Source organism: Hyla sarda, chromosome 5 (genome assembly GCF_029499605.1).
Source record: "Hyla sarda isolate aHylSar1 chromosome 5, aHylSar1.hap1, whole genome shotgun sequence".
NCBI classification, from domain to species: Eukaryota; Metazoa; Chordata; class Amphibia; order Anura; family Hylidae; genus Hyla; species Hyla sarda.
This window is the reverse complement of record NC_079193.1, coordinates 117,308,925-117,570,195: the sequence shown is the minus strand read 5'-3', so window position 1 is coordinate 117,570,195 and position 261,271 is coordinate 117,308,925. Positions and strand designations below refer to the sequence as shown.

The 261,271-nt window shown below is 43.6% G+C and overlaps 1 protein-coding gene across 1 annotated transcript; it reads right to left on the bottom strand.

The window, feature by feature from the left end:
- Positions 1 to 32,681: 32,681 nt before the first annotated feature.
- TEX10 (testis expressed 10) lies at positions 32,682 to 258,099 on the bottom strand. The gene is made up of 14 exons (XM_056520143.1): positions 257,639 to 258,099; positions 228,432 to 229,147; positions 226,458 to 226,704; positions 211,977 to 212,086; positions 208,395 to 208,633; positions 177,079 to 177,217; positions 166,493 to 166,668; positions 163,797 to 163,971; positions 153,140 to 153,228; positions 145,309 to 145,442; positions 102,422 to 102,502; positions 79,054 to 79,232; positions 71,115 to 71,325; positions 32,682 to 34,729 (listed from the first exon to the last, which is right to left on the bottom strand). The coding sequence occupies exons 1-14, from the start codon at positions 257,816 to 257,818 to the stop codon at positions 34,640 to 34,642; spliced, it is 2,766 nt and encodes a 921-aa protein (XP_056376118.1). The 5' UTR covers positions 257,819 to 258,099; the 3' UTR covers positions 32,682 to 34,639.
- Positions 258,100 to 261,271: the final 3,172 nt, after the last annotated feature.

Sequence of the window (261,271 nt, the reverse complement as noted above, 5' to 3'; positions counted from 1 at the left end):
TTACAAGAACATGCGAGTGTAAAAAATGAAGATTGTGAATTTTCTCCTTCACTTTGCTGCTATTCCTGTGAAACACCTAAAGGGCTAAAACACTTACTGATTGTCATTTTGAATACTTTGGGGGGTGTAGTTTTTATAATGGGGTCATTTGTGGGGTATTTCTAATATGAAGACCCTTCAAATGCACTTCAAACCTGAACTGGTCCCTGAAAAAAAGCGAGGTTGAAAATTTTGTGAAAATTTGGAAGATTGCTGCTGAACTTTGAAGCCCTCTGATGTCTTCCAAAAGTAAAAAAACGTCAATTTTATGATGCAAACATAAAGTAGACATATTGGAAATGTGAATTTAAAAAAAAATATTTTGAATATCCATTTTCCTTACTTCAAAGTTAGAAAAATACAAAATTTTCAAATTTTTCATCAAATTTGGGGATTTTTCACCAAGAAAGGATGCAAGTTACCACAAAATTTTACCACTATGTTAAAGTAGAATATGTCACGAAAAAACCTTCTCGGAATCAGAATGATAACTAAAAGCATTCCAGAGTTATTAATGTTTAAAGTGACAGTGGTCAGATGTGCAAAAAACGCTCTGGTCCTAAGGTGTAAAATGGCCTGGTCCTTAAGGGGTTAAGAAAACTAGGGACTTGCCCTTCTGCTCCACGGGAGGTTTCTGTCCTCCCTGAGATCGCCTTTGCTTGGGGCTAGAAGGGTGGAGAAGTGTTTAAACTAGGGACTTGGGGGGAGGGAACCTACAGCAAAGAGGGGGAAGATAGTGTAGATAGAGAGGTGGGAATTATAAATGTACCTGGGGGTGGAGCGGAGGGAGGGGTTAGAATAGTTAATAGGAATAGGCTTCATAGGAAAATAAAACTTACACCCTTGAATCCCATTAACCCCAATAACATAAAGGATGGAAATGTAAAGTGTATGTTCACAAATGCCAGAAGCCTAGCAAATAAAATTGGGGAGCTTGAGGCCTTGATACTGGAGGAACATATTGATATAGTTGGGGTCACTGAGACATGGCTGGACTCCTCGCATGACTGGGCTGTCAATCTGCAGGGGTTTACTTTGTTTCGCAAGGATAGAATGAACAGAAAAGGTGGTGGAGTCTGTCTGTATGTTAGAAGTGGTATGAAAGTCAGTGTGAATGATGCCATAGTGTGTGATGATTCTGAGGAGGTGGAATCACTGTGGGTAGAATTACAAAAGGAGGGAAATATTGAAAAAATAATATTTGGTGTAATCTACAGACCCCCTAATATCACTGAAGAGATAGAAGTTCGGCTTCATAAACAAATAGAGAGGGCCGCCCGGGCAGGTACAGTGGTAATAATGGGAGATTTTAACTATCCAGATATAGATTGGGGACCGGGGTTGGCTAAAACTACAAAGGGGCGACAATTCCTAAATTTATTGCAGGATAATTTTATGGGCCAGTTTGTGGAGGACCCAACAAGAAGTGATGCCTTGTTGGATCTGATCATTTCCAACAACGCAGAGCTGGTTGGTAATGTAACTGTGCGGGAAAACCTTGGTAATAGCGACCACAATATAGTTACTTTTGACTTAAAATGTAGAAAACAAAGACAGGCGGGGAAGGCAAAAACATATAACTTTAAAAAGGCAAACTTCCCTGGGCTGAGGGCTGCACTACAGGACATAGACTGGGGGGAGGTGTTCTCAAATACTGATACAGAAGGTAAATGGGACATCTTTAAATCAACTCTAAATAACTATACAGCTAAATATATACCAAAGGGGAACAAATATAAACGATTAAAACTAAATCCTACATGGCTGACAAATGATGTTAAAAGAGCAATAAACAACAAAAAAATAGCCTTCAAAAAATTCAAATCTGATGGGTCAGCGATAACATTTAAACAGTACAAAGAGCTTAATAAAATCTGTAAAAATGTAATAAAAACAGCAAAAATTCAAAACGAGAGACAGGTGGCCAAAGAAAGCAAAACTAATCCTAAATATTTTTTTAGATATATAAATGCAAAAAAACCAAGGACAGAGGATGTAGGACCCCTTAATAATGATAATGGGGAGGTTGTCACAGGCGATCAAGAGAAAGCGGAGCTACTGAATGGGTTCTTTAGTTCTGTATACACTATGGAAAAAGGAGCTGACATTGGCCAGGTCAGTGCTGGTAACACATCATGTAATGTACTGAACTGGCTTAATGTAGAGATGGTACAAGGTAAGTTAAGTAATATAAATGTAAGCAAATCTCCACGACCGGATGGACTACACCCAAGAGTTCTTAGAGAGGTAAGTTCAGTAATATCTGTACCCTTGTTCATGATATTTAGAGATTCTCTGGTGTCTGGTATTGTGCCAAGGGACTGGCGCAAGGCGAATGTGGTGCCAATCTTCAAGAAGGGCACTAGGTCTTCCCCAGGAAACTATAGACCGGTAAGTTTAACGTGCATTGTGGGTAAATTGTTTGAAGGACTTATAAGGGATTACATACAGGAAAACATAGGGGATAATTGTATTATAAGTGATAGCCAGCATGGGTTTACTAAGGATAGAAGTTGTCAAACCAATCTAAGGTAAGTTAAGGTCTTTGGGTTTGGAAATTTTAGTTTGTAACTGGATTGAACACTGGCTCATGGATCGTACCCAGAGAGTGGCGGTCAATGATTCGTACTCTGATTGGTCCCCGGTAATTAGTGGTGTACCCCAAGGTTCAGTACTGGGCCCGCTGTTGTTTAATTTATTTATCAATGATATAGAGGATGGTATTAACAGCTCTGTTTCTATCTTTGCAGATGACACCAAGCTTTGTAGCACAGTACAGTCTATAGAGGATGTGCATAAGTTACAAGATGACTTGGATAGACTAAGTGTCTGGGCATCCACTTGGCAAATGAGGTTCAATGTGGATAAATGTAAAGTTATGCATCTGGGTACTAATAACCTGCATGCATCGTATGTCTTAGGGGGGGATTAAACTGTCAGAGTCACTGGTAGAGAAGGATCTGGGTGTACTTGTAGATCACAGACTACAGAATAGCATGCAATGTCAGGCTGCTGCTTCCAAAGCCGGCAGGATATTGTCATGTATCAAAAGAGGCATGGACTCAAGGGACAGGGACATAATACTCCCCCTTTATAAAGCATTGGTACGGCCTCACCTGGAATATGCTGTTCAGTTTTGGTCGCCTGTACATAAAAGGGACACTGTGGAGCTGGAAAGGGTGCAGAGACGCGCGACTAAACTAATATGGGGCATGGAACATCTTAGCTATGAGGAGCAAATAAAGGAGTTACAATTGTTTAGTCTTGAGAAGAGACGTTTAAGGGGGGATATGATAAACGTATATAAGTATATTAATGGCCCATACAAAAAATATGGAGAAAAACTGTTCCAGGTTAAACCCCCCCAAAGGACGAGGGGGCACTCCCTACTTCTGGAGAAGAAAAGGTTTAGTCTCAAGGGGCGACACGCCTTCTTTACCATGAGAACTGTGAACTTATGGAACAGTATACCTCAGGAACTGGTCACAGCAGGAAAATTTACAGCTTTAAAACAGGATTAGATACATTCCTGGAACAAAATAACTTTAATGCTTATGAAGAAATATAAAATCCCATCCCTTCCCCAATATCGCGCCACACCCCTACCCCTTAATTCCCTGGTTGAACTTGATGGACATATGTCTTTTTTCGACCGTACTAACTATGTAACTATGTAACTATAAAACGCCCCATATGTGGACGTTAAGTGCTCTGCTGGCGCACTACAATGCTCAGAGGAGAAGGAGCAAAATTTGGCTTTTTGAAAGAGAATTTTGCTTAAATGGTTTTTGGGGGGTATGTTGCATTTAGAAAGTCCCCAAGGTGCCAGAACAGCAAAAAAAAAAAAAAAAAAAAGAAAACCCACATGGCATACTATTTTAGAAACTACACCCCTCAAGGAACGTAATAAGGGGTATAGTGAGCATTTTGCTGAAATTGAAGTCGGGGTCATGTACATTTTCAAACCTCCCATGGAGCCAGAACAGCAGAAACGCCCCACATGTGACACCATTTTGGAAACTGGACCCCTCCAGGAACGTAACAAGGGGTACAGTGAGTACTTACACCTCACAGATTATTCGAAAAGTGGGCCATAAAAGTGAAAAATTAGATTTTTAATACTAAATTGCTGGTATTAACCCAAATTTTATTTTTTAGTTTCACAAGTAGTAAGAGAAAAAAAGCTCCACAACATTTGTAGCCCAATTTCTCCAGAATAAGAATAAACCCCATATATAGCGGTGAAGCACTATGCGGGTGCAAAACAGGGCTTAGGAGTGAGACAGCACTGATGAGATTTGAGGCCTAAAGTGGTGCTTTGCACTGCAATGGTTGAGGTTCTGACGTAAAAGCTAAAAAAAAAAAAAACCCCGGCAAATGACCACAATTTTGAAACTACACCCCCTCAAGGAAGGTAACAAGGGGTACAGTGAGTACTTATACCTCACAGTTTTTTTGAACAGTGGGCTGAAAAATGAAAAATTTTTTTTTTTTACACTAAATTTCTGGGGTTACCCAATTTTTTACATTTTCACAAGGGGTAATTGGGTTACAAATTTTGGAGGGCTTTTTCTCCTGACTATGGAAACACATCCACATATGGGGTAACGTGTTGGGTGGGCGCACAACAAGGCTCAGAAGTCATAGAGGTCAGTTTGTATTTGTGGCCTATGGCATATCAGTAGCTGACAGTTACATACATTCAGAGGAAAATACAAAAATGAAACACCCACATGTGACACATTACAGAAAGTACCCACCCTGAGGAATGGGTATAGGGGTAAAGAGGACATTTTGAACGCACGGGTGTTTCCTAAATTTATTTTCCAGGAATGGAGGAAGGGTAACTTTTGAAAATTGCAATTTTTAACCTTTACTCTGCTTCACCTTTCTGGGAACAACTAACACGTGACTCCGAATTGACAGACAGAGCTCATGAGCGAGAATTCTTCGCATTTGAGGCCGATGTTTGTTACGGACCTAACAGTTAGATACATTCAGAGGAAAATGTAAGAAAGGAACACCCACATGTGAGCTTATTACATACAGTACACACCCTAGGGAAGGTGTATAGGGGTGAAGTGGAGATTTGGAACAGACAAGTGTTCCCTAAAATTATTTTCCAGGAATGGATGAAGTGTACAATCGGGGAGGAAAATTGCAATTTTAATACTGATATGCCAATTCCCAGAATGATGACCCAGAGTAGAGATGAGCGAACTTACAGTAAATTCGATTCGTTACAAACTTCTCGGCTCGGCAGTTGATGACTTATCCTGCATAAATTAGTTCAGCTTTCAGGTGCTCCTGTGGGCTGGAAAAGGTGGATACAGTCCTAGGAGTCTCTTTCCTAGGTCTGTATCCACCTTTTCCAGCCCACCAGAGCACCTGAAAGCTGAACTAATTGATGCAGGATAAGACATCAACTGCCGAGCCGAGAAGTTTGTGACGAATCAGGGGGGACATGCCGCATTATCAGCATAATGTAAACATTTCCGAATGGCCTCGAACCGGGGATGTGCCATGGCCATATTGTAGAGCGGGGTCTGGTAAAGGATGTCCCCACTCCAATATTGCCGGACACTGGGTTTCTTGACCAGGCCCATATGCAGCACGAGGCCCCAAAATGTCCTCATTTTGGCTGCATCGACTAGGAACCAGCCATTGGGCCTAGCCAAGAGTGAGCCCGGGTGTGCGGCGACGAACTGTTGGGTGTACAGATTCGTCTGCTCAACCATCAGATTGACAAAGTCGTCACTGAAATAATAACTAAAAAAGTCCATTTCAGTGAACCCGACAATGTCAATCTTGATTCCTGAGTCGCCAACAAACTCAGGAATCACGGGCTTGTGGTCCGCTGGCTCAGTCCAGACAAGTTCTCCGGTATGGGGCACCAGTGAACTTGGCTGGAGAGCTTGACTAGTATGAGCGCCAGGGACACTTATACTAGCATGGGGCACAAGGTCAGGAGCAGAGCAGAGGCCGCAAGCAGAGGTATGGTCCGTCCACACAGCACAGGCCTGCTACTGGTGGCACGGACCGACTATAGGTGCAAAAAAAAAAGCCGCTATAACCCGAAGAAGTGCCTGCACCTAAAAAAAAAAAACGCTGATCAGTACTATGGGACTGATCAGTGGCAGGTGGGCTTTAGCTAATGGTGGCGGACTGCTCTTTTATAGCTAAGAGGGTACAGCCACACGTTAAGCAAAAAAAAAGGTCTGCGCCCCCCCCCAAAAAACTGGCGGCAGACCGCAGCGACCCAGTAGGACCGTGGTCACGCAACTAAAGGTGCTACAGGCTACGGAGCCGCGGACACCTACGGATAGTACGCTGCAATCTATCCGCGGACACCTACGGATAGTCCCTACCTAATCTAAAGCTTACCCTTACTGCTTTCTGTGCCAAGGGGCCACATAAACAGGGCAAGGGGGCACTTTTTAAAACTTTTTTAACTATGAGGGGGAGATGGAGGAACAGAGCTCCGTCCTGCACACCAGATCTGAAGAAAATTGTGAGCAGAACAGAGCATCATGCTCCTGATCCCACCTCCCCATACTGCAGTGATTGGTGCGGTCACTGTGGCCACCCAATCAATGCTGTACTGGGGGATAGCAACAGTGTCGCCCCCCAGTACCGTATGGATAATGATTGGTGGTATCTGTTACACCACCAATCATCATCCTTATCCAGGTCATGTGGTCACATGTGACTCACGTGACCCGGAAGCGCCGCAGACCGCCAGTGAGTATTTACCGGCGGACTGTGGCGATTGCTTGTATGAGGGGATCTCGGGATCCCCTCCAGCGATGAGACGGGATGGTCTGGTCCCCACCCAGTGAGCGTCGGGAACCGGAATCGTAGAAAATCGCAGGTCTGAATTGACCTGCAATTTCCTGCGATCGCCGACATCTCAGGACCCCCCTCGGAGATGTGCCGGGATGCCTGCTGAATTATTTCAGCAGTCATCCCGGTCCGGTCCCCGACCGGCTAGCGGCGGGGACCGGAATTCCCACGGGTGTATCCATACGCCCTGCGTCCTTAAGGACTCAGGATGCAGGGCGTATGCATACGCCCAGGCCAATTTTCGTTTTTTCTTCCTCCCCTTCTAAAGATCATAACACTTTAAAATTTAGCAGGGCTTCTTTTTGCGTCACCAATTGTACTTTGTAATGACATCACTGAGAGCGCACTATGTACATTTGAGGCCTAAATTGGTGATTTACACAGGGGTGGCTTATTTTACTGCGGTTCTGACATAAACACAAAAATAAATACCCACGTGACCCCATTTTGGAAACTACACCCCTCATGGAACATAACAAGGGGTGTAGGGAGCCTTAACACCCCACAGTTGTTTGACGAATATTCGTTAAAGTTGGATGGGAAAATGAAAAATGTTTCACTTAAATTCTGGTGTTACCCTAAGTTTTTCATTTTCACAAGGGAAAATAGGAAAAAAAAAGCCCCTCAAAATGTGTAATGTAAGAACATACCCCATATGTGGTTGTAAATTGCTCTGCGGGCGCACTACAATGCTCAGAAGAGAAGGATTTCTCGCCCCACAGGTGTCTGACAGATTTTTGGAATATTGGTACGTGAAAATGAAAATTTAAATTTTCCATTTGCACAGCCCACTGTTCCAAAGATCTGTCAAATGCCAGTGGGGTGTAAATACTCACTTCACCCCTTATTAAATTCTGTGAGGGGTGTAGTTTCCAAAATGGGGTCACATGTGGGGGGGGTCCACTGTTCTGGCACCACGGGGGGCTTTGTAAACGCACATGGCGTTCCATTCCAAAAAAATTCTCTCTCCAAAAGCTCAATGGTGCTCCTTCTCTTCTGAGCATTGTAGTTTGCCTGCATGGAACTTGACGTCCACACATGGGGTATTTCCATACTCAGAAGAAATGGGGTTACAAATTTTGGGGGGCATTTCTCCTATTACCCCTTGTAAAAATGCAAAACAAACAGAACAAACAGCATTTTAGTGAAAAAAATTTTTTTTTTCCATTTACACATCTGACTTTAATGAAAAGTCAAACACCTGTGGGGTGTTAAGGCTCACTGTACCCCTTGTTACGTTCCTTGAGGGGTGTAGTTTCCAAAATAGTATGACATGTGGGTTTTCTTTTTGCTGTTATGGCACCATAGAGGCTTCCTAAATGCGACATGCCCCACAAAAACCATTTCAGCAAAATTTGCTTTCCAAAAGCGAAATGTCGCATGACTGCTTCTCTTCTGAGCATTATAGTGCACCAGCAGTGCACTTGACATGGGGTTACAAATTTTGGGGGGCATTTTCTCCTATTACCCCTTGTTAAAATGTAAAATTTGGGGAATAAACTGCATTTTAGTGAAAGAAAAAAAAAATTATTTACACATCCAAATTTAACAAAAAGTTGTCAAACACCTGTGGGGTTTTAAGGCTCACTATACCCCTTGTTACGTTCCTTGAAGGTGTAGTTTCCAAAATAGTATGACATGTGTTTTTTTTTTTTTTTTTGCTGTTCTGGCACCATAGGGGCTTCCTAGATGCGACATGCCCCCCGCAAAATTCACTCTCCAAAATCCCATTGTCGCTCCTTATCTTCTGAGCCCTCTTCTACGTCCGCAGAACACTTTACATCCACATATGAGGTATTTTCTTACTGGAGAGAAATTGTTTTACAAATTTGGGAGTATTTCTCTCCTTTTACCCCTTGTAAAAAAAATTAAAATGGCTGTACAAGAACATGTTAGTGTAAAAAATGAAGATTTGGAATTATCTCCTTCCCTTTGCTGATATTCCTGTGAAACACCTAAAGGGTTAACAAACTTTCTGAATGTAATTTTGAATACTTTGAGGGGTGCAGTTTCTATAATGGGATGGTTTATGGGGTATTTCTCACAGAAAGGCCCCTCAAATCTACTTCAAACGTAACTGGTCCCTGAAAGTTCAGATTTGGAATTTTTCGTGAAAATTCTTAAAATTGCTGCTATACTTTGAACATGTCAACTTTATGATGCCAAAATAAAGTAGACATGTTGTATTTGTGAATCAATATATAATTTAATTGGAATGTCCATTTTCCTTACAAGCAAAAAAGTTTCAAAGTTCAAAAAATGCTAATTTTTAAAACTTTCATTACATTTTTGAATTTTTCACCAAGAAAGAATGCAAGAAATGACAAAAATTTTCCACTATTTTAAAGTAGAAAATATGTCACGAAAAAACAGTCTCGGAATCAGAATAAAAGGTAAAAGCATGTAATAGTTATTAATGCATAAAGTGACAGTGGTCAGAATTGCAAAAAAGGTCTGAGTCCTTAAGGTGAAAATGAGTCCCTAAGGGGTTAAAATTGTCCTTCTGACCTTTTATAACTTTTTTATTTTTCCGCATACGGGGCTATATGAGGGCTCATTTTTTGCGCCGTGGTCTTCAGTCTTTATTGGTACCATTTTAATTTTGATGGGACTTTTTGATAGCTTTTATAATTTTTTTTATGGTATATGAAGTGACCAAAAATGCACAATTTTGGACTTAGGTATTTTTTACGTGTACACCATCGACCGTGCGGTTTAGCTACCCTTATATTTTAATAGTTCAGACATTTACGCATGCGGCGGTACCACATATGATTATTTCTTTTTTTAATTTCATTATTTTATTTTTAAAAATGGGAAAAGGGGGGATTCAAACTTTTATTAGTAAGGGGTTAATTCACCTTTATAAACTTTTTTTAACACTATATTTATTTTTATCTATTTTTAGCATCCACAGGGGGCTATACCATGCAATCTTTTGATTGCATACACTCATCAATGCTATGCCATAGCATTATCGGTGCTCTGCTGCTCCAAGGAAATAGGATATCTGGCTCCCAACTCGGATTAAAATTCCAGGTTTTAATTCAAATCAAGTTAAAATCAAAATACAGCATACAAGAACAAAAAAAAATTAAGAACACTAATAAAACGCAGCGTTTCGACTTATTAATAAGTCTTAGTCATGTGACTTATTAATAAGTCAAAACGCGTTGGTGCGTTTCGTTAGTGTTCTTACACTTTTTTCTGTTCTTGTATGCTGTATTTGGATTTTGACTTGATTTGAATTAAAACCTGGAATTTTTATCTGAGTTGGGAGCCGGATATCCTATTCCCTTGTCTGCAATTACACCACCTGGGGACCCAGCCTCAGTGTTACGATCTCGAGCTTCCACGAGGAGAGGTTGTGCTGGACGCCTGGACTCAAATAACAGTGAGTGAGCTGATCTATATGTTCTTTTTCAAAATACAGCTCTGCTGCTCCAGCCTGCTATGCAGGCTTGGAGCAGCAGATCACCGATCAAACAGCGAGATGGCAGGTAAGGGCCCTCCCACCGTCCTCTCAGCTGATCGGGACATCACGGTTTCACTGCGATAGTCGCGATCAGCTCCCCTGAGCTGCCGAGACACTTTTACTTTCGGTTTAGACGTCGCAATCAAAATTGAAGGGTTAATGCCAGGCAACGGCCGTTCGTCGGTGTCTGGCATTAACCCTGGGTCCTGGCTGCTGATAGCAGTCGGGATCCACAGGGTTTGAAGCGTACTGAGCTCGTGAGCATGCTTCAAATCCTGGTAACAAGACCAGGGCGTACGGGATACGTACGGGTACGTCTACGGTCCTTAAAGTGGTATTCCGGGCAAAAACATCTTATTCCCTATCCAAAGGATAGGGGATAAGATGTCTGATTGTGGGGACCCCCGCGATCTCCCTGCAGCAGCTCGCATTCTATGCGTAGCTGCGTCTGTAGTTTCGGAAACCGCCGGGCTTCCAAGACGGAGACGTCACACCACACCCCCTCCATTCATTTCTATGGGAGGGGGCGTAACGGCCGCAACGTGGCTTCGACACGCTCTGAGTTGTTGAGAAGTGCGGCCAATATATTGTAAATGACACGTACATTCTATCAGATAAATGATGTGTGTGGAACTACAATCCATGCAGGTTTTTATTTAGAAGGTCTCCCCTGTTGGTTGCTAATGAATGAGGTTGCTTGGTCCTTAATACTGTCGCATAGTTTGCAAGCTTTGTTCCGGCACTTGAAACACCCTCTGGTGGGCCCAGAAGTTTTGTTGTGTTTTCCCTTGCTTGGTTTTAACCCTCCTGTAAGTGAAACTGGGCTTGTCAGGTAGAATTTTTTTCAGAATAGGATCATGTTGTAAAATCTTCCAATGAGTCCGGATCACGTTACCAATGGTTTTAAAATCTGCTGTATCATCTGCGATAAAATTTAATTTAAATGCCGTTTGGTCCATTTTTTTTGATGCTTGGAGAGTAATACTCTGTGCGGAACTCCACAGCTTTTTTGTAAGCGTTTCTAATGATGTTCTTAGGATACCTTTTTTCCTTGACTCAGATTTCAAACTTCAGAGCAAGACAATAGAAAAAAGAGTCCTTGGTGCAGTTCTGGCTCACTCTGAACTGGCCATAAGGCACACTATTCTTCCACTTGTGAAAGTGGCAGCTTCTATAGTCAAGGAGGCTACTGCAGCCCACTGTTTTGAAGTGGGTTTTATTAATAATTTTGGTACCTTCCGATGTCAATACAAGATCCAGATATTCTATCTTGTCCTTCGTGCATTTGCCTGTAAGTTTCAAATTGCGTTTATTGCTGTTAAGGTGGTTTGTGAATTTATTGAACTCTTCCTCGGTCCCATCCCAAATAAACAGTAAATCATCTATGTAGCGTTTGTAGAATATGATGTGTTCACTCCAGGAGTGTGGTTGGTAAATGAATCTATCCTCGAAATCTCCCATGTAGAGATTGGCAAACGATGGCGCGAAACTCTTGTCCATCGCGGTCCCGGTGGTCTGCAGGAATATCTTTTGTTCAAACCCAAAATAATTATATGAAAGAATGAAAGCAATACTGTCGGTTATGAAGGTTTTTTTGTTCAGTGGAAAGTACAGATGATATTACTTTAAGTCCAAGTTGATGGGGGATGTTTGAATACAGGGCCGACATGTCTAATGTAGCCCACCTGTAGCTGGGTTTCCATAGCAGTGGTTCTAGTAATCCAATGAGGGTGGGTGTATCCTTCAAATAAGACAGGAGGTTCACTACATATTTTTGTAGCATGATGTCAACATAATTGGATAGGTTATTTGTAACCGAGTTGACCCCCTCCCCCCCGAAATAATTGGACATCCTGGAGGGTTCACAGGATCCTTGTGTAATTTCGGTAGATAAGGGAGTGGCACTCTTTCAAAAATTCACTAGTTGGATCCGTTGAGGTAGATGGAATGTGTCTTGGATTACCACCCCAACGCCTTTATACTCACTGCGGATGATGATGTTCCTATTCTCTGCAAGATCTTTCATTGCTTTCTCTTCCATCTTTCTGAGGTTATGTTTTATTTTGTGCTTATTGTTAATAGAACAAAACTCTTCTGCCACTAGGGCATAAAAGGTCTCTATAAATTCACCTTTGTGGTGGGTAGGATAAAATGTTGCTTTCGGTTTTAATCTACAGTTTTCTATTCGTTCCTCCCGGGCTGTAGTACTCTGTTATGATGGTTGTGAGAGTCTCGGTCCTGCCTTGATACATGGGGGGGGGGGGGGGGGGAGTGCGAATTTGTGGTAGATCTACAAAAGGCGGGGAGTACCCACTGGCACTAGGTGGTGTAGTGGGTTCTCCTGGTCCTCTATCGTCCCATTGTTTGACCCCTTTCGGTCAGAACTTCCGTAGTTGTGACATTGGGGTTCTTATATGAGTGTCCTGACTCTTGATTGTTGTCGGCGGAAATGCTACCGTCTGATGTTTCTGATGTTACTTCTACAAAGGATGTGGGGGGGGGTAGAGCCAGTGACGAGAGTTCTCGGGCTTGTTGTAACAAAACCTCTAGATCCGCGGACTCTTCCAATATCTCAACGGCTTGGTCCAAATATTGGGTGGCCGTTAGCCCATGTTCATCCGACTCTGGTTCCCCAATGAGTTATTTTCTTTCCTAGTGTTCTTTCCAACACTACTTGGCAGTGGTCCCTCCCTTATTGGGATCCCTTGTGTGGAAAAGAGTTTCTTACTGATGAGGGGGTACTTCTTAGTCATAACATCCTCAGTGCTCCTATGGTCTTTGATATTGTATGGGGTCCTTTGATTTCTGATCATTATGTTTCCTATACGTGCTGTTCAGAAATGACTGACTGTTCTGGGGTACGGCATTCTGTCTTTGTTTGGTAGGTCTAGTGGGTGTATACTTCGTGATCTCTCTCCTCAGATTATCCTTTGTGGCTGGATTCTTCGTGTCCTCTGTTTTGGACTTTTTCCAGTATTTTCTACTGTCAGTCAGATAGTCATACTTATCTCTATTTAGTTTCTGTTCTTTTTTCCCCAGTGTATCCTTTTCTTGGTTCAAGGTTCTTATGGTTAGAAGTTTATCCATCCGGGATAAATCCCGGCTATCTCTGTACATATTTAGGATGTCGGTTATTTTTGTGATTTTGTCATCCAGGCTTATGCAGAGTTCTTCCTTCTTCTCACACAGAGTTTGCATCATGCTAAGGGAAAAATCATGAATGAGATTTTCCCATTTCTGGACAAATATTTCATCATTCTTGAAAGCCAGCTCTGGACGGTCGCAGTCCTCTGGGGATATTGTTCTCCTGTATGTAGATTGGCATGAATTTTAAATCAAAATGATGTTGGATCTCACTCCTGAGTAACCTTTCCAATTCTAAAAACATTTGGGGAAGGTCTATGTCAGTTTGTATATCCATCGGTTCTGTGATGGTTTGAGCGATGTTCTGGGTATTGATCAGTTGTTTCAGTGATTGTTCAAACAGTTTTTCTCTTTCACTGAGATAGTTGGCACAGTATTCCATATTGTATTGATGGTGTAGGGATGGTGGTGATTGGGATATGGAAAAAATAGATTGGGCTATGGGTGTTGTGTGCTGCTCAATGTGTGAGGCACAATGAAAAATAGAAGGGAGAATGGAAAAAGGCCGAGCCGCCTAAAAAAAGTTAGCAAGGGAAAGCACAACAATACTTCTGGGCCCACCAGAAGGTGTTTCAAGTGCCGGAACAAAGCTTGCAAACTATACGACAGTATTAAGGTCCAAGCAACCTCATTAATTAGCAACCAAACAGGGGAGACCTTCCAAATAAAAACCTGCATGGATTGTAGTTCCACACACATCATTTATCTGATAGAATGTACATGTCATTTACAATATATTGGCCGCACTCAGAACAACTCAGAAGCAGATTTAATGGGCACAGGTACAATGTTACCCACCAACACCATAAACATAGCGTGTCGAAGCATGCGATGGAAGCCCACAATAGTAGTTTCAAGAAATTCACCGTTACAGCATTGGAACAGATCCCGGAGGACTCAGAAGACTGTTTCGGAATATTGTGCAAGCGCGAGTCATATTGGATTTACTAGATGGACACACTATATCTCTCGGGCCTTAATGAATGCCTAGAGAACGTATAACCACCCATACCTTATTCCCTCCCTACTCCCTTACCCAATCTAGCATACCACTCAAACCCATGTCACTCACCTCCCCATCACATTCATCCCCCCCGTATGAGTAATCACATTACAAGTTACTCGCCATAGTTCATATATATATATATATATATACACAACTCATTTTTCTGTTCACATCCAACATTAGGGTTGAAGCACATAGCCCATAGGAGTTGTCATAGTCTCCGCAGCGCACAGCCTAGCACGGATGCCGGCTTCACACCCGTAGCATCTTCCACATACGTATCAATATTCCTAACCCATGCTTACCTCAACATATTCCTAGTATAAGACTATCTCGCTCAGAACTATACATATGCTGCCCTTGACAACCATACAAATGCCGGCTCTGACGTCCTTTGATGCGCGTGCATTACTTTCCATCCATAGCCACCCTCCATACCAGTGACCACATATTACGTCCAGGTACCTTAGTCCTTATACACGGACCTTCGCATTCCTCTATCTACTTTCAGTAATTGTTCGAAAACACACTGCCCATAGGAGTTGTCATAGTTCCTGCAGCACATAACCTATGCGGGGTGCCGGCTTCACACCCATAGCATCCTCCTTTCATCTAGTTCTATTCTGGATGCATGTTCTTCCTTCTGCACATTCTAAATCACCAGATGACATCTCTTACTGTGCAAGCATCTTATACCTAGAAACATATATATGCCTCATTTTAAATGCCGGTGCAGTGCCATGGATTGTAATTTGCCATAGATTGTGATGGAGTGACTCAGCAGTTTTCCCTGCTCGAGCGCTCCGCCTCCATCACATTCTATAGGCTGACACTTACTGGGGGGGGGATGCGAGTGTCACGTGACATATTTAACCATCAGGCATCGCAGCTCACTGCAGTCTCACTTGGGCTATCACAGGGAGAGGATCTCTCCCTGTGATAGCCCGAAGCTGCACGGAGCTCTTATGGAGTCTGTGGCCCGATTCCGAGAGCGGAATGGAGCCACAGAAGTCAATCCATTTACTGTGTCCTCCCCGCTGCGCCTGTCAGCTTGTGTGCCCCTCGCACAAGCTGACAGTCAGTGTCACCCACCAGCGCAAGCAATGTTTACTGCTAATGGGACCCCTGTGCCCGCTAGCAGTGTTACGTGTGTCCTCCGCCTGCGCGAGCCATACACCCCACCCGCCCGCGGCTCTGTTCCCCGCTCCCTGTTAGCTCAGGGAATGGGAAACAGATTTAAAGGGCTTCGGGCACAGCGCTAGCCATTGCGCATGCGTAGGTTCGAGCGCAGCTAAATTTGTATTGCGCATGCGCAGCACTACGCAAATAGCGTAGGGCTATAGTAAGTGTAGTTTAGCATAGTTTAGTATTAAAAGTGAAAGGGGGTTAGGCACCACAACTCGTTTAGGACTACAACTCCCAGCATGCCCATACAGCTAAAGGCTGTCAGGGCATGGTGGGAGTTGTAGTTTAGCTTAGATTAGACAGCAAAAGGACTACAACTCCCAGCATGCCAAGACAGCTAAAGGCTGCCCAGGCATGCTAGGAGTTGTAGTTTAGCTTAGATTAGACAGCAAAGGGACCACAACTCCCAGCATGCCCACACAGCTGAAGGCTGCCCAGGCATGCTGGGAGTTGTAATTTAGCTGATGGGACCACAACTCCCAGCATGCCCAGACAGCTGAAGGCTGCCTGGGTATGCTGAGAGTTGTAGTGAAGGAAGGGAACACAACTCCCAGCATGCCTAGACAGCTAAAGGCTGCCCAGGCATGCTGGGAGTTGTAGTTTAACACAGGTATAAAGTAGTTAGCGTAGTGTTAGCGCAATTTTAGCGTAGCGTTAGCTCAATTTTAGCGTAGCTTTAGTTTAGTGTTAGCGCGGTTTTACAGTTTTTAGCGTAGCATAGTGTTAGCGCAGTTGTAGCGTATTTAGCATAGCGTAGTGTTAGCGCAGTTTTAGTGTATTTAACGTAGCTTAGTGTTAGCGCAGTTTTAGTGTATTTAGCGCAGCATAGTGTTAGAGCAGTTGTAGCGTATTTAGCATAGCGTAGTGTTAGCGCAGTTTTAGTGTATTTAACGATGTGTTAGCGTAGTTTTTGCGCAGTTTTTGTGTATTTAGCGGAGCTTAGTTTTAACACAGTTTTAATGTATTTAGTGTAGTGTAGCATTAGCACAGTTTTAGCGTATTTAGCGTAGCGTATTGTTAGCGTAGTCTTAGAGTAGTTAGCGTAGTGTGGTGTTAGTCCAGTTCTAGCATAGTTGGCGTAGTTGTACACGGGTGTAGTGTAGCTAACTTAGTTTTACAGGCAGATGAAGCGTAGTTTAGAGAGTTTAGCGTGGGGTGTAGCTTAGCTTAGTCATATAGTGAAGGGGCTACAACTCCCAGCATGCCCAGACAGCCAAAGGCTGTCCGGGCAGGATGGAAGTTGTAGTTTTGCAAAAGTAGCAGAGGCAGTTGCGCTCTGCTACATTAATGTGGTATACAGCCACCTGTATAGATGGCTGGATACGGTGATCACAAGGCCACTTACCCACCTCCGTTCCTGCTCTGTCACTGGACTATTAGCAATGCAGGAAGATGACGGAGCTCGAACGGGGGTGGTAAGTTAGGCTGATACTGTTTGGTTGGTATTAGGCTTAAAATGAAAAGACGGGGAACCACACACATTTTGTTTTTTGTTTAAAAAAAAAAGGGTGGTTCCCCGTCTTTTCATTTTCAGCCAAATACCAACCAAACAGCAACAGCCTGACGTTACCAGGGTGGGCGGGGACCATTGTTACTGGCCCTCCCCAGCCTAAATAACTCTGGGCCTGTTGGTATCGGCTCTTCCCTGTACCCCTGTGGCATTGGGTACCAGGGTAATAATTCGGGGTTAGCGCTAGCTGTTTTTGGGGCTAACGCTAAGCCCCAACTTAGTAATGGACTCAGTCTACAAGACAGCTTCCACTACTAAGCCTGTAAAGTAATAACAAAGAAAAAAATCACACACAAGTTAAAACATTTTTATTAGGAAAAACACTCCCCCACAGCCCTCGTTAACCATTTTATTAAATGAAAAGAAAAAAATGCAGGTCATCGTTGTAGTCCACCGATTCCGATGTAGTCCTCCGCATTCACGTATCTGAAACGAGAAGACAAACAAAAAAAAATGGGTTAGTACCTGGAGAGCCTAATTTACCACCCCCGTTCGAGCTCCGTCATCTTCCTGCATTGCTAATAGTCCAGTGACGGAGCAGGAACGGAGGTGGGTAAGTGGCCTTGTGATCACCGTATCCAGCCATCTATACAGGTGGCTGTATACTACATTAATGTAGCAGAGCGCAACTGCCTCTGCCACTTTTGCAAAACTACAACTTCCATCCTGCTGGGAGTTGTAGCCCCTTCACTTTATGACTAAGCTAAGCTACACCCCACGCTAAACTCTCTAAACTACGCTTTATCTGCTTGTAAAACTAAGTTAGCTACACTACACCCGTGTACAACTATGCCAACTATGCTAGAACTGGACTAACACTACACTACGCTAACTACTCTAAAACTACGCTGCGCTCACTACTTTAAGACTACACTAACAATACGCTACGCTAAAACTGTGCTAATGCTACACTACACTAAATACATTAAAACTGCGTTAAAACTAAGCTACGCTAAAACTGCTTTTACACTACGCTAAATACACGAAAACTGCGCTAACACTACGCTAAATACACTAAAACTGCGCTATCAGTACGTTAAATACACTAAAACTGCGCTAACACTATGCTATGCTAAATACACTAAAACTGCGCTAACACTAAGCTACGTTAAATACACTAAAACTGCGCTAACACTAAGCTACGCTACAACTGCGCTAACACTACGCTATGCTAAATATGCTACAACTGCGCTAACGCTATGCTACTCTAAAAACTGTAAAACCGCACTAACACTAAACTAAAGCTACGCTAAAATTGAGCTAACGCTACGCTAACTACGCTAAAATCGTGCTAACTCTACGCTAACTACTTTATACCTGTGTAAAACTACAACTCCCAGCATGCCTGGGCAGCCTTTAGCTGTCTGGGCATGCTGGGAGTTGTGGTGACTTCACTGCACTACAACTCCCAGCATGCCCGGGCAGCTTTCAGTTGTCTGGTCATGCTTGGAGTTGTGGTCCCTTCACTGCACTACAACTCTCAGCATACCCGGGCAGCCTTCAGCTGTCTGGGCATGCTGGGAGTTGTGGTCCCATCAGCTAAATTACAACTCCCAGCATGCCTGGGCAGCCTTCAGCTGTGAGGGCATGCTGGGAGTTGTGGTCCCTTCGCTGTCTAATCTAAGCTAAACTACAACTCCCAGCATGCCTGAACTGCCTTTAGCTGTCTGGGCATGCTGGGAGTTGTAGTCCCTTCGCTGTCTAATCTAAGCTAAACTACAACTCCCAGCATGCCCGGGCAGCTTTCAGCTGTCTGGGCATGCTTGGAGTTGTGGTCCCTTCACTGCACTACAACTCTCAGCATACCCGGGCAGCCTTCAGCTGTCTGGGCATGCTGGGAGTTGTGGTCCCATCAGCTAAATTACAACTCCCAGCATGCCTGGGCAGCCTTCAGCTGTGTGGGCATGCTGGGAGTTGTAGTCCCTTCGCTGTCTAATCTAAGCTAAACTACAACTCCTAGCATGCCTGGGCAGCCTTTAGCTGTCTGGGCATGCTGGGTGTTGTAGTCCTAAACTACAACTCCCAGCATGCCTGGGCAGCCTTTAGCTGTCTGGGCATGCTGGGAGTTGTGGTGACTTCACTGCACTACAACTCCCAGCATGCCCGGGCAGCTTTCAGTTGTCTGGTCATGCTTGGAGTTGTGGTCCCTTCACTGCACTACAACTCTCAGCATACCCGGGCAGCCTTCAGCTGTCTGGGCATGCTGGGAGTTGTGGTCCCATCAGCTAAATTACAACTCCCAGCATGCCTGGGCAGACTTTAGCTGTCTGGGCATGCTGGGAGTTGTAGTCCTAAACTACAACTCCCAGCATGCCTGGGCAGACTTTAGCTGTCTGGGCATGCTGGGAGTTGTAGTCCCTTTGCTGTCTAATCTAAGCTAAACTACAACTCCTAGCATGCCTGGGCAGCCTTTGCTTTCTGGGCATGCTGGGAGTTGTAGTCCTAAACTACAACTCCCAGCATACCTGGGCAGCCTTTAGCTGTCTTGGCATGCTGGGAGTTGTAGTCCTTTTGCTGTCTAATCTAAGCTAAACTACAACTCCCACCATGCCCTGGCAGCCTTTAGCTGTATGGGCATGCTGGGAGTTGTTGTCATAAACTACAACTCCCATGCTGGGAGTTGTGGTGCCTAACCCCCTTTCACTTTTAATACTAAACTATGCTAAACTACACTAACTATAGCCCTACGCTATTTGCGTAGTGCTGCGCATGCGCAGTACAAATTTAGCTGCACTCGAACCTACGCATGCGCAATGGCTAGCGCTGCGCCCGAAGCACTTTAAATCTGTTTCCCGTTCCCTGAGCTAACAGGGAGCAGGGAACAGAGCCGCGGGCGGCGTGGATGGCTCGCGCAGGCGGAGGACACAAGTAACACTGCTACCGGGCACAGGGGTCCCGTTAGCAGTGAACATTGCTCGCGCTGGCGGGTGACACTGACTGTCAGCTTGTGCGAGGGGCACACAAGCTGACAGGCACAGCGGGGAGGACACAGTAAATGGATTGACTTCTGTGGCTCCATTCTGCTCTCGGAATCGGGCCACAGACACCATAAGAGCTCCGTGCAGCTTCGGGCTATCACAGGGAGAGATCCTCTCCCTGTGATAGCCCAAGTGAGACTGCCGTGAGCTGCGATGCCTGATGGTTAAATATGTCACATGACACTTGCACAGTAACCAATGATTGGGGGGGTGGTGTGCGAGTGTCAGCCTATAGAATGTGATGGAGGCGGGGCGCTCGAGCAGGGAAAACTGCTGAGTCACTCCATCACAATCTATGGCAAATTACAATCCACGGCAGTGCACCGGCTCTGCCTACAGCTACTTGCGCTCCACTGACAGATCACCAGCACTGGTGGAGCGCGGCAGGCAGCACTCCACTAACATGCCCCCACCCGTCCTACTGGGGGGAGTGTGTGTGCGAAGAAATGGAAACTGGAGAGGAGTTGGCACACTTCAGTTATGAGCATTGCCTCTGGCCTCCGTGCTGCAGGCTGCGACGGTGGGTAAGAAGATCAAGGATGGGGGGGGGGGGGGGGGGTTATGTATTTTAAATGTATGTATATATCATTTGTGTGTATATATATGTATGATGTGTGTACGTGTGTGTATGTATGATGTGTATGCATGATGTGTGCATGTTTGATGTGTATATGTATGATGTGCGCATGTATGTATAATGTGCATATGTATGATATATGTTTATGTATGTAGGTATGATGGGGTGTATGTAATAAAATTTATGGCGCCCAAAAGTTATGGACCTTTTTTTATTTGCACATTTTATATATAAAATATGACTAGGTGAGCCTGGTCGAAACATCGCTTGCTGTGAAAACATTTTTTTTTTTTTTTTATGATGGAATTAACCACTGAACTTTTTTCACTTTACCTGTGTGCTGCAGCAAGATTCCTTTTTTTTTGGTATATATTTTTGTTTAGGTTGTATGATTTAAACCCTAGGTGCGTCACAAGGGCCCTGTGGCTCACCAAAGGAAGACTTATGGTTGTGTTTTATTTTATTCTAGTATTGTATGGGTTTATTTAATACATTTTGATATTCAAATTTTTGTCTTCACCAGTAGTCAATATAACTTTTGAGCGCCATATATTTTATTATTCTTGCCTTTTTGGACACCGTGGGTTTAGGTGCCAGTTGGCTTGCTCAGCAGTGTACAGGGACTAAGTGAGCCTTCCCTATATTCTATTGATGTGGTATATGTGTATGATGTATGTATGATGTATGTGTATGTATGATGTGCATATGTATGTATGATGTGTGTATGTATGATAGATGGGTGAATGTATAATGGGGGAGATTCATCAAGACCTGTGCAGAGGAAACGTGGACCAGTTGCCCATAGCAACCAATCAGATTGCTTCTTTCATTTTTCAAAAGGCCTCTGAAACATAAGCGATCTGATTGGTTGCTATGGGCAACTGGTCAACTTTTCCTCAGCACAGGTCTAGATGAATCTCCCCAAATATGTGTATGATAGATACTGCTACTACTACCTAAAGAGGGGCGGCTACTGCTATATACAGGGGACTTTTACCATATACAGTAACCCCCCGACCTACGATGGCCCCGACATATGATAAAATCGACATACGATGGCCTTTCAGAGGCCATCGCATGCCGATGTCAGCATCGACATACGATGCTTTTATATGTCGGGGCCATCGCATTAACTGCTATCCGACAGAGCAAAATGCTTAAGCTGCTGTCGGATAGCAGTTTAAGCATCCCTGGCAGGTTCGCTTACCTATTCGCTTACCTATTCCCACTTCGCGATCCTCCGGTGTCTTGCGCATCTTCTCCAGGGTCCGGGCCTCGCTTTCTGGCGTCGTTATTACGTCACTACGCACGCCGCGCCGGCACAGCAGCGTAGTAACGTCACCAGAAAGCGAGGCCCGGACCCTGCAGAAGATGCGGAAGAAGCCGGAGGATCGCGAAGACGACACTAGAGCAGCAGGACAGCATCGGGAGCGGTGAGGACCTGGTCCAGAGCGACGGGGACAGGTGAGTACAGCTTCCTATACTTTACATTGCACGGATCCCTCAACATACGATGGATTCGACAAACGATGGGTCGTTTGGAACGAATTACCATCGTATGTTGAGGGACCACTGTAACCCCTACTTATAGGAGGCTGCTACTGCCTACAGGGAGTAACTACCTACAAGGGGAAGTTATCTACGTGGGGACCTACTTTTTGGTGGCACCTACCTACTCGTGGCACTGCCATAATGGGGGAACCATGTGAAGGGGCCTGTCACCTATTGGGGTGACCTATCTACTTAATGGGACATACCTACTCTTCCCAAACCCACTTATATACCCAACAAGGGATTATTATTACTGTATGAAGCGCTATAGGTGTTGAAAAAGTGCGGAGCCTAAAATGTTTTTCTGGCAGGTTCTGTGGAGAAAGTTGTGGCTGGAAGAAATCATCATGATGGTCTGGATGGAGAAGAAAAAGGAAAGTGAACGACTCTGATCAGAGAAGACGTCACCTGCGAGTCACCTGTAACTGTATGTAATCACTTATATGGTCTGCAGAGCTGGTGTAGAGCCAGGTTACCACTATATATGGGCACTGTATGAGGGGAGTATTTCCTCCTTGTATACTGGTATTATGGGTAATATTGGTCTCAGTATACAGGATTTGGTCAGTCACAGTATGAAGGAAATATGTATGGTGATAATATTCCTCCTTGTATACTGGTATTATGGGTATTATTGGTCTCAGTATACAGGATTTGGTCAGTAACAGTATGATGGAAAGGTGTACGGTGATAATATTTCCTCCTTAAATCCTTGTGTAATTTGGTAACTATGGGGGAGATTTATCAAAACCTGTGTAGAGGAAAAGTTGCCAAGTTGCCCACAGCAAACAATCAGATTGCTTCTTTCATTCTTCAGAGGCCTTTTAAAAACAAAAGAAGCAATCTGATTGGTTGCTATGGGCAACTGGTCACTTTTTTCCTTTGCACAGGTTTTGATAAATCTCCCCCTACTTGATTTATTTAGAGATTCATGTGTCTATCATGGGAAATTGTCTTATTTATGTTAATGTTTGACAGGGAACTGCACAGAATATAAGTGACATGTCACATCTTTCCCCACAGCACATAAATGTAGATTATAATCCCCCCTACTTATTTCCCAGTGTGTTCCCCAAAAATTTTTAATCTAAAGATGTCACTGGACAGTGTGCAGTGATGGCGCTCCTGAGCGATCATGTCTGTCTGCCTCAAAGGAGTACTGCTTTCAGCAGCAGCACCGTGCTCCTCCGAGGCTTGATCACATAGGTCCTGCGGCTCCTGCCCCATGACATAACAACTGCATCACCGCCCCTCCATCACCAGTGTGTCACTCCAGTAGCATGCTTATTACATGAGGAGGGGGGCTTGTTACAGTGTGTCACCTTAATAGTAAAGGGGGGGGGGGGGAGGTCAAAGGTCAGACCAATGGGCGGAGTCAAGAGGGCAGAAAAATTAGCTTTTGCCTAGCGTGGCAAAAATCCTTGCACCAGTCATGTTCTGACCTGTATGATTTCACAACACTCAAAGTTCAATGCATAGTCTATCAACCTCATAAAATCCTTGCTTCCAGCTTGGTAAAGCCATCCGTCCATAATTTCTCAGAGTTTCTCTCTAGAATGAATACAGTTAAGGTGGGGGAGGAGTGTATATCAGAAGAGGCATTGTCTTGGGAAATTCAAAAAAGTATGGGAGGATGGCTACAAATCTGTAGAAATACAGTAGCTGTTTTTGAACTTCCTTATGCTCTAGGCTGCATTTGCTTACCACCTATATAATACAGGGTGGGCCATTTACATGGATACACCTTAATAAAATGGGAATGTTTGGTGATATTAACTTCCTGTTTGTGGCACATTAGTATATGTGAGGGGGGAAACATTTCAAGATGGGTGGTGACCATGGCGGCCATTTTGAATCCAACTTTTGTTTTTTCAATAGGAAGAGGGTCATGTGACATCAAACTTATTGGGAATTTCACAAGAAAAACAATGATGTGCTTGGTTTTAACGTAACTTTATTCTTTCATGAGTTATTTACAAGTTTCTGACCACTTATAAAATCTATTCAATGTGCTGCCCATTGTGTTGGATTGTCATTGCAACCCTCTTCTCCCACTCTTCACACACTGATAGCAACACCGCAGGAGAGATGCTAGCACAGGCTTCCAGTATCCGTAGTTTCAGGTGCTGCAGAATGGGCAAAACAAAAATTGGAACAGGACCCTCAGTTTATGCAGAAGATTTTGTTCAGTGAAGAGGCAAACTTTTATGTGAATGGTCAAGTTAACAAACAAAATCACCGCTATTGGTCTGACACTAACCCACATTGGATAGATCCCTCCAAGACTGTTGGAACACAAAAATGTATGGTATGGTGTGTTATATAGGGTACAAAGATAGTGGAGCAATTGTTCATCAATGGAAACCTCAAGGCCACTGGATATGCAAAATTGCTACATGATGATGTGCTTCCCTCTTTATGCACTGAAGCTAGCACGTTCCCTGAGTTTTTCCAGCAAGATGGTGCACCACCACATTATGGGTGTCAGGTCCGAGCATTCCTAGATGAACAGTTTCCTGGAAAGTGGATTGGTCATCGTGGGCCAGTTAAATGGCCCCCAAGGTCTCCCGATCTGACCCCCTTAGACTTTTATCTTTGGGGTCATCTGAAGGCAATGGTCTATGCTGTGAAGATACGAGATGTGCAGCACCTGAAACTACGGATACTGTAAGCCTGTGCTAGCATTTCTCCTGTGGTGTTGCTATCAGTGTGTGAAGAGAGGGAGAAGAGGGTTGCATTGACAATCCAACACAATGGGCAGCACATTGAACACATTTTATACGTGGTCAGAAACTTGTAAATAACTCATGAAGGAATAAAGTTATGTTAAAACCAAGCACATCATTGTTTTTCTTGTGAAATTCCCAGTAGATTTGATGTGTCACATGACCCTCTTCCTATTGAAAAAACTAAAGTTGGATTCAAAATGGCATACTTCAAAATGGCCGCCATGGTCACCACCCATCTTGAAAAGTTTCCCCTCCTCTCATATACTAATGTGCCACAAACAGGAAGTTAATATCACCAAACATTCCCATTTTATAAAGGTGTATCCATATAAATGGCCCATCCTGTATATTCCTGGGCCCAGCCCATAATCTGCCTTCAAATGACTCTCCTGTTATCCTTCAGTATATTTACAAGGCCCTGGTGTACTACTGAGCAACTTTTTGTTTTCTGTGGACAGTGACTGTTCCCACTGTGTGACTTCTAACTTGAAAACATTTTATAAAAACCTGTTAAATAAAAATTATCTGATTTAAAAAAAGCACATTTTATTTAACCACTTGAGACAAGCTTTCTGTACATCAGAAACAATTTTCATTTAAACCTATTAGAATTTTTATTTACAGTAAACTGCCAAGGGCAAAGCATTTAGAATAAAACAGACAAATTTGGCATAACGAAAAAAAAAAAAAAAACATTTCATTGTACTTTGTAGTCACTGCTAACTAATATGTGAAAGGCATTTTTAGCATAGTAAATGAGATGCAAACTTTACAGCTAAGGTAAAAAGGTTGCTCCCATACAGTTATGCATTACAAAACTTAACCTTAAAGTGTTGTATCTTCCTAATTAACTTATTGGGTTTAGTGCGGGTTCCAAGCCTTTCAGTTTCCCTTTAACACTAGGTTATAGTGTGGGTGAACAGGAGTATAAAGAGCTATAACTTATGCCCCCATTGCAATACAGCTTAATCTTTTCAGTGCACATCAAAAGAGACGGGGAGTTGAATTTTGTTCCTCCATTCTTTATGTCTGCCCATCTTATGTGCCAAGTGAGCGCGCTACTATTGTAGCTGAGCTCAGGCAACACTCTCTCGCTACACCTGGAAGTTGGGAGCCACTTTATTTGGCACAAGTTTGAGCCTGACTTTTGGGTGTAGTGAGGGAGCGGCTATTGTAGCAGAGTGCTCACATTTCTGCAGGCTTTTATGTCACTAGAACAGTGAGTTACGGATATGACTATGCATGAGATGGGTGGGTATAGAGAATGGAGGCAGGGAAGCACGGAAAGCCACGTCTCTGCCTTCATTATGCACTGAAGAAATTAAGCTGAATAGCTACAGGGGCCATATCTTCAGAATGGATTAACCAATTTTTAGGTCTTTGTACTCCATATCACCAGCACTATAACCCAGAATATTGGGTTTTGGGAGGGTAAACAGCTTGTCAGTTGCCCTGTGAACATGTTTTAACTAACTACTGTCCTCAGATTATATCTATATATATACCGTATTTATCGGGGTATACCACGCACTGGCCTATAACACGCACCCTCATTTTACCAAGGATATTTGGGTAAAAAAAGTTTTTTACCCAAATATCCATGGTAAAATGAGGGTGCGTGTGTGCGCGTGTATAACCCGATACACCCCCAGGAAAGGCAGGGGGAGAGAGGCCGTCGCTGCCCGCTTCTCTCCCCCTGCCTTTCCTGGGGTCTAGAGCGCTGCTGTCGGCCCTTCTCACCCCCTGGTTATCGGCGCCGCTGCCCGTTCTGTCCCCCTGACTATCGGTGCCGGCGCCGATAGCCAGGGGGAGAGAAGCGGCGCCGACAGCCAGGGGGAGAGAAGGGGCAGCGGCACCCATTGCCGGCGCCACTGCCCCGTTGCCTCCCCCCATCCCCGGTGGCATAATTACCTGAGTCGGGTCCGCGCTGCTGCAGGCCTCCGTCGTGCGTCCCCAGCGTCGTTGCTATGCACGGCGCGGCGCACTGACGTCATGCGCCGCGCCGTTCAGCGCATAGCAACGACGCAGGGGACGCACGCCGGAGGCCTGGAGCAGTGCGGACCCGACTCAGGTAATTATGCCACCGGGGATGGGGGGAGGCAACGGGGCCGCTGCCCCTTCTCTCCCCCTGGCTGTCGGCGCCACTTCTCTCCCCCTGGCTATCGGCGCCGGCACAGATAGTCAGGGGGACAGAACGGGCAGCGGCGCCAATAACCAGGGGGTGAGAAGGGCCGACAGCAGCGCTCTAGACCCCAGGAAAGGCAGGGGGAGAGAAGCGGGCAGCGACGGCCTCTCTCCCCCTACCTTTCCTGGGGGTGTATCGGCGTATAACACGCACACAGACTTTAGGCTAAAAATTGAAGATATATGTTACTGCATAACTTCCAAACGGCTGGAGATATTTCAATAATACTTGGTCATGTTACTTATATGTCCACTTAAAATATAGGATAGTTAATTTAACCCTTCACTACCCCCATTTGTGAGGGTCTGGGTTTTTGTTTAAAGCCCCATGCAAATCAATGTGAAATGTATGTTCCCACATAACTTCCGTACGGCTGGGGATGGGAGTTCGAGATAGGAGGTCGAGATAGTACGGGATAGGAGGAAGGCATAAGAGGACGGGATATGGCAACAATATATGAGGACAGGGTTTGAAGTCAAAAGCTTCCTCCTTTGTTTATTTTCCTCCCAAACATGGATTAGGAAGGAAAAACCAGGCAACGCCGGATACTCAGCTAGTGTGTGTATATATATATGTGTGTGTAATATATATATATATATATATATATATATATATATATATATATATATATATAAGAAAATCTGCAGCACTACTTATCCAATATAACAGTGGGTGCCAGCGCCTCAGACCCGATCAAAGTCCATGAAATTTATATATATATATATATATATATATTTAGGGAGAGAGAAGGCCTGACTCACTAGTAGAAGAAGAATAAGAAAGTATTTTTCAAAATTTAAACCTTAAGGGGTGAAAAAGGGTTTTTTGTTTAAAGTCCCATACAAGTCTATGGGAAATATGTTACTGCATAACTTTCAAATGGCTAGAGATATTTCGATAATACTTGGTCACATGTTACTTATATGTCCACTTAAAATATAGGATATTTAATTTAACCCTTAACCCCTTAAGGACCCTTGACGTACGCGTACGTCATGACACCCTGGTACTTAGGGACCCATGACGTACGCGCACATCATGGAGAATCCCGTCCCACGCCGCGCACCGGGCGGGGATCGGACCAGGATGCCTGCTGAAATCACACAATAGGCGGGGCAGGACGGGGAAACCCGACAAGGACCGGCGCCGAAGATCCACTTACCGATCCGGAGGTGGCGGGCGGCGACATCGTGCGGCTGGATCCTACTGAGGCTGGTGAGTTGCCTAGCGACATCTGGAGGGTACAGTCTGAGACCACTAGATAGTGGTCTCTAAACTGTATCCCTCCAGATCTTGCAAAACTACAACTCCTAGCATGCCCAAACAGCTGATTGCTGTCCGGGCATGCTGGGATTTGTAGTTTTGCAACAGCTGGAGGACCACAGTTTGGAGATCACTTTGCAGTGGTCTCTAAAACTGTAGTCCTCCAGATGTTGCAAAACTGCAAATCCCAGCATGCCCAAACAGCTGTCTTGGAGTGCTGGGAGTTGTAGTTGCGTACCTCCAGCTGTTGCATAACTACATCTCCCAGCATGCCCTTTGGTGATCAGTATATGCTGGGAGTTGTAGTTTTGCAACACCTGGAGGCACACTGGTTGAAAAATACTGCGTTAGATAACAGAACCTAAGTGAAGGTTTTCCAACCAGTGTGCCTCCAGCTGTTGCAAAACTACAACTCCCAGCATGCACGGTCTGTCAGTACATGCTGGGAGTTGTAGTTTTGAAACAGCTGGAGGTTTGCCCCCCCAGGTGAACGTACAGGGTACATTCACACGGGCAGGTTTGCAGCAAGTTTCTTGCTTCAAGTTTGGGCTGCGGTAAATTTTTTGCCGCAGCGCAAACTCCTAGCGGGAAACTCACTAACACACCAGTGCGAACGTACCCTAAAAACACTACACTAACACATAATAAAGAGTAAAACACTACATATACACCCCCTTACACTGTCCCCCCCCCCCCCCCCCCCAATAAAAATGAAAACATTTATAGTACGGTAGTGTTTCCAAAACGGAGCCTCCAGCTGTTGCTAAACAACCACTCCCAGCATTTCTGGACAGCCACTGACTGTCCAGGCATGCTGGGAGTTAAGCAACTGCTGGAAGCACCCTGTTTGGGAATCACTGGCGTAGAATACCCCTATGTCCACCCCGTATGCAATCCCTGACTTAGTCCTCAAATGCGCATGGCGCTCTCTCACTTCAGAGACCTGTCGTACTCGGGAGAAATTGCACTACAAATTTTGGGGGCTTTTTCTCCTTTTACCCCTTATGAAAAGGAAAAGTTGGGGGCTACACCAGCTTGTTAGTGTAAAAAATAAAAAAATTTACACTAACATGCTGGTGTTGCCCCATACTTTTTATTTTCACAAGCGTTAAAAGGAAAAAAAGACCCCCAAAATTTGTAACGCAATTTCTCCTGAGTACAGAAATACCTCACATGTGGTCGTAAAATGGTCTGCGGGCACATAACAAGGCTCAGGAATGAGCGCGCACCATGTACATTTGAGGCCTAAATTAGTGATTTGCACAGGGGTGGCCGATTTAACAGCGGTTCTGACATAAACGCAAAAAAGTAAATACCCACAGTGAGCATTTACGCCCCACAGGTGTCTGAAAGATTTTTGGAACAGTGGTACGTGAAAATGAAAAATTTAATTTTTCATTTGAACAGCCCACTGTTCCAAAGATCTGTCAAACGCCAGTGGGGTGTAAATACTCACTGCACCCCTTATTAAATTCTGTGAGGGGTGTAGTTTCCAAAATAGGGTCACATGTGTGTGTGTGTGGGGGGGGGGGGGTCCACTGTTCTGGCACCACGGGGGGCTTTGTAGACGCACATGGCCCTTGACCTACATTCAAATTTTTTTTTCCCAAAAGCTCAATGGCACTCTCTCTCTTCTGAGCATTGTAGTGCACCAGCAGAGCACTTGACGTCCACACATGAGGTATTTCCATACTCAGAAGAGATGGGGTTTCAAATTTTGGGGGGCATTTTGTCCTATTACCCCTTGTAAAAAAAATCTAATTTGAGGGAAAACTAGCATTTTAGTGGGAAAAAAAAATCATTTACACATCCAACTTTCACGAAAAGTCGTCAAACACCTGTGGGGTGTTAAGGCTCACTGGACCCCTTGTAATGTGCCTTGAGGGGTGTAGTTTCCAAAATAGTATGCCATGTGTTTTTTTTTTTTTTTTTTTTTTTTTGCTGTTCTGGCACCATAGGGCTTCCTAAATGTGACATGCCCCCCAAAAACCATTTCAGAAAAACTCACTCTCCAAAATCCCACTGTCGCTCCTTCCCTTTTGAGCCCTCTACTGCGCCTGCCGAACATACACATATGAGATATTTACTTACTCGAGAGAAATTGGGTTACACGTTAGGAAGATTTCTCTTCGTTATAAAAAAAATGAAGATTTTGAATTTTCTCCTTCAATTTGCTGCTATTCCTGTGAAACACCTAAAGGGTTAACAAACCTTTTGAATGTCCTTTTGAATACTTTGAGGGGTGCAGTTTTTATAATGGGGTAATTTGTGGGTTATTTCTAATAAGAAGGCCCTTCAAATCCACTTCAAAACAGAACTGGTCCCTGAAAAATTTCGATTTAGAAAATTTGGTGAAAAATCGGAAAATTGCTGCTATATTTTGAAGCCCTCTGATGTCTTCCAAAAGTAAAAACATGTCAACTTCATGATGGAAACATAAAGTAGAAATATTGTATATGTGAATCAATATATAATGTATTTGGAATATTCATTTTCCTTATAAGCAGAGAGCTTCAAAGTTAAAAAAATGCTAAATTTTAAATTTTTTCATAAAATTTTGGCATTTTTCACCAAGAAATTATGCCAGTATCGACAAAATTTTACCACTAACCTAAAGTAGAATATGTCACGACAAAACAATCTCGGAATCAGAATGAAAGGTAAAAGCATCCCAATTATTAATGCTTAAAGTGACAGTGGTCAGATGTGCAAAAAATGGCCGTGTCCTACAGTGAAAATTGTCTGGGTCCTTAAGGGGTTAACTACCCCCATTTGTGAGGGTCGGGTTTTTTGTTTAAAGTCCCATGCAAATCTACAGGAAATGTATGCTGAGGACGGGATATGAGGTCGGGATATGAGGTCGGGATATGAGGACAGGATACGAGGAAGGGATAGGCGGTCGGGATAGGAAAAACCGGGCAACGCCGGGTACTCAGCTAGTTGCCTAATAAAATAACAACATTTTACTCACCTTCCTTGCTCCCTAGTAACCTCAGGTCTTAGAACACCCTGTGACTCTGGTGAGTGCCACTGTCAGTTTCCCTGGCTACAATTACTGTCCAAGGTGGAACCCTGCTGCAGCCAGTTATTCGCTGAGCGGTGCTGTGCATCACATCTATCTAGCTGGCTTCAGGGGAGGGAAGACCAGCAGAGACAGGCTGGAGACAAGGCATCCTGATACTGAAGCTACAAAGGAGCGGAAGAAGGAAAGTTTAAGGTTTTATTACGCAGGCTTGGGACAATAATAATATAAGAAATATTGCTGGATAACCCCTTTAATTGTTGATAACAGGGTAAGAAGATTGTGTGTGCACATAGGAGCATCCTTACAGGTAGATTTCTGGATGTGATATGTATTTGGGTATTGAAATGTGACTTGTACACAGTCCTAGAGATCAGCTTTTATTTACAAAATCTTAAAAATGCTTGTATTAGAATGTTACAGTACTGTACATGTTGTTGGCCCTTTTAAGCGTTTTCTGGTCTAAATGTTGATTTGATGGCTTATCCCTAAGAAAAATCAGATTGGAGATTTGCAGACATCCCCTGTGGGATCAGCTGTGTATATTGAAATCATGACAGAGTCTGAAGAAGAGCTTAATTCACTTTTTTAGTAGTCATTATGGCTGCACAATCTGGGGAAAATGTGCAATTGCGATTATGGGGGTAAATATTGCAATTTCAATACGCAATTGTAATATAATAAGCAAATGGTGAAATCCCCCCCATTTCATGTCGAATCCCCATTTCATATACGATAGGACGACAGGATAGGAGGTCGGGAAAGGAGGACGGGATAGGAGGTCGGGATATGGCAACAATATATGAGGATGGGATATGAAGTCAAAAGCTTCCTCCTTTATTTTCCTCTCCAACAAGGATTAGGAAGGAAAAACCGGGCAACGTCGGGTACTCAGCTAGTGACTATATAAAATTCATATAGCCATTATCAGTTCATAAAGCCTATTCCCCTGCTAAAGCCATTCTCATTTCATATAGCCATTCCCATCATGTTATATAGCCAATACCCCTTCTACCCATTTCTCTCCTATTGCCATTTTCCTCCTAAAACCACCCCCCTATAGTCATTTCTCTCCTGTAGCCATTCCCCTCCTAAAGCCACCCCATTGCCATTTTTCTTCTATAAGGTGATGAGCAGCATTATACCGTCCAGGGTGTGTATGTTGTACATTGAGGGGCGTATATGCCTAACACACACCCCCTGAGTGTATAATTGTGCCCATTACTTGTAAAATGGTGTATGATCAGAGTACACCAAGCTTTTTATTGATAATGCAATCTAGTTTTACTGGGGTTGGCTACAAATCCTCTTTAAGCATATATTCTGCAGCTCCATTTAACTGCTATGGGACTGCTGATAGCCTAGGAAAAGTATCTCCTGTAGTCCCATAGTAAGGGAATGAAGAAGCATGATGCAGGGTTGACCACTGGTCCATTCATACAGAAAACAAGGGATCCCTGTTCTCGTGACTGATGGGGACCAGAGGTTGCCCCCCCCCCCCCCACTATCGGATATTTATCTCTTCTCCTACGATAAATAGTAACCTTGGTGAAACCCTTTTAAAATGTACACCTTTGCAACCACTTTTTATTGCTGCAATGTATCTACTTAATTACAGCAACATCAGACTGCGCAGGATATTAGACTGAAAACATGCATATAGCCCTAAGCAGAGCTGCACAAACTACATGGTAGATTTTCAATAAAGTTGCTTTATTTTTATTTTATTTTTTTACCTTCTGGAGTAAATAATATAAAATAGCTAAAAAGGAACCATTTAAGTAGACCTTTATTGAGAAAGACATTTAAAATGCAAATCTTTAATTGCGCTTTTTTTACCTCAATTTTTTATTAACACGTCCTTGCAGGAAGCGGGCTGGAAAGTTCTGCTTAGGTGGTACCTGGTTCCAGTAAGAACTGCAAAGATTTACCCCTCAGCATCCCCTCTTTGCTTTCGTAAATGCCAACAAACGGATACTATGTTCCACATTTGGTGCGTTAGACGCTTCTGGATACGTTTATACCATTTTATATTTTCTGTTACAGGTGTCAACCTTACTAAATCTCCGGAGCAGGCATTGCTAAATGCACCAATTCCTAATATCCCTAAGGGGAAGCGTAAACTTGTCTACTACATCTTCTTGGCTGCCAAGATTGCTATAGCGACTGGTTGGAAATCGACTTCTGTCCCTTTCCAGCTTATCCGCTCTAAATTAAATTGGATTATGACTAACTAGCCTTCTTTTCGATTCCCAAATGACATTTGATGGTACATGGCAGCTTTGGATGGAGTATTTTGGAGGATTTACTCTAGGACAAATGGAACTTCCTCTACCCCCCCCCCCCTTTTTTTTCTTTCCTCTCATTTCTTACCCTTCTTCCCACCTTTGTCCCTTTGTTGGTCCTCCCTTGTGTTTCTGTCTTCGTCGTGTCTGTTTACCGATTAGCCTGGGACTTATTCGTTCTAGACATTCATAATCCTGACATTTGTTCAGGTTTGAATTCCTTCCTGTAAACGGTTATAAGATTTATGGTTCGTTTGAAGATGCCCTCATCAGAATTGTTGTTGTTTGTGTTCCTAACTGGATTTTTGAACACGACTCAATAGGAATCTCTGCATACCAAGGCTTTATCATATCTCATTTTTCCATTTGCCCCTTGACTTCTTATGCACGTTTAGCTTTTTTCCATTTTTTTCTTTATGCTATGTATTGTATTATATATACTTTTGATTATACTTCCAAAACTTTAATAAAAAACTTTGAAAATAAAATGACAATCTAGATTTTGTAATATCTCATTAACTAAAATGTTTGTTCCAGATATTACATAGTTCTATGGGCTATTCAGCACTCATGATTTATTGAATGAGAATGTTTGTTCTGCTGTAAATGAAGTATGTGTCAACAAAATGTGCTGGTGCGATGGAAGGCATACAAAACATTAATACTTAACTACATGTACATTAAAATTTGTCCAGCATTTGACAACATACTCTGTTCTTTATGTCACAGAATATTTTATTTTTTAAGACAAGTTCACTGCAAAGAATCCAGCGACATCATTATGAAGACAGAATTCAGTTTCCGTAAAAAAAAAAATATATATATAATAAAAAAAATTATATATGTCCTACTCTTGGATTTGTTTCATAAGATAGACATTGAAGCAGTACTGTAGATCTGTAAGCCATTGTTCTTGAATTTCACAGCTCTTGATATTCTAAGTGAAAAGAAAAAAAGTCTATAAGTGAAGTGCACAATGAAATGTAAGTTAAAAGAAACAGTCATTTTTTTTTTTCACTATAGATAAATATAAATAAGCCCTCATAGCACCAGTTTTGTTCTTCTAAATGCTTTCTTCTATCCACAAAAACCTGCAAGAGATAGAATGTCTGTCCTCTCTAAATGACCAAGAAGAAAGCAGTGATCCATACAATAAAAGAGTCTATACAGTAATTAGCTGCAGAGTTATATACCAACTCTGAGTACATTGCCTGCCTCTATCTGCTGAGTGCTTATTATGTTGTGTGTCCTGTGTGATGCAGCCTGACACTGCTCTAATTTGTGTAGAAGCTACATTAAGAGGGAGAAAAAAAAAGGGAGGCTAAAGCTGTATCTCTGATAATATTATAATGGGATAAATTCTATGTCACTTATCACTTGCTGCAAAAGGAACAAGAGTAGTGATGAGACTCCAATATCTCTGCTGCTGCAAAGCCAGAGGCATCATAGGAATTGTATGCGGCAATTAGGATACCATATCAGCGTGCAACAGGAATCAAGATTGAGGACAACTCATGCAGATAATCAAATGTGAAATACTGGACAAAAATTTTTTATGTGGCTTATCTTGCCTGTCCTCAGGATTAAAAAAACAACCCTTCAGGGGTTGCTGCTCTCACCAGCACTACCCCTATGCTTTATAACAGTGAGATGTATTACGGAGTGTCTCAAGTCCACTTGTCAGTTGGGCTTATTCTTATACTGTATATATAGCTGCTAACTACACTAGGACATCTACTGCTCTTTGAAAAACATTCCGTAGCCTCTCTGACAGTTGGCTTTGTCATAGGCTATGAGGCTAATGGAATGTTAGTTGACATCCTATCTGGATATTCCACCACCTATCATTTTCTGTAACGTCATTCTGATCCCCTTCGCAAGATGTGCCGACCTATCCGGGCATCTCTTCAGTGCTACGTCATAGTCCCATATCTCACAATGTTTTCTTTAACTCGAGTGAAGTCTACGCATGTCATCTCACTTAGTCTTCTTCGTTCCGCCATTGATCTCACTGCGCATGTCCTCCTCTCACTACAAGCGTCTCCACTATTGCGCATGGCTGCTAGCTTAGTCTCCAGTGAGCGTTTTCTATTGCGCATGTCCCTTTACTTAGTCTCTGGTAGCTTTCATGTACATATCTTTCTTCATTGCGTCTACATACTTCACTTCGTCACCGACAAGGAGTATTAGCTTACTCGGGATGCATATCTAATCCTCTACATAGGTTTTATTATTAATATAAGACAATGATTAGTGCTGATATATTTATATCGTATCTAGATGGTTATTTATATTATATAAGTGGACTAAGATTAGGTTATACTCCATACTACCTGGAACATACCTGTGTGTCTTCCTACAGATAGGTTCCTTTAGTCAAGCATTGTACTTAAAGTTTACTGGATAGATATGGTAAGGTTAAATCCTATATATTATTAGGAGGTTGATATATTCAGGGAGTCCATATCTTTATCCTATAATTTCATAACTACATAGCAGACCATTCATATTCATAGTTAATAACATGCATCAAATATCATATATCAGGGGGAGGCGTGGTTTGCCAAGCGCGGGAGATAGACGTGTGAGGAAAGAGCTCTGTACCTACGGCCCTAATTTGGGGGTATATACCGCATCCCTATGACTAAGACGGTCAGGGAGAGACAAGAAGACCAGGGGACCACCACAGGCGGACGTGGTCCCAATCTCAAATTTTTTTAGCCCGCTGCAAGGACTGGAAAGCCGTGGAGACCAGATGCCCGGGCACTCCAAAATGGCGCCGGAGCCTCGGGCAGCGAGGGAACCTGCCCCTTCGCCGCCTGCGACGCGCAGAAGTACTGCACAGGCTGTACAGCACCACAAACACCTACCTGCCCTGCTAGACCTGCCGACTCGTGATCGGGTGAGCGGGGGTCCCCCGCGTCAGGCAAATCAGCGGGCGGGTGCTGGAACGCAGGAGCCGGAAGTACCGATGCGCTCCACTGCGGCCGGATCCTCCGGCGCTGTGAGGACAGCTCCGACCAGAGTCCGAGAGTGTGCGGGTACCCCTTATCCTCCTTACTTCCTCCACCCGCCCAAGCGGTGGCTTTATTGAAGGGGCACCCCAAGTTGCAGGCTCTTCTGGCCCTACTGCCTACCAAGTCCGACCTCTCAGCTTTGACCTTAGACTTAAAACACACCTAGAGACAGGATCTCCAGCCTGTCAAGCAGGATGTATCCGATCTCAAAACTAGGGTATGCGCCCTTGAAAACTTTCAAAACTCAGTCATGGACGTGATATACAAGAGTCAGCGTCCTTACAACTTTCCACTGCTCGGGCTATGGCGGACCACATGGATGATGTGGAGAACAGGAGTCGCAGAAACAATATTTGCATCCATGGCCTGCCGGAGGCCACGCGTACTCAAGACCTGCTCCCAACTGTCACTGGAATATTTAACATGATCTTGGGGCGCCCGCCAGAGACGCCCATAGAACTTGACCGTGTCCACCGGGCCCCGAGCAACGACCCTGCCAGGCCACGAGATGTAATTTGTAGGGTGCACCGCTATGTCCTGAAGGAACAAATAATGCTTAAGATCCGACAGAGGGGTGAGCTGGACTTTGATGGCGTTTTCCTACATCTATATCCAGACTTATCCAGGCGTACACTCCGCCAGAGGGCCTTGCTAAGGCCTTTGCTTTACCTTCTCCAGGAGCATCCCATCCCTTATCGTTGGGGTTTTCCCGTTGCTCTGCATGTCACGGCGGGAGGTGGGGTGGTCACCTTGCGGACACCAGAGGACTTTGCCCCCTTCCTCTCGGCCCTGGATCTGCCGGAGGTGTCCTTGCCGGAATGGACTGAGTTTTTGCGTACCCCATATGCTGCCCCCATACCCTTAGGACCTTCTCAGAGACTACCTGCCAGACGTCCCAACCCGGGCCACAGCCACAGCGTCAGTGCAGGCAGAGGCACCGTTCTAGGGACTCCCGTCCTGAGAATTGAGGACTTGATCTCCACCTCTTCATTATGACTGATGGCACAATGTTTCCCCAGGAGGTCTAGCTGATCAGACCTCACCTGATGGCGCTTAGACATCTCCGGGTGTCCTTCCATCTGCCTCTCTCTTATCCTTTTCCCTTCCTTTTCTCCACAGGACCTGGTGTTTGCCGCCCGCTTACAGTCTTCCTGCCCGATCTGCCTGTCTTGGTCCGCTGTCCGGGAGGGCTGAGGTAAAGATTGCCACACTCAATGTCCGGGGGTTTAATGTACCAGAGAAACGAGCTCAGGTGCTTTACCACCTCCACAAACAAAAGGTCAGAATAGTATGTCTCCAAGAGACTCACTTTAAGGAATGCCATGTCCCAGCCCATTTAGGCCGCTATTTCCACACCTGGTTCCATAGCCCGAACCCTGAGTCCCGGTTGAAGGGAGTCTCTATAGGCTTCCATAAAAACGTGCCATTTACTGTGCAGGAGGTGAAAGTGGACTCTGCGTCCCGCTACTTCTTTGTACGGGGCACTATATTGGACCAGGTGGTGACGGTGGCCTCTATCTATGCTCCCAATAGTAACCAGGTCTCATTCTTGATGGAGGCCCTTTCCGAATTTTCCCAGGGGATGTCACTGGTGGGAGGGGACTTCAATCTCCCTCTCCAGCCGCTGCTGGATGTGTCCACACAACACTCGTCGATACCTTATAATCAGATCAGCCGGCTTAGGCATCTTCTTCATTCTCTCCAGCTCTGTGATGTGTGGCGCCTCCAGCACTCGGAGGACAGGGACTACACCCATTTTTCCAGTCCTCATAGGAGTTACAGTAGAATTGATTACATTCTCCTACAGCATTATCATTTGCCTAGACTCTCCTCTACACAGATAGGTAACCTCTTTCTTTCAGACCACGCTCCCGTATACTGTACCCTACACATCCCCTCCCTCAACCCCCCCGCAATTTACATGGCATTTCAACGAATCCCTACTCCTTGACTCGCTATGTTTGTCCGACTTAAAGAAAGAGATCGCCTCCTTCCTCTCCACTCATGCGCTTGATCAAACTCCACTCCCGACTCAATGGGATGCCCTCAAATGTGTGCTGCGGGGGACTCTCATTAGTCACAGCTCGCGCCTCAAGAGGGCAAGAGCGGCTAAGCTGTCCGCTTTACTGTCCCCAATTGTCGGTACTAGAAGTTCAAAACAAACGTAGCCAACAGGAGGCGACCCTCCGAGATCTTATCAAGTTAAGACACGACATATGCACCATACTCCACACATCTTACAAGCAGTACAAACAATGCTGCTCTAAAGTGTTTTACGAGTGGGGTAACAAGCCTGGGAGGTACCTGGCTAGGGCCCTCAGGGACAAGCGCTCTCCCTTATATGTCCCATCTATATGCGGACCCGGGGGGAATCCTTCCTCACTGCTGATATACTGGAGGTGTTTAGGGCTTACTACATGGACCTCTACAACATCCCTCCTTCCACACTCATCTCCTCTACCCAGCTGTCTACCATATCCCTCTCAGACTACATCCAACATACTGCACTACCCAGGCTCCAGGATGTCGACTTGGATGCCCTGGAGTCTCCGTTCACCGTGGAGGAAGTTGCGTCAGCAATCTCTAATCTACCGTCAGGTAAAAGTCCGGGCCCGAACGGTTATACGTCTCGGTTCTACAAGACCCTATGTGACAAGTTGGGCCCCATTCTGACTAACTCCTTTAACGCCATCTCACCCGACCCCCATTTCCCAATACACTCACTCAGTGCCTACATAACCGTCATCTCTAAGGAGGGTCGTGATCCCAATCAATGTCCAGTTACCGGCCTATATCACTCCTCAACACTGACACCAAGCTATTTGCCAAATTGTTGGCAGACCGCCTGGCGGCCGTCATGGGGCCCCTGATCCACCCTGATCAGTCAGGATTCATGCGCTCCAGGGAGGCCCGAGACAATACGGTTCGGGCTTTCTCAATAGTTCGTAGCGCTACCAGACACAGTTATCCGCTGATAACTGTTGCTCTCACTTGACACTGAAAAGGCGTTTGATCGGGTGGATTGGGGGTTCATGGAGGCTGCGCTGGCGCAAATAGGTTTGGGTCCATTAATGATGGGATGTGTGATGGCCCTATACAACAACCCCCAGGCCCGTGTGAGAGTTAACGGCTCTTTATCGGAACCTGTTAGGCTCAGCAATGGCACGCGACAGGACTGCCCGCTATCCCCCCTCCTATTCACCCTGTGCATGGAGCATCTCCTCAATGCACTTAGAATGAACCCGACCATTCAGGGGTTCTCAACACCTCTGTTCAGCGTTCGCGGACGACCTTCTCCTCTACATCTCCTCCCCACACACTTCCCTGCCGGCTATCATGAGCGAACTTAGCCTTTACTCATCCCTCAGTAACCACAAAATTAATATGACCAAAAGTATAGCCCTGAACATCACTCTCCCCCCACTAGCGGTTCGACGTATAAAGGCAGAACACCTGTTCCAATGGGCTTCGGGTCCCATTAAGTACCTGGTAGTTAGAGTCCCAGCCGACCCCTCATGAGGGCTTTTCCCTCAATTTTGCACCGCTCGCATGGGAAATCACTCAGGACTTACTGAAATGGTCCAATGGATAAGGCCCTTAGGAATTTCGTTTGAGCGGGGCGCCCGTCGAGAATTGCCAAGAATGTACTCACTAGACGGAAGGGCAAGGGTGGATTGGCAGTTCCTGACTGCACAGCCTACTATATTGCGGCCACATTGGCCAGACTGCTCTATTTTTTTCCACGGGCGCTCTTCCAAACGATGGGTATTGCTGGAACTGGCTGAGCTTTCATTCGAGATCACTGTGCTCCCTTGGCTGTCTCAGCGATCACATGCACAAAGAACCGCGGACTCACTACCGTGGGTGGCGGGTGAACTCATTAACTCCCTCTCTCGTTATCTTCCTGACTCTAAGATTCTTTCCCCCAATGGCCCTCTTACGCCTCTGATACACAACCCCCGCTTTCCACCCGGGTCACAATGTTCCTCGTTCTTAGGTGTCTCTGACCCCCCCTTCATTCCCTTACGGGAATTCTTAAATGGTGCATCACTGAAACCTTATGTGGAATTGGTGCCGGGTCCTCTTTGCACGCCGGCCAGAATATGCAATACATGCAGCTCCGTCACTTTGTAGACACGACAGGACGCTCTCTGCAACTAGCACGCCCCCTCCTTCACTTTGAGGAGCTCTGTGTTTCCGCCTCCCCGCTCTCTAGAGTGGTTTCTCAAATCTATAGCATACTATTAGATGACGCCGCTCTTGATCCCCCACCATTCGTGAGGGCTTGGGAGGTGGAACTAGGCTTCTCATATGCCCCATCTGACTGGTCCTCTGCATTCATCTCGGTCATAAGATGTCGGTTGCTTGCAGATCCCAAGAAACCAACTACAAAATTATGTCGCGATGGTACAGGGTGCCCTCATTGCTCCACAAAATGTACCCTCAAGTGTTGGACCTGGGTTGGCGTTGCGGAGAGTCCTGTGGCACGATGACCCATATCTGGTGGGCATGCCCTCCCTCACATCTTTTTGAACCATAGTGGTCTCCCGCATTGCACACATCACTGGCATTACTTTTCCGCATGAGGCTAAGGTACTACTCCTGTCTATCCAACCGCTCTCTCGGATGACACCCTCAAAGAAGTTGGCTCATTTCTTGCTGATGGCGGCGAGGGCGGTAATCCCGAGAAGGTGGAAGGAGGCTTCCCCCCCCCCACAATCTCAGAATGGTATACGGAGGTACTCTTTGTTTGCCGCATGGAGGAGCTTATGGCAGATTCAAATAACAAAAACGACAAATTCATCTCCATCTGGCAACCTTGGCTGACTTTTGTAGACACCCCCTTGTTTAGGGCACATTAGGCTGACTGATCCCCCCCCCCCCTCATCATTACCCCCTTCCCTTATCACGATGTCCCGTACTTCCACCTTCCTAGGGCTGTCCCGTTCATATGCCCCCCCCCCTTGCACTTTTATTACTTCATCGCTGGAGCGACGTGGCCCTGGACTGGCGGATCGGGACGGACGGGTGGTGGTCGGTGATGCTCAGGTCAGTTCTTTTATCCTGTCCTTGCTCCCCGTGTTTAATCCTTCTGGCTCCTCTCTCTGCTCTTCCCTCCCCCTTCATGTATATCAGTTCTGATTACCTCACCACTCCCCTACCCTACACCCCCTCCCTTTTGTCTTCTCTCACTATGCCCCCCTCCTCCCCCCCCCCCCCGTTTCATTTTTTCTCCCCCTCCACTATCCCCAGCTCCTTGGGTTTTTTTTTCCCTATCTTATTTCTTTAGGTGTTTTGTGAACTCGCTCACGCTGTATGGCCACCATGCGGTCAAGAGTTTTATGCATTATCTACTTTGCAGATGGCCAATGTGAGAATTACGTTCAATTTATCCCCGAAGTTTAGTTGTGATATTATGGCTCGGTTAATATTACTTCCTTGTGATAGGGCAGAGGTTATTGCCCTCCCCATTACTATTAATGACCCATTTTGTTCCCTCAGGCCTGACTTGGTCTCAGGGTTTGTGTCTCATTTACTTTGATGCACTAGTTCGTCTCGTTGTATGCTGTTATTCTACTTCATAAAAACCTTTCGAATAAAAAAAAATATATATATATATATCAGTTATATCTAACAGTTATGGACATGATGCTTATCAGTTTATAGTCTCAATTTTAAGTCATTTAGAATGTCTGTTTACTAGTTCACATTAATTCAGATTTTTGTACCATTATAGAGGCTGCAGGTGCATCCACTCTCATCCCCCTCCAACAATCCAGGCACTCCTTTCAAGTATTCGCCATGGTAATTACCGTATTTATCGGCGTATACGCCGATAAGCCGCTGCAATTCAATGATTTAAAGCAGGCGCTTTAAATGAATGAACTGCAGTGGCTTTTGCAGGTCCAGAGACCTGCCGTCGCTGCCCGATTCTCTGTGCCCCTGCCTATCCTGGGGTCCAGAGACTGCCGGCCCCGCTGCCACATTGCCTCCTTCATCCCCAGTTTTTCTGACCCTGCAGAAGCCCCCAGGAAAGGCAGGGGGAGAGAGGCCGCTGCCGCTTCTCTCCCCCTGGCTATCGGCGCCACTGCCCCATTGCCTCCCCCATCCCCGGTTTTATAATTACCTGCCGCCGGGGTCGGGTCCGCGCTGCTTCTGGCTCCGGTGTGGAGTCTCCTGCGTCTTGCTATGCGCTGCAAGGCGCAATGACGAGTGACGTCTCATTGAAGACGTCACTCATCATTGCGCCTCGCAGCGCATAGCAACGACACGCCACACCGGAGCCAGAAGCAGCGCGGACCCGACCCCGGCAACAGGTTATTTTAAAACCGGGGATGGGGGGAGGCAATGGGGCAGCGGTGCCGATAGCCAGGGGGAGAGAAGCTGCGGCAGAAGGGCTCTAGACCCCAGAAAGGGCAGGGGGAGAGAAGCGGGCAGCGACAGCCTCTCTCCCCCTGCATTTCCTGGGGGCTTCTGCGGGGTCAGAAACAGTGTATCGGGGTATACACATGCACACACACGCACTAACTTTTTTACCCAAATATCCTTGGTAAAATGAGGGTGCGTGTTATTGGCCGGTGCGTGGTATACCCCGATAAATACGGTATGCTCTCTCCTTTAGAGTGATATAAATTACTATAATTTATTGTGTATTATTACCCAGTGATCATGTTCTTAGATCAATCTCATCACTCCTTTAGTGGGACAGTTTAGGGTAACCCCTTAGGCTCTACACACTTTACTTTTGCAATTTGCCCATTACATTGCCCATTCTACTTGATGTCATATTTAGTTTCTCAAATTTTTGTATATTTGTTTCATACATGCTTCATGCATTTCGAGGAACTCCATTTTATTATAAAGTCTACCTTAATCTGTGTATACTGCTTCTCGTAACATTCTCATTCCAAGAATGCTGCAAAAGAAATCCTTTGTTAAGGCCAAGTGGATTTTTGCTGTTAAGGGAATAGATCCATTTTGCCTCCTCTTTTAACAGTAGCTTATCTAGATTGCCATTCCTTGAGCCCATCTGTAATTGACAAACACCCCAAAATTTTAGGCTTTCCATCCTATTATCCTATAATAGCCTCACATTTCTTGCTAGTGGCACATCAGTCCCTGTTCTAATGGTACTATGCTTATAGATGCCTGTACATCTGATCACCTTAGAGGATGGTCTCTCTTCTCTTTTCAGTCCCAATAATTGCAATGTGTCTGAACATTTTGCTCTAAAATATGCTCTCCTCATGTGTTTTTTGTAGCAACCCCTCTCCCCAAATCGTGCCATGAGGTTATCACTCTCTTACTCTTCAAACGCAACACAGATAACACATATCCTTAAGAGGCACTATCATGTACTACAGTTGGATCTGGACCTTCAAGAAGTGATAGGTAGTGTTACAAATATATACAGAAGGGGATTTAACTTAGGAGACATCCTAGTACATAGTGCCGACCCCCGCATAGAGCAATGGCCGACATGCCCCCTCCATGTATCCCATAGAGATGGGGGGGGGGGGGGGGGGTTTGCGGAATCCTGTCCCAGCGGTCGGACCCCCCGTGACCTATTACTTGTCCTCTATCCTTTGGATAGGGAATAAGTTATTTTTTGCTGCACTACTTCTTTAACAGCAAAAATCTGCTTGGCCTTTTTTGCAGCATTCTTGGAATGAGAATGTTACGAGACTCAGTATACGCAGATTAAGGTAGACCTTATAGTAAAACGTTGTTCCTCGAAATGCATGAAGCATGTATAAAATAAAGATACGGAAATTTATGAGAAACTAAATATGACATCAAGTAGAATATAATAGGATCCCAAACTGCAAGAGCGTAAGGGGTTACCATAAACTGTCCCACTAAAGAAGTGATGAGATTAATCTAAGAACATGATCATTGAGTAATAATACACAATACAATATAGTAATTTTTATCACACTAAAAGGAGAGAGCATACTTACCATGGTGAATACTTGAAAGGAGTGCCTGGATTGTTGGAGGGGGATGACAGTGGATGCATCTGCAGTCTCTATAATGGTACAAAAAGAACAAAGAAAAAAATAGTAATTAATGTGAACTAGTAAACAGACATTCTAAATGACTTAAAATTGACAATATAAAAACTGATAAGCATCATATACATATAAAGGACCGGAGATAACTGATGTGTGTTAACTGTTAGATCAGATATAACTGTTATATGATATTTGACATGTTATTAACTATGAATGGTTTACTCTGTAGTTATGAAATTATAGGATAAAAGATATGACTCCCTGAATATAGTAACCTCCTAATAATATATATATAGGATTTAACCTTATATCTATCCAGTAAACTTTAAGTACATTGATTGACTAAAGGAACCTATCTGTAGAAAGACACAGGTATGTTCCAGGTAGCACATTTTACATCTGGGAACATATAACCTAATCTTAATCCACTTAATTTATTACAAATTACCATCTAGATATGATATAAATATGATATCAGCACTAATCAATGTCTTATATTAATAATGAGACCTATGTAGATAGTGAGGATTAGGTATGTATCCCGAGTAAACTAATACTTATTGCCGGTGAGTATGAAGTATGTAGACGAAATGTAGATAGATATGTACATGACAGCTACCAGAGACTAAGTTAAGGGACATACACAATAGAAAACTCACACTGAAGACTAAGTTAGCAGCCATGCGCAATAGTGGAGATGCTCCAGTGAGAGGATATGCGCAGTGAGATCAATGGCGAAGCGAAGAAGACCAAGTGAGATGAAATGCGCAGAATTCACTCGAGAGTCAGAGAAAACATTGTAAGACATGGGACAGAGGAGATGACCGGATAGGTCGGCACATCTTGCGAAGGGGATCAGAATGATGTTACAGTAGGTTATATAAGTGTCAGAGGAATGCTAACAATCCATTAACCTCATAGCCCTTGACAAAGTCAACTTGGCGAAATGTTGGGGAGGCTATGGAGTGTTTTTAAAGAGCAGTAGATGTCCTAGGGTAGTTAGCAGCTATATACAGTGTAGAAGGGGCAGCAATAAGCCCAAGTGACTGGTGGACATGAGACACTCAGTAAAACATCTCACTGTTATAAAACACAGAGGTAGTGCTGGTGAGAGCAGCCCCTACAGTGTTGTTTTTGCGTTAAGCCATTGCCCTGGGATCTTCCGGGAATTGTTTAGTTTTGTTTGTCCTCAGGATTAGCTGTTTAAATGGTCTGCGGAGCTTGTACGAGTACTGCAACTTCTTTAATTTTCAACTTTGCTCATCCTTGCAAAGAGCAGTGTAGGAATTAACTGCATTGTTGTCACATTTAAGCAAATTTAAGCGAATAAATGCAAGGATGTGCTGCCTGTTCAAACAGCTGTTTGTAGGGTGCAGAGTCTGACCTCTGCTGACCTAATATTGATAGTATTTCATTAAGATAGATAACCACCTTAATCAAATATACTCTTTAGTTTGACCATACTAGTATTTACAGTAATAATATAGGTACTCTGTATATTTGGCATTATTTAGTTATACCTACAGAACACTTAAGTCCCTTCCTTTATGTAACATATATAAGAATTGTACAGAGGTGGCTGAAGAGGATCCTAGATTGGAAAGAATCTTTCACAGATTAATTAGCAAAATGAGCATACCATATATTTATCCTTTAGCATAGGAGAAGATGCATAACACAGATTCTTTATGTGATGTTTTTTAAATTTCTATGTTATGCATCACTTCAAGTTTTACCTGTTTTACTTCCCAGTTTTACCTCCAGATTTCCTAAAAGAATATGGGGGGACATTTATCATTGTTGCTTTGGTAAGCAAGTTCTGTAGTCATTGTTTTTCTTTGGTTTTGCTTATGTGTGACATTTATCATACTATCCCAAGGGGTTGAAACATTTGGCTCACATAAGCAAAAACCAAATAAATGACTTTTAAATACCATTTTTTTAAGCACACACAAGCAAAAATCAATAAATTACTTCAGAACACCATTTTCTAACTCCACCTCACGTCACAGCTGTGAAAAAAATATGCATAATCTATATATATATATATACATATATATATATATATATATATATATATATAACTCAACGTGTGTGTGTGTGTGTGTATGTATGTATGTTCCACAAAAACGTCCAAACGGCTAAAGATATTAACATGAGACTTGGCACACGTTACTTATATGTCAACAACAAACATAGGATAGGTAATTTAACCCTTACTCACCCCCATTTGCCAGGGGCGGGGTTTATGTTTAAAGTCCCATACAAGTCTATGGGAAATATATGTTACTGCATAACTTCCAAACGACTGGAGATATTTTGATAATATTTGGTCACATGTTACTTATATGTCCACTTAAAATATAGGATAGTTAATTTAACCCTTAACCACCCCCATTTGTGAGGGTCGGGGTTTTTGTTTAAAGTCCCATGAAAATCAATGGGAAATGTATGTTCCCACATAACTTCTGTACGGCTGGAGATATTTCAATACCTGGTACACATATTACGGGTCGGAGATAAGAGGTGGTCGGAGATAAGAGGTGGTCGGAGATAAGAGGTGGTCGGAGATAAGAGGTGGTCGGAGATAAGAGGTGGTCGGAGATAAGAGGTGGTCGGAGATAAGAGGTGGTCGGAGATAAGAGGTGGTCGGAGATAAGAGGTGGTCGGAGATAAGAGGTGGTCGGAGATAAGAGGTGGTCGGAGATAAGAGGTGGTCGGAGATAAGAGGTGGTCGGAGATAAGAGGTGGTCGGAGATAAGAGGTGGTCGGAGATAAGAGGTGGTCGGAGATAAGAGGTGGTCGGGATAAGAGGTGGTCGGGATAAGAGGTGGTCGGGATAGGAGGAGGGGATAGGAGGTCGGGATAGGAGGTCGGGGTATGGGGTTGGGATATAACAATATATGGGGATGGGATATGAAGTCAAAAGCTTCCTCTTCTGTTGATTTTCCTCCCAACAATGATGAGGAAGGAAAAACCGGGCAACGCCGGGTACTCAGCTAGTATGTATGTGTATATATATATATATATATATATATATATATATATAAATAAAACTCAATGCGTTTATGTATGTATGTATGTTCCACAATCACTTCCAAATGGCTAAAGATATTAACATGAAACTTTGCACACGTTACTTATATGTCAACAAACAAACATAGGATAGGTAATTTAACCCTTACTTGCCCCCATTTGCCAGGGTCAGGGTTTTGGTTTTAAGTCCCATACAAGTCTATGGGAAATATGTTACTGCATAACTTCCAAACGGCTGGAGATATTTCGATAATACACACAAATTATATAAATATATATATATATATATATATATATATATATATATATATATATATATATATACATACACACACATATATAAAATATATATATATATGTGTGTATATATCTATATATCTATCTATCTATCTATCTATCTATCTATCTATCTATCTATCTATCTATCTATATATATATATATATATATTAATAAAGGGGATGAGTATTCACCTCAGGGAGAGGTCACCACTCCTGGTGTAACGAAGCTTCAGAAGGCCATTTAGCACTCCGTGGGCATTCTGGGTAGGGGAATATGCAAAGCAACTCATTACATAACCTTTTCAGGTAATGTTCCCTGGTATCAGCTTGGCTCCTGTTAAGGAATATAAAAAGCTGATCGGGATTTATGCCAAGCCAGACTACTCCCCAAAATGGAAGTGAAAAGGTGATGTAATGAGCTGCTTTGCATATTCCCCTACCCAGAATGCCCGCGGAGGGCTAGATGGCCTTCTGAAGCTCCGTTACACCAGGAGTGGTGACCTCTCCCTGAGGTAAATACTCATCCCCTTTAGCTGCTCTCAGGCCTCTTACCTCAGCCAAGCCAGATCACCCTGCTCTGTACTGACGAGTGGCAAACACCACGAAACAGCTGTCTGCAGATGGGTAGAAACTTCCCTTTTGGGGAGTAGTCTGGCTTGGCATAAATCCCGATCAGCTTTTTATATTCCTTAACAGGAGCCAAGCTGATACCAGGGAACATTACCTGAAAAGGTGATGTAATGAGCTGCTTTAATATATATATATATATATATATATATATATATATATATATATATATATATTATTTATTTATATATATATATATTGCATTGCAGATGGGTTGAAACTTTCCTTTTGGGAAGTAGTCTGGCTTGGCATAAATCCCGATTAGCTTTTCAAATTCCTTAACAGGAGCTAAGGTGATACGAGGGAACACTACCTGAATAAGGTGGTGTAATGAGCAGCTTTGCATAGTCCCCTACCCAGAATGCCCGCGGAGTGCAAAATGGCCTTATGAAGCTCCGTCATACCAGGAGTGGTAATCTCTCCCTGAGATAAATACTCATCCCATATATTATATATATATATATATATATATATATATATATATATATATATATATATATATAAATATATATATATATACACATACACTGATGTACATACATACACACACAAACTATATTATATATAAACTGATATAAAAATAGAAAAAAATTAGGTCTCCCAGTAAATAGCAAAAGAATAGAAACTGAAAGGGAACCTTTAAAACTTAGCTTTTAATGCACATCTAGAATGTACAGAATAAGAGCGTATCAAAAATAGTATATCAAAAAATCAGAAAAGTGTATAATTAATAACATTTTTAGAGCCGCCATCAGTATCCATCTATGCAGGTATATCTGTGCAGACGTACCATCTCTATTAGGCTGAGGCTATTAGCGCAACTACTGACACCTCACCATATTTACTCAAAACAGAGGCAGCACGTTAAGCACACGATATTAATAAATTGCTCTCATATTAGAAATATATCGCTTATATGTACCATTCCTATAAGTTAAACTGATGTTATAAAAATTCACGTCTCCTGTGTACACACACCTCCGCTATAACTGGAGGTGTGTTCAGACAGGACACACAGGTTCCACAGTGAATATGTGCACAGATATTAAATGGTGGATCCACCGTACCAGACTACAAAGATAATCAATTGAGCCGGGTAAACTCAGAATTAAATTATTTGTAGCATTGACTGCTGTGGATACTGTTCTATTTCCACAAGCCAAGGTTCATACAGACGAGCTTCTAATGGGTGAATAGACTCAGTTGGTATTAAGTCCACAGTTTACACTATAGCGCAGCCGCGCCTCCCAACAGATAAATCCATAGTGCTCAGTATAGCGCAGCCGCGCCTCCAAACAGGTAAATCTTTTCTTAACTTAGCACAGATAGTATACATTTTTGATCAAAAAGTACAGTAACAACCTGTTAGTTTTTGATACTATGCTGAGAAGCAATCAGATCATTATACAAGATTGTAGATGTGCGACCATGCCTGTTTCTTCTACCCGAATTCACACTGTGTTTTCTATCCCCTCTTTTTTTGTTTGAACATGTGTCTGCACTCTTCCCCACCCCCCTCAGCCCAACCCTATATGAGTAGTAGTTAGCTACACAAGGGCCATTTCTTTCCTAGCAGCCTCCCAGTCTGACTGGGAGAGCTTGGTAAGTGTGCTGTTACACCTTGTTCACACTGGTGTGGTGCTGTGCGGCGTCCGTTGCTGCCGTGGCGGCGTGTTTGTGGGGAGGTGCGACCCATAGACTGGTTTGAGTGGCATTGGGGCCGCTCTGCCAGTGGGTCGTTCCCCCCGTGGGCACTGGTGTCGCGGTGGTGGTGGTCGCCACCCAGTGCTACGCCATTTTATGCTAGGGACGTTAGGGACCCACTCTAAATAGGTGGCCTTGACGTGGCGAGTGGGCTTGTACTTTTTGATCAAACATGTATACTAACAACCTGTTAGTTTTTGATATTATGCTGAGAAGCAATCAGATCATTATACAAGATTGTAGATGTGCGACCATGCCTGTTTCTTCTACCCGAATTAGCACAGATACTGTTGATATTGTTAATCCTTATTAAAGGCAGTCCACCAAATTATGCACAGACAAATATAAACTTCTCTTCACTGGAAAAACTCATCCCAGAAATCATTCTCATCAATGACATATAGCCAGCATATAGTCATAAGTGTACATCAGCACAGAGTTCTATGATATCAGCACAATATTAAAGCTATTAAAGGACCCCATGAAGTGCATTTTTATATAGCCAGTTCACACTGTGCGGTATTGATAGTCCACTGATTTTCAACGTATGTTGGTATTTATACGGCAGTATTCATTTTTACACATGGTATTCACACTGTATACAATAGTTATCCACCAATATAGCACAGATGGCCTGATCTTCTAGTGTGTTATTCTATAAACCGCAGTTGTATTGTTAGCATTTCACACTATGCGGTAAGTTCGATCACAGATTCCACACTTTGGCATGCATTGCCGTTCATTAGTTAATCCAGGCTTCAGATGTAGGTGTATACTATAGTGTGAGATATTAATTTGCCGTTTTTAGATATAAGTTACAGTGTGACGTGGGACTTGGTTTACACATTAATGCTCTCAGGAATACATTGATATTTACCACATTCAGTGGTTCCAAGTAGAGATGAGCGTATTTACAGTAAATTCGATTTGTCACGAACTTCTCGGCTCGGCAGTTGATGACTTATCCTGCATAAATTAGTTCAGCTTTCAGGTGCTCCGGTGGGCTGGAAAAGGTGGATACAGTCCTAGGAAAGAGTCTCCTAGGTCTGTATTCACCTTTTCCAGCCCACAGGAGCACCTGAAAGCTGAACTAATTTATGCAGGATAAGTCATCAACTGCCGAGCCGAGAAGTTCGTGACAAATCGAATTTACTGTAAATTCGCTTATCTCTAGTTCCAAGTGTCCCCAGATAATAATGAAAATGTGCTGGTATAGATGTGCTGGCATATAAACTTTTCTGTATCCATAGGTGCTTCGACCATATCCGGACGTCTGCATAGTGGTACGTCACAGCTGCTGGCTCCATAGTTTCATAGAATATCCATACATGACAGGTCCAACGCGTTTCAATCGCTCAATATCCTCAGGGACCTTTTATAAGCTTGATCTCCTTACTGTCTTTACAGTGCAGCTTTCGCACCATGCATGCGGCACTGATGGCGGCCGTGCTAGACTAACAAACAATACAGGTGGATATACCTTCATTTACCTGTTCCCGCGATCCCAGGCTCCAATCAGCAGTGTGCCACGTCACTGGGAGTGGCTTGCTATGCACACCGCTGAAGCAATTTGCCGGGGATCGGGAATACTGGGTGTACAATCTGTCAGGAGGTGGGAATAACTACCTCATACTGACTTAGTGCGTCGGGCAAGGAAAATGAACAATAGCGTAATCACTAATAGCAACACATTCCATGTCATTCTATGAGGAAAATCGTAAAGAGAAAAGTAAGTCTCATATAGTTGTAGCACCGTAATACCAGCATGTACTAACCTCAGAAAAACTACTTTAATTTGGATTTTTTTTTTAAATATTATTTTATATAAAGCGTTTTAGGTTTTGCAAAATCAATATATTTTTTCCAGACTAACCCATTGCTCTACCAATAGACATTCCTTGACCTAATCTTGATTCTAATCAATGAAACATGTATAAGATATAAAGTCATTAAGGCCATAGGGTTTAACGCATTCAAGCCTAAATGTCCACTCTGCTTCTTGTTGGAGCAGGATTTTGTCCCAGCATCCTCCTCTTTTAGGTGATGCTATGACCTCAATGACTTGAACTCTTAGCCTTTCACAGTTACCAGAATGGCATTCCGCAAAGTGTTTTGCCACTGGGGTGTCTCTTGAGTGCCTTATATCTCCCAAATGCTCCTGCAGGTGTTTTTTCAAAGATCTATATGTCTTACCTACATAATTTAAAGGACACCCGCATGTCAAGAGATAGATTACACCCCTCGTATCACAGTTCGCAAAATGCCTATTCATAAATATTTGCTTTGTAGTGACACTCATAATTTTGTTACTTTTGATGACATGAGAGCAAATATTACATTTCCCACATGGAAATGTACCATGAGCTTAATTTGACATTAGCCACCCATCTTTGGGTGCTTCTGGCTCAAAGTTGCTATGGGTCAGTCTATCTTTTAAGTTTTTTCCTCTTCTGTAGGTAATCTGAGGTGTAATTGGAATCAGGTCTTTTAAGTGTTTATCTGTAGTCAGGATGCTCCAATATATGTGCTAAGGATGTTCTTCACTTGCACAGCCTTTTCATCAAAGGTCCCAACTATTCTACTTATATGTTCTTCTCTATTCCTATTTCTAGGAGTGAGCAGTTTTGTCCTTTGAGAACTAAGGGCTCGTTTATACGCTCTTTTGAGCACCTTATTTGGGTACCCTCTTGCTCGTAATCTGATACGAAGCTCGGTTGCCTTTTTCTGAAATTCCTCAATTGTAGAGCAATTTCTGCGCATTCGTAGGTATTGCCCTGTCCGTATACCCTGCTTCAGTGGGAGAGGATGACAGCTGTTCCACTGAAGCAGGGTATTAGTGGCCGTCTCCTTCCTATGCACCGTGGTATGAATGGAACCATCCAATAAGACCTGAATTTGTAAATCCAAAAATTCAAGTTGAGATTTAAGAATTGTGCTGGTAAATACAAGGCCCAAATCGTTTTGATTGATATGCTTGACAAATCTGTGAAAGTCATCTTCACTTGAGTTCCAAATGATGAATACGTCATCTATGTAACGGAGCCATAATACAATATGACCCGTCCAAGATAACATTTCCTCACAAAATAAAAATTGGTCCTCCGACCAGCCGAGGTACAGGTTAGCGTAACTGGGGGCACATGAGGAAATGTCATCTTAGACGGGTCATATTGTATTATGGCTCGATTACATAGATGACGTATTCATCATTTGGTACTCAAGTGAAGATGACTTTCACATATTTGTCAAGCATATCAATCAAAACGATTTGGGCCTTGTATTTACCAGCACAATTCATAAATCTCAACTTGAATTTTTGGATTTACAAATTCAGGTCTTATTGGATGGTTCCATTCATACCACGGTGCATAGGAAGGAGACAGCCACTAATACCCTGCTTCAGTGGAACAGCTGTCATCCTCTCCCACTGAAGCAGGGTATACCGACAGGGCAATACCTGCGAATGCGCAGAAATTGCTCTACAATCGAGGAATTGCAGAAAAAGGCAACCGTGCTTCGTATGAGATTACGAGCAAGAGGGTACCCAAATAAGGTTCTCAAAAGAGCGTATAAACGAGCCCTTAGTTCTCAAAGGACACAACTGCTCACTCCTAGAAATAGGAATAGAGAAGAACATATAAGTTGAAAAGTTGGGACCTTTGATGAAAAGGCTGTGCAAGTGAAGAACATCCTTAGCACATATTGGAGCATCCTGACTACAGAAACACTTAAAAGACCTGATTCCAAGTACACCTCAGATTACCTACAGAAGAGGGAAAAAACTTAAAAGATAGACTGACCCATAGCAACTTTGAGCCAGAAGCACCCAAAGATGGGTGGCTAATGTCAAATTAAGCACATGGTACATTTCCATGTGGGAAATGTAATATTTGCTCTCATGTCATCAAAAGTAACAAAATTATGAGTGTCACTACAAAGCAAATATTTATGAATAGGCATTTTGCGAACTGTGAGACGAGGGGTGTGATCTATCTCTTGACATGCGGGTGTCCTTTAAATTATGTAGGTAAGACATATAGATCTTTGAAAAAACGCCTACAGGAGCATTTGGGAGATATAAGGCACTCAAGAGACACCCCAGTGGCAAAACACTTTGCAGAATGCCATTCTGGTAACTGTGAAAGCCTAAGAGTTCAAGTCATTGAGGTCATAGCACCACCTAAAAGAGGAGGATGCTGGGCCAAAATCCTGCTCCAACGTGAAGGAGAGTGGACATTCAGGCTTGAATGCGTTAAACCCTATGGCCTTAATGACTTTATATCTTATGCATGTTTCATTGATTAGAATCAAGATTAGGTCAAGGAATGTCTATTGGTAGAGCAATGGGTTAGTCTGGAAAAAATATATTGATTTTGCAAAACCTAAAACTCTTTCTATAAAATAATCTTTAAAAAAAAATCAAAATTAAAGTAGTTTTTCTGAGGTTCGTACATGCTGGTATTACGGTGCTACAACTATATGAGACTTCCTTTTCTCTTTACGATTTTCCTAATAGAATGACATGGAATGTGTTGCTATTAGTGATTACGCTATTGTTCATTTCCCTTGCCCGACACACTAAGTCAGTATGAGGTAGTTATTCCCACCTCCTGACAGATTGTACACCCAGTATTCCCGATCTCTGGCAAATTGCTTCAGCGGTGTGCATAGCTAGCCACTCCCAGTGACGTGGCACACTGCTGATTGGAGCCTCGGATCGCGGGAACAGGTGAATGAAGGTACATCAACCTGTATTGTTTGTTAGTCTAGCACGGCCGCTATCAGTGCCGCATGCATGGTGCGAAAGCTGCACTGTAAAGACAGTAAGGAGACCAAGCTTATAAAAGGTCCCCGAGGATATCGAGCGATTGAAACGCGTTGGACCTGTCATGTATGGATATTCTATGAAACTATGGAGCCATCAGCTGTGACGTACCACTATGCAGACGTCCGGATATGATTGAAGCACCTATGGATACAGATAAGTTCATATGCCAGCACATCTATACCAGCACATTTTCAATATTATCTGGGGACACTTGGAACCACTGAATGTGGTAAATATCATTGTATTCCTGAGAGCATTAACTTGTAAACCAAGTCCCACGTCACACTAACATATCTAAAAACAGCAAATTATCTCACACTATTGTATACACCTACATCTGAAGCCTGGATTAACTAATGAACGGCAATGCATGCCAAAGTGTGGAATCTGTGATCGAACTTACCGCAGTGTGAACTGCTAACAATACAACTGCGGTTTATAGAATAACACACTAGGAGATCAGGCCATCCATGCTATATTGGTGGATAACTATTGTATACAGTGTGAATACCATGTGTAAAAATGAATACTGCCGTATAAATACCAACATACATTGAAAATCAGTGGACTATCAGTACCGTACAGTGTGTATAAAAATGCCCTTTTATGGGGCCGTTTAATAGCTTTAATATTGTGCTGATATCATAGAACTCTGTACTGATGTACACTAATGACTGTATGCTGGCTATATGTCATTGATGAGAACGATCTCTGGGATGAGTTCTTCCAGTGAAGAGAAGTTTATATTTGTCTGTGCATAATTTGGTGGACTGCCTTTAATATGGATTAACAATATCAACAGTATCTGTGCTAAGTTAAGAAAAGATTTACCTGTTTGGAAGCGCGGCTGCGCTATACTGAGCACTGTGGATTTATCTGTTGGGAGGAGCGGCTGCGCTATAGTGTGAACTGTGGACTTAATACCAACTGAGTCTATTCACCCATTAGAAGCTCGTCTGTATGAACCTTAAGCTTGTTGAAACAGTTAATTGGACTCTTTCAATAGAACAGTATCCACAGCTGTCAATGCTTCAAATAATTTAATTCAGAGTTTACCTGGCTCAATTGATTATCTTTGTAGTCTGGTACGGTGGATCCACCATTTAATATCTGTGTACATATTCACTGTGGAACCTGTGTGTCCTGTCTGTACACACCTCCAGTTATAGCGGAGGTGTGTGTACACAGGAGACGTGAATTTTTATAACATCAGTTTAACTTATAGGAATGGTACATATAAGCGATATATTTCTAATATGAGAGCAATTTAATATTGTGTGCTTAACGTGCTGCCTCTGTTTTGAGTAAATATGGTGAGGTGTCAGTAGTTGCGCTACAGTAACTGAGCCTCAGCCTAATAGAGACGGTACGTCTGCACAGATATACCTGCATAAATGGATACTGATGGCGGCTCTAAAAAGGTTAATTATACACTTTTCTGATTTTTTTATATACTATTTTTGATACGCTCTTATTCTGTACATTTTTGATGTGCATTAAAAGCTAAGTTTTAAAGGTTCCCTTTCAGTTTCTATTCTTTTGCGCTCTCTCTCTCTCTATATATATATACACATACATATATACATACACACAAATTATATATATATATATATATATATATATATATATATATATATACACACACACACACAAATTATATATATATATATATATATATACACATATATATATGTGTATATATACACACACACAAATTTTATGTGTATATATATATATATATATACATACACATACACATACACACACACACAGTGACCCCCCCCCCCCCCCCCGACCTACAATATTTTCAACATACGAAGGCCTTTCAAATGTCGGGGCCATCGCATAAACGGCTATCCGGCAGCACAGGCTACTTCAGCTGCCGCCAGATAGCCGTTTAAGGTGCCCGTGTGGTCCAGTGAGTGTCACTCACTTGTCCCCAGCGCTCCGGATAGTCGTCTTTGGGATCCCCTGCATCGCCGTCACTCTTCGTCATCACGTTGCCGCGCACGCCGTCCCGTCATCCAATAGGAGCGGCGTGCGCAGCAATGTGATGACGGCGATCGAGAGCGACGTTCCCGGCCAGCAGAGACGGTTCGGAGTGGCGGGGACACCCGGGGACGCGGCGACAGCGATGGAGGGCGACATCCAGGTGGTGACGGTCCGGAGTGGCGGGGACAGGTGAGTATAACTTCCTATTCTTTCCATTGCACGAACCCCTCAACATATGATGGTTTCAACAAACGATGGTTCATTTGGAATGAATAACCATCGTATGTTGAGACCACTGTATGTGTATGTATGTATATATATATATATATATATATATATATATATAATTTACATTTGGACTACTTTGGATTTGGCGGCGTACGATGACCAGCATTTTTTTATTTTAATATTAAAACAATTTGTGGGGGAGTTTTTTTTTTTAAATAAAAGTTTTTTAAATGTGTTGTATTTTTTAAATTGGCTTTACAGGCTTCCATTTCTAAGCTGGGGCCTAGCATTAGCCCCAAAAACAGCTGAGCCAGTTCCAACAGGCCCAGAGCGTCAAAAATGGCGCTCCTGGGCCAAGGCAATAACAGGCTGGCATTATCTAGGCTGGGGAGGGCAAGTAACAATGGTCCTCGCCCACCATGGTAACGTCAGGCTGTTGCTGATTGGTTGGTATCTGGCTTAGAATGAAAATAGGAGGAACCACCCATAAATAAATATTAAAAAACAAACAAGAGACGCATACAGTTCCCACTATGTTTACTCTCAGCCACATACAAACCAAGCAGCAACAGCTGGACAATACCAGAGTGGGCGAGGACCATTGTTAACGGACCTCCCCAGCCTCAATAACGCCAACCTGTTACCGCCTAGGCCCAGGAGCGCCATTTTTGACGATCCGAGCCTGTTGGTACTGGCTCTTCCCAGCAACTCTGTGGCAGTGGGTACCGGGGTAATAATTGAGGGTTAGCGCTAGCTGGTTTGTGGCTAACGCTAAGCCCCGGCTTATTAATGCACTTTGTCTGTAAGACCGCTTCCACTACTAAGCCTGTAAAGTAAATAAAAAACAAACAACACGTTTTAAAAGGAGATTTTTTAACACAACCTAAAATCTCTTTCTCGAAGGATCCATTGGGGGACACAGACCGTGGTGTATGCTGCTGTCTATAGGAGGTATGACACTATGGCAACAAAGAAGTCGGCTCCTCCCAGCAGGATTTACCCGCCTCCAGGCCCTGAGGTAATCAGTTTTATTACCAGAGCAATAGTAGAGGACCGACAGGTCAAGGAAAAAACACGAACTGTCCGAGAACCAGAAGAAAAGATATAACTGAACACGCCCTCGGACAGAGAACCAAAGAGAAACCCAAAAGGGTGGGAGCTGTCCCCCCCAATGGATCCTTCGAGAAAGAGATTTTACGGTAAGTGTTAAAAAATCTCCTTTTCTCTATCAGCTCCATTGGGGGATGCAAATCTGCGAGGCCGAGGCTTTGTTCTGGAGAACCCAGGATGCCCCAACAGAAACGGGTAGAATGAGCATCAACCCTGAAGGGAGGAATCTTCTCCCTACATTGATAAGCTTCCGAAATGGCAGACCGGATCCACCGAGAAGTGGTAGCCTTGGAAGCAGGTTGTCCCTTACGACGAAATTCCGTAAAATGGAATGGACGAAAAAGGAATCGCACTGACGAAACGAAGAAGAGATAGAGAGGTAATACCTAACAGCCCAAACCACATCCAGTTTGTGGAGTAAATGCTCCCTAGAATGAGAAGGAGCGGGACAAAAGGATGGAAAAACAATGTCCTCATTGAGATGAAAGGCCGAAACAACCTTAGGCAAAAAGGAAGGATCTGGCCGGAAGACAATCTTGTCCTGGTGAAGCACCAGAAATGGAGAACGGCAGGAGAGCGCTGCCAATTCAGACACTCTCTGAATGGAGGTGATAACAAGAAAACGCCACTTTCCAAGAAAGGAGGAGCAGGGACACCTCCCCAAGGGGTTCAAAAGGTTCACCTTAGAGTACCCCCAGAACCAGATTCAAGTCCCAAGGGGGAGAAGGTGACCGATAAGGAGGGGCAGCATGCTTCACTCCTTGAAGGAAGGTCCGGACATGAGAATTAGAAGCCAGAGGATGCTGGAAAAGAATAGAAAGGGACGAAACCTGACCCTTAAGGGAACTGAGAGACAACCCCAGTTCCAATCCCGACTGCAAGAAAGAGAGAAGACGGGAAACCGAAAAGGTAACAGGACACAAGACCTGAGCTTCACTCAAACTTAAATAAGACCGCCAGGTACAAGCCCTGAGCATGGTGCGAATGACTTGGGAAGAGAAACCGCGGTTCTCAAAACCGTGGTCTCGACCGCCACGCCATCAAAGCAGAGACGGTAATAGGGGTGGCACAGGAGACCTGAGATAGGAAGCCTGGACGATAGGGAAGGTGCAACGTTAAGTCGTTCAGGAGCCTGACCATGACAACGTACCACGCCCGCCGGGCCCAGGCTGGGCCAATAGAATGGCAGAAACGTCCAACATAGTTTCCTCAGGACCCCGAAAAGAGAAGAAAGGGAGGAAACCGATAAGGTAGGGCAAAGCCTGACCACCAAATAGACAAGGTAGGGCCAGGCTCGACCAAGAGAGAGGAACGCTTCGGTTGTGGCGGGACAAGCAGAGGTCCACGCCCGGAGCGCCCCAGGGGTTGCAGATCACAGCAAACACCCCTGGATGTAGGGACCAGTGGGCTTAGACGACTGAGGACCGGCCGAGAAGATCCCAGGGACGGCCAGACTGAAGATTACGGAGATGGCCGGAAACCTGAGTTCCGCCCAGGAGGGAAATTTCCAAGCAAGCAAGCAAAGAATTGCCATAGGCCCCAAAATGTTGAAGGGGAAAAAGCTTCTCGGGGGGCCAAGACCCCAGACCAGGCGGTCCCTGAAAACACCTCCCCAGCCTGGCAGACTGGCAGGGATGGACAGGAAGGAACACCCCCGAAAAAAATGAGGGGGAAAATGAAGCCACCATAGAAGGGACCGACAAGACTGACGAGCGAGAACGATCTTGCGGCCGAGAGACAATGGAGACCTATCACACCGGAAGAAAACCACCAGTTGAAGAGGTCAGTGATGAAACGTGGCAAATGGCACGGCCTCCACGGCCGCCGCCAATCGACCCAGGACATCCATGCAAAAGCGAATGGAACCTGGAGCAGGGAGCCGAAGTCATCAGACTCTCGAAAAGAGTCGGCGGAGTCGAAAGCAGGCAGAGGCCGCATTGAACTGGAGCCCCAGGAGAGCGGTTGGGCCTGTCCCAAATGACCATCAAACCGAAGTGAGACAAGGTCTGCAGGTTGAGACCAAGACTCTCCAGGATCTGGGTCCTGGCTGGAGCTCAGATCAGGAGGTAGTCCAAATAAGGAATCACGGAAACAACTGTTGTCCGTAAAAAGGCAATCACAGGCGCCAGGACTTTGGTAAAGGTCCGCGGAGAAGTGGACAGACCAAAATGGATAGCCATAATAGAAAATGACCGTCCGGAACTGCAGAGCGGAGGTACCGCTGTTGACTGGGAAAAAATGAGAAGTGGAGGCAGGCATCCTTGATGTCCACCGAGGAACGAAAACTCCCCTTGAACCATGGACGCCAGCACCGAACGGAGAGACTCCATTCGGGATGGGAATGCAAGATGTTGGCTGAGATACTCGAGAACCAAGACTGAGTGAACAGAAACGCCTTTCTTGGAGACCACAGAGAGGTTGGAATAAACCTCGAAAACATTCCCCTGAACGTGCATGTCCAGGCATCCCGGAGGGTAAGAGGCGACCAACCACCCGAGAGAGGTCGGCGGGTGGTGGCGACCCTTCAGGCCGAGGAAGGCCTACGGGTGCCTGATGGGGCCGCCAAACGGCCGGAACGGATAGCAGGCCTCCGGGAGGAATGGGATCGGAAAGAGGAGCCCTCTTCCCATGAAGGCGTCTGGCTGGACCCTTTGTTGGTACCAAAGGTCCTCAGAACCGGAAGGAGAACTTACGACAGAAAGCGGTTCTGTGAGTCTTACCCGAGATTTTTCCGCCCGTCGCCTCACTTTCTGAAGGTGGCGTCCGCATTCCAGGCTTAAAGCCACATGAACGGACAGTGGCTACCAGGTAGCTTGTGGTAAAGGCAGCACAGTGGCTGCGCATGGAAGCAGAACACAGAAAAATCTCCGACTGCGGAGCATCGGAGAGCTAGATTAAATAAATCCTCCGGAGGGATCTTGAAGACTACCCTGGCAGAGTTAGAAGACCATACTAAAAGGGCCTTTGACACCCAAGCAGAAGCAAAAGCAGGAAGGGCAGAGATTGCCAAAATATCCACCTTCATGTCCGCTGGATTCTTGAAGGCAGCCGCATCAGCCAACGGCCGGGTAGGCGCCTTAGAGAGACGGGAGACCGGCGGATCCACAGTTGGAGAGGAGGTCCACCGAGCAATGAGGTCCTTGGCGAAGGAATAACCGCACTTGAACCTTCTTCGTTTCCTGAAACTTCTTGTCAGGGTGACTTCAGGCGGATACCCGCAGGGCGTAAAATTCAGCATGAGAGCTGAAAGTCTTGAGTGCCGGTCGGGCACAAAGAAAGGAGACTTCTGAAGCCATGTCTGAAGTTCCTGGGTCCTTTAGATATGGAAGGTGTCTCTTATGGCCGCAACCACTGAGTACACCACATCAGGCACATCCGTGCGGTCCTCTGAGTCTGAGGCCGAATCAGAAACCTCATCCACAAGTTCTCCAGGTGAATGGGAACAAGGTGAGGCAGCCCTGGAAGAGGTCAGACACGATGAAAGGAAACTTCTGGACCACGTCCGAAGTTCCTGGGTCCTTTAGCTGGAAGGTGTCTCTTCTGGCCGCAACCAATGAGTACACCACATTAGGCACATCCGTGTCAGAGGCCGAAGCAGAAACTTCTTCCACAAGTTCTCCAGGTGAATGGGAACGTATGAGGCGGAGAGAGAGGGAGAGAGAGACGGACCTGGTACGCTGGTCTGGAGAGCCAGAGCGGCGACCCTGGGAGCATTCTCTAGAGGAGCGATGCTTGCTACAGGTCGGAGTAACGGGGCGATGCCTGCAAGGGGAGTGCCCGTGCCTGCCAGAAGACTCGGGGGATGAGTCAGATGACACATCCCTATGATGCTGCGAGAGTGTCAGAATAGGGGGAGAGCAGGACCCTCCGGAGGGCCGGTGTAGAGAGGGCCTCTCCAAGGCAGTCCCACATAACGGGAGACCTGAGCCAAGTCGGATATAGACTGGGAGATGGAGGGAACCCAGGCTGGAGGGGCCGCCGAACCCACCGGGTCTGTGAAGATCAGGGGGGTCTGGGGGAGCAGTGGAGCAGGCAGTACAAGTGGTTCAGCAGAACCAGACAGTTTAGAGTTACAGTATTAACAGAGTAAAGGAGTGCCTAACACTCCAGTTAACTGTTTAGAGGGAGGCCGTTCTGGGCCTCTCTCACCCAAGTCTGTGTTCCATTTCACTGTGTTGCTGATACAGTCTGCTTATCTTACTGTTTCACATGCCTTGAGATCCCCATAGACCACAATGGGCCTATTTTAAAAATTAAACCACAACACTGTAACACACTGTCCCACCCCGGGACTCTAACCCGTGGTGGTCTCCAGGCTGTCAGAGAGGAGAAATGCCGGCCAATAGCATGGGAGGGGCGTGTTAGGAGCAGAGGGCACCACTGCTTGGCCCCTGCTACCATAATCGCGCACACAGCGCTGATTGGTGGACAGTTCGGAGAAGCTTCGGCGGCCCTGGGTGGGCGGAGCTAAAGAAGTATTCACAAGAAGTCGCGTAATGGCTCCCACTCCTTACCCCGAGCACACATGTGAATGCATGTGCGCTCGCGGGGAATTGAGCGGACTAGACGCCGCCAGCAGCCACCACTGCTGAAAGTGAAAGTAAGCCGGCGCTCAGAGCGCCCGCATAGAAGAACGCCGCGGCTGTCAGCCGCTTCGATGTAAAAAAGACACACACAGTTGTTCCACACACACACACATATGTATGTATATATATGTGTACATATATATATATATATATATATATATATATATATATATATATATATATAAGAATAAAGTGTAGAAAGTTGTGCCCCATCCAAACTGCCACTGCTCACCCCAGTAATAAAGGACCCCCTGTCCAGGCCATACCCATTAGACCCATGAGAAAGGTGGGTCAAAAACTGAGGGTCTCCAGATGTTGCAAATCTGCACCTAAGGAGAAAGGGAAATATACTCACCTCAGTCAGAAGAACTTACCTCATGAAGTTTTCCTATGAAGTCTTCAGCCAGCTTTTATCACCTGCATCTTGCCGGGCTACCATGTGCGAGCGAGGCGAGCAGGGAGATAGGGTGACCCGGACCCATGAGGTAAAAACCCAGGCGCTGACCGTTGGCGAGAGGGGGTGAACAGCGCATATACGCAATGTCTGTGCCTCCTTACTCGCAATGGGGAAACAGTGAGCCGCAGTTCCTGAGTCCCCACCTGAAAACAGGAAAGAAAATCGAATAAAAAAATCTAACACATCCCTAAATCTAGGAAAATAAAAAAACAAAAGACCTGGTCAGGAGAGAACTCCAGACCATGTCCACCTCCTTAGACATTAAGCTTAAAACTGATTACCTCAGGGCCTGGATGCGGGTATATCCTGCTGGGAGGAGCCGACTTTGTTGCCATAGTGTCATACCGCCTAGAGACCGAAGCATACACCACGTTCTGTGTCCCCCAATGGAGCCCATAGAGAAACTTTTATTCTAAATAACACTCCCACACAAGCCCTTGTTAACCACTTCATTAACATTAAACAAAAAAAAAAAAAAAAAAACGCTGGTCATCGACATAGTCCACCGAACCCGAAGTAGTACACAGGATATATGGATCTGAAATGAGAAGAAAAAAAACACGGAAAAAAGGTTAGTACATTAATTGTCACCTGCCCGCACATCTCCAACTCCCAGCATGTTCGGTGTGCTGGGAGTTGTAGTTATGCGACAGCAGGCTCGTAGGAGATGTGCAGGCGGGTGACAACCTTGTCACATGCCCCTGCTGCACAACTACAACTTTCAACATGCACTTACTGTAAGGACATGCTGGGAGTTGTAGTCCTCTGGCGGGGGATATGCTTGTCACCTGCCCCTGCCGCATCACTACAACTCGCAACATGCCCTTGCAGTAAGGACATGCTCGGAGTTGTAGTCCTGTGGCGGGTGACAAGCTTGTCACATGCCCCTGCTGCACAACTACGACTTTCAACATGCCCTTACTGTAAGGGCATGCTGGGAGTTGCAGTTGTGGGGTGGGTGACAAGTACATCTCCCGTCTGTACGTGTCACATGACTACAACTCCCAGCATGCCCTTACAGTAAGGACATGCTAGTAGTTGTAGTCACCCACCCCACAACTGCAACTCCCAGCATGCCCTTACAGTAAGGGCATGTTGAAAGTTGCAGTTGTGCAGCAGGGGCATGTGACAAGCTTGTCACCCGCCACAGGACTACAACTCCAAGCATGTCCTTACAGTAAGGGCATGTTGAAAGTCGTAGTTGTGCAGCAGGGGCATGTGACAAGCTTGTCAACCTCCACAGGACTAAAACTCCCAGTATGTCCTTACTGCAAGGGCATGCTGGGAGTTATAGTTGTGTAGTCGTGTAGCACATTGTGTGGGCGGCATTGTGTTCTGCTCCCTGGCTTCCCAGTGGGGAAAGCCGGTAATTACTCACCGGTAATTCTATTTACTCCTAGTTATGACAGCACCACCAGAGAGATTGATTCCTCCCCCAGGAACAGGAAACCTACAGTACAAAAAGGATGCACAACCCTCTCTGCCTCAGTGAATTAACGAGACCTAAGAAGCATCCTATCAATGGTTAAACAAGCAATAATGACAAAAACAAACTTACTGTTGACTATTTATTTGCGACACCGTGAACACACCTCTGTGAAAAGAAACACTAAAAAAGGGTGGGAATAGGATGTGGTGTTATTGTGACTAGGAGGAAATAGAATTACCGGTGAGTAATTACAAGCTTTCCACCTCATCACGACAGCACCACTAGAAAGAATACCAGAGAAATATTAGGGCGGGGGGGCCACTGCCTGAAGAACTTTGCACCCAAAAGCCAGGGAGGATATATCGATCATCAGCCCTGAGCCTATAGTGTCGAAAAAAAAGTTATGTGGGGACGACCAAGTAGCCACCCCACAGATTTGAGAAATAGAGGCACCTCTCTTCTGCCCATGATGAAGTAACAGCTCAAGTGGCATGGGCCTTCAAGTTAGGAGGCGGAGGCAAACATTCAGAAAAATAAGTTGCCACAATAGCTTGCCTACCCCACCTAGCAACGGTATCGCCTCTAATACTATTTCGCCTATTGGGCCCTTCAAGCTGAATAAGTAATCTGGTTTTCTCAACTCCCTAGTCCTCTTGATGTATTCTACAACACATCCGCAAACATCTAGCATATGGAACAATTTCTCCCCTTCTGAAGATTGATTTGCACAGAAGAAAGGAAGGACCACCTCCAGCGACATATGGAATTCAGACACTACTTTAGGGAGAAAAGCGGATCTGGTTTTAGAATATTTCATCATCTAGAATCTGAGTTTAGGGCTCCCTGATAGATAAAGCTGCTAACTTTCCTACCCTCCTAGCTGAGGTAACAGCTACTAACAATGCCATCTTCTGAGTTCTTCTTGAGTTCTCATGGGGACTGAAGATAGAGGTTTAAAGGGATTCTTGCAGAGGAAATCAAGGACAAGAGAAAGATCCCATGCTGGAGCACCCTGAGGACTAGATAGCTGCAACCTGTTAATAGACCTGAAAAATCTCACAATCCAGGGGTGATTAGCAATTTTCTGGACATACAGAGCCACTGGAGCTGCTACATGCACTTTGAGAGTAGCCACGCTTAATCCCTTCCCAAGACCCTGTTGTAGAAAATCCAGAATGAAAGCAAAGTTTGGATTGTCCAAGTCTAATAAGGAAGAGTGAAATATAGACAGATTTCTTCCAAATCCTAAAATAAATTTTGGTAGTCACCGGCTTTCTGCTGAACTGTAGAGTAGATATAACCGCATCCTAGAGACCCTTAGATCTAAGAATTAACCTCTCAAGAGCCAAGCCGTCATATGAAGATTGCGGGCATCTGGATGAAGAATTAGAGCCTGACTAAGAAGATCCTAGTCTTCCGGAATAACCCAAGGGTCTGTTAGAGACATAGGGGGAGATTCATCAAAACTTGTGCAAAAGGAAAAGTTGCCCGTAGCAACCAATCAGATTGCTTCTTTCATTTTTCATAGGCCTTTTTTAAACTTGAAGGAACAATACATTCACTGCCAGAGGTCTGTCTGCTGGATTCAATAAAATAAAGTTTCTGACCTGTCTGTTCTGCCTAATAGCAAACAGATCCACTTGCAGATTTTTTGATTTAGACACCATTCTCCCTGATGAATAAAATGACTGCTTAGAAAGTCTGCTCTGGTATTGAGCTCTTCTTTGAGATGCAATGCTGAGATTGATTTTAGATGGATTTCTGGACAGGACCTGGAATAATAAATTCATTAAGGAAGGACTACTCATGGTTCCTTGTCTATTGATGATAGACCCAGTAGTGGTATTATCTGAGAAGATTTTAACATGAGAGCCACTAATATATTCTCTAGCTGAATCAAGCGCTCTGAGTACTGCTAATATTTCTTTAAAATTAGAAGATGATCTATCATATACTACTTCTTCGAAAGGGCTCTGAAAATTAAGTTTTTCAAAAAGTGCACCCCACCCCCAAGGGCTAGCATCAGTAGTGATAACAATAGGGTCCTGACAGCTCCAATCTATACTCTTATACTCTTAAATTTTCTTCCACTAACCACCAATGAAGTGAGGCAAGGACAGGGGGAGAAAATTCAATACGCTTGTCCAGATCAGATTGAGAACCATCCCAAGTGCTCAAAAGCTCTAATTATATAACACTCTAAAGTGAAGATGAGCCCAGGGGACTGCCGGGATAGCAGCTGTGAATAACCCCAGGACTGACATCCCTTTCCTGATAGTGATACGGGGAGATCTAATAATCTCACTGACCAAGGAAATAATCTTCTCTATCATTGACAAAGGAAGGAAAGATTTCTGAACAGAAGAATCAAAATACCTAAGAAAACCTTTTATTGAGAAGGAGTAAGGGAAGACTTCTCCCAATTAATTAGCCAACCAAGCTTCAGAAGGCTATCAATAGTACGGTCCAGAAATATCTGCACTTTTAACTCTGATTCTGCTATTAGGAGAAAATCGTCTAGATAGGGTATGAATATCCCCTCTCCCTCTCTGATATGAGCCACCATTTCTGCATCCACTTTCGTGAACACTCTTGGAGCAACAGCAATTCCGAAAGGCAGAGCGCAGAACTGTAGGTGAAGGAGTTGAGAATGTACATAGACCGCTAACCTTAAGCACTTTTGATATCTGCATGTTCAAATGCATAAAGACTAAGAGTATTAAATCTAGGGACGAAACAAAACAAAACTCGAAAAAAAAAAAAAGGTTGACCGTAGATTTTATCTTGAAAAGATTATACACAAGAAAACGATTCAGAGGTTTAAGATTTATTATGACTCTGAAAGTCTCATTTGGTTTCCCTTCAAGAAATAGAGTTGAATACAACCCCTGTCCTTGTTCCTGAATAGGTACTCCTTTCTGAATCAAGGATAGAACCTCCTCTTGTAGAGAAGACTGACCTGAAGGACCTGAGGGGCACTTTGTAATTACAAAACGAGTAGGTGCAGACTTATAAACTCTAACCTGTGACCATCACGAATGTTCTGGATAATCCAGGAACTCCCTGAAATCTTGTCCCATTCTGGGAAGAACTCTAAGTCTAACAACTACTCGTAGATCCCGTCATTGGGAGCAGGGTTTTTAAGTAGAAGCACTGGGTTGGTTAAACATGAGGCCGCTCCCCTTACAGGAAAACTTCCTTTTGGGAGGCTGATCCGTGTTCTTGTTCAGACTACCCCCCCTTTCCCCGAAAGCGAAAGGACCTATTCTGTTTAGGAGGTTGAGAAGCTGGGAATCCCTTCTTCCTATCTCCCACCTTCTCTAAAACATCAGAGAGCACAGAACGAAACAAAAGCTCTCCTTCACAAGGAATGGCACACAACTTACTTTTTGAGCCACTATCACCTGACCAATTTTTGAGCCAAAGAGCCCTTCTGGCTGAATTAGTAAGGGCTGCTGATCTGGCGGATAGTCTGACCGCAGAGGCTGAATCTGCCAGGAAAGCAGTTGCCTTCCTAATAGTTGGAATTGATGACTAAATTTGTTCTTTAGGTGCATCATTCTGTAACTCTGTAGACAACTGGACAATCCACAAGAGCAGAGATCTTGCAACTGGGGTACTAGCAACAGTAGATTTGAGGGTAGTCCCCCCAGTCTCCCACGCTCTTAAGAAAAGTCTCTGCTTTCTTGTCCATCGGGTCCTATAAGGTGCCCAAATCTTCAAAAGGTAAGGACCCTTTCCTGGAAACCTTAGCAATAGATACATCGATTTTAGGAGGGTGATCCCAACAATCAGTATCAGAATCCGATAATGGATATTTCTCTCTTGATGGTTCTGGGAATAAAAGACTTATCAGGAATTTCCCATTACCTTCTAATTAACTGTGAAATTGTTCTATGAACGGGAAAAACATTACGTTTTTTTTACTTCAAGGCCCTCGAACATAATATCCTGAATCGATGTTTGTTCTTTAGCCTCCTACAGCCCCATGGCTGATCTCTCAGCTTTAATTAACTGTTCTGTATCCTCCACCAAGAAAAGAGGCTTTCCTGATAAATCATCTTCAGATGTCTGGTAATTGTCCCCTGTAGGGAACATAACTATGATGACCCATAGTAAAACACCACATCAGACATAAATACCTGAATCAGAGTAAGCTGAGACCACACCTTCTTCCTCCTCTAAATAAATCGGGACAGAAGGTGTAACTACTGGCTGCGGAGGGGGAACTACAGAAAGGATCCCTTTTATGGGTGGACTCTATCTGCTTTTTCACAATTTCCTGCATTTGTATCATAAATGATGGAGAGTCTAAGGGTAAATGACAAAAAGACTTAAAAAACAACTCCAACACAGTAAAGAAAGAAATATACCAACTAAACACCTGCACCTACCTGCTGCAATGATTTTACCAATGCACACCGAACAATTAGGCTTGTCACAATCAGGTGATAATGCGACCCTACACATAAGAAATTCCTTATGTTTAGTTTTCTTTACCTCTTTACTAGGAGTATCCGTCTAAGAAACAAAATAAACTAAGTCAGAAAAAAGAAGGGAAATAGATCCAAAACACTCACCCCCTCCACAAAATAACAGTACTGTAGACGGGCTCCTGGATTCCGCACGGTCCTACTTTGAAGAATCTTCTTCAATGGAGCTCATCTTCCGCACTCGTCTCCCTCTTGGAGGCTAAAAACTGCAGCTTCAGCTTCCATAAAGAACGTCTGTCCTAGTGCACAGCGGAGGCAGAGAAGCAGAAAAGGTTTCCCTTTTTAAATCTGCCGCTCTGGAAGGCCCTGACTGCGGTGTCAGACGTCACATATGCCGCTCGAGTCGGCCCCCGCCTCCAATATGGCCGTGACCATTGGGACTCCGCGGGAGCTCCGGACCCCTTCTAGCACACTGCAGACATCAGTAAAGCAGGTAACTGCCGTAGCCTTGTGCCGCAGCCTTGTCCCGCAACTACTAGCAGGCTACAGAGACAGAGCTGGAAGGAACGGAGGGAGAAGGGAGGCGGGTGGCAGCGCTGGGACACTGCTGCTGGGGGTGCAACTAGAAAAAAAAAATAAAACAACCAGGGAGTATAGGAGGCCCTGACATATCTCCAGACAAGGAGAGAAAGCCTCACAGGACCTCCCCACAGTCATCCATACCACCAGAGGTATGGACTACTCCAAGCTTCCTTCAGGAATAGGAAACCACTGAGGCAAAGAGGGTTGTGCATCCTTTTTGTACTCTAGGTTTCCTGTTCCTGGGGAAGGAGTCCATCTCTCTGGTGGTGCTGTCGTGACGAGGTGGAAAATGACGTTACGGCACTGTAACTTCATATTTCCCGCTGGCAGCTGTTATTGGCTAGGGGGTCTGGACCAATCACAGGTCTGCCTGGGAAAAATGAAATTACAGTGCTCTAATTTCATTTTCCTGTCGGCCAGCTCTGCTCCCCAGCCACCCGCCCACATCTATCACCTGCCCGCTAAGTATAGCAGAACTACAACTTCCAGCATGTCATCACTGTAAGGGCATGCTGGGAGTTGTAGTGCAATACCTAGCGGGCGCGTGATAGATGCAGGTGGGTAGCCAGGAGGCAGAGCTGTGCAAAAAGTCACACAAAAGTCACAGTTGCAACTTTTTGTGCGACTTAAAAAATGCTGTCAAAGGAAAGTTTATAAGCCAGGTCTGACCTGGCTTACACTTGTGACTTTTTGAAGAGGGTTTGCTACTTTTTTTTTTGCTTACATGTGACTTTCGGACTTGATAAATTACCGACCACTGCAAAGTAAAAACTGAAAATTGCTTAGGGGGGGCAGAATTTGCTTGGGTGCACGTGCGACTTGTTGTGTGACTTCTGTAAACAAAACAAAAAACCTCTAAATCCCTTGATAAATGTCCCTCTATATGTTTTAAACTGAGTACTGTATTACTATAAATGGATGTTGTCAGATTAGGGATATATTTCTTATTTGCACTTTACCCCATGGACATTTCACTTATTAAATAGTAAATTATCATACCATAACATCTTGAAGGGTCTGCTGTACTAGAAATGCATTGGTCATCATGTGACTTCTTAGCTGTGTGTTTTGGAGAAGCAGACGAAGCAGCTGGGCAATCACTGGTAGCTCTTCCTGGCATGCTCTGCTAACCTGAAGATTCTGCAACATTAGCTTTAGAACGTTTGGTAGCAAGGAAAGTAAGGAAATGCATTCTCCCCATAGAAAATCTCTGCAACAGAAAGCATGTATTTTACTGACATTCATTAAAAAAAAATTGTTCTAGCAAAAGACTTCTCTTGACCAATCAATGGAAACTTTTCTTTTAAATGAATTACACCATCAGCATTCGCTTGTAAACAGACTGGCAAGGGACTGCAGAAGCACATGTCCTGGCTATGTTCACGTCAGAATTTCCACAAGGAAAATCTCTAAGCGCATTCCCGAGCGTTCTGCAGAATGTCCGCAGCCTCATACAGCAATGCATGCCTCGTGGAGTACACAGTAAGAATGGACGCGTCCATTCTTTTGGCGGACACCGGAAATTGAATTTCCATGCAGATGTTTGCGGTATGGAAATTCTGCTATGTGAACAGCACAGCAGAATCCCAATGAATTCAATAAAAATCTGCTGCTGCGGAATCTCTGTGCAGAATTCCAATGCGGAATTCCACACTGAAGTTTTGCCGCATGAACATAGCCTAAGGGTGTATTCAAACATACAGTATGTTGTGCAAATTTGATGTGCAGGATTTGAAAATAAAGATTTTATAATGCAGAGATCAATGTAAACTAAATGACTGAACAAAGCTTAATATCTTCAGCTTCAAGTGCATTAAATATGTGTAGAATACTGTACATGTGAATCGAACCTTAATTGGTATTCCAACTAATTGTAATTATTCCCCTACAAGGCTCAGCTATCCGTAGCTGCTCCATAGACCATGAATGGAGCTGGGGGGTGTGCTTGCCTCCATTCAGAGGTTTTTCTCAGGTGCTGTTCTCAAGATGACGGGAAGTCCTAACAGTCAAAACACTTTCTCACTCTCCACTCGGTAATTAGCCGCTTAGGATACAAGTATTTAAATACAGGGTATAAGAGTACCTCTTTAAGCATTGCAAATATAAGCAAATAAACGAGCGATCAATGGAATACAACACAGGATAGGAAAGTTTACACAATTCACACTTAAGTTGGGAGCCTTTACACGGGTAATGTCTGACTGTCAATTTAGATGGTGAGAATAGTACAGCATGCAGTTCTATGTTTCCCATCAAAAAATGAAAACTAAACTCAACGGAAGGCTTCCATTATTGAAGGAAAAAAAAAAAAAAAAAAAAAAAAAGAACCTTTAATGGGCAGTCATTAAAAAGATTTTTCTTGCATATGATACAGCAGGTAAAAATAAATAAGATTTATGGGGGGCGTGGCTTGCCGCAACCTGAGATGGCCGCCTGAATCTGGAGCTCCGCATTTCGAGGCCTTAAACTAAGCTTAATTTGCCCTTTACAGCTCCCCTGCCCCATGAAGAGGGGTGCCCGGCGCCGTAGGAGGAACCTGCCCGCAGGACTAGACCCTCAAATTCACTCTGGAGGGATCGAGCGCCATCTCTGCCCGTTCTCCTCTTCAGCTCTGGCCTCCCCGTCTAGATCCCCAGGCCCTGCGCGCTCCCTCAGATCCCGCTCTGTGGGAGCTGCAGCGGTGGCACTTACCTGCCCTCCCACTGCTTGAACCTCCTGGGAGCCTGTGTCACCCACTCCAGCTATGCCCGCAGCGGACTCCGGCCCCAGCGAGACGTCCGGCGCTCCTGCCAGCACATCTTCTCCTGCCTCCTCCTCAGTGGCTACAGCAGTGCGATCGGAGCAGCAACAGCACCTCTCCAGCCGGGATCCCTCTACTGCCAGCACGCTCATTCTGGTTAGGGTACCCTCCACCTTGCTGCCGTGCGAGCCCTGCTCCGGCCTCCAGGACCCCAACTTGTGCCCGAAAGTCTCCCCAGCTCCCTCTGGAAGTGGGCATCCTCCCCAGGCCTCCATCCTCGGGGTCTCCCCTCCTGACGTAATGGAGTTCCTGCCATTAGGGGTCCCAGATGCCTGTACACAGCCTTCATGTCTCTCTGGACCCCCTCTGTGGCCCCACCTGCCTGGCCCGCTGCCCTTGCTCCATGTCCTGTAGTGGGGGGGTGGCTGTGTCACTGGGTCCTCTGGATTGCCCTCTGCAGCCTATTTAGAGCCCCCCGGACGGAGCCCCTGCTGGGTCCCTCTGTTGCCTCGCGATCCCCGGGGGCCCATCACTTGGTGGCTGGTCACTCAGATTGGGACACTGGCCCAGACCTGGACCTTGCATGTTCCGGAATACCTGCCTCAGGCTCGCTCCCTCTGGACCTTAGCCAGTTACTCTCCCAAATTCCCACTAAGGAGGACTTTAAGGCTCTCATTTCAGAAGTTAAGGATGCCTGCAGGGCTGAGATTTCAGCGATGCGCTACGATCTTCAGCATGTCTCTCATAGAGTTGAGGATTTGGAGGAAGCTTATGATTCCACGCGGTCCTATGTTGCTAAGCCTCAAAATACCCTATCTGCCCAGTCTGACTTTCTTAATGACCTGTACTCCCACGTGGAGTACCTTAATAGGAGCCTGCATAATGACATCCGAGTGAGGGGTCTCCCCGAGGCCACACAGGCCGAAGATTTGCACGTCCCCTTGGAGGCCATCTTCGACATGATCCTGGGCGAACCCTACGTCACACAGAATCAAGCTAGATCGTGCCCACCGGGCCCTCCGTCCTCGCCCCGCTAATGGTCCACCCTGGATGTAATTTGTCGTGTTGCTGACTTCCAATTGAAGGAACGCATAATGGCTAAATCACGCTCACTTAGGAGCTTTGATTTTGACGGAGCCCCTAGTCAACTGTTCCAGGACCTCTCTTGGATTACTCTGCGCAAACGGCGGCTGCTGCTGCAACCTCTTCTGTCGGCCCTACGGACTGCATAAATACCCTATAGCTGGTCGTTCCCGTTTGCGTTACAAGCTCGACGTGATTGACGCTCTGCTGTGCTGCGGTCCTTACCGGACTGACTTACCGGACTTCTACGCTGCCCTGAACCTTCCGATCTCTGGCCTCACGGATTGGAACCTGATCCCTCCTCCTCCCCCCTCTGCCCCAAGTTTGGCAACCTGTCCATGGGAGGCGCCACAAGGCTGGCCGAGGTACAACTTCCCTAGGTTCTCTCGGCCCCCATCCTGACCCCGCTTGAGAACTCTCCATGGAACTCTCCTGATGGGTTTACTGCAAATAATTGGGACTGTTGGCCTACCACTCCTCTTCATTGTTCAGTTACTACCTTATTTCCCTAGGTTTTCTTACTTTGTTGACTGCACTTCTCGGGGATATTGTTTTGGGGCTGTCTTTTTGCATGGCCTCCAGGTGGGACTCGTTTTTATGAGTAGTCCTCTTTGGTGCGTTCTTCCACCTATCCCCCCTTGAGGCCATGGTAAAAGCTGATCTGTTTTCGTTGCCTCCATTAGTGTTGATTTGTTCTACCAGCATGGTCTTCTCTCTGGCTATCGAGCCATTGGTTTGTTTATGGTTATGTCCTCTATCTGTTCCCTGTATCTTTCTCTGGCCCTTTGTACCCACAGTGTTAACCTCTGTTTTCCTCTCCTTCTAGCCTTCTTTCCTCTTAGGTCCAGAAGACAGCCACGGTGGCCTCCCTGGCCCCTTCCCACTAGCCAGTTTATCCAAGGCTCCCTTGCTGATCTGAGTGAGTACCCTGTTACATTTGCCCCCTCTCCCCTTTCTGCCCCTCATGGCCAAGTGCGTCTCTTTGAACGTAAAGGGTCTTAACACCCCGACTAAGCGTCACTTGCAGAGGGAGTTGGTAGTCTTGAAGGCTGATATTGTATACCTCCAGGAGACGCACTTTGACAGGACGGATCTTTTCACTTTCTACATCATTAATACCCTCAAGCATATTTAGACTTCAGCTGAACAGTAAAAGGCTGGGGTGGCCATTCTGATATCTAGGTCCTGTCCTTTTCAAGTCTCCTCCTCCTATGCAGACCCGTCCGGAAGGTTTATTATTGTACAGGGGTCCTTGGGGGATAAACAACTCCTCCTATGTAATGTCTACCTCCCAGATCCCCTTCCTGCGTTGGGTTTTTTCCCGTTTAAATAAATCTGCCCCCTCTGGCCTGGCTCCTGGGGGCGACTTTAATTTTAGTTTTTTTTCCCTATGCTGATCGTCACTCATCGGTGGGTACTCTGCCGTCCCCCCCCCCCCCCCAGCTGCGCTTATCCACACTTTTTTGGCGCTGTATGACCTCTGGCGCATTAACCCCCCCCCCCCCCTCGGATCGTTCCTTTACTTTTTACTCACACCCCCACAAACTTCATACTCTTATTGATTACTTTTTTGGTAACCTTCAGATGGTACGTATGCTCTCCTCTGCTTCTCTGGAACCTATTTCGTTGTCTGATCATAGCCCTATCCTGGTCTCTCTCCCCTTTTTCGTCTTTCACGCGCCACTGACACCTCAATAATTCCTTCCTTAAATGCCCCCCTTCCTGGGACTCAATCCAGGCAAGCATTACTAATTTTGCCGACAATGAGGGCTCCGTGTCTTCTCCAGCAGTATTGTGGGAGGCCCACAAGGCAGTGGTCCGTGGTCACTGTATTGCTTTGAGTTCTGGACTAAAACATGATACCCTGGCTCGCTCCCGGGAACTTAGGGCACAGATATCCCGCCTAGAAGCCCTTTTGTTGACTGCCCCTTCCCTCTCGGTCCTGAGACGCCTGGTTGCGGTGCGGTCCCAGTTGAGCGACCTGGCCTTGTATAAGGTTGAACGCCAACTACTTTATGCCAAGCAGCGGTTTTATGAAAAGGGCAACAAGGCCCATACTATGTTGGCTAGGCGCTTGCGGGATCGCACCGCTACTCAGGCCCACTCTGCCCTGAGAGATTCTGCGGGCACCCTCCAACATCATCCTGACTCTGTCTCTCGTCTTTTTCATGACTTCTATTCTAAACTTTACTCTCTTCCCTCTCAACGCCCCTCGGACCCTGGAGCGCGTCGGTAGCGCTTGACTCTTTCCTTGCTCGGTGTAGCCTTTCGGTCCTCGCGGCGGTTGACTGGAAGTCCCTGAATGCACCCGTCACACTTGAGGAACTCTGGAGTTCTCAAGTCTCTCCCAGCGGGGTGCTCTCCGGGCCCTGATTGTTTCACATACCTGTACTATAAGACTTATACCTCCGTGCTCCTTCCTAGGCTGGTTACTTGTTTAACTCTTTACTAGATGGGGAGGGTGTCCCGCAGTCTTTCCTTCACTCACTGATTGCTTTGATCCCTAAGCCGGGAAAGGATCCTCACGATTGCTCCAGCTATAGGCCCATAGCCTTTCGAAACTTTGATTTAAAGCTGTTTTCTAAAGTTTTGGCAAATAGCCTCTGCAATTTCTTGCCTACCCTTATACATAAAGACCAGGTTGGTTTCATCCCGTCATCAGGGTGGTGACCACACTAGACGGGTTGTGGATCTCATAGATGTTGTTAATCGGAGGTCTTACCAGGCTTTGATCTTAAGCCTGGATGCCGAAAAGGACTTTGATAGGCTGGCCTTTTATGTTTGGTACCCTTCAAAAATTCAGCAACTTTCTCACAGCACTGTGGGGTCTCTACTCCTTTCCTACTGCTTCTCTCAAGCTTCCCTGTGTTTCCTCTCAGACCTTTACTCTGTACAATGGCACCAGGCAGGGTTGTCCATTGTCCCCCCTGATCTTCGCCCTATGTATAGAGCCGCTTGCAGCCCTGATACGGGGGGACCCGAACATCTCTGGTATCACCCTTCATGATAGGGAATTTAAGATCTGCCTGTAGTGGATGACATTTTACTGACTCTTACTAATCCCCTCCTGTCTTTGCCCTCCTTGTATAAGCTCTTGCATGTCTATAGACTGGTATCTGGGTATAAAGTAAATCTTTCTAAATCAGAAGCCATGCCCGTTAATCTCCCTCCTTTGATGGTATCCCTCTTACAAGCTAACTACTCCTTAAGGTCGTCTCCCTTGGCTATTAAATATCTAGGGGTGTCGCATTCTCCTAATTATTCTTCTCTCTCTTCTGCTAATTTTCTGCCTTTGTTTCTAGAGCTGTGTACCCTGATGGAAACCTGGAGATCTCAATATATTTCCTTTTTTGGGCGGATTGCGGCAGTTAAGATGACAATTCTTCATAAATTGCTATATTTTTTCGAGACGCTGCAGGTGCCGCTGCCCGTTTTCTGGTTCATCTGGAACGCAAAACGACATCGGCTCCCGATGTCTGTTATGCTGGCAAATAGGTCTATGTTGGGTGTTCCGTACATGGTGAAATATTATTGGGCAGCACATTTATGTCACCTGGCGGCTTGGTCTACTTACCATGCTTACAGTAAGTGGATGGAGGTGGAAAAACTGTGGCTGGCACCTACTCATCCTAATTCCCTCCTCTTGACGTTTCCGCTCCCCTCTCCCCCTTTTAGCGTCTGTCATTTTTCCGATATGTCTGGACCTATTGCTCTAGGCGTTTAGACTTCTTTCCTCCTTCTCTCCCTTGCAATCTTCACCCTGATTTCTCACCTGGCTTGACTTCTTGCATGGTCCAGGAATGGGGCACTCGGGTCTTTTTTGCTGGATGGACGTAGTGGATCCCTTGGAGCGCTCCCTCCTCCCCTTTGACCAGCTAGTTTCCTGTTGGAGTCTCCCTGCCTCTGCACATGCCCACTATGTACAGCTTCGTCACTATTTGTCCTCTAAACAGGGTTCGTTGGCTGTTTCTCTGCCCACAGGCTTCGAGAGGTTGTGTAGAATTGGGCCTCAGACGGGGATTACTCTCTAATATCTATGCTCTCCTGATATCCCCTCCGGACGCTTCTCTTCCTTCCCACCGCTGGGATGTAGCCCTAAATACCACTCTCTCTATTCCCCAGTGGCGGGTTATCTGGGAGCGGGCCTCTCAGGCCTCAATTTTCACGGCCTATAAGGGAACACAATTTAAAATGCTCATGGGGTGGTATCACACGCCGGTTTTACTTAAATTAAATCCTGATATCCCGCCCAATGTTTGAGATGTGGGGTGGGACTCGGGGACGTTTTCCACATATCTGGTCTTGTCCGCTGATAACTATTGGGGGAGGGTGCAGAAATTGATTCATATGGTTTTGGGGGTTATGGTCCCCCTTGACCCGTTTGCTTTTCTTTTTCATCTGTCCACTAGGGCCCTGGCTAAGAAGCTGTTTAAATTATTTCTACACATTGTTCTTGTGACCAAGACCCTCATTGTCAAACACTGGAAGAAGTCCCAACCCCCAGCTGAGGACGAGCTAGTGGCTAGGGTGCTTGAATAACTCACTGCCTCCTTGAATAATAATGTCACCACATTTCTGTCCGTATGGGATAGATTCACTGATAGGCAACCCCCTTGATTCCTTTGCTCTCCCCCTACTCGGGTCTGCATCTTCTCTCTCTTCTCCCTTTTTGCTCTCCTCCTCTTGTACTCTCTTCCCATTCTGTCTCTCTCCCCCTGATTGTCTGTCCGTTTGAGTTCTTTTTTGGAGATGCTTTGGTTAAGTGCTGTTATCCAGTATACTTTGATTACGGTACTCGACTGAGATTGGCTTTATTGTAATGTACCTGTTTTGATGTGTCACCTGTTGATTTTTGTTGCTAAGACTGTTGTCCCTCGTTTCAGTTGTCTGCTTGTATTTTTATTTTGTTATGTAAAACCTCAATAAAAATTTACAGTAAAAAAAAAAAAAATAAATATATATATATTTATATATAAAATTACGTATCAGCTTTCATTCACATGGGAGTATTTTCCAAGGCAGTATCACTGACACTGATAAATTATCATAAGTTGCAGAGATGTTGAGACTTGAATTTAACTGTAAAAGGCAGACTAAAGCTTTCTTTTTCTTTACCTTTTCTGTACATGTTCAGCATCCTTTTCAATTGTGAGCAAGAAATTGAAAACACTGTAGCAGCTGGAAGCCAAGAACACATAAAAACTTTCAGTTGGGTTGCAAGTTTGGTCCAGAAGATTATTTAAAGCATGCAAAACGGATCCAATCGTGCTGTCAGGAACTACCACCAAGCCACCCTGTAAAAACATAAAATACCAACAATTAAGACAAATATTGAAATCACTCAACTATAAAGTACAGAGAACCAAATTTAAAGGGGTATTCCAGGAAAAAACTTTTTTTTTAATATATCAACTGGCTCCAGAAAGTTAAACAGATTTGTAAATTACTTCTATTAACAAATCTTAATCCTTTAAGTACTTATGAGCTTCTGAAGTTAAGGTTGTTCTTTTCTGTCTAAATCCTCTCTGATGACACCTCTCTCGGGAAATGCCCAGTTTAGAAGCAAATCCCCATAGCAAACCTCTTCTAAACTGGGCATTTCCCGAGACAGGGGTCAGAGAGGATTTAGACAGAAAAGAACAACCTTAACTTCAGAAGCTCATAAGTACTGAAAGGATTAAGATTTTTTTAATAGAAGTAATTTACAAATCTGTTTAACTTTCTGGAGCCAGTTGATATATATAAAAAAGTTTTTTCCTGGAATACCCCTTTAAAACCCACTACGAGTGAATGGCTGCAGTGATCACTTTTTTTATATTTAAAAAAACAGATGGAGGGGGAATATATAATTGAGCTTTGGCCTGCAACAATTAATCGATAATAAAAATGGTTGTCGATTTCCATAATCGATTGTTTGGTAGGGAGTGTGGCCTAGTAACATAGAATATCTACTTTTCTTACTACTTCACCTGCCTTTTAGCCCCTTAGTCTGCCCTTAAATGTCCCAAAGAAGAAGCCTGCAGTCCTGACATCGTGGAAGCCCCCTTGTCCAGCCAAAAGCTCAGTTCTCCACCCTGTGCAGTGACAGATCTCCCTGGTGCAGGAAGGACAGCCATCACTAAGGTCTGTGAACTTCTCCTACTCTGAAGCAAGGCTCATAAGTTAACCAGTCAGTTGCTATTCCCTTCTCTTTTCTCCCCCAGTTATCCCTTCAGGTGCTGTCCTCTTTTCTCTCCTTTGGATAGGGGATAAGCTATCTAGGGGGCGAAGCTGTCAGATCACTGGGGTCCGCTGCTGGAGACCCCCTGGATCTACCATGCAGCACCCACCTGTAGCAGCTTCCGGAACCGCTGGAGGTCCTCAAGCTGAGTCCATGTCGACCACCGGGACTGAAGATAGTGATGTCACGACTCCGCCCCCGTGTGACGTCACACCGTGCCCCTCAATGCAAGTCAATACAGGTGGGTGCTGCATGGTAGATCCCGGGGGTCCCCAGCAATCTGACATCTTATCCCCTATCCTTTGGATAGGAGATAAGATGTCTAGGGGTGGAGTAACCCTTTAACAATTCAGTTGCTGTCAATTTGCTCTTACCCTGTTAACCATTCAGGTGCTGCCCCTTGCTTTTACCCTCTGTTAAGCCTTCAGGTGCTGTCACTTTTTTTGTAGCCTTGTTAACTCTTCACAATGCGGTCTCCACTTCCTCCTGTCCTCCCGTTAACCCTTCTCTGGTTCTATAATCCTGTTTTTTTTATTATCCAAATAATTGAACCAATAAACGGCTAACATCAATTTTACAAATGATCGTTAGTTGCAGCTCTAATTGAGCTAGACCAACACTTTGCAGAAAGCATCAGGAGAAGCCCACAGCATGTGTTGGAACAACAAAACTCAGCATGTTTAAGGCTCTGCTGATTGTGTCCATAGAACAGCAGCAAAAGGTAACCACAGCTGTGCACGCACATTTTGTTGTTCTTGTGTGCATTCTCAATGTCTGATTAGCAGGTGCTGACAACCTCTAACCCCGCTAATGAACTGTTGGGCAGTGCGGTGGCTTCAGCACACACAAAATCCCCTTTAGGCTAGGATTACACTGAGGTTTTTTCCCACCAACAAAAATGCCAGGAAAAACTGCCAGTAAAACTGCCACAGCTTTTTCCTGCGTTTTGGCAGTTTTTCTGGCATTTTTCTGGTGTGTGGAAACAGCCAAATCTGTACCCTGCGGCAGTTTTTCCCTGCCTTCAGGGTACCACTTTGTGGGTCAGATGCTGAGCGCCCGGTCCGCAGAGTGTAGGAAGATAAGGAGTGATCTATAGCATCACTACTCAACTCCCCGGCCGTATAGTATACCGGAGTGCATAGTGTACCCGTGTATACTATACAGGAGCCGGGAAGCCTGTCACCAGACTGACAGGACTCCCTGCTCCTATAGCCCCTTTGGGTGGTATACAGGATATACAGCTATAGACAGCTGTATAAAGTGTATACAGAAGAGGAGATCCCCTTACCTCCCTCGCTCCCTGTTGGGTCCGTGTAGCTCCACCCCTAGTGATGATGGCATTAGGGGGCTGAGCTACAGACGGGAGGCAGAGTGTTATGTATGAGGCTCTGTTCACATTGTTAGAGAAGAAAAAAGGAGAAGAAACGAGAAGAAAAAAGGAACACAAAAAATGGGTTGAGACATTTTTGGTGCTCTCCGTTGAGGAGAGCACCCAAAATGCAATGTCTTCCCAAACAAAGAGCCTCCGTCTGGGCATGCTGGGAGTTGTAGTTAAGCAACAGCTGTAGTCTCCCTGTCTGTACAAAACGTACAATGTGAACAGAGCCTCATACTTACCACTCTGCGTCCCGTCTGTAGCTCCGCCCCTAATGACGTCATCACTAGGGGGCTACACGATCCACGGCAGGGACAGGGAGCGAGGGAGTTAAGGGGTTCTCCTCTTCTGTATACACTACATACAGCTGACACACACTGCGATCTGTCTATTAATGGAGGTACTACAGCTCCCAGCATGGAGCAGAGTGCGCTCCATGTTGGGAGCAGTAGTACCTGCAGCTAAGGACAGATCAAAGTGGATGTCACTCCTGACACCCGCTGTGATCCTCCTGTATAATGTATAGATGCAGTCGGACGCTCTTCTATGGTCCCCTGCACTGACGTATATATACACCTATTCATATTTTCCACAGAGTTGTGATTGGTTGGAACCATCCGGCCAATCACAGCTCTCTGCGGGAAATATGAATAGGTGCATATATACGGCAGTGCAGGGAACCATAATAAAAATTAATAAAAATTGTTATAAAAAAGAAAAATTTCATTAAATACAATTGTTTCCATCACTACTGTATCTTTTTTATTATTTTTGTTTTTAATGGTGCCCTACGAAATTTTATTAGAAAAGGTATCTCCATCAATTTTTTTTGATTGCTAAAGTCCAAAAAAGAATAAAAACCGCCGGCAAAAACGCCAAAGTTAAAATCCACATGGCGTTTTACTTGCCGTTTTTTTTTCTCCCATAGACTTCTATAAGAGAAAAACGCCAAGATTTTCCTGAAACAAAAAAAAAAAAAACGCCAAAGTCAACAAGAGGTTGTTTTGGAAAAACTGCCAAGGAGCCAAAAAGAGCTGAAAAACAACCAAAGGGTTAAAAAAAAAATTAACAATAAACTGAGCAGTCCTACTAGGCTAGGGGAAAAAAGGTTATAGAAATCAGAAGAAATGAAATAATAGGATAGAAAAAGAGGTTTGTGTCAAATATTGGACATTTATTTAAAATAACAATGATACTCTTGATGACTTAATGGTGATGTCCTTGGCAGGACCCTTGCTTTGGACAACACACAATATAATACAAATGATATATAAAATGTAAATTACATAAAAACACAATTGCTAGCTAAAATTACACTAATGAGGTGGCTGGGACACAGGGTCTGTGCTATAGTAAGCACAGTGGGACAGTCTGGAAATTGCAAATGTCCTATTTGTTATAGGTGATGATTGGTGTGAATTGTAGTCTCCGTGAGGGTATGTAGCGCAAATAGCGATGAAAGATTAAATCCACAGTGTTGGCCATAGTTGCAGCGCTCAACAGCGCTGGAGACTCCCAGTGCTGAGCCCACTCTCCCCGTCTGTGCAGGACTGTCGTCTGTAGAATAGGCAGATGCACTTGGTAGTGCTGAAGCTTCACCAAGTTTCACACAGTATTAAGAAGTTACTCCTTCTATACCCCGACAGCACGGGGACAAGTTAAAGAAGGTGATAAATGATAGGCACTATGTGCCTCTTACCTGCTCTTCAAATGCTCGGTGTTCTGCGCGTATCTGCGTTTGAAGTCCTCCGGGCTCTGCCTTCTATGGCACGGGGAGGATAAGCAAGAAGGACAGAGGTCCAAGGCTGAATGCCGGCGCTACCTGCGGCTAGTTAGTAATGCAAGTCTCAGACTCTGCTGGGGTAGCCGAGTGTCAGGCTCTGCTGGGGTAGCGGAGCGTCCCTGTTAAGTCCCAATCTCTGTGCAACAAAACAATCTATGAACAGACGCGTTTCGGGGAGCCACGTCCCCTTTTTCAATGGTGAGGGTAAGAAGACTGAGTGTTAAAAAAAATGCCAAACTGAAAAACACAAAGTGGATCTGGCATTTTGCAGTTCACTATTGACTTGCAGCTAACATCTGACCGCTGCGTTTTATCACAGAAAAAACTGAGTGTGGCAAAATGGGCGTTTTTATCAGCGTTTTTGCATGGAAACCCTCAGTGGAATTCTACCGTTATTCTCCTCTTCTTTAGCAAGGCAGTGGTCATCTTAGAGGGCTGTTTGAGGGTCATGTTGGAATACTACCCAGTCTCTAAAGATCATGCTGTGCTTCAGTATGTCAGAGTGCATGTTTGCCTTCATGGTTTCTTAAATGGACTGTAGCTCCCCACTATCAGCTGCATTCATGCAGGCCCAGACCAGGACACTCCCACTACCATGTAGGCAAGACTCAATCGTCTTTGGATTCCTCACCTTTGCCAGCACAGATGCTTGACACCATCTGAATCAAGTCAATCAATCTTGTCATTCGTTTCATTAATCCATGTCCTTAGTCTGTCTTCAGCAAACTGTTTGCAGGCTTTTTTGTGCTTCATCTTTAGACAAAGCATCCTTCTGGAATGACAGCAGTGCAGACCAATTTGATGCAGTGCGGTCTGAACACTGCAATCACCCCCACCCCTTAAACCTCTGCAGCAATGCTGGCAGCACTCATGCCCATTTCCCAAAGAAAATTTTTGTATATGACTTAGCATGTGAAATAAAGTTCTTTGGTCAACCATGGCAAGGCCTGTTAGGAGTGGAACCTGTCCTGCGAAACCGCTGTATGGTCTTGTCCACCATGCTGCAGCTCAGTTTCAGGGTCTTGGCAATCTTCTTATAGCCTATTCTGAACTTCCACTGATCAGTATTAGAGAGCGAGAGCAATAACATCAAATTTAAAGGGGTACTCCAGTGCTAAGATATCTTATCCCCTATCCAAAGGATAGGGGATAAGATGCCTGATCGCGGGGTCCTGCCGCTGGGGACCCCTGTGATCTTCTAGATGCACCCTGTTAGAATCAGCCCCCGGAGCTTGCTCGCTCCGGGTCTGATTACTGGCGATCACGGGGACGGAGCATAGTGACGTCACGGTTCCGCCCCCGTGTGATGTCACGCTCCGCCCGTCAATGCAAGCCTATAGGCCCAGACTTTAAAGCTGAAGAAACCTTTGGACACACAAAAGAAAGCATACATGATGAACAGACTAGACCTGAGATGGTGAGATGAGATTAGCCTATGACATTTGCCTCTACCATTCCTAAGAAACTCCTCCATAGTATATATTTAGTCTAATACTGTAGATTGTAATTAGAGACAACATACCTATGTATGTATAATTGTCATATTTACTCATTAGTTAATAAATAGTCCACTTCTTAAATAAGAAGCCTGGCATGATAATTTCTCCATCGTAGATAAGAAATGTTTTCTTGATTTTGACATTTCTAACAATGGTATAAACAGCTGGAGACTGGGGCTGGTGCAGGAATTTATTCCACCATAGGCAAAAACTAATTTTGCCAGCCTTTTGGCCCCATCCCTTTTTTGCACTATACTGTTACTGAATAAAAGTTATTACACAGAGATCCATATTCCTACATACAATGACCATAAAGAATTAGATACCAGTTCTACACCCGCTCTGCAGACCATAAGTGATTACATCTACATGACAGGTGACGTCTATGATTGTGGGTCAGTCACTTTTCTTTTTCTTCATCTGGCCCGCACCATCATGAAGACTTTTCCAGCCATGACTTGTGTTAACAGAATCTGTTGGACAAACATTTTACACTCCTTGTTCCAGCACAAAACTCATCTCTGTGCAAACTATCCATGTGTATTGCTCCATATAGTAATAGTGCCGACACTGTGAGGAATTGTGCTCCCTCACATTGTCCCCCATATATAGCAGCCCCCACACGTACAGTGCACTCATATATAGCAGCTCCTTTACATACATTGCCCCATATTACTCATTGTACCCTCACATACATTTCCCCCATGTTGCAGGCCCCATCAAAAAATATAAAAACAACCCTCTGAAGCTCCAGGTGCTCCTTTTCACGCGGCTCCTATTCTTTCTGTCCACAAAGAGTCATACAAACGGTGCGCATATAGGAAGCCTAGTCAGCAGTGAAAGCTTAAATCCACGCGGCTACATCCTGTTACGGCTGCAGCATGCTTTAAAATCTGTGTGCATCACAAAGTTAAAAAGCAGTGCTCGCAGTGCTCTGAGACATGAGTCCTGGATCCCCAAGTGGTGACCTTATCCCCTGGGCTCTCTAGGCCAGTGCCTACTACCTCACCTATAGGTGGCACTGGCCCTGATGGAGATTGGCTATGCCACTCCAGGACTTAATGTGCGTCTTCTCGAGCTACTCCTTTGTTGCCTTGGCCGTGTGTTTTGGGTCATTGTCATGCAATACCCATCCACGACCCATTTTCAATGCCCTGGCTGATGGAAGAAGGTTCCTACCAGAGATTTAACAGTACACGGCCCTATCCATACTTTCTTTGATGCAGGGAAGTTGTCCTTTCACCTTGTGAGAAAAAAAAACCACAAAGCATAATGTTTCCACCTCCATTTTTGATGATGGGGATAATATTCTTGGGGTCATAGGCAGCATTCTTCCTCCTTCAAACACAGTGTGGGTTATTTACTAACATGTTCCAGATGGTTGTTTTCGGGTCTTGCGGCTGTATTTTGGCATCAGATTTTGTGCCCAAAAAAATCCAATAAACCAAACCAACAATTTTTTCAGAAAACCTAAAAAAAAAGCGGCGTGTCCACCATAGGGAAAGGAATGTGTGTCCCTGACAAAAAGACAGTGACCCCGACAAAAGGACAGTATCCCTGACATATTTGCTAAGGATTCCACTTAAAATGTGGTGGATTTGAGCTATGCAAAACCCAACAGATCATAAAGGTGTTTTAAATATATTTTAAAAAACAAAACATAGGCAAAAGCAAAACATAGGGGAAAATGTGTAAATACTATGTAAAAATACCTGTTGGGGGGGGGGGGGAACCCCACAAGAAAACTCCACTCCACCCAAGTGAGTTGATTTGATGCCAAAAAGCTTGTGTTTTTTTTGTGTCTTATCTGACCACAGCACTTCTTACCCAGTTCTCCTCTATATCATCCAAATGTTCACTGGCATATTATAGCCAGTCATGTACATGTATTTTCCTGAGCAGGTGGACCTTGTGGGAGCTGTAGGATACAGCATAGCTTTACCAATTGCTTTCTTGGTGACTATGGTCCTAGCAGCCTTGAGGCCATTGACAAAATCCTCCCATGTAGTTCTTCACCAGTCTTATGATCATTAAAACTACACAAGATGAGCTCTTGCATGGAACCCATAACCAAGGAAGTTTAACGGTTATTTTGTGTATCTTTCGTTTGAGAATAATCGCACCAACTGTTGTAAACTTCTCTCCAAGCTGCTTGGCGATAGTCTTGTACCTCATCTCAGTCTTGTGTGCATCTATAAACTTGTTCCTGACATCCTTGGACAGGTCTTTGATCTTGGCCATGGTAGAGAGTTTGTAATCCAATTGATTGTTACTTGTATAAAAGACACCAGTCAGAAACAAATTGAGATTAGGAACACTCCCTTTAGGAGAGTGCTCCTAATCTAAACCTAACAACAATAACCCAGAGAGGATCAAAAATCCTTCCTATAGCACTTGTCACTAAATAATAAAAAGGAACTTTGTTCATGAAAATAACAGGTCAGTATGCAAAGGGGGGGGGGGGGGGGGGTTGTTTAATAACACCACCTATTGTCCCTTCCTGTGTCTCTCAACTTTGCACAGACACATGTCCCATTCACGTATCTAACCACTGTATAATAGGACACAGTAGCCAACTACACTCAATTCCTTACTTGTCAGCTCAGCTCATAGAAATGTGTCGGCAGATAAGAACCATTTGGCCCATCTAGTCTGCCCAATAATCTGAATCCTATCAATAGTACCTGGCCCTATCTTATATGAAGGATAGCCTTATGCTTATCCCATGCATGTTTAAACTCCTTCACTGTATTTGCAGCAACCACTTCTGCAGGAAGGCTATTCCATGCATCCACTACTCTCCTTGAAATATTCTTCCTAATATTACTTTTAAACCTTTGCCCCTCTAATTTAAAACTATGTCCTCTTGTGGTAGTTTTTCTTTGAAATATGCTCTCCTCCTTTACCGTGTTGATTCCCTTTATGTATTTAAAAGTTTCTATCATATCCCCTCTGTCTCTTTCTTCCAAGTAATACATGTTAAGGTCCTTTAACCTTTCCTGGTTAGTTTTAGCCTGCAATCCATGTACTAGTTTAGTAGCTCTTCTTTGAACTCTCTCTAGCGTATCTATATCCTTTTGGAGATACGGCCTCCAGTACTGAACACAATACTCCAAGTGAGGTCTCACCAGTGTTCTGTACAGCGACATGAGCACTTCTCTCTTTCTACTGCTTATACCTCTCCCTATATATCAAAGCATTCTGCTAGTGTTTCCTGCTGCTCTATTACATTGTCTTCTACCTTTAAGTCTTCTGAAATAATTACTCCTAAATCCCTTTCCTCAGATACTGAGGTCAGGACTGTGTCAAATATTCTATATTCTGCCCTAGGGCATTATCTTGCACTTATCCACATCACACTTTAGTTGCCAGAGTTTTGACCATTCTTCTAGTTTTCCTAAATACTTTTCCATTTGGAGTATCCCTCTAGGAACATCAACTCTGTTACAGATCTTTGTGTCATCAGTAAAAAGACACACCTTACCATTGAGACCTTTTGCAATATCACTAATGAAGATATTAAACTGTTAAGACATTGATTTGAATATACTCCATTGACTACAACCCTGTTGTCTGTCACTCAGCCACTGCCTAATCCACTCAACAATATGGGAGTCCAAGCTCAATGACTGATTGATAAGGGACAGTGACAAAAGCCTTACTAAAATATAGATATGCGATGTCTACTACCCCTCCGCCATCTATTATTTTAGTCACCCAGTCAAAAAAAACAATACGATTTGTTTGACATGATCTCCCTGAAGTAAACTCATGTTTTTCATCTTGCAATCCATAGGATTTTAGATGTTCCACAATCCTATTCTTTAGTAGGGTTTCCATTAATTTCCCCATTATTAATGTCAGACTCATGGGCCTATAGTTGCTTGATTCCTCCCTACTACCTTTCTGGGCACAACATTTGGTAATTTTTAATCTTCCAGGACGACTCCTGTTACCAGTGATTGGTTAAATAAATCTGTTAATGGTTTTGCTAGCTCACCACTAAACTCTTAATAATTTTGGGTGTATCACATTAGGCCCCTGTGACTTGTCTTCACTTTAGACAGCAAACGTAGAACCTCTTCCTCTATAAAGACACATGCATCGAGCAATTCATTAGTCTTCCTCCCTAATTGAGGTCCTTTTCCTTCTTTTTCTTCTGTAAAAACAGAACAGTAGTATTCATTAAGGCAGTCGGCTAGCCCTTTATTCTCTTCTACATACCTTCCTTCCTTTGTTTTTAATTTAGTTACTCCTTGTTTTAATTTCATTTACTGTATATATCTGAAGAATGTCTTATCCCCTTTTTTCACAGACTGAGAGTTTTTCTTCTGCCTGCGCTTTAGAAGTTCTTATAACTTGCTTGGCCTCTTTCTGCCTAGTCTTGTAGATTTCCCTATCTTCATTGCTCTGGGTTGTTTAATAATTACTAAATGCTAGCTTTAGTTTTTTATGATTTTGGCCACTTCTGCTGAGTATCACAGTGTATTGTGCTACCCAAAGAGACAACCGTGATGTCTGTCTGTTGTGTCCTTGATAAAGCCACATGTATGTGGCAAAACATGTCAGTGGCAAGTACGACAGGTGTAGCTTTTAACTAGCAGTAACTAGTTCCCCTGGTCTTATTCAACTACTAGACCACATTGTATCAGTGGCTCTGAAAGTTAAAAGGTGGCTGCCTACAACTGTGGTGCGCCAGTGTCTGTGGGTATCACTATAATGGTGTGTGTGTATATGTGTATATATATGTATATATGCAAAGCCACCCATCACACCACCTTCACAGGTAGCTGTCACACCCCTGACAGTAGTTTCTGTTAGGAAATTGAGAGGTGGCACTGTGTTTATACAGTGCATTAACCCAAGATTGGTGCTAGTCACTTCTTTATGAGTTGAGCTAACAAGTGAGAGTGAGTTTAGCCCATTTTGGCAAAATCATCTATGAATAAAGTTCCTTTTTAATATTAACCCCTTAAGGACCCAGCCAATTTTCACTGTAGGACCCGGCCATTTTTTGCACATCTGACCACTGTCACTTTAAGCATTAATAACTCTGGAATGCTTTTACCTTTCATTCTGATTCCGAGATAGTTTTTTCGTGACATGTTCTACTTTACGTTAGTGGTAAAATTTTGTCGATACTTGCATCGTTTCTTGGTGAAAGATTCCAAAATTTGATGAAAAAATTGAAAATTTTGCATTCTTTTAACTTTGAAGCTCTCTGCTTATAAGGAAAATTAACATTCCAAATAAATTATATTTTGATTCACATATACAACATGTCTACTTTATGATTGCATCATAACGTTGACATGTTTTTACTTTTGGAAGACATCAGAGGGCTTCAAAGTTCAGCAGCAATTTTCCAATTTTTCACAAAGGGACCAGTTCTGTTTTGAAGTGGATTTGAAGGGGATTAATATTAGAAATGCCCCACAAATGACCCCATTATAAAAACTGCTCCCCCAAAGTATTCAAAATGACATTCAAAAGGTTTGTTAACCCTTTAGGTGTTTCACAGGAATAGCAGCAAATTGAAGGAGAAAATTCAAAATCTTCATTTTTTACACTGGCATGTTCTTGTAGACCCAGTTTTTGAATTTTTACAAGGGTAAAAGGAGAGAAATCTTCCTAAAATGTGTAGCCCAATTTCTCTCGAGTAAGGAAATACCTCATATGTGTATGTCAAGTGTACGGCGGGCGCAGTAGAGGGCTCAGAAAACAAAAAACACGTCATACTATTTTGGAAACTACACCCCTCAAGGCACGTAACAAGGGGTCCAGTGAGCCTTAACACCCCACAGGTGTTTGACGACTTTGTTAAAGTTGGATGTGTAAATGATTTATTTATTTTTTTCCACTAAAATGCTAGTTTTCCCCCAAATTTTACATTTTTACAAGGGATAATAAGACAAAATGCCCCCCAAAATTTGTAACCCCATCTCTTCTGAGTATGGAAATACCCCAAGTGTGGACGTCAAGTGCTCTGCTGGCACACTACAATGCTCAGAAGAGAAGGAGTCACATTTGGCTTTTGAAAAGCGAATTTTGCTGAAATGGTTTTTGGAGGGCATGTCGCATTTAGGAAGCCCCTATGGTGCCAGAACAGCAAAAAAAAAAAAAAAAAATGGCATACTATTTTAGAAACTAGACCCCTCAAGGAACACATCAAGGGGTACAGTGAGCCTTAAAACCTCACAGGTGTTTGACGACTTTTTGCTAAAGTCGGATGTGAAAATGAAAAAAAAAAAATTTTCACTAAAATGCTGGTTTTCCCCCACATTTTATATTTTTACAATGGGTAATAGGAGAAAATGACCCCCAAAATTTGTAACCCCATTTCTTCTGAGTATGGAAATACCCAATGTGTGAACATCAAGTGATCCGCTGGCGCACTACAATGCTCAGAAGAGAAGGAGCACCATTGAGCTTTTGAAGACAGAATTTGGTTGGAATAGAAGTCGGGGGCCATGTGCGTTTACAAAGCCCCCCCCCGTGGTGCCAGAACAGTGGACCCCCCCCACGTGACCCCATTTTGGAAACTACACCCCCACAGAATTTAATAAGGGGTGCAGTGAGTATTTACACCCCACTGGTGTTTGACAGATCTTTGGAACAGTGGGCTGTGCAAATGAAAAATTACATTTTTCATTTTCACGGACCACTGTTCCAAAAATCTGTCAGACACCTGTGGGGCGTAAATGCTAACTGTACCCCTTATTACATTACATGAGGGGTGTAGTTTCCAAAATTGGGTCATATGTTGGGGGGGGGGTCCATTGTTCTGGCTCTATGGGGGCTTTGTAAACACACGTAGCCTTCAATTCCGGACAAATTTTATCTTCAAAATCCCAATGGTGCTCCTTCTCTTCGGAGCATTGTAGTTCGCCCGCCGAGCACTTTACATCCACATATGGGGTATTTTCTTACTCAGAAAAATGGGGTTACAAATTTTGGGGGGCTTATTTCCTGTTTCCTTGTGAAAATGAATAAATTTTGGGTAACACCAGCATTTTAGCGAAAACGTTTTTTTTCCCATTTTTCCATCCAACTTTAACCCCTTAAGGACTCAGCCCATTTTGGCCTTAAGGACTCAGACAATTAAATTTTTACGTTTTCATTTTTTCCTCCTCGCCTTCTAAAAATCATAACTCTTTTATATTTTCATCCACAGACTAGTATGAGGGCTTGTTTTTTGCGCGACCAGTTGTCCTTTGTAATGACATCACTCATTATATCATAAAATGTATGGCGCAACCAAAAAACACTATTTTTGTGGGGAAATTAAAACGAAAAACGCAATTTTGCTAATTTTGGAAGGTTTTGTTTTCACGCCGTACAATTTCTGGTAAAAATGACATGTGTTCTTTATTCTGAGGGTCAATACGATTAAAATGATACCCATTATTATATACTTTTATATTATTGTTGCGCTTAAAAAAAATCACAAACTTTTTAACCAAATTAGTACGTTTATAATCCCTTTATTTTGATGACCTATAACTTTTTTATTTTTCCGTATAAGCGGCGGTATGGGGGCTCATTTTTTGCGCCATGATCTGTACTTTTTTTTAATACCACATTTGCATATAAAAAACTTTTAATACATTTTTTATAATTTATTTTTTAATAAAATGTATTAAAAAAGTAGGAATTTTGGACTTTTTAAATTTTTTTTCGTTCACGCCGTTCACCGTACGGGATCATTAACATTTTATTTTAATAGTTCGGACATTTACGCACGCGGTGATACCAAATATGTCTATAAAAAATGTTTTTTACGCTTTTTGGGGGTAAAATAGGAAAAAACTGACGTTTTAGTTTTTTATTGGGGGAGGGGATTTTTCACTTTTTTTTTACTTTTACTTTTACATTTTTTTTTACACTTGAATAGTCCCCATAGGGGACTATTCATAGCAATACCATGATTGCCAATACTGATCTGTTCTATGTATAGGACATAGAACAGATCAGTATTATCGGTCATCTCCTGCTCTGGTCTGCTCGATCACAGACCAGAGCAGGAGACGCCGGGAGCCGCACGGAGGAAGGAGAGGGGACCTCCGTGCGGCGTTATGAATGATCGGATCCCCGCAGCAGCGCTGCGGGCGATCCGATCGTTCATTTTAATCGCGAACTGCCGCAGATGCCGGGATCTGTATTGATCCCGGCACCTGAGGGGTTAATGGCGGACGCCCGTGAGATCGCGGGCGTCGGCCATTGCCGGCGGGTCCCTGGCTGCGATCAGCAGCCGGGATCAGCCGCGCATGACACGGGCATCGCTCCGATGCCCGCGGTTATGCTTAGGACGTAAATGTACGTCCTGGTGCGTTAAGTACCACCTCACCAGGACGTACATTTACGTCCTGCGTCCTTAAGGGGTTAATGAAAATCCGTCAAACACCTGTGGGGTGTAAAGGCTCACTATAACCCTTGTTACTTTCCGTGAGGGGTGTAGTTTCCAAAATGGGGTCACATGTGGGTATTTATTTTTTTGCGTTTATGTCAGAACCGCTGTAAAATCAGCCACCCCTGTGCAAATCACCAATTTAGGCCTCAAATGTACATAGTGCGCTCTCACTCTTGAGCCTTGATATGCGCCCTCAGAGCATTTTACGCCCACATATGAGGTATTTCTGTACTCATGAGAAATAGCGTTACAAATTTTAGGGATCTTTTTTTCCTTTTAACACTTGTGAAAATAAAAAGTAAAGGACAACACCAGCATGTTAGTGTAAAAAATTTAAAATTTTACACTGACAGGCTGGTGTAGCCCCCAACTTTTCCTTTTCATAAGGGGTAAAAGGAGAAAAAGACCCCCAAAATTTGTAACACAATTTCTCCCGATTACGGAGATACCCCATATGTGGCCCTAAACAGTTTCCTTGAAATATGACAGGGCTCTGAAGTGAGAGAGCACAATGCGCATTTGAGGACTAAATTAGGGATTGCATAGGGGTGGACATAGGGGTATTCTACGCCAGTGATTCCCAAACAGGGTGTCTCCAGCTGTTGCTAAACTCCCAGCATGCCTGTACAGTCAGTGGCTGTCCGGAAATGCTGGGAGTTGTTGTTTTGGAAACACTGCCGTACAATAATTTTTTCATTTTTATTGGGGGGGACAGTGTAAGGAGGTGTTTATGTTGTGTTTTACCCTTTATTATGTGTTAGTGTAGTGTTTTTAGGGTACATTCACACGGGCGCAGGTTTACAGTGAGCTTCCCGCTAGAAATTTGCTGTCTGGGCATGCTGGCAGTTGTAGTTGTAGTTTTGCAACATCTGGAGGGCTACAGTCTCAGACTGTAGCCCTCTAGATGTTGTTAGGCAACTTACCGGGTTTCGTCGGATCCAGGGTCCCGTCCTCTTCTGCTGCACGACATCGCCGCCCGCGCCGATCCCGTCCCGCAGCTTCCACCGACGGGTAAGTGGATCTTCGGCGTTCTGCTCCGCCTATTGTGGGTGGGCAGAATGGGGAAAACGAAAGTAAACCCCCCTCCCCCCTGATCTGCTATTGGTGGTCGCGTCTAGACCACCAATAGCAAAGATAGGAGGGGTGGCACCTCTGCCACCTCACTCCTATCGCTAGAGCGGGATCGTGGGTGCCTTAGACAACCGCGATCCCCCTTATATTCCGGGTCACCATAGACCCGTATGACCCGGAATCGGCGCAAATCGCAAGTGTGAATTCACTTGCGATTTGCGCCGATCGCCGACATGGGGGGGGAGTTCTGATGACCCCCCCCGGGCATTTGCACGGGGTGCCTGCTGACCCAGGTACAGAAGACGTATCCATACGCCCTAGGTCCTGTACGGGTTAAGTAACATGCTATAGTATTTTTAGACCCTCTCTGGGTTATTATTGTTTAGTTGTTCACTTTTACATGTGTAAAGGACACACAGGAGCAAGAATGATTAAGAAAATTAAGTGAATGATCCCCTAAGTAAAATACAAATAAATTGCTTATTTGAAATGTGTTTTTCTAGCCTTTGTCCTTATTCTGTTTTATTCATTCATTGTTTAAAGGAAAACTGTCATCCTGTTCACCAAAACTAAACCCAATACACAGAGTTCTAGTAAGGGTGAACAGGAGACCGATGCAGGGTCTCTGACTAATATGGATACCTTAAGTCTGGCGCCCGGTCCTTCAAAAGATCGGCTTCTATCTACGCTAAATTGCACGCTAAAGGCAGGCCCCGCTGGCCGGATTTCAATATTCATGGTCGCTGGCAACATGAGCGCTTGTGCCTACTCATGCTCATGTGACCAGAAATCATGAATATTCAAATTCAGCCGGTGGGCCTGCCTCCAGCGTACAATTCAGCACAGATAAAAGCCAATCTTTAGAGGGACCGGGCACCAGACTGAAGGTATGGATATTAGAGATCCCACATCAGTCCCCAGCTCACCCCACTATAACTCTGTATATTGGGTTTAGTGTGGGTGAACAGGATGACAGTTTTCCTTTAAACAAATCTAAAATAAAAATTATAGATTGATCATTTCCTCATCCATTGGCAAACGTAAATCAGCTGGGAACCAAATATTTTTTTTCTTTCACTGTGTATATATGTGTGCATGTATGTGTGAATATATGTATATCACAAGGTCTGTCACCCAGATTTGCTTATTAATTCTACTATATGAGAAACAATTCTGTATTACACCATAACAGGGAACATTTGCCATTCAGAAGTCCTTACAGGTGGGTGCCAAAAGCTACAACACTCACATGCACAGGCAGCTTTCTAGGCAGGCAGACAAATCTCCTATTGTAACATTACTTGGTTTATTTATTTTCTGGCATGAATCCTAATTGTGCTCCACTAAATGGGTGATCAGAATAATTTAATTGACAAGCTTATAATAAATAAATTACTTTATATACACACACACATACTGTTGCCCTTGGTTAAAGGGGTTATCGAGGTAAAAAACTTTTTTTTATATATCAACTGGCTCCAGAAAGTTAAACAGATTTGTAAATTACTTCTATTAAAAATCTTAAGCAGCTAAAAAGTACTGAAAGGATTAAGTGGAGTTATTCTTTTTCGTCTAAGTGCTCTCTGATGACACGTGTCTCGGGAACTGTCCAAAGTAGAAGCAAATCCCCGTAGCAAACCTATTCTACTCTGTGCAGTTCCTGAGACAAGCAGAGATGTCAGCAGAGAGCACTATGGCCAGACAGAAAAGAACAAGTCAACTTCAGCAGCTAATAATTATTGGAAGGATTAAGATTTTTTTTAATAGAAGTAATTTACAAATGTGTTTAACTTTCTGGAGCCAGTTGATATATATAAAAAAATATATAAAAAAATCAGCCAGAGACGTTCAAGCATGCTCCGTTCAACCGCACATTGTTAATTTCTACTGTGCATGCAAGCAAGATGCTTGAGAGTGGGAGGTGTTCTGTTGCACACCAATAGCAGATACAAAGTCAGGAAGTGATCAGAAAGTGGAAGAATAGTACAGTGACGTAGGTAAATATTACACAAAGATAACCCACATTTAATACAAAATTTGGACTTTCAAAGATCATTTCATTCAATATGGGAAAGCCAGGACATGCCGCTTATGCCAGGCATTGGTGAACTCACCAATGTCTGGCATTAACCCCTCAGACAGTATGATCAAAAGTGGTTACAGTGTCTAAAATTAGTAAAATGTATGTGCCAGTTGCTTGGGTTGGTGGTCAGGACCACTGCGGCAAAATCGTGGGGAGCTGAACGTGGGCATTAGAGTGGGATGATCCTGACTGCTATCAGAAACCAGGCAATCACAACTTATGCCTTATCCACAGGATAGTGGATAAGTGTATGATGGTGGGTGGTCTGACCACTGGAACCCTCCACGATCTCCTGCCGGGCACGTGCTAGATATATTTGACTTCATATCCCGTCCTCATATATTGTTGTCCTATCCCGACCCGTAATATGTGCACCAGGTATTGAAATATCTCCAGCCGTACGGAAGTTATGTGGGAACATACATTTCCCATTGATTTGCATGGGACTTTAAACAAAAACCCCGACCCTCACAAATGGGGGTAGTTAAGGGTTAAATTAACCATCCTATATTTTAAGTGGACATATAAGTAACATGTGACCAAGTATTATGAAAATATCTCCAGCCGTTTGGAAGTTATGCAGTAACATATTTCCCATAGACTTGTATGGGACTTTAAAAAGAAAAAAAAAAACTTTCACCCCCTTAACGACTGAGGGTATTTCGGCTTTTGCACTTTCGTTTTTTCCTCCTCACCTTTTAGAAATCATAACCCTTTCAATTTTGCACCTAAAAATCCTTATGATGGCTTATTTTTTGCGCCACCAATTCTACTTTGCAGTGACATCAGTTATTTTATCTAAAAATCTACAGCAAAATGGGGAAAAAAAATTATGCGACGAAATTGAAGAAAAATTCAATTTTGTAACTTTTGGGGGCTTCCGTTTCTATGCAGTACATTTTTCAGTAAAAATGAAACCTGATCTTTATTCTGTAGGTCCATACGATTAAAAGGATACCCTACTTATATAGGTTTGATTTTGTCGTACTTCTGGAAAATATCACTACATGCAGGAAAATGTATATGTTTAAAACGGTCACCTTCTGACCCCTATAACTTTTTTATTTTTCTGCGTATGGGGATGTATGAGGACTCATTTTTTGTGCCGTGATCTGACGTTTTTAGCGGTACCAATTTTTGTATTGGGAAAGAAATGTATAGATTTGTGTAGCTCACTTAGTAGTAGATTGTACCTGAGGTTAAAGGTGTTGCCTTTACCCAAGAAGGCCTATAATTAAAATGTTTGAAGGTATATAAACGTAATTTATATAAAACCAGTACTCAAGGTACAATTTGAAAAAAGAGAAAAGAAAAAAGAAAAGAAAAAGGAATATAAGAAATAAGAAATAAGAGTTGGTCCAGAAAAAGTTAATATGTGGTATTTATTGATTGCAACAATTATTTAAAATATAATATAGGACAACCTATTAAACCTCAGCAGGGCCCTTGCATGGCGTATAGGGGTCCAAAAATGGTAAAATGGAAAAAAGAAAAAGGTAAAACAATTATGTGGAGATAAAATATAATAATGTGCTGTATATCGAAAACAGTTATTGGCAGTCTCTGGTGTAAATCAAATTCATTCGTTTGAAGCGCTTGTTAAAGGGTGCCTGAGATGTTCAGCATTGGAGTGGAAATATACTGTAGTAATGAGCTGGCGATCTGTCACAGTTCATTCAGAAATTAGCATACAGATTTGCCGCAATGGTACAGTGTGACAATGTTGGCACAGTTCATGTGACAGTGTGTGGATATTGTCACAATTCAATCGTCGGTGGATGATACAATGTTGCCAAAGGACTGTGCTGCACTGCAGTATTGTACGGCTGTTTGTAATAGGGTTCGGTGCACAGCACCACTCACCGGCTCCTAGGAAGAACAAGACGGGACAGACTGGCACGGCTGGGCAGTCGGCACAGATGGAAAAGTGACTGTCCGGCAGTTGGATGGCTGAGTCCTGGGCTGGCACGGCTGGCGTCCGGCCTGTTGAGGTAAATGTCCTGGACTCTGGTTTGCCGTTGGATGTTCCGGAGCTAGTTGCGGGAGTGGTGATCTGTGGTGGCGTCCTCGTGTCTGAACTGAGCGCTATCTGCGCGCGTAAAGCGGTGGTCACCGCACAGAGGGCATCCAGCAGTTGCGAATGGTTAGCGATATACAGTGTATTCTCAAATGGCTATACGCGTTTCAAGGCCTCGGGCCTTTTCTTCAGTAGCAATGCAGGAAAATTTATACGTTTAAAAATGTCATCTTCTGACCCCTATAACTAATTTTTCCACGTACAGGGCGGTATGAGGACTCATTTTTTGCGCCGTGATCTGAAGTTTTTATCGGTATGATTTTTGTATTGATCGGACTTTTTGATCACTTTTTATTCATTTTTACATGATATAAAAAGCAACCAAAAATACATTATTTTGGACTTTGGAATTTTTTGGGCGCGTACGCCATTGACCGTGCGGTTTAATAAATTATATATATTTTTATAGCTCAGACATTTACGCACGTGTCGATACCACATATATTTTTATTTACATGGTGTTTTTTTTAATGGGAAAAGGGGGGTGATTTAAACTTTTATTAAGGAAAGGGTTAAATAACATTTATTAACTTTTTTTTTAATTTTTTACACTTTTTTTTGCAGTGTTATAGCTCCCATAGTGGGCTATAACACTGCACACACTGATTGCCAGCACTGTTCACTGCAAAACCATAGCTTTGCAGTGATCAGGGTTATCGGCGGTCGATTGCTCAAGCCTGAATCTCAGGCTTGGAGCAATCAATCGCTGAAGGGACACGCCTGAGGAAGGTAAGAGGACCTCCGCTCGTGTCCCAGCTGATCGGGACACCGCATTTTCACTGTGGTGTCCCGATCAGCCCCACTGAGCAGCCGGGCAGCTTTCACTTTCGTTTTAGACGCGGCGTTCAACTATTAGCCCCGGTTCCCAGCTTCAGATACATGCCGGGACCGACCCACCGAGTGACCCAGCGTTATATCGCGGGAGCCGGCCAAGGACGTAAATATACGTCCTTGGTCGTTAAGGGTGGAATTTCGAAAAATCCTTTCTTATTCCTTGTCTATGTCTTAAAAACAACACCTGTGCAAAAATTCAGCTTTCTATGTCAGAGGGTTAAGGCTGGGCATTGATGAGTCACTGAGTAAGGTCGTCATATATATATATATATACACACACACTATATATATATATATATATTCCAGATCCACGTGGGTGCCAAGAACAGACCAATTCCCACGAAGAATAAAAGAAAGGTAGAAGTGGCACTCCGGCTTGTAAGTGAAGCAATCACAAAATTTATTCACACATCTGTGCAGGCAACGTTTCGGCTCGACAATAGAGCCTTTGTCGAGCCGAAACGTTGCCTGCACAGATGTGTGAATACATTTTGTGATTGCTTCACTTACAAGCCGGAGTGCCGCTTCTACCTTTCTTTTATACTTCGTGGGAATTGGTCTGTTCTTGGCACCCACGTGGATCTGGAATCCTGCTTCACGGTGCTCCCCAAACCTCTTTATTTTGCTATATATATATATATATATATATATATATATATATATATATATATACACACACATACACACACACACACACACACTTTGGATAGGAGATAAGATATATGCAGCAGAGTACTCATTTAAAGATTTTTAATAGAAGTAATTGACAAATCTGTTTAGCTTTCTGACACCAGTTGATTTAAAAAAAATTGTTTTTCAAAAATAAGAGCTCATGTGGGTCTGTTAGTGGATAATTGAAAGCGTTATGGCTATAAGAATAAAAAAACAGAAGTGCAAAAGTGAAAATCCCTGCTAGTTAAAGGGGTATTCCGCCCCTGGCATCTTATCCCCTATCCAAAGGATAGGGGATAAGATGTTAGATCGCCGCGGTCCCGCTGCTGGGGACCCCGGGGATCGCTGCTGCGGCACCCCGCTGTCATTACTGCGTAATGACGGGCGATACAGGGGCCGGAGCAGCGTGGCGTCATGGCTTCGCCCCTCATGACATCACGGCCCATCCCCTTAATGCAAGTCTATGGCAGGGGGCGTGACGACCGCCACGGCCCCTTCCCATAGACTTGTATTGACGGGGGCGGGCCGTAACGTCACGAGGGGCGGAGCCGTGACGTAACGATGCTCCGGCCCCTGTATTGCCCGTCATTACGTGCAGAGCGATCTCGCTCTGCGCAGTAATGATAGCGGGGTGCTGCAGCAGCGATCCCCGGGGTCCCCAGCAGCGGGACCCGGCGATCTAACATCTTATCCCCTATCCTTTGGATAGGGGATAAGATGTCTAGGGGCGGAATACCCCTTTAAGGGGTTGAAAAAATAGAAAACAAAAAACAGCATGTTAAAATCTCTGTGCAATTTTGTAATTTTATGCATTCTTGCCTCATGTAATGATTACATAACTGGAGGGGCTACAAATGATTAAAGAACAGACAGGAGCCAGGACAGATAAGTGGAGGTTCCTGACTGTAAATAACCATTTAGATGGCTGTATAGCCCAGAATGGTTAGTTAACTACTTCTCTGCTGAGCCAGTGCAGATCACTCAGCATTGCTCCTTAAGAACCCATTCACATGTACAGTATCCTGCTCAGTTTTGATGCGCAGGATTTGAAGCTGCAGATTTCAATGTAAAACTAAAAGACTGAATACAGCTTCAAATCCTGCACATGAAATCTGCACAAGATACTTGTACATGTGAATAGACCCTAAAGGGGTATTCCAGTTTTTTTTTTAGTTGACTAAGATACAGGGGCTGTAAAGTTAGAGTAGTTCATAATATGTCTCTTCCTGTGTTTGATGGCTGGTCTCACAAATCTTATTTGATCTTTACCCTGATGTTCCTTTTTGAGCAGCATACAAAATCTGTGTTTCTCCAGGTTGCAGTGGAGCCCAAGACATTACATCCCTAGTCAGGTGTTCAAATGGAGCCTGCCTTTTCTTCAAATAGTGAAGCAACAACTGGGTGGGGGAGGGGATAATTCTTCTCAGGGCTGCAGGGAATTGTAGCTCAGATGTGCTGCAATGGGTGGGGTGACTGATGTTTGGGAGGGAAAAGACTAACATCACACTTACAGAAAAGGATCCTGGGACTTTAAGTTGGAGGGAAGAAACTCCAACAGGAGTTATTTAGCAGCATTATGGTGGACTTACAACACATCCATTTAGCATGAAGATAAGCATGGATCCCTCCCAAGCATGTCCATTAATGTATGGCAGGTAAGTACTAAAGTCACCTTATGGTGGATAACCCTTTAACTATTTCATGGCTGGACAGGAGGTATACAATGTATAGCTACTGCTCCGCTGAGCTGTACCCGCAGCCTTATAACCATAGGTACAGCTAGTACAGAGTGTTAAGAGGCAGTGGAGGCTTTATCAGGGTGTAAACAGGGTGACAGCTGTCAAAACAGGACAAAATCAAAAGGAAGCTGCCTGTGAGCCAGGAAATTCGTTACATGCTACTCCATTAAAGTTTTCCTTTGATTTTATTCTAGTTTGATCTGTTCATTGCCTGTCGATCTGTTTACTTCCATTAAAGCTCCCACTACCTCTCATCTGTCCATTTGTGCAGGAGGGCAGCAGAAGGTGTCTATTGATTCCACACATTTTTTTTCCATTGTTGGGTAAGGTGTGCACAAATAATGGGGTTAAGCACAAGTCTTTCATTAGAGTCTTTCCTGATTGCCTCGTTATATTACAGTATGGAGCACTTCTTTCTCTTATTTTAGGTCATTAGAGTGATTGAATTCCTGCTCCTGTACAGTATACAGCAGTGGTGCTGCAGTGCACTCTATTGCTTTGCTTTCACTCCTGATCTTAGCTACAAATACCGACCATCAACAACAGCAACACAATGCTAACCCAAACAATATTGTGGGAACATATCCCAACCCATGAAATGAATGTAAAGTTAATACAACCCAATGAAATGTTAATGGCCAGTTACAGAATGTTTTTATTTTTTTTACAATACATAAAGGGAGATACCAAAACTATTAAATATATTTTAGAAGAGCTTACCAAATGTTTAGTAATTGCATTCTGAAGGATATCAAAACACTGGTGTCTTGGTCTCACTGAAGACAAACTGCTGCATACAATCTGTTTAAAGTACAAAGAATATAAAATATATATATATCTCAAATACATATATAAAAGCACAGTCATTTTGCCTTAAAGGTTAGCTGTTATAGAACAAACTAAAATGTAAATATGTCGCCAAATAATAGTGCCTAAAATGTGGAAGGAAAAAACATTCACATCTCAGGTTACATCATTAGCACCATTGAAAAAAAAAAAAGACATGTCCTTCAAATTCAACCAAGGAGAGAAGGAGATGGGTGAAGGGAAGAGGTATGGGTAGAAGAAAGAGAGGGAATGTGATTCTATATTTCTCAATACAAATTAACGTAGTTTGGATCAACACAGTAGGGTTTTAGGTTGATCTACAGAGGAAAGCACCCCCCCCCCCACATGAGGCTGATGATGAGGTTGATGCAAATTGCCCCATGACAAAGAAAAATGTCCTTTCTAATCCAAATATGGCAATCAGAATAAATCCCAGGATCAAGTAAATCTCGTATCCATATCCTGTAATATATTTTTTCCAGAAAAACATACAGACCCCTTTGAACTTGTTTATTGAGTCAGACCTCACAACATCATGTGGCAGAGAGTTCCATAGTCTCACCGCTCTTTCAGTAAAGAATTTCTGTCAGTGATGATTCTTTCCTCTAGACGTAGGGGGATGTCCCCTTGTACTGGTTATCAGCCTAGGTATAAAAAGATCACTAGAAAGATATCTCTAATGTCAGTTCATATATTTTTGCAGTGTGATCAGATCGTCCCTAGGGTGTCTTTTCTCCAAAATAAATTATCCCAATCTTTATAACCTGTCTTGGTACTGTAATCCTCCCACACCATTAATTATCCTTGTCACCGCCCTCTGCACTCTCTCCAGTTCAGCCATGTCCTTGGAAACAATGCTCAATATATCCCTTTCAAAAGCCTCTATGCCTCTCTTGATACATCCCATGACTGTTAGCTTTGGCAGAAGCTGCTTGACAGCAATCACTAAAGTAGAGCTTATTGTCCACTAGTACTACCAAGTACTTTTCGGTAAAAGTTTTACCTAATGTCTTATTTAGCACGTAAGTGTACATTTTGTTTTTAGGGCCCAAGTGCATAATTTTACATTTACCTTATCTACATTAAACTTCATTTGCCATGTCTGTGACCAAGCATCCAGCTTCCCCAGATCCCTCTGTAATATTATGTTATCCTCCTCTGTTGTGATCTTACCCAGTTTAGTGCCATCTGCAAATAAAGAAATTCTACTCTCTAATCCCTCTATAATTTCTTTAATAATCATATTGAAAATAAGTGGACCCAGTACTGACCCTTGTGGTACCCCACTAGTAACTGCCACCCAACCAGAGTAAGTTCAATTGAAACCCACACTGCTTTCTGTCACTGAGCCAGTTGCTAACTTGAACATTTTATGCACTGACCTTTTGCATGGCACAGTGACTGAGTAGCTAATCACGTGGGGTCTGACTTGACTCTCAGTGAAGAGGGCATGTCGTCTACCGGTAGACGCCATGTGCTCCATTCATTTGTAGGGGAGCACTGATGATGCCAGAGTGCTGTACTTCTGAAGTTAAGGTTGTTCTTTTCTGTCTAAATCCTCTCTGATGACCCCTGTCTCGGGAAACGCCCAGTTTAGAAGAGGTTTGCTATGGGGATTTGCTTCTAAACTGGGTGTTTCCCGAGACAGGGGTCATCAGATAGGATTTAGACAGAAAAGAACAACCTTAACTTCAGAAGCTCATAAGTACTGAAAGGATTAAGATTTTTTAATAGAAGTAATTTACAAATCATGTGAAAAAGAAATGTATTGCCCGGACCTTCCAAGGTAGTGTATTTTAATTATATGAATGATAGAAAACTGGGTCGTACTCCAATAATAATTCAATGGTTATTTATTAAAAATGTATAGTGCATTATTCCTCACAGGGCCCTTGTGAGAAGAAACACTTATAATAGGTATACAAAATTACATATATAAAATTAGAATATAGAAATATTATAAAAATGTGTCACTGGCATATAGAATAGCTCTATGCTGATGGATTCATATATCGTCTTTAGAGTATTGTAAAGGTATAAATGTCCTTTTATATGGTAATTAAAGTGGATACTCTGTTACCGGTCCTGGGTGATGTGGCTGTGTCAGCTCCCGTGTCCGGATGGCGGTCAACGGTCCTAGATAGTGCTGTGGCTTTGTCTTTCAAGATCCAGGTGTTTATGCGGTGTTGGTCGTCCCAGGTTAGTGGCACTGGCGGGTGCCGATGGTGATTCGCCGGGAGGCCGTGCGCTGGCAGGCGCTGTTGGAAATTTGTCAGGAGACCAAGCGCTGGCAGGCGCTGATGGTATCAATCTCCTCACCGCTGGACTTGGAAGCCGGAGACTACACGCTGGGTAGATGGAACTTGCCTCGTGTAGATGGCGTGTGACGTCAGCTTGAGCCGGAGCTGACCAGGTAAAATCAGGACCGGACACTAGTCTAGGTCGACTAATGCGTGAGGAATCCACAATGTGATGGATTTGCTCCGTAAACTAGAGCTTGAATTCATAAAGAGCATAAATGCCAGTGTACAAAGTCAATGCATAAGACTAGACGCGTTTCAGGGTTCTCAGATACGACCCTTTCCTCAGTAGTCAGGAAAGGGTCGTATCTGAGAACCCTGAAACGCGTCTAGTCTTATGCATTGACTTTGTACACTGGCATTTATGCTCTTTATGAATTCAAGCTCTAGTTTACGGAGCAAATCCATCACATTGTGGATTCCTCACGCATTAGTCGACCTAGACTAGTGTCCGGTCCTGATTTTACCTGGTCAGCTCCGGCTCAAGCTGACGTCACACGCCATCTACACGAGGCAAGTTCCATCTACCCAGCGTGTAGTCTCCGGCTTCCAAGTCCAGCGGTGAGGAGATTGATACCATCAGCGCCTGCCAGCGCTTGGTCTCCTGACAAATTTCCAACAGCGCCTGCCAGCGCACGGCCTCCCGGCGAATCACCATCGGCACCCGCCAGTGCCACTAACCTGGGACGACCAACACCGCATAAACACCTGGATCTTGAAAGACAAAGCCACAGCACTATCTAGGACCGTTGACCGCCATCCGGACACGGGAGCTGACACAGCCACATCACCCAGGACCGGTAACAGAGTATCCACTTTAATTACCATATAAAAGGACATTTATACCTTTACAATACTCTAAAGACGATATATGAATCCATCAGCATAGAGCTATTCTATATGCCAGTGACACATTTTTATAATATTTCTATATTCTAATTTTATATATGTAATTTTGTATACCTATTATAAGTGTTTCTTCTCACAAGGGCCCTGTGAGGAATAATGCACTATACATTTTTAATAAATAACCATTGAATTATTATTGGAGTACGACCCAGTTTTCTATCATTCATATAATTAAAATACACTACCTTGGAAGGTCCGGGCAATACATTTCTTTTTCACATATTTTATTATTTTTGCAACTGTGGTATAGTTGCATGCCCTGTTGACCTCAGGTAGTATTTATACACCAATTGTGAGCTGCACTTGCACCCCCCTTTTTTTCTAATTTACAAATCAGTTTAACTTTCTGGAGCCAGTTGATATATATAAAAAAAGTTTTTTTTCCTAGAATACCCCTTTAACCTGTTCAGGACCCATGACGTATGCATACGCCATCACACCCTGGGTCTTAAGGACCCATGACGTATGCATACGTCATGTCTTTTCCTGGTCTCCGCCGCTCACCTGGCGGAGATCGGAAGCGGATCCCTGCTGAAATCCTTCAGCAGGGATCCAGGGCAAACGCCGAGGGGGGCCATGTATGCCCCCCATGTCGGCGATCGCCGCAAATCGCAAGGGAAATCGCCCTTGCGATCTGCGGCGATACCGGGCTGATCGGGTCTCTGGGACCCGACCGCCCGGTAATTTCGCATGATCCCGGCTGTCACAGACAGCCAGGACCATGCTAAAGCATAGGAGCGAGGTGGCAAGCCTGCCACCTCCTCCGATCCCCTGCGATCTGTCGGTTAGTTAACCGACCAATCGCAGGAGGGGGGGGCGGTTACTTCCTCCCGTCCTGCCCGGCCCCTTGAAGTCCGGAGAGGACGGGAGGAAGACCGGAGGACGCGGCGGGGGACGGGGGAGTGCTGGGGACCGGCCCCGGTACTTACCTCGTCCCTGAAGACCCGGATCCCGGCGGGGAAGATGGCGGCGGCGACAGGTGAGTAGATCTTCAGCCGCAGTCGGGCCCTTTACAGCAATGCACGTCGCCGTAAAGCGACATGCATTGCTGTATTGGGACCCTATATACTACAACTCCCAGCATGCCCAGACAGCCCTTGGCGTCTGGGCATGCTGGGAGTTGCAGTTTTGCAACATCTGGAGGACTACAGTTTGGACACCACTGTGCCCTTCCAGATGTTGCAAAACTACACATTCTCAGCATATCCTTACTGTCCAGGCATGCTGGGAGTTGTAGTTCTGTAACATCTGGCCCTTCAGATGTTGCAGAACTACAACTCCCAGCATGCCTGGACAGTTTTGGCATACTGGGAGTTGTAGTTTTGCAACATCTGGAAGGGCACAGATTGGGAACCACTGTATTAGTGGTCTGCAAACTGTAGTCCTCCAGATGTTGCAAACTACAACTCCAAGCATGCTGGGAGTTGTAGTTCGGCAACATCTGGCTCTAAAGATGTTGCCGAACTACTACTCCCAGCATGCCTGAGAATGTTTGGGAGTTGTGGTTTTGCAACAACAGGAGGCACACTGGTTGGGAAACATTGTCTGTTTCCTAACTCAGTGTTTCCCAACCCGTGTGCCTCCAGCTGTTGCAAAACTATAACTACCAGCATGCACTGATAGACTGTGCATGCTGGGAGTTGTAGTTTTGCAACAGCTGGAGGTCCCCCCTGTGAATGTACAGGGTACTTTCACATGGGCAGGGGCTTACAGTGAGTATCAGGCTGCAAGTTTGCGATGCAGCAAATTTTGCGCGGCAGCTCAAACTCGCAGCGGGAAAATCGCTGTAACCCCCCCTGCCCGTGTGACTGTACCCTAAAAATACTACACTACACTAACACAAAATAAAATAAAAAGTAAAAAACACTACATATACACATACCCCTACACAGCCCCCCTCCCCTCCCCAATAAAAATGAAAAACGTCTGGTACGCCACTGTTTTCAAAATGGAGCCTCCAGCTGTTGCAAAACAACAACTCCCAGTATTGCTGGACAGCCGTTGACTGTCCAGGCATGCTGGGAGTTTTGCAACAGCTGGAGGCACCCTGTTTGGGAATCACTGGCATAGAATACCCTTAAGTCCACCCCAATGCAAATCCCTAATTCAGGCCTCAAATGCACATGGCGCTCTCACTTCGGAGCCCTGTCGTATTTCAAGGCAACAGTTTAGGGTCACATACGGGGTATCGCCGTACTCGGGAGAAATTGCCTTACAAATTTTGGGGGGCTTTTTCTCCTTTCACCCCTTATGAAAAGGTGAAATTGGGGTCTACACCAGCATGTTAGTGTATAAAAAAAAAATTTTTTACACTAACATGCTGGTGTTGCCCTATACTTTTCATTTTGACAAGAGGTAAAAGGGAAAAAAGCCCCCCCAAATTTGTAATGCAACTTCTCCCGACTACGGAGATACCCCATATGTGGGCGCAAAGTGCTCTGGGGGCGCACAACAAGGCTCAGAAGGGAGAGTGCACCATGTACATTTGAGGTGATTTGCACAGGGGTGGCTGATTGTTACAGCGGTTTTGACAAACGCAAAAAAAAAAAAAAAAACCCCATATGTGACCCCATTTCGGAAACTACACCCCTCACAGAATGTAATGAGAGGTGCAGTGAGAATTTACACCCCACTGGTGTCTGACAGATCTTTGGAACAGTGGGCTGCGCAAATTAAAAATTTTGTACAGCCCACTGTTCCAAAGATCTGACAGACACCAGTGGGGGGTAAATGCTCATTGTACCCCTTGTTACGTTCCTCAAGGGGTCTAGTTTCCAAAATGGTATGCCATGTGGGGGTTATTTTGCTGTCCTGGCACCATTTAGGCTTCCTAAATGCGACATGCCCCCGAGCAAAATTTGCTCTCAAAAAGCCAAATATGACTCCTTCTCTTCTGAGCATTGTAGTTCGCCCATAGTGCACTTCATGTCAACTTATGGGGTACCTCCATACTCAGAAGAGATGGGGTTACAAATTTTGGGGGCTATTTTCTGCTATTAACCCTTGCAAAAATGTGAAATTTGGGGGGAAGCACACATTTTATTGAAATTTTTTTAATTTTTTTTACATATGCAAAAGTCGTGAAAGACCTGTGGGGTATTAAGGCTCACTTTATTCCTTGTTACGTTCCTCAAGGGGTCTAGTTTCCAAAATGGTATGCCATGTGGGTATTTTTTGCTGTTCTGGCACCATAGGGGCTTCCTATATGGGACATGCCCCCCAAAAACCATTTCAGAAAAACGTACGCTCCAAAATCCCCTTGTCGCTCCTTCCCTTCTGAGCCCTCTACTGCGCCCGCTGAACACTTTACATAGACATATGAGGTATGTGCTTACTCGAGAGAAATTGGGCTACAAATAGAAGTATACATTTTCTCCTTTTACCCCTTGTAAAAATTCAAAAATTGGGTCTACAAGAACATGCGAGTGTAAAAAATGGAAATTGTGAATTTTCTCCTTCACTTTGCTGCTATTCCTGTGAAACACCTAAAGGGTTAAAATGCTGACTGAATGTCATTTTGAATATTTTGGGGGGTGCAGTTTTTATAATGGGGTCATTTGTGGGGTATTTCTAAGATGAAGACCCTTCAAATCCACTTCAAACCTGAACTGGTCCCTGAAAAATTGTGATTTTGGAAATTTTGTGAAAAATTGGAAAATTGCTGCTGAACTTTGAAGCCCTCTGGTGTCTTCCAAAAGTAAAAACTCGTCAATTTTATGATGCAAACATAAAGTAGACATATTGTATATGTGAATAAAATAAAATAATATTTGGAATATCCATTTTTATTACAAGCAGAGAGCTTCAAAGTTAGAAAAATGCAAAATTTTCAAATTTTTCATCAAATTTTGGGATTTTTCACCAAGAAAGGATGCAAGTTACCAAAAATTTTTACCACTAAGTTAAAGTAGAATATGTCACGAAAAAACAATCTCGGAATCAGAATGATAACTTAAAGCATTCCAGAGTTATTAATGTTTAAAGTGACAGTGGTCAGATGTGCAAAAAATGGCCGGGTCCTAAGGTGTAAAATGGCTGGGTCCTTAAGGGGTTAAGGACCAAGGGCGTACAGGTACGCCCTTGGACCCGCTCTCCTGATATAACGCGGGGTTACACAGTAACCCCGCGTCATATCACGGCGGGCCCGGCGTCATAGTGAAGCCGGGACCCGCCTCTAATAGCGCGCAGTGCCGATCGCGGCACCGCGCGCTATTAACCCTTTAGCCGCGCGCTCAGAGCTGAGACGCGCGGCTAAAAGTGAAACCGAAAGTGGCCGGCTAGCTCAGTCGGGCTGTTCGGGATAGCCGCGGCTAATCGCGGCATCCCGAACAGCTGACAGGACAGCGGGAGGGCCCCTACCTGCCTCCTCGCTGTCCGATCGCCGAATGACTGCTCAGTGCCTGAGATCCAGGCATGAGCAGTCATGCGGCAGAATCGTTGATCACTGGTTTCTTATGAGAAACCAGTGATCAGCATAGAAGATCAGTGTGTGCAGTGTTATAGGTCCCTATGGGACCTATAACACTGCAAAAAAAAAGTGAAAAAAAAGTGAATAAAGATCATTTAACTCCTCCCCTATTAAAAGTTTGAATCACCCCCCTTTTCCAATAAAAAAAAAAAACACAGTGTAAATAAAAAGAAAAATTAACATATATGGTATCACCGCGTGCGGAAATGTCCGAATTATAAAAATATATCATTAATTAAACCGCTCGGTCAATGGCGTGCGCGCCAAAAAATTCCAAAGTCCAAAATAGTGCATTTTTGGTAACTTTTTATATCATTTAAAAATGAATAAAAAGCGATCAATAAGTCCTATCAATGCAAAAATTGTACCGTTAAAAACTTCAGATCACGGCGCAAAAAATGAGCCCTCATACCGCCCCATACACGGAAAAATAAAAAAGTTATAGGGGTCAGAAGATGACAATTTTAAACGTATACATTTTCCTGCATGTAGTTATGATTTTTTCCAGAAGTCCGAAAAAATCTAATCTATATAAGTAGGGTATCATTTTAATCGTATGGACCTACAGAATAAAGATAAGGTGTCATTTTTACCGAAAAATGTACTACGTAGAAACGGAAGCCCCCAAAAGTTACAAAACTGCGTTTTTTTTTCAATTTTGTCGCACAATGATTTTTTTTTCAGTTTCACCGTAGATTTTTGGGCAAAATGACTGACGTCATTACAAATTAGAATTGGTGGCGCAAAAAATAAGCCATCATATGGATTTTTAGGTGCAAAATAAAGAGTTATGATTTTTAAAGGCAAGGAGCAAAAAACGAAAATGCAAAAACGGAAAAACCCCCGGTCCTTAAGGGGTTAAGTACAGTGCTAGACAGACCCTCATTCCTTATATTTAAAGATTCTGTAATGACAGGGATTGTCCTCTGGACTGGCGCTTGGCAAATGTGTTACCAATATTCAAAAAGGGGTTTAAAAAAATGGATCCCGGGAACTATAAGCCTGTTATTTTAACATCTGTTGTGGGTAAGATTTTTGAGGGTTTTCTGAGATGCTATTCTGGAATATCTTAAATGAGAAATCCAGCAAAAATTAACTTATCCCTATCCACAGCATAAGGAATAAGTAGCCGATCGCAGGGCGCCACCCATGAGCTCCGTGACGGGACCTGGCACTCATTGAGTACCACACGTGCTCCATTGATTTCTATGGGAATGGCAAAAAGGCCCGAGTACAGCACTCTGGCATCATCAAGTACTGAAAGGATTAAGATTTTTTAATAGAAGTTATTTACAAATCTGTTTAACTTTCTGGAGCCAGTTGATATCAAATTTTTTTTTTTCCTGGAATACCCCTTTATTTCTTGCAAAACCTTTGGATGGATGCCATCTGGGCCCAGCGATTTGTGTGTTTTTATGTTACTAAGGTGGCACCGCACTTCTTGTTCAGTTAAATAGGCATGATTTGCTGGAGGATTTACTTTGTCCCTTCCCCTGTTATCCTTCACCATTACACCCAGATTATTTCTTAAGAGCACGTTTGCAAGTGCTAATTTTCCTACCCATTTAACCCCTCCAGGACACAGGGCATAAAAGGTACACCCTTGGTGCCTGGGATTTAAGTCACATGGGCATATGCCCTACGTTCTTCTGATCACCACCACTAGCCACATGGTGATCGGAACAGGATGACTGTTGTAATTCCAAAGCAGGCATACCGTATCATCGCCCAGGCGGGTCCCAAGAGACATCCCCTCCCCGTATCAGCGATCGTTGTGATTAACAATGTCGATTCTGATTGGCAAATCACAGCGCTTCCATTCCAATTGGTTCTCTGGTGACATGGTGGCACGGAAGTAGAGCGTAATTGGTGCTGTCCAAGACAGTGCCAATCACCCTTGACCATCAGGAGGGAGTTGGCACTTATGTTACCTCCCGATTGCCATTCGGGGAATGACTGATCGCCCAATAGCGGCACCGGGTACACCATTCAAATCACTGCACCATATCTGCCAGGCCCATCCTGTTCTGGATGGGGAGCACAGCTGTTCAGTGATTGTACCACAGGCTCTAGACCAGCAATCTGGTATCAAGTAAGGGACAGAGGGGGTTAGGCAGGGAACAGTAAGCTGTTTAACTCCAACTCCCAGCAAGCCCTTTGACTGTGTGCATGCTTAGAGTTGTAATAAAAACAGCTAGGAGGCACAGAACTAAATTTTCCATCATGCTTTTTGGCTGTCTGTGCATGCTGGGAGTTGTAGTTTTGCAACAGCTGTAGACACACTGGGCAGGGCAGTGTTTCCCAGTAAGTTTACCTTCAACTGGACAGTAAAAGTGTACTTCACATTGGTGGGTTTACAGTATACTTCCCGCTGCCAATTTGCTCTGCATAACCATATTTTGTGTGTTGTATAATCCAGTGTTTCTCAAGCATGGTCCCAAAGTACCCTCAACAGGTCAATTTTTCTTGATTTCTTTAGTCTTTTACAGGAGATATAATTATGGTCAGTGAATGAAGCATCACCAGTTACATCACCTGTGAAAGACTAAGGAAATCCAGAAAACATGACCTGTTGGGGGTACTTAAAGGGGTACTCCACCCCTAAACATCTTATCCCCAATCCAAAGGATAGGGGTCTGATCGCGGGGGTCCACCTGTAACAGAAGATCGTGACGTCACGACTCCACCCTGTGTGAGGTCATGCCACGCCCCCTTAATGCAAGTCCATGGGAGAAGGCGTGACAGCCGTCACTTCCCCCTCCCATAGACTTGCATTGAGGGGGCTGGGCGTGACGTCACATGGGGACGGAGTCGTGACATAACAATCTTCCTTTCCCGTGGTCGGGAGCCAGAACCTCCAGCACTGCCGGAAGCAGATACAGGTGAGTGCTGCATGCTATATTGTGCTTTAAGGCAGGCCCACCAGCTAGATTCAAATATTCATAAGCGCCAGTCACGTGAACGCTCAGTAGGCACGAGGGCTCACGTGACCAGCGCTTATGAATATTTAAATGCATCCGGCTGGCCCGCCTCAAAGCGCAAGTCAGAGCTGAAGAGGGGGACCTTCGGAGGACTGGGGCTCCTGCAGTACAGGGGATACGGGATTGATCGCACCGGGTCTCACTTCTGAGACCTGATGCGATCAGCAGTTATAAAGCAGGGGAGCGGGCGGCATGCTGCACTCCTCTGAGATGTATATACTACTGCATATAAACTTTCATTTTGAAATCCCCCGCCAGGAGCACTGAATGGCCGGCACAGAGGAGCCATTCAGGACTCCCGGCGGGGTTTTTAAACTACTACTTGGATCCCCAAATGTATGCTCCCCATGCATATTTATAATTTATTGGCCCCAGTGTGTTTATCCTTGTTAATCCCCCCCCCCACCCCGCCAGTGTCCTTATTACCCCTCCCGCTGCCTGCTCCTCATCTTCTTGGAACAGGGCAGCAGCGGGACATGTCGTGAACTGGCGGGGGTGAATGAATGAAGCATACATGTCCAGCATGTAGGCTTCATTCATTCACCACCGCCGCCCGACATGTCCCCGCTGCACCATCAGGACATGTCTATTCTCTGCTGCTCACCTCCGTCTGGTACGGAGATGAGCAGCAGAGAATAGACATGTCCCGGCGGTGCGCTGATTGCGCTAGGAGCACGGCAGCAGCGGAGGATATGTCAGGAGTCGTCTAAGGAATGAAGCCAACATGAGGGACATGTCTGCTTCATTCATTCATTGCCACCAGTTCCCGACATGTCCCACTGCTGCCCTGCTTCAAGAAGATGAGGAGCAGGCAGTCAAAAATAACAGCCATTAGTCATAACGGGCTATAACGGGTTACATAGTTCATAAGGTTGAAAAAGGACCAGAGTCCATCAAGTTCAACCTATAACCCTAATGGAGTCACTACTGAGTTGATACAGAGGAAGGCTAAAAACCCTCATTCCCCCAAATATGGCAGTCAGAATAAATCCCTGGATCAACTTTCTGTCCCTATAAATCTAGTGCACTGTCCTATATTGTGTTTACCACTTTACAGTGTTTAGTATCATCTGCAAAGATTGCTACTTTACTATTCAACCTCTCTACAAGGTCATTAATGAATATATTAAATAGAATAGGACCCAAGACTGACCCCTGTGGTACCCCACTAGAAACAGTCACCCAATCAGAATAAGTAGCTTTAATAACCACTCTCTGTTTCCCATCACTGAGCCAGTTACTTACACACATTCTCCCCAAAGCCAGATATACCACATCCAGCCATTGCCCCTGGTCCATCATAAAAGCTGATCAGGTCAGTTTGACAGGACAGATCCCTCATAAACCCATGCTGATATGGAGTCACACATTTATTTTTATCAAGATACTCCAAAATAGCATCTTAGAAAACCCTCAAACAATTTACATACAACAGAGGTTAAACTAACAGGTCTAATTCCCGGGGTCACCTTTTGACCCCTTTTTAAATATTGGCACCACATTTGACATGCACCAGTCCTGGGGAACAGTCCCTGTCACTAGAGTCCCTGAATATTAAAAATAGGGGTCTGCCTATTACATTACTTAATTCCTTTAGAACACGGGGGTGACTGCAATTTGGTCCTGGTGATTTGTTCATTTAGATTTTTTGTAGGCGGTACTGTATTTCTTCCTGGGTTAGACAGGTGACTGTACTGGGGAGTTTACCTTCTCTCACTGTATTTCACCTTGCATTTCATTTTCCTCAATGAATACAGTGGAAAAGAATTTGTTTAATATATTTGCTTTTTCTTGATCCCCGTTTATAATTTCTTACTAATTTTTTAAAGGGTCTACACTTTCATTTGACCTTTTTGCTATTTATATAGTTAAAGGGTAACTCTATGCTGTTTGTTGGACACACACCCCTCAGCACTCCAGGCTGTGTTTGGGATTTAGTCCTAAGGCAGTGTATAAGATGGGGGGAAATGTGCTCTTGAGCTTTAACCCCTTCACGACCCAGCCCATATTCACCTTCAGGACCTGGGCATTTTTTGAACATCTGACCACTGTTACTTTAACCCCTTCCCGACCTATGACATACCTGTACGTCATGGGTGGCAAGGTGTTCCCGACCCATGACATACAGGTACGTCATGAACATTACTGCCACTACTCGCGGCATCCCGCAGCGCCCGGAAAGATGGTGGCTATCACTGATAGCCAGCCATCTTACCATGCGACCACGGGGGGTTTCATCCCCCCCCCCCCCCCAGCGATCGCTGCTATCAGCTGGTCAAATCTGACTAGCTGATAGCAGCGCGGTGTGTGAGTCCCGATCACGGGGCTCGGGACACACACCGCTCTGCTAAGTGTCCCTGATCCGTCCCCCGGCTTCACTTACCCGTCCGAGCGGTGTCCCGCGCGGTCCCGGCGTCCTCCATGCGGTCCCGGCTGCGCTGCGTCCCTGCGGTGAGTTTGCAGCAGCAGCAGCAGCAGTGCGGCATCTTCATTGGCAGCAGTGAGATCGCCGTAAAGCGATCTCACTGCTGCCTCTTAGAGTTTCAAAACTGCAACTCCCAGCATGCCCAGACAGCCTTTGGCTTTCTGGGCATGCTGGGAGTTGTAGTTTTGCAACATCTGGAGGTCCTCAGTTTGGAGACCACTGTATAATGGTCTCCAATCTGTGCTCTTCCAGATGTTGCAAAACTACAAATCTCACCATGCTCAGTCAGTCCAGGCATGCTGGGAGTTGTAGTTCTCTAACATCTGGAAGAGCACAGATTGGAGACCATTATACAGTGGTCTCCAAACTGTGGACCTCCAGATGTTGCAAAACTACAACTCCCAGCATGCCCAGACTGCCCAAGCATTCTGGAAGTTGTAGTTCGGCAACATCTGATCCTTCAGATACTGCCGAACTACAACTTCCAGCATGCCTGGGCAGTCTGGGCATGCTGGGAGTTGTAGTTTTGCAACAACTGGAGGCACACTAGTTGGGAAACATTGTCCGTTTCCTACCTCAGTGCCTCCAGCTGTTGCAATTGTTGCAAAACTATAACTCCCAGCATGCACTGAAAGACCATGCATGCTGGGAGTTGTAGTTTTGCAACAGCTGGAGGCACACTGGTTTGGAAACACTAAGTTTGGTTGCAAAACACTTGAAAGTTTATTACTTAACTTAGTGTTTCCAAACCTGTGTTCCTCTGCCCATGTGACTGTACCCTAAAAACACTACACTACACTGACACTAACCTAAAATAAAAAGTAAAAAACACTACATATACACATACCCCTACACAGTCCCCCTCCCCCCAAAAAAATGAAAAACGTCTGGTACGCTACTGTTTCCAAAATGGAGCCTCCAGCTGTTGCAAAATAACTCCCAGTATTGCCGGACAGCCATTGACTGTCCAGGCATGCTGGGAGTTTTGCAACAGCTGGAGGCACCCTGTTTGGGAATCATTGGCATAGAATACCCCTATGTCCACCCCTATGCAAATCCCTAATTCAGGCCTCAAATGCGCATGGCGCTCTCTCACTTTGGAGCCCTGTCGTATTTCAGGGCAACAGTTTTGGGACACATATGGGGTATCTTTTTCTGCTTTAACCCCTTATGAAAAGGTGAAGTTGGGGTCTACACCAGCATGTTAGTGTAAAAAAAGTAATTTTTTACACTGACATGCTGGTGTTGCCCTATACTTTTCATTTTCACAAGAGGTAAAAGGGAAAAAAGACCCTCTAAATTTGTAACGCAATTTCTCGTGAGTACGGAGATACCCCATATGTGGGCGCAAAGTGCTCTGGGGGCGCACAACAAGGCTCAGAAGGGAGAGTGCACCATGTACATTTGAGGCGATTTGCACAGGGGTGGCTGATTGTTACAGCAGTTCTGACAAACGCAAAACAATAAATATCCATATGTGACCCCATTTTGGAAACTACACCCCTCACGGAATGTAATAAGGGGTGCAGTGAGCATTTACACCCCACTGGTGTATGACAGCTTTTTGGAACAGTGGTCTGTGAAAATGAAAAATAAAATTTTTGATTTGCACAGTCCACTGTTTCAAATATCTGTCAAACGCCAGTGGGGTGTAAATGCTCACTGCACCCCTTATTAAATTCCATGAGGGGTATAGTTTCCAAAATGGGGTCACATGTGGGTGGGGGGTCCACTGTTCTGGCACCATAGGGGCTTCCTAAATGGGACATGCCCCCCAAAAACCCTTTCAGAAAAACTCACTCTCCAAAATCCCATTGTCGCTCCTTCCCTTCTGAGCCCTCTACTGCGCCCGCCGAACACTTTACATACGCATATGAGGTATTTCCTTACTCGAGAGAAATTGGGTTACAAATTTTAGGGTGATTTTGCATCCTTTCTTGGTAAAAAATCTAAAAATTTCATGAAAACTTTGAAAATTTTGCATTTTTCTAACTTTGAAACTCTCTGCTTGTAAGGAAAATGTATATTCCAAATAAATTGCATATTGATTCATGTATACAATATGTCTTCTTTATGTTTGCATCAAAAAATTGACGTGTTTTTACTTTTGGAAGACACCAGAGGGCTTCAAAGTTCAGCAGCAATTTTCCAATTTTTCTTAAGATTTTCAAAATCTTACTTTTTCAGGGACCAGTTCAGGTTGGAAGTGGATTTTAAGGGTCTTCATTTTAGAAATACACCATAAATGACCCCATTATAAAAACTGCACCCCCCAAAGTATTCAAAATGACATTCAGTCAGGGTTTTAACCCTTTAGGTGTTTCACAGGAATAGCAGCAAAGTGAAGGAGAAAATTCAAAATCTTCATTTTTTACACTCGCATGTTCTTGTAGACCCAAGTTTTGAATTTTTACAAGGGGTAAAAGGAGAGGAATCACCCTAAAATTTGTACCCCAATTTCTCTCAAGTAAGTAAACACCTCATATGTGTATGTAAAGTGTTCGGCGGGCGCAGTAGAGGGCTCAGAACGGAAGGAGCGACAATGGGATTTTGGAGAGTGAGTTTTTCTGAAAGGGTTTTTGGGGGGCATGTCCCATTTAGGAAGCCCCTATGGTGCCAGAACAGTGGACCCCCTCCAAATGTGACCCCATTTTGGAAACTACACCCCTCATGAAATTTAATAAGGGGTGCAGTGTGCATTTACACCCCACTGGCGTTTGACATATTTGAAACCGTGGACTGTGCAAATTAAAAATTGTATTTTTCATTTTCACAGACCACTGTTCCAAAAATCTGTCATACACCAGTGGGGTGTAAATGCTCACTGCACCCCTTATTAAATTCCATGAGGGGTGTTTTTTCCAAAATGGGGTCACATATGGATATTTATTGTTTTGCGTTTATGTCAGAACTGCTGTAACAATCAGCCACCCCTGTTCAAATCACCTCAAATGTACATGGTGCACTCTCCCTTCTGAGCTTTGTTGTGCACCCCCAGAGCACTTTGCGCCCACATATGGGGGATCTGCGTACTCGGGAGAAATTGCATTACAAATTTCGAGGGTCGTTTTTCCCTTTTACCTCTTGTGAAAATGAAAAGTATAGGGCAACACCAGCATGTCAGTGTAAACATTTTTATTTTTATACACTAACATGCTGGTGTAGACCCCAACTTCACCTTTTCATAGGGGTTAAAGAAGAAAAAGCCCCCCAAAATTTGTTAGGCAATTTCTCCCGAGTACGGCAATACCCCATGTGTCCCAAAACTGTTGCCCTGAAATACGACAGGGCTCCAAAGTGAGAGAGCGCCATGCGCATTTGAGGCCTAAATTAGGGATTTGCATAGGGGTGGACATAGGGGTATTGTACGTCAGCGATTCCCAAACAGGGTGCCTCCAGCTGTTGCAAAACTCCCAGCATGCCTGGACAGTCAATGGCTGTCCGGCAATACTGGGAGTTGTTGTTTTGCAACAGCTGGAGGCTCCGTTTTGTAAACAGTAGCGTACCAGACGTTTTTATTGGGGAGGGGAGGGGAGCTGTGTAGGGGTATGTGTATATGTAGTGTTTTTTACTTTTTATTTTAGGTTAGTGTAAGTGTAGTGTAGTGTCTTTAGGGTACAGTCAGACGGGCAGAGGTTCACATCAAGTTTGCTGCTGAGAGTTTGAGCTGCAGCGCAAAATTTGCACCATCTCAAACTTGCAGAACTCATTGTAAACCTCCGCCCATGTGAGTGTACCCTGTACATTCACATTGGGGGGGGGGGGGCAAACATCCAGCTGTTGCAACACTACAACTCCGAGCATGCCCTTTGGCTGTCCGTGCATGCTGGAAGTTGTAGTTTTGCAACAGCTGAAGGCACACTGGTTGCGAAACACGGAGTTAGATAACAAACTGGTGTTTCGCAACGTGTGCCTTCAGCTGTTGCAAAAACTACAAATCTCAGCATGCAGTGACAGCAGAAGGGCATGCTGGGACTTGTAGTTATGCAACAGCTAGAGGCATACTGGTTGCAAAACACTTGAAAGTTTATTACTTAACTTAGTGTTTCCAAACCAGTGTGCCTCCAGCTGTTGCAAAACTACAACTCCCAGCATGCATGGTCTGTCAGTACATGCTGGGAGATATAGTTTTGCAACAGCTGGAGGCACACGGGTTGCGAAACACTAAGTTAGGAAACGGACAATGTTTCCCAACTAGTGTGCCTCCAGTTGTTGCAAAACTACAACTCCCAGACTGCCCAGGCATGCTGGAAGTTGTAGTTCGGCAATATCTGAAGGATCAGATGTTGCCGAACTACAACTTCCAGCATGCTTGGGTAGTCTGGTTTGCTGGGAGTTGTAGGTTTGGAACATCTGGAGGTCCACAGTTTGGAGACCACTGTATAATGGTTTCCAATCTGAGCTCTTCCAGATGTTACACAACTACAACTCCCAGCATGCCTGGACAGACTGAGCATGCTGAGATTTGTAGTTTTGCAACATCTGGAAGAGCACAGATTGGAGACCATTACACAGTGATCTCCAAACTGTGGACCTCCAGATGTTGCAAAACTACAACTCCCAGCATGCACAGAAAGCCAAAGGCTGTCTGGGCATGCTGAGAGTTGCAGTTTTGAAACTCCCAGAGGCAGCGGTGAGATCGCTTTACGGCGTTCTCACTGCTGCCAATGAAGATGCCGCCCTGCTGCTGGAAACTCACCGCCGGGACGCACCACCGCCGGGACCGCCTGGAGGACGCCACTCGCGCCGGGACTGCTCGGGACACCGCATGGCCGGGTAAGTGACGCCGGGGGACGGGTAAGGGACACTTAGAGCGGTGTGTGTTCCGATCCCCGTGATCGGGACTCACACACCGTGCTGCTAAGTATTCTCATAGCGAAAAGCTGCTATCAGCTAGTCAGATTTGACTAGCTGATAGCAGCGATCGCTGGGGGTGGGGTGGGGGATGAAACCCCCCGTGGTCGCATGGTAAGATGGCTGGCTATCAGTGATTTTTTCTTTTTTAAATCAACTGGTGCCAGAAATTTCAACATATTTGTAAATTAGTGATGGTAGTGGATGAGATCTCAAGGACTGGGGAATAAAGGGTGTGAAGTGGCTGGAATAAAAGATGATGCAGGGAGTTGAATGGATGAATGGATACAAAGTGATGGATGCGAATATAGATGCAGCTTAGAGAATGACTCAGAGGATGTGTGATGCTTATTAGATGCAAGGCTGGTGATTAAGTATGGAAAGATAGAGAGGTATATGTATAGTGTATATGCAAATGAATGGTGACTGTTGTGTGTATGTCTACTATGTGGCAAAATGAATCAGGTGTTGCTGAAATAACTACTGCAATAGATGTGTGAATAAAATTGATGTACTAAATGTCCAGGGAACAACACATTTATTAATCAAATAAAAACAAGATAATTGTTAAGTCAATTTAAACAGTTAGGTAGAAATGTGGAGTAAGAGTGCAGGGCCCTTGCACTCTTTCCCACCTGTTATAATTAAAAGGTACAGATGAATATATAAAAAGATGTGAAATAAAACACACAGTATATGTGATTAGATGACAACACACTCTCAGTTTGAAAGTTCAGTGGTGGTTAGAGGAAGATCCACTTATGTGTACTTGCAACCTTTGGAGACCCCCAGTCTGGGGCCCACCGTTGCAGGAAAAACAGAGGTACGGCTCGGACGTTTTTAAATAAAGTACAGTGGTGGGGATAAATAACAAGTCACTTAATCCGTAGGTTCAGGGGTATAGATAACAATGTCTCTACTGAATGTATAGTTAGATGATTCCTGCATACACAGCGCGGCGGCTGTGCAATAGTGCAAATGAATTGGCGGCTCGGCGGCCGTAAAAATAAAGTCTTCGGTACTGTGTACCGCTTACCCGTCCTGTGGGTAGGTGGAGAGAGGCTCTGCGAGATGGGGTCCCGATGTCCGTGGCGCTGGGGTGTCCTGGCGGTGCGGTCTTTCTGCCGATAGGCCGGTCGCCTAGTCCGTGCGCTGGATTTGTCGGTCTCTGTCTCTGAAGGGGTTTCGGTCTTTGTGATAATGCTGGTAATGCTCGGTGCTCCTTGGTGATAGCCGTGGAGCGCTCTGCGATAGCTGTAGGTGGTGACTTGAGATTGTGAACGTGGGGTATCTGGTGGTGGTCTCTAGAGAGGTGTGTCAGGCAGTGTGAGAGTAATCAGACGCGTTTGGGACTATCGTAGTCCTTCCTCAGTGATGTGGATTGCAGCTCTGATGCCATGTTATATAGTGTTCAAATTTGGCAGGAAAACTGGGAAACATAATTTCTGGTGTAGTAACCTGGACATGGACTGTGGTGTGGGAAAATGGAAAAACCCGGATTGGATGTCCTGGATTGACTAAGGTTGATAATTCCACTGCTGACTGAAAAAGCCAAAATTATATACACTAAAGCACCAAATCTAGGCATAAAAATAGCGCCGACAACGAAACAACCTGACGTAATCAATACAAACAATACACCAAAAACATGGCTGCCCCTGAAAGGTTTTTTCAGATGTGGCAAATGCAACAATTGCAAGCAGATGAAATTTCCGAAAAAAACTGAAAAAATCATCTCAACAACAAATTCGCATCAACACAGCATAGAAGAATTGATTACCTGTGACAGTACGTCCGTAATCTACATTATTATATGCCCTTGTGAAAAACAATATATAGGACGTACGAAAAGGAGTCTAAAAACGAGAATCACAGAACACATGTATAACATTAAAACTGGATTCACCAACCATTCATTATCTGCGCAATTTAAAGAATACCACAACCAAGATCCAACTTGTTTAACCTTTGCTGCTATTCAAACTGTAAACAATATATACAAGTTCCAAACACTTGCACCTTATGGCCTAAATTCAGAATAAGAAATTTTCGGTTTTATCAGCTGATTCTATTTGCCCGATTTTTTATACATATGATATTTCAGTTTAACCTTTTTATTCAACACCTCCGTCTAGGAGTCTTCGAATCCTGTAGTATTTTATATATTTTTATACCTTTTCTATCTTTTATACACTTCTTATATTTCTTATCTATTATTTTCACACAGTTTTTCACTTTTTACGTATATTTATTACAATTTTTATTTTTACATATTTGTATTTATATTTTTCTATACTTATGTTTTTTATAAATTTTTTATATTTTTAATATTTTTTTATTCTTTATTTCATATTTTTTATATATATTTTTTATTTAATATTTTTTGTTTAATATTTTTTATTTAATATTTATTATTATTATTACTTGTGTTTATTTTATATATTTTTTATATTTTCTTTTTTATATTTTTTATACATATATATATATATATATATATATCTTTCTTTATATATACATTTTTAGTATCCTCTATTCTTTATCAAGATTTTAAATACATAATTGCTTCGCTCAAATTAATACAGTTTAACAAATTGAAACACTCCCATCATCTATTAGTAGAATTATCAACCTTAGTCAATCCAGGAGATCCAATCCGGGTTTTTCCATTTTCCCACACCACAGACCATGTCCAGGTTACTACACCAGAAATTATGTTTCCCAGTTTTCCCGCCAAATTTGAACACTATATAACATGGCATCAGAGCTACAATCCACATCACTGAGGAAGGACTACGATAGTCCGAAACGCTACTGATTACTGATCACACTGCCTGACACACCTCTCTAGAGACCACCAGATACCCCACGTTCACAATCTCAAGTCACCACCTACAGCTATCGCAGAGCGCTCCACGGCTATCACCAAGGAGCACCGAGCATTACCAGCATTATCACAAAGACCGAAACCCCTTCAGAGACAGAGACCGACAAAATCCAGCGCACGGACTAGGCGACCGGCCTATCGGCAGACAGACCGCACTGCCAGGACATCCCAGCGCCACGGACATCGGGACCCCATCTCGCAGAGCCTCTCTCCACCTACCCACAGGACGGGTAAGCAGTACACAGTACCGAAGACTTTATTTTTACGTCCGCCGAGCCGCCAATTCATTTGCACTATTGCACAGCCGCCGCGCTGTGTATGCAGGAATCATCTAACTATACATTCAGTAGAGACATTGTTATCTATACCCCTGAACCTACGGATTAAGTGACTTGTTATTTATCCCCACCACTGTACTTTATTTAAAAACGGCCGAGTAGTACCTCTGTTTTTCCTGCAACGGTGGGCCCCAGACTGGGGGTCTCCAGAGGTTGCAAGTACACATAAGTGGATCTGCCTCTAACCACCACTGAACTTTCAAACAGAGTGTATTGTCATCCAATCACATATACTGTGTGTTTTATTTCACATATTTTTATATATTCATGTGTACCTTTTAATTATAACAGGTGGGAAAGAGTGCAAGGGCACTGCACTTACTCCACATTTCTACCTAACTGTTTAAATGGACTTAAAGGGGTACTCCGGTGAAAACCTTTTTTCTTTGAAATCAACTGGTGGCAGAAAGTTAAAGATATTTGTAAATTACTTCTATTAAAAAAATCTTATTCCTTCCAGTACTTATTAGCTGCTGAATGCTACAGAGGAAATTCCTTTCTTTTTGCAACACTGACATCACGAGCACAGTGCTCTCTGCTGACATCTCAGTCCATTTTAGCAACCATGCATAGCAGATGCATGCTAAGGGCAGCATGGTGGCTTAGTGGTTGGCACTGCTGCCATGCAGTGCTGAGGCCTTGGGTTCAAATCCTACTAAGGACAACAATAAATAAAGACTCATTATTATTATTATAACGTCAGCAGAGAGCAGTGTGCTCGTGATGTCATCAGAGAACATTTCAAAAAGAAAATAATTTCTTCTGTAGTATTTAGCAGCTAATAAATACAGGAAGGATTAAGATTTTTTAATAGAAGTAATTTACAAATATGTTAACCCCTTAAGGACTCAGGGTTTTTCCGTTTTTGCACTTTTGTTTTTTCCTCCTTACCTTTTAAAAATCATAACCCTTTCAAATTTCCACCTAAAAATCCATATTATGGCTTATTTTTTGCGTCGCCAATTCTACTTTGCAGTGACATTAGTAATTTTACCCAAAAATGCACGGCGAAACAAAAAAAAAAAAATCATTGTGCGACAAAATCGAAAAAAAAAACGCCATTTTGTAACTTTTGGGGGCTTCCGTTTCTACGCAGTGCATATTTCGGTAAAAATTACACCTTATTATTCTGTAGGTCCAAACGGTTAAAATGATACCCTACTTATATAGGTTTGATTTTGTTGCACTTCTGGAAAAAATCATAACTACATGCAGGAAAATTTATACTTTTAAAAATGTCATCTTCTGACCCCTATAACTTATTTTTCCACGTACAGGGCGGTATGAGGACTCATTTTTTGCGCCGTGATCTGAAGTTTTTATCGGTATGATTTTTGTTTTGATCGGACTTTTTGATAACTTTTTATTCATTTTTTAATGGTATAAAAAGTGACCAATACGCTTTTTTGGACTTTGGAATTTTTTGCGCGTACGCCATTGACCGTGCGGTTTAATTAATGATATATTTTTATAGTTCAGACATTTACGCACGCGGCGATACCACGTTTATTTTTTTTTATGGGAAAAGGGGGTGATTCAAACTTTTATTAGGGAAGGGGTTAAATGACCTTTGTTAACACTTTTTTTTTTAAATTTTTTTTGCAGTATTATAGGTCCCATAGGGACCTATAACACTGCACACACTGATCTCTCATCCTGATCACAGGCGTGTATTAACACGCCTGTGATCAGTGTTATCGGCGCTTGACTGCTCCTGCCTGGATCTCAGGCACGGAGCAGTCATTTGTTGATCGGACACCGAGGAGGCAGGTAAGGGCCCTCCCGGTGTCCGGTCAGCTGTTCGGGACGCCGCGATTTCACCGCGGCGGTCGCGAACAGCCCGACTGAGCAGCCGGGTCACTTTCACTTTCACTTTAGAAGCGGCGGTCAGCTCTGACCGCCGCTTCTAAAGGGTTAATACCGCACATCGCCGCGATCGTCAATGTGTGGTATTAGCCGCGGGTCCCGGCCGTTGATGAGCGCCGGGACCGACTCGATATGATGCGGGATCGTGGCGCGTAAATATACGTCCTGCGCCGTTAAGGGGTTAAAACTTTCTGGCACCAGTTGATTTAAAAAAGAAAAAAAAAAATTGTTTTTCCACCGGAGTACCCCTGTAAGCACAAATAAAACATAGAAAACTCCTTTTTTTTAACCAAAGTATATTAGAAATCTTTTATTTACCGTAAGGAGTGCAATAGCAAAAATTCGTTTTAATGAGAGTGCCCATTTAAAGAATTTTTGGGGTTAGTTTTGCTCTCTTTGGCAATGAGTTTTTCTATTTTTGCAGCTTTTATCTGTTTTTATACATATTTTACATTTTTAATGCTTCTTCACTGCCATCCTGTTTTAGTAGTTTAAATGCTTTATTTTTGCAATTTATTGCCCCTTAACATTTTTATTCATTCATATTGGTTTTCTTTTATTCCTGACCCTTTTATTCCCATAAGGCATATACATATTACAGTGAGAATTTAAAATATTCTTAATCTCCCATTTAGTGTCAGTATTCTTGTTTTATAGGACATTATCCCATCTTATATTGTTAAGGGCTTCTCGGAGTTGATCAAACTTTGCCTTCCTAAAGTTAATTGTTTTTGTGGCCCCGCGCGAGATTCCCTTATTGAGGAACAAGTTATAATGTATTATATTATGATCACTTTTTCCTAGGTGTCCTTCTACTTGCACATTAGTTACTCTATCAGTTCTGTTGGTTAAAATTAAGTCTAGTAGGGCGCCCCCTCTGGTCGGGCCCTGCACCATTTGGGACAGATAATTGTCTTTAGCTATAGTCGGAAACCTGTTTCCTTTACGAGATTCACAGGTCTCAGTCTATCAGTTTATATCAGTATAGTTAAAGTCCCCCCATTATTATCACATCATTCTGATTTGCTGCCTTGTTTATTTGACTCCGTAATTGATCTTCTGCCTCTTCCATTATGTTTGGTGGCTTATAGCAAACCCCTACCAGAATTATTTTTTTTTTATCTCCATATATTTCTACCCATAATGACTCCACATTATAGTTTCCCTCCCGTATATATCCTCCCACAGTGCGGCATTCAGACTGGACTTTACATAAAGAAAGACCCCTCCTCCTTTACGTTTTGTTCATTCCTTCCTGAATAGACTATAACCCTGTATGTTGACCGCCCAGTCACAGCTATCGTCCAACCAAGTCTCTGCTATACCCACTATGTCATAATTCTCCTCAGACATGATCAACTCCAGTTGGTCAGTTTTATTGGACAGACTTCTGGCATTAGTCAACATGCAATTCAATGGTGTATGTTTTTTCTTCCTATGGAGCCTATCCCTATTAACTATTCTAACCCCTCCCTCCGCTGCACCCCCAGATACATTAATAAGTCCCTCTCTCTATCTACGCTATCTTCCCCCTCTATGTTGTAGGTTCCCTCCCCCCCAGTTCCTAGTTTAAACACTCCTCCACAGCTGCACTCTCCCCATTGAGGTGCAGCCTGTCCCTACGGTAGAGCCGGTAATCAACAGCGAAGTTGGCCCAGTTCTCCATGAACCGAAACCCATCCTTCCTACACCAGCTTCTGAGCCACTTGTTTACCTCCCTAATTTCAGAAATTACCTTGGAGTCCCTGAAAAATGGGAGTCCATTTTTAAGCACACTCCACCTACCTCTTAATTTGTCATTGGTGCCAATATGTACCATGACTGCTAGGTCCTCTCCAGCCCCACCCAGCAACCTGTCAACCCGATCTGCGATGTGCGAACTTGAATCAGTTATCGGTGCCTGCGGAGAGGATCACGAATCGGTCAGCGAGGAGGCAGGTATGGGCCCTCCTGCCATCCTTTCATTGCAATTTTAATCGAGCTGAAAGGATCGTTGTACTTTCATTTAAGGGTTAATGCCAGGCATTAAAGGGGTATGCCAGGATTTTTTCTTTTTTTTACTATGCTACAGGGGTTGTAAAGTTAGTGTAGTTCACACTATAGTGTCTGTCTGTGTGTGACGGTTTTCTCACAATTCTTCTGTGATTTTCACTCAAATATTTATTTTTACCAGCATACAAAATGACTTGTCTCAGATTTTTCCCAGGTTGCAATGCGGCCAAGACCTGACTCACTAGTCAGCTGATGACAGGGAGCCTGTCTGCTTCAATGAGTGGAGCTATCGCTTGGTGGGAGAGAGATCTGCAACTAATGCAACAGCTGTAGGCACACTGATTGAAAACCACAGGTCTTTTAAATGGATGCAGCTCATTTATGTTTCAATGGGTGGGGTGGCTGATGTGTGGGAGGAATGAAAATCTAATTGTGGGATTTGTAGTCAAAAAAAGAAAAAGTCAAACAGGAAGTACCAGTTCATAAAAAGCTAGCCACAGTGTTATGGTTACCTCACTTACAACATAGCCATTTAGACCCCAAGACAACCGCAGATTCTTCCTAAGCATGTCCATTACTGTCTGCCAGGTACGTACTAAAATCACCTTATGGTGGAGAACCACTTTAACCATGGGTCCTGGCTGCTGATAGCCGGGTTTGAAGCACGCTCAGCCCGTAAGCGTTCTTTAAACACCAGTAACAGGACCATGGCGTACAGGTACGCCCCTGGTCCTTAAGTACCAGAACGCAAGGGCGTACCCATACGCCTTTCGTCCTTAAGGTGTTAAACTACATATTATAGGATTTTTTTTTCTAGTGTTCTCTATGTTTTAGAACCCAAAAGTCCCCCATTCTTCATGCACAGCTAGTTCTCTTTTTTTTTTTCATTACAGGGGGTAGGGCCAGGACAGTGAGTGTAGCAGTAAGGAAAATAGTTATTTCTACAATGCTGTAAATAGAAGCTTATTTTGGCCACCAGTGTGTTACAAATCAAAGAAGCCATTTTGGCTGCAAAATAAAAACAGTTCTTGTTTTTACAGTAAACTAGCTGAGTAACTGGCGCTGCCTGTTTTTTTCTTTTCTAATCCTTGTTGGGGAGGAAAAGCAACAAAGGAGGAAACTTTTGTCCTCAAATCCTGACCCCAAATCCCCTCCTCATATTCCGGCCTAATATCCCGTCCTCATGTCCCGACCTCATGTCCCATCTTCATATCCCATCCCCATTATCACAACCTCATATCCCGTCCCCATATCTAATCCTCATATCCTGTCCGTAGGTGGGGCTGAGTTGTGGTAAAGATATTGTAAACTGAAAATAAAAGGATTGTGGCTTAAAGGGTGGGCGTGTCTTTGCAAGAAGGGACATTGAATGAGGGAGGCTTGCAGGTCAGACTGACTCATTCACCAGGAGATGCGGAGCTTGTGGAGTATGGTACCAGAAGTCCTATATACTTTTATGAGACTTGAAACAAAAACTCCATCATTCACATAGGTTGGGGTTAATTTAACTATTATATATTTATATTTGACATATAAGTAACATGTGACCAAGTATTATTGAAATCTCCAGCCGTTAAAAAGTTATGCCGTAACACATTTCTCATAGACTTGTATAGGACATTAAAAGGTACTCTGTGGAAAAAAAAAAATTTTAAATCAACTTTTGCCAAAAAGTTAAACAGATTTGTAAATTACTTCTATTAAAAAAAAAAACTTTACCCTTCCAGTACTTTTGAGCAGCTGTATGCTACAGAGGAAATTCTATTTTTGAATTTCTTTTTTGTCTTGTCCACAGTGCTCTCTGCTGACACCTGATGCCTGTATAAGGAACTGTCCAGAGCAGGAGAAAATCCCCATTGCAAACCTATGCTGCTCTGGACACGGACAGAGGTGTCAGCAGAGAGCACTGTGGACAAGACAAAAAATACATTTAAAAAGAAAAGAATTTCCTCTGTAGTATACAGCTGCTAAAGGAAGGGTAAAGATTTTTTAATAGAAGTCATATACAAATCTGTAACTTTCTGGCACCAGTTGATTAAAAAAAAAAAAACCTTCAAACAAAAACCCAGACGATTCCAGCAAAAGCTTTTTGATAAGGCTCGCTGTAGCTGAACACCAACTGTGGATAGTAGGGATGTCCCGATACCGATACTGGTATCGGGGCCGATACTAGCCATTTGCATGGTATCGGGGACTCGTTTAATATCCCCGATACAATGTCCGATACCTGGTGCTGCTCTGCTTCCCCGTTCTCCCATCCGCATCATAAAGTTCCATGGAGGAGCATGTGACACACGTCACTCCTCTTCCTCCCAGTGTAACGCTACGGAGGAAGCAGAGTGACGTATATGTCACATGCTCCTCCATAGGATGCCATCCGGAGAACGGGACAGTGGAGCGGAAGCACCCGACAGAGGACAGCCACAGGTGAGCTGTCTGCAAGGAGGGGGCTGCTACTAATGTCTACAGGGGGTCCTCCTGTTGCTGTCTAAAGGGGGCCCTGCTGTCTACAGGGGGAGGGAGGGGGTCCTGCTGCTGCTGTCTGAAGGGGGGCCCTGCTGTCTAAACGGGGAGCTCTGTTGCTGTCCAAACGGGGGGCCCCGTTGCTGCTGTCTAAAGGGGGGCCTACTGTTAAAGGGGGGCTGTGGTCTAAAGGTGGGCTGCTACTAATGTCTACAAGGGGGGGGGGGAGACTGCAGTCTACAGGGGGGCTGCTACTAATGACTGCCGGGGGGCTGCAGTTAATGTCTGCAAGAGGATACTACCTACTATTAAAGGCAATCTTACAGCAGAGTCATCTGCACTAACTTCAATTTATAGGTAGATCGTGCAGGTGACCCGGTTTCTACCGCTGCTCACCATGTGGAGAAGAGAAAAATCTTGGTTCATACTACAGCAGCTGCCTCTATTGTACACAACAAGGAAACCACATATCATACGGTAAGCAGCGCCAGAAACCGGGTCACCCTGGTGTCAAATTCCCTTTAAAATAAAAGTACTCGTACTTGGTATCGACGAGTACTAGAATTAAAGGTATAGGTACTCATACTTTATCTTAAAAAAAAAAATGGTATCGGGACATCCCTAGTGGATAGGGTGTGCTTTTCAACCTGCTGGCTAGTTTTTGATCACTGGTATATAGTGTCCTGCTGCCATGGGCAAAAGAATGACCTTTCTGAAGTGGCTGGAGATAGATAAAAAGAGGAGAGAATAATGCTATCCTCATTTCTGTTTCTGTACCTTATATCACATGGCATTAGGTCATTATAAAACCAGGAGTGGATTTGAAACCTAGTACTGGTTTGGTTCCTTATACGTGGCAAGTTTTGCTCAATTTGTGAATAAGGATGCATGATAATATAACTACTATATAAAATACTTATAATAAAGTTTTGGATGTTAAGAGAAAAATATGTATAGATAGATATGTATACAGAATATAGATACAGATATGGAAATAAAGCAAACACATAATGGGAATAAAATTCTATAAATTTGTGGTAAAATATATGAAATTTTAAATGAAAAAAAAAAGGGTACTGGGCTGGATATTGTGCACTAGAGATGTGTGTAGATTAGGAACTTTGTATCCAAGACAAAAGCATGAAGATGAATGAGTATATAAAACCATATTATATATACATAAATCGATGGAGTTAAGTAGAATAAGATGACAGGGAGACTTGATAGTTAGATAAGAGCTTGGCTGAGTTTGACCACATGACTCATCGCGGGGCTAGTTGTTGGGAGGTCCTGCCGCAAGCAAGGAAATTTGAAGGCCAAAAAAAAATAATATTTCCATTCTGCCATTTAACCTTTTTGGATCTAAACAGTCGAATCAATAAATCTTAATACTTTCAGCTCTTTAAATGCTTGCAAGAAACTCTCCTCTACTTGTTCATTTGCACTTACTGAGATCGTTAGCTATGAATTGTAGCTCATGATTGTAAGGCGGCTTTCACACTATAGTAAGGCCGCTTTCACACTATAGACTGCTCAGTTTTAAAGATCCGTTATAATGACCCGTTAACAGAACCATTAAAAACGGTTACAAAATCCCATTATAGTCTGTGAGGTTTTTACATTACTGTTTTAACCCCTCATAGCCCATTATTAATAACGGCCGTTATTTTGTGACAGGAGAAAGTAACGGGAGAAATAGTGCATGCACTATTTCTCCCATTACCTCACCTGTCATAAAATAATGTCAGTTATTAATAACGGGCTATGACTGGTTGATCCAGAGGAAGGCAAAAAACCCTCATCTTAGAGGTAAAAATTCCTTCCCGACTCAAACATTCTGGGGGAGATTTATCAAAACCTGTGCAGAGGAAAACTTGCCATGTTGCCCATAGCAACCAATCAGCTTGCTTCTTTCATTTTCATGAAGGCCTGTGAAAAATGAAAGCGATCTGATTGGTTCCTATGGGCAACTGGACAACTTTTCCTCTGCACAGGTTTTGATAAATCTCCCCCTCCCTATAAATCTAGTATAAATAACCAGCAATGTTATTACTCACCAAAAATGCATCCAGACCCCTTTTGGACTCTCTTACAGAGTTCACCATGACCACCTCTTCTGGCAGAGAGTTCCATAGTCTCACTGCTCTTACAGTAAAGAAGTAGAGGATGCCCCCTTGTTATAGATACAGTCCTGAGTATAAATAGATCAAGGGAGAGATCTCTGTACAGTCCCCTGATATGTTTATACATTGTTATTGGGTCGCCCCTGATTGTAGTTGGGGGTTCTTTACTGGTGGTCCTTTTAACCCCAAGTTTAGTGCTTTAGTGTATAGAATTGGGGGCTTACTGGGAAGTAGAAGACCTAATCTGTTCTTTCTTTTCAAAAGTCAGTATTACTGGATGATTTTTTATGACCTGTTTATGATCTTTGTTATAGGGTAATATGATTTTAGGGGATAAGTTTTAGATCGTGGGGCGAGTCAGAGCGCTGGGGTCCCCGCGAACTCCTGTTTAGAGAAGACGATTGCCAAACCGTTTTCCATTGAGCTATATATAGAGAGGGCGGGGGTTGTGACGCACCGCTGTATAGAAGAGCAGGGGCTCTAAACAGGAGTTCGCGGGGGACCCCAGCGCTCTGATCCCCCGCGATCTAAAACTTATCCCCTATCCTTCAGATAGGGAATAACATTTTTTACATGATACTTGTCTTATAAAGAAGGAGTTCCTATTGATTTTGTTTTTTCTAATGCCTGGTAAAAAGTGTATTCCGAACAATCCTTTTCATAAAATTTTTCTGTTAGGACCTGTGCTTCTGTCTCATTGAGTTACATAGTTAGTACGGTCGAAAAAAGACATATGTCCATCAAGTTCAACCAGGGAGTCTATGGTGCAGTTGTATCTAACTTGTCAGTACTGTCCCACAGGGAAATTCAATAGCCAAGTAGGAATGGTGTCAGTTGGTTTATGGAATGTGTTCCAAATAAGTCTGGTGAGAGTGGTGGAAAAAAAGAGGGTCTAAGAATTGGGGGGGGGGATTTATTAAAACCTGTCCAGAGGAAAAAGTTGCCGAGTTGCCCATAGCAACCAGATTGCTTCTTTCATCTTTGAAAAGGTCTCTGAAAAATGAAAGAACCAGTCTGATTGGTTGCTACAGGCAACTCAGCAACTTTTCCTCTGTACAGGTTTTGATATATCTCCCCCTTGGTGTTTATGTGAGGTGTAAATTGTAGGACTTAGTGGTTGGTTGGCACATCCTGTTGTGTACCTTCCCATATGAGCCGGATGTCACTAATATACCTACACCAGGGTAATAGGCTTGCTTCCAGCTTGGGGATAATTGGGGGAGATTTATCAAAACCTGTGCAGAGGAAAAGTTGCTGAGTTGCCCATAGCAACCAATCAGATCGCTTCTTTCATTTTTCAGAGGCCTTTCCAAAAATTAAAGAAGCGATCTGATTGGTTGCTATGGGCAACTCAGCAACTTTTCCTCTGGACAGGTTTTGATAAATCTCCCCCATTGGGTTATACTCTCTGATTTCACTCCTGGTTTTAAAGTAATCCAATGTGTGACCATGTGACACAAGGTGCAGAAACACATCAAATGAAGAGAGAACTTTAGCAATCTTCATTACTATCTTTGGCCACTAAGGAAAGAGACCCTTTGATCTCAAAAACACGTTGTGCAGGCCATTCTTTAGCCAGCCGTGCTCACTATTCCTGAAATCCACACAAGTATTGTACGTGGTGGAAGGACACGCTATACTAGCAGTCTCCAACAACTAGCCAGCAGATTGAAAAGCATGTCTTATCAAAACGATGCTGCTGGAACCATGTTGCAGCAACATCCAACAGGGGGCTGCCAAGAGGACGTACTCTCTTGTTCAGCAGAGACCAAAGTCACTCGGCGCATCTGCAGGAGGACTGTTTGGGTGAGCAGTGCAGTACACTATCTACTACTAACATCACTGCAGCAGGTACTATCAGTATCAACCCCTTGAGGACCATACCGTTTTACATTTTTGCACTTTCCTTTTTTCCTTCTCCCCTTCTAATAATCATAACTCTTTCGATTTTCCACCTACAGACCCATATGAGAGCTTGTGTTTTGCACCACCAATTTTACTTTGTAATGACATCAATTATTTCACCACAGTAACTTTAGTAACATTTGGAGGCTTTCAATTTCACGCAGTGAACTTTTCGGTAAGGATGATACCTTACATTTATTCTGATACCCAATTTATATAGGTTTGATTTTGTTTTAGAAAGAAAACTAGTGTGTGCAGCTCACAACCAACGTCCGAGGTATATGTGGTTAAAATGATCAGTCCCCACTGATCGACAATAGTGAAAAATCTCAATAGTAATATTAACCACACCTCAAGGATGATACACAATGAACAAAAATTATAGACAGATTGATAGAAATGCAAAACAATTTATTATACAATGTTTGTCACAATATAAAATCAATTAAAAAATGAATTTGATAAAACTATATAGTCTGAATAGAGCATTAGAAATATGCACTGCTCCTCCAGAAGCCGGCACATTGATTGAAACAAACTGTTCATCTTTTTATCACACCAGCTGGGAGCCTCACCTAACTGCCGCACAGACTTGCTTCAAACGCTGTTGTATGTACAACTATCCCTATCTGGCTTGCTAAGTAGAGGTCCGATACCAACACAGCCGCACGCCGCCGCTACGGACCTCCGACCTCCGGGTCTCTTGCCAGAGCCCCCGCCGCTAGACAGATTCTAACCATCGCCTACAACACAGCAATTTTACCATCATTGGCCCGTCGCAGTACGGAGACCAGCGGACAGGGTGAGAGACAACCAATTCCTATTAATCTGAACAACCTAGTCTGTCAACCAAAGACTGTTTCACACTATAGCCACATATTTGCCGGACTAACAGTTTATGCCGGACAATTGGCAAATAACCTAACAACCACCCAAACAACAGTGCTATATTCAATTTCATATACCATTAGGGCCCAATGGTAAAACATTATATACACTATTGCTTTATCAGTCTTATTTTTATTTATGTTTTACCAAATACATTTTTAAATTGATTTTATATTGTGACAAACATTGTATAATAAATTGTTTTGCATTTCTATCAATCTAACTGTCTATAATTTTTGTTCATTGTGTATCATCCTTGAGGTGTGGTTAATATATTACTATTGATTTTGTTTTACTTTAAAAAAAATTATAACTTAAACAAAATTAGCATGTTTAAAAAATGTCCTTCTGACTCCTATAATTTATTTATTTTTCCGTATACGGAACCGTGATCTGTATTTATCATCGGTACCTTTTTTGTTTTGATTGGACTTTTTGATCACTTTTTATAATTTTTTTTAGGGTATACAAAGTAGGGATCAACCAATATTATCGGCCGATATTCACGATTTTGGACATTATCGGTATCAGCAATTACCATGCCGATAATGCCCCGCCCCACCTCCGCGGCAAGAGACAACCGCCGCCGCTGCCCCATTGCCTCCCCCATCCCCGGTTTTATAGTTACCTGTTCTCGGGGTCCGCGCTACTTTTGGCTCCTGCGACGTCCTGCGCAGCGCAATGACGAGTGATGTCCTCAAAGCGACGTCACCATCAGTGCGCACAGTGACAACTCAGGACGCCGCCGGAGCCAGTAGTAGCGCAGACCCCGGGAACAGTTAATTATAAAACAGGGGATGGGGCAGGCAATGGGGCAGGGGCGGTGGTGGTGGTGGGACTAGGGAGGACCCCAGGACAGGCGGGGGAGAGAAGCGGGCGACGTCGTCAGCATCTGGCCCCGCAAAAGGTGCTGCAGTTCATTGATTTAAAGTGCCTGCTTTAAAGCATTGATCTGCGGGGCCGGGAGGGGGGGGTTGGAATTAGCCGATAATTTATACCGGAAAGGTCGCAGATTATCGGTATCTGCTCTAAAAAATCGATATCGGCCGATCCCTAATACAAAGTGACCAAAAATACACAATTGGACGTTTGCATTTTTTTTAAACGTATATGCCATTAACTGTGCGGTTAAAGTAACGTTACATTTTTATAGTTCAGACATTTACGCACTCGGCGATACCACCTATGTTTCACCGCAGTGGTCCCGATCAGCACCGCTGAGGAGCCGGGAAGTGTTAACATTTTAGATGCCGCAATCAACTTTGGTCATGGTGTCTAAGGGATTAATACTGGGCAACACCGTGATCGGTTATGTCCGGCAGTAGCCACGGGTCCCGGCGGCTATATGCACTCCTGAGCGTGCTTCATAGAAGGAGAGTGGGACAAGGGTGTACAGGTAAACCCTTTGTCCTTAAGAGGTTAAGGGGTATTCCGCCCATAAACATGAATGTAAGGGGTGTGGCGTGACGCAACGAGGGGGGCATGGCGAGACATCACATCTCAGAGACCCAGCATTTCCGAGCCTGGAGTAGCACCCGACACGGAATGCCAGGTGCTGCGCGGAGATAGCGGGGGTCCCAGCGGCAGGACCCCTGGGATCAGTCATCTTATCCCTTATTCTTTGGATAGGGGGATAAGATGTGTAACGACTGCATACTCCTTTAATCCATTTACTATGAAACAGCAAGAGCAGTTTTTATTTTGCAACACTGTAGCAGCCAGAACGGTTTCTTTCATTTGTAACACACTGGTGGTCACAACAGCTTCTATTTACAACATTGTAGTAGAAAGAACTGTTATCGCTACCCACATTACAATAACCATTCTACTGCCATGCCTGCAAAACACTGCTGCTGCCAATATTAAACTTGGAGGTCATTCCGCAAAGGGCCATGCAGTTATCGATTTTTCCTACTGTCTCATTTTCTACAGCATTTTATATTAAATTATACTAAGTTTTACATATCACTTGTTTTTTTCTCATAAGACATTCCAACAGTGTACATCTTTAAGATTGACATTCTTTGATTTATTTTAAAAGTTATTTTCTAATAGGCTTTGGGTATAAGTTTTTGCACGACTTCTCATGTTTACACCATTGGGATTAGCCTATTTAAAGCATACCTCTAACACCTGCACGGTTTCGTTATATTTACCCTGCAGATTGTTGAAAAGATAATTATAACGCACTCTGTTACTAAACTCTTGATAGTCCTTCCATGGTGCACAACTGTTTCCTTATTTTCTTCATTACACAGGAAAGAACCTGAGTTGGGTTGTTCGACAATACTCACAAACATTCCCTCTTTTGCTTACTGCCCTGGCCAATTAAAGGAGAACATCTACTCCTCTCTGCTATGCCATGACATTGTGCCCTAATTGTACTAGACTGAACATGCGTCCACTTTGCCAGGAAAGGATTTAAGGGGATAAAAGGAACCAGCTCACCAGTTTAGTAGAATCCAGCTTAGCCACTAATTTTAGGTTCCTCCACTGCACAAACTACATATATGCCCTATAGATAGGTTTGAATGTGGAAAAAGCTCAGGAACTTGTGTGACAAATAAAAAAAAATCTTTTTTGAATGAATGGGACTATGGGATTGGTGGGGGTGGGGGATCTGTGGTCCAGCCATTGGGGACCCCCGCGATCTCACAGCCAGCACCCAGACTTTCTGAACATTTATGAATAGGGGAAGATGTCTAGAGTAACCCTTTTAACGACAAAGCACATTTTGGCTTTAAAGACTCTACCAAAATAATATTATTTGTGGTGGAAAATAAGTGAAGATTGCAATTTAGCAAATGCTGTTTTTTTATTTTTTTTACAGTGCACTGTATTATGTGGGTCAATATGATAAAAACAGTAACAATGTTTACTTGCTTTTCTATTATTGTACTGCTTTTTTAAAATAGTAAAACTAACAAAAATATGATGTCTAAAATTTTCCTATTCTGAACCCCTATAACGTTCTTATTTTATGCGGCTATATAAGGATGCCGATGCCACTTCTGCGTGTATGACTTTTTATAAGATTTTTTTCCTGGGATGCAACGTGACCAAAAATAAGCAATTTTGGACTTTATGCCGGATTTGTATGCTTGCATGGTTTATGTACCGAATCATGAACACTATACTCTTATAGTGATTTTTTTTTATTAGAAAAATGTGAAAAAGTGGTGATTTCATTTTTTATTAGGGAGGGGCATCTATTACTTGCCATTACTGTACAGTGCTATTTCCATAACTGCATCAGTGATATGTGATCCACTTGTATAGTCTGCCAGAAGGCAGATCATACAAATGGATCCAGAAAGAGAGGCATGCAGGAGGTAAGGAGAGACTTTTAGCCGCAATCTTGACTCATGGACCCTTACAATCACGCTATAGGTGGTCTGATGATTCTCTCAAAGTCCCCCTAACACTTCAGATTCCAGGATCAGTATATAGCAGCCAGGACCTGCAATCTATAAGGCGGGACCAGCTCAGGCACTTGCTTTATATTGACTGTAAAACGTGCCACAACACATATGTACGTCGCTTGTTCTCTAATGGTTACAGGAGTGGTCCAAAAGTTGTGGACTTCAGAGTCCAGGAGGCAGACCTTATCAGTAAAATTGTGAAAAGAAAATTATTAAAATGTGACTCCCCCCCCCCCCCCCCCCCCCAAATTTTTTTTTTTAAATCACTCCCTTTTCCCATAAAACAGGGGTCCGAAGAGGACAATGTTAAGCATGCTCATTTTCTTACAAAAAGTTATATGGGGAGATTTATCAAAATCTGTACAGAGGAACAGTTAACCAGTTGATCTTAGCAACCAATCTGATTACTTCTTTTATGTTTAAAAAGGGCCTCTGAAGGATAAAAGAAGCAGCTTAATCGGTTGCTATGTGCAACTAGTCAGTTTTTCCTCTGCACAGGTTTTTAATAAATTTCCCCCAGGATTTAAAACAAAACAAATAATAAAACAAAATCGATAATTATTATTTATTCTTGAATGGTTGTAATCATATGGATCTAGGGAATAAAGATAATGGCCCTGAATTACTAGGAATGGAATGTAGTTTTCTCTATTGTGTTTTTTTTCCCACCAGAAGATATATTTTTCCACGGAATTTACTAATGTTTACCTACATTTTGCACTTTTCCCTATGTTTTGCTTATATTTTTTTGTTTACACATACTCTGAACTGTGGGGGTTTCCTCAGCTCAAATCCATTTTTTTTTTTTTTTTCTAGCAGGTTTACAATAGTAAAACAGGGCCAATATATCACTTTTACCTTACAGTGCACTGCATAGAAATGGAAGCCCTTCCAAAAGTTGCAAAACTGCTTCTATTACAATTTTGCCCCACAAATTTTTTGTTTCACCATTGATTTTGTGGTAAAATGAGTACTATTGGTGGTGCAAGAAACAAGTCTTATGGGTCTTTAGGGGAATATTGAAAGTGTTGTGGCTATTAGAATGAGAGGAGGAAAAAAACTAACATACAAAAAAGGAGATTTTTATGCTTGCCGTAAAATCTCTCGGAGGATCCATTGGTGGGACACAGACCATGGGACATACCAAAGTAGTCCACGAGGTGGGTAAATGATTCCCAACTCAGGTGGGAGGCTGAGCCACAGCCGCCTGCAACACCTTGTGACCCAGACTAGCATCAGCAGATGTGAAGGTATGTACCTGGTAGAATTTTGTAAAAAGGTGTGTAAAGATGACCAGGTGGCCGCTTTACAGATTTGCAAGGCAGAAGCCTTGTTGCGAAGAGCCCAGGAGGCTCTGAAAGAACGAGTGGAAAGAGCTAAGATCCTGAAAAGAGGAGTCTTCCCTTTGCAGCGGTAAGCTTCCGAGATGGCGAAACTGATCCACCGCGAAATGATTGACTTTGAAGCAGGAAGTCCCATAAGACTACCCTCTGTAAGGACAAGGACGGAGTCACACTGGCAAAAGGAAGAAGTGACTGAGAGGTAAATCTAAACAGCTTGTACCACATCAAGCCAATGGAGCAAACGCTCCCTGGGAAGAAAAAGGCAGAAACAACCTTAGGTAAAAAGGACTGAACCGGGCGAAAGACCACTTTGTCCTGGTGTAAAACCAGGTAGAAAGATCGACAGGATAGGGCTGCCAGCCCCGAAACCCTCCTAATAGAAGTGACTGCAATAAGGAAGGCAACGTTACAAGAAAGGAGACGAAGAGGAACATCCCTGAGAGGTTCAAAAAGAGCCCCCTGTAGGGCCCCGAGAACCAGATTGAGATCCCAGGGGGGAGCAGGTGACCTGTAAAGCAGGGTAGCATGAGCAACGCCTTGGAGAAAGGTCGGGACATGAGGATCGGACGCCAGGGGACGGTGAAAAAGAATGGAGCCGAAACTTGTCCCATAAGGGAACTGAGAGCCAAGTGTTGTTCTAACCCCGACTGTAAGAAGTAAGGAGAGAGAACGCAATTGGAGAAAAGGAGTGAGACTCACACCAATGAAAATAAGACCGCCAAGTACGGTGCTAAATCTTCGCAGAAAAGCGCTTGCGCGCTCTGATCACAGTGCAAATTACTTGGGGAGAGAATCCCCTAGCTCTCAGAACCTCGGTCTCAACCACCACGCCGTTAAATGCAGGGATCTCATCGAAATGGAAGGCACGGTGGCACATCGTCCACTAGAAGAACCACGTCTGCGTACCACGCCCGCCTGGGCCAGTCCGGAGCCACTAGAATGGCGGGAACGGCCTCTGCTTGAGTTTCCTCAGGACCCGGGAAGAGGAGGGAAAACATATGGGAGGATAAAGTGGGACCAAGTAATCACCAGGGCATCCACAGCTAGAGCCAGGGGGTCCCAGAAGGTTACAGATTTCCACAAACACTTTCAGAAGAAGAGACCATTCGTTGGGGTCGGCTGAGGAGCGGCTGAGAAAGTCTGTCTCCCAAGATTTCTCACCAGGTATGTGAATAGCTGATATGGAGGGAACTCCGAGCTCCGGCCATAGAAGGATCTAGGAGACTTCGGCCATAGCCGCTAAGCTGTGTGTGCCGCCCTGAGGATTGACATATGCCACAGCTGTGGAGTTGTCCGTCTGTACACGAACAGGGAATCCTGGAGAAGGCACTCTTAATGGTGGAGACAAAGGTAGATTGCTCTGAGCTCCAGAATGTTGATGGGGAGAAGAACTTCCTGAGTAGACCAAAGTCCCTGGAATGTCCGGTCTCTGAAAACTCCTCCCAACCGGAGACTGGCATCCGTCAAGATGACCTGCCAGTAGAGGGGCAGAAGGATTTTCCCTGATGAAGAAGAGAGGACCGAAGCCACCACAGGAGCTCTCTAAGCCCCTCACTCAGTCTTATACTCTCCTTCAGTTGCTGGGGCCTTACCCTTTTTCACGGATGTTTCCTAAATGGGAGGCTGATATTCCGGGTTTGTCTGAGTGTCAGTGGATGGAGGTTGAACAATCATATTACTCCACGGTTGTTAGTAGTAGGGATATGTTGATTCAATCTAGATATGTTGTAAGGCTGTATTATACTGCTAAGTTGAAGCGTACAGGTGTTTCCCAGTCTGACTTCTGTTTTCGTTGCTCTTCGGAAGTTGGTACCTTCCTGCATGCAGTTTGGGAGTGCCCTGTCATCGCCTCTTTTTGGAGGGAGGTGATGGACTCCTTTGGATAGGGGATAAGTTATTTTGTGCTGGAGTACTCCTTTAAGGAGTGAGAACTAAAGGAAGTGGTTACTTTAGCTTTTATCAGGTGACATTTTTTTTTTTTTTTTTTATTTCACACTATTTGTATGGGTGGTCATTTTACACAAGGCTTATGGTTTTTATGTATACACAGAAGCTGCAGGTTTTAGACAATTTTATACTATAACTCCCAGCATGGGCTCACACCCTGTGTCCCCTTCTAAGTGATCAGAGTTGAACAGAGACGCAGGCAACATAAACAGACTAAACACTGGGAGTTGTTGTACAAAATTGTCTAATTTACTAATTGTCTAAGTTAACTCATGATCCTGGGACAAAGAGGATGAGCATTATGCTGCTGGGAGTAGTGGTAACGGACACCAGTGACAGCAAAATATCTTCCTACTCACATCAGTCACTGTGTCTGCTGTGCACCTCTGTGCATAGCTCAGTCTCATATCATGCCGCACCTCTGATTGCAGATGACAGGAAGAGGAGTTGGAAAGCATCTCCAGCCTCACTCTTCCTCCTCCCAAGGCTCCCAGATCATGGTGCTCGCTTCCTCTATCAACCCATACAAGCAGTGAGATGCAGCTGCACAGTACCGCTAGTATGTTCTCAGCATGTAAGAGAACATATTGAAAAATAAGAGATTGAAATGAAAAAAAAACTGAAATTTAGCAAATTTTGGAGGGTTTTGTTTACACGCTGTATACTTTACAGTAGAATCACATGTTTTCTTTGTTCTGTGGGTCAATACAATTAAAACGAAAGCCATGTTTAGATACTTTTCTATAATTGTACTGCTTTTCCACAAAAAATAAAAAGCCTAAAACTCTTCCTCACAAAATTAGAATGCAGAAAATTTGCCCTATTTTGACCACCTTTGACTTTCAAATTTTTCTGTATACAGGGCAGTATTCGGGCTAATTTTTTGTGGTGTACTTATGAGTAGGGATCGACCGATATCGTTTTTTTAGGGCTGATACCGATAATTGGTGGGGTTAGGGCCGATAATTTATACCGATATTCCGGTATAAGTTATCAGCTATTTATCCCCCCCCGCGACACCGCTGCAGATCATTGATTTAAAGCAGGCGCTTTAAATCAATGCACTGCAGTGGCTTTTGCAGTGCCATAGGCCGCCGCAGCCACCCGCTTCTCTCCCCCTGTCTGTCTCCCCCGCGCCTAGGGGTGCCTCCAGCTGTTGCAAAACTACTACTCCCAGCATGCCTGGACAGCCGTTTTGCAACAGCTGGAGGGCCTCAACAGCTGTAGGGCCTACTGTAGGTATAGTATATTATACAGACCCCTGTCCATCCCAGAACCCCGACTCACCTTCCCAGTTGCTGCAGGGACCGTCCGGGGAGGGTGGTCCGGGCCATCCATCCTTCCTGTAGTGTCCGGCGGCATTCCGGATGGAGGGTGAACCGGTCCAGGCTGTCCTTCTCCGGGGGTCCTCTTCTTCACTCTGGGCAGGCTCCGGCCTAGTAACGCTGCACGCACCTGATGTCACGGCGTAGCGGCGTCTATGCAGCGTACTAGGCCGGAGCCTGCCCGGAGTGGAGAAGAGGACCCCCGGAGAAAGACAGCCCGGACCGGTTCACCCTCCACCCGAAATGCCGCCGGACACTACAGGAAGGATGGATGGCCCGGACCACCCCCATTACGGGTAAGTTTAATTTTTTTTATTGACTCGGATGGTGGGGGAGGGGCCCGACCGGTATAGCGGTATGGGCAAAAATCCATACCGTGGGGGGGAAAAAAAACGGTATCCGGTTCATACCGGTATACCGCACAGCACTAAGGTGGGGGGTGCGACGCGGTGCGGTGGGTCTGGGGGGCGGTCGCGGTGCGGTACAGGGAGCGGTCGCGGTGGGAGCGGTCGCGGTGGGGGCGGTGCGGGTGGCGGGGCATTATCGGCAAGGTAATTGCAGATACCGATAATGCCCAAAATCGTGATTATCTGCCTATAATATCGGCCACACCGATAATCGGTCGATCCCTACTTTTGAGTATAGGTTATGATTTTTGGTTCACTTCTCATTTCATTTTTTTGGAATGTGATGTGAAAAAAAGGCAGCAATTTGGACTTTCTAAAACGTTTACGCTGTATTTTGTTAATTTTGACATCCACGTACACGGCGATACCAAATGTGTTTATTTTTTCAATGCTCTTTTGGGTAAAATAGGAAAAAGGGATGACAAACGTATTAGGGAGAGGCTTATTTATGCTTTTTTTTTTATATTTATTTTACATTTTTATGTCCCCATAGGGGATTATTTAACGAAATCATTAGATTGTTAATACTGTTCAGTGTTATGCATAAGCTTAGCATGATCAGTAATATTGGCAATCTACTTCTCTAGTCTGCTAGAAGGCAGACAAGAGAAGAAGAAACTGGGAGAGAGGCAGGTGAGGGTATCTGATCCCCCAAGATCGTGCCACAGGTGATCCAATCAGCCATCAGAAGCGCCTCATTGCCACAGATGTCATGATCAGTATTGATCACAACATCTGAGGGGTTATTTGCAGACAACAGTGCATTGCTGATGTCCTTCATTACCAGTGGGTCCTGTGCTGCTGATAGCAGCAGGGACCTGCGGTGCACGGAGTGAGTGCAGCTCCTTTGCTTGTACGTCATGATGTGTTAGGGTGCATTCACACCACGTTTTATACATACGGGTGCCGGATCCGGCGGGGAGAGGGGAAAACCGGGCGCTCCCGTACCCCGGCCGGATCAGCCCGTGACTCCATTTACTTTAATGATCCGATCGGAGTCAAACGGTGACTCCGGTCGGCTCAGTTTTGACCCGTATGCGGTTTTTGACCGGACCTAAAACCGTAGTACACTATGGTTTTAGGTCTGGTCAGGAAACCGCATACGGGTCAAAACTGAGCCGACCGGAGTCACCGTTTGACTCCGATCGGATCATTAAAGTAAATGGAGTCACTGTCTGATCCGGCCGGGGTACAGGAGCGCCCGATTTGCCCCTCCCCCTGCCGGATCCGGCACCCGTATGTACAAAACGTGGTGTGAATGCAACCTTAAGTACCAGAGCACCGGGACATTTACGTCCTATGTCCTTAAGGGGTTAAGCTGTAATGCTGTGTTTCCATGGGTTTCCATCGAGCACTGTAATTAAGTTCTGTAATAGTAATTTACACATATATATGTGTGTGTGCGCACAGAAGTCTTATTGTTGTTTCACTATTCTCTGAGAAGACTAGGCCTCCACACAGTTTATTTTTTAGATAATATTAGAAGTGGGTCCAAAAGAGAGAAGAAGTATAAATCCCTTCTTTATATTTCCCAATACTCTTGAACACATTTCTGGTTTTTGGTGCAAAAACTGCAGGGGCAATTTAAAAAATAAATAAATAAATAAAAACGCCAGAGGAAAACCTTTGAGAAAATCTAGCCTTACAATGAGAAATTTAGCATAAGACTCGACTGGGTAGTTTGATAACATAGTTGTATTAAAAAAGATTTACATACTAAATTATTCTGCAAGAAAAAAAAAAAGCAACAATGTATAAATGACATCTCATTCAAGATAAGTGTTCTCCAAAAATAAAAGCTGTACTTTCAAACATACATAAGATCTGTTATAGCGTTTCTGGTCTGCTATAATCAATTATTGCTATACATTCTAGTTGATATTACACATAAACAATCCTATTTCATGTATAGCAAGAGTATGTTTTGTTATAACACTACCTGCATGACTGTCCAATGATGTAAAAAATATGGTTGATCAGTCAAGTAAAGAGTAATTGGGGAAACTCTGGTACTGCTCACTCTAGAAGTTATTTCATTACGTTGCATCCATGACAATTGTTCTGCAGAAAATCCTAAAAAAAATAAAATTGAACAAAAAGATAGATGAGGGCAAATTGTAGTTAAAGAAACAGACTGGGTTACAACATGATGATTTACCTGGATAAAGTGGAAGTCATTCTGGCTTCTCAAAAGATATGATATGGTATGATTACACAACTCATTAACCCCTTAAGGACTGTGCCCTTTTTTCACCTTAAGGACGCAGCCCTTTTTTGCAATTCTGACCACTATCACTTTATGCATTAATAACTTTGGGATGCTTTTACCGATTATTCTGATTCAGAGATTTGTTTTTTCGTGACATATTCTATTTTAACACAGTGGTACATTTTCGTTGTTACTTGCAAAATTTTCAAAATTTTTATGAAATTTGGGGATGCATTTTTCTAACTTTGAAACTCTCTGCTTGCAAGGAAAATGGACACTCCAAATAAATTATATATTGATTCACAAATACAATATGTCTACTTTAAATTTGCATCATAAAGTTGACATGTCTTTACTTTCGGAAGACATCAGAGGGCTTCAAAGTTCAGCAGCAATTTTCCAATTTTTCACAAAATATTCAAAATCGGAATTTTCCAGGGACCAGTTCAGTTTTGAAGTGGAATTGAGGGGTCTTCATATTAGAAATACCCCATAAAAGACCCCAATATAAAAACTGCACCCCCCAGAGTATTCAAAATGACATTCAGAAAATGTGTTAACCCTTTAGGTGTTTCATAGGAATAGCAGCAAAATAAAGGAGAAAATTCAAAATCTTAATTTTTTTTACACTCATGTTCATGTAGACCCATTTTTTTAAATTTTACAAGGGGTAAAAGCAGAAAAAGACCCCCAAAATTTGTAACCCAATTTCTCTCGAGTAAGGAAATACCTCATAGGTGGATGTCAAGTGCTCTGTGGGTGCACTACAAGGCTCAGAAGGGAAGGAGCGATGGGATTTTGGAGAGGGAGTTTTTCTGAAATGGTTTTTGGGGGGCATGTCACATTTAGGAAGCCCCAATGGTGCCACAACAGCAAAAAAACAAAACAAAACAACATGGCATACTATTTTGGAAACTATACCCCTCAGGGAACGTAACAAGGGGTCCAGTAAGTCTTAACTTCCCACAGGTGATTGACGACTTTTCGTTAAAGTCGGATGTGCAAATGATTTATATTTTTTTTCACCAAAATGCTGGTTTTCCCCCAAATTTTACATTTTTGCAAGGGGTTATAGGAGAAAATGCCCCCCAAAATTTGTAACCCCATCTCTTCTGAGTATGGAAATACCCCATGTGTGGATGTCAAGTGCATTGCTGGTGCACTACAATGCACAAAAGAGAAGAAGTGACATTTGGCTTTTGGAAAGCAAATTTTGCTGAAATGGTTTTTGGGGGGCATGTCACATTTAGGAAGCAAAAAATAAAAAATAAATAAAAACACATGGCATACTATTTTGGAAACTACACCCCTCAAGGAACATAACAAGGGGTACAATGAGCCTTAACACCCCACAGGTGTTTGACAAATTTCCACCAAAGTTGGACAGGAAAATGAAAAATTAGATTTTTTTCACAAAAATGCTGATGTTACCCCAAATTTTTCATTTTCACAAGGGGTAATTTGAGAAAAAGCCTCCCAAAATGTGTAACCCCATTTCCTCTGAATATGAAAATACCCCATATGTGGATATAAAGTGCTCTGCGGGCAAACTACAATGCTCAGAAAAGGAGCGGCATTGGGCGTTTGGTGAGAGAATTTGGTAGGAATAGAAGTCTGGAGCCCTGTGCGTTTACAACGACCTCCCCCCCCCCCCCCCCCCCGTGGTGCCTGAACAGTGGACCCCCCACATGTGACCCCATTTTGGAAACTACACCCCTAACAGAATTTAATAAGGGGTGCAGTGAACATTTACACACCACTGGCGTTTGACAGTGGGCTGTGCAAATGAAAAAATAAAATATTTCATTTTCATGGACCACTGTTCCAAAAATCTGTCAGACACCTGTGGGGTGTAAATGCTCACTGTACCCCTAATTACATTATGTGAGGGGTGTAGTTTCCAAAATGGGGTCACATGTGGGGGAGGTCCACTGTTCTCTCTCCAAAATCCCAATGGCATTCCTTCTCTTCTGAGCATTGTAGTGCACCCGCACAGCCCTTTACATCCACATATGGGGTATGTTCTTACTCAGAAGAAATGGGGCTACAAATTTTAGGGGGCTTTTTTCCTATTCTCCCTTGTGAAAATGAAAAATTTAGGGTAACACCAGCATTTTTTTTCTCCTTTTAACATACAACTTTAACGAAAATTTGTCAAACACCTGTGGGGTGTTAAGTCTCACTATACCCCTTGTCACATTACGTGAGGGGTGTAGTTTCCAAAATGTGGTCACATCTGGGTAATTATTGTTTTGCGTATATCATAACCGCTGTAAAATAAGCCATCCCTGTGCAAATCGCCAATTTAAACCTCAAGTCTAAATCCTGAGCCTTGTTGTGCGTCCGCAGAACATTTTACGCCCACATATGGGGTAATTCCGTATTCAGGAGAAATTGTGTTTTGGGGGTCTTTTTTTTTCTCCTTTTACCGCTTGTGAAAATTAAAAGTATGGGGCAACACCAGCATGTTAGTGTAAAAATTTTAATTTTCTTACACTAACATGCTGGTGTAGCCCCCAACTTTACCTTTTCATAAGGGGTAAAAAGCCCCCCAAAATTTGTAACACAATTTCTCCAGAGTACGGAGATACCCCATATGTGGCCCTAAACTGTGAGAGAACACAATGCGCATTTGAGGCCTAAATTAGGGATTCGAATCCGCCACAAAAATACCCCACGGCAGTGTTTCCCAAAAAGGGTGTTCTCCAGCTTTTGCAAAACTCCCAGCATGCCTGGACAGTCAGTGGCTGTCCGGCAATACTGGGAGTTGTTGTTTTTCAACAGCTGGAGGCTCCATTTTGTAAACAGTGCCGTACAAGACTTTTTTTTTATTGGGGTGGGGGGTGTATGTGTATATGTAGTGTTTAACTTTTTATTTTGTGTAAGTGTAGTGTTTTTAGGATACATTCACACGGTTGGGTTTACAGAGAGTTTCTCACTGGGAGTTTGAGCTGTGGCGGAAAATTTGCCCCATCTCAACCTTGCAGCAGAAAACTTGCTGTAAACCCACCCTCGCTGTTGCAAACCTCCAACTCCAAGCATGCACTGAAACACCATACATGCTGGGAGTTGTAGTTATGCAACAGCTGGAGGGACATTGGTTGCACAACACTGAGCGTTTGTTACTTAGAGTTTCGCAACTAGTGTGCCTCCAGCTGTTGCAAAACTACAACTCCCAGCATGTACAGTCTCTCAGTGCATGCTGGGAGTTGTATTTTTGCAACACCTATAGGCACACTGGTTGCGAAACACTGAGTTAGGTAACAAACTCTGCTTCACAACCTATGTGTCTCCAGCTGTTGCAAAACAAACTTTCTGAATGCATTGACAGTCGAAGGGCATGCTGAGAGTTGTCGTTTTGCAACAGCTGGAAGCACACTGCTACAACTCCCAGCATGCCCTTTGGTAGTCTGTGTATTCTGGGAGTTGTAGTTATGCAACAGTGAATGCACCCTTTTTCATAGAAAAAAATGTGCCTCCAGCTGTTTCAAAACTACCCCCAGCATGCACAGACTACCAAAGGGCATGCTGGGAGTTGTAGTTGGAACGCCAGCTGTTGCAAAACTACAAATCCCAGCATGCCCTTTGGCTTTGCATGCTACGAGTTGTTGCTAAGCAACAGAAGGAGGTGAACAGGCCTCACCTCCTGCTGTATCCTGCCGCAGGCACCGATCCTGCTGCTCCTGTCGCCGCCACCGATCCTGAGGGGACCCCTGCCGGACCAGGGCAAGGTAGGAGACCCCCGCCGGCGCTGATCTCCGCTCCGATAGTAGTCCCGATCACCACCCAGCAGGTCCGTGATTGGTCAGTCGTTCCAACCGATCAGTCACGTGATCGTGAGGCAGCACCCGTGCCACCTCACTCCTGCTGGGTATTTTTTTCCTGGTCACCAGAGACCCGATTGACATGGAATAGCGGAAAATCGCAAGTCTGAATTGACCTCCCTGGGCGATATGCCGGGACGGCTGCTGATAGATATCAGCAGTCATCCCGTTCCAATCACAGTGTCCGGAGACGTGGTGATCCAGGAAAGCTGCGCCGTAAATGTACGGCGCTGTGCACCAAGTACTTCTTAGCAGCGCTGTACATTTACGGCGCCTGACCTTAAGGAGTTAAGTTACATAAACATTGCAGCTCCTGAAGCTACACAGTTTGCTCAACTCCCATTACAGTCAGTTATGCAAAATTGAAATAATATTAAGTAGAATGATGTAGGATTTATCTTTTAATGGTAGAGTTGTAGGCATTACTGCATATAACATCATAGTGCGCTACAGATTATAATTGACTGAGGTTTTTTTTATACTAAATTAACTATTCGTATAACACCTAACTGTTGTGTCAATATAGGTCTGGAGGAGCCAGATCAGATTTTGGAAATATCCGGTTTTTAACCAGGAGAGGAGATGGAGTAAAGTCAAGAATGTGGACCCCCATTTCTATATTAGTAAGCTACTGGAAAAAAAGCACCTAGGGTGGTCCTGAAACACGTCCAGCCTACTGTGAATGCGTACCACCACTTTACAGCCTGTGCATGGTGCTACTAATTGCCATTCAGCCTAGTGAGAATACATACCACCACTTTACAGCCTGTGCGTGGTACTACTAATTGCTACTGGGTCCACCAACTGTGTTTATCTAGAAGCAAGCGCTCTGCTACTACGAGGAAGCTTTTGTCCGCTCACTAACCTTTGCTATAACGAGGATGCTCCCGCCCCCTCAATAACGTCTACCATGATGCCGGCTTTATGAGCCAAAGAGTGACATCTCCCCACAGACTCTGCATGCTTGTATAACCAGTCGGCTAAAGTGGTGGAAGCGCATGCACCAGCTGCAGATTTATTGAGCACTGAGGAATCCATCTAACTCAGCCTTGATATACACCGTGAGAAAGGCATGTCTGGTTATATTTCAAGGAGGCACGCATGTTTTCTTCAGGAAAATTAGAATCCAAGAACGCAAACTCTTCTGGCACTTGTGTGCTGGGAGCTAGATATATCTGTCACCGCTGACTGCACTTCCTCACCATGGATTTAATAATTCCATTACAGGGGTCGTCCATTTGGCTGAATAAGCAGTTACTGCAGGGTCAGCACCTCATTGAAAGCAGAAACTGTTAGGTGAAGGAGGGCAGGAATGTTCATTGAGAGGTTGGGAAGCGTCCCAAGTACATCATTCAGCTTTTTTACATACCGTATATACTAGAGTATAAGCCGAGTATACTTATACTCTGCTTATACTCGAGTGAACTCTCCACCCGCAGTGGTCTTCAACCTGCGGACCTCCAGAGGTTTCAAAACTACAACTCCCAGCAAGCCCGGGCAGCCATCGGCTGTCCGGGCTTGCTGGGAGTTGTAGTTTTGAAACCTCCGGAGGTCCGCAGGTTGAAGACCACTGCGGCCTTCGACATCATCCAGCCCCCTCTCATCCCCTTTTAGTTCTGTACAGTACTCACCTCCGCTCGGCGCTGGTCCGGTGCTGCAGGACTGTCCGGAGAGGAGGTGGTCCGGTGGGATAGTGGTTCCGGGCTGCTATCTTCACTGGGGGCGCCTCTTCTCCGCGCCCGGAATAGAGGCGTTGCCTTGACAATGACAGAAGTACGTTGGCAATGAACGTACCTCTGCGTCGTTGTCAAGGCAACGTGACTATTCTGGGGCCGGGCCCGAAGCGCTTAGAAGAGGCCTCCCCGGTGAAGATAGCAGCCCGGAACCACTATCCCACCGGACCACCTCCTCTCCGGACAGTCCTGCAGCACCGGACCAGCGCCGAGCACTGTACAGAACTAAAGGGGGGTGAGAGGGGGCTGGATGATGTCGAAGGCCGCAGTTGTCTTCAACCTGCGGACCTCCGGAGGTTTCAAAACTACAACTCCCAGCAAGCCCGGACAGCCGATGGCTGCCCGGGCTTGCTGGGAGTTGTAGTTTTGAAACCTCTGGAGGTCCGCAGGTTGAAGACCACTGAGGGCAGATGATGACAAGAGGATGATGAAGGGGGGGTGTGGGATGATTACAAGGGGATGATGATGGGGGGTGGGGATGATGACAAGGGGATGATGAAGGGGGGGATGTGTGGGATGATGACAAGGGGATGATGACAGGTGATGATGATGAGGGTCTGGATGATGACAGGCGGTGATGATGATGAGGATGTTAATGACTGGTCTGGATGATGACAGGGGGGGTTGATGTATTTCCCACCCTAGGCTTATACTCTAGTCAATAACCTTTCCTGGGATTTTGGGTTGAAATTAGGGGTCTCGGCTTATACTCGGGTCGGCTTATACTCGAGTATATACGGTATCATGAGTTTTTTCCATAACTATGGAACGGAACAATGGATCAGAAAAGGTTTGCATTGTAGCTATTAGCCAGTATTAGTAAATCTGGGCCAATATGTTTCCACACAAGTCACACTGTTGCATTTGGGTGAAGGCAATAGACTACCTTCTCATTTTTCCCTATTTTATGTAAAAATACGCAGCTGTTTTACTTTCAAATTACCGCAACATTATTTGACCTGTCATGCAACAACACAAAGATGAGTAAAGCTTCTTTACACTGTCGTTGTGCCCCATCGAGAACAGCCGTGAAATGTTTTTAATTTTTTTTGAGTTGGACATCCGTCATTTTGACAGGGCGCAATGGGCAACAGTGGGTCCCCATGGACCCCATTATAATCAATGGGGCCCGTCGAGTGCCGCTATATTACAGTGGGAGTAGCAGGAGAAAAAAAAAGACTGCGCAATCTTTTTTTTTTTCTTTCTCCCACTGTGCTCCCCGGCGGCCGTGTGACAACGGTAGTGTGAATGGGGCTTAATCCAGTACTTACCTTACCTGTAATTGTTACCTCTATAATGCAAAAAACTATATAAACATGATATATACAAATGAAAAATATACTTTACATATATGCATTGAACACAAAAAATTTAAATAGAAAAGTGTAAAAAAAAAACAAAAAAAAAAAACAAAAAAAAAAAACACTGTGGCACTTACCCATATGCTGTTTTTTGTTCTTTTATTCAGAAAAATTTCCATGTAAGATAAGTGTCATCGTGTTCTGGGGAGTGGTTACTGCTGTTTTGTGCAATCAGAATTTCAACAGACTTTTTTTTTTTTTTTTTTTTTATATATTTTCCATGACATTTTTCTGAATATTAGAACGAAAACCAGCCATATAGGGGAGTGTCATTATGTTTTCTTTACACTTTTCTGAATGAACTGCCACCTTTCAAAATCTCACATGATGAAGCACAACCATATTATGTATGTATATGTCAGTGTAAAAGCTGCACAAGGATAGTAAGGAGGATAGCAGTGCCGGCTGGCTACTTTCTGAAACATTGTTTAAGGGTGCATTCCCACGTGGCGTATTTTGCTGCGTATTTGCTGCTGCGTATTTTCCTACCCATTGACTTCAACGGGAAAATAAAATATGCAGCAGCAAATACGCAGCAAAATACGGCACGTGGGAATGCACCCTTAGAAACTAAAAAAATAGTCCACATTAAATGTTTTAGTTTCAATATAAACATTATCAACAAATGAAAAATATACCTTACCTATAAGTGTTGAAAATAAAAAACTAAAATAGTCCACATCAAATGTCGTAGTTTCAATGGCTGAATACATCCAATTTCCAAATGAAGACCTATAATAAATGATTATGACTTATTAAATTAGTTATATGGTTTGGAAGGGAGAGGAGGAAAAAAAAAAACAGACAGCCTATCCAGTTAAATAAAAAATGTTACTTTTTTTTACTTCCTCTTGCCGATGGGTGGTGAGGGAGGTCGGCGGGGGTTGATTGGAAATATTCTTTGTAAATTTGTATTTTAAAGGAGTTTATGGCTCTTTGTAAATTCTGATTGTTTAATATCAAAATAAAAACTTGATAAAAATGTTTTTATTTAAAAGGGTTGACGAAGAATTTTAAGTTGGTAAAATCAGATGTGTATAAAATACATAGATTTTACACACAAAGTTTGGCTGGTGAGAGGCCCGTCGCCTAGGTAAAAGGGGTAAGTATCCTCTTTTTATAAAAAAAATTTTGGTTCAAGTCAAGTATCCTCTTTTTATAAATTTTTTGGTTCATGTCACTTTAATGAAACCAGTAAATGTACAGAATTACTAAGGTTATATTTTTCACTGCACTTAGCCATCTTAAGTCATGATATTTGTTATTGCCATCTGAAGAATTAAAGGGGGAGGGGAAGAGAGAGTGATTTAAACTTTTAGTAGATGAGGGCCTTATTCACATTAATAAACATTTTTTTCTCACAATTTTTTTAGCCCATACAAGAGACTATTACATGAAATCTTTTAAGTGCAAACATTGTTCTAATGTTATACCATAGCATAGCATTAACCAGTGTTATCAGTACTCTCTAGCCTGGTGCAGAGCATCGATTCAAGGGCACGACCCGTTAACTGGGTCTCACCCGGCTGAAGTGAGTGTGAAAATCATGCATATTTATGAAGGGAGAGAAAGCACACAAACCTGCTTGTACAGAGCACACAAAAAACAAACAAAAAAAATCAGCATAGGAGCAGCAAGAAATTTTTATCAAAAATATTTCTCAAAAAAGCCACTTAACGGGGAATCACCCGCACTATATACCTGTATATTCAGGTTAGTGCGGGTAATTCTCCTGTCAGTTTTAGTTTACAGTATTTTGTAATTTTGCTAATCTGTGCTAGGAACATGTCCACGTCTAAACTACTATATAAAAAGGTGTTACACTAAGATTCCCAGTTATCACTTATGCACCTGTGTTAGGTGGTATATAATTTTTTTTTACTATTAAAATATATATATATAAAAATATATATATAAAAACGTGTTGGGCAAACATTTTTTTTACCCAAATATCCTTGATAAAATGAGGGTGCATGTGTATACCCTGATAGACTGTTTCCGACCCTGCGCTGCTTTTGCGGGGTCAGAGACCGCCGTCGCTGCCCGCTTCTCTCCCCCTGCCTTTCCTGGGGTCTAGAGTCCTGCTGCTGCCGCTTCTCTCCCCCTGCCAATCCAGAGACTGCTGCCGCAGCTGCCCCGTTACCTCCCCCATACCCGGTTTTATAATTACCTCTTCCCGGGGTTCACGCTGCTTCTGGCTCCGGAGGCATCCTTAGCTGTCACTGTGCGTCTGGCCACTGTCGGTGACGTCGCGTTGAAGACGTCACTCGTCGCAGCGCATCGCATAGCAACAACGCAGGAGACCGCCGGAGCCAGAAGCAGCGCGGACCCCGGGAACAGGTAATTATAAAACCGGGGATGGGGGAGGCAATGGGGCAGTGGCGCGGCGGCGGTCTCTGGACCCCAGGAAAGGCAGGGGCAGAGAAGCGGACAGCGACGGCAGGTCTCTGGATCTACAAGCAAAAGCAGCTGAAACAAACGTCGGAATTTTCCGGTTATGTCGAGACGCGAATATATCTGTCTGAGGTCCCCCAGAGGTCGCAGATCGGTGCGAACACCTCCGGAAGAAGGGACCATTCTCCGGGGTCGGCTGAGGACCGACTGAGGAAATCAGCTTCCCAGTTGAGCACTCCCGGAATGTGAATTGCCGAAATGGCTGCTGGCTGCTGAGCTGCGAGTGCCGCCCTGCCGATTGATGTACGCCACAGCCGTGGCGTTGTCCGACTGGACACTGACAGGGTGGCCCTGAAGCAGGGACTCCCAATGCTTCAGACAAAGATAAATCGCCCTCAGTTCCAGGATGTTTATGAAAGGAAGGGCTTCTTGGGGAGGCCAGAGGCCTTGAACCTTCTGATCCCTGAAAACAACCCCCCAGCCCGACAGACTGGCATATGTCGTGACCACATGCCAGTGGAGGGGAAGGAACGAAGAAGGGGGGAGCGGAGCCACCAGGGCAGAGACCAACAGGTCTGAAGAGAGAGAGAGACAGACAGACAGACAGAGAGACAGAGAGACAGAGAGACAGACAGACAGAGAGACAGACAGACAGACAGAGAGACAGACAGAGAGACAGAGAGACAGACAGAGAGACAGACAGAGAGACAGACAGAGAGACAGACAGAGACAGACAGAGAGACAGACAGAGAGACAGACAGAGAGACAGACAGAGAGACAGACAGAGACACAGAGACAGAGAGACACAGAGAGAGAGAGAGAGGACCTGTCCCACTGGGCAAGAATCGCCAGCTGAAGAGGACAGTAATGAAACTGGGCAAAGGGTATGGCCTTCATGGCTGCAACCATCCGACCCAGGACTTCCATGCAAGTACGGATGCTGACCGGGGATGGTATCCGGAGGGAGCAGACTCCCGACAAGAGGGCTAGACGTTAATCTTGCGGGAGGCGAATCTGAGCCGAGGCAGAGTCGAACTGAAGCCCCAAGAAGACCAGAGACTGGGTGGGGGAGAGAACTGACTTGTCTCTGGTGACCATCCTCCCGAAGCAACATAAGGTCTGAAGAGTGAGGCTCACATTCTCCAGAGCCTGGGCTATGGTGGAGGCCTTGATGAGAAGGTCGTCCAAGTAGGGTATCGCTGATACCCCTCGACCGTAACAGAGCTATCACAGGCGCCAGAATCTTGGTAAAAACTTGTGGCGCTGTGGCCAGACCGAAGGGGAGAGCCACAAATTAATAATGACCTTCCGGAACCGCAAAGCGGAGGTACCGCTGGTGTCCGGGAAAAATTGGAACATAGAGGTAGGCATCCTTGATGTCCACAGAGGAAAGAAACTCCCCTTGATCCATAGACGCCACCACCGAACGGAGAGATTCCATATGGAAATGGCGGATATGAAGATGATGGTTGAGATGTTTGAGATCCAGGATTGGCTGCACAGAACTGTTTTTCTTGGGAACCACAAAAAGATTGGAATAGAAACCCCGAAAAAGTTCCCTTGAAGGAACCGGGACCAATACACCCTGGATGAGAAGGGACTGAAGAGCCTCCTGAAATTCCCTTGCAAGCGAGGGAGATAGGGGAGCACGGGACTGAAAAAAACGATCCCTCGGAAGGGAGGAAAATTCTATCCGGTATCCGTTGGACACCACGTCCCTAACCTAGGAGTCCTGAATGTGCGTGGTCCAAACTTCTCGAAAGAGCAAGAGGGGACCTCCCACCCGAGAAAAAGCTGCGGGTGGGGGCGTCCCTTCATGCAGAAGTGGGTTTGCGGTTGCCCGATTTGGCCACAAAACGGTCGGAATGGTTGGTGTCTGACTTCCAAGAGGGACACGCCTTGAAAAAGGGGACCTTCTCGTCACAAGGAGGCGCCTGGCTGGACCCTTTAGAGGGGCCAGATGTCCGAAAGGAAGAATACTTTCTGCAGAAAGAAGTGCTAGACTTGTTTTGAGGTAATAAAGAGCTCTTGCCACCTGTCGCCTCAGAGATAATCTCATCCAGGCGCTTGCCGAAAAGTCGGGACCGGTAAAAGGAATCTCGGTGAGAGACTTATTAGATGCAGCGTCCGGGTTCCATGTTTTAAGCCAAATGGGACGACGGAGGGCCACTAGATTACCGGTGGCAAAGGCAGCGCAGCGAGCTGAGTGCAATGAAGCAGAACACAAAGTCTCCAGCTTTGGAACATTGGAGGGCCAGAGCAGATCCCGAAAGAATGCCCTGACTGAGTTGGGAATGCCAAACCGAAAGGGCCTTAGACACCCAGGTGGAGGCGAAGGCAGGAAGCAGGGAGGCACCCGCTGCTTCAAAGGCATACTTCGCTAAAGACTCAACCTTTCTGTCTGCCGGATCCTCGAAGGCAGCTGCATCCGCCAGCGGCAAAGTAGTAGCTTTAGAGAGGCGGGAAATCGGAGGATCCACCAACGGAGAGGAAGTCCATTTGGAGACAAGGTCCTTGGCGAAAGGATATCGCGCTTGAACTTTCTTCAGTCCCTGAAATTTCTTCTCAGGGTGCTTCCAGGCAGATTCTAGAAGGGCATCAAATTCAGCGTGAGAGCTGAACACTTTGGGTGCCAGTCGGGCACGATGAAAGGATACTTCTGGAGCTGCGTCCGAAGTTCCTGGGTCCTCTAGGTTAAAAGGTGTCTCTTATGGCCATAACCAATGAGTTCACCGTGTCCACTGAGTCTGAACGGTCCTCTGAATCGGATGCCGAATTGGAAACCTCGTCCGCCAGCTCTCCAGGAGAGTGCGAACGAGTGGAGGCAGCCCTAGAAGAGGGAGACTCCGACCTGGTACGTGGCTCAGGAGAGCCAGATTGGTGACCCTGGGAACGTCCTCTGGAAGAGTGACGCGTGTGGCCTGAAGAAGCGGTCGGGCGAGACCTGCGAATGGAACGCCCGTGTCTACCAGAAGACTCGGGGGATGAGTCAGAGGAGACACCCATATTACACTTATGTGAAGCATAGAAAGAAGGGGAACGGGACCTTGTAGAGGGCCGATGAAGGGTAGACCTCTCCAAGGCAGTCACCACAGAACGGGAGAGCTGTGCCAAGTCGGATATAGACTGGGAGAGGGAGGAAACCCAGGCTGGAGGGGCAGCCGAACCCAGGACTGAAGGAGCACCTGGGGTAGAAATAGCAGGGGGGGTCTGGGGGAGAAGTGGAGCAGACAGAACAAGTGGGTTCAGCAGAACCTGGCATTTTTGCAGAGCAGTTTTTACAAGCGTAATGAGTAACTAATGTTCCCGATATCTGCTTTGAGGGAGGAACAGTTCTGGACACGGACATAGCTAAAAAATTAACAGTCTCACCCAAGTCTGTGTCCCAAGGCAGCTGCTGTGAGGAGAACTCCGCACTGTGGCTGTGAGGAGAGAGAAGAGACGCCGGCCAATAGGAGGAAGAGGCCGGGTCAGAGGCAAGGGCGCTGTGATTGGCCCCTGCACGGCCCCAAACGCGCGCACTGCGCTGATTGGCGGCTTATTTCGCGCTGCTGAAGCACTTATGCGGCCTGGTGGGCGGAGCTAACGTCTGCCGAAGAAATACAGCGGGCCTTAATAATGGCGCCCGCTCCGAACCCCGAGCGCACACGCCGCGCCTTAGTGAGCTTCTATGCGCCCAGGGAACGGAGGGGGCGAAGTGCTGTCGGCAGCCGCGGCTGCCGAAGTGAAAGTAAAAATGCGCACCCGCCCGCAGAGAGAAGCCTGCGACGCGTACTGTAACACACTTGTCAACTAAAGTGCCCCTTACTGTGAAACACTGCCCCTTGCACAACTGCTCCCCCAATAAGCATAAGTGGGTACACACATGCTCTCCATGGCGCTAGCCCTAATCTGGTCATAAGTGAAATCAAACAAACAAAAAAAATTAGTCTTAAGTACAAACCATAGTAAAGTGGGAACAAAATAATAATGTTCCCTAAACATAATACTTCTAGTGTCCAAGAAATTCTTCTCAGCTTGAATCTCAAAGTTCAAATTGGGAGTTCGGCATTGTAGTAAATCAATGGTACTCGTGGATTAGAGTAGTAATGTAATGTGGAAAGATCCCAGCACTCGACAATTTTTAGCAAAATCTTATCTTTTTTATTGATGCAAAGTATACATCAAACACTGCCAGCGTTTGATGTATGCTTTGCAGCAATAAAAAAAGATAAGATTTTGCTAAAACTTTTCGAGTGCTGGGATCTTTCTACATTACATAAATCTCTAAGTCATGCTGAATATTGGTGTACAAAGATTCTACGTCAAGACTAGCTACAAGCGTGGAATTAGTGACCTTGATATCCGTGATTTTCTTCACCATGTCTTTAGTGTTATGTAAAAATAAGGGTAAAGTGCCCACAAAATAAGAAAGAATCCTGTCAACATAAATACTGGCCCCTTGTATCAGGCTGTTATTGCTTGACACTATGGGCTTCCCTTTTAAAGGGTAAAGTATTCTTATGTACTTTTGGTAGTGCATAAAATGTGGCCAAAGTAGGCGATTGATCTCTACTGATGTGTATAAAATGTATTTTTAATCAATCTCCTAGACATAGCATTGCCTAGTATACCCCTTAACTCTTATCTGTGATATCATCGACAAAGGATATAAAAGGCAAAACCGTTTCCATTTTGGAAGCCATTAGCCCAGACCTCTTGATGTTCTGAGAAGCGAAACATGTCAGGTGGGCTATTTGTGTGAGTTTTAACCCCTTCAGGACCAAGCCCATTTTGGCCTTAAGGACCAGAGCGTTTTTTGCACATCTGACCACTGTCACTTTAAACATTAATAACTCTGGAATGCTTTTAGTTATCATTCTGATTCAGAGATTGTTTTTTCGTGACATATTCTACTTTAACATGGTGGTAAATTTTTGTGGTAACTTGCATCCTTTCCTTGTAAAAAATCCTAAAATTTGATGAAAAATTTGAAAATTTTGCATTTTTCTAACTTTGAAGCTTTCTGCTTGTAAGGAAAATGTATATTACAAATAAAAAATTTTTTTATTCACATATACAATATGTCTACTTTATGTCTGCATCATAAAAGTGACGAGTTTTTACTTTTGGAAGACACCAGAGGGCTTCAAAGTTCAGCAGCAATTTTCCAATTTTTCACAAAATTTTCAAACTCACTATTTTTCAGGGACCAGTTCAGGTTTGAAGTGGATTTGAAGGGTCTTCATATTAGAAATACCCCACAAAAGACCCCTTTATAAAAACTGCACCCCCCAAAGTATTCAAAATGACATTCAGTCATTTTAACCCTTTAGGTGTTTCACAGGAATAGAAGCAAAGTGAAGGAGAAAATTCACAATCTTCATTTTTTACACTCGCATGTTCTTGTAGACCCAATTTTTGAATTTTTACAAGGGGTAAAAGGAGAAAATGTATACTTATATTTGTAGCCCGATTTCTCTCGAGTAAGCACATACCTCATATGTCTATGTAAAGTGTTCGGCGGGCGCAGTAGAGGGCTCAGAAGGGAAAGAGCGATAAGGGAATTTTGGAGAGTACGTTTTTTCTGAAATGGTTTTTGGGGGGCATGTTGCATTTAGGAAGCCCCTATGGTGCCAGAACAGCAAAAAACCCTCACATGGCATACCATTTTGGAAACTAGACCCCTTGAGGAACATAAGGAATAAAGTGAGCCTTAATACCCCACAGGTGTTTCACGACTTTTGCATATGTAAAAAAAATATTTTTTCACTAAAATGTGTGTTTCCCCCCCAAATTTCACATTTTACCAAGGGTTAATAGCAGGAAATACCCCCCAATATTTGTAACCCCTTCTCTTCTGAGTATGGAGGTATCCCATAAGTTGACCTGAAGTGCACTATGGGCGAACTACAATGCTCAGAAGAGAAGGAGTCATATTTGGCTTTTTGAGAGCAAATTTTGCTCGGGGGGCATGTCGAATTTAGGAAGCCCCTATGGTGCCAGAACAGCAAAAAAAAAAAAAAAAAAAAAACACATGGCATACCATTTTGGAAACTAGACCCCTTGAGGAACGGAACAAGGGGTACAGTGAGCATTTGCCCCCCCACTGGTGTCTGACAGATCTTTGGAACAGTGGGCTGTACAAGTTTTCATTTTCACGGACCACTGTTCCAAAGATCCGTCAGACACCTGTGGGTGGTAAATTCTCACTGCACCCCTCATTACATTCTGTGAGGGGAGTCGTTTCCGAAATGGGGTCACATGTGGGGTTTTGTTTTTTTTGCCTTTGTCAAAACCGCTGTAACAATCAGCCACCCCTGTGCAAATCACCTCAAATGTACATGGTGCGCTCTCCCTTCTGGGCCTTGTTGTGCGCCCCCAGAGCACTTTGCGCTCACATATGGGGTATCTCTGTAGTCGGGAGAAATTGCGTTACAAATTTTGGGGGGCTTTTTTCCCTTTTACCTCTTGTGAAAATGTAAAGTATAGGGCAACATCAGCATGTTAGTGTAAAAAATTAAATTTTTTTACACTAACATTCTGGTGTAGACCCCAACATTTCCTTTTCATGAAGGGTTAAAGAAGAAAAAGCCCCCCAAACATTGTAACGCAATTTCTCCCGAGTACGGCGATACCCCATATGTCGCCCTAAACTGTTGCCTTGAAATATGACAGGGCTCCAAAGTGAGAGCGCCGTGCGCATTTGAGGCCTAAATTAGGGATTTGCATAGGGGTGGACATAGGTGTATTCTACGCCAGTGATTCCCAAACAGGGTGCCTCCAGCTGTTGCAAAACTCCCAGCATGCGTGGACAGTCAACGGCTGTCCGGCAATACTGGGAGTTGTTTTTCAACAGCTGGAGGCGTACCGGACGTTCTTATTGGGGGAGGGGGGCTGTGTAGGGGTATGTGTATATGTAGTGTTTTTAACTTTTTATTTTATTTTGTGTAGGTGTAGTTTAGTGTTTTTAGGGTACAGTCACATGGGCGGGGGATTACAGCGAGTTTCCCGGCGCAAAATTTGCTGCATCTCAAGATGCGAGAAACCCACTGTAAAAGCCTCGCCCATGTGAATGTACCCTGTACATTCACAGGGGGGGGGGGGGGGGGGGGGTGCACCAGCTGTTGCAAAACCACAACTCCCAGCATGCATGGTCTGTTAGTGCATGCTGGGAGTTATAGTTTTGCAACAGCTGGAGGCACACAGGTTAGGAAACACTGAGTTAGAAACAGACAATGTTTCCCAACCAGTGTGTCTCCAGTTGTTGCAAAACTACAACTCCCAGCATGCCCAGACAGCTGAAGGGCATGCTGGGAGTTGTAGTTCGGCAACATCTGAAGGGCCAGATGTTGCTTAACTAAAACTCCCAGCATGCCTGGACAGTCAGTGCATACTGGGAGTTGTAGTTTTGCAACCGCTGGAAGAGCACAGATTGGAGACCAGATTGGATTGTCTGGGCATGCTGGGAGTTGTAGTTTTCAGACTCCTAGAAGCAGCAGTGAAGATCTTCCCTGCTGCTTCTGAGGACCATATACTTACCTGCCGATCCCGTCGCTGCTCGTCCACGTGGCCGGTCCTGCCGCTGCTCCTTGGTCCCGCCAGGTAAGGCCGCCGGTCCCCTGATGTTCCTCCCCTATGCCGCAGGTCCCCGCGAGCCCCTGCAGCCATCGTCCCCCGTTCTGCCCGACTTCCAGGGGCGGGCAGTGTGGGGGATCTGAACTTTCACCCCAGATCACTGTGATTGGTCCACAGGGACCAATCACAGTGATCGCTGACCAGGACCATCAATGGATGGTCCTGGGGGTGAAGCAGAAGTTGTCCCCTGCTGGAAACAGAGGTACTTCTGCTGCGCATCGCCGGGTTAACTGAATGTCATTTATAAACGCCGGGATGCGCGAACGCACTGCACAACCCGGCGTTTATATATGACATTCTGCGGGAAGGGGTTAATAAGCCTGTGTCCCCGGTTATATTTTAATTATACTTGTCGTTAGGACCTTAGCCTTCAACAGTATATATGATGTGATACTCCCAGTGTTAGGCTGGGTTCACATCACGTTTTCTCCCATACGGGAGCGCATACGGCAGGGGGAGCTAAAACCTTGCGCTCCCGTATGCCTTTCTATGCGCTCCCGTATGTAATTCATTTCAATGAGTGAAATGTTCGGTGAGCTCATTTTTGCGCCGTATGCGCTTTTACAACCGGACCTAAACCCGTGGTTGACCACGGTTTTAGGTGCAGGGAAAAAGCGCATACGGCGCAAAAATGAGCCGACCGGACCGAACATTTCACTCCGGCTGGCTCATTGAAATTAATTACATACAGGAGCGCATACGAAAGGCATACGGGAGCGCGAGGTTTTAGCTCCCCCCTGCCGAATGCACTCCCGTATGGGAGAAAACGTGATGTGAACCAGCCCTTATACGATTGTGGGTGCATGCCCTCATGTCACAGTGACGTATACCTATTACAGACAGGTGACAGGTTTTTTTGGGTTATACTTTTTAATAAACATGTTAATGAAAGTGATGTTTTAGAGTGGGGTAGTAAGGGTAATTTTGATCCCAGGAACGTGTTCTGTTGGTTTAAGTTGTTCCAGTGGTCCCTGCCAGTCCTGCAACAATGACAACACACATTCACATGACTGCTACAGTCTACTGGCCTCAGTGGTCTCAAGCCATATAAACAAGCATTACCATTGAGGCCAATGAATGCCTGCAATGGTCACATAAATAATGTAGGTGACAATTTGCTGCAAGACCCTTAGGGAACACTGGAGAAGCAGGGGATTTAATGGGCGATCCGTGGAGGTTTTATTTTTTTCCCTCTATGTTCTAATATTTCCAGCTTCAACAAGACAACTTGCTTAAAAGCCTTGACAACCCTTTTAATAATATTTATACTATATATGCAAATTACTCACCGGGCATGGAATATACCAATAAGCCTGGAAATCAGTTTTGGTGAAAATCTTTCAGTAATACAGAATTGGCTTAAACGAGCCAGCAAATCAGATGATAATGGGATGAAGTACAACAGCTGCACCAATTTCAACTGCAAGTCTTCAGGCAGATGTACAAAAAAACCATCTTCAGAATCTAGACAAATAAGTGAAAAGAATAGCACAGATTAAAGTACCTAGTCAAAAATATAAATCCATCCAGTTGGGCCTTCTTTCCTGCAATACTGATTCATAGAAAGGCAAAAGCCAGTTTTAACATATTAAAGAAAAAAAATCTAAACTCTAAATCTGGCAAATCGAAATTTTAAAAGAAAGCCATTTAACCCCATTAACTTTTCAAATGTATTCACCATAATAACTTCCTTGGGGGTAGTTGGATAAAAGGGTCACTTGAATGTCCCCATGCACTCTCTAAGGGGTGGCATGTGGTGATGGCACCTGGCCAGGAGATCGCTTGGGGTACCGGCAGTTGGACCCCCGCAATCTAAACGTTATCCCCTATCCTTTGGATAGCGGATAAGTTTTTCCCCATGATACTTCTCCTTTAATAACCTCACGGGAAACAAAACTTAAATAAAACAACATACGTGCATAATGCAAAGTAAAAAACAAGAAAAACAAAACTACCTATGCCACCTGAAATTACAGTGAATTCAAAAAGTTTTCAGACCCTTTAACTTTTGTCACATTTTGTTATGTTGCAGCTTTGTACCCCTATAATTCTGCACTCTATACCCCATAACAAAAATCGAATTTTAGAAAGGCTTGCAAATTTATTAGAAATGGAAAAACTAAAATTCTGCATAGGCACAAGTATTCAGACACTTTGCTATGACCATTTAGCTCTAAGGATCTGGAGAAGAGTACAAAGAAATGTCAGCTGCTGAATCTGCTGGACAGCCAGGGATTGGAGAACGATGCGCTAACTTTCCCCAAATTTAACAGTTGTGCAAACAATTGTTGACATGTCTGGGAAACTCTATATTTAGTAAGCTCACCAAACTAAGCGATTGGGGAAGACGGGCCTTGGTAAGAGGGCTGACCAAAAACCCTATGTTCACTCTGGCTGAGCTCCAAAAATCCTGTGAGCAGACGGAAGAAATTTTCAGAAGGCCAACCATCACTGCACTGCAGTAAAGCAGGCTGTAATCACTGCCAAAGGTGCTCCAACTAAATACTAAGTAAAGGGTCTGAACTTATGCAATATTTAAATTTTTACTTTACATTTAAGTACCGGATTTCTAACAAATCTGTTTTCAATTTGTCATCATGAGGTACTGGGTGCAAAATAATGAGGAATTATTTGTTTATTTTTAGCATAAAGTCACAATATTTAAAGTGAAAGTCTGAAGACTTTCCAAATGCACTGAATATACAGTATATACCCCTTTAACGTATATACATTAAAGGGGCATTCTGGGATTTCTGTATTGAATTGTAGTTTTGCAACAGCAGGACAGAAAACTCTGGTATATTGCATTGAGAGGATAATAGATGTGTTTGAATGGGTGGGGTGGCTGAAGTGTGGGAAGGAGAAAAGTGACCTCACACTTACAAACAAGGAATCATGGGATTTGTAGTTTAATGGACTAGTCACACGTACAGTGTTCTGCGCAGATTTGATGTGCAGGATTTTCTGCTGCAGATTTAAATGTAAACTGAACACAGCTTGAAATCCTGCGCATGAAATCTGTGCAGAATGCTGTACCTGTGAATACACCATAAGGGAACAAATGTCAACAGGAAATAGCCAGTTCACAAAAAGATAGCCTAGGTGTTATGGTAATTTCACAATATAGCCATTTAGCCCCAAAATAAGCACAGATCCTTTCTAAGCATGCCTATTTCTGTCTAGCAGGAACATACTAAAATCACCTTATGGTGGATAACCCCTTTTATGGACCAGATTAAAAAAAAACAAAAAAAAACCTGTAAATTGGCACTTGGCAACCAATTACAAACTCAGCAAATCTCAGGCATTATACACAAAGCAAATGAAACAAGTTAGATGGCCCTTTCAAAAAAATAAAATAAAAAATAAACTGCCTGGTATGCTGCTCCCAGGGTTAATTAGTCACACTGACACTCAGCAAGTCACTGGCTGCAGGAACGACCCCCCCCCCCACCCCCCCCAACCCCTTGGTTGGTGACAGGCTGAGCAGCAGTGTGATATATTGAGCTCCTTCCTGGTGCCAGGACCAAATACTTCACGCTGCCCATCACCTGCTGAAGCAAACCATTGTTGCGGCCAGCGATTTACTGAGCGACAATGTGACCAGTTGACCACAAGAAGGGGAAAGACTGCAGCAGAGGCCGGGAGCAGGACACCAGAAAAACACCACAACAATCTGGTCATTAAAAGGGGTACTCCATTAAATAAAACATGTCTGATTGCGGGTGTCCAACCACTGCTCTCCTAGATAACGTCCTGTCTCTCTTCTCCTAAGGCCGGCTCAGTCTTTTCTCCACAGCGCGCTCCGGCCCCCACCCTCGGATACATACTCTTGCTGTAAGAAAGTGATGGGCTGTCCAGCCAATCACCAAGTGGAGAACCCCTTTTAAAAGGTTGAAACTGCACTTGCTAAATAATTTACTTGTACATTACATATTTAAATGTATGCATATACAATAAAATAAAAATCAATCAAGAAAATAACCATAAATTTGGCATGCCACTGTCTGGAGGTTCTGAAGTAGTTCTTTGTTTGATCGAGCTGCAGCTATATAAATGGTATCAATAATGAGAGTAGAAAGCTGATAGTTTCTTGCACCAAGATTAACAAGTTGCATTGGGAGACTTGCAAGCCAGCGAAATAGCACTTTACTTCGACTTCTGAAAAAGAAAAAAAGTATATATTTGAGCAGTAGTAAGGGTAGGTTCACAACAAGTTTTTACATCATGTTGAAACATCCTGTGATTGATCTATTGTATCAGTTTGGCTACTTATTTTAAAAGGTGTAGTCCAAGGTACTGAACTGCAGTCAGCAGTCAAACATCCCGCTATCTCCTGTACGGGGCACTCCGGCCTCCACCTCTACGAACGAACACAAGTGATGGCCCGCTCAGCCAATCACTGGCTGAGCTGGGACATCGTTGGGTTCGGACCCCTCCGAGACATAAAACTTATCCCCCATACATTTATAGGGGGGCATATCTCCTTTAAACTCCAAAAAAACACATTAGATTTGATGCTGCAGATTTTAACCCCTTATGGATACAGCCCATTTTGACCTTAAAGGGGTACTCCGCTCCTAGAAATCTTATCCCCTATCCAAAGGATAGGGGATAAGATGTCAGATCGCCGTGGTCCCGCTGCTGGGGAGCCCTGGGATCCCCGCTGCGGCACCCCGCTCTCATTACAGCACAGAGAGAGTTCGCTCTGTGCGTAATGACGGGCGATACGGGGGACGGAGCAGCGTGACGTCATGGCTCCGCCCCTCGTTGACATCACGGCCCGTCCCCTTAATGCAAGTCTATTGGAGGGGGCGTGACGACCGCCACACCCCCTCCCATAGACTTGTATTGAAAGGGGCGTGACGTCACGAGGGGCGGAGCCGTGACGTAACGATGCTCCGACCCCTGTACTGCCCGTCATTACGTGCAGAGCGAACTCGCTCTGTGCTGTAATGAGAGCACGGTGCAACAGCGGGGATCCCAGGGCTCCCTAGCAGTGGGACTGCGGCGATCTGACATCTTATCCCCCATCCTTTGGATAGGGGATAAGATGTCTAGGGGCGGAGTACCCCTTTAAGGACACAGACAATTTTATTTTTGCCTTTTCGTTTTTTCCTCCTCGCCTTCTAAAATCCATGACTTTCATATATTTCCATTCACAGACCCATATGAGGCTTTTTTTTTGTGTAACCAGTCGCACTTACATACATTTCTATTATTGTACTGCTGTTTAAAAATCTCAAACTTTTGTTTACAAATTCACTACGTTTAAAATTGCCCTATTTTGACCACCTCTAACTTTATTTTTGCGTATTCAGGGATGTGTGAGGGCTAATTTTTTGCGCCATGATCTGTAGTTTGTTTTAATATATGTGACTTTTTCCTCGCTTTTTATACATTTTTTGCAGATTGACAAAAAAGCCGAAATGTTTTACTTTTTTCTTACGTTTACACCGTTCGCTGTAGGGGATCATTAACATTATATTTTTATAGTTCGGACATTTACGCACGCGACAATACCAAATATGTTTATTTATGTTTTTTTTTTTACGATAAAAACTTGGTGATTAAAACTTTATTGGGGAGGGGCTTTTTCAAATTTTTCTCACTTTTTAAAAAAAATTTTTTACATTTATTTGACACTTTTTATGTCCCTATAGGGGACTATTTATAGCAAAATCAGATTGCTAATATTGTTCAGTGCTATGCATTGGGCATAGCACTGATCGGTATTATCGGCTATCTTCTGTTCTGCTGGAAGATCAGTGCAGAAGACCCTGGGAGACGGACGGAGGCAGGTAATCCTGTCCGCCATCTAGGTTGACCTGATCCCCGCGGCAGTGCCACGGGCGATCAGATCAGCCATTTTAAATGCTACATCGCAACAGATGTCGTGATCTGTATTCATCACTGATGTCCACCATTATCGGCTGGTCCGCGGCTGCTGACAGCCGCTGGAACCCACCGTGAATGAAGCGAGAGCAGCTCCTGTGCTCACGGCGCCGTGTGCTAAGTAGCGCCGTACATTTACGGCACATGTCCTTAAGGGATTAAGCAGTGTTCGTTTATTTTCACAAATTTTCAAAACATAACATCTGCAGCAAACATAGTATGCGTAAATATACCCTTAATGTGCCTTCACACGGGTACATTTTATACAGCATATTTGCTGCAGAAAATCCAGAGCAAATGTTGCTACAATTGACTTCATTGGTCTGCAGAAAATCCCCAAATCTGTCACGATTGCAGATGTTCTGCTGATTAATTGACGTTAATGGTAGGAAAATCGGAACTAAATCCACCTGTGTGTAGGATCCTTAGGGTATTTTCACGCATACTAAACATGTCTGCAGCAGATTATATCATTGACTTAGGGCCCATTCACACTACAGAATTTCCTCCTGTGCAGCAGGAGAATGTACAGTGTGTGGCAGGGTTACATTCAGAGGGTAATGTTTGGGGCAGCATTCTATTCAGATGGTACAGTGGGCGTCAGCAAGATGTAGCTGGAAGAAGTCACAACAGTGTCCATCAGATGAAGAAAAAAAATTGAGATGATATCACCTGTGAATCAATGATATCCTTGTGTATTATACCTGACTATAACCCATCAGTGTTGTACTCACTTGTTGTTTCACTAATCTTAGCTGCAAAACTTACAACTGGGGCTTGTAAACTGTCTCCCCCCTACATTGTATGTGTTCTTAGCCCACACTGGAGGTAACTGGGGTGCAGTCTGCAAGTCGGACCCAAGGCTGCTGTAATTAATTCAGCTCCTGGCTTTGTTTATCCGGCCAGGTAGGTTAGCTATTAGGCCCGTACCACTTGAGAAACCTTGGCATGGTGTGCGGACTCAGGTATGTCTTTCATATAAAAATATACTGGCTAATGTCTAAATTTTACATCAGTGTTTACACTTACCACAGGAGTGAAACCATATGGTGGTCCACAAGTGCAGGTCCTCCACTCCAACGTATGTGCACAACTGCACTTGGGGTGGAGCACCTATCACTTTAGATCACGTTAATGTAATTGTTTAACTTTTAAATTATATTAAATAAATTTTAAATTACAACTGCCAGCATATCCTTACCACCACTTGGATCATACAGTGACTTAGTTTTACATAGTAAAAACCTCTTTAGTACTTTCCCCTTACTTGGCAATAGGTATACATGATTATTTTAGTCAAAATAATTTTTCACAATGCTCTATGGGGGCAACCATCATGCCAAGTAGGGAACTTGTTGTTAATGTTAATTGTGTGTGTGCGTATACTTTATAATTGCCCCCTACTTTTACTTTTGTTCTTGCTTCTCAGTGTGCCCACCTAAAATATATATATTATATTAAAAAAAAGTCGCTACTGGCCACCCACCACAGATTTTCATATGAAAAGAGGAGAGCATAAAGGCAACAGAGCCAAGGCAAAAAGGTCACGTTTGCATATTTTTTTTTCCAGTAGCAGAAATGTAATTTAATTAACTCTACAAAAATTAAAGAGGTACTTTGAAAGGCAATTTTTTTTTTAAATAACTGGTACCAGAAAATTATACAGATTTGTAAATCACATCTATTTAACCCAGGGATTTTTCATTTTTGGACAAATGTTTTCCTCCTTGCCTTCTGATAATCATACCCATATGAGGGCTTATTCTATGTGCCATCATGGCATTACAAAATCAACGGTGAAGCAAAAAATAAAATAAAAAAATTATTTGTTGGGTGAAACTGAAAAAAAAAAAAAAGGAATTTTATAACTTTTGGTAACATCTGTTTCTACATAGCGGACTTTCTGGTAAAAAGGACATTATCTTTATTCTGTAGGTACATAGGATTACAATGATAGCCATATTATATAGGTTTTGTTTTATTTTACTACTTTTAAAAAAATTATAACTTTTGTAAAAATGAGTAATCCTAAAATTAACCTCTTCCGATCCCAAAACTTTATTTTTCCACATACAGGGCTCACTTTTTGCGCTGTGATCTGTAGTTTTTATATTTGTACCATTTTTATTTTGATGGGACTTTTTAATAGCTTTTAATAAAAAAAATTTTTATTAGGTGACAAAGAAATGTGCAATTCTGGACTTTGGTCCCGACCAGCAGGCTGAGTTAGCCTGTGATGTAAAGTTTCCCGGGTTTCGTAATAAAAAGCGTGTGCATGCAAAGTTTACTACAGAATGCAGTTAGTGTGAATGCAGTTAGGGCTAACGTAGACAGAGAGTCCGTAGTAATCTACGAGCGCATATGCAGTTTACTACAGAGCGTAGTTAGAATAGGTAGTGGAGCAGGGAGGGAGGGAGACTAGTGTAATTTGCTTAATTAGTCCTGGGAAGACCTTTAGGAATGCCTATTTAATTAGGCATTTCCTAAACTGTAGGACGGAGGGGGTTGTATATCTAATTACATGTACATGCCCACTCAATTACATTGGTAAAACAAAACAAGAACTGAGGAGAAGAGTCGGGACATCAGACATCATAGGAATACCTCAGTGGCTAGACATGTCTGGAAGGTGACAGCAAAGCCCTTGAATTTAAGGGAATTGAGGCAATTAGGAAAAGCCCTAGATGGGGTGACTGGGATAGAAAGATTTAACAAAAAGAGACCCAGTATAGATTTGTTTGTGTTACACCACATGGTCTGAATGACCAATTATCATACCAGTGTTTTATTGAATACATTTTGATTTTGATCTTTGTTTTCCACAAGTATATTTTTTGTCGGTTTCAGGGAAAATTGGTGGATCCTGGTTCTAATGACTGGGAGAGGTGTATATATATTTATGTATGGTTGGGGCCTAATATCTTTGTTCATTATTATACAATGAGCTTTTTAAAAAAAATAAAAAAAAAAACACCAATTGAAATGAGGCTATGCTACTAACTTAGGGAATCTGGGGGACATTTATCATTCAATATAGACTTTTTTTTAGTCTATCCTTGGCGCTTGAATGTCGCAGTTATGTAAATTTAGCGACTTATATGCGACTTTTTGAATAGAAGTTCCCAAGTGTTTTGTCTAGCAGTACACCGTTTTCTGATTAAGACATGCACTGCACCCTCATTTATCATATGCTACATTTTTAATAAGTCACAAAATATTGGGCTAACCCCGATTTCTAGGCGCAAAAGTACGCATACCAAAAGCACACGTACAAAACCTATCTACCCTGCGCAAAACAAAAACGAGCACAGCTGCGGGGAATTCATTATCTATGGTAGACTCTGATGATAAATTACACGCTGCTAAGCAAAAAGTTAGAAGGAAAAAGATAGTTAAAAAAAAAAAAAAAAAGAGTAGCGTACACTTTTAATGATAAATGTCCCCCTCTGTCTCTAGATGCCATGATCTGTAAATATTGGATGGTGAAGAAGAGGGGGAGTAACTTGTATGTACGTGTTTTCCACACCTGTACATAACTGCTGTCCTGTATATGAAATATACTAATTCATTACTGTAGGTTCAGTTTGTTGGTAAATATATACTATGTCTACAATGTATAATCTATCTTTAATGTGGGTATATGCTTCATAATCATTTTAATTATTACATGTGATATCTATTATAGTTGCATCTAAATTTGCGCATGTTTCATATCTCTGTGCGATTAATTATGCGCTCCAATCCAATGGAACGCATACATCATTTCCAGCGTGGAATCCTAGTTCTACGATGTGCATACACTATATCCGATTTGCCGGAGTGTTAACCCTGTGCATCACTTCCGGCATGGGCGCTCCACACTGAGTACCAGTGGAACGCATCAGTCCTTTCCGGAAGATGATCCAGGCATACCGGAAGCGCATACTTTGAGTCTACACGTGGATTATGCATTGGCGCCAGTGCAGGACTCCAGGTTACTGTATGACAGATGTGTAATGTCATTTTTCTATAGGAACCTCCCCTCATTCACTAGTAGGAGTATAAAAAGAGATCCGATATACGACCATAATTAGGGACGCACGGCATCTGCGCACCTCAGCTATGGGGACATACTTCTACATCATATGCTATATATTTTTCCCTACATAGCATTTACACTTGTAATTTTATGACTCCCTCCTGAGGAACCCCGAAACCATCATAAATGGGGGGAAACGAGTTGAGGAAGCTAATAGTTTTTATCATCATTTTGTATATTTTTGTTTGAGCACATTATATTGCACTGTTCTATCATTCTTGTAGTCTGTAAATGGTGATGCATGATCATTAGAGCCTTTACTATATGGTCGGATAGGGCGATCTAGGATCCTATAGTGTACAGTCGAAGTTTAAAGTGGGGGCTCATCCTCCACTATTAGGCAGGGTAAGTGCAGGAATAATATTTTAGGGACAGCTATTTAACTATTTGGCTTACTCATATGTACGGTTTTCTATCAGAACTTGCCACATTGCTGTTTCCTGTTACATCATGTACCTGCCCTGCACTTTCCTGCAAAACCGTAAGTGACCATTTATGTTATTTGCTTCTTAAGTGGCACTTTTATATGTGTTTATTCTGACCATTGCTCATTAGTGTATATGAATTTATATTGTATATAACAGTGTATATGCATTAATATTATATGGTCATCCCTCTACTATATTTTGTGAGGTGCTTTGGATACTTTATATATCACCTATGTATATCTTTAGGCGATTTCTGTATACTTTATATACTACCTAGGTACATCCTTAGGTGATATTTGTACAGTGAATAAGACGCATATACTTCCGGTATATTTTGCGCACACCATACAGGACTACTGACAATAGCCTCGTTACTATACATTGGTCTTTATAAATTTTAATAGGATCTAAGTAACACGAGTATCAATTTGCATAGTGTAGTTAGCGTAGCTAAGGTTTAGAGTTAAGGGACTACAACTCCCAGCATGCCAAAGGCTGTCCAGGCAGTATGGGAGTTGTAGTTTTGCAATGGGAGACAAGTGTAGTTATAATAGCATACAGTCATTGCCGTAAATATTGGCAACCCTGAAATTTTTTAAGAAACTGAAGTATTTCTCATAGTAAAGGATTGCAGTTACACATGTTTTGCTATACACATGTTTATTCTCTTAGTGTGTATTGGAACTAAACCATAAAAGGGAGGGGGGAAAAAAGCAAATTGGACAATGTCACACCAAACTCCAAAAATGGTCTGGACAAAATTATTGGCACCCTTAATTTATTTTTTCCAAAGGCTGTGCAACTAAATATTAACTGAAATCAGTCGCTTCCTGTAACAATCAATAAGCTTCTTACACCTCTTAGCCGGAATGTTGGACCACTCTTCCTTTGCAAACTGCTCCAGGTCTCTCTCATTGAAAGGGTGCCTTTTCCCAACAGCAATTTTAAGATCTCTCCACAGGTGTTCAATGGGATTCAGATCTGGACTCATTGCTGGCCACTTTGGAACTCTCCAACGCTTTGTTGCCATCCATTTCTGGGTGCTTTTTGACATATGTTTGGGGTCATTGTCCTGCTGGAAGACCCAAGATCTTGGACTCAAACCCAGCTTTCTGACACTGGGCTGTACAGTACGACCCAAAATCCGCTGGTAATCCTCAGATTTCATGATGTCTTGCACACATTCAAGGCACCCAGTGCCAGAGGCAGCAAAACAGCCCCCAAAACATCATTGAACCTCCACCATATTTCACTGTAGGTACTGTGTTCTTTTCTTTGTAAGCCTTATTCGACTTTCGGTAAACAGTAGAATGATGTGCTTTACCAAAAAGCTCTATCTTTGTCTCATCTGTCCACAAGACGTTTTCCCAGAAGGATTTTGGCTTACTCAAGTTCATTTTGGCAAAAATGTAGTCTTGCTTTTTAAAGTCTCTGTGTCAGCAGTGGGGTCCTCCTGGGTCTCCTGCCATAGCGTTTCATTTCATTTAAATGTCGAGGGATAGTTTGCGCTGACACTGATGCTCCCTGAGCCTGCAGGACAGCTTGAATATCTTTGGAACTTGTTTGGGGCTGCTTATCTGCCATTGGGACTATCCTGCATTGACACCTTTCATCAATTTTTCTCTTCCGTCCACAGCCAGAGAGATTAGCTTCAGTGCCATGGGTGTTCTGCCCCCCCCCCCCCCCCCATTATTAGCCCAGCGCTGCGCTGTCCCCATCGGGGTACTACCCACATATGTCACCCGCAAGCGCTGCCCTCCTCGTCCTCCTGTTTGTTGCGACCGCCGGCGCTGACACTCTATACCACTGGTCTTCAACCTCCAGATGTTGCAAAACTACAACTCCCAGCATGCCCGGACAGCCATTGGCTGTATACAGTTATATACTGTGGAACCGCCATAAGTTACAAAAATACAGCGATACAAATATGACACGGTGACCATGCCCCCTTTTCGGGTTTTCTTAGCAAAATGGAGAGTTAGTCAGGTTTTTTTTTATTTTTTTATTCAGGTGCAAAATCTGGTGCAGACATTTCTGTCGCACAACCCAACAAAACATGTCGGGTTTGCAATAGTAAATGAGGGCCTATGTCCAATTAGCTTTTTCTCCTCCTTTTTTGGTTTAGTTCCAATACAAACAAAGGGAATAAACATGTGTATAGCAAAACATGTGTTACTGCAATCCTTTTCTATGAGAAATACTTCATTTTCATGAAAAATTTCAGGGGTGCCAATATTTACGGCCATGACTCTAGTTTAACACAGGTGTAGCATAGCCAGATTAGTTTTACAGGCAAATTGAGCATAGTTTAGGGAGCGCAGCATAGGGTGTAGCATAGATAAGTCCTACAGTGAAGGAACTCCCAGCATGTCCAGACAGCTAAAGGCTGTCCAAAAAGGACATGGAGCTACACAGGAAAATGACAGAGCTGGAAAGGAAATGGTAAGTTAGGTTTTTTTTTGTGTGTTTTTTCCCCCTTCTCTTTTCAGATACATGAATGCAGAGGACTACATCCATGACCTGCGTATTCTTTTGTGTATCCACTTAAGACAAAGCCCATTTTGGCCTTAAAGAGGTACTCCGTTGCCCCAGCGTTCGGAGCATTTTGTTCTGAACGCTTGGAGCAGGCGCCAGGGAGGTTTGGGTGGTGGGATTGAGGGTCAGGTTGTGATGTCATACCACGCACCCTCAATGCAACTTCCATAGACTTGCACATGCAGTTGTAAACAGAGGAGAAGATTCAGAGCTGCCAGCTGAGCTTGTCTGTGTCCTGGCTGCAGTCTGAGATTTAGGACTCCAGTATGAGTCTGAAATCTATAAAAAGGGCTTGTGGCCAGGACTGGTAGGGAATCCCCTAGTGATCATTTTTTCAAGGTGGAAAATTAAATAGAAAGAAGCGTATTTTTTAATAACATGCAATTGGAAAGTTATCTATAATCAAAAGTTTTTTTGATTAACGGTACCCTATAAGCCTTGTAGTATTACTACAAGGTATTACCTTATAAGCTGCTAATTGTAACAAAAGACAGACGGATACAGGAAGAGTGTAAGGTCGGCATCCCGGTCCCTGCAGTGTCTCTGTTATTGTTTTAATCCTGTTGTGGGTATTGTGTAACATTCATTTTTGTAATATTATGCACTTTACTGCTGGTGTTTAGGTATCTGTACCTACTAGCATACAGCACCTTACTTAAATTGCACTTTGCATTTTTTATACCGTATATTTACTAAGCTGCTATTATATTGGTTTGTATCTGTATTTAAGCATATTGGTTGATCAGTGGTTTATGTGCAATACCCCTACACTACCACTCTTGCCGCAGGGTATCCGGTTTTGCCGCTTTTTGTGATGTATTGTTTTCCTCTTTATGTGTGTATCTAATTTTAGTGCATACCAATAACATTGATTTATATTATCTTTGTATAAGTGACTCTTTGGGCTTCTTTTGCACTTTTTGTTTATGGCCTTATAAGCTGCTGTATCCTCCGGAGGAGGTTGTGCAGTTTCAGTCTGACCATAGATCTCTAAAGAGAGCACTGTGGTCAGACTGGGAAAAAACACAGTGGCCCTTATTTACTATTGCAAACTCGACATGTTTTGGTGGGTTGAGCGCCAGAACTGAAAAAAACCCTAACTGACTCTCCACTTTGCTAGGAAAACCAGAAAAGGGGCATTGTCACCAGGAAAAGGGGGCGTGGTCACCGAAAAGGAGCGTGTTCCCGACATTTTCACAAAAACCCAACATATTTACTAAGATTTCCACAGAAAATGTGATTGATTTCAGCTGAGGAATACCCTGCGGCTCAGAGCATGTGTAAAAAAAAGCTAAATGTAGGGAAAGTGGAAAATGTAGGGTAACTTTAGTAAATACTGTGGAAAATAAATTGTAGGAAATTAAAACCCACAAAGAAACCTACACTCCACTCTTCGTAAATAAGGGCCAGTGAAGCAAAAAAAAAGAAAAAGTAGCTTTACTTTAAATTTGTTAAAAGGAACAACTTTTATAGTAAAAGACAGCAATAACGAAACATACTAATTTATTTACACGATTACTGTGCATCAACAAAATCATGTAAGTGCAACATAAGGGTTTTTTCTATTTTGCAATTCAATTAAGTGACAATTAAATGGAGGGGGGAAAACAATAGTGACTTGGTAAATAACCTTACCTCCCCTGATTGAGACAGATATCTTCTTCTTTTAAGTAAACTTTGTTGAAAAATGTTAGAAGCGTGGAACGTACAGACAAATGAAGGTCTCTCTGCTGATACATCATGTATACGGCATGAATCAACTTTTCTGTAGCCACTGAAACATACAATTAGTAACAAGAGTAACAATACAAAATTTCACTAAAATAACTCGATAAAGCAGAGGAAACACATTATTTAGGAGTTTTTAAAAGGATTACCATTGATTAAAGGAAATCTGTCATCAGTGTCACCTGCACTTACCTGTCTGTACAGACAGGTAGTGCAGGTGACACTGATGACAACGATACTTACCTTGGACCGGTTTGTGCCCTTGTTTTCCAGCAATCCTCTTTGGTATCTTCAGCTCTGGGCCCGACTTGGAGCATAAGCGGAGCTTAGTGATGTCTCCGCTGCTGTTTACCAGCAACAGGACCAGCAGAGAACAACAGCGCTCACGTCACCAAGCTACGCCCATGCTCCAAATTGGCCCGGAGCTAAAGTTACTGAGAAGGATTGCCATTGAACGACAGCACGGAATGGGACAAGGCAAGTACCGTTGTCAGCAGTGTCATCTGCACTACCTGTCTGTACCAACAGATCAGTGCAGGTGACACTGATGACAGATTTCCTTTAAAGGAAAGCCAAAATCAGCAAGAACAGGAGCCACTCTCCAATGGGATGGGCTCAAGATGGATGCAAGATTTGGAGCCCATCCCATTGAACTGGTTAATTGACTCATTTTTTATGTAAATATTTTTTTATTAGCCCATTTTAAAATTAACAAGATGTATTTCTTTGAATATTATGCATTTCTATGTAGATTATGAATTTATTAATATTAATCATTTTGTATTCATTGTGTATATGACTGAGTCTTGGATATGCAGATCAGCATGGGTGTCGGGTGTTAGGACCCTCATAAACCAGACATTGATGGCTTATCATGAGGGAACCCCTTTAAAGGATATATGCAGCACTGATACTTAAAAAATAACTTTAACCTTCTCATAGATCTTGTAAAGACCTATTCAGCAAGACGTCTTTGGTCAAAATCGGTCAAGTAGTTTTCATGTTATTGCCTCCCAAAGTTCCCTCTGTTTGCAGCATGGAGGGAGAAGCAGAGTCATAAAAGACTTCATTTCCCAAGTCCTCCTCTCCTACTTCCTGTAAGCTGCTGCCCTCCCCCTGCTCTCCACACTGAGTAAATTACAAAAGTAACACCTTAGCTCCCTCCCATCCTAATGAGGTCCCTTTCCCCACCTTCCCCTTGTCCAATAGAAATGCAAGCTGCGGCTGTGTGCTTGTGCTGATATTACAGCAGTGTTTTCAAACTGTCTGTCCAGCAGTGACAAAACTACAACTTCCAGCATGCCAGGACAGCCAAAGGCTGTTCAGACATGCTGGAAGTTGCAGTTTTGCCACTGCTGGAGACACAGAGTTTGGAAAACACTATTACATGTTATACTACCATAGAGGACGCTGGGCATTGGCTGTCCAGGCATGCTGGGAGTTGTAGTTTTGCCACGGCTGGAGAAACACTGTTTGGAAACCACTGCTGTAATTCGTTGAGTGCAGGCGCAGAAGCCCGCAGCTTCATCATAGCGGTACCAGCATTGTTTATTGTATTAAACATGTAATAGTATTTTCCAAACTGTGTCTCCAGCAGTGGCAAAACTACAACTACAGCTGTTGGCTGTCCAGGCATACTGGGAGTTGTAGTTTTGCAACAGCTGAAGCCACTCTGTTGGGAAACATTGGTGTAGTCAAATCCACTTGCTGTCCCATCAGAAGCTCAAACTAATGTTCTGCCTTCCCCAACTGCTTTACACTGCAGCTTTTATCACATCATAGTTAGGCCCTTTTCACACTGCCATTGTGCTCAGCCGCTATCGGCCGTCAGGCTCCCCTATTTTTTTATTTATTTTTTTTGACACTGGAGCTAAGCTATGCACGCAAAACCGTAACTTTCACACTGCCGTTATGACACGGCACAGCCCGTTAGGAGAATAGCAAAGATAGATTACTGCAATAGCAGTCTACTCCTCCCTCTATTCGCCACCAAAAAGAATGGCGCCGTTGTGCTCTAGTCTTGTTAACGGCCTGTAAAAGACAAAAAAAAAAAAAAAAGGGGGAACCTGACAGCCGTTAGCGACTAGCCACAATGTGATGTGATGGAGAAAAGCTGTCCAGGCATGCTGGGATTTTTGAAGTTTATTTTTGCTTTGATTTTGCTTACGCGTGACAGATTTATCATATTATACTAGGGGGTTGATACATTTGGGGTACATAAGCAAAAAATAAATAAATAAAATCACTTCAGGACAGCACTTTGTAACACCACCTCCTCTTGTCTACTCTAAAGTCACAGCGGAGAAAAAAAAAAAATGTGCAAGATACAGATATATGTGTGGTTTTTTTCTTTCACATTTTTAGTTTCTTTTATTTCACAGTTATTTTTTCTTTCCACATTTTTTTCCCCACCAGCCAAAGGCTGTCTGGGAATGATGGGGGTTGTATATTCGCAACACCTGGATGCTCCCTGTTTGAGAAGGCACTGCTTCCCAGGGGAGAGCGCCCAAAATGTAATAACGCATTTTTCACTTTTTTCTTCTCTTCTTCAGATACATGAATGCGGAGGACTACTACGGATTCGGGGACTAAGTAGATGACCAGTTTTTTTTTTTTTTTTTTTTTGCCTTTTAATAAAATGGTTAAAAAGAGCTTGTGGGGAAGTGTTTTTGGAATACATTTTTTTTTTTTTAAAATGTGTTGTGTTTTCTTTGTTTTACAGGCTTAGTAATGGATTCAGTCTATTAGACAGCTTCCAATACTAAGCCAGGGCTTAGTGCTAACCCCCAATTATTGCTCCGGTACCCACTGCCCCAGGGGTGCCGAAAAAGAGCCAGTACTAACAGGCCCGCAGCATCAAATATGGCGCTCCTGGGCCTAGGCGGTAACAGGTTGGCATTATTTAGACTGGGGAGGGCCAGTAACAATGGTCCTCGCCCACCCTGGTAACGTCAGGCTGTTACTGTTTGGTTGGTATCTGAGAATGAAATACAGGGAACCCTATGCTTTGTTTTTTTTTTTCCCCCCCAACAATAATAAAGTGTAAAAAAAAAAAATGCGTTTGGTTTCCCGTAATTTCAGTATCAGCCAGATACCAACCAAGCAGCAACAGCCTGATGTTACCAGGGTGGGCAAGGACCATTGTTACTGGCCCTCCCCAGGCTAAATAACGCCAGCCTGTTACCGCCTAGGCCCAGGAGCGCTATATTTGACGCTCCTGGCCTGTTAGTACAAGCTCTCCCCAGCACCCCTGAGGCAGTGGGTACCGGGGTAATAATTGGGGGATAGTGCTAGCTGGTTTTGGGGATAACGATAAGATCTGGCTCAGTAATGGATTCCATACTAAGCCTGTAAAATAAAATAAAAATTTAAACACGTTTAAAAAATTATTTATTACAAAAACACTCCCCGACAAGCCCTTGTTAACAGTTTTATTAAAAGATAAAAAAAAAAAAAAAAAATCTGAAACGAAAGGAAAAGAAAAACACGAAAAAAGGGTTAGTACATTTTGGGTCCTCTCTCCTGGGCAGAATGCCCATAAAAACAGTGATTCCAAACAACTTTTGCCTTTGGCTGTTTGGAAATATAATAATAAAAATAATGGGAGTTGTAGTTTAGCAACAGGTGGAGGATCGCTGTTCCGAAACTACAACCGCCATCATTCTCAGATATGATTTGCCTGTCTAGAAATGATGGGAGTTGTAGTTTAGCAACAGCTGGTGGCTGTCCCTCTGTACTGGTACTACTACTCCCATAAAGGGAGTAGAAGTACCAGCAGCAATTGTACTACTACTCCCATGAGGGGAGTAGTAGTACCAGCACAGAGGGACAGCCACCAGCTGTTGCTAAACTACAACTCCCATAATTTCCAGACAGGCAAATGATATCTGGGAATGATGGGAGTTGTCCCTCTGCACTGGAACTACAACTCTCATCATGGGAGTTGTAGTACAAGCACTGTGCAGCCGATTGATTTGCAGGAGCCATTCCTGCTGTCCCTCAGCGCTGTGGTGTTACTACAACCACCATCATGGACCAGACTTTGGTCCATGATGGTGGTAATAGTATCACCGCAGCACTGAGAGACGGCAGGAATGGCTCCTACACATCCATAGGCTGCGGGAGGCTGCTGCAGCGCTTGTACTACAACTGCCATGATTGGAGTTGTAGTACCAGCACAGAGAGACAGATCGCAGCGGATCTCATTCCTGAGACCAGAAGTGAGGGAAGCGGGTGGCATCAGTGCTCGCTCCCTGGCCAGCGGTGAATGAATCTTTGCCCCGCTGGGTCACACGTGGTGACCAATCAGGGCTCTCGGCTGGGGATTTTACTTGCTCTGCAGAGATTCATTCCCTGGCGGGAGTCAGCGGGTTGGCTGGGGAGCGAGCGCTGATGTCGCCCACTTGGCTGCTTCATAAGTGCACAGGGGGCAATATGTACATGCTAAACTAGCATGAAGAACGCTAGCGGGGAATTGGGATCTGCTCTGAATAACCCGATCCCTGCTGGCATTCTTTATGCTAGAATAGCATGTAAAGTAGTCTCCAAACTGTGTGTCTACAGCAGTGGCAAAACTACAACTCCCAGCATGCCCGGACATCCTTTGGCTGTCCAGGCATGCTGGGAGTTGTAGTTTTTTCCAGCACTTGGCACATACAGTTTGTACACCACTGTAGATGCAATACTAGCATAAGGAATGCAGGCGGTGGATGGAGATCTGCTCCTAATAACCCGATCCCCGCCAGTGATGTGAAGACTTCTGTTCTAGTATAGCACGTACACTGATTGGGGGGTCTGCATCAGGGGTCGGGATGGGCATTGCACTGAAAAGGGGTTTGGCCAGCATAGGGTGCTAGCATTGCAATTGGCTGTGAGGTTACAGTGTAGGGCAATACAGGGGGCTACAAAGCTCAGCCTATCAGGGCTCAATGTAAAATGAATGAATGAATATTGAAAAGGGGCGGATCGCGTAGCTGGAAGAGGAGAGTGAAGAGAGGGAGAAAACCCTCCTGTTGAATTGTGGGCAATAGTGACGTTCCAAGCCTAAGATGGCTACCTAATGCAGCTCTATGTGCTCGAAAGTAACGCTAGCAGAATGAACTACTGAGCTTCCTGTACACAGCTCACAAAGGAATTACAGATGAACAGTGAAAGAAGATGCAAGTATATAGGAAAGTTATATAACTTTTGTTTATGCTGGATGGGAAAAGCAATTGTGCACTGCATATCTAATTTAATTAAAAAATTTAATAAATAAACTCAATAAATAATGAACAGCATGGATATAAGTGTCTTAGGAAGAAAACATGGCCCTACGTGTAAGGATCCTTTCACACACTATACTGTTGCTCCATTACAAACAGACATTAATGGCTTTTTTTTCCTACTTTGGCTGCCATTAATGTCCGTTATTTTAACGGAGCAAAACGGGAGTTATAACAGGAGACTAGGATCCCATTCACTTGAATGGGATTCCTCTAACGTCCGCTATAAGTCCCGTTATGATAGCGGGAGAAAAAGACGTGACATGCACAAATTTTTCTTTCACTATCTTCCTAACGGTCCGTACACTGACGGGCACAAACGTCTAAATCTGTCAAACGTCTAAATCTGTCAAAACTGCCTCAGTGATCCTAGAACATGCCAGTATTTTAGGTATAACTGAAAATATCAAAATAAACTATGAGGATGCAATATCGAGATATTACCTGTCCCTAACAGAGTCAAATCTGGTTTTCTGACAGAGGCAGAAACTGCTTATTCAACGATTTTTTGGACATGATTCAGAATAAAGGATCATTTCATATTCACCAGGTGGAACAAAGAAAATGACCCCATTGTTTCTCAAGAACTGGTTCAAATGAAACTCAAAATTCTCAATAGTAAACTAGAAGTGCCATTGTCTATTACAGAGCCTACTAACAGACTACTGTAAGAATATTAATGTATATATATTCAAGAGAGATGCCACCCACAATCATGGGGGCTATAAAAATATATAGAATTGATTTCTTAAAAATTGTATATAGCTAGATTTGTGTTTATTTAAAAGAATGTAGGTGTGTAATAAAAGAACAGGGCCTAGGTTATCTGAATACAAATATTCTGTCCAGGTGTAGTGATACAGAGGTGTCAATCAACACCACATGTATGCTGAGAGCGCCACCCACAGGACTGCAATGGTAATAAAAAGGACACCACAGCAATATTTAGGGGAAAACAAACTTGTTGGAAACTAAAAAGTATAAAAAAGGTATGAAATGGATAGAGAGGTGTAAGAAAGTTTAAGAGCAATATCTTTCTGGCCTTCTGTCCATTCTGGCATCATAGTAAAAAGAGGGCCGTTAAAGAGAGACCTCACTACTTAAAGCGTACCTGTCAGATCCAACTATTTTTTATTTTATTTTTACATCTCACTCAGTACCTAATCCTGACCATGTACATCTAATTTTTGTGTGTCTAGCACCTTTACTTTTCTTTTTATGACAATTTCGCTCACTAGTCTGAATTCCTCTCAAACAGGGGGCGTGGCCTCACTGTGCAGGTCTCCTCCCCCTTCCTCAGTATGCTGTCTGCTCACATCTCTCCTAGCATTAGCAAAACTACAACTCCCAGCATGTCCTCACTGACAGTAGTGGGACAAGCTGACAGTGGCAGGATTTTTCCTCCAGCCGTGAGCCCTGCACTCACAGCTGTGAATCAAGGAAGTGTGTCCATGACATAGGTGATGATGCATGGACACAGCAGGACTAGTATGTGTCAAAGCAGGCGGGGGCAGTTGTTTGACTGTCTTTTTCAGTATGAAACACTGAAATTTTTCTAAATGAAAGCAATTGCAAAACCTATTGGTTTTGCATGCTTTACAACATATCAAAAGTTTTTGTATCTGACAGTGCCCATTTAAATCACCAATGGTAAACCAAGAAAAAGCATTTGGAAACCTTTTCCTTTTGAAAATACTGTATTTTAAATCAAATCTTTTTTTTTTAATCTATACTAGGCTTATATCTTTCTTAAAACTGCAGCATAGAAAATAGATGTAAATGTGCATGGGAAGTGTATAATTTCTCTTAAAGGAATATTCCAGGATCTAAGCTTTTATCCCCTACCCCCCCTGCGATCAGACATTTTATCCCCTATCCTCTGGATAGGGGATAAAAGCTTAGATCCCGGAATACCCCTTTAACGTAGTATAAAGTGGTTTATGATACTTGCATTTGATAATGTAAGGTTCAGCTAACCTTGTTTTAGATGCACTTAAAGGGATACTCCGCCTCTATACATCTTATTCCCAATCCAAAGGATAGGGGATAAGATGTTTAATCACAGGGGGTGCGGCAGAGATCTCTGGGCCAGAATTTCACCTTTGGATAAGGGATAAGATGTATAGGGGCAGAATTCCCCTTTTAAAGATATCTGGTTACATAATTCGCACAGTTGAAAAGAGACACATGTCCATCAAATTTAACCAAGGTGGTGAAGGGAATCTATATTTCTGCATATGCATTAATGTTATTTTGTCCTAGGAATGTATCAAACCCTGTTTTGAAGCCCTCAACTGTTCCTGTTGTGCCCAGTTCCTGAGGTGGACTTCCATAAATTCATAGGGGTAGATTTACCAAAATCTTTGCCGAGAAAAAAAAAAAGTCGGCTAGTTGCCCATAGCAACAAATAAGATTGCTGCTTATATTTTTCAGAGGAGTTTTCAAAAATGAAAGCAGCGATCTGACTGGTTACTATGGGCAACTGGTCGACTTTTTTTCTGCACAAGTTTTGATGAACCTCCCACATAGTTCTTATGGTAAAGAAGGATTGTCGCCCCTGGACTGATTTCAATAGGATTCTACTACAATATTCACATAGAATTTCCACGTCGGAAACATCTGGCACGGAAATTCAAATTCCGGTGTCCGCAGAAAGAATAGACCTGTCCATTCTTTCTGCGGACTCCACACAGAAATGCACTTTTGTCAATGAGATGGTGCATCTTCGAGCAGTTCTCCACTGTCAGGGGAATGTCCGGACACTCCTCCGATGTAAACAACCAAACCTTTTTTTTTTTTCTTCCTTTTGCCCCATTGAGAGGGAGTGCCCCTTGTCTTTTGAGAGGGTTTTTGCCTGGAACAGCTTTTCCCCATATTTTGTTGTACGGGCCATTCATATACAAATAAGTTGATCATATGCCCCCTTTAACGTCTTCTCAAGACTAAACAAATGTAATTCTTTATATATTTTCTCATAATTAAGATGTTCCATGCCCCTTAGTTGTGTGTGTGTACCCTTTCCCACTCAAAAACGTCCCTTTTATGAACCGGTGCCTAAAACGGAATAGTATATTCTAGGCTATACCAATGATTTATAAAGCTGTAGTATTAAGTCTTCGTCCTGCAAGTCCATGCCTCTTTTGATACATGATCATATCCTTCTGGCTTTAAAAGCAGCTGCTTGATATTGCATGGCATTCTGTAGTCTATGATCTACAAGTACAGGTGATACTCCAAAAATTTGAATATTGTGCAAAAGTTAATTTCAGTAATGAAATTTAAAAGGTGAAACTAATAAATGAGAGACAACAAAAAGAGAAACCTAGCCGCACATCCACCATTTGTATTTTGATCAACTTGCTTCTCAGCATAATTTCAAAAACTAACAGGTTGTTAGTATACATTTTGATTCTCCCAGCCCTCAGGGAGCACATGGTAGATATTAACACTGGTGTGGTGCCCTGCGGCAATCAATGTTACTGTGATGCTTTGTCTGTGGGGTGGTGTGACCCGGGGATGGGGGCTTGGTTGGGCAGCAGTGGGGCTGCCTGGCCACTGGGTCGTTCATCCTATGGACTTGGTGTCGCGGAGGCAGTGGTTGCTGCCCGGTGCTACACCAGTGTTATGTTAGGGACACACTCTGAATAGGTGGCCTTGATGCGGCGAGTGGGCTTGCACTTTTTGATCAAAATGTATAGTAACAACCTGTTCGTAATTGAATTTATACTGAGAAGCAAGTAGATCAAAATACAAATTGTGGATGAGTGGCTAGGTTTCTGTTTTTTTTTTTATAATATATGAGAGAGACTCATTACATGCAAAGCAAGATAGTTCAAGCCGTGATTTGTCACAATTTTGACGATTACGGCTTACAGTAATTACAGCTTACTAAAGGCCATTCAAAAGTGTTGGGGACTTTCACAAGGAGTGGAGGAGTGAACTGTGGCTGGAGTCAGTGCATCAAGAGTCACCACACACAGACGGATCCTGGACATGGGCTTCAAATGTCGTATTCATCTTATCAAGCAGCCCCTGAACAACAAGCAATGTCAGAAGAGTCTTACCTGGGCTAAAGAAAAACAGACCTGGTCTGTTGCTCAGTGGTCCTCTTTTCTGATGAAAACAAGTTTTGCGTCTCATTTGGAAACCCAGAGTATGGAGGAAGAATGGAGAGGCATACAAGGCAAGATGCTTAAAGTCCAGTGTGAAGTTTCCAGTCTGTGTTGATTTGGGGAGCCATGTCATCTGCTGGTGTTGGTCCACTGTGCTTCATTAAGTACAGGGTCAACACATCCGTCTACCAGGAGATCTTGGAGCACTTAATGCTTCCTTCCACAGAAGAGTTTATAGGGATGCTGCCAAAAGCACCAAAACCTGGTTCAATGACCATGGGATTACTGTGCTTGATTGGTTAGCAAACTCGTCTGACCTGAACCCCATTGAGAATCAATGGGGTATTGTCAAGAGAAAGATGAAAGACATAAGACTAAACAATGCTGAAGGCGGCTATTAAAGCATCCTGGTCTTCCATAACACCTCAGCTGAGCCCCAGGCTGATAGCTTCCATGCCACACCGCATTGAGGCAGTAATTGCTGCAAAAAGGGGCCTGAGTACTGAGTACTATGCATGCTTCTACTTTTCAGAGGTCCGATATTATTCTATGTACAATCCTTGTTTTCTTGATTGCATGTAATATTCAAATTTTCTGAGATTGTGGATTTGAGGATTTCATGAGCTGAAAGGCTGCTTTCACACTATAGAAATACTTCCGTTATGAACGCCCGTTATAAAAAGGCTGGAAATCGGCAGTTGTACGGCCAGTACAAAATCACTAACGGCCGTTAGAAAATCCCATTATAGTCTATGGGATTTTTCTAATTACAGTTTTAACCTGTTATCGCCCGTTAATAAGGGCCGTTATTTTGTGACTGGCGATGGTATCGGGAGAATTAGTGCATGCACTATTTCTCCCGTTCATTCACCAGTCACAAAATAACGGCCGTTATTAATAACAGGCGATAACGGGTTTAAACTGCCATTAGAAAAATCCCATAGACTAGGGATGTCCCGATACCGATATCGGGGCCGATACTAGCCATTTGCATGGTATAGGGGACTCGTTTAATGTCCCCGATACCATGTCCGATACCTGGTGCCGCTCCGCTGCCCCGTTCTCCCATCCTCCCGTCCGCATCATAGTGTTCCAGTGTTACATACTGCCCAGCGTAACGCTACGGAGGAAGCAGAGCAACGTATATGTCACAAGCTCCTCCATAGGACGCCATCGGGAGGACGGGGCAGTGGAGCGGCAGCATCTGACAGAGGACAGCCACAGGTGAGCTGTCTGGGGGCTGCTACTAATGACTGCCGGGGGCTGCTACTAATGTCTACAGGGGGGCTGCTGTCTAAACGGGGGGCCCTGCTGTCTACGGGGGGAGGGGGGGCTGCTGTCTAAATGGGGGGGGCTGCTGCTGCTGTCTAAAGGGGGGGGGCCCTGCTGCTGCTGCCTAAAGGGGGGGGGGGCCTGCTGCTGCTGCCTAAAGGCGGAGGGCCCTGCTGCTGCTGCCTAAAGGCGGAGGGCCCTGCTGCTGCTGCCTAAAGGCGGAGGGTCCTGCTGCTGCTGCCTAAAGGGGGGGGGGCCCTGCTGCTGCTGCCTAAAGGGGGGGGGGCCCTGCTGCTGCTGCCTAAAGGGGGGGCCCTGCTGCTGCTGTCTAAAGGGGGGGCCCTGCTGCTGCTGTCTAAAGGGGGGCCCACTGTTTAATGGGGGGCTGTGGTCTACAGGGGGGCTGCTGTTTACAAGGACTGTCTACAGAGGGGGCTGCTACTAATGACTGCCGGGGGCTGCCGCTAATGTCTACAAGGGGATACTACCTACTATTAAAGGCAATCTTACAGCAGAGTCACCTGCACTAACTTAAATGTATAGGTAGATAGTGCAGTAAGTGATGACCATCATAACTAGAATTGCATACCCTAAGGGCTACTTCACACAGTGTTCTTTTATGGCGCTATTTTATTGTAACAGGGGGGGGGGGGGGTTTGAGTAATTCTGTACATTAATTTTTCCAGGAATTCTGCAGTCCTAAGTCCTACAGAGTCTATTTTTTTTTTTTTTTTTGGTGTTTTGCTTTTTTAAACTAACCAAAAGAAGCCACCAAACACCTTACGTGGTCCTGTGTGTTGCGTCCATACCAGACCATGCTGCATTTTTTAAAACGAAAAATAAAGACTGCATTCCATTTCAGAGGGGAGTGTCTCCCATATATCCTTCTTTGATGTTTATACAGTCATTGGCCGTAAATGTTGGCACTAGGGATGTCCCGATACCGATACTGTTATCGGGGCCGATACTAGCCATTTGCATGGTATCGGGGACTCGTTTAATGCCGCCGATACCATGTCCGATACCTGGTGCCGCTCCGCTGCCCCGTTCTCCCATCCTCCCATACGCATCATAGTGTTCCATGGAGGAGCATGTGACACACACATCACTCCACTTCCTCCCCTGCGCCCAGCGTAACGCTACAGAGGAAGCAGAGTGACGTATATGTCACATGCTCCTCCATAGGACGCCATCGGGAGGACGGGGCAGTGGAGCGGCAGCACCCGACAGAGGACAGCCACAGGTGAGCTGTCTGCAAAGAGTGGGGCTGCTACTAACGTCTACAGGGGGGTGCCCTGCTGTCTACGGGGGGAGGGGGGCCCTGCTGCTGTCTAAAGGAGGGACCCGCCTGCTGCTGTCTAAAGGGGGGGCCCGCCTGCTGCTGCTGTCTAAAGGGGGGGTCCGCCTGCTGCTGCTGTCTAAAGGAGGGGGGTCCGCCTGCTGCTGTCTAAACGGGGGCCCTGCTGCTGTCTAAAGGGAGGCCCTGAAGCTGTTTAAATGGGGGCTTACTGTCTAAAGGGGGGCTGCTACGAATGTCTACAAGGGGGGGGGGGGGGCTGCTACTAATGACTGCCGGGGGGCTGCTGCTAATGTCTGCAAGGTAAAGGCAATCTTACAGCAGAGTCACCTGCACTAACTTGAATTTATAGGTAGGTAGTGCAGGTGACCCGGTTTCTACCGCTGCTCACCATGTTGTCATCGGTCTCGCCGCCAATGCAAATTCCCTGTTCTCTCCAATGGAGAAGAGAGAAATCTTGGCTCATACTACAGCAGTCGCCTCCATTGTACACAAGGAACCCACATATCATACGGTAAGCAGCACCAGAGACCGCATCACCATACTGTCAGATTCCCTTTAAAATATATGTACTGGTACTTGGTATCGGCGAGTACTAGAATTTAAATATCGGTACCCCTACTCGGTCTTAAAAAATGATATCGGGACATCCCTACCATAAACTATAATGGGATTTTCGAACGGCCGTTAGTGATTTTGTACCGGCCGTAAAATTGCCGATTTCCAGGCTTTTTATGACAGGCGTTCATAACGGAAGTATTTTATAGTGTCAAAGCAGCCTAAGCCGGCTTGAACTATCTTGCTTTGCATGTAATGAGTCTCTCTCATATTAGTTTCACCTTTTAAGTTACTTTACTGAAAGAAATGAACTTTTGCACAATATTCAAATTTTTTTAAATATCCCCTGAACATCAAGATTTCTCACTTACCAGTGACTTGCCCAGTTTAACCACCCCCCCTAAGTCTAGGTCTCCACTTGTTTGTTTTCTGGCAGTTTTTGGAAACCTGCCACAGCAGTTTTTGAGCCAAAGCCATTAGTATATTCAAAAGGAATGAGAAATATAAAGGAAAGACTAACTCTAGGAGTCCAGTTGTTTTTTACCTGCGATGCCGTAGGGATGGGAAAAAAATGTATACTTTTTTTTTTTTTATAATGAAATTTTTGTTATTTATATTTTGTTAAATTGTATGCGTGTGTCAGTACTAGTAGTACTACTACTCCCAGCATGGAACAGACTGCTCCATGATGAGTGTAATAGTACCTATACTAATCGAAAGATCACAGCAGGTATCACTCCTGACACCCGATGCGATCGTCCTATCTATTGCAGAGATGCTCCGTATGCCAGCAGGCCAGTGATGTGAATATGAATGAGTGATGTGAATTTCTATTTTCCGCCCAGAGTGGGGATTGGCCGGATGGTTGACCAATCCCCGCTCTCAGAGGGAAATATGAACGAGTGATCTTCTATTCATATCACTGGCCGCCAGAGTATAGTGCAGAGATGCAGAGCGCAGGAGAAAGCCACTACGCATCTCTGCAATAGATAGGACGATCTGCAGGTTCTACTACTCCCAACATGGAGCACACTCTGCTCCATGCTTGGAGCTGTAGTACCTGCATTAATAGACAGATCGCAGAGTGTGTAACTTCTGAGACCTGTTGCAATCTGTCTATTAATGCAGGTACTACAGCTCACAGCATGGAGAAGAGTAAAAAATAAATAAATAAAATAAAAAAAAATAAAAAAAGTTAACACACAACACACACACACACACAAAATTTATTATTGTCTGCTACATTTTTAGTGCCCTGTCCGCACACATAAATTGATCCCCGTTTAAAAGTTAATAAAAATGTTGTTATAAAAAAGATACATTTCTTTAAATACAATTTTTTCCATCAGTACTCTTTTTTATTTTATTTTTTTAATGGAACCCTACAATATTTTATTTAAAAAAAAAAAAAAGGTATCCACTTTTTTGGATCGATAAAAACGGCCTGCAAAAACGCCAAAGTTAAAACCCATATAGCGCAATTTCAGGGGAAAAAATGCCATAGGCTCAACATGCTGCGATTTAGCAAAACTGCCTAAGAGCAGAAAAAGAGTGAAAAAACGCCAAAAGGATTTTAAAAAATGCCAAACTGAAAAACGCAAAGTGGAAAAAGAATAAAGTGATTTCTCATCGATTTACACCAATATCTGGCAGCAGCGTTTTTTTTTTTGGCTGAAAAAACGCCATGCGGCAGAATTGGTGTTTTTTCTTAGCGTTTTTCCCAAAAAAAAAAGAGGGAATTCCACCCTTACACTTTCTCCTCCCTTAAGGATCCACTTCTGACTTTGGCTCAAAAACTGCAGTGGCAGTTTTTCAAAAACTGCCAGAAAAAAAACCAAGAGGAAACTTAGCCTAAGACATATGTTGCCTCCTGCTGATGCATAACTACACCTTCCATCATGCACCGACAGCCAAATGGCATGCTAGGAGTTATAGTTGTGTGCCTCCAATTGTTGCATAACTACAACTCCAAGCATGCACGGACACCCTAAGTTAATGCTGGGGGTTGCAGTTATGTGCCTCCAGCTGTTGCATAACTACAACTCCCAGCATGCCCTTTGACTGTCATGGTGGGAGTTTTAGTTATGCAACAGCTAGAGCATGTGAAAGAGATAAGTTACAGCGAGTTTGAGCTGCGGAAGATCCGCCGTGGCTCGAACTTGTAGTGGGAAACTTGTAAACTCGACCGTGTGTACGTACTATAAAAGCACTACACTACTGTACACTTAAACAAAATATTAAAATGTTACATATACAGTGGGGATCAAAAGTTTGGGCACCCCAGGTAAAAATTTGTATTAATGTGCATAAAGAAGCCAAGGAAAGATGGAAACATTTCTAAAAGGCATCAAATTACAGATTGGACATTCAACAGAAATTAGATTTTATTTCCATCATTTACACTTTCAAAATAACAGAAAACAAAAAAATGGCATCTGCAAAAGTTTGGGCACCCTGCAGAATTGATAGCATGCACTGCCCCCTTTACAAAGCTGAGACCTGCCAGTGTCATGGATTGTTCTCAATCATCATCTGGGAAGACCAGGTGATGTCAATCTCAAAGGTTTAAAATGCCCAGACTCATCTGACCTCACCCCAACAATCAGCACCATGGGTTCTTCCAAGCAGTTGTCTAAAAATCTGAAACTGAAAATAGTTGACGCTCACAAAGCTGGAGAAGGCTATAAGAAGAAAGCGAAACATTTTCAGATGTCAGTATCCTCTGTTCGGAATGTAATTAAGAAATGGCAGTCATCAGGAACAGTGGAAGTTAAAGCAAGATCTGTAAGACCAAGAAAAATATCAGACAGAACAGGATTGTGAGAAAAACTATTCAAAACCCACGTTTCATTGCACAATCCCTCCTGAAAGATCTGGCAGACACTGGAGTTGTGGTACACTATTCCACTATAAAGAGATACTTGTACAAATATGGTCTTCATGGAAGAGTCATCAGAAGAAAACCTCTTCTACGTCCTCACCACAAAAATCAGCGTTTGAACTTTGCAAATGAACATATAGACAAGCCTGATGCATTTTGGAAACAAGTTCTGTGGACCAATGAGGTTAAAATTGAACTTTTTGGCCGGAATGAGCAAAGGTACGTTTGGAGAAGAAGGGGAACAGAATTTAATGAAAAGAACCTCTGTCCAACTATTAAGCATGGGGGTGGATCAATCATGCTTTGGGGTTGTATTGCAGCCAGTGGCACAGGGAACAGCTCACGAGTAGAAGGAAAAATGGATTCATTACATTTCAGCAAATTTTGGATGCTAACTTGATGCCATCTGTGAGAAAGCTGAAGTTAGAGAGGATGGCTTCTACAAATGGATAATGATCCTAAACACACCTCGAAATCCACAGGAGATTACATCAAGAAGCGTAAACTGAAGGTTTTGCCATGGCCTTAACAATCTCCTGACCTCAACATAATTGAGAATCTATGGATAGACCTTAAAAGAGCAGTGCGTGACAGACAGCCCAGAAATCTCAAAGAACTGGAAGACTTTTGTAAGGAAGAATGGGCAAAGATACCTCAAACAAGAATTGAAAGACTCTTGGCTGGCTACAAAAAGCGTTTACAAGCTGTGATACTTGCCAAAGGGGGCAGTACAAGATAATAACTCTGCAGGGTGCCCAAACTTTTGCAGACGCTATTTCTTTGTTTTCTTTTATTTTGAAAGTGGAAATGATGGAAATAAAATCTAACTTTTGTTGACATATTATAAGAATGTATAATCTGTAATTTGATGCCTTTTGGAGATTTTTCCATCTTTCCTTGGCTTCTTTATGCACATTAATACAAATTTTTACCTGGGGTGCCCACACTTTTGATTACCACTGTATGTATTCAAAATAGGGGGATTTTAAATATACTAATTTGGTTAAAAAGTATGTTATCAAAAATCCTTAAGGCCCAAATGGGCTGAGTCCTTAAGTGGTTAACATACCGGTGTTGCCCCATACTTTTTATTTTCACAAAAAGGAGAAAGACCCCCCCAAAAATGTAAGGCAGTTTCTCCCGAATAAGGAAATTCCCCATAAGTGGACGTAAATTGCATTTTGGTTGCACAACATGATTTAGGATTGAGAGCGCACCATGTACATTTGAGGCCTAAATTGGTGATTTCCTTAGGAATGGCCGATTGTTGCATTGGTTCTGACAAATGCAAAAAGAAAAAAACAACACACTCACATATGACCCCATTGTGGAAACTACACCCCTCAAGGAAAATAAGGGGTGCAATGAGCATTAACCCCTTAAAGACATAGGGCGTGCGGGGACCGGACCAGGACGCCTGCTGAAATCATTAAGCAGGACCCCCACCCGTGACAATGCCTGGTGGGGGTCCTGAGACGCCCCTTCCCCCATGTCTGCGGTTGACGCAGATCGTCCGTGAATTCACACAGGCGATCTGTGGAGATTTTGGTCATACTGGTCATGTGTGACCAGATATTAGAAGGTGATCGGTGGAGTACTATACACCGCCAATCAACGCCTGTTGCTGGGGGGAGGTAGCGATTCAGTCAGCGCCCCAGATGAGCTGCTATTGGTCGGACGATCGTCCCCTTCTCTCTGCTCTGCAAGCCCACCGAGCTCAGTCAGTGGACTGAGCTGAGAGAAGGAGCCCGGGGACCCCCCTCTGACCGTATCTGTGCCCCTCAGGGCTGAAGAAGTTAGTGCAGGGTGAATTTTCTGTGGAGGGACAGGTAGAATGTTTAAAAAAAAAAAAAAATAAATAAATAAACCCGACCCCCCAGACAAGCGTACCGGAGCTCCCTTCTGGTGAACCTGTCTGGAGACCCCCAGAGGGATATCAGCCACGGATTCCTGAGTTTGTTGGCGACTCAGGAATCCGGATTGACACAGCCACATACAAAGAAATAGACTATTTTAGTTATTTCAGTGATGACTTTGTCAATCATATGGTGGAGCAAACAAACTTGTATGCCCAACAGTTCATTGCCCACCACCCAGAACCGTTTTTAGCTAGGCCCAATGGATGGTACGCCATCAATGCAACCGAAATGAGGACATTTTGGGGCCTCGTGCTGCATATGGGCCTAGTAAAAAACAAATGTCAGGCAATACTGGAGTGGGTACATCCTCTACCAGACCCCACTCTAAGGTATTGCCATGGCACGGGGACGGTTCGAGGCCATTCGGAAATGCCTGCATTACACTGATTTTGTGACATGCCCCCCCCCCTCCGAAGTGATCCCACCTACGATCGGCTTTACAAATTGAGGCCGGTAATAGATCTCTTTGGGGGCAAATTTTGGGAGGCCAACATACCCCTCAGGGAGCTCTCTGTGGAGGATACCCTTATCAATTTTCCACCAGTATAATCCCTCAAATGGCGGTAAACTCTACAAACTTTGCTAGAGTACCTTCGGGTACACTTGAAAGTTTTGAGTATATGAGGGACGGGATTCCCGTATTGAACCCCCAAGAAAGTCCCCCCCCCCCACTCTGGGTGTTAGCAGGAAACTCATTTGGGACCTTGTGCACCCATTGCTGGATAAGTGTTACCACGTGTACGTTTATTTCCGGTATTAGCCGCGGGTCCCGGCCATTGATGGCCGCCAGGAAAGACCCGATATGACCCCGCGTTATATCGCGGGAGACGGCAAAGGAAGTAAATATACGTCCTGCGTCGTGAAGGAGTTCATTTCCTATAGTTTGACCCCAATGTACCAAGTCCAGAGTACATTCCAAATTTTAACCCCATTAACCACTAAATTGCTTAATTTTTTTTTTTTTAAAGCACGCAGGATAAGACCTCTGAGGGGAATTTTTCCAAAAATGGGTCATGGGTCACTGAGTCACTATCATCGGGGTCTTTTTTATGTTGCCTCAAATGTGCAGTGCTCTCTCTCCACCTGAGCAGTGTACGCTTTTGAGGCAACAGGTTAGGGATGGCCACACAAATCACTTTCCCAGTATGATGATTCAGAGCATAGGGTTGGGAGCATATTTTTTATTACTTTTGACTATGCTCTGGGTCATCATTCTGGGAACATAAATGGCATATCAGTAGAGAAATTGTAATTTTCATGCCCCCCCCCCACACCATAGTATACTTCCTTCATTCCTGGAATATAAATTTAGGGAACACCTATCCATTCCAAATGTCCAGTTCCCCCCTATACACCTTCCTCAGGGGTGTAGTGTGTGGAACAGGGTAACATGTGGGTGTTCCTTTTTTTTTAATTTTACCGCTGAACGTATGCAACCATCAGCTACTGCTATGACATAGGCCTCAAATGCAAACATAGCTCTATGACTCTTGAGCACTGTAGTGCACCCGCACAGCATGTTACACGTCCAGATACGGGGTATTTCCATACTCGGAAGCAATGGGGTTACGAAATTTAGGGGGCATTTTCTCCTATTACCCCTTGTGCAAATGAAAAATTTGGGGTAACACCGGCATTTTGTGAAAAAAAAAACTATTTTGCCTTACGGCCCAATGTTCCAAACACCTGTGAGGTGTAAATACTTACTGTACCCTTTATTACGTTTCTTGAAGGGTGTAGTTTCCAAAATGATGGCACTTGAGAGGGGGGGGGGGGGGGGGGGGTTCCACTGTTCTGGCTCTATGGTAGCTCTCTGTAAACGCTCAAGGCCCCTGACAAAATTCTCCAAAAGCTGAACGGCGCTCCTACTCTTCTGAGACCTGGTGTGCACCAGCAGAACAGTTTACGTCAAATATGAGGTATGTCCTTACTCCTAAAAAACGTATTTGCAAATTTACAGTGACATTTTCTCCTATTACCACTTGTGAAAATTAAAAATTTGGGGTAATCCCAGCATTTTAGTGTAAAATTTCAAATTTTTCCTTTTCACTTCCCACTTTAGTGAACATTTATGAAACACCTGTGGGGTGTTAAGGGTCACTGTACTACTTGTTACATTCCTTGAGGGGTGTAGTTTCCAAATTAGTATGCAATATGTTTTTTTTTTTTTTTTGATGTTCTGGCACCATAGGGGCTTCCTAAATGTGACATGCCCCACAAAAACCATTTCAGCAAAATTTGCTTTCCAAAACTCCTCTTCTGAGCATTATAGTACGCCCGCAGTGCACTTGAGGTCCACACATGGGGTATTTCCATACTCAAAAGATGGGGTTACAAAATTTGGGGGGGGGGGGGGGGGGCACTTTCTCCTATTACCCCTTGTAAAAATGTAAAATTTAAAATCTGACTAACAAAAAGTCGTCAAATACCTGTGGTCTGTTAAGGCTCACTGTAACCCTTGTTACCATCCTTGAGGGGTGTAGTTTCCAAAATAGTACGCCATTTTTATTTTATTTTTGCTGTTCATGCCCCCCCAAAAACCATTTCAGAAATACTTACTCTCCAAAATCCCATTGTTGCTCCTTCCCTTCTGAGCTCTCTACTGCGCCCGCAGAACACTTCACATACACATGAGGCATTTCCTTACTCAAGAGAAATTGGGTTACAAATTTTTATTTTTTTTTTTGGGGGGGGGGGGGAATCTCTACATTTTCCCCTTTTAAAAATTCAAAAACTGGGTCTACAAGAACATGAGTGTAAAAAAAAAAAATCGAGCTTTTGAATTTTCTACTTCACTTTGCTGCCAATCCTGTGAAACACCTAGAGGGTTAACACACTTACTGAATGTCATTTTGTATACTTTGAGGGTGCAGTTTTTATATTGGGTCATTTATAGGGTACTTCTAATATGAAGGCCCTTCAAATCCACTTCAAAACTGAACTGGTCCCTAAACAATTCAGATTTTGAAAAAATTTTTACACAAATTTGCCACTATGTTAAAGTAGAATATGTCACGAAAAAACTATCTCTGAATCAAATTCATAAGTAAAAGCATTCCAGAGTTATTAATAATTAAAATAACAGTGGTCAGATGTGCAAAAAATGCTCTGGTCCTTAAGGTGGAAATGGGCTTGTTCCTTAAGGGGTTAAGACCCCACAAGTGTCTACAGATTTTTGGAACAGTAGTCTGAACAGCCTACTGTTCCAAAAATCGGTCAAAGGCCAGTGGGGTTTAAATGCTCACTGCAACCCTTGTTACAATGCTTGAGGGGTGTAGTTTCCAAAAATGGGGTCACCTGGGGGTTTCCACTGATCTGGCACCATGGGGGATTTATAAATGAAACATGGTGCTTAACATCCATTACAGCCAAATGCACTCTCCAAGCGCCTTCCCCTCTAAGTCCTGCAGTGCGCCCGCATAGCACTTTATGTCCACATATGAGGTATTTCCGTGCTCAGGAGAAATCTGGTTACAAATTTTGTGGGGCTTATCAGTTTACCCCTTATAAAAATAAAAAGTTTGAGGCTACGCCAACATGTCAGTGTAAAAAATGAATTTATTTTTTATTTTTACGGGCCTCTCTTGCAAAAATTTGTTGAACATTTGTGGTTTTTAAATGCTCACTGCACCCCTTATTACATTACTTGAAATAAGCATTTTCCAAAATGGTGTCACATGTGGATGGTTTCCACTGTCTGGGCAAAATAGGGGCTTTATAAATGCGACATGGCCCCTCCAAAACTATTCCAGCCAAATGGTGCTTTTCACCTCCACTTTGGGTGTTTGACATAAATAGCATCAAAGGGTTAAACTTTCTGAATGTCCTTTTAAATACTTTAATGGGTGCAGTTTTGATAATGGGGTCATTTATGGGGGATTTCTAACATTAAAGGGGTATTCCAGGAAAAAAACATATATTATATATAACTGGCTCCAGAAAGTTAGAGATTTGTATATCACTTCTATAAAAAAATCTTAATCCTTTCAGTACTTATGAGCTTCTGAAGTTAAGGTTGTTCTTTTCTGTCTAAGTGCTCTCTGATGACACGTGTCTCGGGAACCGCCCAGTTTAGAAGAGGTTTGCTATTGGGATTTGCTTTTAAACTGGGCGGTTCCCGAGACACGTGTCATCAGAGAGCACTTAGAAAAGAACAACCTTAACTTCAGAAGCTCGTAAGTACTGAAAGGATTAAGGTTTTTTAATAGAGGTAATTTACAAATCTGTTTAACTTTCTGGAGCCAGTTTATATATATATAAAAAAGTTTTTTTCTTGATAACCCCTTTAAGGCCCATCAAATCCACTTCTAACTGAACTGGTCCCTGATAAATTCAGATTTTAAGCTTTCCGTGGAAAAATGCTGCTAAACTTTGGTGCTCTCTAATGTACTCAAAAAGTAAAAACATGTCTATTGGCAACATAAAGTAGACATATTTATGGACATTTATCAACGGGTTTAGTCAGGTTTTCTTTACTATAATTGTCGCAAAATTGTCGCAACTGCGACTACGCGATTTTTCATGCGACATTTTGACTGAAAAGCGAGAAAAGCAAGTTTTCCAAAAATTAACTACGTAGTAATAATTTTAAAATAGACTACGGGTAGTCAGTTATTTAGCAGAAAAAGCTACTAACAAAGTAAAAAAGGAAAAATTGCTTACGTGAAAGAAAATTATCAACAGGCTGAAACCAGTTGATAAATAAGTCACACATAAGCAAAAAAAAAGTAAGGAAAAAATTACTAAAAAAAAAAAAAGAATACATAAGCAAACATTGATAAATGTCCCTCATTGTGTATGCAAATCAATGTGTCATTTATTTGGCATGACTGTTTTCCTTACAAGCTCAACATTTCATATTTAGAAAAACGCAAATGTTTTTCACAAAGAAGTGATGCGAGTATGGACAAAAATTTACCACTATCTTAAAATAGAATATGTAATGAAAAAACAAATCTCAGAATCAGATTGATAAGTGCTTCTCATCAAGAGGAAACAAAACACCGGCACCAGAACCTTATGTGTGCGGCTATGCAATACACTCGTACAAGGTGGGGAGCAATCAGATGTATTCTGACCGGCTGTCGGCACTCGCGGTGCTAGCGTTTAAGCAGTATAGCAATAATCTATAATAATCCAAACTTCTCAAAGAATGAAAACGCTGCACTCACCAGGAATTCCAACCATAGTGTCTTCTTTATTCATAAGGATAAAAGACGCCAGCAGGTACAGCGGGAGAGCGGGTAGACAGACATGCGGGGGGAGTGGCGACGGACCGTTGCGTGCTCACAGCACTTCCTCAGGCTGAGGAAGTGCTGTGAGCACGCAACGGTCCGTCGCCACTCCAAAGGATAGGGGATAAGATGCCTGATCGCGGGGTCCCGCCACTGGGGACCCCCGAGACCTTGCACGCAGCACCCCAGTTAAAATCAGTCCCCGGAGCATAGGGGATAAGATGTCTAAGCGCCGGAGTACCCCTTTAAGGTCAAAACAGGCTGCGTCCTTAAAGTGCAACTGTCACAGATTTGTACCCACCCATAAACTAATCACAGGGTGACTAGTTCTTTATAATTAATATCTAGGCATACCTTTTGCTGCTTTCTAGCAGCACTGGTAAGCCAGATATATGTTTATAGGTTTTATATTACAGTAACCAACAGTCTGATAGGAGTGGCTATGCTCTGCGGCCACCACGCCTATCCCCACTACGTAAGCGTCTAGCATTACACAGTACAATGAGGACATTGGGAGAGAGCGCTCACGGCCCGAAGCACTGGTAAGATTTCTTCACATCACCAGCAGTGCAGGAAGACAGCAGTTTTCTTCCCACAGCGGTGCTGTGCTGCGGGCGGCTAGCTTTTATAGCATGCTCTCGGCCCCAGGTCGTGGCGTAATTTACTGCTTCTAGTGAGTGCTTGCTATGAAAACTGGCCACCTGCTGCACCAGCACTCCACTGCCCACAGGAGAACAGGCACTAGTTTTTCTCATAAAGTTAAATGTTCCCCGCCAGCACATAAGGATAAAGGTCCTATGTGCTGGGACCTGTGTGTAAATTACACAGCAGTCCCAGCTCTGACATACAGGGGATAGGCATGGCAGCCGTGGGACATAGCTTCGCCTTTCTGACTGTTGACTAATATAAAAGCATATTTCTGGCTGATCAGTGCTGCTAGAAAGCAGCAAAAGGTATACCTGAATAGTAAATTATAAAGAACTTTGTCACCCAGTGATTAGATTATGGCGGTACAAATTCATGGCCGTTGCGCTTTAAGGGGTTGAATGCTATGATTGCCATTCAAGGGGTTATAGAAATGCTAATTTTTTTCAAAAACCGCTTCCCTTTCTGTCTCCAGGTTGGGTGTGCTATTACAACTTGGCTCCATTTCAGGGATGTGGAAATCATATCGCCCGACGCCTGGGACATGTAGTTCCAGGCGCCAGGCAGGTGAATTTTTCATACATTTAGCCCTGTATCGGGCTAGCATGGGCGCACAGACTTTATTTTTATAACGTCAGTGTGAGGTGCAGACTGATGGGAGGAGCGGGCGCAGACTTGCATAGGAAGCAAGTCTGCACCTCACACCGGCGCTCAGTGTATGGAGCGGGCTCATGACTTGAGCCCGCTCCATACCCGACGTCCCCTGGCTGATTTCAGATGCCGGGGGCTGCTGCTAATAGCCCGACATTCTGCAAAGTTGACAGCGGAGTCTAAAGGTTTCTTATAACCATCCCTGGTGGTCTAGTGGGGTGGATCATCTTGAGTCTGCCTTGAGCAGGCTCAACCAAATGAACACAGAGATTAATGGAGTTCAATAGAACTGCACTGATCTACCTTAAGGACCCATCTGACCACTGTCACTTTAAGCATTATTAACTCTGGGATGCTTTTAACTTTCATTCTGATTCCGAGAAAGTTTTTACGTGACATATTCTACTTTATGTTAGTGGTAAAATTTTGTCGATACTTGCATCATTTCTTGGTGAAAAATTCCAAAATTTGATGAAAAAATTTAACATTTTGCTTTTTTTTTTTTACTTTGAAGCTCTCTGCTTATAAGGAAAATGGATGTTCCAAATAAATTATATATTGATTCACATATACAATATATCTACTTTATGTTTGATTCATAAAGTTGACATGTTTTTACTTTTGGAAGACACCAGAGGGCTTCAAAGTTCAGCATCAATTTTCCACAAAATTTTCAAAATCGGAATTTTTCAGGGACCACTTCCAGTTTTGAAGTGGATTTGAGGGTCTTTCTTATTAACAATACCCCATAAATGACCCCATTATAAAAACTGCACCCCTCTAAGTATTCAAAATGACATTCAGAAAGTTTGTTAACACTTTAGGTGTTTCACAGGAATAGCAGCAAAGTACCGTATATACTCGAGTATAAGCCGACCCGAGTATAAGCCGAGACCCCTAATTTCAACCCAAAATCCCAGGAAAAGTTATTGACTCGAGTATAAGCCTAGGGTGGGAAATACCTCATCCCCCCCTGTCATCATCCAGACCCGTCATTAACATCCTCATCATCCCCTTGTCATCATCCCACACATCCCCCCTTCATCATCCCCTTGTCATCATCCCACACATCCCCTTATCATCCCACACATCCCCCCTTCATCATCCCCTTGTCATCATCCCACACATCCCCTTATCATCCCACACATCCCCCCTTCATCATCCCCTTGTCATCATCCCACACATCCCCCCTTCATCATCCCCTTGTCATCATCCCACACATCCCCTTATCCCACACATCCCCCCTTCATCATCCCCTTGTCATCATCCCACACATCCCCTTATCCCACACATCCCCCCTTCATCATCCCCTTGTCATCATCCCACACATCCCCCCTTCATCATCCCCTTGTCATCATCCCACACATCCCCTTATCATCCCACACATCCCCCCTTCATCATCCCCTTGTAATCATCCCACACCCCCCCCCCTTCATCATCCCCACCCCCCTTCATCATCCCCACACCCCCCCCCCCCTTCATCATCCTCTTCTCATCATTCGCCCTCAGTGGTCTTCAACCTGCGGACCTCCAGAGGTTTCAAAACTACAACTCCCAGCAAGCCCGGGCAGCCATCGGCTGTCCGGGCTTGCTGGGAGTTGTAGTTTTGAAACCTCCGGAGGTCCGCAGGTTGAAGACCACTGCGGCCTTCAACATGCGGACCTCCAGAGGTTTCAAAACTACAATTCCCAGCAAGCCCGGGCAGCCATCGGCTGTCCGGGCTTGCTGGGAGTTGTAGTTTTGAAACCTCCGGAGGTCCGCAGGTTGAAGACCACTGCGGCCTTCAACATGCGGACCTCCAGAGGTTTCAAAACTACAACTCCCAGCAAGCCCGGGCAGCCATCGGCTGTCCGGGCTTGCTGGGAGTTGTAGTTTTGAAACCTCCGGAGGTCCGCAGGTTGAAGACCACTGCGGCCTTCAACATCATCCAGCCCCCCTCTCACCCCCTTTAGTTCTGAGTACTAACCTCCGCTCGGCGCTGGTCCGGTCCTGCAGGGCTGTCCGGTAAGGAGGTGGTCCGGTGAGGAGGTGGTCCGGGCTGCTATCTTCACCGGGGGCGCCTCTTCTCCGCGCTTCCGGCCCGGAATAGAGCCGTTGCCTTGACAACGACGTATCTGCGTCGTTGTCAAGGCAACGTGACTATTCTGAGGCCGGGCCCGAAGCGCTTAGAAGAGGCCTCCCCGGTGAAGATAGCAGCCCGGACCACCTCCTCACCGGACCACCTCCTTACCGGACAGCCCTGCAGGACCGGACCAGCGCCGAGCGGAGGTGAGCACTCAGAACTAAAGGGGGTGAGAGGGGGCTGGATGATGTTGAAGGCCGCAGTGGTCTTCAACCTGCGGACCTCCGGAGGTTTCAAAACTACAACTCCCAGCAAGCCCGGACAGCCGATGGCTGCCCTGGCTTGCTGGGAGTTGTAGTTTTGAAACCTCTGGAAGTCCGCAGGTTGAAGACCACTGCGGGTGGGGGAGTTCACTCGAGTATAAGCCGAGGGGGGTGTTTTCAGCACGAAAAATCGTGCTGAAAAACTCGGCTTATACTCGAGTATATACGGTAAATGAGAAAATTCAAAATCTTCCTTTTTTACACTTGCATGTTCTTGTAGACCCAGTTTTTGAATTTCTACATGAGGTAATAGATGAAAAATCCCCCCAAAATTTGTAACCCAATTTCTCTTGAGTAAGGAAATACCTCATATGGGGATGTAAAGTGTTCGGCGGGCGCCATAGAGGGCTCAGAAGGAAGGGGCGACAATGGTATTTTGGAGAGTGAATTTTGCTGAAATGGTTTTTGGGGGGGCATGTCACATATACGAAGCCCCTATGGTGCCAGAACAGCAGAAAACCCCCACATGGCATACGATTTTGTTAACTACACCCCTCAAGGCACGGACAAGGGGTCCAGCGACCCTCAACACCCCACAGGTGTTTGACGACTTTTCGTTAAAGTCAGATGTGTAAATGAAAAAATAAAATGTTTTCACTAAAGTGAATTTCCCCCCCCCAAATGTATCATTTTTACAAAGGGTAATGGGAGGAAATGACCCCCAAAATTTGTAACCCCATCTCATCTGAGTATATAAATACCCCATGTTAGGACGTAAAATGCTCTGCGAGCGAACTACAATGCTCAGAACAGAAGGAGTCACATTTAGCTTTTGGAAAGCAAATTTTGCTGAAATGGTGTTTGGGGGGCATGTCGCATTTAGGAAGCCCCTAGGGTGCCAGAACAGCAAAAAAAAAAAAAAAAAAAAAAAAAAAAAACACATGGCATACTATTTTGGAAACGACACCCGTCAAGGAATGTAAGAAGGGGTACAGTGAGCCATAACACCTCACAGGTATTTCACGACTTTTTGTGAAAGTTGGATGTGTAAATGAAAAAAAAAAAAAAAAAATCACTAAAATGCTGTGTTTTCCCCATATTTTACATTTTTACAAGGGGTAATAGGAGAAAATGACCAACAAAATTTGTAACCCCATTTCTTCTGAGGATGGAAATACCCCATGTGTGGACGTCAAGGGCTCTGGTGGCGCACTAAAATGCTCAGAAGAGGAGGAGCACCATTGAGCTTTTGGAAAGAGAATTTGTTTGGAATGGAAGTCGGGGGCCATGTGCGTTTACAAAGCCCCCCATGGTGCCAGAACAGTCGACTCCCCCCCCCACATGTGACCCCATTTTGGAAACTACACCCCTCACAGAATTTAATAAGTGGTGCAGTGAGTATTTACACCCCACTGGCGTTTGACAGATCTTTGGAACAGTGGGCTGCGCAAATTAAAAATTTAATTTTTAATTTGCACGGATCACTGTACCAAAAATCTGTCAGACACCTGTGGGGCGTAAATGCTCACTGCACCCCTTATTACCTTACGTGAGGGGTGTAGTTTCCAAAATGGGGTCACATGTGGGGGGGTCCATTGTTCTAGCCCTATGGGGGCTTTGTAAACACACGTGGCCTTCAATTCCGGACAAATTTTCTCTTCAAAATACCAATGGCGCTACTTCTCTTCTGAGCATTGTAATTCACCCGCAGAGCACTTTACATCCACATATGGGGTATGTTCTTACTCAGAAGAAATGGGGTTACAAATTTTGGGGGGCTTTTTTCCTATTTTCCCTTGTGAAAATGAAAAATTTAGGGAAACACCAGTATTTTTGCCATTCTCATTTTCCCATCCAACTATTTTGTCAAACACCTGTGGGGTGTTAAGGCTCACTATATGTTCCGTGAGAGGTGTAGTTTCCAAAATGGGGTCACATGTGGGTATTTATTTTTTTTGTATTTATGTCAGAACCGCTGTAAAATCAGCCACCCCTGTTCAAATCACCAATTTAGGCCTCAAATGTACATAGTGCGCTCTCACTCCTGAGCCTTGTTGTGCGTCCGCAGAACATTTTACACCTACATATAGGGTATTTCCGCACTTAGGAGAAATTGCGTTACAAATTTTGTTTTTGTTTTTTGCTTTTACCGCTTGTGAAAATAAAAAAGTATGGGGCCACACCAGCATGTTAGTGTAAAAAAAAATATATTTTTTTAAACTAACAGGCTGGTGTAGACCCCAACTTTTCCTTTTCATGAGGGGTAAAAGAAAAAAAAGCCCCCCAAATTTGTAGTGAATTTTCTCCCGAGTACGGAAACACCCCATATGTGACCCTAAACTGTTTCCTTGAAATACGACAGGGCTCTGAAGTGAGAGAGAGCCATGCACATTTGAGGACTTCATAGGGATTGCATAAGGGTGGACATTACACGCCAGTGATTCCAAAACAGGGTGCCTCCAGCTGTTGCTAAACTCCCAGCATGCCTGGACAGTCAGTGGCTGTCCGGAAATGCTGGGAGTTGGTGATTTGCAACAGCTGGAGGCTCCGTTTTGGAAACACTGCCATACAATACGTTTTTCATTTTTATTGGAGGGGTGTACGGGGGGTTGTATGTAGTGTTTTACTCTTTATTATCTGTTAGTGTAGTGTAGTGTTTTTAGGGTACGTTCACACTGGCGGCCGTTTACAGTGAGTTTACCGCTAGGAGTTTGTGCTGCGGCGAAAAATTTGCCGCAGCCCAAACTTGAAGCAGAAAACTAACTGTAAACCTGCCTGTGTGAATTTACCCTGTACATTCACATGGGGGGACAAACCTCCAACTGTTTCAAAACTACAACTCCCAGCATGTACTAACAGACCGTGCATGCTGGGAGTTGTACTTTTGCAACAGCTGGAGGCACACTGGTTGGAAAACCTTCAGTTACCTAACTCAGTATTTTCCAACCAGTGTGCCTCCAGTGTTGCATAACTACAACTCCCAGCATGTACTGATCGCCGAAGGGCATGCTGGGAGATGTAATTATGCAACAGCTGGAGGTACACAACTACAACTCCCAGCATGCTGAGACAGCTGTTTGGGCATGCTGGGATTTGCAGTTTTGCAACATCTGGAGAGCTATAGTTTAGAGACCACTGCACAGTGATCTCCAAACTGTGAACCTCCAGATGTTGCAAAACTGCAAATCCCAGCATGCCCAGACAGCAAACTGCTATGTGGGCATGCTAGGAGTTGTAGTTTTGCAAGATCTGGAGAGCGACAGTATAGAGATCATTGTGCAGTGGTCTCAAACTGTAGCTCTCCAGCTGTTGCAAAACTACAAATCCCAGCATGCCCAAACAGCTATAGTGGTCTTAGGCTGTAGCCCTCCAGATGTTGCTAAGCAACTCACCGGCTTCCGTAGGATCCACGGAGCTGCGTCGCCGTCCTCTTCTTCCATCGAACGTCGCCCACTGACGCCGTCGATCGTCGCCCGCTGCCGTCGCCTTTGGGTGAGTGGACTTTGGCGCCGGTCCTGTGTCGTTTCCCTGTTCTGCCCCGCCTATTGTGGGTGGGCAGGACGGGGAAACCGAAAGTAAAGCCCCCCGCCCCCGATCTGCTATTGGTCATCGCATCTTGATGACCAATAGCAGGGATAGGAGGGGTGGCACCCCTGCCACCTCACTCTAATCGCTTCAGGGGGATCGTAGGTGTCATGGACACCCGCGATCCCCCTTCTATTCCGGGTCATCGGGTCACCATAGCCCCGAATCGGCGCAAATCGCAAGTGTGAATTCACTTGCGATTTGCGCCAATCGCCGACATGGGGGGGGTCTGGGCATTTGCGCGGGGTGCCTGCTGATCGATATCAGCAGTCACCCCGGTCCGGTCCCCACGGGCGTATGGATACGTCCTGGGTCCTTAAGTACCAGAAAGCCAGGGCGTATCCATACACCCTAGGTCCTTAAGGAGTTAACCCCTTCCATATAAAAATTCATATCACCCCCCCCCCCTTTTCCCCATATAAAAATATGTAAACATAATAAAAATAAACATTTGGTATTGGCGTGTGCATAATTGTCCAAATTATTTAAAAAAATAACATTTTATATTCCGTAGGGCCAATGGAGTAAAAAATAAAATAAAATAAAAATTTAAATCACAGAATTGAGTTTTTTTTATGTTTATAACATCATATCCCAGAATTTTTTTTTAAAAAGTGTTCAAAAAATCCGATCAATACCAAAATGGTACTGATACATACAGCAGATTACGGGCCAAAAATTTTGTCCTTCTACAGCCCGGTATACGGAAAAATAATGTTATAGGGGTCAGGAATTTTATTTATTTAAAGGAAAAAAATATATTTGGTACTGGTATAATCAGGCCGACCTAAAGTATTAAAATAATGTGTAAGTTTGACCACAAGGTGAATGGCGGAAAAAAAAGAAAACCCCCAAATTTACTTACTATTTTGATAAAATTATTTTGTCTACCAGGACAAGTGGATTGTTCTCCGTTTTAGTCCCTTGGACAAGTAGTGTGTTTTTTAGTTTTTTTTTTTAGTTTTTTTTTTTTTTATTTCCACACCCCTGCATTTACTTGAATGGAACGGAGCTGCAGAACCACACCCAACCTGAAGACAGGCAGGGAGCGGTTTTTGAAAGAAGTTCGGTCTTTTTTTTTCTATTCCTGGATAACCCCTTTAATTGCAGCATTTAACCATTGTAATGACAGACATTGGAGCGATTCTGTCTTCTGGTTCTGGCTGAGCGGACAACATTGGAAGGAGGAAGTCATAGGAGTATTCAGGATTAGTAAAACATAGCTGCTTTCCTCAAGAAACACCACCACTCTTTTCCTCAGATTGTGTGTGGTATTGCAGTTCAGTTCCCTCTCACTGAATGAAGCAGAGTGGAAATACTACACATAGTCTAAGAAGATCTATAACAGCAGTATGAATACTAAACCCCCCTTGTCACCACTCTGAAGGGCTCAAACAAAACCATTCCGGTTTATAAAAAATCTTTTTAAAATGACAGGCAGATTCTAACTAGAACTTAAAAGAAAAGAAAAATGTCTCACCCCTGTTTTTTTGAACATATAACAGTCTATTGGTTACTTCCAGTAGTCTTTTTAACTGCTTGCTGTTCAGCCTTCCTCCATTCACCAACTTTTCAGTCACAAATATTCTTATCATATTCAGCCATCCTGAATCCTCATGAAGTGTTGAGGCATCTGCCAATGTCACCATTATGTCACATAATGTTAAATTTAGTAAAAGATGATCCAGACCATTGTGAGAGAGAAATTCATCTTTGTTACTAAAATATAAACAAATAAAAATTAAAAAAGAAAAAAAAAGCCCAAGTTTAAAAAAAAATTATATATATATCTATATGTCAATTACCTACCGGCAAAATAAATATACTGAATAATTTTACTGTCATAAATATTGATGTTACATAAATTACATGAATACAATACGTACTAATCAGAAAACCATTGGAAACACCGTGCAGGTTCATGTACCCTGCTTTCCTATGACACAATGAGCAGATTGAGGAAGCAACATGCTTTCTGCTTCTATCCCATCTCTCACATAAACACTGGGTAGCTACAGTGAAAAACTGACCCTTATTTGCCTCTTTCTTTACATTTTCACCAGTCATCAGGGAAATAAGTAAAAAACTAATAAAATATATACATACATCAGCATATGACAGATATATTTTATACTAATTTAATTATGTATAATAATATAGAAGCAAGAAGCGAAAATAAAATAACCGAAGGAAAAAAAATTTCATGGCTTTCCAGCATGTGTGTGAAAGATATTTAAAGGAAATCTGTCATCAGTATCACCCGCACTAACCTTTCATACAGACTTGTAGTGCGGGTGATACTGATCAAAACAATACTTACCGCGTCCCGAACCGTCCAGCCGTTCTGACGTTACTTAGATTTTTCTTCATATGTAAATGATGTCCTTGCGGCATGGGCGCATCCAAATGCCTATTCCCCCTCCCTCCTTGTGCTGCTAGTTTACTCTACAGCCTTGGCACCGCTTCTTGGGTGAAGCAGCGCATGCGTTGGAGAGAAACCTGCCACGCAAGCAGGGAGGGGGATTAGGCATTTGGATGAGCCGAAGATGACGTGGGGTGCCCGGAGCTCCAGCCGCAGCTTGGCCCATGCCCCCAAAGGACCTAATTTACATAAGAATAAAAATCAAACGGTGCAACGGCTGGACGGTTTGGGACGTGGTAAGTATCATTTTGATCAGTATCACCTGCACTACAAGCCTGTATGACAGGTTAGAGTGGTGGATACTGATGACAGATTTCCTTTAACCCCTTAAGGACCAATACAAATAAACCTGTATGCCCCTGAAAGACCAGGCCTGTTTTTTCAAATCTGGGATGTCTGACTTTATTAGAGAATAACTCTGGTAACCTTTTGCAAGTCACAATAATTCTGACATTGTATTTTTGTCACAAGTTTTCCTTCATGTACATAGTAAAAGTAAGCCAATATCATTTGTAGTTTTTTTTTTTTTTTTTCAACAAAAAAAAATCATGAAATTCCCCCCAAAAAAATTTTTTGGGCTATTTTAACACTAATAGGTTGCATATATTTATAATTACTGACCAAATAGTTTATGAAACTTATACTTTCAGATGTCTACTTTATTTTGACAGCATTTTTTTTTATTTAACATTTTAAATGAGTTAGAATCCTAACAAGTTAACTTGAAATTTAGAAAATTTGAAAAGTACATTTTTTTTATGTGCTAAGCAAAGTTTGCAGAAATTTGAAGGTGGTAGATCATTGGAACACCCCCCCACCCCCTCCCCAAAATGACCCCATTTTAAAAACTAGACCCCTCAAGGTATTTGCTAGGGGGCACAGTGAGTATTTTAACACCATAGTTTTTTGGCAGGAATTATTACAAAGTCAGTGTCAAAAACTCAAAATTTGCATTTTTTCACAAATGCATCATTTGTGGGGCATATTTTTTGTACATCAATTCTGATATTGCAAGAAATGCACCCTATATTTTATTAAGCTGCTCGGCCCGTGTTTGGAAATAACCCCACTTAGGTCATATTTGATTCCTTGGCGGTGTGGTAGGACCCAGAAGGAGAGGAGCCCCATTTGGCTTTCAGGATAACATTATACCAATTATAGGCCGCACTTCATCTTGCAAAGCATTCTAGCTGTCAGAGCAATATCACACCTCCAGATGTGACCCTATTTTCGAAACTACAACCCCTACAGTATTCACCTAGGGCAAAAGTGAGTACGTTGAGCCCTTAATTGTGTGGCTAGAATTATATCAAAGTCAGTGGAAAAATTGTAATTAGATTTATTTTTCCACAAATTATTTGTGGGACATCATTTTGGTACGTCGCTTTTGAAATGGAGGAAATGCACCTTTATTTTATCACCCAGTTCGTCCCGGGCTGGGCAGTACCCCTACTTAGGCCATATCTGGTTGCCCGACTGCCTGGTAGGACCAAGAAGGAGAGGAGCCCCTTTTGGCTTTCAGGGAATCATTATATGAATAGTCCCCATTCATACTGCATTTCTGCAGTATCGGTGTCCGTTGTCATGTTTAAAAAGGGAAGCCAATGTATATTGTAGCAGTCTCATTCAGAAATATGCTGACGGATACCTCTAACACTGCGGAAACGCAGTATGAACAGGATGCAGTGTAGGGTAACAGATGTCCCCCAGCAGTCACAAGGGCGAGATCACTGCTGTGGCTGGGTAGCTCAGTGTGTCCGCTCATGAGTGCCGGCGGGAAATCTGCCGCTATAATTGGACACACAAAGCTACCAAAGCGCAGCAGGGAGCTCATTATTGTGACTGTTGGCAGGCATCCGCAGCACATAATATGCTGCGGATGTGCGCTGTGTGATCGTACAAATTGTACATTTTAATTTTTCATTATATTTATTTAATAAATGTATTTTTTTTTTTTTACACTTTTTTTTATTTTATATTTTTTAACTTTTTTTTAATGCTTTGGAATACTTATTATTCCAAAGCATTGCAGATATATACTGCCTGCTAGTTTTACACTAGCAGGCAGCATATCAGGACATGCTTCTGGCAATAACCGGGGCAGACGTGGGGGTCCTTGTAAAGACCCCCGGCTGCCCAGGTAACCAGCAGCACCCCACGATTGTTGCTGGGTGCTACAGGAGAGAGACAGAGGGAGCCCCACTCCCTCTGTCAAAACTCCTTGCAGCTTGCGGACGCTTCCGACCGCGGCTGTAAGGGTTAAACTGCCGGGACCGAAGTTTTCGTCGGTCCCGGCTGTGCGGCCTGCCGGGGATCACACACAGCACTTCGCTATCGCGCTGCGGGGTGCTGCAGGGGTGACAGAGGGAGCTCCCTCTGTCATAACACTTAAAGCCTGGGGTCACTGCCGCGATCTCGTGGGTGCACTGGGCAGCACCCACGAGAAGCATGGACGAGTATAGACGTCCAGGTGCCGGAACGGCCGCAGACCTGGACATCTATACTCGTCCATGGTCGTTATCGGGTTAAACAAATAAAATGTGAAAAAATAAATAAAAATTAAACAAGAACAAACAAAATGTTTGTGGTTATAAACTAAGGCAACTTGCCTGGTCTTAAACTCAAAAATTAATTAATTACCCTTTCTTTAATTTTTTCTTCTGTTGTATAGTATCATGCACAGTATATGGAAAATGCTTCATAAAATGATGCTTGAAATCTTTTAGATAACTCTTCCTAAGCCAGCCATCCTGTGGAAAAAAAGACATGCAACTAAGTGAGCAATGCATGATTTAACAAGACAAGCACAAAAAAAAAAACAAATACGTGTTGAATAAAACCCATGAAAAATTAAGTAAAACAGCACTTCATGTACAAATGCAAGCCATCCAAGTAATAGGGAGAATATGCCATCAATGGCAGAATACAGATGCCATTTAGGACATACTTAATGCTAAATGTAGAGATGAAAATCAATAGTGAATATGCCAAGTTACGCTCTGCTCAATAGCAGGAAATATGTAGAGCAAGCTTTAGCAAGGGCAATGGTGCAAACATACAATTATTTCTGGAGGGGATTAACAGGTCAGCAAAAATGGTAGTTATATACTGTTAACTTGTCAACCATTTACCTACCAGTAATCCGTATGCTAACTACCTTCATACTATGAGTTCTTCTGCTTTAGCATTCATATTTAAGCTTGATGGCCCCATGCTCTTATCTACTGTGACCAGAATGGGAAATTGCCCGTTGACTGTATTTGGCTTCATTACACCACATTTTATTTTATTTGTATAGCTGTTCCTTTGAAAGGAACGAATGATTGTTAAAAAATGTTTCCTTTAACCCCTTAACGACGAAGGACGTAAATGTATGTCCTGGTGAGGTGGTACTTAAAGCACCAGGACGTACATTTACGTCCTAAGCATAACCGCGGGCATCGCAGCGATGCCCGGATCATGCGCGTCAGGTCCCGGCTGTTTATCGCAGCCAGGGACCCGCCGGTAATGGCGGACATCCGCGATCCTGCGGATGTCCGCCATTAACCCCTCAGATGCCGTGATCAATACAGATTACGGCATCTGCAGCATCGCAGTCACTTAAATGGATGATCGGATCACCCTGTTGACTGTATTTGGCGTTGCCACAGCGATCCGATCATCCAGCATGGCAGACGGAGGTCCCCTCACCTGCCTCCGCTTCCTTCCGGGAGTCTTCTGCTCTGATCTGCCTTCCTGCAGACCAGAGCAGAAGATGACCGAGAACGCTGATCAGTGCTATGTCCTATACATAGCAATGAACAGTATTAGCAATCGAAGGATTGCTATAAATAGTCCCCCATGGGGACTATTAAAGTGTAAAAATAAAAGTAAAAAAAAAAAAAAAAAAAAAAAAAAAAAAAAAGTGAAAAACCCCCTCCCCCAATAAAAAATGTCAATTGTCCCATTTTCCCTATTTCACCCCCAAAAAGTGTTTAACCCCTTCATGACCCAGCCCATTTTCACCTTCATGACCTGGGCATTTTTTGAAAATCTGACCACTGTCACTTTAAACATTAATAACTTTGGAATGCTTTTACTTATCATTCTGATTCCGAGATTGTTTTTTCGTGACATATTCTACTTTATTTTATCGGTAAAATTTCACTGATATTTGTATCCTTTCTTGGTAAAAAATCTAAAAATTTCATGAAAATTTTGAAAATTTTGCATTTTTCTAACTTTGAAAGTCTCTGCTTGAAAGGAAAATGGATATTCCAAATAAATTACATATTGATTCACATATAAAATATGTCTACTTTGTGTTTGCATTAAAAAATTTACAAGTTTTTACTTTTGGAAGACATCAGAGGGCTTCAAAGTTCCGCAGCAATTTTCCAATTTTTCTCAAGATTTTCAAAATCTTAATTTTTCAGGGCCCAGTTCAGGTTGGAAGTGGATTTTAAGGATCTTCATATTAGAAATACCCCATAAATGACCCCATTATAAAAACTGCACCCCCCAAAGTATTCAAAATGACATTCAGTAAGTGTTTTAACCCTTTAGGTGTTTCACAGGAATAGCAGCAAAGTGAAGGAGAAAATTCTAAATCTTCATTTTTTACACTCGCATTTTCTTGTAGACCCAATTTTTTCATTTTTACAAGGGGTAAAAGGAGAGAAATCACCCTAAAATTTGTAACCCAATTTCTCTCGAGTAAGGAAATACCTCATATGCGTATGTAAAGTGTTCGGCGGGCGCAGTAGAGGGCTCAGAAGGGAAGGAGCGACAATGGGATTTTGGAGAGTGAGTTTTTCTGAAAGGGTTTTTGGGGGGCATGTCCCATTTAGGAAGCCCCTATGGTGCCAGAACAGTGGACCCCCCCACATGTGACCCCATTTTGGAAACTATACCCCTCATGGAATGTAATAAGGGGTGCAGTGAGCATTTACACCCCACTGGCGTTTGACAGATATTTGAAACGGTGGACTGTGCAAATCAAAAATTTTATTTTTCATTTTCACAGACCACTGTTCCAAAAATCTGTTATACGCCAGTGGGGTGTAAATGCTCACTGCACCCCTTATTACATTCCGTGAGGGGTGTAGTTTCCAAAATGGGGTCACATATGGATATTTATTGTTTTGCGTTTGTCAGAACTGCTGTAACAATCAGCCACCCCTGTGCAAATCGCCTCAAATGCACATGGTGCACTCTCCCTTCTGGGCCTTGTTGTGCGCCCCCAGAGCACTTTGCGCCCACATATGGGGTATCTCCGTAGTCGGGAGAAATTGCGTTACAAATTTAGAGGGTCTTTTTTCCCTTTTACCTCTTGTGAAAATGAAAAGTATAGGGCAACACCAGCATGTCAGTGTAAAAAATTTATTTTTTTACACTAACATGCTGGTGTAGACCCCAACTTCACCTTTTCATATGGGGTTAAAGAAGAAAATACCCCCCAAAATTTGTAAGGCAATTTCTCCCGAGTACGGCGATACCCCATATGTGTCCCAAAACTGTTGCCCTGAAATACGACAGGGCTCCAAAGTGAGAGAGCGCCATGCGCATTTGAGGCCTGAATTAGGGATTTGCATAGGGGTGGACATAGGGGTATTCTACGCCAGTGATTCCCAAACAGGGTGCCTCCAGCTGTTGCAAAACTCCCAGCATGCCTGGACAGTCAATGGCTGTCCGGCAATACTGGGAGTTATTATTTTGCAACAGCTGGAGGCTCCGTTTTGGAAACAGTAGCGTACCAGACGTTTTTCATTTTTTGGGGGGAGGGGGGCTGTGTAGGGGTATGTGTATATGTAGTGTTTTTTACTTTTTATTTTAGGTTAGTGTCAGTGTAGTGTAGTGTTTTTAGGGTACAGTCACATGGGCAGAGGTTCACAGCAAGTTTGCCGCTGGAAGTTTGAGCTGCAGCGCAAAATTTGCGCCATCTCAAACTTGCAGCACTCACTGTAAACCTCCGCCCATGTAAGTGTACCCTGTACATTCACATTGGGGGGAGGGGGCAAACATCCAGCTGTTGCAAACTCCGAGCATGCCCTTTGGCTGTCCGTGCATGCTGGGAGTTGTAGTTTTGCAACAGCTGGAGGAACACTGGTTTGGAAACACTAAGTTAAGTAATAAACTTTCAAGTGTTTTGCAACCAAACTTAGTGTTTCCAAACCAGTGTGCCTCCAGCTGTTGCAAAACTACAACTCCCAGCATGCATGGTCTGTCAGTGCATGCTGGGAGTTATAGTTTTGCAACAATTGCAACAGCTGGAGGCACTGAGGTAGGAAACGGACAATGTTTCCCAACTAGTGTGCCTCCAGTTGTTGCAAAACTACAACTCCCAGCATGCCCAGACTGCCAAGGCATGCTGGAAGTTGTAGTTCGGCAATATCTGAAGGATCAGATGTTGCCGAACTACAACTTCCAGCATGCCTGGGCAGTCTGGGCATGCTGGGAGTTGTAGTTTTGCAACATCTGGAGGTCCACAGTTTGGAGACCACTGTATAATGGTCTCCAATCTGTGCTCTTCCAGATGTTAGAGAACTACAACTCCCAGCATGCCTGGACAGACTGAGCATGCTGAGATTTGCAGTTTTGCAACATCTGGAAGAGCACAGATTGGAGACCATTATACAGTGGTCTCCAAACTGTGGACCTCCAGATGTTGCAAAACCAACTCCCAGCATGCCCAGAAAGCCAAAGGCTGTCTGGGCATGCTGGGAGTTGCAGTTTTGAAACTCTCAGAGGCAGCAGTGAGATCGCTTTACGGCGATCTCACTGCTGCCAATGAAGATGCCGCACTGCTGCCGGAAACTCACCTCCGGGACGCAGCGCAGCCGGGACCGCATGGAGGACGCCGGGACCGCACGGAGGACGCCGGGACCGCTCGGGACACCGCTCCGACGGGTAAGTGACGCCGGGGGACGGGTCAGGGACACTTAGCAGAGCGGTGTGTGTCCCGATCCCCGTGATCGGGACTCACACACCGCGCTGCTAAGTATTTTCATAGCGAAACGCTGCTATCAGCTAGTCAGATTTGACCAGCTGATAGCAGCGATCGCTGGGGTGGGTGGGGGACGAAACCCCCCGTGGTCGCACGGTAAGATGGCTGGCTATCAGTGATAGCCACCATCTTTCCGGGCGCTGCGGGATGCCGCGAGTAGCGGCAGTAATGTCCATGACGTACCTGTATGTCATGGGTCGGGAACACCTTGCCACCCATGACGTACAGGTATGTCATAGGTCGGGAAGGGGTTAAAAAATATTTTATACACATATTTGGTTAACTATTAAAATAAAATATTAATGATCCCGTACAGTGAATGGCGTGAACGTAAAAAATAAATAAATAAATAAATAAATAAATATATCCCAAAAAAGCTGCTTTTTTTTAAATAACATTTTATTCCAAAAAATAATTTATAAAAAATGTATTAAAAGTTTTATATAAGCAAATATGGCATCAATAAAAAAAAGTACAGATCACGGAGCAAAAAATGAGCCCTCATACCGCCGCTTATACGGAAAAATGAAAAAGTTAAATATGTCTTCAAAATAGGGGGATTTTAAGCGAAACAGTAATAGAAAAGTATCACTACCCCTTGAATTAAACAATATCTCTGGTGATCCAGTACACAATGGTCAATCATTTTTAAGATGCTTGATGTTATGTACTCAGAATCCAACAAATTGTAAAATCAATTAGGATTAAAATATAACTTTTACTTGAAGTATAATAAAATGAATTAGTAAATATGTACATGATTTGTGAAAATAAGCACAAACAAGGGGAAAGACAGGGGAATGGGGGTACAGGTGATGCCCTAATTTAATTCCCTACCTGAAAAAATCTCCTAACAACTAAGTGAAGGATAGGATTATGGGAGTGATTACAGTACGAACAGTTAGTACAAGTATACATATATCAACCTCTCCGGCCAACGTGTTTCTCTCCTGGGTTGGAGTGAGTTCATCAGGTATGAGAGGATAATATTAACAATTCAGATACAAATACAAAATAGTGTAAAGCAGATACAAGAAAAATGATAGTTACGATAAATGAATGCTAATACACAGGTCCGGGTCCGTCAGTCATAAGTACCAGTCATATGTATGAGTCTGTTAGTGTCTAGTCAAACATGAATGAAATGCACATACATTATCATAAAAAATACCGTATATACTCGAGTATAAGCCGAGTTTCTCAGCACGATTTTTCGTGCTGAAAACACCCCCCTCGGCTTATACTCGAGTGAACTCTCCACCCGCAGTGGTCTTCAACCTGCGGACCTCCAGAGGTTTCAAAACTACAACTCCCAGCAAGCCCGGGCAGCCACCGGCTGTCCGGGCTTGCTGGGAGTTGTAGTTTTGAAACCTCCGGAGGTCCGCAGGTTGAAGACCACTGCGGCCTTCGACATCATCCAGCCCCCTCTCACCGCCCTTTAGTTCTGTACAGTACTCACCTCCGCTCGGCGCTGGTCCGGTGCTGCAGGACTGTCCGGAGAGGAGGTGGTCCGGTGGAATCGTGGTTCCGGGCTGCTATCTTCACCGGGGAGGCCTCTTCTAAGCGCTTCGGGCCCGGCCCCAGAATAGTCACGTTGCCTTGACAACGACACAGAGGTACGTTCATTGCCAACGTACTTCTGCGTCATTGTCAAGGCAACGCCTCTATTCCGGCCCGGAAGCGTGGAGAAGAGGCGCCCCCGCTGAAGATAGCAGCCCGAAACCACTATCCCACCGGACCACCTCCTCTCCGGACAGTCCTGCAGCACCGGACCAGCGCCGAGCGGAGGTGAGTACTGTACAGAACTAAAGGGGGGTGAGAGGGGGCTGGATGATGTTGAAGGCCGCAGTGGTCTTCAACCTGCGGACCTCCGGAGGTTTCAAAACTAAAACTCCCAGCAAGCCCGGACAGCCGATGGCTGCCCGGGCTTGCTGGGAGTTGTAGTTTTGAAACCTCTGGAGGTCCGCAGGTTGAAGACCACTGAGGGCGGATGATGAAGGGGGGGTGTGGGATGATGAAGGGGGGTGGGGATGATGACAAGGGGATGATGAAGGGGGGGTGTGGGATGATTACAAGGGGATGATGAAGGGGGGTGGGGATGATGACAAGGGGATGATGAAGAGGGGATGTGTGGGATGATGACAAGGGGATGATGACAGGTGATGATGATGAGGGTCTGGATGATGACAGGCGGTGATGATGATGAGGATGTTAATGACGGGTCTGGATGATGACAGGGGGGGGATGATTTATTTCCCACCCTGGGCTTATACTCGAGTCAATAACTTTTCCTGGGATTTTGGGTTGAAATTAGGGGTCTCTGCTTATACTCGGGTCGGCTTATACGGTATATCTCTAGATAAAAATACCCATACATATATATCAAATGAATATAAAAATACAATGGTGAGCTAAACACAATTATAGATTTTTGGGGGAAGGAAGACAAAGATGTAAAAAATAAAAAAATGTATATAACATATAAAAAAAAATAAGGGCACATAAAGATGGCTGACTTGCCAGACCTATAGATATAAACATAATTGTAAATACATGAATGAAGTGACATGCTCATGATACATGAACAATGATGATATATTGAGAACTTGAACCGAGTTCGATACTCTAGAAACATAATTTATATGAATGAAGCGAAAGATAAAGATTCATTTAATCCTGCTGGAGCAGTGGTACAGAGTCTGCAAGTCCATCTAGCTTCCTTTTGTATTAGAAGTTTGTCTAATGTGCCACCTCTTATGTCTTGTTTATGGACCTCAATCATTTGAAAAGAGATGTTCAGAGGTGAGTCTGCATGATACCGGAGCATGTAATTTACAAGTGTTTTATCCCTTTTGTTTTTGATATCTCCCACATGCTCCAATATGCGTCTCCTAAATTCTCTGAACGTTTTGCCAACGTATCCTTTTGAGCATGGACATGTGGCCAGGTAGATGACATTGCACGTCTTGCAATTAGCATAATCTCTATTTGTAAATTCATAATTATCCATGTATCTCTTAAATTTTTTTGGAGAAGTTTATGAATTTACAGGCCTTACATGTACCGCATTTGTATGTGCCCACCAGTTTTGTATCTAACCAGGTCCCTGGTTGTCTTGGTGGCACATAATGGCTATGTACAAGCATATCGCCTATATTCCTGGCTCTCCTGTATGTAAGACCTATCAGATATCATCTCGAAATATTGGCCAATACTTAAATCTGACTCTATAATTGTAATGACCGCCCTTTCCTCTATTAATGGTCCAATTATAGAGTCAGATTTAAGTATTGGCCAATATTTCGAGATGATATCTGATAGGTCTTACATACAGGAGAGCCAGGAATATAGGCGATATGCTTGTACATAGCCATTATGTGCCACCAAGACAACCAGGGACCTGGTTAGATACAAAACTGGTGGGCACATACAAATGCGGTACATGTAAGGCCTGTAAATTCATAAACGTCTCCAAAAAAATTTAAGAGATACATGGATAATTATGAATTTACAAATAGAGATTATGCTAATTGCAAGACGTGCAATGTCATCTACCTGGCCACATGTCCATGCTCAAAAGGATACGTTGGCAAAACGTTCAGAGAATTTAGGAGACGCATATTGGAGCATGTGGGAGATATCAAAAACAAAAGGGATAAAACACTTGTAAATTACATGCTCCGGTATCATGCAGACTCACCTCTAAACATCTCTTTTCAAATGATTGAGGTCCATAAACCAGACATAAGAGGTGGCACATTAGACAAACTTCTAATACAAAAAGGAAGCTAGATGGACTTACAGACTCTGTACCACTGCTCCAGCAGGATTAAGTGAATCTTTATCTTTCGCTTCATTCATATAAATTATGTTTATAGAGTATCCAACTCTGTTCAAGTTCTCAATATATCATCATTGTTCATTTATCATGAGCATGTCACTTCATTCATGTATTTACAATTATGTTTATATGTATAGGTCTGGCAAGTCAGCCATCTTTATGTGCCGTTATTTTTTTCAGACTTTTTTTTTTTTTTTTTTTTTTTTTTTTTAACACCTTTATGTCTTCCTTCCCCCAAAAATCTATAATTGTTTTTAGCTCACCATTGTATTTTTTAATACACATTTGATTAATATAATTATATATATATATATATATATATATATATATATATATATATGGGTATTTTTATCTAGATAGATATACGTTATATACATACATATACACACACACATATATACACACACATTATATATACACACACACATACATACTTTATCCAATCAATTCCTTACCACTGGTTACTATTGTAGTCATCTCAATTATGTATCTCTGCTTCTAGTACTAACTCTTAAGCAGTCAGTCATCCAATATTAACTTCGCCCCTTCAGGTTTTCTGTATGGGAGTCGCTTCCCTCTATCTTTGAAGGCGACCGACAGGTGGAACGCATCATGCGTTCCACTCGCATTCCGGCATTAAGCTGGGACATTCACTACTCCCGATGCCGGAAGTGAGGTATCGGAAGTGACGTCGGGTGGAGCGCACAGTGCGTTGCACCCGCAGCCATCATTTTCTCCTTGGCCTAATAGAGTAGTTGTATGCTCCCAAACCGGAAGCATTGTTCCGGGTGGAACACACTGTGCGTTCCAGTTACCGTAAGTGACCGGATATTCAATATCCGGTGCCGGTGGTTTAAATACCGACGTCCCTCGTGGTCCAGGCATTCCCGTTCATCTACAGGCATCAGGTTAGTACTTCCTCTGGGGATAGTCCCCTATTGACAGCGATTCTGGAAATTGTATCTAGACTTATGTCATTTCTATCTGGTTGTTCATCTAGGTCTGGGCTACATCGATTATTGAATTTGTTGTGGCCCCTGTTAGGGTGGGTTCACACTACGTTTTCTCCCATACGGGAGCGCATACGGCAGGGGGGAGCTAAAACCTTGCGCTCCCGTATGCCTTCGTATGCGATCCCGTATGTCATTCATTTCAATGAGCCGGCCGGAGTGAAACGTTCGGTCGGCTCATTTTTGCGCCGTATGCGCTTTTACAACCGGACCTAAAACTGTGGTCAACCACAGTTTTAGGTCTGGTTGTAAAAGCGCATACGGCGCAAAAATTAGCCGACCGAACGTTTCACTCCGGCCAACTCATTGAAATGAATGACATACGGGAGCGCATACGAAGGCATACGGGAGCGCAAGGTTTTAGCTCCCCCTGCCGTATGCGCTCCCGTATGGGAGAAAACGTAGTGTGAACCCAGCCTTACCTAACCTTACTGTGGATCACTTCTACCTTGTTTTACCCAGTTATATTCCATCTTGATGGGAACATAACCCCAGATGAGACCAGTAGTACTTTACCTACCCTGTGGGAACATATCTTTGCCTGACCACATTTATACTATATTATATTTCAAACCGGCATCAGTCTTAGGTGAGCTATTTATATTATATTATGATATGCTTTTTAGATGGGGGTTAGTGAATATGACTATATCTCATAGGAGTCTGTCAAATTGAGACCTGCTCCAATATCAGGAACAGATTGTTCTGTTGGAGCTTTAAGTTTTAAAGGGTAGCTTCCACCATCATGTTTTTTATTTTTTTTTCTGTCCCTGCCTATTGCCCTTCTATGCCTAACACCCTCCCTGCCTTTATATTTTTTTTTTTTACCATTTTAAAAATGGCATTTAGTCTGCCTGGTAGTGTGCTCACTACCAGGCAGACTTCCCCAGCAGGCACCACGTCACTGATGCCTGCTGGGTGCCAACTTCCGCCCTTAGTTCTCCTAACAGGGTGCCTCCAGCTGTTTCACCACTACAACTTCCAGCATGCCCTGACATCTACTGGCTGTCAGGGCATGCTGGGAGTTGTAGTGGGGAAACAACTGGAGGCACACCGTGATGGCCGCACATCCCGCTCCCCGCTGCGCAGCCCGCAACCCCCCTCCCTCCCTCCCCCCCCCTTAGTTCACCTATTCAGCGTCCCTCCAGCTGTTTCCCCACTACAACTCCCAGCTTGCCCTGACATCTATTGGCTGTCAGGGCATGCTGGGAGTTGTAGTGGGGAAACAACAGGAGGCACACCGTGATGGCCCATCCCGCTCCCGCAGCCCGCAACCCCCCTGGCCCCGCTGCACCTGTCGCCGGGGCCTGCCAGGGAGCCTGCGCGTGTCCTCTTCATTCAAAGCCTGATGAACTCCCTCCAACCCGGGAGAGAAATGCGTTGGCCAGAGAGGTTGATATATGTATACTTGTACTAACTGTACATACTGTAATCACTCCCATAACCCTATCCTTCACTTAGTTGTTAGGAGATTTTTCAGGTAGGGAATTAAATTTTGGCATCACTTGTACCCCTATTCCCCTGTCTTTCCCCTTGTTTGTGCTTATTTTCATAAATCGTGTACATATTTACTATTTAATTTTATTATACTTCAAGTAAAAGTTATATTTTAATCCTAATTGATGTTTACAGTAATAGAAAAGTATGTAATCATGGGTATCATTTTAATCGTATTGACCCAAAGAATAAACAACACGTCATTTTTACCGTAAATTGTACGGCATGAAAACTAAACCTTCTAAAATTGCAAGTTTTCTTTTTAATTTTCCCCCACAAATAGTATTTTTTTGGTTGCGCCATACAAGTATATAACCGTGTGAAATGTATATCAAACACATGTGTATATAAGGTGCAATGTGCAACTAAAAAATATATGTATTAATACAAAATAGTGATACACAGCAGCATATGTGTAGTATAAATACAACAAGTCAGTGCAAAAAGAACAAGACAAATAAAAAGCTGAGAGTAAAGGTGTCAGAATATATATACTTGACCCCACATTTAAAAGGAAGGTAAATTCCACGTCCCAGCGATCACCTCCAACGCGTTTCACCGTGACCGGCTTTATCAAGGAGTATTTTTATGTATGCTATATACTATTTCTTCATTTGTGTATGATGTATGTACCCCTTTTTTGTAAACTAATAAAAATTATACATTTTGTTAATTTGATGCTTATTGGTTTTATTAGATTTTTTATTTATTCATTTTATTACATATATATTTTTTATTCTTAGTGGGTCTACCCCATACGCTGTAGTGGCGTATTTGTAGGTTATATAGTTGTTTTTGTGTTACCCCAATTTTACTTATACCACAGCATATAGGACTTTTTTAGGTTGTTGCGCCATACAAGCCCTCATAATAGTCTTTGACCGAAAATAGGCCCTAGCTGGATTATCGGGGTGGGCTGCAATATAAGCCCTACCCCGAAAATAAGACCTAGGCCAGTTGTCTCCAACCTGCGGACCTCCAGATGTTGCAAATGTTTGCAACATCTGGAGGTCCGCAGGTTGAAGACCACTGACCTAGACAATGCCCGGGCTGCACATATTAAAAAACAAGCTTTAACTTACCTTCCCCCGTTGCTAAGGAACCGGCCTCCCTGTCCTCCGCTGTTATTGCTGCGGTCCTGGGGATGGGAACGTCACAGAGTCTTCAGCCTATCACCGGCCGGAGCGATGTCCCGCCTCGGCCGATGAGAGGGTGAGCCCACTGATGTAAGAAGCCGTCCGGCTTCTTACATGACAGTGGGCTCAGCCTATCATCGGCCGAGGCGGGACATCGCTGCGGCCGGTGATAGGCTGAAGGCTCTGACGTCCCAACACCAGGAAACCTAAAGAACAGCGGAGGGAACATGAGGCCGGTGCCTTAGCAACGGGGGAACGGAGGACGAAGGTAAGTTAAGGCTTGTTTTTTAATATTTGCAGCCCGGGCAGAGGAATAGATACAGCGCAGCGGCTGGCAATTATTTGCATCCCCCGATGTGGGGTGCAGCGCTGGGCTGATAAACCGGCGGGGGGGGGGGGGGGGGGGGGGGGGCAGGGACGTTGGGGGGCAGAGCTGCGCCCATCACATGTTAATAATGAGGGGGGGTGTAAATACCGTACCGTGGAACCGCCATGTTGTTCAATGTGCATACTGTAAATAAATAAGCCCTACCCTGAAAATAGGCCCTAGTGTGTTTTTTGTGGCTAAATTTCATATTAGACCCGGTCCTATTTTCGGAGAAACGCGGTAAAAGAGTTATGATTTTCTGAAGGCGAGACGTTAAAAACTAAAACTTAATAAAATTGTCTGCGTCCTTAAGGGGTTAAAGAGGACCTGTGGCCATCCCGAGATTGTAATACTATGTGATAGCTTATGGTACACTAAGTCTAGAGGTGTTTATTAACCTGAGATATTAGGGTTTTTCTGCCCCTCTGACGATTCAGGGAATCCATCAGAAGGGTAGATACTTCATTACTATGTGTGCACGGGAAAAGGGGCTGAGGGGTGTGATTTACATAAGGGGGCAGGCTTTATATTGAGCCAGCCTGTGTATGCCCTGTAATACGGACAGAAGTTTTCTCACTGATTGCAGGGAAGGGGAATGCATATAGTTCTGGTAGCGGTAATTACAATCCATACTGACTAAGCCCAGTGTTCTGAGCCAGTATATTTACAGTGGGGCAAAAAAGTATTTAGTCAGTCATCAATTGTGCAAGTTCTCCCACTTCATTAGATTTCACTTCACTACATTTCTGGCTCTCACAGACCAATAACTTCTTTAGGATTCTCCTCTGTCCTCCACTCATTACCTGTATTAATGGCACCTGTATGAACTTATCAGTATAAAAAGACACCTGTCCACAACCTCAAACAGTCTCACTCCAAACTCCACTATGGTGTGAAGAAATCAACTGCAGAAGCAATTATTGGAAAATGGAAGACATATAAGACCACTGATCATCTCGATCTGGGTCTCCACAAAGCATTTCAAGGCCCTGGAGTGGCCAAGCCAGTCTCCAGATCTCAACCCCATAGAAAACCTTTGGAGGGAGTAGAAAGTCCGTGTTGCCCAGCAACAGCCCCAAAACATCACTGCTCAAGAGGAGATCTGCATGGAGAAATGGGCCAAAATACCAGCAACAGTGTGTGAAAACCTTGTGAAGACTTACAGAAAACGTTTGACAAAACTTTTGTTATTGACCAAATACTTATTTTTCCACCATAATATGCAAATAGATTCTTTAAAAATCAGACAATGCAACTTTATGGATTTTTTTTTTCTCATTATGTCTCTCATAGTTGAGGTATACCTATGATGAAAATTACAGGCGTCTCCCATCTTTTTAAGTGGGAGAACTTGCACAATTGGTGGCTGGCTAAATACTTTTTTGCCCCACTGTATAATGGCCACAGCACAAACTGTAGAAATGCACCCCAGCCCCCTCCTCTGGAATCAAGTTTAACAAATACAATAAACTGACTACAGAACCACAGCAAACAGCATCCCTTGGAAGTGAGGCATGCTGAGAAGGAAAGCTTGTCTGGTCTACCCTGCAGAGCTGTGAGTAAATAGTTTTATTCCTAATGTGCCCCAGCATGCATTGGAGACACGGAGCTCCCCTGCTTCAGCTACATTTACTTCCTGGCAACAAGTTGAATAATCAAGCAGAGGGTGGCTCGGCAAGTAAAAATAGAAGGCAGGGAAGCTCAGCCAGCTCCATTGTGTGCTAGGGTACATTAGGAATAAAACTATTTACAAAAATAAAGTGTGCACTTAACCAACAGATTTTAGTAAGTGGCCCCTCATTTTATAACTGTTCACACCCAGTATACTGTGTTTAGTGCGGGTGAACTTGTTGTCAGTTTCTCTTTAAGGAGATAAGTTGGGTAGCATCATATTGACATGAAACCAATCCCCCCCCCCCCTTTACACACACAGATGTTTGCCAAATTAATTTTTCCCCTGTTCCGCAGCATATTTTATAGCAAAATGTAAGTGACATTACAAAGTACAACTGGTCCTGCAAACAACAAGCCACCATACAGGTTTGTAGATGAAGTAATGTCTATTAAAATACAAGGGGAGAAAAAAATGTTAAATTCTAAAATCAAAAGCTGTCTGCATCCATAATGCATTAAGGCAACCATTTAACAAATCTCTCAACACAAAACAAAAAAACACCACACAATATGAAAAGCTCATGACATACACTTTAAACAGGTTACTGTGACAGCTGCAATAATATCTGTCACCCATCACTGCGTATAAATAAAAAAAAAAGAAAAATTACCATTTTTTGTGGATCATCCTGGAGTTCACTTAGTTTCCAAAGAAGGGAAATTATACTCAGAACCTGTTGTAAAAGATGATGTGCTACAGGCTCTAGAATTTTTTCATTAGAATTTCCTATGGTGTCTTCAGGTGCCTCTTCGACCCAACATTCAATCAAGATTGGAACAACTGCTTGAATAAACTCTTTCAAATTGTATGAAGAAGAGAAACATTCATCTGTGTTGGCAGATACACCAGTTATCATCCTTTTGTAACAATATATTCAAAAAAGAGAAAAAAAGAAAGTAAATTAAAAAGGTTACTATTTTCATGGTCCCATTAGACTAGATCAATAAAAACACAAATAGATATGAAGAACATAATGATTGTTTTTACAAAACAGATAACATACAATTCAAGAAACTAACAGGCTGTTCACCCGCACTAAACCAAATATACTTTGTTTTAACACAGGTGAACGGCTTTTAAAATAAAAAAAAAATTAAAAAGTTGTCTCTTATGTTAATCTGTTGAGTCATGACAGGTTAATCCTCTCTTTCTATTGCACAGCTCTGCACAATGGAGGTGGGTAGCAGACTCATGGAGCTCCCCTGCCTCCTCTATATTCCCCATCCAGCTCACCCCCCTAATGAATATTCAAATGGTTGCGGGGCTTGAGCGTGTCGCTGCCTTCTAGGTATAACAAAAGCAGCGGCGCATGCCCCCAGCATCCCTTTGCAAATTCATTACGGAGGCGGGCCGGATGGGGAATATTGAGGGGGCAGGGGAGCTTGGCGACCCAGCTCCCTGCCTTCATACGTGACAACTATTTTTATTATTATAATTTTTTTTATCAAAGCTGTTTACCAGCACTATTAACCAGTATTTTGGTTAGTAGGTTGCTCTTGGCTTTGTCCTAATCTATTGTTGACAAAAGTTCTCACTTGTGGACTAATTTAAAATAACCTGTGTTGTACAGCTAGCACAACTTCCACCACTGACATTAGGCAATGGTCACAGCTCACTTCCTCCTATCAGGACATTGACCACTTACATAGCTCTTATATACTCACTAATATTAGACTTGTTGTCAAAAGGGTTGTTATGTAGGGGCAATATATGTGTGTGTGTTTTTTTCCAGTTTATGTTTTGCATACATGCAACTAATTTAAATGAGCACTGTCAAAAACTTTTTATATGTTGTACATCTTGAAAAAACATTGACGTCTCTAATATACTTCATAGGACATTTTTATTTCCTTTTATAGAATCATGGCTTATAAAATCATGGCTTTGTCCAAGCTGAAGCACAGGCATGGACTAAGACCAGTAAGTGAGGGTGGGCTAGCACTCCTCTGTGCTCTTTTCTTGTCTGATGGGACAGGAGAGAGCACAGAGGAGTCCTATCAGACAAGAGAGAGCACAGAGGAGTCCAATCAGACAGGAGAGAGCACAGAGTGCTAGCCCACCCTCACTCCCTGGACTTTGCCCATGCCTGTGCTTCTGCTTGGAGAGAAAAAAAAAAAACATTATTTTATAAGCCATGATTTCTATGAAAAGGAAAAAACATTCTTATGAAGTATATTAGAAAAATGTATGTTTTGCCGAGATGTACAACATATCAAACGTTTATGTATCTGAAAGTGCCCATTTAAGTGGCACACAATGCATAAAAAATTTGAATCCTATTCAACTGTCAGTCTAATGTGTACAGTGATTGCTTTGATTCCTTCCAGCAAACGGGAATACAGTACCAACTTTTTTTTTTTTTTTTTTTTTTTTTTAATACTATTATTATTGTTAGTTCTACCTTTGCCCAGCAACAGTATAAATGGTACCCTCATCCTGATAGGGATCGCAGTGATAAGAGACACAGAATACGTATGGGATAGGCTTCTTGCTGGAACACTACTTAACATAAACTTAACATTATTTTTTTCCCACCAACAAACCAGACAAAAGTGAGACTGGAAAAGGGCCCAACATAAGTTACCTTAAACAAAATGATGAGATCGTAGATGAGCATCTTTCTCTGCACTCATACAGGTTGATACAATGTTTACCATTTGCATGTTCTGCCCAAGAGACATCAATATATTTGTTTAAAGAAACAAGCTTTTCTGTTTCATCCTGAATTGTTTCGTCATTTGGGAATCTTTTTGAGGCTCGCTTTACTAATGCTTGCAAAAATTTTTTCAATCTGCTTAGTACATTTATCCTCCATTTCTGGGAAGTAATTTTTCTATTAGGATTGACAGACAATGTCCACATAGATGGTTTTTCAGTGTTTTTCATTTCTTTAGAGCTCTTCTGATGAGAAATTAGTTCCAAAAAATTGTTCACCAACATACTACTACGATCAATTAGTAGATCCGGGTAAGCTTCCAAAAGAATGTCCAAGATCTTTAGAGAGTCTTCCTGGATGCCTATCATAATATGAGTCATAGCAGTGGAGAGATGGGCACTTACAAGAGGAAAGAAAGGAGCTATTTTATCTTGGGAGACCATGGGTGCTAAATGCTGTAGCACAGAAATAGCTGAAGATCTAACCATTGGATCTTTGTCGGTAAATACTGCAGCCACCTCACTCATGATAACAGAAATGTGTGTATCGATTACTGAAGGATGGCTTGATAGGATTTCTCGGAGTCCAACAAGAGCATCATGTTTAACACCTGCATTGTAATGGTGCATCTGAGACAAGACATCCTGAAAATAAAACAAAACCATTTAATGGTGCTATATATGATATCATTTATTACTTTTTGCTGTTTCCAGTATGTGATTCATCCACATTCATTATTCTAGTGCTTTCACTACTTATTGCATCTATCTATGACTATACAGTGGATTTGATCACCCAGTGTAAACTAGGAGGGGGATAACACAGTATGCCTCCTACACTCGATGCACTGCTATCACACTTTTTTTTCTGTAACTTGCTTAAAAGGTTTTTCCAACAATGGGGAATACAGAAACAAAAGGGGGGGGTCAAAGGAAATGGCAAGCATGACAAACAATAAACAAAAGTGTGAAATATACAGAAAAATCCAAAGGGTGTTACCTGCAGCAATACCCATAGATACTCATCAAAATAAGAGTAACCGATAGGTAAAGGTGAGGAGAAACATAATCACACTGTCCTGTTAACTCCAGTCCTAGGCTATGTTCACACAATGGAATTTCCATGCAGAATTCCGCACGAACTTTCTTCAGCAGCAGAGTCCCATTGATTTCAACCGGATTCTGTTGCACTGCTCACATGGCAGAATTTCCATGACAGGCAGCGGAAATTCAGATCCTGGTGTCTGCAGAAAGAATAGTCATGTCTATTCTTTCTGCAGAGTTTCCAAGGAAATGCATTGGTGTCTATGAGATGGCGCATTTCCTAACACTAGCATGTTTTGCCGGCTCTCTGCTGTCCATGGAATGTCCTCTCAGAAATTTTCATGGGAATATTCCACCATGTCAACACAGGCTTACTCTCTTTTATGTAATTGAAAGCAAGGAGCATGCACAGAGGAGTGAAAGTTCCACCCTCATACCTGCATTTTGTCTCAGTAAAGCAGTTGCCAGAGAAGGCATGGTCTTAGTAATGAGCAGTGCACATTTAGACTAGGAGGGAGACACCTAGTGGTCGTAACATTACATTATCACTTTTTTTCTCATAAAAATAGGCATTTTTTACATTCATAGCATCTATGCAAAAGAACTAGGTTGACTGAAAAGGACAGTGACCATTTAAAGAGACCCTGTCACCAAATAAAACTTTTAATATAGTGTTCCTTGTGTAATTAGCAGACACTTTACCATTCACTTGCTTTTAAAATCATCAATATAAATATGTTTAAAATGTAATATAAAAAACGGCCAGTAGGTGGCTCTGTTCTGTTCCATGGCACAATTAATACATTGGGGGAGATTTATCAAAGGGTTTAGACTGTTTTTTCCTGTCTAAATTTGTCGCACAGAAAGTCGCAGTCTAAATATGTGCGACTTTTCTGCGACTTTTGCTCTAGAGGATTTTTAGAACATGATGCATGCTAGTCTATTTTAGACTGAATTGCCTTGAAAAATGCATTGGTGCTGAATTTATCAAAAGCGACTTTTCAGCGACAAGTCGCATAGGCTGAAAGTACGCCGAAATGTCAGACCATGTAAGAGGTTTAAATACAGACTAAAGCATAGATCATGCAGTCTGTGCACAGAATTTATCAAGAGCCGTGCGCCATTTGATAAATTAGGTGCACAATAGACCAGACTAACCCTCTGTAGTTTGGTCTATATAGATGCGGGACATAGACAACTTTGATAAATATCCCCCATTGAGTTTGGTCTCCTCCTGGCCTGGCAGGAGACCAAACTCAGGAAGTGTTTCTCTGCACTGAGTTTGTTTGTCAGCTGCACAGAAAGTGAAAGCTCCACAGATTCTCACAGAAAGCCACAGAGACTGACAGCTGAAAGCCTTACTGAAATCTGCACAGTCTGAAACATGCACAGAGCTTGAGGTACTGTATTCTATTCATCAAAATACTGCAGAAGTGGTCCCCCCAACAGTCTTCAGTGAAGTCATTCCTGCTGGGAAAGGCCCACTTTCTCCTGCTGGGAGATTGCACTATGCGAGCAAGAAGAAAGGTACGATACTGAGCTTTTTAAAGCTCTGAAATTGTTTTTAACCTGTTGGGGACAACGGGCGTAAGGATACACCCTTGCGACCTGGTACTTAAGGACCAAGGGTGTACCTGTATGCCCATGGGAATTTCATTCCCCGCCACTAGCCGGACGGGAATCGCAACAGGGTGCCTGCTGAAATCATTCAGCAGGCATCCCGTGCAAATGCCTGGGGGGTCCCCCCCCCATGTCGGCAATCGCCGATCAATTCAGATCGGCGATTCACTGCGTTTCCGGGCTGATCGGGTCTCTGAAGACCCGATAGCCTGGAAGGATAGGAGCAAGGTGGCAGGGGTGCCACCTCCTCCTATCCCCAGCGATTGGCTGATCAGGACTGATGGCCAATCGCAGGGCAGGGGCGGGTGGTGAACGTTAATTTCCCCCGCTCTGCCCGCCCCTGGATGTCAGGGCAGTGCGGGTTAAAGATGGCGGCAATGTGCGGGGGCGCCCTGTGGATGCGGCGGAGACCACAGGTTACCTGGGTTCCATCGGACCAAGGACCAGAGACCGGCGGCTGCAGGAGGCGGCAGGCAAGTGGAGGCAGCAGTTACTTCAGTGAAGGCAGCGGTCCTAGATACTGCAGTGAAGATCACCGTAAAGTTATCTTCACTGCTGTATCTAGGAGTTTCAAAACTACAACTCCCAGCATGCCCAGAAGGCCTTTGGCTGTCTGGGCATGCTGGGAGTTGTAGTTTTGCAACATCTGGAAGAGCACTGTTTGGAGACCACTATACAGTGGTGTCCAAACTGTAGTGCTCCAGATGTCAATTCAAAGCATGCAGAGACTGTCCACGCATGCTGGGAGTTGTAGTTCGGCAACATCTGGCCCTTCAGATGTTGCCAAACTACAACTCCCAGCATGCCTAGGCTGTCTGGGCATGCTTAGAGTTGAAGTCTTGCAACATCTGGAGGGCTACAGTTTGGAGACCACTACACAGTGGTCTCCAAACTGTTCTCCTCCAGTTGTTGCATAACTACAACTCCAAACATGCCCTTTGGCTGTCTGGGCATGCTGGGAGTTGCAATATTGCAACAACTGGAGGCGCACTGGTTGGGAAACATTGTCTGTTTCCTAACTCTGTTTCCCAACCCGTGTGCCTCCTGCTGTTGCAAGACTATAACTCCCAGCATGCACTGACAGACAGGTGGAGGCACATGGGTTGGGAACTGGTGGAGGCACATGGGTTGGGAAACACTGAGTCAGGAAACAGATAGTGCTGCGGAAACACTGCGGTAGTCTGTTACCTAACTCAGTGTTTCCCAATCCCAACCAGTGTGCCTCTAGCTGTTGCATAACTACAACTCCCAGCATGCACTGACAGACAATGTAGTGTTTTACTCTTTATTTAGGGGTAGTGTAGTGTTTTTAGGGTACATTCACACGGGCGGAGGTTTACAATGAGTCTACCGCTGCAGCAGAAAATTTTCTGCATCTCGTACTTGAAGCAAGTTTCCCGCTTCAAGTACGAGATGCAGAAAATTTTCTGCTGCAGCGGTAAACTCATTGTAAACCTCCGCCCGTGTGAATGTACCCTAAAAACACTACACTACCCCTAAATAAAGAGTAAAACACTACATATACACTACACCCTTACACTCTTCCCCCCCAATAAGAATTAAAAACATCTTGTACGTCAGTTTTTCCAAAACGGAGCCTCCAGCTGTTGCAAACAACAACTCCCAGTATTGCCGGACAGCCACTGACTGTTCAGGTATGTTGGGAGTTTTGCAACAGCTGGAGGCACCCTGTTTGGGGAAAACAGAAGTACAATGGCTTGGCGGGACTTCCCGCACTAGGACGTACATTTACGTCCAGTGTATGACCGCGAGCATCGGAAGGGTGCTCGCGTCATACACAGCAGGTTCCTGCCGGTAAGGGCCGAAATCCGCAATCGCACCGATGTCCGCCATTAACCCCTCTGATGCCGTGATCAATACAGATCACGGCATCTGCGGCACTTTGATTGGATGATCGGATCGCCTGCAGTGCCGCCGCGGGGATCCGATCATCCAGCATGACAGCCGGAGGTCCCCTTACCTAGCTCCGGCTGTCTCCCGGGGTCTTCTGCTCTGGTCTGCAATCGAGCAGACCAGAGGAGAAGATCACCGTTAATACTGAGCAGTGCTGTGTCCTATGCATAGCACTGCACAGTATTAGCAATCAAACGATTGCTATAGATAGTCCCCTAGGGGGACATAAAAAGTGTAAAAAAAAAAGTTGAAAAATTAAAAAAAAAAAAATCCCCTCCCCCAATAAAAATGAAAATTGTCAGTTTTTCCAATTTTACCCCCTAAAAGGGTAAAAAATTTTTTTTAAATAAACACATTTTGTATCGCCGTGTGCGTAAATGTCCGTACTATCAAAATAGAATGGTAATGATCCCGTACGGTGAATGGCGTAAACGTAAAAAAAATTTTATAAGTCCACAAATCCTGCTTTTTTGTCACATTTTATTAAAAAAAAAAATTAAATGATCTAAAAGTTTTACATATGCAAATGTGGTATCTAAAAAAAGTACAGATGACGGCGCAAACAATGAGCCCTCATACCGCCCTATATACGGAAAAATGAAAAAGTTATAGGTGGTCAAAATAGGGCGATTTTAGATGACTGATTTTGTACAAAAAGTTTTAGATTTTTTTTAAGCGGTACAAATATATAAAAGTATCTAGCCATGGGTATCATTTTAATCATACTGACCCACAGAATAAAGAACACATATTTTTACCGTAAAGTGTATAGTGTGAAAATAAAACCCTCCAAAATGTGCAAAATTTGGGTTTTCATTTAAATTTCCTCCCTAAAAAATTTTTTAGGGGGTTCGCCGTACATTTTATGGTAAAATGAGATGTTTCATTACAAAGTTCAATTGGTCATGCAAAAACAAGCCCTTATATGGGTCTGTACATGTAAATATAAAAAGGAGTTATGGATTTTAGAAGGCGAGGAGGAAAAAACGAAAACGCAAAAATAAAACTGGCCTGGTCCTTGAGGTGAAAATGGGCTTGGTCATTAAGGGGTTAAGGACTCAGCGTTTTTCCGTTTTTTGCATTTTCATTTTTTCCACATCACCTTCTAAAAATCATAACGCTTTCAATTTTGCGCATAAAATGCCATATGTTGGCTTATTTTTTTGCGCCACCAACTCTACTTTGCAGTGACAGTCATTTTACCCAAAAATCCACAGCGAAACGGAAAAAAAATTCATTGTGCGACAAAATTGAAGAAAAGTGTCATTTCGTAAATTTTGGGGGCTTTCATTTCTAGGTAAAAATAATACCTTATTTTTATTCTGTAGGTCCATACGGTTAAAATGATACCCTACTTATATAGGTTGGATACTGTCGTACTTCGGAAAAAAAATCATAACTACATGCAGGAAAACGTATATGTTAAAAATTCTCATCTTCTAACCCCTATAACATTTATTTTTCAGCATATGGCCGGTATGAGGACTCATTGTTTTCGCCGTGTTTTGAAGTTTTTATCGGTACCATTTTTGTATTGATCAGAGTTTTTGATCGCTTTTTATTCATTTTTTCATGATATAAAAAGTGACCAAAAATACGCTATTTTGGACTTTGGAATTTTTTTGCGCGTACGACATTGACCGTTCAATTTAATTAATGATATATTTTTATAGTTCAAACATTTCCGCACGCGGCGATCCAACATGTTTATTTTTATTTACACTTTTTTTTTTTTTCCATGGGAAAAGGGGGGTGATTCAAACTTATTAGGGAAGGGGTTAACCCCTTAAGGACCAGGCCATTTTACACCTTAAGGACCAGAGCGTTTTTTGCAATTCTGACCACTGTCACTTTAAACATTAATAACTCTGGAATGCTTTTAGTTATCATTCTGATTCCGAGATAGTTTTTTCGTGACATATTCTACTTTAACTTAGTGGTAAAATTTTATGGTAACTTGCATCCTTTCTTGGTGAAAAATCCCAAAATTTGATGAAAAAAATGAAAATTTTGCATTTTTCTAACTTTGAAGCTCTCTGCTTGTAAGGAAAATGGATATTCCAAATAAAACATTTTTGGGTTCACATATACAATATGTCTACTTTATGTTTGCATCATAAAATTTATGAGTTTTTACTTTTGGAAGACACCAGAGGGCTTCAAAGTTCAGCAGCAATTTGGAAATTTTTCACAAAATTTTCAAACTCGCTATTTTTCATGGACCAGTTCAGGTTTGAAGTGGATTTGAAGGGTCTTCATATTAGAAATACCCCATAAATGACCCCATTATAAAAACTACACCCCCCAAAGTATTCAAAATGACATTCAATAAGTGTATTAACCCTTTAGGTGTTTCACAGGAATAGCAGAAAAGTGAAGGAGAAAATTCACAATCTTCATTTTTTACACTCGCAAGTTCTTGTAGACCCAATTTTTGAATTTTTGCAAGGGGTAAAAAGGAGAAAATTTTTACTTGTATTTGAAACCCAATTTCTCTCGAGTAAGCACATACCTCATATGTCTATGTAAAGTGTTCGGCGGGCGCAGTAGAGGGCTCAGAAGGGAAGGAGCGTCAAATGGTTTTTGGGGGGCATGTCACCTTTAGGAAGCCCCTATGGTGCCAGGACAGCAAAAAAAAAAACACATGGCATACCATTTTGGAAACTAGATCCCTCAGGGAACGTAACAAGGGATAAAGTGAACCTTAATACCCCACAGGTGATTCACGACTTTTGCATATGTAAAAAAATAAAAATAAATAAATGTTTTACCTAAAATGCTTGGTTTCCCAAAAATGTTACATTTTTAAAAAGGATAATAGCAGAAAATACCCCCCCAAAATTTGAAGCCCAATTTCTCCCGATTCAGAAAACACCCCATATGGGGGTGAAAAGTGCTCTGCTGGCGCACTACAGGTCTCAGAAGAGAAGGAGTCACATTTGGCTTTTTGAAAGCAAATTTTGCTCTGGGGGCATGCCGCATTTAGGAAGCCCCTATGGTGCCAGGACAGCAAAAAAACAAAAACACATGGAATACCATTTTGGAAACTAGACCCCTCGGGGAATGTAACAAGGGGTAATGTGAACCTTAATACCCCACAGGTGATTCACAACTTTTGCATATGTAAAAAAAAAAAAAAAATTTTTGATTTTTAAAAAGGGTAATAGCAGAAAATACCCCCCATAATTTGTAACACAATTTCTCCCGAGTACGGCGATACCCCATATGTGGCCCTAAACTGTTGCCTTGAAATACGACAGGGCTCCAAAGTGAGAGCGCCATGCGCATTTGAGGCCTGAGTTAGGGACTTGCATAGGGGTGGACATAGGGGTATTCTACGCCAGTGATTCCCAAATAGGGTGCCTCCAGCTGTTGTAAAAGTCCCAGCATGCCTGGACAGTCAGTGGCTGTCTGGTAATACTGGGAGTAGTTGTTTTGCAACAGCTGGAGGCTCCGTTTTGGAAACAGTGGCGTACCAGACGTTTTTCATTTTTATTGGGGAGGGGGGTTGTATAGGGGTATGTGTATACGTAGTGTTTTTTACTTTTTATTTTATTGTGTGTTAGTGTAGTGTAGTGTTTTTAGGGTACAGTCGCACAGGCGGGGGTTCACAGTAGTTTCTCGCTGGCAGTTTGAGCATCGGCAGAAAATTTGCCTCAGCTCAAAATTGCAGCCGGATACTTACTGTAATCCTCCGCCTATGTGAGTGTACCCTGTACGTTCACATTGGGGGGGGGGGGGGGGGGGGGGGGGGGGAACATCCAGCTGTTGCAAAACTACAACTCCCAGCATGTAGGGTCTATAAGTGCATGCTGGGAGTTGTAGTTTTGCAACAGCTGGAGGCTCCGTTTTGGAAATGGTGGCGTACCAGACGTTTTTCATTTTTATTGGGGAGGGGGGTTGTATAGGGGTATGTGTATACGTAGTGTTTTTTACTTTTTATTTTATTGTGTGTTAGTGTAGTGTAGTGTTTTTAGGGTACAGTCACATGGGCGGGGGGTTCACAGTAGTTTCTCGCTGGCAGCTTGAGCTGCAGCAGAAAATTTGCTGCAGCTCAAACTTGCAGCCGGATACTTACTGTAATCCTCCGCCCATGTGAGTGTACCCTGTACATTCACATTGGGGGGGGGACATCCAGCTGTTGCAAAACTACAACTCCCAGCATGTACGGTCTATCAGTGCATGCTGGGAGTTGTAGTTTTGCAACAGCTGGAGACACACAGGTTGTGAAACACCGAGTTTGGCAACAAACTCAGTGTTTTGCAACCAGTGTGCCTTCAGCTGTTGCAAAAGCTACAACCCCCAGCATGTACGGACAGCGGAAGGGCATGCTGGGTGTTTTAGTTATGCAACAGCGGGAGGCATACTACTTTGGCTGGGGATGCTGGGGATTGTAGTTATGCAACAGCTGGAGACAAATGGTTTGCTACTTAACTCAGTGTGCCTTCAGCTGTTGCAAAACTACAACTCTCAGCAGTCACCGACAGCCAACGGGCATGCTGGGAGTTGTAGTTATGCAACCAGCAGATGCACCACTACAACTCCCAGCATGCACTTAAGCTGTTTGTGCAAGCTGGGAGTTGTAGTTATACAACAGCTGAAGGTACACTTTTCCATAGAAAGAATGTGCCTCCAGCTGTTGCAAAACCATAAGTCCCAGCATGCCCATAAGTGCATGCTGGGAGTTGTGGTGGTCTGCCTCCTCCTGTTGCATAACTACAGCTCCCAGCATGCCCTTTTTGCATGCTGGGAGCTGTTGCTAAGCAACAGCAGGAGGCTGTCACTCACCTCCTGCTGCTGCTTGATCGCCGCACAGGTCAGTCCCGCCGCCGCCGCCGTCGCTCCTGGGGCCCCGATCCCAACATTAACGCCGGGGATCGGGGTCCCCAGCACCAGGGGTGCACGTCCCGCACCCGCTCACGTCCTCCGGAAGAGGGGCGGAGCGGGTGCGGGAGTGACACCCGCAGCAGGCGCCCTGATTGGTCAGCCGGTAATCCGGCCAACGAATCAGGGCGATCGTGAGGTGGCACCAGTGCCACCTCACCCCTGCAGGCTCTGGCTGTTCGGGGCCGTCTGACGGCCCCTATTAGCCAGTAATTCCGGGTCACCGGGTCACTGGAGACCCAATTGACCCGGAATCGCCGCAGATCGCTGGACTGAATTGTCCAGCGATCTGCGGCCATCGCCGACATGGGGGGGCATAATGACCCCCCTGGGCGATACGCCGCGATGCCTGCTGAACGATTTCAGCAGGCATCGGGCACCGGCTCCCCTCCGGCTAGCGGCGGGGGGCCTGGAAAGGACAGGACGTACTCCTACGTCCTCGGTCCTTAAGGACTCGGAAACGGGGGCGTAGGAGTACGTCCATTGTCCTTAAGGGGTTAAAGCGCAATAGCATAGTGCAAAAAAAAAAAGAAAAGAAAGTGATATGTTACTGAGGACCCAATCCTGATCATGTGCATATAATTTGTGTGTGTCTCGGACCTATATATCCAGAGATATACGGTAAGCATTTATCTGCTGTGAGTTACTTTTTCATTGTGCAAGCTGGAGGGGGCGTGTCAGTCTGTATCCCTCACAGGAGTAAGCCTGTGCAGTCAGCCAGCCAATCAGTACTCTCTACTCTGTAACCCTTTCCTCTCTGGTTTTATCCTGTGTCATGTTACACAGAGAAAGATACTTGGACCTTGCCTGCAGTAATCAGAAGACATTATGGTGAATTCATTACAGGATAAAATGTATAAATATAAGAATAGATCTTTATAAAATTAGTGCAAGGATTTTTTAGATAAAAGTACAGCATTTTTATGAATACATGTTCTATCTGTTTTATCTTCTCCTAGTAAAGCTGGATGCTAATCAACATAGCTGTCACTATGTGTGTCATTCATCTTTCACAGACTCCTGAATGGCTGATCAACTTCTTTGTCATTCAGGAGTCCGAGAAAGCTTTGACTATTTTAGCATGCTGGGAGTTGTAGTTTAGTAACAACTGAAGCTGCAATGTTTGTAAATAACTGTGTTAGAGTAGTGTTGCCTCCAGCTGTTGTAAAACTACAGCTCCCAGCATGTCCCCACATCCTTTATCTGTAGTTTTGCATACACTCAATAGAAATATCCTATACTGGATACCGGTATGCTTTACGGCCGGTATCCAGTATGCTGTAAAATCTAGACTAGTCTGTCTGGCTAAAAGACAGGCGACCCCTAGTGGGGGGATATTTTGAGCTTGAATTTCAGGTGAAAATTAAAAAAAAAAAAAAATGTTTAACAGGTGTATATTGTGAAATGTCATATTATAATGAGTCCTGCAATATATGAAAAGTTTTTAACAATGACAGTGCCTCTTTAACCCCTTAAGGACCAAGGACGTACCGGTACGTCCTTGGTCCTGCTCTTCTGATATAACGCGGGGTTACACAGTAACCCCGCGTCATATCATGGCGGGCCCGGCGTCATAGTGAAGCTGGGACCCGCCTCTAATAGCGTGCAGCGCCGATCGCGGCGCCGCGCGCTATTAACCCTTTAGCCGCGCGCTCAAAGCTGAGCCGCGCGGCTAAAAGCGAAAGTGAAACTTCCCGGCTAGCTCAGTCGGGCTGTTCGGGATAGCCGCGGCTAATCGCGGCATCCCGAACAGCTGACAGGACAGCGGGAGGGCCCCTTCCTGCCTCCTCGCTGTCCGATCGCCGAATGACTGCTCAGTGCCCGAGATCCAGGCATGAGCAGTCATGCGGCAGAATCGTTGATCACTGGTTTCTTATGAGAAACCAGTGATCAACATAGAAGATCAGTGTGTGCAGTGTTATAGGTCCCTATGGGACCTATAACACTGCAAAAAAAAAGTGAAAAAAAAAAAGTGAATAAAGATCATTTAACTCCTCCCCTATTAAAAGTTTGAATCACCCCCCTTTTCCAATAAAAAAAAAAAACACAGTGTAAATAAAAATAAAAATAAACATATGTGGTATCACCGCGTGCGGAAATGTCCGAATTATAAAAATATATCATTAATTAAACCACTCGGTCAATGGCGTGCGCGCAAAAAAATTCCAAAGTCCAAAATAGTGCATTTTTGGTCACTTTTTATATCATTTAAAAAGGAATAAAAAGTGATCAATAAGTCCTATCAATGCAAAAATGGTACCGTTAAAAACTTCAGATCACGGCGCAAAAAATGGGCCCTCATACCGCCCCATACACGGAAAAATAAAAAAGTTATAGGGGTCAGAAAATGACAATTTTAAACGTATTAATTTTCCTGCATGTAGTTATGATTTTTTCCAGAAGTCCGACAAAATCAAACCTATATAAGTAGGGTATCATTTTAATCGTATGGACCTACAGAATACATATCAGGTGTCATTTTTACCGAAAAATGTACTACGTAGAAACGGAAGCCCCCAAAAGTTACAAAACAGCGTTTTTTTTTCAATTTTGTCGCACAATGATTTTTTTTCCCGCTTCACCATAGATTTTTGGGCAAAATGACTGACGTCATTACAAAGTAGAATTGGTGGCGTAAAAAATAAGCCATCATATGGATTTTTAGGTGTAAATTTGAAAGAGGTATGATTTTTTAAAGGCAAGGAGCAAAAAACGAAAATGCAAAAACGGAAAAACCTCCGGTCCTTAAGGGGTTAAATGACATTTAACTTTTTTTTTTTTTTTTGCAGTGCTATAGCTCCCATAGGGACCTATAGTACTGCACACACTGATCTCTTATGCTGATCCGTGCAAAGCCATAGCTTTGCATGGATCAGCTAGATAGGGGCTCAATTGCTCAAGCCTGTAGCTCAGGCTTGGAGCAATCAAACCCAGATTGGACGCAAAGGAGAAAGGTAAGGGGGGTCTCTGCTCACGTCCTAGCTGATCGGGACATCGCAATTTTATCGCAATGTCCCGATCAGCCCGACTGAGCTGCCGGGAAGAATTTACTTTCAGTTTCAGACGTGGCGGTCAACTTTGATCGCCGCGTCTGAAGGGTTAATAGCGCACGGCAAAACAATCGGTGCCGCGCGCTGTTGGCCCAGGGACCCGGTGTGATGTGGGGGTCACGCCGTGACACTGTTTTAAACACCGGGACCGGGCTCTGGGCATACAGATATTCCCTAAGTCCTTATGAGGTTAACGCTTGCATCCGGGTACGCCCCTATGAAAATCCCTAATTTAGTCCTCACATGCACATGGCACTCTCTCACTTTAGAGCCCTGTCGTATTTCAAGGCAACAGTTTAGGCCACATATGGGGTATCTCTGTACTCAGGAGAAATTGCGCAAAAAATTGGGGGGGGGGGGGGGCTTTTTCTCCTTTTACCCCTTATGAAAAGGTAAAGTTGGGGTCTACACCAGCATGTTAGTGTACAAAAAAAAGTTAAACATTCTTTTCATTTTCATAAGAGGTAAGAGGAAATCAAGACACCCAAAATTTTTAACAATTTCTCCCAAGTAGGGAAATATCCCATATGTGGGCGTACAATGCTCTGCGGACGCACAACAAGGCTCAGGAGTGAGAGAGCGCCATGTACATTTGAGGCCTAAACTGATTTGCACCGGGGTGGCTGCTGGTTACAGCGGTTCTGACAAATGCAAAATAAATAAATACCCACATGTGACCCCATTTAGGAAACTACACCCCTCACTACACCCCACAGGTGTTTGACAGATTTTTGTAACAGTGGTCCGTGAAAATGAAGAATGTAATTTTTCATTTGCACAGCCCACTGTTACAAAGATCTGTCAAACGCCAGTGGGGTGTAAATGCTCACTGCACCCCTTGTTACGTTCCTTGAGGGGTTTGGTTTCCCAAATAGTGTGCCATGTGGGGTGTTTTTCGCTGTTCTGGCACCATAGGGGCTTCCTAAATGCGACATGCCCCCCAAAAACCATTTCAGCAAAATTCGCTCTCCAAAATCGCATTGTCGCTCCTTCTCTTCTGAGCCCTCTAGTGCACCCACAAAGCACTTGACATCCACATATGAGGTATTTCTTTACTCGAGAGAAATTGCGTTACATATTTGGGGGGCCCTTTTCTCCTTTAGAATTTAGAAGATTTCGAATTTTCGCCTCCACTTTGCTGCTATTCCTGTGAAACACCTAAAGGGTTAAACTTTCTGAATGTCATTTTGAATGCGTTGAGGGGTGCAGTTTGCATAATGGGGTATTAGTAACAAAGACACTCAAATTCACTTCAAAACTGAACTGGTCCCTGAAAAATTCCGATTTTGAAATTTACTTGAAAAATTGGAAAATTGCTGCTGAACTTTGAAGCCCGCTGATGTCTTCAAAAAGTAAAAACATGTCAACTTTATGATGTAAATATAAAGTAGACATATTGTATATGTGAATCAATATATAATTTATTTGGAATGTCTATTTTCCATACAAGCAGAGAGCTTCAGTTATAAAAATGCTACATTTTCTAAATTTTCATGACATTTTTGAATTTTTCACCAAGAAATGATGCAAGTATCGACAAAAATTTACCACCAACAAAGTAGAATATGTCACGAAAAAACTATCTCTGAATCAAATTCGTAAGTATAAGCATCCCTGAGATATTCATGCTTAAAGGGGTACTCCGGTGAAAACCTTTTTTCTTTTAAATCAACTGGCTCCGGAAAGTTAAACAGATTTGTAAATTACTTCTATTAAAAAATCTTAATCCTTCCTGTACTTATTAGCTGCTGAATACTACAGAGGAAATTCTTTTCTTTTTGGAATGCTTTCTGATGACATCACGAGCACAGTGCTCTTTGCTGACATTATTATAATAATAATAAGTCTTTATTTATTGTTGTTCTTAGTGGGATATGAACCCAAGGCCCCAGCACTGCAAGGCAGCAGTGCTAACCACTGAGCCACCATGCTGCCCTTAGCATACATCTGCTATGCAGGGTTCCTAAAAAAAGAAAGGAATTTCCTCTGTAGCATTCAGCAGCTAATAAGTACTGAAAGGATTAAGATTTTTTAATAGAATGAAATTTACAAATATGTTTAACTTTCTGGCACCAGTTGATTTAACCCCTTAAGGACTCTGGGTTTTTCCGTTTTTGCACTTTCGTTTTTTCCTCCTTACCTTTTAAAAATCATAACCCTTTCAATTTTCCACCTAAAAATCCATATTATGGCTTATTTTTTGCGTCGCCAATTCTACTTTGCAGTGACATTAGTCATTTTACCCAAAAATGCACGGCAAAACGGGAAAAAAATCATTGTGCGACAAAATCGGAAAAAAAAACGCCATTTTGTAACTTTTGGGGGCTTCCGTTTCTACGCAGTGCATATTTCGGTAAAAATTACACCTTATTATTCTGTAGGTCCATACGGTTAAAATGATACCCTACTTATATAGGTTTGATTTTGTCGCACTTCTGGAAAAAATCATAACTACATGCAGGAAAATTTATACGTTTAAAAATGTCATCTTCTGACCCCTATAACTTTTTTCTTTTTCCACGTACGGGGCGGTATGAGGACTAATTTTTTGCGCCGTGATCTGAAGTTTTTATCGGTATGATTTTTGTTTTGATCGGACTTTTTGATCAATTTTTTAATGTTATAAAAAGTGACCAAAATACGCTTTTTTGGACTTTGGAATTTTGACCGTACGGCTTAATTAATTATATATTTTTATAGTTCGGACATTTACGCACGCGGCGATACCACATATGTTTATTTATTTATTTTTTTTTTATAGGAAAAGGGGGGTGATTCAAACTTTTATTAGGGAAGGGGTTAAATGACCTTTATTAACACTTTTTTTTTGCAGTGTTATAGGTCCCATAGGGACCTATAACACTGCACACACTGATCTCTCATCCTGATCACAGGCGTGTATTAACACGCCTGTGATCAGCATTATCGGCGCTTGACTGCTCCTGCCTGGATCTCAGGCACGGAGCAGTCATTCGTCGATCGGACACCGAGGAGGCAGGTAAGAGCCCTCCCGATGTCCGATCAGCTGTTCGGGACGCCGCGATTTCACCGCGGCGGTCCCGAACAGCCCGACTGAGCAGCCGGGATACTTTCAGTTTCACTTTAGAAGCGGCGGTCAGCTTTGACCGCCGCTTCTAAAGGGTTAATACCGCACATCGCCGCGATCGGCGATGTGTGGTATTAGCCACGGGTCCCGGCCGTTGATTAGCGCCGGGACCGACGCGATATGATGCGGGATCGCGGCGCGATCCTGCTTCATATCGCGGGAGCCGGCGCAGGACGTAAATATACGTCCTGCGTCGTTAAGGGGTTAAAAGAAAAAAAAGTTTTCACCGGAGTACCCCTTTAAAGTGAGAGTGGTCAGAATTGCAAAAAATGCCCTGGTTATTAGGGTCAAAATGGGCTCGGTCCCCAAGGGGTTAAGGGCAGGAGGGGTATTAGGAGTAGTTAGGGAACATAGCCTGAGGTAGTTGAGAACAGTTTATTTGGTGACAGGTACTTTTTAACCACTTTCTGACAGCCCACATTTTCCTGAATTTAGATTTTTGTCTTATGTTTAACACTCCATCCTATGCCCCAGCTGAAGCGGTGTTTTGCTTATCCGCCAGTCCGGACACAGTTTCAGATGCAATGAAGCAGGTAGTGTCAGGCACAAACTGAAGCTGCCTCACACAAAAACCTAGACATCAAAACAAAATTTTTGATGCAAAAACATGCATACGTAAGCTCAAACTCCTTAGTTTTTTTCGACTGTCTTGAGCATAAAAAAAAAACTGTTTTACGGCTCAGAAATAGGCAAATGAAGGCTATATTTTTTTCTATTAGATTCTATTGAATCACACAAATTACAGCCATTAAGTTACAGTGTTGGAACCTGCTTTCAGATGTTACTTTGCGGCACAAAACACGGCCATCTTTGTTTTGCTTTATGGTAGGCTGGATTTGCTACAGGCAACAAAGAGTCTCTCTTGTAGATTGCTCCTGCTGCAATTCTCTTCCTGGTACCAGGGACCAAAGGTCACAGTGCAGTTTGGCAAAATGCTGGCTGCAGCGGTGTCCCACCTCTGACAGTGATTGGCTGAGCAGCAAAATGACGTATCGACTAGTCTTGTCCATGGTGCCATAGCTCAACATATTACATTGCCACTCAGTCACTTTAAAAAGGGAGCTACACAGATGGCATATTCTCGCGGGCTACTTTGTCTATGTAACCCCGAGAGTGTAACAGCTCGCGAGGCTGCAACATTTGCATAACTTCCATTAAATTCAACTGGAGTTGTGCAAACTGAGTAACTTCCTCAGTTAGGATGCTTTCAGCTCAGCTATTTCGACCACCTCAGGCCTGTGCAAACAGCTGGAGCTGGCTGTAAAAGCCTGAAGGGAGAAATAGGACTACTACTTTAACCCCTTAACGACATAGGACATAAATGTACATCCTGGTGCCCTGGTACTTAACGCACCAGGATGTACATTTACATCCTGTACATGACCGCGAGCACCGTGGTGCTCTTGTCATTAACGGCAGGTCCAGGCTGCTATCAGCTGATGTGCGCCATTAACCCCTCAGATGCCGTGATCAATACAGATCATGGCATCTGCGGCAGTGCGGTCACTAAAATGGATGATGAGATCTCCCGTGGGGATTCGATCATCCATAACGGCAGAGGGAGCAGAAGATAGCCAATAACACTGATCAGTGCTATGCCCTATGCCTAGCACTGAACAGTAGTAGCAATCAAGTGACTGTTATATATGCATTTTTTATTTTTATTTGAAACTCTCTGCTTATAAGGAAAATAAACATGGCGAATAAATTATATATTGATTCACATATAAAATATGTCTACTTTATGTTTGCATCATAAAGTTGGCATATTTTTACTTTTGGAAGACATCAGAGGGCTTCAAAGTTCAGCAGCAATTTTCCAACTTTTCACAACATTTTTTCAATTGGAATTTTTCAGGGACCAGTTCAGTTTTGAAGTGGATTTGAAAGCCTTCCTATTAGAAATACCCCATAAATGACCCCATTATAAAAACTGCACCCCTGAAAGTATTCAAAATGACATTCAGAAAGTTTGTTAACCCTTTAGGTGTTTCACAGGAATAGCAGCAAAGTGAAGGAGAAAATTCAAAATTTTCATTTTTTACACTCGCATGTTCTTGTAGACCCAGATTTTGAATTTTTACAAGGGGTAAAAGGAGAGAAATCCTCCTAAAATTTGTAACCCAATTTCTCTCGAGTAAGGAAATACCTCATGTGAAAGTAAAGTGGGCTCAGAAGGGAAGGAGCAACAACGCGATTTTGGAGAGTGAGTTTTTCTGAAATGGTTTTGGGGGGCATGTCGCATTTAGGAAGCCCCTATGGTGCCATAATAGGAAAAAAAAAAAATTTATAAATAAAACACACATAGCATACTATTTTGGAAACTACACCCCTCAAGGTACATAACAAGGGGTACAGTGAGACTCAACACCCCACTGGTGTTTAACGACTTTTCGTTACCCCCCTTGAGGACATTACCCCCTCAAGGCGTTTTTCAGTTTTTGCACTTTCGTTTTTTCCTCCTTACCTTTAAAAATTATCACCCTTTCAATTTTGCACCTAAAAATCCATATGATGGCTTATTTTTTGCGTCACCAATTCGACTTTGTAATGACATCAGTCATTTTACCCAAAAATCTACGGCGAAACGGGAAAAAAAAATAATAGTGCGACAAAATGGAAGAAAAAATTTCATTTTGTAACTTTTGGGAGCTTCCGTTTCTACGCACTACAGTTTTCGGTAAAAATGACACCTTATCTTTATTCTGTAGGTCCATACGATTAAAATGATACCCTACTTATATAGGTTTGATTTTGTATTAGTTCTGAAAAAAATCATAACTACATGCAGGAAAATGTATATGTTTAAAATTGTCATCTTCTGACCCCTATGACTTAAAATTTTCCACGTATGGGGCGGTATGAGGGCTCATTTTTTTGCGCCATCATCTGAAGTTTTTATCAGTACCATTTTTGTTTTGATTGGACTTTTTGACCGCTATTTATTGATTTTTTTTATGGTATAAAAAGTGACCAAAAATACGCTATTTTGGACTTTGGAATTTTTTGCATGTACGCCATTGACTGTGTGGTTTAAGTAACAATATATTTTTATAGTTCGGACATTTACGCACGCGGCGATCCCATATATGTTTATGTACACTTTTTTATGGGAAAAGGGGGGTGATTCAAACTTTTATTAGGGAAGGGATTAAATCATCTTTGTTAACTTTATTTTTTAGCAATGTTATAGCCCCCATAGGGGACTATAACATGCAGTACATTGATTCAATACACTGATCAATGCCATTGCATTGCAATGCATTGATAAGTGTTATCGACGGTTGATTGCTTCAAGCCTGAAATCCATGCTTGAGCAATCTATCGCCGATCGGACGTGCAGGCGGCAGGTATGGTGCCCTCCTGCTGCGTTCTAGCTGATCGGGACAATGCAATTTTACCGCCCCGATCAGCCCGACTGAGCTGCCGGGAAGCTTTCACTTTCAATGCGGTGATCAACTTTGATCGCCGCGTCTAGAGAGTTAATTCCGGACATCTGCCTGAACGGCAATGTCCGACATTAGCCATGGGTCCTGGCTGCTGATAGCAGCAGGGACCATGCGGATATGATGAAAGCTCAGCTCCTGAGCTCGCTTCATAACCCTCCCGTGCCGCAGCGCCATTTAGAAACAGCAAGGGGTTTTGTGGCAAGGGGTTAAAGTCGGATGTGTAAAAAAAAAAAAAAAAAAATATATGTAAAAATATTTCACTAAAATACAGTTTTATTCCCAAATTTACCATTTTTATAAGAGGTTATAGGGGAAAATGACCCCCAGAATTTGTAACCCTATTTCTTCAGAGTATGGAAATGGCCCATATGTAGATGTAAAGTGCTCTGCGGACGAACTACAATGCTCAGAAGAGAAGGAGCGCCATTGGGCTTTTGGAGAATTTGTTTGGAATGGAAGTCGGGGGCCACGTGCGTTTACAAAGCCCCCGTGCTACCAGAACAAAGGAGCACATGTGACCCTATTTCGGAAAATACACCCCTCACGGAATGTAATAAGGGGTGAAGTCAGCATTTACACCTCACTGGCGTCTGACAGACTTTTGGAACAATCGGCTGTGCAAATGAAAAATTTAAATTTTTCATTTTCATGGACCACTGTTCAAAAAATCTGTCAGACACCTGTGGGGTGTAAATGCTCACTGTACCCCTTATTACATTCCATGAGGGGTGTAGTTTCCAAAATAAGGTCACATGTGGGGGGGTCCACTGTTCTGGCACCATGGGGGCTTTGTAAACGCACATGGCCTTCAATTCCAGCCAAATTCTCTCTCCAAAAGCCCAATGGCGCACCTTCTCTTCTGAGCCCTGTAGTGCGACAGCATAGCACTTTGCGTCCACACATGGGGTATTTATATACTCTGAAGAGATGGGGTTACAAATTATGGGGGGATTTTTTCACATTAACCCTTGTGAAAATGAATAATTTAATGAAAACACCAGCATTTTAGTGAAAAAATACACATTTTTCATTTTCACGTCCAAATTTAACGAAAATTCTTCAAACACCCGTGGGATGTTAAGGCTCACTATACCCCTTGTTATGTTTCGTGAGGGGTGTAGTTTCCAAAATGGGGTCACATGTGTTTTTTTTTTTTTGTGTTTATGTCAGAACCGCTGTAACAATCAGCCACCCCTGTGCAACTCACCTCAAATGTACATGGTGCGCTCTGACTCCTGAGCCCTGTTGTGCGCCTGCAGAGCATTTTACCTCCACATATGGGCTATTTCCGTACTCATGAGAAATTGCGTTACAAATTTTTGGGGTCTTTTTTTTCCTTTCACCTCTTGTGAAAATGAAAAGTATGGGGCAACACAAGCATGTTAGTGTAACATTTTTTTTTTTTTTTTTTTTTTTTAACACTAACAGGGTGGTGTAGACCCCAACTTTTCCTTTTCATAAGGTGTAAAAGGAGAAAAAGCCCCCCAAAATTTGTTAGGCAATTTCTCCCAAGTACGGAAATACCCCATATGTGGCCCTAAACTGTTGCCTTGAAATACGACAGAACTCCGAGGGATTTGCATAGGGGTGGGCATATGCCAGTGATTCCCAAACAGGGTGCCTCCAGCTGTTTCAAGACTCCCAGAATGCCTAGACAGTCAATGGCTGTCCGGTAATACTGGGCGTTGTTGTTTTGCAAAAACTGGAAGCTCTGTTTTGGAAACAGTGCCGCACCAGACGTTTTTCATTTTTATGCATCTCAAACTTGCAGCAGAACTCGCTGAAAAACCCGCCCGTGTAAATGGAGCAAACCTCCAGCTGTTGCAAAACTACAACTCCCAGCATGCACTGACAGACCATACATGCTGTGAGTTGTAGTTATGCAACAGCTGGAGGCATATTGGTGGCGAAACACTGAGTTTGTTACTTAACTCAGTGTTTTGCAACCAGTGTGCCTCCAGCTGTTGCAAAACTAGAACTCCCAGCACGTAGTCTCTCAGTGCATGCTGGGAGTTGTATTTTTGCAAAAGCTGGAGGCACACTGGTAGCAAAACACTGAGTTAGGTAACAAACTGTTTCACAACCAATGTGTCTCCAGCTGTTGAAAAACTGCAACAATCAGCATACATTGACAGTAGAAGGGCATGCTGAGAGTTGTAGTTTTGCAACAGCTGGAGGCACACTGCTACAACTCCCAGCATGCCCTTTGGTAGTCTGTGCATGTTGGGAGTTGTAGTTATGCAACAGCTGGATGCACAGTTTTTCATAGAAAAAATGCTCCTCCGGCTGTTGCATAACTACAACCCCCAGCATGCACAGACTACCAAAGAGCATGCTGGGAGTTGTAGTTGGAACTCCAGCTGTTGCAAAACTACAACTCCCAGCATGCCCTTTGGCTGTGCATGCTGAGAGTTGTTGCTAAGCAACAGCAGGAGGTGAACAGGCCTCACCTCCTGCTGTATCCTGCCGCCGGGACCGCCGTCGCTGCTGCCACCGATCCTGCTGCTGCTCCTGTCGCCGCCACCGACCCTGAGGGGACCCCGCTAAACCAGGGCAAGGTAGGAGACCCCCGCCGGCTCTGATCACCGCCATCATCGCCGCCCAGCAGGGTCGTGATTGGTCGGTCGTTCCAACCGATCAATCACGTGATCGTGAGGCGGTACCCGTGCCACCTCACTCCTGCTGGATAAGCGAGAATGGGGCTCGGACGGCCACATTCACCTTTTTTTTTCCGGGTAACCAAAGACCCGATTGACCCGGAATAGCCGATTGACCCGATCGCCGACATGGGGGGTTTGCACAGGGTGCCTGCTGATAGATATCCCACGCAACCAGTTGTACTTTGTAATTTGTCATCGCTAATTTTTCCATAAAATGTATGTTGACACCAAGAAAATACTATTTGTGTGGGGATATTAAAAAGAAAACCGCAATTTAGCAAGTTTTGGGAGGTTTCATTTTCACGCCGCACAATTTATGGTAAAAATGACTTGTGTTATTTATTCTGTGGTTCAATACGATTAAAATGATACCCATGATATCATACTTTTCTATTATTGTTGTGCTAAAAAAAAACAAAAAAAAAACGCTAACTTTTTAATCAAATTAGTTCGTTTAAAATCCCTCTATTTTGAACACCTATAACTTTCATTTTTCCATATAAGCGGCGGTATGAGGGCTCATTTTTTGCGCCATGATCTGTACTTTTTATTGATACCTCATTTGTGTATATAGACCTTTTATAAAAAATTTTATTAATTTTTTTTTTAAATAAAATGTGACAAAAAAGCCGCAATTTTGGACTTTTTAAAAATTATATATATTTTTAATGTTCATGCCGTTCACCATACGGGATCATTAACATTATATTTTAATAGTTCGGACATTTACGCATGCGGCGATACCAAATATGTTTATTAATTTTTTTTTTTTTGGGGGGGGTAAAATGGGAAAAAAAGTACATTTACGTCCTTGGTAGAGTACTTGTCATCAAACCATATTTTCTAAACTAACTCAGATTATATTCCTTAAGACTCCTAAGACCCCTACTGCCCTTAAAAAAAAAATTCTGAGCTTTAACCCCTTAAGGACATAGGGCGTATCCATACGCCCCCGTTTCCAAGTCCTTAAGGACCGAGGGCGTATGGATACGCCCTGAGCATTTCCGGCCCCCACCGCTAGCCGGAGGGGAGCCGGATGCCTGCTGAAATCGTTCAGCAGGCATCCCAGCATATCGCCCAGGGGGGTCATTATGTCCCCCCATGTCGGCGATTGCAGCAGATCGCTGGACAATTCAGTCCAGCGATCTGCGGCGGATTCCGGGTCAATCGGGTCTCCAGTGACCCCGATGACCCGGAATTACTGGCTGATCGGGGCCGTCAGAGACGGCCCCGAACAGCCAGAGTCTGCAGGAGTGAGGTGGCACTGGTGCCACCTCACGATCGCCCCGATTCGTCGGCCGGATTACCGGCCGACCAATCAGGGCGCCTGCTGCGGGTGTCACACCCGCAACCCGCTCCGCCCCTCTTCCGGAGGACGTGAGCGGGTGCGGGAAGACGACCCCCCAGAAGCAGCGGCGGCGGCGGAGACGACGAGGGACTGACCTGTGCGGCGAGGATCGTTGGAGGTGAGTGACAGCCTCCTGCTGTTGCTTAGCAACAGCTCCCAGCATGCAACAAGGGCATGCTGGGAGCTGTAGTTATGCAACAGCAGGAGGCAGACCACCACAACTCCCAGCATGCCCTTATGGGCATGCTGGGACTTGTAGTTTTGCAACAGCTGGAGGCACATTCTATGTAAAAGTGTACCTTCAGCTGTTGTATAACTACAACTCCCAGCTTGCACAATCAGCTAAAGTGCATGCTGGGAGTTGTAGTGGTGCATCTGCTGGTTGCATAACTACAACTCCCAGCATGCCCATTGGCTGTCGGTGACTGCTGAGAGTTGTAGTTTTGCAACAGCTGAAGGCACACTGAGTTAAGTAGTAAACCAGTGTGTCTCCAGCTGTTGCATAACTACAATCCCCAGCATCCCCAGCCAATGTAGTATGCCTCCGGCTGTTGCATAACTACAAGACCCAGCATGCCCTTCCGCTGTCCGTACATGCTGGATGTTTCCCCCCCCCCCCCCCCCCCAATGTGAACGTACAGGGTACACTCACATGGGCGGAGGATTACAGTAAGTATCCAGCTGCAAGTTTGAGGTGCGGCAAACTGCTCAGCTCAAACTGCCAGCGAGAAACTACTGTGAACCCCCGCCCGTGCGACTGTACCCTAAAAACACTACACTACCACAAAATAAAATAAAAAGTAAAAAACACTACATATACACATACCCCTAAACAGCCCCCCTCCCCTCCCCAATAAAAATGAAAAACGTCTGGTACGCCACTGTTTCCAGAACGGAGCCTCCAGCTGTTGCAAAACAACTACTCCCAGTATTGCCAGATAGCCACTGACTGTCCAGGCATGCTGGGAGTTTTACAACAGCTGGAGGCCCCCTGTTTGGGAATCACTGGCGTAGAATACCCCTATGTCCACACCTATGCAATCCCTAATTTTAGGCCTCAAATGCGCATGGCACTCTCACTTTGGAGCCCTGTCGTATTTCAAGGCAACAGTTTAGGGCCACATATGGGGTATCGCCGTACTCGGGAGAAATTGGGCTTCAAATTTTGTGGGGTATTTTCTGCTATTACCCTTTTTAAAAATGTAAAATTTTGGGGAAAACAAGCATTTTAGGTAGAAAAAAATAAAAAAATTTTTACATATACAAAAGTCATGAAACACCTGTGGGGTATAAAGGTTCACTTAACCCCTTGTTACGTTCCCCGAGGGGTCTAGTTTCCAAAATGGTATGCCATGTGTTATTTTTTTTGCTGTCCTGGCACCATAGGGGCTTCCTAAATGCGGCATGCCCCCAGAGCAAAATTTGCTTTCAAAAAGCCAAATGTGACTCCTTCTCTTCTGAGACCTGTAGTGCGCCAGCAGAGCACTTTTCACCCCCATATGGGGTGTTTTCTGAATCGGGAGAAATTGGGCTTCAAATTTTGGGGGGGGGTTTCTGCTATTACCCTTTTTAAAAATGTAAAAATGTTGGGAAACCAAGCATTTTAGGTAAAAAAAAAATAAAAAATGTTCACATATGCAAAAGTCGTGAAACACCTGTAGGGTATTAAGGTTCACATTACCCCTTGTTACTTTCCCCGAGGGGTCTAGTTTCCAAAATGGTATGCCATGTGTTTTTTTTTGCTGTCCTGGCACCATAGGGGCTTCCTAAATGCGGGATGCCCCCAGAGCAAAATTTGCTTTCAAAAAGCCAAATGTGACTCCTTCTCTTCTGAGACCTGTAGTGCGCCAGCAGAGCAATTTTCACCCCCATATGGGGTGTTTTCTGAATCGGGAGAAATTGGGTTTCAAATTTTGGGGGGTATTTTCTGCTATTACACATTTTAAAAATGTAAAATTTTTGGGAAACCAAGCATTTTAGGTAAAATTTTTTTTTATTTTTTTTACATATGCAAAAGTCGTGAATCACCTGTGGGGTATTAAGGTTCACTTTACCCCTTGTTACGTTCCCTGAGGAGTCTAGTTTCCAAAATGGTATGCCATGTGTGTTTTTTTGCTGTTCTGGCACCATAGGGGCTTCCTAAAGGTGACATGCCCCCCAAAAACCATTTGACGCTCCTTCCCTTCTGAGCCCTCTACTGTGCCCGCTGAACAATTAACATAGACATATGAGGTATGTGCTTACTCGAGAGAAATTGGGTTTCAAATACAAGTAAAAATTTTCTCCTTTTTACCCCTTGCAAAAATTCAAAAATTGGGTCTACAAGAACATGCGAGTGTAAAAAATGAAGATTTTGAATTTTCTCCTTCACTTTGCTGCTATTCCTGTGAAACACTTAAAGGGTTAATACACTTACTGAATGTCATTTTGAATACTTTGGGGGTGTAGTTTTTATAATGGGGTCTTTTATGGGGCATTTCTAATATGAAGGCCCTTCAAATCCACTTCAAACATGAACTGGTCCATGAAAAATAGCGAGTTTGAAAATTTTGTGAAAAATTTCAAAATTGATGCTGAAATTTGAAGCCCTCTGGTGTCTTCCAAAAGTAAAAACTCATAAATTTTATGATGCAAACATAAAGTAGACATATTGTATATGTGAACCCAAAAAAAAAATATTTTGAATATCGATTTTCCTTACAAGCAGAGAGCTTCAAAGTTAGAAAAATGCTAAATTTTCATTTTTTTCATCAAATTTGGTGATTTTTCACCAAGAAAGGATGCAAGTTACCATAAAATTTTACCACTAAGTTAAAGTAGAATATGTCACGAAAAAACAATCTCGGAATCAGAATGATAACTAAAAGCATCCCAGAGTTATTAATGTTTAAAGTGACAGTGGTCAGAATTGCAAAAAACGCTCCGGTCCTTAAGGTGAAAAAGGGCTCGGTCCTTAAGGGGTTAAAAAGCTGTGTAACATACCTTTCCCCTTGCTCACATTGTGTGAGCTCCGGGCAGGAGAAAGTGGGTGTTCCCTAGCAGGCGCGACATCACTGAAGCCTGCGAGAGCTGCGCCTCGCAATGCCCCGCAGGCACTTCCTGAGTTTGGTATCCTGCCAGGCTGGGAGGAGACCAAATTGTTTGACTTGCGCAGTGAACAGAACAGATCCACCTAGTAGCCGTGTTTTCAATCACATTAAAATGCATATAAAAGGTTAAGAATTTTAACCCCTTAACGACCAAAGAAGTAAATTTCCGTACTGGTGCTGCGGTACTTAGCACACCAGGATGTATATTTATGTTTTGTACATGACCGCGAGTATCAGAGCGATACCCGGATCATGTGGAGCTGGTCCCAGCTGCTGATCACAGCCAGGGACCAGCCGGTAATGGCCGACATCCGCTATTGCGTGGATGTCTGCCAATAACCCCTCAGATGCCGTGATCAATACAGATCATGGCATCTGCGGGAGTGCGGTCAAAAATATGGATGATCGGATCGCCCGCAGTCCTGCCGCTGCTATCGGATCATCCAGAACGGTGCAGAGGTCCCCTCACCTGCCTCCGCCGCCTTCGACGGGTCTTCTGCTCTGGTCTGAGATCGAGCAGACCAGAGCAGAAGATGACTGATAACACTGATCAGTGCTATGTCCTATGCATAGCACTGAACAGTATTAGCAATCAAAGGATTGCTATAAGTATTCCACTATGGGGACCATAAAAGCGTAAAAATGAAAGCATAAAAAAAAAATAATAATAATAATAATAATAGTTTGAAAAATCCCCTCCCCCATTAAAAATGTAATGTTTTCCCCTTTTTACCCCCATAAAGTAAAAAAAAAAAAAAAAAAAAAATTATATATATATATTATATATATAATATACACACACATATTTGGTATCGCCGCATGCATAAATGTCCAAACAATTAAAATATAATGTTATTGATACAGTGAACAGTATGAATGTATAAAAAAAAAGTGCTGCTTTGTTGTCACACTAAATAAAAAAAATTTTTTACAAAATGTATAAAAAGTTTTTCACACACAAATGTGGTATCAATAAAAAGTACAGATCATGGCACAAAAAATTAGCCCTCATACCGCCACTTATACGGAAAAATGAAAAAGTTATGGGTCATCAAAATAGAAGGATTTTAAACATACTAATTTGGTTAAAAAGTTTGCAACAATAATAGAATAGTATATAACCATGGGTATCATTTTAATCATACTGACCCACAGAATAAAGAACACATTATGTTTACCGTAAATTGTACGGCGTGAAAACAAAACCTTCCAAAATTTGCTAAATTAAAATTGGCCTGGTCCTTAACCCCTTAAGGACACATGACGTACTGGAACGTCATGTGTCCACTCCCGATCTATAACGCGGGGCCACGGCATGGCCCCGCGTCATAGCGGTTCGGGCCCGGCCTCTAACAACGGCCGGGACCCGTGGCTAATAGCGCGCGGCATTGATCGCTGTGCCGCGCGCTATTAACCCTTTAGACGCGGCGTTCAAAGTTGAACGCCGCGTCTAAAGTGAAACCGAAAGCATGCCGGCTAGCTCAGTGGGCTGTTCGGGATAGCCGCGGTGAAATCGCGGCATCCCGAACAGCTGACAGGACAGCGGGAGGGCCCCTACCTGCCTCCTCGCTGTCCGATCGCCGAATGACTGCTCAGTGCCTGAGATCCAGGCATGAGCAGTCATGCGGCAGAATCATCGATCACTGGTTTCTTATGAGAAACCAGTGATCAATGTAAAAGATCAGTGTGTGCAGTGTTATAGGTCCCTATGGGACCTATAACACTGCAAAAAAAAAGTGCAAAAAAAAAGTGAATAAACATCATTTAACCCCTTCCCTATTAAAAGTTTGAATCACCCCCCTTTTCCCATAAAAGAAAAAACACAGTGTAAATAAAAATAAAAATAAACATAAATGGTATCGCCGCGTGCGGAAATGTCCGAATTATAAAAATATATAGTTAATTAAACCGCACGGTCAATGGCGTGCGCGCAAAAAAATTCCAAAGTCCAAAATAGTGCATTTTTGGTCACTTTCTATATCATGAAAAAATGAATAAAAAGCGATCAATAAGTCCTATCAATGCAAAAATGATACCATTAAAAACTTCAGATCACGGCGCAAAAAATGAGCCCTCATACCGCCCCATACACGGAAAAATAAAAAAGTTATAGGGGTCAGAAGATGACAATTTTAAACGTATACATTTTTCTGCATGAAGTTATGATTTTTTCCAGAAGTGCGACAAATTCAAACCTGTATAAGTAGGGTATCATTTTAATCGTATGGACCTACAGAATAAAGATAAGGTGTCATTTTTACCGAAAAATGTACTACGTAGAAACGGAAGCCCCCAAAAGTTACAAAATGGCGTTTTTTTTTTTCAATTGTCTCACAATGATTTTTTTTCCCGTTTCACCGTAGATTTTTGGGCACAATGACTGACGTCATTACAAAGTAGAATTGGTGGTGCAAAAAATAAGCCATCATATGGATTTTTAGGTGCAAAATTGAAAGAGTTATGATTTTTTAAAGGCAAGGAGCAAAAAACGAAAATGCAAAAACGGAAAAACCCCCGGTCCTTAAGGGGTTAAGGTGTTAACAACAAGAAATGTGCAGTGTCTTATAACATAAGGAACAATAATCTTTTAATAAAGTTTGGTGACAGGTACTAATAAAAAAAAATAAAACTGAGGTTCTCTTACATTTCCCCACACAAATAATATATTTATTTTGACATACATTTTATGGTAAAATGAGACATGTTCTAAAGTACAACTGATTGTGCAAAAAAGAAGCACTTGTATGGGTCTGTGGATGGAAATATAAGTGAAGGAATGAAAAGAAAATTGGCTGTGTCTTCAAGGGGTTAAAGTTACAAAATCAAGCAGATGAAAGTTGAGCTTTGATTGGTTGGTAAGAGCAATGGTTTTTTTTTTTTTCTCATGACTGTTACCGTGGGAACCTCAGACCGTTTAATGTTTCTGCCTAAGGCCCGCTATAAGAAAGCAGCACACAAGTAGTCAGTCATACCTGTAATGTCAGCTTCCTTTTACTGGTGGGCAGCGACGTATCTTCTCTCAGCTGCTCGTTAAGGTGAATGGACTTAATCCTACAATTGGTGTCGGTGACATTGTCTGCTCTAGGTCTTTTCTTTCCAACCTTCAGCTTTACTTTCTGAAAATCCTCTTGCCGTTTCCTTTTATTCGCCATCGTAGAACTAGAGATAACTGAGACAATCCGGACACAATGTATGGAAATAGTCACAAAGCGAGGAGGCTTTACCACTCATTACTCCATGACGGAACACTGCACCACTACTCCTTTCAGTCACAGCTCCACGCAGCATCGCCCGCTCATCTAGATCAATCTATCCAGTTCCGGGTGACACAAAACAACTTCCTAGTATCACGTACGGAAAGAGAAGGAGGTCAAACTTTAAGAAGCGTTTTGAAGACTCAGTTTTTATTGTATCTTTTTAATACACGGGTTTTAGATTGGTAAACGCCAGAACACATATATTGCGGTACTGGCTGATTTCTTTCTCTGTAACCATAGTATACAAGTGTTGGCCCCCCAGCTGTAATACTCCTATTATGGTATATATTGCCTGCCAACTGCTAATGTCATAGGGATAACCCTAATGTTACTACACAGTGACTTCCCAAGGAATACGCTTGAAGGGGTGAGCTGGGGGGATTATATACACTGATGAATTTCCCCTAAAAAATATTCAGCAGAGGCTTGCAGCACAGTCCCATTGCTTTCAGTGGGATTCTGCTGCACCATTCACACTGCGGAATGTTTATCTTGACCCCCCTGAGATCAGACATCTTATCCCCTATCCTTTGGTTAGACATTAAGATGTCTATGGGCCCGGCCATTTTTTGCACATCTGACCACTGTCACTTTAAACATTAACCCCTTAAGGACACAGGGCGTATCCATACGCCCCCGTTTCCAAGTCCTTAAGGACACAGGGCGTATGGATACGCCCTGCGCATTTCCGGGCCCCAGCCGTCAGCTGGAGGGGAGCCGGTGCCGGATGACTGCTGAAATCGTTCAGCAGGCAACCCGGCATATCGCCCAGGGGGGTCATTATGTCCCCCCATGTCGGCGATTGCCGCAGATCTCTGGACAATTCAGTCCAGCTATCTGCGGCAGATTCCGGGTCAATCGGGTCTCCAGTGGCCCGGTGACCCAGAAGTACTGGCTGCCCCGAACAGCCATAGCCAGCAGGGGTGAGGTGGCACTGGTGCCACCTCACGATCGCCCTGATTCGTCAGCCGGTTTCCCGGTCGACCAATCAGGGCGCTTGCTGCGGGTGTCACTCCCGCAACCCGCTCCGCCCCTCTTCCGGAGGACGTGAGCGGGTGCGGGACGTGCACCCCGGGTGCTGGGGACCCCGATCCCCGGCGTTAATGTTGGGATCGGGGCCCCAGGAGCGGCAGCGGCGAGGGACTGACCAGCTCGGCGGCGTGGAGCAGCAGTTGGAGGTAAGTGACAGCCTCCTGCTGTTGCTTAGCAACAGCTCCCAGTATGCAAAAAGGGCATGCTGGGAGCTGTAGTTATGCAACAGCAGGAGGCAGACCACCACAACTCCCAGCATTCCCTTATGGGCATGCTGGGACTTATAGGTTTGCAACAGCTGGAGGCACATTTTTTTCTATGGAAAAGTGTACCTTCAGCTGTTGTATAACTACAACTCCCAGCTTGCACAATCAGCTAAAGTGCTTGCTGAGAGTTGTAGTTTTGCAACAGCTGGAGGCACACTGGTTGTGAAACACTGAGTTAAGTAGCAAACCAGTGTGTCTCCAGCTGTTGCATAAATACAATCCCCAGCCAAAGTAGTATGCCTCCAGCTGTTGCATAACTACAAGTCCCAGCATGCCCTTCCGCTGTCCGTACATGGTGGGGGTTGTAGCTTTTGCAACAGCTGAAGGCACACTGGTTGCAAAACACTGAGTTTGTTACCAAACTCTGTGTTTCACAACCAGTATGCCTCCAGCTGTTGCAAAACTACAACTCCCAGCATGCACTGATAGACTGTACATGCTGGGAGTGGTAGTTTTGCAACAGCTTGATGTTCCCCCCCAATGTGAATGTACAGGGTACACTCACATGGGCGGAGGTTTACAGTAAGTATCCGGCTGCAAGTTTGAGCTGCGGCAAATTTTTTGCCGCAGCTCAAACTGCCAGCGATAAACTACTGTGAACCCCCGCCCGTGCGACTGTACCCTAAAAACATTACACTACACTAACACAAAATAAAATAAAAAGTAAAAAACACTACATATACACATACCCCTACACAGCCCCCCTCCCCAATAAAAATGAAAAACGTCTGGTACGGCACTGTTTCCAAAACGGAGCCTCCAGCTGTTGCAAAACAACTACTCCCAGGATTGCCAGATAGCCACTGACTGTCCAGGCATGCTGGGAGTTTTACAACAGCTGGAGGCTCCCTGTTTGGGAATCACTGGCGTAGAATACCCCTATGTCCACCCCTATGCAAATCTCTAATTTAGGCCTCAAATGCGCATGGCGCTCTCACTTTGGAGCCCTGTCGTATTTCAAGGCAACAGTTTAGGGTCACATATGGGGTATCGCCGTACTCGGGAGAAATTGTGTTACAAATTTTGGGGGGTAATTTCTGCTATTACCCTTTTTAAAAATGTAACATTTTTGGGAAACCAAGCATTTTAGGTTAAAAAATTTTTTTTTCACAAAAGTCGTGAATCACCAGTGGGGTATTAAGGTTCACTTTACCCCTTGTTATATTCCCTGAGGGGTCTAGTTTCCAAAATGGTATGCCGTGTGGGTTTTTTTTTTTGCTGTTCTGGCACCATAGGGGCTTCCTAAATGCAGCATGCCCCCAGAGCAAAATTTGCTTTCAAAAAGCCAAATGTGACTCCTTCTCTTCCGAGACCTGTAGTGCGCCAGCAGAGCACTTTTCACCCCCATATGGGATGTTTTCTGAATCGGGAGAAATTGGGCTTCAAATTTTGGGGGGTATTTTCTGCTATTACCCTTTTTAAAAATGTAAAATTTTTGGGAAACCAAGCATTTTAGGTTAAAAATATATATATTTTTTTACATATACAAAAGTTGTGAATCACCTGTGGGGTATTAAGGTTCACTTTACCCCTTGTTATGTTTCCCGAGGGGTCTAGTTTCCAAAATGGTATGCCATGTGTTTTTTTTTGTTTTTTTTTTTTGCTGTTCTGGCACCATAGGGGCTTCCTAAAGGTGACATGCCCCCCAAAAACCATTTGTCGCTCCTTCCCTTCTGAGCCCTCTACTGCGCCCGCCGAACACTTTACATGGACATATGAGGTATGTCCTTACTCGAGAGAAATTGGGTTTCAAATACAAGTAAAAATTTTCTCCTTTTTACCCCTTGCAAAAATTCTAAAATTGGGTCTACAAGAACATGCGAGTGTAAAAAATGAAGACTTTGAATCCTCTCCTTCACTTTGCTGCTATTCCTGTGAAACACCTAAAGGGTTAAAACACTTACTGAATGTCATTTTGAATACTTTGTGGGGTGCAGTTTTTATAATGGGGTCTTTTATGGGGTATTTCTAATATGAAGACCCTTCAAATCCACTTCAAAACTGAACTGGTCCCTGAAAAATAGTGAGTTTGAAAATTTTGTGAAAAATG

Bases quoted from the DNA above. Each gene is read 5' to 3' on its own strand.
- TEX10 (XM_056520143.1), bottom strand. From the start codon at position 257,818: ATGGCGAATAAAAGGAAACGGCAAGAGGATTTTCAGAAAGTAAAGCTG. The intron at 79,233-102,421 runs GTAAGCTCTTCT...ATGTTTTTACAG, and splicing joins ATGCAATTACTAAACATTTG to GGTGGCTTGGTGGTAGTTCC. The intron at 71,326-79,053 runs GTAAAGAAAAAG...TTTCTGTTGCAG, and splicing joins GCTGAACATGTACAGAAAAG to AGATTTTCTATGGGGAGAAT.